The sequence below is a fragment of the Odocoileus virginianus genome, chromosome 23 (genome assembly GCF_023699985.2).
Source record: "Odocoileus virginianus isolate 20LAN1187 ecotype Illinois chromosome 23, Ovbor_1.2, whole genome shotgun sequence".
Classification (NCBI taxonomy): Eukaryota; Metazoa; Chordata; class Mammalia; order Artiodactyla; family Cervidae; genus Odocoileus; species Odocoileus virginianus.
Genome location: NC_069696.1, coordinates 18358067 through 18643524, shown reverse-complemented (window position 1 = coordinate 18643524; position 285458 = coordinate 18358067). Strand labels below are relative to the sequence as shown.

At 43.4% G+C, this 285458-nt stretch overlaps 6 protein-coding genes, 5 long non-coding RNA genes, 2 other non-coding genes and 1 pseudogene across 18 annotated transcripts; 4 read left to right on the top strand and 10 right to left on the bottom strand.

Moving 5' to 3' along the window:
- Nucleotides 1-4157: 4157 nt before the first annotated feature.
- Nucleotides 4158-5403, bottom strand: LOC110131258 (eukaryotic translation initiation factor 3 subunit E pseudogene; annotated as a pseudogene).
- A 15915-nt stretch (nucleotides 5404-21318) lies between these two features.
- On the bottom strand, nucleotides 21319-40982 carry GPRC5A (G protein-coupled receptor class C group 5 member A). Its single transcript, XM_070453647.1, has 4 exons — nucleotides 40759-40982; nucleotides 26593-27521; nucleotides 22587-22645; nucleotides 21319-22286 (listed from the first exon to the last, which is right to left on the bottom strand). Exons 2-4 carry the CDS (start codon nucleotides 27512-27514, stop codon nucleotides 22194-22196), a joined length of 1074 nt encoding a protein of 357 aa, XP_070309748.1. The 5' UTR covers nucleotides 27515-27521; nucleotides 40759-40982; the 3' UTR covers nucleotides 21319-22193.
- Nucleotides 25101-25173, bottom strand: TRNAC-ACA (transfer RNA cysteine (anticodon ACA)). Its single transcript has one exon. It is a non-coding gene; the product is annotated as a tRNA-Cys (tRNA).
- TRNAD-GUC (transfer RNA aspartic acid (anticodon GUC)) lies at nucleotides 31075-31146 on the top strand. The gene has a single exon. It is a non-coding gene; the product is annotated as a tRNA-Asp (tRNA).
- A 35447-nt stretch (nucleotides 40983-76429) lies between the features above and the next one.
- DDX47 (DEAD-box helicase 47) lies at nucleotides 76430-89693 on the bottom strand. Its single transcript, XM_070453646.1, has 12 exons — nucleotides 89556-89693; nucleotides 88241-88334; nucleotides 85832-86020; nucleotides 85505-85576; nucleotides 85155-85273; nucleotides 83358-83429; nucleotides 83116-83232; nucleotides 82441-82587; nucleotides 81563-81700; nucleotides 79861-79931; nucleotides 79156-79285; nucleotides 76430-77003 (listed from the first exon to the last, which is right to left on the bottom strand). The coding sequence occupies exons 1-12, from the start codon at nucleotides 89646-89648 to the stop codon at nucleotides 76872-76874; spliced, it is 1374 nt and encodes a 457-aa protein (XP_070309747.1). The 5' UTR covers nucleotides 89649-89693; the 3' UTR covers nucleotides 76430-76871.
- Nucleotides 89694-106553: 16860 nt separating this feature from the next.
- APOLD1 (apolipoprotein L domain containing 1) lies at nucleotides 106554-112235 on the bottom strand. Its single transcript, XM_020883787.2, has 2 exons — nucleotides 111912-112235; nucleotides 106554-110315 (listed from the first exon to the last, which is right to left on the bottom strand). The coding sequence occupies exons 1-2, from the start codon at nucleotides 111912-111914 to the stop codon at nucleotides 109572-109574; spliced, it is 747 nt and encodes a 248-aa protein (XP_020739446.1). The 5' UTR covers nucleotides 111915-112235; the 3' UTR covers nucleotides 106554-109571.
- Nucleotides 112236-132644: 20409 nt separating this feature from the next.
- Nucleotides 132645-160280, bottom strand: LOC139030598 (uncharacterized). The gene is made up of 2 exons (XR_011482990.1): nucleotides 160080-160280; nucleotides 132645-132992 (listed from the first exon to the last, which is right to left on the bottom strand). It is a non-coding gene; the product is annotated as an uncharacterized lncRNA (long non-coding RNA).
- Nucleotides 140310-159368, bottom strand: LOC139030599 (uncharacterized). Its single transcript, XR_011482991.1, has 2 exons — nucleotides 159297-159368; nucleotides 140310-141523 (listed from the first exon to the last, which is right to left on the bottom strand). It is a non-coding gene; the product is annotated as an uncharacterized lncRNA (long non-coding RNA).
- Nucleotides 160281-162862: 2582 nt separating the features above from the next.
- CDKN1B (cyclin dependent kinase inhibitor 1B) lies at nucleotides 162863-168092 on the bottom strand. Its single transcript, XM_020883785.2, has 3 exons — nucleotides 167066-168092; nucleotides 166388-166517; nucleotides 162863-164224 (listed from the first exon to the last, which is right to left on the bottom strand). The coding sequence occupies exons 1-2, from the start codon at nucleotides 167538-167540 to the stop codon at nucleotides 166396-166398; spliced, it is 597 nt and encodes a 198-aa protein (XP_020739444.1). The 5' UTR covers nucleotides 167541-168092; the 3' UTR covers nucleotides 162863-164224; nucleotides 166388-166395.
- Nucleotides 168093-168242: 150 nt separating this feature from the next.
- Nucleotides 168243-171328, top strand: LOC139030596 (uncharacterized). The gene is made up of 2 exons (XR_011482988.1): nucleotides 168243-169167; nucleotides 170593-171328. It is a non-coding gene; the product is annotated as an uncharacterized lncRNA (long non-coding RNA).
- On the bottom strand, nucleotides 171271-184504 carry LOC139030597 (uncharacterized). Its single transcript, XR_011482989.1, has 2 exons — nucleotides 180884-184504; nucleotides 171271-171768 (listed from the first exon to the last, which is right to left on the bottom strand). It is a non-coding gene; the product is annotated as an uncharacterized lncRNA (long non-coding RNA).
- A 97-nt stretch (nucleotides 184505-184601) lies between these two features.
- On the top strand, nucleotides 184602-222383 carry GPR19 (G protein-coupled receptor 19). Of its 5 annotated transcripts, none has more exons than XM_020882700.2 (4): nucleotides 184602-184993; nucleotides 185559-185611; nucleotides 199621-199777; nucleotides 220796-222383. In XM_020882700.2, exon 4 carries the CDS (start codon nucleotides 220812-220814, stop codon nucleotides 222063-222065), a length of 1254 nt encoding a protein of 417 aa, XP_020738359.1. In that variant the 5' UTR covers nucleotides 184602-184993; nucleotides 185559-185611; nucleotides 199621-199777; nucleotides 220796-220811; the 3' UTR covers nucleotides 222066-222383. The 5 variants fall into 5 exon arrangements, with proteins under 5 accessions (XP_020738359.1, XP_020738353.1, XP_070309745.1 ...); XM_020882694.2 differs by having other exon boundaries at nucleotides 185559-185902; XM_020882699.2 differs by lacking the exons at nucleotides 184602-184993; nucleotides 185559-185611 and adding exons at nucleotides 198473-198821; nucleotides 199278-199401.
- A 10357-nt stretch (nucleotides 222384-232740) lies between these two features.
- On the bottom strand, nucleotides 232741-261877 carry CREBL2 (cAMP responsive element binding protein like 2). Of its 2 annotated transcripts, none has more exons than XM_020882704.2 (4): nucleotides 261551-261877; nucleotides 239486-239683; nucleotides 238196-238349; nucleotides 232741-235780 (listed from the first exon to the last, which is right to left on the bottom strand). In XM_020882704.2, exons 1-4 carry the CDS (start codon nucleotides 261563-261565, stop codon nucleotides 235776-235778), a joined length of 372 nt encoding a protein of 123 aa, XP_020738363.1. In that variant the 5' UTR covers nucleotides 261566-261877; the 3' UTR covers nucleotides 232741-235775. The 2 variants fall into 2 exon arrangements, with proteins under 2 accessions (XP_020738363.1, XP_020738364.1); XM_020882705.2 differs by having other exon boundaries at nucleotides 238205-238349; nucleotides 261551-261875.
- Nucleotides 238408-259123, top strand: LOC139030595 (uncharacterized). The gene is made up of 2 exons (XR_011482987.1): nucleotides 238408-238674; nucleotides 258488-259123. It is a non-coding gene; the product is annotated as an uncharacterized lncRNA (long non-coding RNA).
- Nucleotides 261878-285458: the final 23581 nt, after the last annotated feature.

Here is a 285458-nt window from a genome sequence, read left to right as displayed (position 1 = left end):
ATAGAGACGGAATACTGGCAGGTGCTGAGGGGACCCTGTTTCCTCCTGTCCCAGTCCCACAACCACTCCTCTCCTAACCCTTTGACACTTCCCTCACTATTTCCTTTTGTGGCATTTTTACTTATCCATCCACCTACTACCAGCTGACTCATTTTCTCCCTGTATGACGTCATTGGGATTCCTGAGAGAGACTCTGATTGGTCCAGCTGATGGCCAGTGTCTCTGATTGGGTGCTCTTTTGCAGTGGTGCACCTGTTAACTTGTAATCACCCTGTGGACTGGCTGCCCTTGGGCCCGGTACTCACCACTGGTCTGTTCAGCTGTGTTTGGCAGTGGTCATGTGGTACAGACTTGACTGCATATGTCTGCTCCCTCAGTGAGACACTGTGGGCAGGGAATTATGCTCCGGGCAGCTAGGGAACAGTAGCATGCACCATGAGTGACCAACTCCAGAAAGATGAATCCAGGAAAATATAATTTTATGAAAACTATAGAATATCTTTATGAAAACATCAATTCTTTTGAGTTTATGCAGCAATTCACATAACACTAAACACCCCAATCATCTTCTGAGTTGGGATCCATGAGGAACCACTTAAAAGAACAGATAAAACTATTTATGATTAGCTTGTGTTCTTAGTTGCTCAGTCATGTCCAACTCTTTGCGGCCCCATGGACTGTAGCCTGCCAGCCTCCTCTGTCCATGGTATTTCCCAGGCAAGCATCCTGGAGTGGGTTGCCATTTCCTCCTCCAGGGGATCTTCCTGGATTGGGGATTGAACCCACATCTCTTGTGTCTCCTGCATTGGCAGGCGGATTCTTTACCACTAGCACCACCTGGGAAGCCCATGATTACCATGTTGCAGTCAATTAATCAATTTACTAAGTAGTATTTGAAGATCTAAACACACTTACTGAGACTTCCCTGGTGGTCCAGTGGTTAGGAATCCACCTTGCAATGCAGGGGATGGGAGAAAGTTTCCATCCTTGGTGGGGGAATTAAGATCCCCACATGCCAAGGAGCAACTAAGCCAGAGAGCTGCAGCGACAGCCTGTGCACTCCAGAGCCCAGGCACCACAACTAGAGAGTCTGTGAGCCACAGTGAAAGGTCCTGCATGACACAACTAATGTCCTGTGTGCCGCAACTAAGACCTGTCACAGCCAAATCAATAAAATGTGAGTGTGTGTGTGTGTGCTAAGTCGTGTCTGACTCTTTTCGACTCCATGGACTATGGTCCACCAGGCTTCTCTGTCCAAGGGATTTCCCATGCAAGAATACTGGAGTGGGTTTTCATTTCTTCCTCCAGAGGATATTCCTGACCCAGAGACCAAACCCACATCTCCTGTGTCTCCTGCATTACAGGGGGATTCTTGATCTGCTGAGCCATCGAGGAAGCTCATAAACAAAATAAATAAACTCACTTACTGAATGTGAAAGCTGTCTATTCTCTTAAATATTTTAGATCATCTTCTGATTTTATTTATTTACCAAAAGAAAGTGAATCAATGAAAGAATTCATTATAAAACAACTTCCTGGTGGAGCATGACTGATGTGCTCAGTAGAGCATGGTGCTAATGAAATACCTTGCCAGGTAAAATTGATATCTTTCATCTTGATGATTTTTTTTCCTGATCCAGAGCATCAGAGATTTGTTTCCCTCCACATTAAATTTCATGATCTCCTGATCAGCTTAAAAATTCTTCTTGTTGTTGTTCAGTCGTCCAGTCATGTCCAACTCTGCAACCCCACGGACTGCATCATGCCAGGCCTCCCTGTCCCTCACCATCTCCCAGAGTTTGCTCAAGTTCATCTTCATTGCACTGGTGATGTCGTTCAGCCGGCTCATCCTCTGATGCCCTCTTCTCTTTCTGCCCTCGATCTTTTCCCAGCATCAGGGACTTTTCCAATGAGTTGTCTGTTCACATCAGATGACCAGAATCCTAGCGCTTCAGCTTCAACATCAGTCCTCCAAGTGAATGTCCAGGGTTGATTTCCCTTAAGATTGACTTGCTTGATCTCCTTGCTCTCCAATGGACTTTCAGGAGTCTTCTCCAGCACCACAGTTCGAAGGCATCAATTCTTTGGCATTCTGCCTTCTTTATGGTCCAGCTCTCACAACTGTACGTGACCACTGGGAAGACCATAGCCCTGACGATATGGACCTTTGCTGGCAGAGTAATATCTCTGCATTTCAATACACTGTCTGGTTTTGTCATTGCTTTCCTGCCAAGAAATAATCATCTTCTGATTTCATGGCTGCAGTCACCATCTGCAATGATTTTGGAGCCCAAGAAGAAAAAATTTGTCACTATTTCCACCTTTTCCCCTTCCATTTGCCATGCCATGCTGGATGCCATGATCTTAGTTTTTTTTTAGTGTTTAGTCTTAAGCCGGCTCTTTAAAAAGGTCTTATGCCTTATTTTAGCCTGTGGTCAGGTCTGGAACAAGATCCCACATGCTGTGGAGCAACTAAGCCTGCGAGCTGCAACTACTGAGCCCACGTACTCTGGAGCCCAAGCACCACAACACTGATGAAGTTTCCTCATTCACTATACCCATTATTCTTTCTCCTTTTAAACAAGTGCTCCCTTTTCTTAGGGTTATATCTACTTCATATTGGCCAGATTCATGCCTTCCTAGCCTTCTTTTCCTCCTTCCACAATCAGTTCCAAATCTACTTTTTCCCAGAAACTCACTGAAGACATGGGGACAACAGGGCTGTCCCACATGAAACCTAACTTAACTTGTGGCAGAATGAAAGTCTCTTTTTCCCTTCAAACTCAGATGGTAAACAAGATACTTCTGTAGCCTCTTCCTCAGAATAAGCCTAATCATCTATTTCAAAAGTGCATAATTCATGAGAAATAAACTAGAAAATCTTTTTCTGCTTCTTTGATACAGAAGCCTCTGTATTATGCATATGAAAGAAGGCTTCTCAATTAACATTGAATGGGAGTGAACATCATTAACTTCTAAGAAGTCATGCTTGACATCTGAATAAAGAAAAACTTTCTCTTGGAGTTGTTTAAAATGTCCTAGTCAGACATGACTTAGTGACTAAACACCAACAAAATGGCTCAGACCAGTTTCAAACTACTGGCCTCCTGTGGGAGATCTTCTTCGCCTATCTATCTTCAAAGATAGATTAGTTATAATTAAATTTGCATTTTAACATATATCAGAACTTACTTATTCAAAGAACTTCCAAGGCATAAACATGCACCTTCACTTAAAACATTATTAGGATGCCTTTCATGGACAGTCTTCAAGAATATCTCTGGAGGCTTCCCTGTGGCTCAGAGGTAAAGAATCCATCTGCCAGTGCAGGAGATACAGGTTTGATCCCTGATCCTGGAAGATCCCACATGCCTCGGAGGAACTAAGCTCATACGACACAACTGTTCAGTCTGTGCTCTGGAGCCCAGGAGCTGCAACTACTAAGTTCAAGTGCTGCAACTACTGAAGCCCTCGCACCCTGGATCCTGTGCTCCACAACAAGAGAAGCGATTGCAATGATAAACTCATGCACCACAACTAGAGAGTAGCCCCTGCTCACCACAACTAGGGAAAGCCCTCCCAGCAACAAAGACTTGGCACAGCCAAAAATAAATAAATAAAAATAAAATTTTAAAAAGTAACCTATAAAAATGACAGAGGATGAGATGGCTGGATGGCATCACCGACTCAATGGACATGAGTTTGGGTAAACTCCGGAAGTTGGTGATGGACAGGGAGGCCTGGCATGCTGTGACTCATGGGGTCGCAAAGAGTCGGACACGACTGAGAGATTGAAAGGAACTGAACCTATTAAAAAAAAGAATGTCTCAAGAAAATCAGAAGGAGTGGGTTGCTAGGATGGTCAAACTGTCCAATCAGAGTGGTGAGTTCCAGGGGTGAATTTTTTTTTTTAATGAAACCCAGCCAATTTTATTCAAATTCTCCATAATTTGAAGCTCCAATACTTTGACCACCTGATAGGAAGAGCCAACTCATTAGAAAAGACCTTGATGCTGGGAAAGATTGAAGGCAGGAGGAGAAGGGGACGACAGAGGATGAGATGGTTGGATGGCATCATCGACTTAATGGACATGAATCTGAACAAACTCCAGGAGACAGTGAAGGACAGGGAAACCTGGCATTTTGCAGTCCCGGGGTCAAAAAGAGTTGGACACAACTGAGCGACTGAACAACAACTGTGGCTGGTAAAGGAGGAGATCAATAATGTCATGACACCCTTTGGGGTGATGGAAGAAAACAAAGACCAAAGAATAAGCCATGTTCATGGCTGAAAAGACTGGAGTGGGGGACTCGCGGAATTATTATCTATGGCCCCTTTGACCCATGTAAGGTCTTCCATGGATGCATCCCAATTCCGCGTTAAGATTTCAGAAGTCAGTGTTTCCTAGCGTGAACTCAAAGCATTTCTTTTTTTAAAACTTTTTATTTTCTATTGGAGTAGAGCAGATTAATAGGCAATGCTGTGATTGTTTCAGATGAATAGGAAAGGCACTCAGCCATACATATATATGTATCCATTCTCTCCCAAACTCCCTCCCGTCCAGGCTGCCACATAGCATTGAGCAGAATTCCCTTGCTATACAGTCAGTCCTTGTTTGTTATCCATGTTAAATATAGCAGAGTGTACACGTCCAATCCAAACTCCTAACTATCCCTTCCCCACGTCCTTCCTCCCTTCCTCCTGCAACCATAAGTTCTAAACTCAAAGCATTTCTATCCACTGCTGGAAACAACACTCTAAAGAAGGAAAGATATTCTGCTGCTCCAGAGTAATTTCTGCATTCATATTGGCATTTTGTGTGCCTGTAAACCTTCCCAAGTGGCTCTGATGGTAAAGAATCTGTCTGCAATGCAGGAGGCCCGGGTTCAATCCCTGGGTCAAGAAGATCCCCTGGAGAAGCACATGGCAACCCACTCTAGTTTTCTTGCCTGGAGAATCCCTTGGACAGAGGAGCCTGGTGGGCTATTGTCCATAGGGTCACAAAGAGTCAGACACAATTGAAGTGACTTAGCACACAAAGTGTATCTAAATATTCTTGCCTAAAACCAGGCTTGTCTGCCAAGTAGTCAAACAACATCTGACCATCCCTGGCTGACTGCATTTGCCCTGTAGATTCTAGATCTTCTAACATTTTCACAGTTGTTTCAGTTCCTACCTGAAGCTGTTTCAGTTGTGCAACAATAGTGGTTCTTTTTTTCTCCCAGTGCATGAGGAATACCCTCAGAATAAAGTATTTTTATACTTCCATAGCAAAGCCTACAACGTTGGTATCACTAAGAAGATCCTGTTTACCTTGTGACAATTCTTTTTCATTATTTAATCTCCTTTACAGAGAAAAGTCCAAGCAATGGAAAGACTAGATGCTGATCCAAAAACTGCATGATGCAAGTAATCATGTCATCCCTGCCATCTTGCCAAGGAAAAGGATACACTGCTAACACTGATCTCATCCATCGCTCAGAGCACTACTAAGCACACTGGAAATACTATTGTCTATCTTTCCAGATTTTTCTAAAGCTAGTGGAACTATTAGAATTTGAACCACATTTAGGATGTGGTTAAATCAAGTCTGGTTTGGAAAAGAATCCTCTGGGCAGATTTTTTTTAGTGTAAAAATTAAGAGTAGGATATTGACTTTTCTATGCTCTTGGAGAAACCCTTTCACATCTAAACGTTTGACATTTGATCTGAGATTTATTCACACTTTTACACTTAAGTTCTTTCATTGGAGATTAGACACAATTTTTCATTTCAACAGGATTTTCACATGATTATAGTCACAAATTCTGGAGGCACAAGTTCTGTGTCATCACAGAATTCAAGACAAAGAAAACTGATAGGATCTGTCAGTAGACAGATCTATAATTGTCCACAAACTGTAGGATAAAGGAGTCTATGCTGTAAACACAGAGAAAGCTATTCATTTAAAAATGTGTAAAATATAGACAAGGAAAAGAGACAAATGGTGGCATTGCATATATATTTCAATTTATAGAACTGACATTTCTGAACTCCAACATGTTCTTTTTATGATATAAATGCACGAAGGGAGCACTTACTATAATTAAAGGGAGAAATTAAAATTTCTTTTTAATGTGAAATTCATCCCTTAATTATTGTTTTTAAGAGTTAAAGATTTGGGGGGAAATGTTAAGGATGTGTATATCTTCTACCAGTGTATACAGAGAGGGGCTGGCTTTTTAAAATATATGCTAAAGAGGGAAAGTGGACTTTACATGTATTTAGGAGACACTTGTATAGACTTCATCTGCAGTTCATTTTTAAATTCCTTAACATCTCATTCAGTGGCGTCATTCCCAGAACAATTTGTTCCTGGAAAAACTGAGTTTTTCAAGTTTTGTTTTGAATATATAGCTGATTCATACTGAAAGAATGTTTTCTGTGGTTCTGTTCTTATTAAGGGTTTATTTTAAAAGCCCATGAAAATCAACAGAAAATAAATGAAAAAAATACCTGTGGCAGGAGAAGATCTTATTAATAGAACATAAAGGTCTTTGGGATGGCTAGTCCGTTGAGCTAACAACAATATGTTTTTAAATAGAATTTACATTTCAGCATTTTACAATCTACAGAAGGTTTTCACATCCACTACCTATCTCGTTTGCTGTATTGGATGGGTTAGGCAATTTATTTGTGTGACTAAGACACTAAGAATCTCATCTAAAACTGAAGTTGGGCCACTACATTCTGTTGTTTTTTACAATATAATCTGAACTATAAAATAAAATAGACACATACACCCAAAGAATCCTTATTTATGAGCAGAAATGTCACTGAACATTTTCCAAAAAAACCCTGTGCTTTGGGTTTTAGCTATAGTTGTTATTGCAATGTCCTGCTGTTGATAATGCATTTTTCTGAATGCCAAAACAACTGGTAGAAAAGGCTATTTAAGAAATAAGAAAGTCAGTCAATTTTATGGAAACTGTCGACTCTTCGAGTCATCAGTGCTATTTGCCAAATGTTTCCATGCTCTCCTGCCCTCCAGGAATATGGTAGGCTTACACTTTTTGTCCCTTTAGAGGTTGGGTGGGACCATGACACTAATTCTGGCCAGTAAGTTGGAGTAGAAATTATGTCACTTCCAAAGCTGATTCCAGGAAGAAGCAATCCATTATTGGTACCAGACTGTCAAGAGTTTTTTTCCTCCACCACAGTGGCAAGCAGAGCTGCAAACAGGGACTGCTCCATCCATCTGGGTTCCATGAGGAACATGCAGTGTGAATGAGGGATAGAACTTTCTTATTGTAAGCTCCCAATTTGTTATCTCAGCTAGCCATGGCCAGCCTGATTGACGCAGCCAATTGTTTGGTACCTTGAAGTAAAACAAAGGAGGTACTCACCTGACTTTACTACTTGTTATTCCAGTATTCTTCAAAGGCATCCTTAGATTAAAGAAGAACCACCCTGAACTTGACCGATACAGGCCAGACTTCTGTGGCAGGTGTGTGGTTTTACAGCTGTCCACATAATTACACTTCACTGGGACAGCTGCCGTCATAAAAACATGCAGAGGATGAGGTGGTAACTTAGAGTCACTCTGTCTCAGAGACCGAGGGCAAGAAAGACTTCCCAGTGGAGGTCAAAGCTTGAGCTCTGTCTTACATGGGAGGGAGGGAGGGAAAGATGTGGGGAATGATACTCAGAGCCGCCACTAACAGGGAGTCTTTGTCCAAGCGAGAAAAATGTGCCCCTTCTGGGTGGGTGATGGGCTTCCTGGTGGCTCAGACGGTAAAGAGTCTGCCTGCAATGCAGGAGACCCAGGTTCGATCCCTGGGTCAGAAAGATCCCCTGGAGAGGACATGGCAACCCACTCCAGTATTCTTACCCGGAAAATCCCATGGACAGAGGAACCTGGCAGGCTACAGTCCATGGGGCTGCACAGTCAGCCACGACTGAGCAACTAACACTGGGTGGATGAATGGGAAAACAGGACCGCAGCCCCCATGGATACAGCCTCATGCCAAGGACACTGTGGGGGAAGGGGGGTTGGACCAATGGGGTCCATAAGTGGAACAAGGTTGAATTCCAACCCCACTCACCATCTCAGCCAGGTATCTCTGAGCAGTACAGAAATCAACAACTATGCAACTGGCTGCAAAGACCCAGATTTGCAGAGGAGAAAACACCCCCAAAGTAATGGTGTTGCTGTTGTTGTTTAGTCGTTAAGTTCAACTCTGTTACAACCCCATGGACTGTAGCCCACCAGGCTCCTCCGTCCATGGGGTTCTCCAGGCAAGAATACTGGAGTGGGTTGCCATTTCCTTCTCCAGGGGATCTCCCCCACACAGGGATCAAACCTGCGGCTCCTACATCACAGGCGGATTCTTTACCACTCAGCCACCGTGTAATAGCATATCTGCAAGGAAGGCCAGGGCACTCTGGAGAGCGGCAAGGCATTCCTTATTGAATCACACAAAGAGGGAAGCAATGGGATTTGAGGCTGGAGACCTGCGCTTCCTGGGCTCACACAGGACTTAGATCCCGAAAGCAGGAACCTGGACGTGGGTGTGGAGGGCTTTGAAAGCAGTGGCCAGCCAGTCAGTAGCGCTGTGCCAAGTCAAGCTGGGAGCTGGGGTGGAGGCACTACATGTGTATCCCTGGCACAGGCTTATCAACAAATCCGCCCATGTTTTGAACCCAATGGAAAAAGTTAAAAACTCTCCAGTCAAAAAAAAAAAAGAAAGAAACCTAGAGTCCTTCGTTGCCCAATCTGTTGACACGCCTTTGTCAACCCTCATAAACCCCTGGGAGGTACATGACAGCCACACCAGCCCAGGGACCGCAGCCTGATGGGAAATAATTGTTGCTGTTGTGAAATAAAGCAGGGTCACGAAACAGACCATGACAGCCTGTTTTTATAAAACATCTATGTGTTGTGGATCGTGGACTTATTGCACTCATTTTGATTTTTTTTTTTTTAATATTGTAATCTATCTTGATGATGGAGGGTCTTGGTGTTCCCTTGAATTTTGTGCTGGAGCTAAGAGCCTTGATCTCCCCACCCTGGCCCCCACCCTGCGAATGAATCAGGTTTGCCTCGTGGGGAAGGGTGGAACAGAGGATAGAGTGGGAACCCTGGCTGCATGTTAGAATCACTTGGGAAGTTCTAAAAGCTGTCCGTGGCCTGATCTCACCACAGACCAATTAAATCAGAATTTCTGGGAGTGGAGCACAGGCATGGGTATGTTATAAAATCTTTCCAGATGATTCTGTTTGGCAGCCAGGCTTGCAAACCACAGCCTTAAACAGATATTTAGGTTTTGAGGTAGGGAATGAGGAAGACAAAGGAGCCAGCATCCTGGCCTGGGTGACTCAGAGGACCACGCTTCCAGTTTGCAAAAGAGGGAACCCCAGGTAGAGGGTCCAGGTGGAGAAACAGAGATGGAGGTGGAGAGGACACTAAATCAGTGGTTTTGAACCAACTGAGTTGGAAGTGGAAGCGCCTGAATGAATATAAGACTGTGAAGTTGCAGTGGAGACAGAAAGGGAGGTTGGAGAATGAGCTTAGAGGTGGAGGTGGGTGATGAAACAGGAGATGTGATCGTTGATGGGAGGGGGCAGGGCAGGAAGGAGGGGCCCAGAATGCCTAGCAGGGGAGAAGCCTGCTCCACCCCTAAGGGGTATCTCTCCTGATGCCTGTGTCTCCTGATGCCCGTGTTTCACCTTTAACACTGGGAGGTCTCCACCAAGATCCACTGGAGTCTTGTTTGCAGAACCACACTATGGCTCCCAGGCAGGAGAACAGACCGAGAGCCTTCCTAGGGATTGAGTTCAAAGGTAGGGAAAGTAAAAGGTAAGGTTTGCCTGGAAGATTGGTGACTTAGGAAATGTGGACAAAGATGGCTAACTCTCTGATGCCTTTCCCCAAACGCGTGGTGCTGGAGAAGATTCTTGAGAGTCCCTTGGACTGCAAGGAGATCAAACCAGTCATTTCTAAAGGAAATCAACCCTGAATATTCACTGGAAGAATGGATGCTGAAGCTGAAGCTTCAATGCTTTGGCCATCTGATATGAAGAGCTTACTCATTGGAAAAGACCCTAATGCTGGGAAAGACTGAAGGCAAAAGGAGAAGAGGGTGACAGAGGATGAGATGGTTAGACAGCATCACTGACTCGATGGACATGAATTTGAGCAAACTCCCAGAGATAGTGAAAGATAGGAAAGCCTTGCATGCTGCAGTCTATGAGGTCATAAAGCATCAGACACACAAGTTAGTGACTGAACAACAACAAACCTGTCCAATCCGGAGAATCAGCTGGGATGCTTATTGCAAATGTAACTTTTCATACCTGGACCCCGATCTACTATATCAGACCCTCCAGGAGAGGGCCCTGTGATCTGCATTTTTAACAAGCTTCCTTCCGCTGTGGCTCAGCTGGTAAAGAATCCACCTGCAATGTGGGAGACCTGGGTTTGATCCCTGGGTTGGGAAGATTCCCCTGGAGAAGGGAAAGGCTACCCACTCCAGTATTTTGGCCTGGAGAATTCCATGGACTGTACAGTCCAGTTCAGTTCAGTTCAGTTCAGTCATTCAGTCGTATCCGACTCTTTGTGACCCCATGAATCGCAGCACGCCAGGCCTCCCTGTCCATCACAAACTCCCAGAGTTTACTCAAACTCATGCCCATCTAGTCGGTGATGCCATCCAACCATCTCATCCTGTGTTGTCCCCTTCTCCTCCTGCCCCCAATCCCTCCCAGCATCAGGGTCTTTTCCAATGAGTCAACTCTTCACATGAGGTGGCCAAAGTATTGGAGTTTCAGCTTCAGCATCAATCTTTCCAATTAACACCCAGGACTGATCTCCCCTGGATGGACTGGTTGGATCTCCTTGCAGTCCAAGGAACTCATGGGGTCTCAAAGAGTCAGACATGACTGAGTGACTTTCACACTTCACATCACTTCTTGTGACTTTAGACAGCGTGAGTTTGGGAGGTGCTGCTCTGTAGACAAGAGAAGCCTTCCTCTGTGCTCTGGTTTGGAGCAAAGACTGTCCAGGTTTTTCCAATTTGGCTCAAAAAGGCAGAAAGTGATTGGTTTGATATAGCATCATCAATGGAAAGATTTTATGAGTCAGTCCTGTTCCTGGGAACATTCACCTTCCCTTTGCATCCTCTTCTCTCCCCTTCTCAAGTGTAATGTTCAGCCCAGCCGGAGCCCATGCCTGCCACGTCCCCACTGACCCTCGCCTGCTGCCACCCAGGCCCAATCCAGGACACCTTCACCAGTTTTCCCAAGAGAAACTGTTGCTGGAAGCAACAGTTGCCTTGAAATGTAGGAAGATAAATCCTTTCAAGCCTCTTTGCTGGCACTCTCATCTATTTCCCGTTTGGTTTATGCAGTCTGAAAAGTCCTTGTTCATCCATTTGGTTCAAGTCAGTTAAGAAAAGTAATGCACTTGAAAAATAAAAGATTGCCATTGATTTTCAGGGGGGGTCAGTCTAAAATGCTTCTCTGATTTTTGCCTTGGGGGCTGCTTTTCGCTTTTCTCATATGTGAAGTTTGTTCTTATGTAGTTCTCCTAGGAAACGGCACTTTCCCAAGCTTGACAAAGAAAAGCCTCAGGGAAATAAAACTTGGATGTGATGAAACGAACTCAGCCCCCAAAGTCAAGAATTTCCTTTCTCTCCTCCAAGCCTCAGGTTTGTGAATAGCTTTTATCACACTGGAGTTAAGTGTTCTTGTACGGAAACAAACAAAAATCTGATGGTGGATCAACTGAAATTCATCATAGTTATTTAAAAATAAATGACACTGGAAGAGACCAGAGCAGACCAGAGGGACTCTGACAGCGGTGCTCGCTAAGTGAGGTGTGTGTTCGCATACTCAGTTGCTAAGTTGTGTCCGACTCTTTGCAACCCCATGGGCTGTAGCCCTCCAGGCTCCTCTGTCCACTGGGATTCTCCAGGCAAGAATACTGGAATGGGTAGCCATTCTCTTCTCCAAGGGATCTTCCCAAGCCAGGAATCGAACCCGAGTCGCTTATGTCTCCTACATTGGCTAGCAGGTTCTTTACCTCTGAGCCACCTGGGAAGCCCCTGAGTGAGGAGCCAGAATCCTAATGAGCCTGTGATAAACAAAAAGAATTATCTTTCTCCCCAAAAGTTTATTGGTTCATGCAACAAATTCTCATATGTGTGCAGGCACTGAGCTAGGCCCTGGGGCTATAAGAGGACACGAGAGAATTCTCTGCCTTCCTAAAACTTTCAGAATAGTGGGACAAAAACAAGTAAAATGAGAAAGAAATGTAATTGCAAGTGATAAGAGCTCTGAAGCAAACAAACTGGTGACTCTGAAGATCAGCTGCAATGGGACACTAGTGTTAATAGACTGGCAGGGTGAGGCCTTCCTAAGGAAGCGATGTTGGAGTTGAGATGCAAATATTGTGAAGGGGAAGAGCTGGGGGAAGACTCCAGGGAGGGGCCTGTAGAGCTGGGCTCCCTCGAGGGTAAGACTAAGAGAGAAACTCATCCCAGAAGTGAATGATTGAAACATTAAGGACAGGGACTTCCCTGGTGGTCCAGTGGTTAGGACTCTGAGCTTCCAATGCAGGGGCCACAGGTTCGATCCCTAGTCAGGGAACTAAGATACCCATTCGTCAAGGCATGGCCACACACATACACACACACACACTCCAAAACAACAACAACAAAAAAAAAAAACATTAAGAACTCTAACTGGAAGGATCAGAAGCAGAGATAGGAGAGAGGTACAAAGTGGGATGATGATAAGGATGGGCTAAGCAACGAGCAGCAGGCAAGTCTGAGAAGACCAGAGGCCAAACCGGCTCTTTCTGCAATGTCCAGCAGTATCCATTTACCCCCATGTGTCTTCAATTATTTATATCAACTTCCAAGTATCCCAATAGGTGAACTGACTGGAAGGCCCTACTTAAGGCTTTAGGGGCTTCCCCAATAGGTTAGTGGTAAAGAATCTGCCTGCAATGCAGGAGACACAGGAGACACAGGTTCAATCCCTGGGTTGGGAAGATCCCCTGGAGGAGGAAACGGCAACCCACTCCAGTATTCTCACCTAGAGAATTCTATGGACAGAGGAACCTGGAGAGTTATAGTCCACGGGGTCGCAAAGAGTCAGCCATGACTGAGCAACTGAACACACACAAAGCTTTAGGTCCAAACCAAACCAGCTTGTGAAAATCTACCTGGGGTTAACCTCAGCTAGGTATCTAGATTCTGTGCTCAAATCTCTTCACCATATTCCAGTTTTTCAGACTGGAAAGCATTTCTGGCTGATGGAACACCTTGGGAAAAGCAGGGGTCTAGGAAGCTGAAAAAATTGAGGTAATGACATTGGGTTGTGACACAGCCCTAAGGATGCATGAGATCATGGGAGCCAAGGTCACAGGGACGGGTCAGTAGGAGACGGCTGGTGGCAGGCATCCTTTGTCAGTTATTCAATCAACAGCCTTCTGATCTGCTACTGATTTGAATGGAAATATTTTGGGAGCAGGGCGGGGGGCGGATCTATTCACTCTACTCACAAGGCACCATCCATTCTAAAGCAAGGCTAGGAAGAAGAGTTCTATAAATTACAGCTGCCTGCCAGGGGTGGATCATGACAGCCAATAATTATACTTACTACACGGTAAAGGCACATCCAAGCCATGAAGACATTCTTATCTTCACCTGAGAGCAAAGGAAGTGCTGGGCGGGGAGGGGGGAGAAAACTGTGTGGAAAACTGATAACCCCTCCATGGTTCTTAGAATCAAATCCTAAGAATGACAGTTTGGCAAGTGAGAGTCCAGAGTCCTGAGGCTCCTTGAGGTTACCTAGTCCAGCCTCACTCCTAACACAGAATTCACCCACATCATTCTCAGCAGAGCATGAGACCTTAAACACCTTAAACACTTTCACCAAGAGATGACCCACCACTTTGCAGGCAGCTCTTCCAGGATCTGTCTCCTTCAGATTTCTCCCCCGGGGGCTCCGCAGTAAAGAACCCACCTGCCAATGCAGGAGACACAAGAGACACAGGTTCAATCCCTGGATCAGGAAGATTCCCCTGGAAGAGGGCATGGCAACCCACTCCAATGTTCTTGCCTAGAGAATCCCATGGATGGAAGAGCCTGGCAGGCTACAGACCATGGAGTTGCAAAAGAGTCAGACGTGACTTAGCGACTAAACAACTTAAGGGATCTGCCTCCTTCAGATTTCTAACCCCGGAGCCATGCGCTATGTTGTTATTATTACAGAGAGTCGAGGCATTCTGGGGCGGGCTTAGACTCCCAGCCCCCCACTTGGCAGCTGTGTCACCTTGGACATTAGTTAACCTCTTAGTGCTTCCATTTCCAGAGATATTAGATAAAGGGAGATCCAACCAGTCCATCCTAAAGGAAATCAGTCCTGAATACTCATTGGAAGGACTGATGCCGAAGCTGAAACTCCAACACTTTGGCCACCTGATGCAAAGAACTGACTCATTGGAAAAGACCCTGAGTTGGGAAAGATTGAAGGCTGGAAGAGAAGGAGATGACAGAGGATGAGATGGTTGGATGGCATCACTGACTCAACGGACATGAGTTTGAGTAAACTCCGGGAGTTGGTGATGGACAGGGAGGCCTGATGTGCTGCAGTCCATGGGGTCGCAAAGAGTTGGACATGACTGAGCGACTGAACTGAACTGAACTAGATAAAGGGGTGGGGGTGCAATGTTCATCATAACTCATATGGTTTTAGTAGTAGTATATGACACAAGTAAGGCACTTAAAGTAGAACCTGGTACCCAGGGAGAGCGCAGTAAATGTTAGCTGTGATGACGGTCATGCATACTGCAAAGTTATCTTCTTTCCAGATGAAATATCTCTGGTTCCATCAACCGTGCTGTAGATTATGTAGTTCTAAAAGCAGCTCCTCCCTTAGAAGCTCCTCCATACAGTGAGACCCACAGGAACTGATGTGATATTCTGATATGGTAGAACCTGCCCCCAGTGCAGTGGGAATAGCACCTGCCTTGACACAGACTTCACAATGGTATCAGTACTGCCTTTGACTGAGTTGGCTTTTTATCTGCTCAGTCACTTCGCTAGTCCTTATCAGTCTTATCAACACCTAAAACTACCAGGTTTTTTTTTTCCACTAAAAACTGTCAAACCAAGCCTTTCCAAGCTATACTTATGTAATTTCTTTTGGAGGCATGAATATATTTACATCTATTAAACTTAATTCTATGTCTGGGATCTCTGTTCCAGTCTATTGAAATATGTTTGTATTCTGGTTTTATTATTTCAGTCTTTCCTAAGGTTGCATCTTGTGCAAAATTTGAGAAATATGTTTTATTTTTATCTAAGTGGTCAATAAAAATGTTATCCAAACAGATCCAAAAACAGAGCCCTGTGGGAAACCACTGGAGACCTCCAGCTAATAAATGAGCTTTTCTTGAATATTTGTCTTATGACTTGACCTAACCCTATGATCATTATCCTTCCCTTTTTCACGAAGATAGCTTGTTCATAAAGATATGCTGAAACAATGTAGGCTTTTTCTATTTCAATTCCTTGTGGGTAAAAGAACTGTTGATCTTGAATTATTCCTTGTTAGAAAGAAAAGTAGTAGCATTATATAATCACATGATACGGTGCTAACCTCTACCACCACATCCCAGAGCTCAGGGCATAGCTACATGGGCTCCTCAGAGCTTTAATTGAGTTGATAAAAATCCAGCAGTTTTGATAGATTGCATTATGCAAGGGAACCTGACTTAAAGCAGCTGAGACTAGACAGTTTGGTGTTAAGCTGTAGTAACGAAATTCCATTAACGTTTCATCTTTTCTGTTGAAGATCCTGGTTGGATCTGGGGCTTGGGACACACAGCTCAGGTCACTACTCACACAACAGTTCCTTGCAACATTTTCCTAAGGACTGCCTCCAAAATATGCCATCTGAAACCACATAGAGCAGTGGTCAATTTGTAATGTACGAAAGTATGGAATCACTATGTTGCACACTTGAAACTAATATAACATTGTAAGGCAATTATACTTTAACTTTTTTAAGCTAGAAAAGGAGGGTTTCCATAGTGGCTTGGTGGTGAAGAATCTGCCTGCCAATGCAACAGACACAGGTTCGATCCCTCGTCCGGGAGGATCCCACACCCAGTGGAGCGACTAAGCCTGTGTGCTACAGCTGCTGAGCCTGTGCTCTAGACCCCGGGAGCCACGACTGCTGAAGCCCAGGCACCCTAGAGCCCAGGCTCCCCAACAGGAGAAACCACTGCAATGAGAAGCCTGCACACTGCAATGAAGATCCAACACAGCCAAATAAATAAATAATTTGAAAAAGAAAAAGAAATCCCATAGGAGTAAGAGATTGCCAAGGGAATATGTAAATCCACAAGAAGGAAAAAGGTGCTGGATATGACTTTTGGGGTTGGGGGGTATTTATTTATTTGACTGCTGAGGGTCTTAGTTGCAGCATACAGGATCTTTGACCTTCATTGCAGCATATGGGATCTAGTTCCCTGACCAGGAATCAAACCTGTACTCCCTGCATTGAGAGAGCTGAGTCTTAGCCACTGGACCACCAGGGAAATCCCCATGCATGAGTTTTTGACTCAGGATGAGATGCAAGGAAGTGGAAGAATTTTCTCAACCATGGGAAGATTAGGAACTCTGCCTTGCCCTGCAGCTAGGAGGCAAAGACTCATGTGGCTAGGAGATTGTGGATGAGTGACCTGGGGTGATCCAGAAAATATCGATCCTCAGCCAGTCCCTCTCCCCACAGCTTCCATGCCCAGGGGAGGGAAGACTGGAGGAGAAAACAGGAGCAGGAAAGGAAAACTTCCCAGGTAAGGAAGATGAGAGGAGAGCTTCAGATATATACTGACTGTGGTCATTATTTATTTGAGTCTTTCCTCAAACACCCTCTTTGGGGAGAAAAAAAAGAAAGGTGTCTAACATGGACCACACACATGTGACATTAGAAAGAAGACAGAACCAGAAATCGGGGCCCAGGTGTACTTAAGTCCTTTAAGTCTGTAAAATGAGGGCTGTGGAGACCAACTAAGGAAGCTCTGCGAGCTTTTCAAACGCTAACATTTTAGGTGTTGGAGTGTCCCACTCTGAAGGGTCAAGGAAGTGGTGGCAAGCAGGAGGTGGCAGAAACCAGGGTCAGATGCCAATCCTCTGCCACACGAACTCCTCTGCATACCTGGAAACCCTGACATCAAGGGGACCAAGCATTATCTGCCCCGATGGACGTGATGCCAGATTGTGACCACAGGAGGACCAGCGAATTTCCAGAAGCAGCAGGCTACACCCTGGAGGCTGAGTTCCCAGATGCAGGGGCTCAGCCGTCAACACCTGAGAAAGTGTCCGAAGCTGCCACCTCCAGTTCTGAAATAACCCCATGTTTCAGGCTGGGGCTGGGACGGTGCAAACCTGCAAACCTAGAAGCAACAGGAGGTAAGTGGCCGAGGAGGGAGAGGTCAGAGGGGCGCGACTCAGTTCTCGCTGACGGTGACAAGTCTAGAAACGAAGGGGCAAAACCCAGAACGCACCGGTGGGGGTTTCACTGCTGCATTTCCGGGGCCAGACTGTACTCCTGGTTTTGGTAAACTTTTCCCGACAAAACCGAGTGTTCTCATATATACGGAATTTAGAAAGATGGTGACGATAACCCTATATGCAAAACAGAAAAAGAGACTCAGATGTATAGAACAGACTTGTGGACTCTGGGAGAGGCGAGGGTGGGATGTTTCAAGAGAACAGCATCGAAACATGTATATTATCTAGGGTGAAACAGATCACCAGCCCAGGTTGGGTGCATGAGACAAGTGCTCGGGCCTGGTGCACTGGGAAGACCCAGAGGGATCGGGTGGAGAGGGAGGTGGGGTGGGGGGGGACCGGGATGGGGAATACATGTAAATCCATGGCTAATCCATTTCAATGTATGACAAAAACCACTGCAATGATGTAAAGTAATTAGCCTCCAACTAATAAAAATAAATGGAAAAAAAAAAAAACCGAGTGTTCTCACCCCATAAATACTCTTAGACACTAGTAACAACAGCCTACGAAACCAATAAGGGCTTCCCTGATAGCTCAGACAGTAAAGAATCTGCCAGAAATGCAGGAGACCCAGGTTCAACCCCTGGGTGGATAAGATCCCCTGGAGGAGCAAATGGCAGAACACTCCAGTATTCTTGCCTGGAGAATTCCATGGACAGACAGAGGAGCCTGGTGGACTACAGTCCATAGGGTCGCAAAGAGTCAGACACGACGGAGACTAATACATGAGACCAATATTTGTAAAGATGCCAGGTTGCCTGCAAACGAGCTGGAAATACCTTGGAGAGTTTCACAAAAATGAGACACAGAGCAGTGGAGGTCGGGCAAAGAAGATGGAGAGCGGATTCTTTAAAGTCGGTGGGAGAGAGGATGCAAACAGCTCACACGGTCAAGCCTTTTAAAATGGAACGCACGTTTGCCTCAAGCCCGCTGAATAGCCGCAGCCCTGCCGGGTGACCTTCGCGGAAGAGCAGCTGTGGACGTTTGCGGAGTCCCTGAGGGCTGATGCCTGGGGCTTCAGCGCCATCCAGTGGAGACAGAGGGTATGGCGGCTGTGGACGGCCTCAGCCTGAAGTGAGAAGGCGGTCTATTTTTCATCTGACAGTGATAGATGAGGGGAAGGTGGCTGAGCTTCATTTCATTATCACCCGCTTAGTTCCAAGGAGATACCGTCTCGGTTCCCAGCCATCAATCAATTGGCATCATTCAAGGACCAGGCGGGGCTCAATCTGCCCATTCTATTTCAGCCCAGGTGGTGATGGAGACCTAGAGGAAGGGCTCTGAAACCCTCTTCTCCAGTCACACACTGATTCTCAGGTGTCCAACCTCCAGTCCCTGGGATGTCCCTATTAATAAAAGAGTTTAATTATGTGCAGAATACAGAGACCTGAAGTCAGATTAGCCTCTGGAAGGGAGGATGGGGGTGGCAACAATTGCTGCCTGAATGGGGAACATTCTTCCACCACCCGCAAGAAAAAGAACTGAGAGACGTGATGGTCTACTTGTCCAAACTATTCCTCGGGAGAGAAAGCAGTCTCCAGTGACAGGCACCATATTCACGTCCTCTTGTGTTTCTGAAGGGATTGACCTAAGGATGACCCCAGAGGGGCTACAAAGCCCTGGCACATATTTTCCTTAAAAAGAAAGCAGATCCAGAGTGTTCGGCGGCGTCGCCCTCACTCAGCTTCCTTTGCTTGGTTGACAGGCCAGAAACACAGAAGAAAAGAAAAACGTGGAGGAGGACTTTCCTGGTGGTCCAGTGGTTAAGACTCCAAGCTCCCACTGCAGGGGCCATGGGTTCCAACCCTGGTCAGGGAAGTCCCACACACCTCGAGGTACAGCCAAAAAGGAAAAAGCTAAATAAGTAAAAATTTTGAAAAGAGGAAAGGAAATACATGTATTTCTTGAGTACCCACACTGTGACAGATAATATACATGAAATTATCTTGTTTTCTCCTCACAACAAACCTCACTGGGTTATGGCCTCTTTGGGAAGACTAGAATAATCTAGAAGGGTCCAAATCATCATTTGTAATTCCCCTTTTCTTTTGTTTTCCTTTGGTGGGGAGGTTGGCTATTGATTTCTAGTTTCATCCCATTATGATCAGAAAAAAATACCTGTTATGATTTCACTTTTCTAAAATTTGTTAATACTAGTTTTGTGGTGTAAGATGTGATCCATCCCAGAGAATAGTCTATGCATACTTAGGAAGAATGTGTATTCTTCTGTTTTGGGGTAGAGTGTTTTATAGATAGATATTACATATATTATTTATGTATACATGTGTATATTACATATATATATATTGATATATATTTGCCCACACTGTGAGGCAAGTGGGAGCAGTAGCCCACCAGGCTCCTCTGTCCATGGAATTCTCCAGGCAAGAATAGTGGAGTTGGCAGCCATTCCCTTCTCCAGGGGATCTTTCCTATCCAGGGATTAAACCCAGGTCTCCTGCATTGCAGGCAGATCTTTATCAACTGAGCCAGCAGGGAAGCCCTACATGTGTGTGTGTGTGTGTGTATATATATAACATATATATATACATATATATATTGAGGCTTCCCAGGTAAAGAATCTGCCTGCCAATGCAGGAGACATAAGAGGCTCTGGTTCTATCCCTGGGTTGGGAAGATCCCCTGGAGAAGGAAATGGCAACCTACTCCAGTATTCTTGCCTGGGAAACCCCATGGACAGAGGAGCCTGGTGGGCTATAGTCCATGGGGTCGCAAAGAGTCAGACACGACTAAGCAACTAACACATGTATATATATTACATATATATATTAATATATATTTGGCCACACTGTGGGGCAAGTGGTTAAGTGTGGAGTCTTAACTACTGGACCGCCAGAGTGAAGTGAAAGTCACTCAGTCGTGTCCGACTCTTTGAGACCCCATGGACTATACAGTGCATGGAATTCTCCAGGTCAGAATACTGGCATGGGTAGCCTTTCCCTTCTCCAGGGCATCTTCCCAATCCAGGGATTGAACCCAGGTCTTCCACATTGCAGGAGGATTCTTTACCAGCTGAGCCACAAGGAAATGCCAGAGAAGTCGCTGTAACTCCCCTTTCCATTACGAAACTAGGCTGATGTTTGTGCAAAGTTATGTGAGACGCAATCAGCTAAATCTCTGTGAAATGTCCATTTCCCTAATTCAGTGCATCATTAATTCCCTCCAACCTCACCACACCTCTCCCCACAATGGGTTTTCTCTGTGATGAGAAGCAGAGAGTCAGGCTCTTGGGCGGTAAATCCTTAACTCAGCAATCAATCTTGTAAATGTCATTCAGTTTTTCTTTCTTCTTCTTTACCCAAAAGCAATTTTATACTGCCCTGCCCAGCAAGGCTGTTTCTGGGATTAAGCAAATGATAATTGTTAGGTAGCCTGTCTTTTCCGAGAGAGATTATGAACTAATTCTATTAAATTAGAGATCTGGACTTAACCCCTCCTACAATTAAACCTCAGATGAAATGTGACACTGGCTTTGAGGTCTCCTCCTGGTCTGACCCTGGCTGCCAAACTCCATTCTGAAGCTGCCACTCCCCTGTTTACTTGAAGCAAAACCTCAGATTCTTGACCCTTCCCAGCTCCCCCCTCACCTTTGCCACTCACCCCTAAAACTGGGCAACACACACTTGTAGACATAAGGAGGAGGAGGGACACGTGGAGGAATTTCAAGCCCACACCCAGTGGGACTGAACCTTGAACTTCAGCTCCCGCATAAAGACAAATGTCAGGTGCCCACCGCTCACGTGGCTGCGGCTACACTTTTATTGCATCTGGAGGGAAGAATGGTGAATAACTTATTTTACAAGAAACAACCCCCTGCCCATGTGTGGACAATACCCACTTCCAGAATGCAGAGGGTGAACACAGGGTACATCTATTTACAGAGGCTGAGGAGCAAGGGGATGGGAGATGATCAGCGCCAGGAACTCAGAGCAAAACAGCACACATTCTCCTGGCAAAGAGAACTGGGGCTTGTACACTCTGGTGCAGTCTGGAGGGACGGCCCCTGGTGAGGCATAGCAGGGAGGTAAGTCTGAGGACCAACGGCACGTCTGGGAGAGCTGGCGCTAGGGACCCTGGTTAGGCGGCATCACAGAGGAGACTTTGAAGCCTGTCCCAGCCGGGCAAGAAGGGAGGTACCGGTAAGTTGGCTTCCAGTGTAGATGTGGGCAGAGTGGGCTGAGAGATGGTCCTTTGCTGGTTTTGCTCAGATGTGAAACCCTGCTCTGAGCCAAGTGATCAGCACAAAGCCAGCCCAGAGTCAGAAGAGTTGGCTTCGGAGGCTGAACAGGTCAGCGTGTGGGTCAGATGACCAGAGCCTCATTCACGTGTAAAACAGCAGGGATGCTAAGAGTTGCCCTGAGTTGCCCGAGACTCCCACTCGAGAGAAGTAGCCTTGGGATGGGGCCAAGGAACAACTGCAGTGCTGCTGAGAACTGTGGTCCCCGCAGCCCCATCAACCCCAGGACAGAGGAAAGGCGGCCGAGGAGGCGGGAGGAGAGGTCTTCCTGTGATGCTCCTGGGAAGACAGCCTCAGCCTTCACCTTGTGGACTCCCTGCTGGTTCTGCTGACGTGCGGCGTTCATCTCACCCATTGGGTCATGTTAACTGACATCTTTCCTTCCTTCGTAGTCACTGTAAGGGCTAACCCGAGTCTGGGCCCGAGGAATGGAGAAATCCTTTGGGGAATCCCGATTCTGAAAAGGAAGCATTTCGTCTTGTTCAACTCACTCCACTTCCCCGGCCATTTCCACAGTGCCTCTTCCTCCAACCCGGGCAGGATTCTAACGTTCCTCCCCTTTCTTCTCAGCCCTCCCTGCTCTGTGCTCAGGTCTCCTGTCCTAACCTCACGAGGCAGATTACAGGAAAAGTAGACCCGTCATCCTCTCTAGGTGACATCTAGGGGCCATCAGAGTGGTAACATCATCTATTCCCGAAGGACAGATGTTCCTGCGGTGCTAACACTGCCGACGAGAAAGGGGAAAGGGCTCCTTTACCTGTAGCTGGAAATGGGTGGAGTACGGTGCGTAGAGCGTGCTCCCTGTCTCTTCAGCACCTGAAACAGATGAAGAGGAGTGTAAAAGTCAGGGTCCCCTCCTCTGCGCCCCAACCTGTGCCCACCCCAGGTGAGTCATGTATAAACCATGATGCATATTCATTTAATTCTATCTCCCTGGGAGATGATCAGGGTTTTTGTTTTGTTTTTTGTTGTTTGTCTGTTTTTAAAGAGCTATCTTACTCTCTTTTTAATTCTTTTAATATTGATTTATTTATTTGGCTGCACCAGGACTTAGTCACAGTACCTGGGATCTTAGTTCCCTGACGAGGGATTGAACCTGGGCCCCCTGCACTGGGGGTGCTGAGTCTTAACCATCAGACCACCAAGGAAGTCCTCAATGGTCAGTTTTGTGCCAAAGGAAACTGTCCTCAAAGCCTAGGACCAGGCACAGAGGCAGCCCAAAATTGGTTGAATAAATGAACAACTAGCCACGTATAATCACTAGGGAAATACCTTCCAAAACACCCTCCAGGGGGACATATGTACACCCATGGCAGATTCATGTTGATGTTTGACCAAACAAAACAAATTCTGTAAAGCAATTATCCTTCAATTAAAAAGTTAATTAATTAAAAAAAAGTAACCCTCCAGAGGCTCTTCGCCCTAGGCCACTTCAAAAGCACTTTTGAAGCTAGTGTTTTCAGACACAGATCTGACCAGAGGTGTACCTAGAGGGTATCTTACTGAGGCTTTACCCACTTCTTTACCTGCCCGACAAGTAGGGGTGGAAATTCCATGATTTTCTTTGTGAAGGGATAGAATCTATGAACAATCATTTTCTATTATTTGGGAGAAATCAGAGGAATCTTTTTTTTCTTGGGCAAGTGGCATAGAGGATCCAACCAAGGATTGAACCTGTGCTGCCTACAGTGAAGCGTAGGGGAGTCTCAACCACTGAACCACCAGGAAAGACCAAAATCAGAGGGATTTCAACTCAGGAACAGCCCAGTAAACACACACGTTCATCACAAAAACTATTTAAGGAATTCCCTTCCAGTCCAGTGGTTAGGGCTCCACACTCTCACTGCTGTGGCCCATGTTCGATCCATGGTTGGGGAACTAAGATCTCCCAAGCTGCCCACGCATGCTTGAGTGCATGCTCAGTCATGCCCAGCTCTTCACAGGGCAGCTAAATACATACATACAATGCAATTTAAAGCAATCCATTTATTTCCCACCAAATTTACCTCTTCAGTTTACTCAACAAATTCCTAAGCACCTTAGGAATGTGAGATATTGTGAGATATTATGTGAGATATTGTGAAAAATAGAAGGACTAATCAGAATGATTCCTGCCCTAAGGCTGACACTGGAGAGTCCGGAATATCTGACAGCTACGCAAATAACTCCAAGATGAGACAGACTCCGATAACAGCATCTCAAAGGTCTAGAGCTAGATGGGTGGAGAAAAGACTGAGCGAGAGTGGGGAATAGGGACGCTGGAAAAGGGAGAGAATAAGGAGGGACATGTCCTCTTTGAATAAAGAGAATAAGGAGGGACAGATACTCTCTGAGCCCAGACAGGCAGACAGGAAAGTGCGGGGGACTTGGTTTGTTTGAACTGAGAGCACAGCTTTGTGGGTGGTGGGGTTCCAGCTGTGAAAAGCCTCACCAGTCGTGTGTGCGGAGTTGTTCAGTTGTGTCCGACTCTTTGTGACCCAGGGACTGTAGCCCGCCAGGCTCCTCTGTCCCTGAGATTTCCCAGACAAGGATACTGGAGTGGGTTGCCATTTCCTTCTCCAGGGGATCTTCCAGACCCAGGGATCGAACCCGCATCTCTTATGTCTCCTGCATTGGCAGGCAGATCCTTTATCACTCACTGAGCCTCCTGGGAAGCCCACCAAGGATTTGGTAAACGCAGTGGATAATGGGGAGCCAGTGAGGCATAGAGGCAGGAAGGGGGGTGGGCAGAAGAGTAATTTAGGGAGAGGGAGCTGACAGTGGTCCATGGAGTGAAGGGAAAGGATTAAAGGATGGAAGGCCAGTTAAGGACCCATAACGTGGATTCAGGCATAAGGTGATAGACTAAAGCATCGGGAATGGACAAGAGGGGATGGGTGGGAAAACATCCCCTCTGCCCTGCCCCCCAGCTCTCCCCCTCCCTTCAGACTTCCCGGGGCACAGGAGAGGGACCAGGGCTACAGAGATAATACCAGCAGGTCGGGTACCACAGGCTCCAAGGGCAGAGAAATTCACTAGCTGGAGCTATGAACCTGGCCTTGGAGGTCCCTCCCTTCTATTCCCAACTCCCTCCCCTTCCCTGATTAGGCCCAGAGACTGATATAAACTCAAGAGACCAATGCACAGAGGCATATGAAAGTGAGAGTTAAGTTGCTCAGTCATGTCCGACTCTTTGCGGACTCCATGGACTGTAGCCTACCAGACTTCTCCATCCATGGGATTTTCCAGGCAAGAATACTGGAGTGGGTTGCCATTTCCTTCTCCAGGAGATCTTCCTGACCCAGGGATTGAACCTGGGTCTCCTGCATTGTAGGCAGACGCTTTACCAGCTGAGCCACCAGGGAAGTCTAGAGACTGATATAAACTCAAGAGACCAATGCATATGAGTAGAGGCATATGAGTAAAGGCAATTTCTGGCTATTAGTGTAGTCTGGCTGCTCACCATTCCAGACAAGAGCAAAATTCACTCCTGCAGGCCAGAGACGGACAAGAAAATGTAGCTCTTCAGGCTACATCGAAATCCTCAGTAACTTTATGGAGATTCCTACTGGTTTATGATAAAAGAGTTTTCTCTCCACTTTGTGCTCTGTGGTCACTGCATGACTGGGCTTTGTGCATTCAAATCTACAAAAGCAGGGGCTTCAAGTGGTGGCTCAGTGGTAAAGAATCTGCCTGCCATTGCAGGAGGTGCGGGTTCCATCTCTGATCTGGGAAGATCCCATATGCCTGGGAGCAACTAAGCCTGTGTGGCCGAGCAACTACTGAGTCAACGCGCATGTGAGCCTGGAAGCCACAACTACTGAGTCCCCCTGTTGCGACTACTGAAGCCCAAGTGCCCTAGAGCCCATCCTCTGCCACAAAAGAAGCCCCTGCAATGAGAAGGCCTTCCCCTCAACTGGAGAGTAACCACCACTGGCCAAAACTAGAGAAAACGCCCTCGTAGCCATGAAGACCCAGCATAGCCAAAAATTAAATAAATGTATATTTTAAAAAATCCACAAAGTCTCCACATTTCTACAAAAGTTGCCCCGTTGTCTTCTATAAAGGACATCATCATCTCACCCACTTGTCTCTGGGAATTTCTCCTTTTCCATTCCTTTGCTCCATCTTGTTTTGATTCAGAGAAACCTACATGGTATTGGATAGAAAGTACTAGATAGGGACTTTCTGGCGGTCCGGTAGTTAAAGACTTCACCTTCCAATGCAGGGAGTGCACAAGTTCAATCCCTGGTTGGTGAGCTAAGATCCGCAAGCCTCATGGGCAAAAAGCCAAAACATAAAGCAGAAGCAATATTGTAATAAATTACATGAAGATTGTAAAAATGGTCTGTGCCTATGTGCTCAGTCGTGCCTGAATCTTTGTGACCCCAGGGACTGTAGCCCGCCAGGCTCCTCTGTCCATGGGATTTCCCAGGCAAGAATACCGGAGTAGGTTGCCATTTCCTTCTCCAGGGGATCTTCCTGACCCAGGGGTTGAACCCGCATTTCCTGTGCTGCAGGCAGATTCTTTACGGCTGAGCCAGCAGGGAAGCCTAAAAATGATCTACATCAAAAATAGAAAAAAGTACTAATGACTCCTGAGGCCAGCTTCTAGTTCTATTTGTCTCTAACTAGCTGGATGACTTTTAAGCAAGACCTGAGTTTTGGAGAACTTACGTTTTATCAGGAGCATGTCCTGCATGTTCCCTACAGTAATAATATCTTACGATTTTATTTTATTCATTTTTTCCACGAAGGATTCTGCACCCAACCAGGTTCTGTACCTTGAATGATCCCCTCTTGAGAGTAAGCTCTGTTCACCACACCATAGCTCTGTTTCAAGAACTGAGGCTGACAGAAAGCATCCTCCACAGGGTAATCCATGGGGTTCTGTTGCCTTGTGAGCAGCTGAAACTCAGGTGCAATGTAAGCCAGCAGGAAAACCCAGCCATTGGCCACCAAGGCTGAACTGAGGATGGTGTCATCCCACTGGGGGTCGAGGGTAGGGACCAAGAGCAGGGTGATCCACGCCACCCAGATGCCAATGGAGAGGATCGTGGTGAGGTAGATATGGGCCCCGTGTCTCTTCCAGGCAGTAAAGGATCCCTGGAAGCTGAAAGAGGCCGTGAGGAAGGTCAGCGCCATGAGGAAGAGGACATAGATGAGAAGCATGACGAAGTCCTCGTTGCGCCGTGGAGGAGAAAGCTCAGAGAAGATGTTGACGTTGGTCCTGTTCATGGTGAGGACCACATACTCGATGGCAATGATGTCCTGCACCAGACTGAAGCCCAGGGCCAGGCCCAGCATCACCAGCATAGACAGCGGCTGCCTCCCTCGGACCAGCTTCGTCAGGTTGAAGGCGTGAACCAGGAGGCAGGAGAAGCAGAGGGCGAAGAGGACGCCGAAGAGGAAGAATCGCGTGGGCCCCGTGCTGCCGTCCAGTGTGATGATGAAGGCGAAGGTGAGGCCGAAGATCCCCAGCACACCCAGGAGGAAGAGGAACTGGGTGGGGAGCAGTTTGCGCTTGTTGGAGTCCTGCACCTTGCAAATGAAGACCAGGAGGGCAATCATGAAGGCCACCGAGGTCACAGCCCCCACGCCAGCCAACGCCTCTAAGACGATGCCCCAGGCTGCCTTCTTATCACAGAGTTTGTAGTACCTGGGGTCCAGGTCTGAGCGGCAACCAGCAGGGGCTGTTGTGGACATTCTGGTCCTGCAAGAAAGCAAAGTTGGGCTAGGGGTGAATCGCTCCCATTAACTCAGGCATAGAGGACCAGAAACAGTTCGAAAATAATTTTGTATCTTTAGTCAGGGTTTTTTGGAGAAGGAAATGGCAGGTGAAGTGAAAGTTGCTCAGTCATGTCCAACTCTTTGCGATCCCATGGACTATACAGTCCATGGAATTCTCCAGGCCAGAATACTGGAGGAGGTAGCCTTTCCTTTTGCCAACCCAGAGATCGAACCCAGGTCTCCTGCAAAGCAGGTGGATTCTTTACCAGCTGAGCTACTAGGGAAGCCCAAGGAAATGGCAACCCACTCCAGTATTCTTGCCTGGAGAATGTCACGGACAGAGCAACCTGGTAGGTTACAGTCCATTGAGTCACAAAGAGTGAGACATGACTGAAGCGACTTAGCACAGGCAGTCAGGGTTTTACCTCTGTATTTACAACGTTAGATCAAACTACTAGCTGTTCTCCACCTCTCACGGCAAATTCTAAAGGCTGATGAAGGGAAAGGACTCTTCATACCTCCCTCCCTGAAATTTAACTATATTAATATTTTCCCTGAAGCCAGGAAACCCAGAACTCTGAATGGAGTATTTGAGTCACATCTCAAGGAATACGTCACAAAGAACTTGCCAGGGTTCCTGCTATTTTTGACTAGTGCTTTCTTAGGAACTGGTGAACATGGAATTATCTAACCATAAAGTTAATACTTTGTGAATTCCTTGGCGGTTCAGTGGTTAGGACTCAGCACTCTCACTGGCGGGGCCTGAATTCGATCCCTGGTCAAAGAACTTAAATCCCACAAGCCTTGTGGAGCACCTAAAAAAATAATAAAGCTAACACTTGAATCATATTAACAGTCTCCAGTTTTTTTCTACCTCAGGCCCAGCCATGGATATTATCTGTAAGCCTCCCAATCTCTCTCAGACAAGAGAATCATAGGTATTATCTGAGTTATGTGAACCATAGATTTCTCTGGAGAGTGTCAGCCTTCCCCTCTTAGCCACTGAGCCCGCATCTTGAGTTCTGCTGTCACATATTATTTTCCCTTCCTAATTAAGGTCTAGAAGGATGGCACTGCTGATCCCAAAAGCAATGGAACCAGTCTTCCCTGTCATTGGGTTGGCCACGCTGCATGGCCACGTGGGATCTTAGTTCTCCAACCAGGGATCGAACCCATGCCCTCAGCAGTGAAAGTGTGGAGTCCTAACCACTGGACCACCAGGAAAGTCCCCATAGCAAGCTCTTAATTAGCTACTCATAGGGAGGGACATCCTGGATGACATGAAAATGGGAGGTGATCCAACAGAAAATATCACCAATAACTCATGCTCCTTTTTGGGCTTCCTTGGTGGTTCAGACGGTAAAAAAACAAAAAAAAAAAAAAACAAAAAAAAACCCGCCTGCAATGCAGGAGACTCAGGTTCAATCCTTGGATCAGGAGAATTCCCCTGGAGAAGGGAATGGCAACTCACTTCAGTATTCTTGCCTGGAGAACCCCATGGACAGAGGAGCCTAATAACTTCTCAACAGACATATAATTTCTTTTCTGAATTATTTGACTGTTTTTAAGTTTCTCTGACACAACAGAAAGCTTTTGTTTTGTTGTATGCTGTTTATGGAGTTGTGGGTTTTTTTTTTTCTTTTTGCTATGTTGCAGGGGTGCTATGTGAGATCTTAGTTCCCTGATGAGGGGTGGGCCCCGTGTCCCCTGCATTAGAAGCACAGAGTCTTAACCACTGAGGCCCAGGGAAGTCCCTTCAAGTTTCACTTTGTAACCCAGCCATTCACTCAACCAGCACCACTACGTGTCCGTCATTCTTCCAGATGATCAACTGGTAAAGGGGAAACAGACATCAGACATGTTTATTGCTATAGTAGAAGAAACAGATCTAACCTGCCACTGCTGCATAGCCTTCCCATGGACTCCCCTGGCCAGGGGTCTGTCACCTGGACTCCAGCCCAGGGATATGACACCCTGGTCATCCCAACCGCATGCAGGGCACAGAGCAAAGGATGGGTGATGTTCCACCTCCGCAAGGCGGTGCAGAACGAGACACAAGAGGACAAAGAAAGGCAGGTGAGCTTCAGATACAGGCAACCCCTGAAATACAAGGCCCCCCAAAGTCTGATATGGGTGGTACAGGACAGAGAGAGGGGCAGGCCCCCCTGTCCATGCTGAGGATGTAGAAGGGGAAGGGCGCGGTCTAGGTCAAGGGCAGTGTCCGCAGGGGAAGGGACCAGGCTCACTCTCTCCTCCCTCCCCACTGCACTCCTCTTGGATTAATCATAAGGGCAAGGGCGGCTTCCAGCTGGAAAGGTATTTCTCTCACCCTCCCTGGCACTGCTCCTTCCCCACCCCTCAGGGCAGCGCTGTTGGCTGACAAGTCATTGTTGTCATAATTATCTGATAATTACAAAGGACTCTGAACCAGTCTACTCTGAACTCTCAATCTTGAGAGACTGATGAGGTTTTCCACTAAAGGAACGTTCTGGTGCTGCCCGGCCCCCAACTTGGACCTCTGAGCCCCTCACTTTTGTGCAGGCGTATGGGGAGGGTTTGTGTGCTGGGGCCTCCTGGCACCCCCAGACCAGGGTCCAACACTGTAAGCACACGAGGAGAAAGAGAACCTGGCATGACTTTCTTAACATAAGAGAAACCATTTTTAGTCTAAACCATTTTGTGATCTATGCCTGGCCATAAGACTTGCCCTTGAATAGGTCTCAGCAATTAATGATTTTTTTTTTTTTTTGGCTATACCTCTCATTAAGATCTTAACTCCCCAACCAAGGATCAAACTCATGCCCCTTGCATTGGAAGCAAGGAGTCTTAACCACTGGACCACCAGGGAAGCCCCCACTAGATCATTTTTAGCCAGATCTCAAACATCATTCTCTACATAGCTGCTTCAGCATATATTTGTCAAGAACAAAACACCTTTTTAACTTCATCCCACTTTAGAAATTAACAACGACACTTTCATATCAAATATCCCAGTTAAGGTTCATGGTTCTCAATTCTCTCGAATTGAGAAAATTTGAAAAACTTTTCAAATGAAAACTTCTTGGTAAATTTTTTTTATCTGAGTGACTAATTTTTTGAAACTATCCTTCCTATTTCACCTCTCAGTCCTCCTCCACCCTTTCCCCAACATCACAGCGATTGCACAATGGGTCTGAAATGTCCCGAGCACTTTACATTTTGTCAGAGGGAAATAAAACTGAACAAACTCACTCACAAGCAGATCTGCACTGAGAAGGCGCTGGGTCACTCAGGGAATGGCCCAGATGAGCCGCCAGGATGGGGGCTGGGGAAAGGGACAGGGTTGGGAGGAGCTGAAGCCCTTTAGAAAGCAGGGTTCGAGGAAGAAAGAGCAGTACCACCATTTGAGAATAGAAACTCAAATAAAAGAGAATAAAAAAGCAACAGCCTCGGAGAAGAACCTGAGGGCTGGAGGAGAAAGAGAAACTGAAATGAGATTAGAGGTCATGCGGTCATCATTCGTAACCAGAGTCAAGGGCAGAGAGACCTATGTGACTTCCCTGGTGGTCCAGTGGTTAGGATTCCGTACTGTCACTGCCGTGGCCCAGGTTCAATCCCTGCTCAGGGAACTGAAATCTTGCAAGCTTCACAGCACAGCACCCCCCTCCCCGCAAAAAAGGAAGGGTGGGCAGAGAGACCTAGAGTCCAACCAAGAAAGCGGGTGCTCCTACAAAGGCCAAACAAGGACAAAAAGAGACAGTGTACTCCTGGACCTGCTCTGAAGAGGAGGGAAGCTCTCATAACTCATTCTCACAATGGGTCAAGCACGGCTGTATACAACTCACTTGTCTAAGTCTTGCAACCGCCTTATGATAGAGCCCATATCATTTTTTCAATATTTATTTTTAATTTATTTATTTGGCTGTGCCAGATCTTAGTCGGGGCACACGGAATCTTTTAGGTGTGGTATGTGGGAACTAGATCCCTGCCCAGGGATTGAACCCGGGCCCCTGCTTTTCAAGCATGAAGTCTTAGCCACTGGCCCACCAGGGAAGTCCCAGGCTTAGGCTCTCAGAGTCACTCTGTCTATGGCCAGGGGACGAGCTATCCCCTGTCCACCCTCAGCCCCTGCCTACCTCTCCAGCCTCATGCCTCACCATGCCTTCCTCATCACCCCCATATGTGTGCTTCTCATTACCCCCCAATAAGCCCCACTATCTCACTTCAAATCTGCCGCCCCATCTGCATAGGGCATTCTCCCTGACATCCCTCACCTTAGAGGTCCCCTCTTCCAGGATGTTTCCCTGGATGCCCTAGTTCAATGAGAGACTGTTGTTGTTGTTTACTCACTAAGTCATGTCTGACTCTTTGCGACCCCACGGACTGTAGCCTGCCAGGCTCTCTCCGTGGAATTCTCCAGGAAAGAATACTGGAGAGGGTTGCCATTTCCTACTCCAGGGGACCTTGCCAACCCAGGGATTGCATCTTCTGCATTAGCAGGCAGATTCTTTACAGCTCAGCCACGGGGGAAGCCCCCTGATGAGAGTTACATCCCCTGAATTCCCAGAGAGCCTTCACATTGCCTGCATTTATCACAAAGTCGTTCAGTCGTGTCTGACTATATGGACCATATGACTCTATGGTCCATGGAATTCTCCAGGCCAGAATACTGCAGTGGGTACCCTTTCCCTTCTCCAGGGGATCTTCCCAACCCAGGGATGAAACCACATTGCAGGTGGATTCTTTACCAGCTGAGCCACAAGGGAAGCCCAAGAATACTGGAGTGGGTAGCCGTTTCCTTCTCCAGCGGATCTTCCCGACCCAGGAATAGAACCGGGGTCTCCAGCATTGCAGGCGGATTCTTTACCAGCTGAGCCACCAGGGAAGGGCAAGCACCTAACCAGGATGGATGAGTGAGTGTGTGGATAGAAGTAGAATCTGGTGGGGAGCAGGGCTACTCTTGAGACAGTGGGGTGGGGCGGGTTTCCTCATAAGCCCCCACTGTGTTCGGCCCCAGTTCTAACTCCCTCTCACCCATCCTTCTCAGGTGGGTCTGAGATAGGAGTCTGGCCGCAGCTGGGCTACTAAGTGATTCCAGGTGCCTCCTGGTAGCTTGGATCCTGAGTAAGCAGATCTAAGCAGAGGTTTTACTGGAATCCAGTCATTCGCTCCCACCCAATTCTCTGATGACTAAACCCTGCACTCTGGAGGGAGATGGTGAGGTTTCAGCCTAGCCCCAGACACGAGCAAGGACCTTGAGTCATAAGGGTGAGACCCCCTTCACTTATTACAGTGGCTGAGCCAACCACGCCCATCCAGTAATCCACCAACGCCCACAGCCAAGACCCCGACAGCCCTTGGTGCTGGCTTAAACCCTTTTTTAGATGAGTCAGTGCATGACAGAAAGGTTAAAAAAACAAATGAAAGATGGAGGAAAGAGAGAGGAAAAAGAAAAAAAACAAAGCGGGAGTTGGGGGGAAAGACGAGAGGGAAGTAGGGAGGGAGTCACTGGGCTCTATTCCGAGGCCGCTGACTCCGACCTTTAGGACAGGGGGTTTCAGCTGCCTCTCTGTGTGGACACCATGTCCTGGAGCCTCCATTCTCTCCTCTATGAAAGGCAGCCAGGTGCTGAACTAGGCCTTCTGAGCCCATGTCCAGCAAGGGCTGAACAGCTTTTTGTAGACAATTCCCAAGTCTCTTTCTCCCATCCCCTCATCCTGCTTCCTGCCCCGTCTCCTGTCATTAAAAGAATGTCTGCCCCAAACTCCTAACCAAACTCCAGACCAGGGCTGAAGGTGAGGTTGAAGGATCTGAGTACCGGCTTAGGACACCAGGGGAACACTCGCCTGCTAGACAGAGCCACAGGGTCACTGGAGCAGGACTGACCCTAAAGTGGCCCTGACCGACACAGGCGTTGATGGGGATGCACGGTCAAATGCCAGCACGTGAAGGGTCTCTCAGGTGCTCCTTTCCAACCTCTGAGACCCCCCTTTTCCCAGAGAAGTGGGGAGGGTGTCTGGAGTTACTTACATCCAGACTTAGTAGCTTGCCCAGCTGGCTGTATGTGACCCTCCCCGGATTATCTGAGCAGGAATCACCCATGGCCCTGAATTTTGCCCAGAGCTGATCTTAACTTATTTATCTCGTTCTGTCATCTAAAGAGAAGAGGACATCAGATGGTGAAGACACCGCCCGCAATGCAGAAGACTCAGATTTGATCCCTGCATTAGAAAGATCCCTTGGAGAAGGAAATGGCAGGACTCCAGTATTCTTGCCTGGAGAATTCCAGGGACAGAGGAGCCTGGCAGGCTACAGTCCACAGGGTCACAAAGAGTCGGACACACCTGAAGCAACTTGGCACAGCACATATATATACACATAGGGGCTTCCCAGGTGTTGCTAGTGGTAAAGAACTCACCTGCCAAAGCAGGAGACTTAAGAGATGCAGGTTCGATCCCTGGGTCAGGATCACCTGGGAGGTCCCTATGTATGGTCCCTGGGTCAGGAAGATTCCCTGGAGGAGGAAAGCGCAACCTATTCCAGTATTCTTGCCTGGAGAATCCCATGGACAGAGGAGACTGGTGGGCTACAGTCTGTGGGGTAACAACTGAAGTAACTTAGCACACATATATATAACTGATTCCCTTTGCTGAGCACCTGAAACTAACACAACATTGTAAATCAACTATACTCCACTAAAAACAGCACACAAAAAAAACTTTTAATAAAAAGAAGAGGATGATAATGACCTCTTAGGATAACTGCCTGGGGGATGATAAAAAACAACTTAAGTGTTTGCTAAGTCAAGCCAAGTCTTCACACTATCCCAGCCAGGCAAATTGGCAATTTTCTAACATTTTAATTTTCTCTCTATTCTGGAATTGCCACATGCCTTCAGTAGTGATAACAATAGTCACAATACAAGTATGAACATTACAAATGACAACTACTGTCACACATGGAGCCCCCTTAAGAGTCAGACTCAGTGCTGAGAGTTTATATGTTTCCATGTGTATTCACTCATTAGCATGGTTTTACATCTATTTTATCATTTAATATTCCTACAACCCATTTTGTAGGTGATAAGACTGATTCTTGGAGAATTTACATATTGAATTTACATATTCAGTGTAACAAAGGAAGATTATCCATTTATGAATAGAATTTTAATCTTTATGAATAGAATTTAATCTTTCATTTCATCTGTAAATCACTGTTATGCTCCCTGAAGCTTTTCTCCCTGACTCCAGCCTCTATTTATTTTCTTATTTTTATTTTTTTAATTGAAGTATAGTTGATTTACAATGTTGTGTTAGTTTCAGGTACAGCAAAGTGATTCAGTTATGCATATTTATATTCTTTTTCATATTCTTTTCCATTATGGTTTATTACAGGATATTAAATACAGTACTTTATGCTACACAATAGGACCATCTTGTTTTTCCACTTTCTATATAATAGTTTGCATCTGCTAACCGCAAACTCCCAATTCATCCCTACCCCAGCCCCCCTTTCCTTTTGGCAACCACAAGTCTGTTTAAGCCTCTCTTTATTTAAACATCTGAGAAGTCGCCAAAGCAAGCAATTCTGCAATTGGCCAATCTTCCTGTCAATCAACATTTAAGAGTCTGCTTTGTGTCAGGTGCTGTGTTAAGTATACAAATCATTCAGATCCTCAGACCCAAAGTATGGCCGCTGCCCCAGAACGACCAACAGAGTCACACTGACACATAAATAAGGCTTACAGAGTGTTTGGGGAATCTTGAGGGCAAACAGAAAAGAGTGACCCACTCTCCCTATCGGGGGTTTTTTTTAAAAGGCTTTAGAGAGGAAACCAGGGAGATGAGGCCTGAGAGATGGGCAAGGAATGGTGGGAGATTCTTAGGAAGGCAGAATCAATGGAGCTTAGAAATACAGGCTTGTGGGAAGAGATGCCCAGTTTAAATCGGTTGAATCTAAGATGAATCGGAGGGACTTCCCTGGAGGTCCAGTGGTTAAGACTCAGCTCCTACTGCAGAAGGCACGGGTACCGTTCCTCGATCCCTGGTCAGGGAGGCATCATTTAATCCTCACAACAGCTCTGTTACTATGCCCCCATTTTTTATTTTATTGGAGTCTACTTGATGTACAGTGTTGCATTAGTTTCAGGTGTATAGCAAAGTGATTCAGTTATGCATATACATATATTCATTTTTAGATTCTTTTCTCATGTGGGTTAACACAGAGTATTGAGGAGAGTTCCCCTGTGCTATCCAGTAGGTCCTTGTTGGTTATCTTCTGACTCATATATAGTAGTGTGGGTGTGTTCACGCCAGATTAGGCCCCCCCTTATACAGTGCAGAAAACAGAGGTACAGAGACATTAAATAACTTGCCCAAGATGAACTGACTTTTAGTAACCAGGCTCCTAGAAGTTCCTGGTGGCCTCGTGGTTAGTATTCTGGGTTTTCACTGCCATGGCCTGGGTTCAATCCCTGGTTAGGGAACTGAGATCCCAGAAACCATACAGTGCAGCCAAAAAAATAAATAAAAGCCAGGCTCCACGACACCGGGCTGTGCTGACCTCCTGGTGCTCAGACATGTGAGTCTGAGGCTCAGGAGATGTTTGGGCTGTGAACACGAGTGAGGGGTCATGGAGGGGTCACAGCAGGCATTGGAAGGCTGCGGATACCAGATCATACAGAGAGCATGCATGGCAGCGAGAGGGCCGAGGACAGAACCCTGGAACACCATCTCAACCAAGCAGGAATCAGCAGAGGTTGTTCAAAAGAGATTGCCAGCGTTAGTACAAGAAATAAGCCCAGATGGTCTCCCAGGAGCCAAAGAGCAGCTTCCCAGAGTGGTTGATGGAGTAAGATGCTCCAAGGACAGCAAAGAAGAGAAGACCTGAAAACAGACTTTTGGATTTAGGAATCTAAAAAAAATGGATGTGTCAGGGGACTTCCCTAGTGATACAGTGGTTAGGACTCCCCCTTCCAATGCTGGGGGTGCAGGTTCAATTCCTGGTCAGGAAGCTAAGATCCCACATGCCTCTCGGCCAAAAAAACTGAAACATAAAACAGCAATATTTTAATGAAGTCAATAAAGACTTCAGAAATGGTCCACATCAAAAACATCTTAAAAAAAGAAAGCATATCAGCTCCTTTTTGTCTATTAAAACAGATTCAGCCTCAGTTTGAGCTTCGAGGCTTTTCTCCAACTAGTCCTCCCACCTACTTTTTCCAACCTTCCTAACTCCCATCCTCACATCTATGAAACACTTCCAAGAGCATTTTCTCTCTGGAAGGGAACTGGGACTCATCTAAGACCTTCTCTGACAAAATGGCTCTTTGCCTCACCACGTGCGTTATTCTCCTTGCCAGAAAGACCCTTCTTCCCCAATCACAATTCATGTACCATGTTTCTTAGAAATTCGACTCCAAACTTACCTCTTCCTTGAGGCTTTTTTAGTTATCAGTCCCAACTCATTCTAAATCTGTTATCTCATTGTAGTTATTAACTATTAACTATTTTTCAGCACTCAAGTCTTTCCATGGATATGTCATATATTACAGCAGTCCCCAATCTTTTTGGCATCAGGGACTGGTTTCTTGGAAGACAATTTTTCCATGGACCAATGTGGGGTTGGGGGGTGGTTTCAGGATGATTCAAGTTCATTACATTTATTATACACTTTATTTCTATTACTATTACATCAGTTCCACCTCAGATGATCAGGCATTAGATGCCAGAGGTTGGGGCCCCCTGGTACAGCATACATTAATATCAGTGCTAACTCGCCTATCAGATAGCAAACTTTTAAGGAAATAGAGCAAATCTTCTATTTGTTGGTATTGTCCTCACTATGTGCTCTACACAGTGGTTGTTGAGCAAGTGATTTGGACTAATACTGAGTGTGAATAAAACTCAAAGCAAGTTATTCATTAGTAAGTGTGAGTAATGGAAAGGAAAGATTTTGGGAGCTGCATATGTGATGCTAATCCTTGTGTTTTAGTCTAGGCTGAGTTCTAAGATGAGGGTGGAGTCCCACAAAAATTTCTCTGTACTAGGTACAGGATTAGCTGTAAATGGAAAGTATCTACTACAAAATGTCCAGGAACCCCTCTTCCAGGTAACCCATCTGGATTCTGATGACATAAAAGTGATGCATCGTCGCAACAGCGTGTGAAAAACATCTGAGTAACATCACTGAGTTGAGTTTCTGAGTAGTAACTAGGAGAAAATAAATCATCATTCCTACATAGGCAGAGTCAAACAAGCTCTGAGTTGGCCAGAAAGTTCATATGGGTTTTTCACAAGATCTTACAAAAAAGCCTGAATGAACCTTTTTGGCCAACCCAAAATAAGAACAGGGTTCATCCCAATTTCTTCACTTTTTGGAGGTATTATCATATTCCTCTATTCTAAATAATGCATGTGAACTTTAGATAAATTACTGAAACATAAAATAAAATACAGGAAATCACTTTTTTTACTTAAGATTTTGAGTGAAACTACTAAATCTCTTATGCCCAGAATTTAAGGATGTGAAAAGCATTGAGAAAATAGGTGGATAAGATGAACTCCTCTTCTGGTATACCGCCTCAAAGACACCTTCTTTCAAGTGTTTTACGTCCACATATAAAGGTGATATATTTATGTTCAGAAACTTATCTCTCCTTACAAACCTATATTTCTAAACCCTGAGAACGGTACTACCATTCAGTGTATCTAAAAATACAATATAGATTATCTAATGTGGGAGAAGATGAAGAGAACAGATTATGTGGCCAAAATTAGATGACAATAGCAAGCAACTATTATTACAATAAATGTAAATGAAACGTTTTTTATTTTGAAAAGACTAAATCAAACCATATTAAACCTATAAAAACCTCACCTAAAACAATAGGATTCAGAAAAGTGGAAAGGAAAGAAAAGGAAAAATAAAAATAAGTGCAAAAAAAGCAGCAACAACAGACAGGTTTATTTAGTAAGTATTATGTATCAGGTACAAAGTTAAATAATAGCTTGTTCAAGGTAAAAAAAAATAAGAATTGAGTTATTATTATCACACAAAGTTTAGTTAAGGCAAAAAGCTATTATGCTGACCTAAAAACTTTTTTTTATAATAATTAAGAATGCTCCGCATTGAAGATATAACCATCATAAACTTGTATGCAGTGAATAATATACCGCCAAAATACATAACGCAATAGCTACCAGGAATACAAAAAGAAATCAAAAGAAATACTATAGTTACAGGAGACTTTAACACTTCTCTATCACTCCTCAGCAAATGAAATAGAAAAAATAAATAGCAATAAGGTAAATTTTTAAAGTGTTCTATGGATACTTTAATAAAAATATGCTCTATCTTTATATTTTATTAGATCTCTATGATTAGTAATATAATTCAGATCCTCTATATCTGTGATCAGCAAATATTTTCTGTAAAGGGCCAAACAGTAAGTAGTTTAGGCTTTGCAGTCTATTTGTTTGTAGCCGAAAGCAGCCATAGATGATATATAGACAAAATGAGCATGGCTGAGTTCCAGTAAAACTTTATTTACAAAAACAGGCCATGGGATGTTTTCGGCCAGGAATCTGGTTTACCAACTTCTTTATATGATTTCTTCTATTGAAGTGGTTATGAAACATTTACGAAACAGCATATTTTAGACCACAAAAAATAATAACAATAAAGTCTAAAATAAGAAATGCACAGACCATATATTTTGACCACAAGGCAATCAAAATAGGAATATAAGCAGAAACAAACACACCAAACTACTCAGAAAATTCGAAGACTCCTCAAGCAAAATCATTCTTCCATTCCTTGTTTTTAAGGGCCCTACTATACCAACACATCATTTCCTGCCCATTTCCTCAGCTCAATCTGTAGATTTTTAAAATACGATGAACCTGAAGACAAACCCCCCAGAATGAGAATAAAATCATAGTCAAAATTCTTCTTCACACCCTGTTATCTTCAATTCTCACTAAGGAGTGGGATACAAAAAGCGTACTCCAAAGAGGATGCTCAAAGAGACATATATAGATAGAGAGGGGCTCTCGGCCCTGGCCCTGGGAGAGAGCTGAGGATCCTTCCAAGACCCCTTAGGAGGAACTCACAGCCCAGCTCAGCCTTTTCACAGCTACAAGCCAGCAGAGCGGGGATGAGAAGTTGGCTCAAGGCTAAGAGCACTTCCCAGAATGTTAGCTCTTTCTGAGTTCCGCTCATTCCTCTGTGCCTTTGAAGTACCTATCTACCGCTCCACACCTCGAGGCACCTGTCTCCCAGATGACCCCCTCTGTTGACCCTCCCAGTACCAGCACATAGACCAGGGGGCAGAGCTCTGACCCCCACCCTCGCCCCTCCCAGGGGCCACAAATAACCCAAGTATTCCCTTCAGGAATGAGTTCACAGCCCTGGTTGATTCAATCAGACCCTTCAACAGGTGTGGCGTGTACAAACATCAGCCTGGAAGCAACTCAGGAATGGAAAGTCCTACAAATTCCTTGGACCTGAGTTGGCTTCCCTTTCCCTGGGGGGAGGTTTAGGGGACCATATCCGACATTGCGGGTCATTGCTGAGTCCCATCTGGCTGGTGCCTGAAAGTGGGCTGTTACTGGATACTCAAATGGACATTCAACCCAGGAGTCCAGAGTAACTCAAGGGACAGCAGAAGGGAGAATGCTGCAGAGTTGATGGCCACGCTCATGTCACAAGAAGAGGTGGCTTCTAGAATCTACTTCCCAAAATTCAGAAGTGCACACTTGTGAAAGGACAAAATAAATGGACACCTCTCAGCATCTGGGTAAACTAGCAGGGGTCACCATCTCCCTCTTCCTGCCCACCCAGCCAGGTCCCTGCCATTCCTCTAAGATCTTCTTCCCTCTTTTCTCTTTCCCTAGACTGAGCCCAGAACTTTTCACCTGCCGGGCCAGGATTCCACCTAGTCAGTTCGTTCAGTGTATCTGAGCAGAAACTATTTATCCTGATTATTTTTTTGCTCTCTGCCTCTTAGCCTGGGAAGTCCAGGCAGGAAAAAAAATCTGAGTTGAGTTAAACTACAGGAATTCCTTTCCTGGGATTTTTTTTTTTTCCCCTTCCCAGCCAGCTGCAGTTCATTACCGGGGTTTCTCTCCTCTTGCATCGCCCCCTTCTAGCACCCCTGCCCCCTCCTACTCGCACCCCCCGACCCCCGAGGATTTCAATCCCCGAACCCAGCGCGCTCTGGCTCCGTGCGCCTCACTTACCCTGAAGCCTCGGCTTTGGCACGTGAACTCGGCGCGGCTTCGCGCGCGGAGGCAGCACTGCAGCCCCTGTAGGTTCTGGGGGAGCCCGTGGGCAGGGATCGCGCCCTCGCGGCGCCGAGCAGTTATAAAGGCGACAGAGGGAGGAGGGAGCGAGGGAGTGAGCAGAGGGACAAGGGGCGGGAGAGGGTCAGGGGGAGAGGACACGCCTATTCCAGTTCCACGGCACTGCGCGCTGTTATGAAAATAAAGTCCCCGGGCCAGGGCATGAGCCAAAAGCCGCCTGACGTCAGCGGCACAGTCACCCTTGCAATGCGGGGTGGTGGTGGGAGGGGAGACCCAGAGCACCTACTCTGCTCCGCGCGCGGCGCATCAGCTGGTTGGGACGTCCCAGGGCATAGGGTAAAGAAAGGGGTCAGAGAGCAGATGCTTCCTATCCGTTTGGCCAGCTGTCAGCTCCAGGAGGGAGCCACCCCCGCCCTCCAGCCGGGCACTCCAGTCCGCCCAGGACACGGGCTGGACAGTTCGCAACCGTCCCATGTGATTCCTGGGTACCCTGGGAAGCCAGGCCCGGGAAAGGGGGAATTGGCCAGCGCCTGGGTGCTCCGCAGTGGCAGTCAAGGCGGGTGGAGGCCAAGAAAAATATCCAGCTCCGCATGGCAACTCCCCCGGTCAGAACTGTCCCCAGACCCACCAGTGCTGCCTGATGGCAGAGAGATGGAGAGGACAGGTCCTTACGTCTTCATTTCCTCGCTACCCCCTCTTAGGGTCTTGACGATGCAGGTGGAGGAGAATGGATGCCAGATAAAATTATGAAATAAAGGAATTTGCCTTTCTGTCTGGTTCCCCCTCCCCCCACTGCCCACTCCTCGGCGCTGAAGCCTGCTTTTATTGACTTGTCAAACAATCCCTGAGCGGCTGCCTCCTGCGTGCCAGCCTCCAGCAAGGCTCACCCCACTGCCATGCAAGGGGGCGCTGGGTGCATTTAAGGTGCTGGTTCGTTAGCACACCTGGTCAGCACACCTGTTACTATGCATGTAAGTGAACGGAACAGGGAAGGTCTAGGGCTCCCCAACTTTTTCCTCACATCTCCTCACACCCCAACTTTGCAGAGTCTTTTTTTTTTTAAGTTTTTATTGAACTTGTTACAACATTGCTTCTGTTTTGCTTTTTTGGGGGGGCCAGAAGGCATGTGGGGTCTGGTATTTTGGAGACAGTGACTCCAGATTTGTAAGTTTTTATTTCTCTCAAGAAATCACAGCCAATGTCTAGCATCTTGGAAGACTTCCCTTGAGGCCTGCAGCTCAAAGGTCTAAGTCCACAGGCTCCTCTCCCGGGCTCCTAGGCCTGCGCACAAACGTGTGTGTGTGTGTGTGTGTGTGTGTGTGTGTGTGTGTGTGTGTGTGTGTGTGATTGTCACGGACCGGAAGTGACAGCACGTTTTAGCATGTGCTTTCTGCTAAACCAGGTCTTCTCTCTGGACCTCAGGTTTCTCATCTGTTAAAGGAGGAAGCTGAAGTGGTTCATCCTTGTCATATATATGTGTCATTCAAGCCACAAATGTCAGCCACAGGTATAATTTAAACCTCCTAGCAGCCAGCCACATTACAAGAAATAAAAAGAGGGGAATTAATTTTAATGATGTATTTTATTTAACTCAAGAGATCCCAGACATTGTCATTTCAACATGTAATCGACATTTCTTTTTAAAAAATTAATGAGCTGCTTTACAGCTTTGTTGCAAACTATGTTCTCGGAAGTGCAGTCTATTATACTTTCAGTCCTGGCCAGATTGAACCAGCCCCAGTTCCTGTACTCAAAAGCCCTGGGCTGGTGGTCTCCAAGGACTCTTCAGGCACCAGCATTTTAGGGGTCTGGATTACCAAGGTTAGGATGAGGTTCATGACACCAAGAAAAAGATATCAAGTTGACAGAGAGGGTAAAAGCAGAGGGGGATCATGACTTTGGGGATTCCCTACCCCCTACATCCCCTGATCCCCAACTCCCACAAGAAATTCTGGGAAAACTTATGAGAAAAGCATGAGTGCATTTTCTTTTTCCTGTTGCTCCCAGCTGACTGGCTGGCTGGCTGGCAGACCCAGGGCTGCATCCAGGGAAGCCTTGTGGACATGCCTGTTTGGAAGTGCTGCCCTTGGCCACCAGTGCCCATCAGTCCCCACATTTCTGTTTACTGCAGATTTCCCACCTAAGCCTCTAAGTGCTCTCCTTTTTTTTTTTTTTTTTTTTAAATAGTACCTTGTGTTTATTTCTCTGGAATCTCCCCTGGTGGCTCAGATGGTTAAGAGCCTGTCTGCAACGCAGGAGACCTGAATTCGATCCCTGGGTTAGAAAGATCCTCTAGAGAAGGAAATGGCAACCCACTTCAGTATTCTTGCCTGGAAAAATCTCATGAACAGAGAAGTCTGGCGGGCGTCAGTCCAAGGGGTCACAAAGAGCTGGACACGACTGAGTGACTAACATGCACAGCATCTTGTTTTTTCATATTTATTTAATTATTTGGCTGCACTGGATCTTAGTTGTGGCAATTGGGATCTTGTCCCCTGACCAGAAATCAAACCCTGGCCCCCTGCATTGGGAGAGCTGAGTCTTAGCCTCTGGACCACCAGGGAAGTCACAGCACTCTCTCTTCTAACCTCCTTTTCTCTTCCCATGTGTACCCAGTCACTCAGTCTTGTCTCTTTGCAACCCCAAGGACTGTAGCCTGCCAGGCTCTTCTGTCCATGGGATTCTCTAGGCAAGAATACTGGAGTGGGTTGCCACGCCCTCCTCCATGGGATCTTCCCGACCCAGGGATCGAACTCCCGTCTCGTCTCCTACATTGGCAGGCAGATTCTCTACCACTGTGCCACCTGGAAAGCTTTTATCAATAGCCAGCCCAGCCCCATCCAGGACTTCAGTGAGGCCCTCAGGGCACCAAATTTAAGGTGGCACTAACTCAGCCCTGAGAGTGGGCGCCTCCTTAAATGCCGAGCCCTGGGCACCTTGCCCTGCCCCAGAATCCTTGCAGGTCCAGCTGTCTGGGAGTTGGGGGAGCCTGAGGAGAGGGCACTAGCTGAGTAATTTTGTGATGCCCCCAAAGAAGACAGGGAGGGACCGAGTATCTGAAATAATTTACTTGCTGATGGTCAGGAGAGCAAGGTTGAGGCCCTTAGAAATCAGTGAGAGAAAAAGCATAAAGGGAGTCTAAATGGAGTTCTGCTCCTCTGAGTTATCCGGCTTCGAGTGAGCCGTGGCATTGTTGAGGGACAAGAAGGGAAGCCCACGTGACTGGAAATGAGAGGAGAGAGACTCACAATAAGGGCACTTGTTCCCAAGGCTGGAGGGGACCTGCATTCAGCCGCAAGGCCAGCAGGGATCACTTTCCATGAGGACGGGCCTGGGTTTGCCCGAGGACGCAGTCCCTGCTCACCCCTCCCTCACCGCCACCCCCTCCACAGCCCACCATCCCCGCCGGGACCCCACCCTTGACTGCAGGACAGAACCGGTCACACAGGCAGCTCTCCCTAGTGTCCTGGTGCTCGGACCTTCTCACCAAGGCCCCCTCGGCATTCAGGGCTGGAGAACCTCAGACCGGGGCTGCCCTCTTCTCTGCCCGCCCTTCCTCACCAGCAAGATGGAAGGTGCCATCTGCCAACCGCCACCCCCTCCCGCCCCTGGCCTCCATTAAATCCCAATTAAGAAGCATGTGAGGAAATCCTTGGAGGTCCAGTGGTTAGGACTCCTCTCTTCCACTGCAGGGGGCATGGGTCTAATCCTGGTCAGGGAACTAACATCTCTCCATGCCGCTGAGCAAGGTCAAAAGAAGAAGGAAGGAGGAGGAGGAGAAGCATCTGAGTTGGGGTTGGGGTGGGGTGCGAGGAACGCAGGGGAATTCTGTGTCCTCAGGTCAGTTACACTCATGCAACAGCACGATCACTGAACCTCAGCACCTGCCAACTTCCTGCTAACCGTGGCCTTTCCATCCAATTGCTAAACCATACAAGGAGCATCTGAGAGCCAACTACACAAGCATCGCAGATAATGTAATAAACGTATGAAAAAGATGCTACTCAGTCTCTACCTCTGGAGGGAATCCCCACGTTTTTGTTTTTTTTTTAGCCATTTAGCCACCGGGCATGATCTTCTGTATAACATGCTGGGAATTCATAAGGAAACTGCCTTGAAAGAGCTCCACCCAGAGGGGAGGTGGATGTAACGGAACAAAAGTATGCATTGTAGACAGTAGTATAGAAACATATATACTAACATATGTAAAATAGATAGCCCAATGGGAATTTGCTGTGTGACTCAGGAAACTCAAACCAAGGCTTTGGGACAACCTAGAGGGGTGCGATGGGGAGGGAGGTGGGTGGGAGGCTCAAGAGGAAGGGGACACACGTAGGTATACCTATGGCTGACCCGTGTTGATGTGTGGCAGAAACCAACACAATATTGTAATTATCCTTCAATTAAAAATAAATAAATTGAGAAAAAAATACAGCTTTGGAACACGAAGTATCCATTGTGTTGCATGCTATACCGAAGAAACACACAGGGCCATGGCTGGGCACAAAAGGCCACAGCGTGCAGAGTAGCCCTCCCAAGAGGTAGGGGAGGGGCAAGGCTTAAAGGATGGGTAAACTTTTCAGGTGGAGAGGGAGGAGGATGAGTGTGGGGGAGGACATTTCAGGCCAAGGGGACAGAATTTGCCAAGGCACAAAGATTGTGACAGTCATGCCCAGCAATGCAGCATGGACACCAAGTGTGGGCAGCAGGCGATGAAGCCAGACAAGCAGACCGTGGCCAGATGGCGAGTGGAGGGCCAGACTCATCCCGGAAGCAGACAGGCACTGCAACAGGCGGCTCACCTGGGGCGGGGGACGGGCAGGCTCTGCTGGGGTCCTCAACGCAGTGACCAGGGTCCTTATAAGAAGAGGACAAGGGGACTTTCCTGGCAGCCCAGGGGTTGAGAATCCATGGTTCCACTGCAAGGGACAGAGGTTTGATCCCTGATCGGGGAACTAAGGGGGCTCCCCAGGTGGTCCTCGTGGTAAAGAATTGGCCTGCCAATGCAGGAGACATAAGAGACATGGGTTCGATCCCTGGGTTGGGAAGATCCCCTGGAGGAGGGCATGGCAACTCACTCCGGTATTCTTGCCTGGAGAATCCCCATGGACAGAGGAGCTTGGCAGGCTGTGGTCCAAGGGGTCGCAAAGAGTCGGACACCACTGAAGAGTCTTAGCCTGCATGCACAGGGACCTAAGATCCCACATGTGCCCTGGGGCTGAAAAAAAAAGAAAAAAAGGACGAGGACATGAAGAGATACACAGGTACAGACAAGGCAGAGACACAGAGGAGGCCACGGGAAGAGAGGCTGGGGTTGCTCTGCCACCAGCCAAGGAGCGTCAAGGATGGACAACAGCCTCCAGAAGGTTCTCCAGTGCTCCAGGAGGCACCAGCCCCGCCCACACCTGGGCTTCAGACTTCCAGCCTCTGGAACAAACTTCCTTTGCTCTGGTCTGTCATACTTTGTTATGCAGCCCTGGGAAACTAGGGCACTCTGGAATAAAGGCGACTGTGTGTCATCCAGCAGGTTTTGTGAAATGTGGAGAGGAGCCCAGCTGGCACGGTGGGAGACCCAGGCCTTTGTCTTGACGCGGCCATGGTTCCGTCCTCCCACCTCCAGGAGGTCAAAGCGGAGAGGTGGCGAGTGCAGAGGGTAAACACGTGTGACTCGGGAGACACGACACTCGAGGGCCTAGGAGCCAGCCTGTTGGGGAACCCGAGCTTGCGGGCAGTGTGCTGGCCAACCTCCAGCCCTGCCTCTTGTGATCAAACCATTAAAAATGCAGGGGCTATAGCTCACACTTGCCCACCTTCTCTGGAACTGGCTTTACTATTGGGCTCATCTTCAGGGTCTTGATTCCAAGGAAAGTTATGAGCTGAAGCTGCCACGTGAGAGAGGTGCCACCAGTGACCCCAAGGCTGGAGTGGAGAACCCTCTTAGTGCCCAAACTGGTTCAGTGGCGAGAAACCTAATACAGCTGCCTGTCTCCTCTTCCAGCTCCCTCGCACCTGCCCAGTGGATCTGCCCTGACCTCCCTCTCTCCTTTCTCTGTCTCTGTCTCCCTCTCTGGCTGTGCTCAACCCAGGGCAGGGAGTCAGTGACGAGAGGGACTCAAATTAGGATGAATTTCCATGACTTGATCCTTGGGGTCAGGAAGATCTGCTCTGAGTTTTATAAACAGCTCCAGGATCTGTTTCCTCATCTGAACAAAGGAAGCTGATTTCACTGAGTTCATGGTGTTGTCAGGAGCATCACATGGAGTTAGTGTGATGCATTGGCAATTCAGTAATGTGCACACACTCGCGTGGATTTCCAACCCTGAAGACAGGAAGGCAGCTTCCTGAGTCTGTGCATGAAAGACGAGCAAAACCGTGAAACGAGCCAAATTGTCCTTCGGTATCTGGCCCTTGTTAGGTCTCTCCCTCATGTCCAGCTACCCAAACACTCTTATATTTCCCATATGCTGCTCAGTCAGTGGCTAATTCCAAGGAAAACACAGACTTAAACTGGAGCGAAACTCCTGTGGAAAGACGCTGGGCTGGCATTGGGCAACACCCCAGGGGCCCCCCGCCAACAGGGACACACACCCATGGTACCTCTAAACCGCCCTGGCCTGAGGCAAGCGCAGAGCAAAATAAGACTGCTGTTGGGCCTACCACTGCCTGCCATCCCCTTCCTTATTTCCCTGGTGCTACCCCAAACCACCCCCGCTTGAAACATCTTTTCAAGAAAGCGACAGGTGTGACTTTGGGAGGGAACAGTGTAAATAGGCACCAACAAAAGAAAAGAAGACAAAGTTAACGGAAAGTGGATGAAGACCAGGCCGACCTCATGTTGGTAAAGATGAAGGCCCCAGATATTTCCAGAGTGACTAGTCAGTTTCCCAGAACCAAGGCTTGTCTTGGGTCCCTTGAGGAAGATTTCTGGATTTAAACTTAAGGAAATTTTATTTTCTCATTATAAAGAAATATGGCTCTCCTCCATATTAATACTGTATGCGTGTGATATTGTTGTTGTTTAGTCGCTAAGTCATGTCCTAACTCTTTGCAACCCCACGAAATGCAGCACACCAGGCTCACCTATCCCTCGCTATCTCCCAGAGTTTGCTCAGATTCATGTCCATTGAGTCAGCGATGCCATCCATCTATCTCATCCTCTGCTGTCTTCTTCTCTTTTTGCCTTCAGTCTTTCCCAGCATCAGGGTCTTTTCCAGTGAGTTGGTTCTTCACAGCAGGTGGCCAAAGTATTGGAGCTTCAGCTCCACATCAGTCCTTCCAATGAATATTCAGCCTTGATTTCCTTTAGGATTGACTGGTTTGATCTCTTTGCAGTCCAAGGGACTCTCAAGAGTCTTCTCCAACACCACAGTTCAAAAGCTTCAATTCTTTGGCACTCAGCCCTCTTTACAGTCCAACTCTCATATCCATACATGACTACTGGAAAAACCAAAACTTTGACTAATGGACCTTTGTTGGCAAAGTAATGTCTCTGCTTTTTAATATGCTGTCTAGGTATATATGCACACTTTGCAATGTTGAACTATTAGTTAATAATTGGGGGTGAGGAAAACAGCACAGTATGCCTGGCCCATGATGCATACAGTATCAGTGATTAGCAGCTCTAGGTGGGAATAAGCTTGACCAATAAGAGGACTGAAGTTCAGAAAGTCCAAGGGGGCTCCCAGTGCAGGGGGTCCAGCATTTGATCCCTGGTCAGGGAACCAGATTCCACACACCACAATTTAGAGTTTGCATGCCACGACTAAAGATCCCACATGCCGCAGGGAAGATTGAAGACCCATGTGCTTCAACTAAGACCCAACACAGTCAAATAAATAAAAATAAATATTAAGATTAAAAAAGAGGTCATGTGAGCACACAGCGAGATGGTGGATCAACCTCAGAATGAAACGACCTTGCCAGCACTTGGACTTCCAGCCTCAAGAAGCATGAGAAAATAAACCTCTGTTTAAGCTTCCCCATCAGTTGTGTTTTGTTAAGGCAACCCAAGCAGACTCAGACGACCAGTTCACTTTCTTTTCCACAATTGTGACACCTGGCATCCAGAGTCTAGTTTCTGCAGCACTTGGGTCTTCTGTCTCATGTTTCTGGGTTTTTTTTTTTTTTTTTCTGTCTCATATTTTTTGTTTCCAGAAACTCTCCAGTGCAGATGTTATTATCTGCAAATTATGGATGAGGAAACTGAAGAGATCAAACCAGTCCATCCTAAGGGAAATCAACCCTGAATATTCATTGGAAGGATTGATGCTGAAGCTGAAGCTCCTATACTTTGGCCACCTGACACAAAGAGCTGACTCATTGGAAAAGACCCTGTGCTGGGAAAAATAGAGGGCAGGAGGAGAAGGGAGTGACAGAGGATGAGAGGGTTGGATGGCATCACTAACTTGACGGACGTGAGTTTGAGAAAGCTCCAGGAAATAGTGAAGGACAGAGAAGCCTGTAGTCTATAGGGTTGCAGAGAGTCAGACATGACTTAGGAACAGAACGACAGGTTTGGAGAAGCAAGTGGCCTGCACATCGGTCAACCTGCAGAATGTGGAGCCATGTGCACACACCCAGGCCCTCCTCACTCCACAGTCAGGCCATTTTCAGGGGATCACCTGCCTCGGCCCCCTCGGCCCACATGTGGCTGACTCTCCAGGGACCTCAGGGCCGGGTCACTGCCATGATTTCCCCGAGAGCTCTGGCAGCCTCACCCTGCTGAGTTCATTTGCAGCTGGCCCTGCCCTGAGGCCTCAAACAGCTTGCTTCTTTTAGCTTTGGCAGGAGCTGTGACTCCTCCCCTCCTCTCTCTTTCCCAGGTGAAAAGAACTGACAAACTGATTTCACTGGGGCCAGCCTGGCATCTCTTAGCAAAAGCCTCCATTCACCGCTTGTGTTCCATGGTTAGGATTTGGTGCCATTGCTGTGTTTCCATACATTCTGAGAGGCATAACTGAGAATTCATCAGGGACCTCATTTCCTAGCTGCAGCGCACCTGTAACTTTAAGGGCTTCTGGAACACAAAGAGAAGGGGATGCTCCTGGCCCTGGGTCTCCTGTCCCCTCCCCTCTCCACGGATCCCACATCCTTCCCCATTTTCCCTATGTGTTCTGAACTCTTTGTTTTGTTTTTTTTCTTCTAATATTTATTTGACTGTGCTGGGATCTTTGATCTTCATTGCAGGGTCTTTAATTGTGGCATGCAAACTCTTAGTTGCAGCACGTGGGATCTAGTTCCCCAACAAGGGATCGAACCCAGGCCCCCTGAATTGGGAGTGTGGAAACTTAGCCACTGGACCACCATGGTAGTCCCTGTTCTCTGTTTTAAGCTGACATCTGTTGAGAACCATGTGATGCCAGGCCCAGCATTAGTTGCTTTATAGGCCTTCTTTCAATCCTTTTTCCCTCCCAGGAAGAAGCTGATAAACACATTCTTGGCAAGGGAAACCAGACAGATATGGTTTAATGGGTCATTTAGCCCTGAGATACTTTAGTGGAAACAGAACTTCCGCCAAAGCTGAGTCTGCCATTGTAAATACAGAAGTATTCGTCAGCCAGTTAAGGAAGGCAATGCTTGGTTTGGTGTTGTTTGATAGATGGGAGGTACCTTCCTTTGAGACATTGGATCATGTTATGAGGTGCAGGGTCACCTGTTCTTCTTTTTCAAGGTTGTTACCTTGGCAAGCATTGTTACAGGGAAGAATCTGTTTCTTTTACTTAAACCTTTATTTCCCATTGCTTTCGTTCATGAAAAGGGTACTGTCTATGCACAATGACCCACCTCAGGAAAACTGCTCTGAGATATTTGCAAGATTAATGGCCTTTTTACTTTAATTCCTCACCTCCTCCTCAATTCTGTTCTATAAAAGAACCTAGCATCCAGACCCCAACAAGATGGTTATTTTGAGACATTAGTCTGCCATCTTCTCTGTCTGCCAGCTTTCCAAATAAAGTCATTACTCCTTGCCTCAACACTTTGTCTATAGACTTACTGACAGAACCAGCTCAGACTCAGTAACAGTATTGATAGGGACAGAGTGAAGGACAAAGTAGGTGACTAAATAGTTAATCCCACTAGGGGATTGTAAGTAGAAAAATATGGGAGACCCTGTAAGTTAATGATTACTCAAAAAAGCAGGTTTGCTTAACCACAAAACCAAGCTGGCATGCTTAGCAACAAAACCAGGCAACAGAAGCATGAGACATGCCCCCAAAACAATAAAACAATGGGTGCAGGAGACCCACATCCTGCCCAGTGAGCTCAGTAAGTTAATGATCCCTAGGATATGCTCTCTGAACACATAAAAAACAATAATTTGAGGACCTAGATTGACCACCCAGGGACAAGAAAACTCCTCTGCCCAACCTGTAGGAGGAGCTGATGATGGAAGCATGGTGTCTACTCAAGAAAGACAAAGAAGTTCTTTTCCCCCTCCCCACTTTTCCTTTGATTATAAAACTGTAACACAGTAAATTCTCAGGGCAGGGCACACCCCTCACCCATCAGCTTAAAAACCTCACAAGCATCCTATTCTAATTCAGTTCAGTTCATTTCAATTCAGTCGCTCAATCATGTCTGACTCTTTGTGACCCTGTGGACTGCAGCATACCAGGCTTCCCTGTCCATCACCAACTCCTGGAGCTTACTCAAACTCATGTCCATTGAGTCAGTGATGCCATCCAACCATCTTATCATCTGTCATCCCTTTCTCCTCCTGCCTTCCCAGCATCAGGGTCTTTTCCAATGAGTCAGTTCTTTGCATCAGGTGGCCAAAGTATCGGAGTTTCAACTTCAGCATCAGTCCTTCCAGTGAATATTCAGGGCTGATTTCCTTTAGGATGGACTGGTTGGGTCTCCTTGCAGTCCAAGGGACTCTCAAGAGTCTTCTCCAGCACCACAATTTGAAAGAATCAATATTTGGCACTCAGCTTTCTTTATAGGCCAAATTTTACATCTGTACATGACTACTGGAAAAACCATAGCTTTGACTAGACAGACCTTTGTTGGCAAAGTAATGTCTCTGCTTTGTAATATGCTGTTTAGGTTGGTCATAGCTTTTTTTTCCAGGGAGCAAGCATCTTTTAATTTCATGGCTGCAGTCACCATCTGCAGTGATTTTGGAGCCCAAGAAAACAAAGTATCTCACTGTTTCCATTGTTTCCCCATCTATTTGTCATAAAGTGATGGGACCAGATGCCATGATCTTAGTTTTCTGAATGTTGACTTTTAAGCCAACTTCTTCAGTCTCCTCTTTCACTTTTATCAGGAGGCTCTTTAGTTCTTCTTCGCTTACTCCCATAAGGGTGGTGGCATCTACATATCTGAAATTATTGATATTTCTCCCAGAAATCTACCCTCCCCCCCCAGAAATCTTGATTCCAGCTTGTGCTTCACCCAGCCTGGCATTTGCATGATGTACCTGCATGTAAGTTAAATAAGCAAGGTGACAATATACAGCCTTGACGTACTCCTTTCCCAATTTGGAACCAGTCTGCTGTTCCATGTACAGTTCTAACTGTTGCTTCTTGACCTGCATACAGATTTCTCAGGAGGCAGGTCAGGTGGTGTGGTATTCCCATCTCTTTAAGAATTTTCCACAGTTTGTTGTCATCCATGCAGTCAAAGGCTTTGGCATAGTCAATAAAGCAGATGTTTTTCTGGAACTCTCTTGCTTTTTCAATGATCCAACAGATGTTGGCAATTTGATCTCTGGTTCCTCTGCCTTTTCTAAATCCAGCTGAACATCTGGAAGTTCATAGTTCATGTGCTGTTGAAGCCTGGCTTGTAGAATTTTGAGCATTACTTTACTAGCGTGTGAGATGAGCGCAATTGTGCAATAGTTTGAGCATTCTTTGACATTGCCTTTCTTTGAGATTGGAATGAGAATTGACCTTTTCCAGTCCTGTGGCCACTGCTGAGTTTTCCAAATTTGCTGGAATATTGAGTGCAGCACTTTCACAGCATCATCTTTTAGGATTTGAAATAGCTCAACTTGAATTCCATCACCTCCATTTGTTTTGTTTGTAGTGATGCTTCCTAAGGTCCACTTGACTTCACATTCCAGGATGTCTGCCTATAGGTGAGTGATCACACCATCATGGTTATCTGGGTCATAACGATCTTTTTTGTATAGTTCTGTGTATTCTTGCCACCTCTTCTTAATATCTTCTGCTTCTGTTAGGTCCATACCATTTCTGTCCTTTATCGTGCCCATCTTTGCATGAAATGTTCCCTTGATATCTCTAATTTTCTTGAAGAGATCTCTAGTCTTTCCCATTCTATTGTTTTCCTCTATTTCTTTGCACTGATCACTGAGGAAGGCTTTCTTATCTCTCCTTGCTGTTCTTTGGAACTCTGCATTCAAATGGGTGTATCTTTCCTTTTCTCCTTTGCTTTTAGCATCTCTTCTTTTCTCAGCTATTTGTAAGACCTCCTCAGACAACCATTTTGCCTCTTTGCATTTCTTTTTCTTGGGGATGGTCTTGATCACTGCCTCTTGTACAATGTCATGAACCTCTGTCCATAGTTCTTCAGGCACTCTGTCTATCAGATCTAGTCCCTTGAATCTATTTCTCACTTCCATGGTATAACCGTAAGGGATTTGATTTAGGTCATACCCAAATGAACTTAGCCTCTTGCTGAATTATTTTCTATGCTGAGACATAAAGGACTGTGGTACCAGAGCTCTTTGGAGTCCCACTAAACAACACCTAATGGTTTCAGTATCATTACTCAGTTGACCGGATAAGGCAATGGCACCCCACTCCAGTACTCTTGCCTGGAAAATCCCATGGATGGAGGAGCCTGGTAGGCTGCAGTCCCGCTAAGAGTCAGACACGACTGAACGACTTCACTTTCACTTTTCACTTTCATGCATTGAAGAAGGGAATGGCAACCCACTCCCGTGTTCTTGCCTGGAGAGTCCCAGGGACAGGGGAGCCTGGTGGGCTGCCGTCTGTGGGGTCGCACAGAGTCGGACAAGACTGAAGCGACAGCAAAAGCAGCAACTCAGTTGATAACACAATGGTACTTACTAAGCACCTTCTGTGTGAAGGGATTATATTACTCTTGCAACACAAAGATCTCTACACAAAGCAGGTTGCTGAACTTGAAACTGCAGAAAGTTCGTGAATGTTTCTTGACATCTTTCAGGGGAGATGTTTCATGCCTTTCTGATATTTTCAAGGACCTTCAACTGGCTCATGATTCAGAATGACTGCTTTACAGATTTGTTATAAACCTCCAGATGTTAAGATACTTTGTAAAAAGAATAAACATATGTAACTAATATGTTCTAATATTAGTAACATATGAACTAATATGTAAACACATAGAAAAATGATGTCCCTGTTCTCTGTTGCCATCTGTCATGGAGGCATGGAACAGAAGTACCCTCTCCCATTTTCATTCTCCCCTCTGCTCAAGGAGCATCAGTCTGTTCTTGAACAAAAGGACTGGTTATCCAAGCTACTCCATCTAAGGCACTTGAGTGAGTTGGAAGGCCCAGAAACCGACTGATCTCTTCTTTAGCCTCATCCCTTTGGTATTGTTGCATGTGTGCATGCTAAGTCACTTCAGTCATGTCCAACTCTGTGCGACCCTATGGACTGTAGCCCACCAGGCTCCTCTGTCCATGGGATTCTCCAGGCAAGAATACTGGAGTGGGTTGCCATGCCCTCCTCCAGGGGATCTTCCTGACCCAGGGATCAAACCCACATCTCTTAAGTCTCCTTTATTGGCAGGCGTGTTCTTTACCACTACTACCAAGTAGTGTTACTCCTCAGAAACCATTGTTCAGTTTTGTCCTTGGTAGACTGCCTTGAGTGAAAGGAGTCATCAAGCTAAGCAATTTTAAGTACATACACACAAATACACACACAGACACACTCGCGTGCATATTTATATTGTAATTTAAGTCAACAGACACCCTGCTTAGCCATTCGGTTCATTCAGGCATGCATTTAATCAACATTTATTATCTTACCTGGAACCAGGCTCTGGAGTTAAGGACAGAAGTCAAGTAGGTCCCGTCCTTAAGGCCTTCACAGTCTAATGAGAGATAGATACCTAAGCGTATAATTTATGAGACAGTGGGTTAAATGCAGAGAAGTAAATAATTGGGAATTCCAAAGAAAGAGGATGATTTCTCCTGGAGGGATGAAGGCAGGAAAGGCTTCACGGAAGTGATTCATGAGCTGAAATATAAAGGAATGAAAACGGGTCATTTGTAGAGACGTGGAGTGAAGTAAGTCAGAAAGAGGAAAACAAACATTGTGTCTTAACACACACATGTGGAATCTGGAAAAAATGGTACAGATGAGCCTATTCACAGAGCAGGAACAGAGAGGCAGACACAGAGAAGGGACATGTGGGCTTGGAGAGGGGGAGGGGAGGGCTGGGCCAAGCTGAGAGAGTAGCATCGAGATAAACACACTGCCTGTGTAAAATAGCCAGTGGGAAGCTGCGGTATAACAGGGAGCTCAGCTCGGGGCTCTGTGATGACCTAGACGGGTGGGATGGGGTGGGGTGGGAGGGAGCTTCAGCAGGGAGGGGACCTAAGTATGCGTATAGCTGATTCATGTTGTACAGCAGAAGCTAACACAACATTGTAAAGCATTTATATTCCAATTTAAAAAATAGACGTGATTTATGAGCTGAACAATAAGCTAAGGCCAGACGTAGCAAAGACACAGTGCGTGCTGCCCCTCCAGAGGGGCACCTCCCCCTGGGAAGCACTCACTCAACACTCGCTAATCTAACACCCACGGGTGCTCAGCAGCAAACGCCCAGTCTTCCACTCTGCAGCACCCATGGGCCCTGCCCCATTCCCCTGAGTGAGAAAAACAATTTGCATTGCAAACATCTTGGCTGGGGTGGAGGGCACTTTACAGCAGGTGTTTGCGAGCCTAAGCATTTTATAATCCAATTCAAGTCTACTTCCATCTCTGGCTAAGTGAAAGCCAGCCTTTGACATGAGCTGTGTCAGGAAGGCCCATCTAACCCCCAAATCTCCTCCCAGAAAGAACCCTGTCACCTGCCTGGAGGTGGACCACCAGCATCAGTCAGAGTCTGACTTTGAAATGCTAGTTTGCTGTGAAACGCCCCCTGCATTGGAATCACAGAGTCTTAACCACAGGACTCCAGGGAAGTCCCCTCCTCTCCTAACAGTTGCTAAATATCATCCCCCGTTTGAAGTCTGCTCTGCCTACACCTGTGAAGTGTCAGCCATATCAGGGCACAGATGTCCCCCAAACCAGAACCCAGGCCTGGCTGCCCAGGGTTCTGGAAAGATAAAACAACACATGGAAGAGAGCTATTTAACTGGGGATCCTTCTGCTCAGCTCCTGAACCCAGGCCAGCCTTCACAACTTTAAGCAGGTGGCTTAACCCTTTCCTCCTCAGCTTCCCAGTCTGTAGGTTGGGGCTAACACCTCCTCCAGACTTCTAGATCTGTCCATCCACAGTGGTTGCCTGGAAACTCTGAGAGGTGCTCTGGGGATGAGGGACAGAAAACCATCAGCCCTCAAGGGGTTTCCAGTAAAGCTGGGAGATGTTTAGAGTAGTGCCCTGTTGGATGAAGAACTTACACAGCATGTGCTTAAGTGCTGGTATAAGGTGCTCGCTCTTCCTCTGGGGTTCTTTAAAGGTTGGGGGGATGGAGGTCTGGGGGAGTGACCCACAGTGGCTAAAAGAGTGAGGAGAGGCTCTCACAGATCTGAGATGTGAGCTGTGGACTTTGTCATTCAAGGCCCCATGTGGAATCGGGAGCAAGCATGAGGTGTTCCTGGACAAGAGGTTAGCATGGGTCCTGTCAGAGGTCAGTCATTTAAAACACAATCTTAGGACTTCCCTGGTGGTCCAGTGGTTAAGAATCCACCTGCCCATGCAGGGGACGTGGGTTCAATCCCTGGTCGGGAAACTGAGATCCCACACGCCGTGGGACAACTAAACCCACATACCTAAACTATTCACTTATGAGCTCTGGAGCCATAACCAAAGATACGATGCAACAAATTTCCTGTGTGCTGCCGCAACTAAGACCCGACACAGCCAAATAAATATCAATAAATTAAAATAAAACATAATCTTAGAACTTCAGGGTCCCCTAATTCAGCAGATGAGACACCACCAGGCTCATTCTTTGCCCAAGGTCCCCTTTGCAGTCACCAGAGTCCCCTGTTGCCAGCTGTTCCCAGAACTTCTAAGAACTGTGGGCTACACGGCCAACACATGTCCCCAAAGAATATTTGAGAAACATGGCTTGAAAGGCCAAGGATGCCCCAGCAGAGCAGCTAAGCAGATCTTCCTAGTGTTTTACACACCAAATAAAACAGAAAAAGCAAATAAACACTCCCAGTCTGACCCACAGGAGAACAGATGTGGCAGTTATGAAAGATGGGGTGTGATTTTTCCAGTACAGCTGGGGAAAATACTCTCAGAGAGAATCATTACTTAGCTTGCTTGGTTTCCCCTGGGGGGGTGGGGGGCAGGGAGGTGGGGGGACGCATCAATTAATGATTAGTAATTGCAGGCATAAGCTGTGGAAATGGGACCCAACCTCCTATCTAAACTATCTCTATCCAGTTACTTATAGCTACTCATCTGTCTCCATCAAATTGTACAATTTTAACTGGGTGCCTAAATAAACAAGTGAAAAAAGTTAACTTCCTGGCAGGAAATTCCTGTGTAATTAGTCAGCAGCTTCAGCCCCTGCCCTAACCAGCCCCATCACCTTTATCAGGGCCACCTCTCTCCATCCCTGAAACCATCACCTTAAGCCAGGCCACTATATCCCCCTCCTAGACTACACGGCTTCCTACTGATCTTTGTCTCTAGTTCTTCTCCTCCCTCAAGTCTCTGCCACTCTGGAGTTCTTCAGCATAGAGACCTTCCTAAATCCCAAATCTGGTCCACTCTCCCCTGTTTAAAATCTGCAACATCTCCTCATTTACTCTAGGATAAAATTCAAGCAAGCTTGCAGAACTTACAAAGCCATGCTCTGGCCCCTGCCTACCATTCCAGACTCCTATCCCCCTTTCCCCATCTAGAGTCTATGGGGTCGCAAAGAGCCAGACAAAACTGAGTGACTGAGCACACACATGGCTAATTATAGAAAAAGAATACAGTCCAACAATAACCCGAGCTTGTCAACCTTCCTGTCAAACTAACACTGTAGAAAATTCCCTCTAGACATGTGACTTTACATCCACATGGTACATTTTGTGACTGAATTAATTTATTCATTCTATTCCATTTACTAGAAAATCCATTTCTTCTTTACTTTGGGAGAGCATGAAGAGAGGGCTTATTCCTTAGACTTTGGTGCATATTAAACTGTAGACTGGGGCTTCCTTGGTGGCTCAGTGGTAAAGAATCCACCTGCCAATGCAGGAGACATGGACTCACTCCCTGATCCAGGAAGATCTCACAGGCCAAGGAGCAACTAAGCTCGTGCATGCTTAGTCGCTCAGTTGTGTCCAACTCTTTGTGATCCCATGGACTGCAGTCTACCAGGCTCCTCTGTCCAGGGGATTCTCCAGGCAAGAATGCAGGAGTGGGTTGCCATGCCCACCTCCAGGGCATCTTCCCAACCCAGGGATCAAACCAGGGTCTCCTGCATTGCAGGCGGATTCTTTACCAGTGAAGCGACCTGGGAAGCCCAACTAAGCTCATGCACCACAACTACTCAGGCTGTGCTCTAGAGCCCAGGAGCCACAGCTATTGAGCCACACACCCTAGAGCCCCTGCTCAGCAACAAAGACCCAGCACAACCATAAATAGATAAATAAATATCACCAACAGGAGACTGGACTAGCCACTCTTTGAGGGCAAGAAGTGAACCTCGTTCAGCCCCATATCTCCATGCTGATAAAGAGCACCTGGTATGAGGTAGCTGCTTATTAAGGATGAGCTGAATGAATGAATAAAGGAAGAAGAGAATCACAACACAAAGTGCAAGAACTAGGCTGAGTGTTTTACCTAGAATACTTCACTTCTCACAACCATCTGTGATACAGGCTATGTAGCTGCTTCTGATTGAAGCCACTCTCTAGCATTCAAACGTTGTTTCTTTCTCTTTTTTTTTGGCCATGTGACCAGGGAACGAACCCAGACCTTCGGCCAGGAAAGTGCAGAGCCCTAACCATTGGACCGCCAGGGCATTCCCTCAACACCTTGCTTCTCATTATTTGTACCATGGAGTCAGGGCTGATCTTTCACAGAAAGGAAACTTGTGGCTTGATTTCACTGCCACACAGAATTTATCTTCCAGTCATTACAGAAATATGTAAATAAACTTTGAAAGGTAAGATAAGCTGGTGAAGGCAATCTAGCTGAGATAACTGTTGAACAACAGGAGCAGAATGAGGGCCAGGAACGCAGATGCCTTCAAGACCATAACCGAATATTTGCAACTCATGGATGAAAGGAATCCTAGTCTGGGAGAACAAACAAGATGTCAGGAGACAAAGAACCTCTGTTGTAAAAGAGAAGGCTCTGCATTTTAGCTCCCTCTCAAAGAGATGTATGTATATCAGCCTAGATCCCCTTAGGAGGCAAAAACCAATGTAAACAGGAAATGTTTAACATAAAGAATTATGGGAACTTCCTGGTGGTTCAGTGGTTATGTCTCTGCACTGCCAACTCAGAGGGGGCAAGTTCATCCCTGGTCAGGGAACTAAGATCCCACATGCTGTGCATCATGGCTGAAAGATTTTTTAAAAAAGAATTATGAAGCTATGACAGTGTAACTATAAGTTGTAAAAAGACCTCTGGAGTATACTTCAAGCCTGAAGGAGAATACCCAAGGAAAGACAAAGGTGGAGGGGAGCTCCCCGCCAAAGGCTGGGCTTCTGATCTTGTTGGAGAAGCTGTGATTGCAGCCCACTGGGTGGTGAAGTTCACCAGGCTGATCAGAACAGAGTCCACAACTGCTAGGCAGGCAGGGAACAACTCCCCAGGGCACCGGTCCGCTGAGGCTGGTGGACAGGTGGGCAGAGGGGGTTTGGGCACCGCTGTAGGCTGGAGTGGGCAGAACCACATAGGGAGGGCTGCAGGAAGGCAGTCACTGGGCCGGAAGTTCTCCAAGAGACCGAATGTTCTGGGCACACTGCTGGGGCCCAGCACCTCTGTGCTCACAGACCCGCACCACTGATCATCCATGCAACAGGACACAGGAAACAGGGAATTCCCTGGAGAACCAGTGGTTAGGACTCTCTACTTTCACTACAAAGAGCCCAGGTCAGGGAACTAAGATCCTGCACGCTGCAACTCAGTCTGAATGTGAAACTAAAACGGTCCCACGTGGCAAAGAAGATCCTTCGTGCCACAACTAAGACTGGACACAGCCAAATAAAATAGACAAATAAATATTTTTAAGTAAAAAATAAAATTTTAATTAAAATAAAAAGAAGAGCAGATGCCAGAGTGCACTTAGAAACTGACTGCTCAGGACCCAGAAACAGAAATCATCATCATCGTTAATATTTATCGTGTCTATTCCTGGGCTTCCCTGCTGGCTCAGACGGTGAAGAATCTGCCAGCAATTCGGGAGACCCGAGTTTGATCCCTGGATAGGGAAATAGCAACCAACCCCAGTATTCTTGCCTGGAGAATCCCATGGACAGAGGAGCCTGGCAGGCTACAGTCTATGGGGTCATCATTATCATTAATATTCATTGGTGTCTATTTCTAGTTAGTTGTTGTTGCTGTTTAGTCGCTAAGTCGCGTCCGATTCTTTGCGACCCCATGGACTGTAGTCTGCCAGGCTCCTCTGTCCATGGGATTTCCCAGGCAAGAACACTAGAGTGGGTTACCATTTTCTTTTCCAGGGGATCTTCCCCACCCAGGCATCAAACCCACATCTCCTGCATTGGCAGGTGAATTCTTAACCACTGTACCACCAGGGAAGCCCAGCCATCCCCATTTTATAAGAAAGAAAGGCCCAGCAGCTCAGACAGCTTAAACACCCGGTGTGACATAACGTAGCACAGCCGTGTCTCTGAAGCATAGAGCGCTCGTGGTTTCTGTCACCACCTTAGGTCCGCACAGGACTCCGTTCACCTCTCACAGGCAGCAGTGTGTGGCCCAGGGCAGTCGAGGTGGTGTTTTGCTCCATCTTGCTAGAAGTTTAAGGTAACTCACCTGAATTCTCCATTTGCTGTTTCCTAATTTGAAAAACAAGAGGTGAAAAGAAGAGACTGTCATCAGAAATCATCAGTTCCACAGTGCAGAAGTGAGCCAAAGCTGCTCTCCATATTTACCTCTCAACCACCGGGCTGGGCTCAGACAGGCTCTGGTGCCATCTATTTCCGGAGTTTCCCAGCCTCCATAATCCCACTGCATCCCCTGCAGCTAGTGACTTGGTTTAGTGCTCTGCTTTGGCATCTGATAAAAGTTAAATTAGAAAACTCTAATGTGGCATCATTGTATTTATTTTGGCTTCTAACTTACAAAGGAGAGCCTCACTTTATTTTTCCAAAGTCAGGTGATGAAAAGGAAAATGAGCCAGGCAGCTGGAGATGGAGATGAATGAGTAGTGTTAGCACCCACTTAGGCAGCTCTTCCAAAGGAAAGTGGGAGGGTCACGCACCATTTAACATGGCGACAATCCCAGGTTCAGGTTCAAGACCAGCCAAGCCTATCCTGACTCACAAGGTATGGCCAAAGAAGATGCTGCCTACAGGACAAACTGAGTTGAAAATAACAATATGAATTCACAATTTTTTCCTCTTTAAAAAATAGACAAGGAAAGGTAAGATGATAGGAACAGAAGCAAACGACCATAAGGAAATCTATGGGGGTTGTAAGTGTTCTAAAACTGAATTATGGTATGGCTACACAAATTACCAGACTAGAAAGGAGAAGGATGAGGTAGGGCAGGAGGCGGAGGGAGGGGAAGGGGTGTCTGGAACAGAGCCAAATCAGCCTAAGCTCCTAAATCTACTAATCAAGAAAAGTTAAATGTCCCAAACCATGAGGAAATGGATCATATAACTAACCCACTTCTAACTAGGGCTTCCCTGGTGGCTGGTGGTAAAGAATCTGCCTGCAATGCAAGAGACCCAGGTTCAATTCCTAGGTTGGGAATATCCCCTGAAGAAGGAAATGGCAACCCAGTCCAGTATTCATGCCTGGAGAATTCCACAGAGAGAGGAACCCGGTGGGCTACAGTCTATGGGATCACAAAGAGTCGGACATGACTGAGTGACTAACTTTCACTTTCATATAACTAACAATAAGCCATTTGGGAGACATTTGCCTCTATAGTTTTTCATCTTTCTTTGATATAGCCAATTATCACTGCATCCACTGTATTATAGTAACTCACATACTTATCTTTTTACTCTCACTAGGCTGTAATCCTCTTAAGTGGATTAACTGGGAGTAACTGGGTTTTATTATTATTTATTTGGCTGTGCTGGATCCTAATTGCAAAGGATCATTAATCTTTGTTGCAGTGTGCAGGATCTTTAGTTGCAGCATTTGAACTCTGAGTAGCAGCATGTGGGATTTATAATAATTCCCTGACCAGGGATTTAAACTGAACCCCCTGCATTGGGAGGGCAGAGTCTAAGCTACTGGACCACTAGGGAAATCTCAGGATTAATTATCTATGTACTCCACAGTGCCTAGGTAACTGAGGATATTCATTCAGTAAGTTATATTAATATTTACATGTCACTTGTTTTTATTTGCTTATAGGTAAATGTATTCACATTGTTCAAAACTCAAAAGTTACTTAAGGGGATATATAATGAATATCCTCATCACCCCCAGATCTACTGGCAACAAATTTCCTCAGTGTTTGACTACGAAAGTCTTTATTTCTTCATTTTTAAAAATAATTTTATGTATTTATTTATTTTTGACTGTGCTGGGATCCTCTCTAGGTGCTAGCTGTAATACAAAAGCATCTCATTGAAGTGGCTTCTCTTGTCGTGGAGCATGGGCTTTAGGTTGCACCGCCTTCTGTAGTTGCATTACGTGGGCTCAATAGTTGCAATTTCCTCGCTCTAGAGCAGAGGCTCAATAGTTGTGGTGCACAACTATTTCGTTGCTCTGCGGCATGTAGGATCTTTTCAGACCAGGGATCAAACCTGTGTCCCCTGCATTGGCAGGCAGATTCTTAACCACTGGACCACAGGGAAGCCCCTGCAATCAAACTTTTAAAAGGCGAAGATAAAGTTGAAAGCATCAAGAGAGACATGAATCATCACATACAGTAAGATTATCAATATTATTGATCCTCAATAAAATAAGATGATCAGTATAGTTCTCATGAGAAACTCTGGAGGCCAGAACACAGTGGACTGATAGACATATTCAAAATGCGAAAATAGCAACAATAAACCTGTCAACTATGAATCCTATATGTGGCAACTCTCTTTCAAAAGTGAGGGAGAAACTAAGACATTCCCAGATAAATAATAGCTAAGGGACTTTGTGACCAGTAGACCTTCCCTGCAAGAAATGTTTGAGAGATTTCTGTAAGGTGAAATGGAAGGACACTAGATAGTAGCTAGAAGCCACATGGAGAAATAAGGACATCAATGAAAGTAAATACATGGAAAATTATAAAAGCTAGTACTATTATAACAATGTTTTGCAATTGTACTTTTTATTTTCTGCATGAGTTGAGACTAATACATTTTTTTAAAAAATGTGTAAAAGCTATTATTGCTAAAACTTTGGTCTGTAACTTCAAGTCTTGCTTTCTACATAATTTAAGAAACAAATGCATTTTAAAGAATTATTAGCTCATGTTTTGGGGCACACAACATATAAAGGTGTAATTTTGTGACATCAACAACAGAAAAGACTGGGGACAGAACTGTAAAGAAACAGAATTTTTTGTTATTGAAATTAAGCTGGTATAAATTCAAATTAGAGTGTTATAGCTTCAGAATTTTAAATGTAATCCCTATGGTAACCAAAAAGACAATAGCTAAAAGGAAACGAGAAGGGAAAGTAAACACTTCACTACAAAAATTCAACTAAGCACAAAAGAAGATAGCAATTGGGAAATAAGGGACCAAAAAAAAAAAAAGACAAAACCCTAAAGCATACTGAAAACCAATAGCAAAATAACAGAAGCCCCTCCTTATGAGTAATTACTTTAAATGTGAATGGGTTAAACTCTCCAAGGACAGAGATTAGCAGAATGGATAAAAGCACATTATCCAACCATATGCTGTCTACAGAGACACACTTGAGCTCCAAAGACACAGAGATCGAAAGCAAAAGGATAGAAAAGACATTCCATCCAAAGAGTAACCAAAAGAGAGCTGAGATGCTATACTAATATCAGACAAAATAGATTTTAAATCAGTTTACAAAGAAAAGCATTATATATTATACAATGTTCAATACAGCGAGATGATGTAACAACTATAAACATTCACACACCAAATGACAGACCATCAAAATATGTGAAGCAAAAGCTGGCAAAATTTAAGAGAGAAATAGTTCTAAAAAATATTGGCAACTTCAATATCCCACTCATAATAACGAATAGAACAACCAGATAAAAGTAAGGAAATAGAAGGCTTAAAATAAACCAATCAACTCTAACAGACATAGTATACGGAGCACCCTACTCAACATCACACACATTATTTCCAAGTGCAGGCAAGACATTGTGCAAGCCCGTCCACAAATTCAGTCTCAGTATGATATCTGACCGTAACCAGGTAAAGTTAGAAACTGGTAACAAGAGGAAAGCTAGAAATTGACAAAATTGTGGAGAAACCAAATGACACATTTTTAAACAACCAATGGATCAAGGAAGGAATCACAAGGAAAATTAGAAAGTAGTTGCAGGCGAGTGAAAATGAAAACACAACTTACCAAAACTTTTGGAAAGCGGCAAAAGCGGTACTTTGGGGGGAAATTGTAGTTATAAACATATTTAAAAAAACAAAAACAAAAAGGAAGCAAAGAGGCAGAAAGAAAGGAAAACTATAAAAGGATCAAAGTACGGTACATAAGAAAATAGTTAGGGAGTTCCTGGGTGGTCCAATGGTTAAGAATCTGCCTTCCAGTGCAAGGGACTGGGGCTCGATCCCTGGTCAGGGATCTAAGATCCCACAAACTGAGGAGCAACCAAGCCCATGTGCCACAACTCCTGAAGCCCAAGTAGAGAGCCTGTGTGCCGCAACAAAGGATCCTTCATGCTGCAACTAAGACCCAGATGCAGCCAGATAAATAAATGTTTTTTTTAAAGAAACAAAAACCCAGAAAACAATAGGTTTTGGTGAGGATATAGAAACTGGAATGCTTGTGCACTGTTTGTGTAAATATAAAATGGTATAGCTGCTGTGGAAAATAGTTTAATGCTTCTTCAAAACATTAAAAATTATCTATGATCCAGCAATTTCACTTCTGGGTATATATACCTGAAAGAATTGCAAGCAGGGTCTCAAAGAGATATTTGTATACCCATGTTCATAGCAGCCTTACTCACAATAACTAAACCATGGAAGCAATCCAAGTGTGCACTTAACAAATGAGTGGATAAGCTAAAGGTGGTCTATACATACAATGAAATATTATCTTGTCTTTAAAAGGAAGGAAATTCTGCAGTATGCTATAACATGGATCAACCTTGAAGACATTCAGTTCTGTTCAGTTCAGTCACTTAGTTGTGTCCAACTCTTTGCGAACCCATGAATTGCAGCACGCCAGGCCTCCCTGTCCATCACCAGCTCCCGGAGTTTACTCAAACTCATGCCCATCGAGTCGGTGATGCCATCCAGCCATCTCATCCTCTGTCGTCCCCTTCTCCTCCTGCCCCCAATCCCTCCCAGCATCAGGGTCTTTTCCAATTATGCTATGTGAAATAAGCCAGTCACCAAAAGACAAATACTGTAGATTCTACTTACATGAGGTACTTAGTCAAAATCACAAGGATAAATAGTATAATGGTGGTTGCCATGGGATTGAGGGGAGGGAAGAATGGGGAGTTGTTTAATGGGCAGTTTCAATTTTGCAAGATGAAAGCTGTGGAGACAGATGTGGTAGCGGCTGCACAATGTGAATGTGTATAATATCACCTAACTGTATACTTGAAAATAATTAACATGATAACTGCTAAGATAACATATATAATAATATATATATTTTACCACATTAAAGGAGAAGTGGAAGGGGGAAAAACCTGCACAAGAATGTTTACAGCAACTTTATTCATAATTCCCAAAACTTGGAAGCAAACAAGATGCCCTTCAGTAGGTGAGTGGATTAACTATGATATATCCCGGCAATGGAATATTATTCAGTCCTAAGAAACGAACTATCAGGCCATGAAAGCTAATCTGAATTGCTAGAGAGGTGGACCACAAAGAAGGCTGAGCGCCAAATAACTGATGGTTTCAAATTGTGGTGCTGGAGAAGACTCTTACGAGTCACTTATACAGAAAGGAGATCAAACCAGTCAATCCTAAAGGAAATCAATCTTGAATATTCACTGGAAGGACTGATGCTGAAGCGGAAGCTCCAATACTTTGGCCACCTGATGCGAAGAGCTGACTCTTTGGAAAAGACCCTAATGCTGGAAAAGATGGAAGGCAGGGGAAGGGGATGACAGAGGATGAGATGGTTGGATGGCATCACTGACTCAATAGACATGAATTTTAGCAAGCTCCGGGAGATGGTGAAGGATAGGAAAGCCTGGCGTGTGGCAGTCCATGCAGTCGCAAAGAGTCAGACACAACTTAGTGACTAAATAGCAACAAATATATATATACTGCATGATTCCAACCACATGACATCCTGAAAAGGGCAAAACTATGGAGACAGTAAAAATAGTAGTGGTTGCCAGGCTTTTAGGACACAGGGAGGGACAAACAGGTGGAGCAAGAATTTATAGGGCAGTGAAAATAAAATAGTACAGTGGTAGACAGATACAAGTCATTATACATTTGTCCAAACCCATAGAACGTATAATACCAAGAGTGACTCCTAAGGTAAACTATGGACTTCAAGAAATTATGATGAGTCAATGTGGGCTCATTGATTGTAAAGTATGTCCCACTCCAGTGGGGGATGTTGATAATGGAGGAGGCTATACACATATGGGGACAGCAACATATCTCTATACCTTCCTCTCTATTTTGCTGTGAACTTAAAACTGCTCTTAAAAATAATTTTTTTGTATTATCATACAAAATAATACAAAATTGCTTTTAATAATAATTTTATTTGGCTGTACTGGATCTTCGTTGTGTGATCTTCAATCTTTGATTTCGTTATATGAAATCTAGTTCCCAGCGATTGAACCCCAGCCCCCTGCACTGGGAACTCAGATAACCAGGAAAGTCCCCAAAATAAATTTTTTAAATCATAAGGATATATCAGAGTTTTGTTTGAAAATTAATTTCAGAATGAAACACAATTTTTCTAAAAGGGCTGTTATCAGAATAAGTTTCAAAGTTTCCCAATACGCACCCCTATTTGACATAAGTTTAAATACTTTCATCCTTGTATACAAGTTGTCATTAAAATAATGTTTTATGGGCATTATAAAAATATACAAAAATAGAAATCCAAAAAGGATAAACTTTTAAAAATAAATAGAAGTGAAAATTCTAGTATCTGCTGCCCACCACTCCTCGAGGTCAGAGGGAAAAGAAATGAGCCCTGGCTACAGGCCACTGGCCAGTGGGTGACTCAGGGAGTCTGCAGAGTCGGGGAGAAGGGGCAGGAAATGACGGCCCTGCTGCTCAGCACCATAAACTCCACAGCCGACCAGACTATCAGTCTCAGGAGACACACACTCTCCTTCCTCTCCCCTCCCTCTGGAAGCCTACCCAGGTGACCAGCACAGAGGTGGCTGTGCTCTCTTTCCCACATAAACTACTGGCCTGAACTTTGTCCTGGCTGGGCTTTTGGCCTCCTTCCAGACCGCCCTTGGTGACCACACATCAGTTGGAGTTCACCCAGGCAAACATGCTAAAGAGGTGAGCTGTGAAATAAGACTTATCTGTACTCCTCCCAAGATAGCACCTGGAACCTGGCTGGGGACAACACTGACATTTGTTAGGAAAATTACGCTGACCAGGGCCACCTAAAATACATGTTTGTCCCCCAACGTCTTCTACCATGCTTCTGAAAAAAGGAGACTTCAGTAGAAAGCTGTTATCCTGAAAACCAAGAGTTTTTTTTCCCCTTGGGTATTAGAACTTTTTTGAAAATAGTGTCTCTTTTTAAATTGCTAGAACCTTGTGAGTACACTATAAAACAAACATAAACTTACACAGTATAAAACATATACAAACCTACAAAGGTATACATACTGCCTTTAATTATCCTCAAAGGAAAAAATGAACAATCTGGTTGGTTACCAATGTCCTCTCCACCCTAAAGTTCTGATTTGGGGTGAGGTATCACATGTGAGTTGGACTGTTAAGAAAGCTGAGCACCAAAGACTTGATGCTTTTGAACTGTGGTTTTGGAGAAGACTCTTGAGTCCCTTGAACTGCAAGGAGATCCAACCAGTCCATCCTAAAGGAGATCAGTCCTGGGTTGGAAGTCCTTCATTGGAAGGACTGATGCTGAAGCTGAAACTCCAATACTTTGGCCACCTCATGTGAAGAGTTGACTCATTGGAAAAGACCCTGATGCTGGGAGGGATTGGGGGCAGGAAGAGAAGGGGACGACAGAGGATGAGATGGCTGGATGGCATCACTGACTCGATGGACATGAGTTTGAGTAAACTCCGGGAGTTGGTGATGGACAGGGAGGCCTGGCGTGCTGCGATTCATGGGGTCGCAAAGAGTCGAACACGACTGAGCGACTGAACTGAACTGACTAACTGATCACATGTATATTAGAGCTTCCCTGGTGGCTCAGATGGTAAAGAATTTGCCTGCAATGAGGAAAACCTGGGTTTGATCCCTGGGTCAGGAAGATAGGAATGGCAACCCACTCCAGTATTCTTGCCTGGAGAATCCCATTGACAGAGGAGCCTGGCAGGTTACTGTTCATGGGATTGCAAAGAGTCAGACAGTACTGAGCAACTAACACTTTCACATGAATACTATGGCAGAGTCCAAACGTCAAACTTATTCATTTTCTAGAGACTTGCTAAAAATATAAAACTACAGAGGAGAGGAGAATCTTTTCCACTCCCCACCTCACCCTCACCCCTTTGAATTCCACTCAAATCAATGAAATAGACACAGAAGTCACAGATTAGCTAGAATGTGATCAAATCTCTACTTCATTTTGTCTCATTTTGTCAGTATAAGCTCACCACACTAATTTCCTGAACATCCTAGGATGAATTTAAGAGGTTATGGGAACTTCACTGATGGTCAAGTGGTTACGATTTTGTGGGGATGCAGGTATGAAGCCTGTTTGGGGAGCTAAGAACCAAAAAACCAAAACATAAAACGGAAGGAATACTGTAACAAATTCCATAAAGACTTTCAAATAGTCCACATTTTTTTTAAAAGTCTTTTAAAAAAAAATCACTGAAAATGTAGAATAAGGAGTGAATAAGGAGTGACCATGCTGTGGTTTTAAAATGCCATGAAGAAACTTTTCTGTTTCTTCAAGAAATGACTCATTACATCCAGTTACTGAAATAGCAGATGCCTAGCACACAGCTGGCTCTCCAAATCCTTATGTAAAGAACCACAAACAAGCCATTACAAACACACAAATAGAAGTCTGTCGAGTAAGAAACCTTCTCATGGTCTCCATGCTCTTGACCCACCCAGAAAACACAATAAGGATGTTGGTTTGAAGTTGGCACTGGAGGGAACAGCTTGAGTTGCAGAGTTTCAAAGAGGTTGGGTATTGGGCAGGAGTCACCTGTGGACTTCTCCCCTGAAAGGAATGTGTGGGAAGAGCCAGCACAGAAATCAGTTACAGTGGAGTTAGCTCACCTCACCTACATGCTGCTACCACTCTTTTGGAACCAAAAAGACAATTCCCCATCACTTGGAACTGAAAGACATGTCTTCAGGACAGAATGGATGAGCAAGTGATTCACTAGCTAGCCAGCAACAGGCTTATTGGACAAAGGAGTGAGGGCTTAACAAAACTCGGGGCGGGGCTGGGGGGGCGGTTAATCACTAAGTTGTGTCCAACTTTTGCAACCCAGTGGACTGTAGCCTGCCAGGCTCCTCTGTCCAACGGATTCTCCAGCAAGAATACTGGAGTGGGTTGCCATATCCTTCTCCAGGAGATCTTCCCAACCCAGGGGATCTTCCCTACTCAGGAATCAAACCCAGGTCTCCTGCATTGTAGGCAGATGACTTACCAGCTGAGCTATGAGGAACTAGATGGATATGCAGTGAAAGGGGGCTTCCCAGGTGGCACAGTGGTAAAGGACCCACCTGCCAATGCAGGAGATGCAAGAGACGCAGGTTCGATACCTGGATGCGGAAGATCCCCTGGAGGAGGAAATGGCAACCCACTCCAGTATTCTTGCCTGGAAAATTCCAGGGACAGAGGAGCCTGGCAGGCTACAGTCCATGGGGTCACAAAGACTTGGACACAGCTGAGTGACACAAAATAGAAGAGGGATTCATGGCTTAGCAAATTTACATTCAGAAACACAAGCATGTAGTGGGGTAAGTGATGATATGGGGGGTGGTGTGTGGAGAGATGAACAGTACTCTGAGGTTACAGACCAGGGGTAAGGGTTGCAGGGGGCATAAAGGGAGGGCAAGGGACTTTATCAAAATCCCAGGAGGGAAGGGCAAGCTTTTGAAAAGAACAAAGCTGCTTGTGGGCTGAAAAGGAGGGAATGCCAGCTGGGACTGTAAGCAAGAGATAACAGAGGAATGCAACTTTTTCTTCTTACAATATCTGAATTTCAGTTTATTTTTATCTCCCAGTCCCCATCTTCTGGGTCAACCTAGTAGATCCTCATGAAGGCTGACACCTTCAAATACCTGAAGGTGGTTCTCATAGCCACCCTGACCCCCAGCCCTTCATGACTGTGTGCCAAATATTAGACAAAGAGCCCTTTAAATAGGCCACAGTGAAAACTTCCCTTTCTGGGGTATTTTTCTCCCTTCTGCCATCTACTGGTGGAAATGAAAATATCATAGCCTCCCACCTGGAAGTTCAGATCTGCAAATGGGTTTGAAAGCCCTATCGTGTCATATACTTCTTTGTTAGGTGGAATACATTTTTTTCAAAGGAAAAAAATATAAACGATGATTCGATCTTCAATCAGTAAGCACTTGCTGAATGAATATGAAATTATACATGTACACACGATACACAAAATGTATTTAGGATAAAGAGTAGAGACTTGGCATCAAATTTGGTCCCTTATGAGTTGTATGACAAGTTGTATGGGCATGCTATTAATGCTTATCCACTCTTCATCTGTAATAATACCAACAATAATGACAATCACAATGGCTAACGCTCACTAATCATTGTAAGGAAGAGCCACAGTATAGTTCATTTAAACCTCACGAGGTAGCTTTATTACTATCCGTGTTTCTTCAGATAAGGAAATTGAAACAAGAAAAGGTTGAATATTTTGCCCAAGGTCTCACAACTGGATAGTCTGGCTCCTTAGCTTATAATGGGGACAATAATACCCACCTTTCAGGATTGCTCAAGGAACTAGAGACAAGTGTGAAGTTGCTGATACAGTCTGTTACAGAAAATGACAGATATTGAAACGTCACAGTGTGCCGGGCTCTGCCGGATGTTAAGAATCACATCCATGAGAAGGCTGTGGTCCCTGCCTACTGGGCGAGCACAATCATAATACAACATTAAGACTGAGTTCAGCCCAGACAGCACCCAACTTTTCAGTACTGTCTTCCTGCTACCTGCCTCAGTGACTGCGAGAGAGCAGACGCTGGAAAGGAGGGAGGGGACAGAGTTAAAAAACAAATAAAACCTGGTTCAAGACTCTGTGAGGCAGGACTTCCCTGGTGGTCCACTGGCTAAGACTCCGCCTTCCAATGCAGGGGGACGTTGGTTCAGTCCCTGGCGAGGAAACTAAGATCCCACATGCCGCAGGACAACTAAGCATACAGACTGCCAACCAGAGAGCCCGCATGCTGCAACTAGAGAAGGCTGGGCACCCCAACGAAGACCCAGCACAGCCAAAATAAACTTAAAAAAATTTAATTTTTTTTTTAATTTTTAAAAAAGATTCTGTGAGGCAGATGGAAGAGATGCTCATTTCTACGTTAACGAGCGAGAGAAATCGAGGGTCAGCAACTCCACAAGGTCACAGAGCTACGAACAGTCTCTTGACTGAGATTGTGCTGTGCTCCACGTCCTTCCAGTTTCTTCCAGGCCCTAGATGGCACCCATGGGTTAGTGAAGGATGACATTTTGGGAAGGTACTGGGTGGACCATGAACAGAAAAACTTCAAGAATCTGAACAGATATCAGGCCCACCTCCTAGAGATTCTAGTCTCTATATGAGCCCATTTTATCCCCATCTCTCTTCCACTTGACGCAAATCAGCTCTTCACTCTAGGTGAAACTGTTCAGTATGATTTCTCAGAGTTCAAGTTTCTGCAGTTATTTTTAGCTGGCGTTTTTAGTGCATACCTGGGACAGGTGAGGCATGAAAAGGAATGTGGGTGTGGGTAGCCCTTGAGTCTCTAGTGCCAGGGTCTGGATCTCTTGTCATTCCAGCTAAAGAGGGGTGACTCACACCCTGATTTATTATCAGCCCTGAGGCTAGATTTCACCTTAAGAACTATGTGGATTAAAACGTGTCTACTCTCTGATTCTGCATTCAAATCTTTGGAGCATACTTGCTTGATGTTATTTTGCTACCTGCTTTTCATAACATGGACGCCTTCGTTTTCTGTAACCAACACCACAGCCTGTGGTTCTTTCTGGTCTAATTCCTCAGGGCTTTGAAGGACCTGGGGTAGATAGACAAGGATTTGGATCTTGGGCTAGATCTGCAGGTAGGAACTTACCTGGAAAATCCTCTGGCTATAAACCAACTCTATGTTCCTATAGAGTCAGACAAGTTCTAGGATACCCTTTTTCTTTTTTTTGGCTGCATTGGGTCTTTGTTGCAGCATGTGGGCCCGGTTACCCCATGGCAGGTAGTAAGGTGGTATCTTATTTCCTTGATCAGAGCTCGAACCTGTGTCCCCTGCATTGGAAGGTGGATTTTCAATCACTGGACCACCAGGGAAGTCCTTCATCATATTTTTAAAGGACTGAGAAAATAATCATCATCTAGTTGAGTCTAGATCCCTCCCAACAACTTCTAGAATCCTCTCAGACTGCCCTTAAATTCCAGAGAGCCTGGAATTCTGGGCCTGCCTTAAGCCTAAACCACCTGCTCAGCTGAAAACCCAGCACTGGGATCCTATGTTGTTGTTCAGCTTCTAAGTCGTGTCTGACTCTTTGTGGCCCCATGGACTGCTGCACACCAGGCTTCCCTGTACTTCACTACCTCCTGGAGTTTGCTCAAACTCATGTCCATTGAATCAGTGATGCCATCCAGCCATCTCATCCTCTGTCGTCCCCTTCTCCTCCTGCCCTTAATCTTTCCCAGCATGGGGATCTTTTCCAATGAGTCAGCTCTTCACATCAGGTGGCCAAAGTATTGGAGCTCCCGTCTCAGCATCAGTGCTTCCAATCAATATTCAGGGTTGATCTCCTTGCTGTCCAAGGGACTTTCAAGAGTCTTCTCGAGCACAATTTGAAAGCATCAATTTTTCAGCGTTCAGCCTTCTTTATGGTCCAACTCTCACATCCATACATGACTGCTGGGAAAAGCATAGCTTTGTTTGGGATCCTAAGACCCCTCCCTTCATAAGGTAAAGATACTTTCCTCATCTCACTTTGGCTCAGCATAGAGGAAGGAAGTAAAACCAGGCTGGTTAGTATCATGAAATCATGATACAACGAATACTGTATAAAGTGGCTCTATGATTCAGATGAGAAATAAGGGAGAATTTTCTCTGGGGCAGCATCACTGACTACTGCAAGATAATCCCTTAAGTCATATAAGTTAGGTGTGGGAATTGATTGCAACTGGGACGCGGGGCAAGATTGTTGATTATTTTAAAGCCCTCAGTGTCCTAAATCAGGAAAGCAAAACTAAGAAATTATACCAAGATGGGACTAGAAGAAAGGCTAGACACCTTCCCCACTTCTAAAACTAGACACTTTGGGACCTTGACTGCAAAGACAATTTACATTTAAGAGGATGCCGTTGTAGATTTCTGTACTTCCAGCCATCTTACCATTTCTGAAAACTTGTGTGCACACATACTCAGTAGTGTCTGACTCGGCAACTCCATGGCCTGTAGCCCACCAGGCTCCTCTGTCCATGAGTTTTCCCAGGCAAGAATACTGGAATGGGTAGCCATTCCCTCCTCCAGGGGATCTTCCTGACCCTGGGATTGAGCCCACATCTCCTGCATTGTCAGGTGGATTTTTACTACTGAGCCACTGGGGAAGCTACTTCTTGTCTTTTCTCCACTTTCTTTGTAATTAATTCTATCTACCAGTTGTATTCCACAATACAATCTTAAACCCCCCCAAAATGTAGCAGTCCAGAAAGACAGTCTGTACTGGGTTGAAGTGTCTCCCCAAAATCCATGTCTACATGGAATGCCAGAATGTGACCTTATTTGAAACCAGGGTCTTTGTAAATATACTGAGACAAGACGAGGTCATACTGGAGTAGGGTGTGACCTAAATCCCCAATGCTGGCAAAGATTGAGGGCAAGAGAAGTGGGTGACAGAGGATGAGATGGTTGGATGGCATCAACGACTCAATGGACAGTTTGAGCAAGCTCCAGGAGATAGTGAGGGACAGGGAAGCCTAGTGTGCTGCAGTTCATGGGGTCACAAAGAGTCAGATACAACTCAGCAACTAAAAACTAAATTCAACTACTGCATCTTCAGAAGAAGGCCATATAAAAGCAAAGACACACAAAAGGGAACGTTATGTGAAGACGTGGGCAGAGACTGGAGCTATGTTTTCACGAGCCAAGGACCACCAACCACCACCAGAAGCTAGAAGAGGCAAGGACAGACCCTTCTCAAGAGGTTTCAGATGCAACATGGCCCTGGTGAGATCTTGATCCTGGACTTCTAGATTACAGAATTCTGATCCAACAAACTGTTGTTTTTTTAACCCCCCCTCTGTGATACTTTGTTACACGTACATTGTACTCTGACCCCATGGACTGTGGCCCAGCAGGCTCCTCTGTCCATGGAATTCTCCAGGCAAGAACACTGGAGTAGGTTGCCATTTCCTTCTCCAGGGAATCTTCCCAACCCAGGGATCGAACCTGGGTCTCCTGCATTGCAGGCAGAGTCTTTATTGTCTGAGCCACCAGGGAAACTCACTGTTACAGGAGCCCCGAGACTTCACAAGCTTGCCTTGGAGGACAGGGAGCATGAAGAAAAGCTTGATTAGTGATACAAACCCACAGCTTCGTCCTCAATTACATCTGGATCACGTTCATTTCTGTGCCTGCTGCCTTCACAAGGATATCAACTTCTTGTTTGAGACTCTAGTTTATGGTCTGGACCCACCAATATGCCTGAAGACACAGCATCCACCTTTCTTCCCTTAGTGGCCCATCTTCCCAACCTAGCAAAGCATACTCTATAAAGTACTCCAAAAAAAGCAGCTAAGCTTTAGAAGGTTTCTACCCTTTTTAGTCTCTGCAGAAATATGCATGTACCTGAGGGGTCCAGAGACCCTAGGTTTGGGATCCTATTTAAAAAGTTCAGATTTCTTCAGAATAATTCGTCTCTTCTTACACAACACTCACAAAGTGAAGTCGCTCAGTCGCGTCTGACTCTTTATGACCCCATGGACTATAGCCTGTCAGGTTCCTCCATCCATGGGATTTTCCAGGCAAGAATACTGGAGTGGGTTGCCATTTCCTTCTCCAGGGGATCTTACTGACCCAGGGATCAAACCTGGGTCTCCAGCACTGCAGGCAGACTCTTTACCATCTGAGCTACCAGGGAAGCCCACCACCCACAATCTGACTCAAATTCAGCCTGCTTCTAAAGTCTTCCACTGAATTGAAACAGCAATCATCCACTGGCTCATATCTACTGGCTCAGAGGGAGACAGAGCTACCATTATCTAAGCTGCTCTGGAGAGCCCCAACAGGAAATACACTAATGGAGAATTAGCCCCCGGTGGGGGGCAACCCACCCACCATATTTACAAAGATCTTCCTGCAGTAAACAGTCCACACTTGATTCCCACAGAGAATTTTACTGACATCTACTTTTCACTTCTTACTAAACACTTCAAGAAACACAACATGCACTTTCCATTAAGATGTACATGGAAGGCTTCCCTGGTGGCACAGTGGCTTAGGGATCTGCCTGCCGATGCAGGGGGTACAGGTTTGATCCCTGGTCTGGAAGATTCCACGCGCCTTGGAGCAACTAAGCCCATGTGCCACAACTACTGAGCCCGTGAGGTGAAACTGCGGACGCTGGGCACCTGGAGCCAGTGCTCCGCGGCGGGCGAAGCCCCGGCAGTGAGAAAGCGGTGCCCTGCAATGAGGAGCAGTCCGTGCTAGCAGTCCCGCAGCTAGAGAAAGGCCACGCACAGCAACGTCGTCTTCTACGAAGTCTTCAACACAAAAAGGTCTTCAAGGAGTCTGAGTTTTTTTTATAGTAATATTTGAATTTACTATTTCCCACTCAGAGTCATGAAACACACGCTGAGACTGCGTAAGTACCACTGTTTTTTAGGTATAAACATCCCTTTCCTTTACAATGACAGGTTGAGAGCTGCATTAGCCCAGTCCTGGACTTGCAGCTGAAAAAAAGCACAGGTCGGTGTGAAGGGTGTGAGGGGACAGGAGAGCATATGCTCCTCATGTCAGGAACGAGTAACCACAGTGGAAGGCCAGTCCGAGTCTCGACATCAGCACCGTGACATCCCACAGCAGCAACGCTCGAACGCACGAAGGGGGCCCAGCACTGTATGAGCCGGGCCGTCTGGACACAATGTCGGCGGACTCTGGCCGGAGGAAGAGGTCCCATTCGCTCCTTCAATCCTCTCCACAGAACCGAAGGCAGAAATCAAGTCCTTACAAAAGGGATTAACGGCCCTTCCGTTTCTTCATTTTCCCTCCAGCCACCTTGTTCCTGACGCCGATGGCGCCTTCCGTGTCATCGTTGTCCCCAGCGTCCTCCCGCGAGCGCTTCTTCTTCTCCCCATGCTCCCTGAGCTCCTGCAACAGACAGAAAGGACGGGGCTGATCGTGAACCGCTGTCACTGAGGGGAACACGTCCCGGTCTCCACTCCATCAAGTCAAACACTACTTCCCTGGCGGCCCAGTGGCTAAGACTCCCTGCTTCCCACGCAGGGGGCTCGGCTGGATCCCTGGTCAGGGAACTATTAACAGACCCCACATGATGCAACTAAGAAACCTGGCGTAGCTGGCAAGCTAGATAAATAAATAAAATCTTGATAAATTAGAGAATTCATTTATTAAAAACAAACAAACCAACCAACCCTAAGTAATTCCCAACACCTCACATTAGCAAAGAAATAAAACCAAATCCCAATATGCAAAACCATTAATCTAGTCACCAAAGACAGAAAAATGAAAACAGGAAGCTACTATTTTCATACGGCAGACTAGCAAAGATTTAAGAGTAGTAATACTTAGAACTGGTCAGGCAGGGGGCAGGCACAGACACTGTCCCACATACAATGCCACATACATCGTGTAAGCTGCTATAGATTTCCTGGGGAGCAACTGGGCATTCTGTATGAATCTGAACTGTGCATTCTCTGCTCAACAATTGATTCTACTTCTAGGAATTTATTCTAAGGAAACAAGTGTGCAAAGCTATACACAGTAGGATGCTCAACACAGTCATTAACTAAAATATATAAAACTGGGAAAAGCATGAATACATATCAATGGAAAGCATGTTATATATTTGTAACAGATCATAAAGAAGGGATGCCATGAGAATTTTAAGATGGTAGCATCTAGGTAACAGTCTCTAAAACCTACAAGTGGTGCCATTTTTAAAAAACTGAATTCATCCTCTTCAGACTACTAATTGCCTAGAACACATAATCTGACTTCCCTTGCCAATTCAAAAGGCAGTTAAGGAACTTTCAGTGACTCTAAGAAATCAGTGCTGCCACCATGTTTAGGCAAGTTTGGTAACTGAATTAAATGAGTGCTAATATGCAGCTTAGATGAAGTTTTTTGAATAGAGTTTAAAATGTGAAAGAAAAAACGTGATCACATGAATCTCAATTAGTTGAAACAGAAAAAACAAAACATATTCAGATAAAGTCATATACAAATTGGATAAAGTCTCATTATGGTGAAAGAAAGAACAACAGCCAAATGTAATCAATGGTTTTCTGTGGGGGGTAGCTTATGTGTTTCACTATTTTAATCGTTTCTGTATTTTCTAAAAAATGTTTTCCAATGCATATCAAATTTTTTTATAAACAAAAAACACCAAAACTTCCATGTGGGCCAAAAAACAACCCCATAGCCCAGCTACTCAGAAAGCACCCCATGAACTAAGTCTCTTCGCCCCTCAGAGCAGCACTCCTGGGATAAGAGGCAAGCCTACCTGTCTCCACTGCTCCACCTACAGATGCTCTCAGGAACTACACTGTCCACCTCCGCTTATCTGGTGCTCAGAAACCCTGTCTCCAAGGTAACTACTCTTCCTCATCTACAGGTGAGGGACTGACTGAGTGGTCAGATACCTTGTCGTGACTCACAGCTCACAGCTACATCTTCTCATCTCAAGTTCAAAGGTTTTCCTGTCTCAAGTGAAAAGTGAACGGTAGCTGGGAATGAATGTGGTCACTGTGATCAGACAGTCCAAACCCTGATTTGACCATTTAGTTACAGGGTTGAAAGCAAACTGCCTGCATCTCTATGCTTTAGTATACTCATCTCACACTTAGAATAAAATAATAACATTTATTGCAGATTAACATGATAAAGTGTCTTGCACACAGGTAAGATAAGTTGCATAGAAGCTGGTGAGAAAAGGCATTGCACAGGTTTCCCTGGTGGCTCCATGGTAAAGAATCTGCCTGCCAGTGCAGGAGACGTGGTTTCGATCCTGGTCCGGGAAGATCCCACATGATCAGAGCAACTAAGCCCCTGCGCCACAACTACTAAGCCTGTGCTCTAGAGTCGGTGCATCACAACTGCTGAGGCTCGTGCACCGTACAGCCGATGCTCAGCACCAAGAGAAGTGAGCACCAAGTGAGCACCAAGCACAGTGAGAAGCCCTGGCGTCGCAACTAGAGAGCAGCCTCGGCTCGCTGCAACTAGAGAAAGCCCGTGCAATGACGAAAACCCAGCAGAGCCCAAAATAAACAGAGCTGCATACCATTCGGGCAAATCTCTGGGCCTCAGTTACACGCTCTGTCAGCATCATGACTTCGTCGTCCTGGGTTGGAAAGACAGGCAGTTTCTTCCCAATCAAGTGCTCTATACGTTGGAAGAGCTCCACATCATACCTGAGGAAGGAAAGCTGATACGGCTCTGGCTGGCTGACAACGTACACGTCCGTCTGTCCATCCCAAAACGATGACACAGCAGGAGCCACAGTTTTCAGTAATATCAAACCTATTGCTCCTTTTCAGAATGTTGATTAAATGCAATCTGCTGTGCACAGCCAGCAGAAAACCACCCACCACCTCCCTGACTCCCAAAAAAGCCTAGGACACGTGGCTGTTTGCTCCTTTAAAAACAAAATCAGAAGATCAGGTTTTGTAATATGGTGAGCTGAGGGAATGGTCACTGTTCTCTGGCTCCAGACGTTAAAAGAAATAACAGGGTTTTGGTGTATGTGCTTTTATACACCAAGTACTCTGCTACACACATGCAGTAGAGTTTATGCTCTTTACATATATGTCTTCAGTCTTCATTAAAACCCTGCAAGGTTGGTATTACTATTGCCATTTTACAAATGAAGAAGGTGGGATGAGGAAGGCTTAGTGCCTGTTAAAGGTGAAGTCAGGTTCCAAGTGAGTTGGCCCCAGGGTTCTGCTCCTTTCTCTACATTGCTCTGCCCTGAAGTCGGGTCACTTACTGTGTGACAAAGGTAATAGCCTTTCCAGAGCGCCCAGCTCGAGCCGTCCGACCCACTCGATGGATGTAATCCTGAAACACAATGGCCAAGTAACTCTGAGTCAGCTGGAATATGAATTAAAAACTGTGTATGTAAAGTCTTCCTGCCAGCCTTTGAAAGAAAACAGATCTGTCCTAGAACGTGGAGAAACACACTGGGAGTCCATTGAGATACATCTGCTTCACTTTTTAAATTCTCCGCACAGCACAAAACTGGACACCCCCCCCCCCCCCCCCCCCGCCTTTTTCCTTTCTTTTATAGAAAGAGGAATCCACAAAGCACATCTCCACGGACAGAGTCACAGAGAGAGGAAGACGGCCTGGGTCACAGCTCTGCTTCTCCCCATCCCAACCAACAACACAACTGTCTGCAAGTCCCAGAACCTCTCTGAACCATGGTTTCTGTCTATAAGACAGGGGCACAAACACATTGCCAAACTCAAAGTTACTGTGAAAATCCTACGCGAGAGCAACTTGTCTACAGCAGTTTAATACAGAGTCGAGACACACTAGTTGTTCTCATCTGGGGGCAGTTTTGTCCTCTCCAGGGAGCATCGATGAACTGTCTAGAAACATACCTTGTGGTCACAAAGTCACCTGTAGGTAGGGGCCAGGAATGCTAAGCATCCTACAGTGCAGAGGACAGCCACACAACAGAGAACTCCCGGCCTGAGAGGTTAATGGTGCCCAGGCTGAGAAACCCTGGGATCGCTGAGGACCACAAGCTGCCACTTCTTATCAGTTAGCCCAGCAGAGGTCAGCATGTGGTACACCTGCTCCTCTGATGGTGAGCATCTTGCCCCACTCCAGGGTTCCTTCCTTCACGTTCATTAACATCACATCCACATGTGCATGATGAGGAGAATGAACAGATCAAGAGTTTCCTCATTTCTGATATTTAACTAATCAAGGACACACACACACACACACCCCAATATTGTAACTAAAGGAAGACAAAAAATATTCATTAAGAAATACACTTTGGGGGCTTCTCTGATGGCTCAGATGATAAAGAAATACACTTTGGATACAATGGAATATTACTCAGCCATATAAATGAATGACACCTTCCTGTTTGTGACAAAATTGGCTAGACCTTGAAGGTATTTGACTCAGTAAAATAAGTTAGACAGGGACAAATACAGAGATCTCACTTATATGTGAAATCTAACAATAACAAAAAACTGAGCTCACAGATTCAAAAAACAGGTTTGGTGGTTGCCAGAGGCAGGGATGGGTGTATGTGAAATGGGTAAAGGAGGTCAAAAGGTACAAATGTCAGTTATAAAATAATAAGTCATGGGGATGTAATGTACAACATGCGGATAAGAATTAGAAACATGGTACTGCACATTTGAAAGTTGCTAAGGGAAAATATCTTAGAAGTTCTCATCAGAAAAAAAAATAGTGCAACTATGAATGGTGACAGATGCTAACTAGACTTACTGTGACCATTTTGCAATATATAGAAATACTGAATCATCACATTTTATACCTGAAACTAATATAATGCTACATGTCAATTACACCTCAATTCAAAAAAAAGAAAAGAAAGGGGGGAGAAAGAGAATTAGAGAGGAAGAAAGGAAAGGAGAAGGGAAGGAGAAAGAAAAAGAAAAGAAAGATATTTGGGGCAAGAAAGTCAGGTCAGCAACAATACTCACCTTGGAATGCGTAGGAATGTCAAAGTTAACAACTACATCCACATGGGGTATGTCCAAACCACGGCTTGCAACATCAGTTGCTAGAAGAATGGAACGAGCCTTCGCCTTGAATTTATTAAGGGATCCCAGGCGCTTGCTCTGAAACAATGAAAAGAAACGGAAAGAATTTGCATCTTGAAAATCTAAGGAATCTTGGAAATCCAAGACACACAAACTAGACACATTAAATAGATACAAGAACCAAGAAAATAATGTTTAAAATGATGTTTCCCCTTCAGTCTAACTGGGCTTCACAGGTCAAAAGGAAACATGGATGCAATTAAAAAAAAAAAGGTCTCAGACTAAAACTAGAAAACGCTAACATAAAACACTGTTAAACATGACAGAAAGGTAACTGGGAAATAATTCACCACAAGGGCTGAACAAATTGGGCCTCCCAGGTGGTGCTAGTGGTAAGGAAACTGCCTGCCAATGCAGGAGATGTAAGAGACCTCCTCCAGGACCCCCTGGAGGAGAGCATGGCAACCCACTCCAGTATTCTTGCCTGGAGAATCCCATGAACAGAGGAGCCTGGTGGGCTACAGTCCACACATCCACACACACACACACACAGTCTGACACAACTGAACCGACTTAGCATGCATACATGCTGAATAAATCAACTCTACAGCTTCCATACCAGACAACTACCTGTGGAATATTCTAACTGGAGCCTCCTGCTATCCTGAAAGGAGGAAGCAGCATTGACAGCAACACTTTAAAGCCTGTAATACCAGGACAACTACGGAAAGATGCATTAGTGTCACATGCTGCTACTGCAGAAACCTTCTGCTGTGAGGTTTATCTTTCTCATGCCACCACTAATGAAGGATAGTTACCTGACTCATCTGTCCGTGGAGGGGAATGGCGGTGAATCCAAGATTTCGGAGTAGCAGAGCTGTCCTCTGAGTGTTGTTACAGGTGCTGCAGAATATCATAAAGGAGTTCCCAGCCAATTCATTCAGAATATAAACCAGGTAGGTATCCTAAGTCACAAAGCCAAAACAACATATGTAACTGAACCTGGAAGCAAGTCAGAGTCCTGGGCATATAAACTACGTAAAAGACTAAGTCTCTAGCTGCTTCCCACTTTCCCAGACCCTCAGCTGGCAGCCCTGCACCCCTTAATCGGCTTTATCATTGTCATCTGTGAGAACCATGTGTAACACCCATAGCCTGACAGCAGGCACAAGGAGATCTGGGCTCAGCAAGCATGCAAAGCCCTGACATCAGAGGACAAGACTAGGGTCCGCTGCCCACAAAAAAGCCACATAATAAGCAGACCAAAGAAAAACTACCTCAAGGATGGGGTTAGGAAGGGATTATATCATGACTTCATTACTCTGGTTTAATACATTGTGAATTCCCGGAATGCTCAGCATTTTCAGTGATAAATGTAAACACGGCATGAACTCTAAAACACACAGCACTTAGCTAATCAAGAGCTGACACTTTCAGACGCGGTGGTGAAGGAGGAGAGGGAGAGGCAGGAATGATCAGAGTAAACACTCTACCTTGAACTTGGAAGGAATAAAAAGATAATACTGCTGCAACTTCTCAACTGTCTGATACTTGGAGGAGACGGCACATTTCACAGGGTTCTTCAGCGCCGCTCGCTGAAGTTTTTGCACCTGGAGAAAGGACACCCAGACTAGTACGTTGATTCCTAAGTGCTCTGTTTTTATTCTTGTTACTGGGACTGTTTCTACTTATCAATTCTTATAAAGAAGAAAAGAGAACTCCTAGAAAAGTTCACCTTCTTGGTCATCGTAGCAGAGAAGAGAAACGTTTTCCGATCTCGGGGAATCACTTTGAGGATCTTGTCAACCTGAGGCAGAAAGAGCAAAGGATGCCAAAGTGACATTTACACCGGACACCTGCAAATGTATTTTGTGAAGGAGATAAGGGATCACAAACTAAATACATCACAGTGGGGATCTGAGAACTCAAACCTTCTATTCAATTCGGCTAAAACTCACTGAATATAGACTATCAGGAAGCATACCCAATGCTATCAAAAAATAATGCTAATCAGAGAAAAGAACGCTTTAAATCAGTACAGTACAGCTAACCTAAGAGAAAAGGAAAGAATAAGCATAAATCAACTAAATAAGTTATGAAGAACTTCCTGTCAAAGAAAAGATAAAAGAGGTCGAAATCAAATGAAATGGAAAAGAAAATCTGGTTTTGATATTTCTTATCTCTAAAATCAGACTATATATATTATATATATGCTTTTTGCCCAACTATTTGTTTTTTAATTGAAGTATAGTTCATTTACACCATTTCAAGTGTACAGCAAAGTGATTCACATATATATACTCTTTTTCAGATTCTTTTCCAGTATGTGTATGTGTGCGTGTATGTGAGTTGTGTGTCTGACTCTTTGCGACCCCATAGACTGTAGCCTGCCAGGCTCCTCTGTCCATGAAATTCTCCAGGGAAAAATACTGGAGTAGGTTGCCATTCCCTTCTGCAGGGGATCTTCCCAACCCAGGGATCAAACTTACGTTTCCTGCATTGCAGGCAGATTCTTTATCGTCTGAACCACCAGGGAAGCCCCCTTTTCCAGCACAGGTTATTACAAAATACTGAATACAGTTCCATGCGCTATACAGTAGGTCCTGTTATAATAGTCTGTATATGTTAATCCTAAATTCCTAATCTATCTCCCCCTCAAAAGTCAGCATCCTAAGAGGATGCTGAAACTATTTATAATAGCCAAGAAATGAAAGCAAGCTAAATGTCCATCAACAGATGAGGGATAAAGTGGTGGTACATTATACAATGTAATAGTACTCAGCCATTAAAAATGAAACAATGCCATCTGCAACAACATGGATAGACCTAGAGATTATACTAAGTGAAGTCAGACAAATACCCTATGATATCACTTACATGTGGAATCTAAAAAACAGTACAAATTAATTTATTTATGAAACAGATTCACAGACATAGAAAACAAACTTAAGGTTACCAAGAGGAAGCGGTGGAGATAAATTAATAGTTTGGGATTGGCAGATGCAAACTACTTTGTATAAAGTAAATAGACAACAAGGTCCTATTATAAAGGACAGGGAACTATTTTCAATATCTTGTAAGAAACTATAATGGAATAGAATGGGGAAAAGAACATCCACACACACACACACACATATACACACATAGATATATGTCTAACTGAATCACTTTGCTATATACCAGAAACACTACAAATCAATAATGCTTCAATTTCAAAATTAATTAAATGTAAAAGCAACAAGGATATACAAGAATATATTGTACCAGCACAGGGACACAGAGTCATTATTCTGTAATAATCTTAAATGGAGTATATGGAGCATAATCTATAGAAATACTGAAGCAATATGTTGCACTCCTAAAAGCAATATAATATTCTAAATCAACCATCTTTCAATAAAAAAGAAAAACAGCAGATATGTTAAATTAACTGACAATGGTAAGTGCTCCAAAAAGCAAGTGAGCTATGAATCAGACTTTGAAATGGGGCACCTGAGAAGTTCTAAGAGGAGGAAAGATGTTGAGAGCTCACCTCTGTCTCAAAATCCATATTCAAGATTCGGTCTGCTTCATCCATGACCAAGTACTTGAGGGCTCTTAAGTTGAAACCTTTTGTATTTTCTAAGTGGTCAATCAGTCGGCCAGGAGTTGCTAACAAGAAAGGTTGAGGACATGTTTAAGAAAAAGGACAGAAAGGGAGTGACCGCCCCCTCCTAACCAGAATTCCAGAAATTAAAAAAAAAAAAACAACAACAACAATAAACAGGGTTACAGACAATCATTCTTTGAACACTTTCTGCACAAATAAATTACACATAGCCATCAGAAGATTTTTCTGAAATTCATCCTCACCACTGCCTTTTACCAATGTCAGTTACTCACCTATCACTATATGTGGTTTTTTGGCCAGGGCCAGAGATTGGGACATTGAATCAATTCCACCTACAATCACAGCTACAGAAATAAAAAAGAATATTAGAAAGAGATCCTTAATTTTGTTTCCATAATGCACTGAACATCTTTTAAAGTCAATGCCAAATTTCTACTTTCATTTCTCTTCCCTTACAATGACAACTTTCCCTGAAGCTAAAATACCCAATCAGCTCTTTAGGTCGATGAACTTCTATTAACAACACTTCCTTTCGTTCTTTCACATTCCTTTGCAACCTGTGAAGAAACTGTGAAGATTCCTTTCCTCCCAACACTTACCACACTGCACCCCAATAGAAGACCCCAGGGCTTCAAACTGCTCTGAGATCTGAAAGGCCAGCTCCCGAGTGGGGGTGAGAACTAAGGCAAACAGACGCTGGGGTGTCTCCAACAATGCGTTGAGAATGGGCAAAGCGAAGGCGCCGGTTTTCCCAGAGCCGGTTTCTGCCAGCCCGATGATATCACGACCTAGAAGACACAGAATATACATAATAGCAAAGAAATGCTCCCTGCACCATTTCCATATTGGTGGAAATATGACCAAATGCTGGGCACAACACAGACCATGAATAAATATTTGATGAATTGAGGGGAGGAAGAAGTTGATCAGACAGAAGACATGGTCTCTGTCCTGAATAAGATAAAAATTCAGAGGTAAAATACACAATACATACTAATATGATAGGTCCCTGTAGGACAGGGTGAAAAAAGGAAGAAGTAACTTACTGCTTGGAGGAGTTAGGAAAGGCTAACAGAGGTGACAAGCAAATTAAATCTGGAGGTCAGCAAAGAAAGGACAGTCTCGTGTGAGGAAAGAGGCTTTAAAGAACACAGAATGAGTCAGGAGAGGGAGAAGTACAACATGGCCAGAACACAGAAGTCAAGGGGGAAAAAGGAGAAGAATGAGGAAACCCACAGCCATGCTAAGGAGTTCTGATGTCTTCCTTTAAGACAGAGGAACTGAAGGATTTTAGACAGGGAGTATTATGACCTTTAATTATCAACACCCTTTAAGATTTCCCTGGTGACTCAGATGGTAAAGTAGCTGCCTGCAATGAGGGAAACCTGGGTTCTATCCCTGGGTTGGGAAGATCCCCCAGAGAAGGAAATGGCAACCCACTCCAGTACTCTCGCCTCGAAAAATCCCTTGGACAGAGAAGCCTGGTGGGCTACAGTCCAGGGGTCACAAAGAGCTGGACACGACTGAGCAACTAACACATAACATGACAGGACTCTTTACTAAGACAAACCCAGGCCTGATGGCATAAGGAGAAGCCAAGGAACTTAACAGTAACTGCTGTTTATACTGCTCCTCCTTAGGGAAGAATGCCAGAAGTAATTCCTTAAGAATGGTCTGTTATTGCCAATCAAGCCATAAATGAGAAGATTTGGCAATTAATTCCCAAGCCAAAACCACTGTCCCTAGGTTAACCCACTCCAGTATCCTTGCCTGGAAAATCTCATGGACAGAGGAGCCTGGTGGGCTGCAGTCCATGGGGTCGCAAAGAGTCGGGCACAACTGAGCGACTAACACTTGAAGTTCACTGTAGCCCCCAAGGCAGGAATCTTTGGCCAGGGCCAGAGACTGGGACACTGAATCAATGTCCCAGCACCCAGGGGAAAGGTTTCCTTCAAGTAATGACCACCACACCTGATTGCTGAGGATTCCTCACCTAGAAATTATCCCTGACACAACTTGAACGTGACTCTCTTCCTTACACTCTAAAGTGACCTCAAGGGCCAAAATGGGGAAAGCACAGGAAAATGAGACCTCAGAGAGGATACGAGGGGAGCTATGATGGTAGCCTGAACGGAGGCCAGGTGAACTGAGAGACAGAAAGTAACAAGTCAAAAATGAACAGTCACTATAAATCAACTATATTTCAATAAAATGAAAATAACGAAAGAAAATCTGATTGGCACAGAGGTTTCTACCTCGGGAAACTCAAAGGCCATAAACTGAGATACAGGCTACAGAGAAATTAGTTCTGGTGAAAAAAATAAAGACTCTGGTTTGGATACAGGGAACTTGAGATTCCTGCAGTAAGCTTGGAAAGAAGTATCTAAAAACCAGTTGGACAAACTTGTTTTGAGTTCATCCAAAAAAATATGAGCTAGAAATACAGATGTGGGAGGCAAGAACATCAGAGCAGTGGTGCTACCCCAGGGGCAGACACATCAGAGTAAACCATGAAGTTTTATATCTATATATGCCTAGGTTCCACACCTGGAAATTCCAATTCAGGAGGTCTGGGCTGGAGCCCAGAAATCACTAGAGTTTTAAAAGATCCACAGGTGATTCTAATGAGCACTGGCTGAAACTCACTGATGCAGACAGCGTTAAAGCTTCAGGACTGGATGAGAAATCTTAGTAGAGGTTTACAGTGAGGGTAAAAAAGGATGAAGATAGAATTAACACTGCAAGGCAAAGGAAAAGAACCAGAAGAAACTGAGAAAGAAACACTGGAAAGACAAAGACAACAAACCCCACTGCAGAAGGTTAGCTCATTAACACCACAGAATTACTTTTTAAAAAGCCAAAAAGCCACAAACTTTTTATCTTTACTGACCATACTTTATTTCACTTGAAGTAGGCAAAGCAATAGCTCTCAAATGTGGTAAGTATTTAACTGAGTATGTGCAACTTTACACTGAGCCTGAAACAGGCCACATACTTATCCAACCTACCTTGTAAGGCCAAAGGAATAGCTTCAATCTGGATCTTCGTGGGCTTTGTCCATCCCAACTGGTCACAGGCTTCACACAACACATCTGTCACACCCTTAGAATTCAGAAAAACACAGTTTAACAAACAACAACACACACTCGCCTCCCACACAACTCAAGGGCTGTCAGGGCAGCCTTGCTGTGACACGTGCATCTCCTACATTTGACTCAAAAGGTATTTATTGCAGATGGTGACTGCAGCCATGAAATTAAAAGACGCTTACTCCTTGGAAGAAAAGTTGTGACTAATCTAGACAGCATATTAAAAAGCAGAGACATTACTTTGCCCACAAAGGTCCGTCTAGTCAAGGCTATGGTTTTTCCAGTAGTCATCTATGGATGTGAGAGTTGGACTATAAAGAAAGCTGAGAGCCAAAGAATTGATGCTTTTGAACTGTGGTGCTGGAGAAGACTCTTGAGAGTCCCTTGGACTAGCAAGGAGATCCAACCAGTCCATCCTAAAGGAAATCAGTCCTGAATACTCATTGGAAGAACTGATACTGAAACTGAAACTCCAATACTTTGGCCACCTGATGCAAAGAACTGACTCATTGGAAAAGACTGATGCTGGGGAAGATTGAAGGTGGGAGGAGAAGCGGAAGACAGAGGATGAGATGGTTGAATGGCATCACCGACTCAATGAACATGAGTTTGAGTACACACCGGGAGTTGGTGATGGACAGGGAAGCCTGGCATGCTGCAGTCCATGGGGTCGCAAAAAGTCGGACAGGACCGAGCAACTGAACTGAACTGACTCAGTCTCCTTAACTTTGAGTACTGGGACAGTAGCTCAAGGCTGTCATCACTTTCCACTCACCAGGGACCAAGCCAAGTTCTTTAGATGGGTTACTTCATTTAATATTCACACTTCCATGAGATATTTATCATAATCCTCAATTTACAGAGGTGGAAGGTCAGGCACCGAGATAACTTGCATCTCGTCAATGACTGGGTCAGAATTCAAACCTGGCTCATCGGAATCCTAAACCCAAATCGGACAGGTCGGACTGGACAATATTTGCACAAACACAGCGCTGCCACAACAAGTGGAGCTGAAATGGGCAAATGAGGCTCCCGGGCCCGGCCTCCCTCCCACCACCCAAAATCTGAGTTGAGGGCGGGCCCTCTTCCCAACCTGAGCCTCTGCTACCCGGGGGGAAACCTGAGCTAGGCCCCGGCTGCTTCCGCACACCACAGGCCTAGATGGAAGGCAACCGGACTCTGCCCGCTCCTGGCGCCGGAAGAACAAAGGGAAGCTGGCATCATCCACTCTTACCAGGTCTTTAAACGTTTTCGTTTCTTCCTCCTCCACCGCCGTCTGGGGCGCCTCCATGCTTTCCGGAGAATCGTGCTCCACGGACGCCGCCATGTCGTCCGCGAACTCCGGAAGTAGGTCAGCGGACCGCAGGATTCTGGGAAACGTAGTTTTAGCTCTCTCCGGCGGCGGCGGCGTGTTGTGGGCGCCCCGCTGTGGGTTTGCCGGGGATTTGCACCAGCAGGCCAGGCAGGCGGGGCTCGGCTGACAAGTACATTTTTTTTTTTTTTTTTTAAAGGATGGATATAAACGTTAGGACTTGTGAAACTGAGCCAAAAGCAGAAGGACTTGATGCCCAGGGTCTGCAGTCAGCCCTCCTTTTGTTTTTCGATCTCTAGGTCGTGTCTGACTTTCCGCGACCACGTGGACTGCATCCTGCCTGGTTACTCTGTCTATGGGATTTTCCAGACAAGAATACTGGAGTGGGTTGCGATTGCCTTCCCCAGGGCCTCTTCTGGACCCAGGGGTTGAACCCAGGTCACCCGCATTGCAGGCGGATGGGCTTCCCTGATAGCTCAATTGGTAAAGAATCCGACTGCAATCCAGGAGACCCCGATTGGATTCCTGGGTGGGGAAGATCTTCTGGAGAAGGGATAGGCTACCCACTCGATTATTCTTGGGCATCCCTTGTGGCTCAGCTGGTAAAGAATCCGCCGGCAACGCGAGAGACCTGGGCTCGATCCCTGGGTTAGGAAGATTCCCTGGAGAAGAATAAGGCTACCCACTCCAGTATTCTGGCCTGGAGAATTCAGTCCATGGGATCACAAAGAATTGGACAGGCTTTCCTTGATTCTGTGCTAAATAAATCCTATATCTGGTGTTTACCCTTACAACACTCTTCCCCTTATAGTTCTTTTTACATATCAGAAAGAAGGCCGCAGAGCCACCGAATTGCCAGACTCAATTACTGGGTTACTGATGCCAGCTTATGACTATCATTGAAACAATGCAAGAGGAAGAAATCAAGATCCTATTCCCTTTGTTCCCCATCACCAACTCCTGACCGGGAGCGCTCCTCTTATAGAAGCGCTAGACTCCTCATGAAGGAGGGCACAGTTTTTTAGACATGAACCTACTGTGTTCCCATCTCCGCTTGCTGAGACTTAAAGCCACCTCTCTATTTCTTCCTAATTCTGTCTTTGTATTTCTTATTCAGTTTCACTGGGCAGAGAAGGCCTAGATTTTGGCCAGCAACACTCCTCCTGTTGTGAAAAAACAAAATTCACCTGAGTATGAGATAGGCTGTGACCTGGAACCCTTTCCTGCAGTGCTGACACCTTCACTTGTTGAAGAAGATACTTTCAGAAACATCAGTTTCCATGATCACAAGCAGCTTTTCCCAGCACAGAATTCCTCTGCCATACAGATTTTTCTGTAAAAACAAAGAGAGAAGGATTTGCTTTGCTTCTCTGAGGCTTATGCTCTGATTTCACATAGGAGAGTGGAATGGAATTAAAAGTTCTGGGAGAAGGTGGAAGACTGGATTAGAAAGTTTGAGACAGCAGAGCAAAGATGCCTGGAAAGGGGACCCAGATGGAAATGATTGAGAGGACTGTATATAATACAGGGTCTAAAGTTATCCAAGTTCTGTTAAAATATGTTACAGGAACCAAAAACCAAAAAACATCACACAAGATTTCTGGGGCTCTGTCATTCAGTTGCTAAGTTGAGTCAGACTCTTTTCAACCTCATCAACTGCAACACACTAGGCTTCCCTGTCCTTCAATATCTTCCAGAGTTTGCTCAAGTTCATGTTCATTGACGGAGAAGACAATGGCATCCCACTCCAGTACTCTTGCCTGGAAAATCCCAGGGACGGAGGAGCCTGGTGGGCTGCAGTCCATGGGGTCGCTAAGAATCGGACATGACTGAGCGACTTATTTCACTTTTCACTTTCATGCATTGGAGAAGGAAATGACAACCCACTCCAGTGTTCTTGCCTGGAGAATCCCAGGGATGGGAGAGTCTGGTGGGCTGCTGTCTATGGGGTTGCACAGAGTCGTACACGACTGAAGCAACTTGGCAGCAGCATGTTCATTGAGTCAGTGATGCTGTCTAACCATCTCATCATCTTCCGCCTCCTTCTACTCTTGCTTTCAATCTTTCCCAGCATCAAGGTCTTTTCTGGAGCTCCTCTAAAGGGAAATGGATTCAAACCAACAAGCTGCTATTATCATAGCAAATTCTGCCCACTTTACCCAAGGGAAACACTCTTCAATGTGTTCTTTTTGTTTTTTGGGTTTTTTTTTAACTTTTTATTTTGTATTGGAATATAGCTGATTAACAATGTTGTGATAGTTTCAAGTGGACAGCTAAGGGATTCAGCCATACATATGCATATATACTTCTGTGTGTTCTTGGATAATTCAGACATAGGCTCTTTTTCAAACTTCCTCTGGTGCCAGCACCCACCTTGATGACAGAGTTCATGTCAGATCAACAGGGTGAGCATAGGCGGGTCCAATCAAGAGGACTGTGGGCTTTTGACTCTTCCTACCAAGTCTGGAGTAGTTTGGATATTCACATTCTGATCATGGAAATAATAGAGGTCCGTTCTAGTAACTGAACCATGTCATATCCTGTACTTTCAGAACAATGAGAAACATTAAAGAGGAAATCCAAATAAACACTCAAAATAAGGGGCAAATAGCCCTGAAACAATACACTGGCTCCAGGAGGAGAGGTCAAAGTGACTGACCCTACCTCCCTTCCCCCAAGAGGTTTTTTCTTTTCTTTCAATTTTTTTTGTTGAAGTACAGATGGCTTACAATCTTGGGTTAGTTTCAGGTATACAACAAAGTGATTCAGTTTTATATGCATATATATACATATTATTTTTTAGATTCTTTCCCATTGTAGGTTATTACAAGATATTGACTCTAGTTCCCTATGGCATACAGTAGATCCTTGTTGTTTATCCCATTTTATATATAGCAGCGTGTATATGGTTTTTTTTTTAACTGGAGGAAAACTGCTTTACAGTGTATGTTGGTTTCTGCCATACAACAACTTGAATCAGTCATCATTTTACACACACACACACACACACACACACACACATATATATATCTCCCCCTCTCTCTTGAACCTCTTATCTCCTTCCCACCTGCTTCACACCCCTCTAGGTCATCACAGAGCACCAGGATGAGATCCCTGTGTTACGCAGAAGCTTCCCTCTAGCTATCTGTTTTACACATGATAGTATATGTATATGTCAGTGCTACTTACTCAATTCATCCCACCCTCTCCTTCCCCTCTATCTGTTAATCCCACAGTCCTAATTTATCCCTCTCCCTCCAAAAGGTTTTCCAGGCCTTAATGCACCCCTTCCTCTAGACACACAAAAATATATATTAAAAACTATAGTTTATGGCTGTGTTAACATAGACATGTTAATATTATATATTAAAATATTTTCTTTGACTTAAAAGTTATCTTTTTCATCTGACATTTTAAAAGAAATGAAACCCTTATGTGGGCCTCTAAAAGCATAGTGGGCTCCCAGGCACCGTGGCTTCTGCACCCGGTGGATAAGGGAAGGGCGTGAGGACCACAGGGAAGCCTTCAACAGGCCAGTGACCTGGACTCCTGCAGGGTGAGAGCTTGTGAGGATAGAGGTGGCTCCTGGACCAAAGTAACACAAGCTTTTGATTCAGGGAAGAATCTGTTCTTAATCAGTTTCTGCTCAAGCTCTTTCCAGGAGCTACATACCCTGTAGTTTATTTTGGAGAAAGCTCCCTCTAACACAGTGCTCTATACTCATTAGAAAGCTAGCAATGCAAATTTAATCTATCAAAAAGTTATCTTTAACTTATTAATTCTTTTTTTTTTTAAATTTTTTGGCTGCCCCAGGCATCTTGAAGGATTTTAGTTCCCAGGCTGGGGATCAAACCCATGCCCCATGGAGTGGAAGTGTAGAGTTCTAACCACTGGGCCATCAGGGAAGTCCCCATAACTTATGAATTCTATAATTCTGCTATGGATATGTATGTCCAAGGGAAGAAAAGATACTAATGATGTGATAATGAGGACAGAGAGAGATTTCAGTCTCCATGGAATCAATAAACAGATGACATATAAAATACTTTGTTATCTAACCAATTCGTGTCTAGAGAAAAAAAAAGATAACTAGCCCTGGTTATTTATTTCTTTCCTTCTTCTTTTTGCCTATAGTTTGAAAAGTTTTTTAAAACATAGAAAATCTGTATGTTTCTTTCTTTATGTTTAACAAACATTCTCAAACCCTATGGCAGACCATGGACCACACACTAGGAACTGGAAGTAAGCATGAAATTTATACGCAGTGAGGGGGGACAGCCTATGTTTTAAACAATAAAAGAAAGTAAATAAATCTTCACAATCAAGCAGGGAAAAACAGAAACAAAAGAAGGAATCAAAAGTGAGATGCATGGTTAAAAGGAGAAAAGCAAGATGCTACGGCAATATATGATGGGATGAACTGGCCTTCCTCTGCAGAGCAGGGACATTTTCCCCCTAGAAGGGACTTTTAAACTGAAATTTGGAAGATGAGCACCATTGACTGGTTGTGTAGGGTGCAGAGAGTAGTTTACAGGCAGAAAGAATCTTCCAGGCTAAGCTTTGCAGTAGAGAAAAATCAAATGAAGCTTATAGAGATTATAATATGATGATTTATGATGATGCTGGAGGTCTACATGGGGACCTGAATATTTAGGGCCTTATTTCCATGGTGGCTCAGACGGTAAAGAATCTGCCTGGAGTGCAGGAGACCTGGGTTCGATCCCTGTGTTGGGAAGATCCCCTGGAGAAGAGCATGGCTACCCACTCCAGTCTTCTTATTACTGAGTCCAAGCTCTATCTGCTCACCACACAACGGGCCAATGAATCCGAGAGACCAGAGTTTGAGACAACAAAGAGACTTTAATCAGGGAACCAGCTGACTGAGAAGATGGCAGGCTAGTGCCTCAAAATTACCAAAATTACCATCTTGTTAGGGTCTGGATGCCAGGTTCTTTTATAGATCAGAGATGGGGCGAGATGAGGAAGCAAAATAAAAGGCCATTAATCTTGCAAACATCTCCTAGAATGACAAGCCTCAGGCAAGGGATGTGCTGATTTCTTCCTTGACATCTACTGGTGGATAGTGTTCTGAACAAGGGCACTTTAGGTTACTAGAGAGGCAGGATTCTCTGAGGCAGGCTGTTCTGTATGATTATAATAACAAAAGCAATGAAAAATAAATCAAAGAAGCAGTTCTAATATGCAGTCAGGATTGGCTTCTTCTCTGCAACATTCTTGCCTGGAGAATCCCATGGACAGAGGAGACGGGTAGGCTACAGTCCATTGGCTTGCAAAGAGTCAGGAACAACTGAGCAACTACCTTTTCTGCTTTCATATTCCAACGAATATTAAGAAAGCATCTGGCTTTCTCCTCCACACTTGTTTCTCTCTGCATTTCTTCATCTCACCTCTTCCTTTCCTCCAGCCTCCACATCAACAAGTGCTGTAGACTCAGCTGCCTAAATTTATCTTGAGTCCCTCTTCTCCTGCCTTTCCATCACTACCACCACTGTCAAAAATGAACTTTCTCATTGTCTGATTTCTTAGTAGATTTAAACTTTAGGAGAGCAGTGACTACATTGGTGGTCACTGCCATTCCCAGCGCCTTGCACAGAACAGGCATTCAGTAAATTGTTGGTCAATGAATAAATGAGAATGGTTTGTAGATTAGTCTCCTGTGAGCATGCTTGGCATGAGTAATCCCCTGAGTTTATTTATTTGCTAATTAGATGAATCACAGGGAATTTCTGAATCACAAAAAAAAAACAAAAAAAAAAAAACGGAGAAACTGACCTTGGAGTGTGGTCATTTAATAAGGCAGGGTGCAGCCAGTCCTATGGTAGGCACCACCCCATCCTCAGTGGCCAGGGCAGCTCAACGTGGCAGTAAAGCCAACTTCTCTACCTAACTTGTCATTTGGCCCCTGGAACATTAGTCAGAAACCGTCGGCCCACTACCATCCTTAAGTCTTTAAGATAAAAGATTTTCATGTCCAGCACCTGAAAAAACCTGATGTCTGAGGTTTTTGAGAATTACAATGATGATGTCATAGATATACTGAGATGTAAGCAAAATATGGGGAAAAGAGCATTTAACCTGAAGTCAACAACAAGCAGGAAATTCAAAAGTTATAAGCTTTACAAACCACAAAGGCTAGAGTTTCAAGGTCACTTCTTACTATGGAGTGGGTGATAAAGGAAAGGCAACTTTGACTCATTTCCTGATTTCCTGGTTGTTTGGTATTCCTTTCATACAAGTTTTCTTTTAAATGCATACACAACTTTTTAGAAAACAAATTGCTAGAAATGGAGGTGTTTAAGAGATTCCTTTGGAAAAGGAAATGGCAACCCACTCCAGTGTTCTTGCCTGGAGAATCCCAGGGACAGAGGAGCCTGGTGGGCTGCCGTCTATGGGGTCGCACAGAGTCAGACACGACTGAAGTGACTTCGCAGCAGCAGCAGCAGCAAGAGATTCCTTGGGAGATCTCTGGTGGTGGTCCAGTGGTTAAGAAGCGCCTACCGATGCAGGAGACACAGGTTCAATCCTTGGTTGGGGAAGATCCCACGTGCCGCAGGGCAACGAACCAGTACCACAACTACTTAACCTGTGCTCTAGCGCCCTCAAGTCGCAAATACAGAGCCCACATGCGGCAAGGAAGAGCCATGAACTGCAATGAAGACCCAGTGCAGCCAAAAGTAAATAAGTAAAAAGTCAATCCAGACACCATTGCCACAATGAAATAATAAGTATAGTACACGGCAGCTTCCAACCACACTTTCAAATGGAAGCCTTTGAATGTAAGTAAAAGGGTTTGATGTCTAAATGTTCAAAATAAATAGATAAAATAAAACATTAACTGCTATCCTGGACAATTTCTCATGCTTGGTGATAGCCCGACATCTTTTGAACAGTTTTCCTGTGCTGAGCAAAGCCCTTCTCCTTAAGTGGAAACCAGAAATTCTCTCTCCCACCCACCCTTGCACCTAAGTGTCTCTACCAAGCAGACACACCTCTCCAGAGCAATACAAAGAAGTGGATCCTGGCATTGGCATAGGTGTCCAGCTTGAGGGGGCAGCCGTGGCAAAGGGTCTGGTGTCCAGAGTGTGTGAGGGACATGCACTCCAAGGCGTCCTCGCTTAGTGAAAGCAGCAGCGGAGTTCCTGCTGGCGTGCTGGTCTCCAGGTTTGGGCGTTGTTCCTGGCTGCATGGCCCCCAAACTCAACCTTCACTTTCTTGGAGATTCTTCCTCATTATGCTTTAATAAATTAGCAAGCAATCAGTTCAGTTCAGTTCAGTCACTCAATCGTGTCCAACTCTTTGCAACCCCATGAACCGCAACATGCCAGGCCTCCCTGTCCATCACCAACTCCCAGAGTCCACCCAAACCTATGTCCATTGAGTTGGTGATGCCATCCAACCATCTCATCCTCTGTCGTCCCATTCTCCTCCTGCCCTCAATCTTTCCCAGCATCAGGGTCTTTTCCAATGAGTCAGCTCTTCACATCAGGTGGCCAAAGTATTGGAGTTTCAGCTTCAGCATCAGTCCTTCCAATGAACACCCAGGACTGATCTCCTTTAGGATGGACTGGTTGGATCTCCTTGCAGTCCAAGGACTCTCAAGAGTCTTCTCTAACACCACAGTTCAAAAGCATCAATTTTTTGGTGCTCAGCTTTCTTTATAGTCCAACTCTCACATCCATATATGACCACTGGAAAAACCATAGCCTTGACTAGGCGGACCTTTGTTGGCAAAGTAATGTCTCTGCTTTCTAATATGCTGTCTAGGTCGGTCATAACTTTCCTTCCAAGGAGTAAGTGTCTTTTAATTTCATAGCTGCATTCACCATCTCTAGTGATTTTGGAGCCCTAAAAAATAAAGTCAGCCACTGTTTCCACATCTATTTCCCATGAAGTGATGGGACTGGATGCCATAAAGGCTAAGCACAAATCAATAAATTTCCTTTCCGCTTAACTAGTTGAAAGAGCTTCTACTCTTTGAATGTAAGAAACCTGACTAGCCTAGTTGAAAGAGCTTCTACTCTTTGAATGTAAGAAACCTGACTAGCCAATCTGCTGAGGGAAAGGAACTGTGCTTCCCTAATTGTACATCATTAAAACACCTGCCCTATACCGCCCCTCTGTAAGTGGCCTTTCCTGTTGCCTGGCAAGTCCAGGGCGTTTCCTCAGCCCACTCTCTCCCTCTCTCTCCTGGACGTCCTCTCAAATATCCACTGCTCCTCTTCCACTGTCACTTCCATGATTTCACTTCCTATTTCATGGGAAAATGAAGGAAGCTTCAAGTTTTCCAGTACAAGTAACCACGCCCATCTGATAACATGCCCTACCTTTCCTCTCATTGAGAGGATGTATTTTTGGGGGGGTTTTAGTTGGTTTGTTGGTTGGTTGGGGCTTTTTTTGTAATCCAAGGGCCCTAAAAGTGGGAGAAAGGCAGAAGGTCAGAGTGGCACAGTAGGGAAAGATTCAATTTATCACTTCAGGCATTGGAGAGGGTGGAAGGGGGTCACAAACCAAAGAATGCAGCAGCCTCTAGAAGGTAGAAAAGGCAAGAAAACAAATCCTCTCTGAGATCCTCCGGATAGAACAGCCCAGTGAGACCCACATTGGACTTCTGCCTGTAAGAAAATTAGTTTGTGTGTTCTTTTTTTTTTTTTTTTAGTTCTACCAGTTTATTGCTAGCAACCATCTCCCTCCACCCTTGTGCACACACGCTCAGTCATGTAACCCCATGGACTGCAGCCCGCCAGGCTCCTCTGTCCATGAACTTTTCTAGGCAAGGATACTGGAGTGGGTTGCCAGTTCCTTCTCCTAGTTTGTGTTATTTTAAGCTGCTAAGCTTGCAACAACTTGTTACAGCAACAATCGCAAACAAATACATACCATCTCACAAACCAGACATTTATTTTCTTTATGTCTGTGCTCCCTATCATCACTAGAATACAAAGTCAAGACATTTGACTGTTTTTGTTCACTACTCTATGCTCAGTTGGAGAAGGAAATGGCAACCTACTCCAATATTCTTGCCTGGAAAATTCCATGGACAGAGGAACCTGGTGGGCTACAGTCCATGGGGTTGCAAAGAGTTGGATACAACTTCTCAACTGAGCACACATGCATGCTAGGCTCAGTGCCTAGAAATAAACTTAGCAAATAGTTGGCAAATATCTCCCCAATAACTATTCTGTTGAATGGAGGAATATCCATGTGTCTGTAGTGTGTATGCACGGGGATGAGGAAGGACAGATGAAGCAGCCACTGGGATATGGAAAGGCCATAGGCTTGTGTGTAAAGGATATCATAAACTAAATTGAGCTTCTGGAGCAGGTTATCACCCTGGGCCAAGATTGCTCATCCCTGGTGCGGACAGAAGAACAGCTTTCCAAGTATAAGGCAGTTGTGTAGTGACAAGGTTCAATCTGACGGTGCAAAGGAAAAACCTCTCTTAGCAGCTCTTGCACACAAATGTCCCCCAGTCCTGTTCTGAGAGGTAAATGTGGATCAGCAACTTAACAAAGCTTACAGAACTGATGATACAGGAGAGGAGGGACAGGGTACCCCAGATCACTCTAAAGTCTTCTCCTTTTTGGATAACACGCCTTTAAAAGGAGGCCTCCCAAGGGAGGAAGGCTATCGAGGGTCAGGAAGTTCATTGTCAGCACCATAGATTTATGATTCAGCTGCAGAATAGTGCTGACCTAAGCTGGGCATGCATTCTTTTTTTTTTTTTTATGCCAACTACACAAGTTTAAGAGCCTATGAAAGTAAGACGTCAATTTCAACTATCTTTCCTTGCTGCTTCTGTTTCTCACCATCGAAGGTCCTGCAAACTGGTTGGTTGGTGTGTGGTGATCTCATTCTTCCCTCCTGGTCACTCAAAGCCATAAAACCTGTAGTTTCATGGAGGACATTCCCCTAGTCACTGCCCCATCCTGCTTATCACTGCTGCTCACCCTCTGCTTTCTACCTTCCTCCCACTCCCAAGCCTCCCCCCAACCCCCGTCACTGCCACCCTCAGACTTCTAGATCTGGCCCTTTTTGTAAAGTCCATAAACTACTTCATTATTTTTTCCATTAAAACCACAGGATTAAGTTCATCTTAGCCCTTCACAACATCACCTTTCATAACCCACTGTTAAAATGAAACAAACATCACAGGAACTCATCTCTGGGGTGTGTATTCAGAGTCTTCTACGAACTGAGTAGTCAACAATATCAGAACTACAGAAAAGTTAGAAAGAGTCAAAGTCCTATTATTTGACTATCTGCATGTTTTTCTTTTTTCTTTATTGTCTGTAAAAAGAAGGCGAATCTTTTCATGAAATATAAATAAATCTGAAACAAATGAAAGATAAAGTCATTTTCTTATACTATTTCACATTTTTACAATTCCCCCTAAAACATTCAATATACTCTAAAATTCTTCTTAGGGGAAGAAAGTCTTAAATATAAATTGTCGTTTAAAGGTTAGGAGGGCTTCTCTGGTGGCTCAGTGGTAAAGAATCTGCCTTCCAATGCAGGTGACATGGGTTTGATCCCTGATTCCAGAAGATTCCACATGCCTTGGAGCAACAAAGTCAGTGTTCCACCACTATTGAGCCTGTGCTCTAGAGAACGGGAGCCACAACTACCGAGCCCGTTTGCTGCAACTACTGAAGCCCATGCACCCAAGAGCCCATGTTCCACTACAAGAGAAGCTCTCACAAGGAGAAGCTGACACATTGCCAAGAAGAGTAGCCTCGGCTCACTGCAACTAGAGAAAGCACACACAGCAACAGTGACCCAGCACTGGTAAAAATAAAATTTAAAAAGTTAGTAAAATTTTCTATACGGCCGCATCAATCTTAAGAAACCTGCTTCAGATTTTCCAAAGCTTCAAGCCCAGTCCTGCTCTAGTACTTTCCTTTTTGGCCATGCCACATAGCTTGCAGGATCTTGGCTCCCTGACCAGGGGTCAAACCTGGGCCATGACAGTGGAAGCACAGAGTCCTAATCACTGGACCATCAGGGAATTCCCTCCAGTGATAACTAGATGATGGTAGGATGTGAATTGCCTGAGGAACTCAAACATCAAAGAAAGGTCCTTTGAGTAACAGAAAAACCAACAGCAATGCCTTTCTTGAAAGGTCTTGCAAATTAATAATAAATGGTTGTTGGGGAAAAAAAAAGTGAAAATCCCATAGTGTTCTCCATGCAAAATCTCAGGGAACTGTGTTAAAAACAAATCATTCGAAGACAAAGCATTATTATTTTGAGTAATTTTATTACTATTAGAACCTTATTCCTACACACACTTGTCTACTCACCCACAAGTGTCTAGCACTTTTAGTCCATAGCCACCATACAGAACTTCAGTATACACCCTTATCAGGAAGAAAACTGACAAGCAGGTTCAGTGATAGTTTCTATGGAATGAAAACAAGAAGTTTCCTTTTCAGAGGTTTTTATGCAAGATCTGGAAATGTCTTTTGAACCAGTAATTCCTTTATTCATGTCTGTGTGGTCTCTGCCCATACCTTCTGTCTCAGCATATTAGTAGTTAGCAAAATGCTCTTATTAATCACATCCTTTTATTTCAGGTGTTGTATTCACAAGAATCTTGTCATGTTTTGGACAATTGGGGCAGGATTACAAAATACCTATGCACAAATTTTTACAATCAGAGCTGAAGTTTCATCATTTTCAAATTGCGCCCATGTTGCTTTTGGCAAATACTGCTGCTGCTGCTAAGTCGCTTCAGTCATGTCCGACTCTGTGTGACCCCATAGACAGCACCCCACCAGGCTCCACCGTCCTGGGATTCTCCAGGCAAGAACACTGGAGTAGGTTGCCATTTCCTTCTCCTAGCAAATACTAGCCATTTGAAAAACTATGTTCTAATTTCTTTTTAAATATATTTTATTATTTATTTGGGGTTTTCCTGGTGGCTAAGAAAATAAAGAATCTGCCTGCAATGCCAGAGACATAGGTTCGATCCCTGGGTAGGGAAGATCCCCAAGAGAAGAGAATGGCAACCCACTCTAGTATTCTTGCCTGGAGAATCCCATGGTTGTTTATTTATTTATTATTTGCCAAACCATGAGCCTTGTGGAATCTTAGTTTCCTGACCAGAAATTGAACCCAGGCCCTCTGCAGTGAGAGCTCGGAGTCTTAACCACTGGACCACTGGGGAATTCCCCTAATTTCTTATTGATTAAGCTACTGGCATCATCAGGGTATCAGTCAGTTCAGTCGCTCAGTTGTGTCCAACTCTTTGCGACCCCATCGACTGCAGCACGCCAGGCCTCCCTGTCCATCACCAACTCCCAGAGCTTACTCAAACTCATGTCCATCAAGTTGCTGATGCCATCCAACCATCTCATCCTCTGTCCTCCCCTTCTCCTCCAGCCTTCAATCTTTCCCAGCATCAGGCTCTTTTCAAATGAGTCAGTTCTTAGCATCAGGTGGCCGAAGTATTGGAGTTTCAGTATCAGCATCAGTCCTCCCAATGAATATTCAGGACTGATTTCCTTTCGAATCGACTGGTTGGATCTCCTTGAAGTCCAAAGGACTCTCAAGAGTCTTCTCCAACACCACAATTCAAAAGCAAGAATTCTTCAGCGCTCAGCTTCCTTTATAGTCCAACTCTCACAGCCATACATGACTACTCGAAAAACCAGAGTATACCCCACCCAAATTGTCAGGGCCATAAAATCTAGAATCCTATCTGTATTGCTCACAAATGACAGTGGGAGATACAAGGTGAATACTCAATAAATGTTTTCTAAATTAATGAACCTGTCAGACTTGTAATAATGTTGTCACTCTTGTGAGTTTTTATATTAGGAATAAACTTACTGTCAGAAGAACTAAGAGTATAACCCTGGAGTCAGGCTGCCGGGATTCAAATCCTGGGGCAGCCTTTGCTAGCTGTACAACCTCCCAGTATTTATTTTCTTTATCTAATAATATGGGGTAATTATAGTGCCTACCTCAAAAGATTTTTGTAAATGTGATAATCCACATCAAATTGTACTTAGGATACTACTTAGTAAATCTTCCACAAATTTTAACTATGATTATTATTTTCAAAAACCCACATTTATTTTATAACTTTGTTATCTAAATGTCATTTACTTGAGCATTTAGCAAAGTGTTGTTCTTTAATGAAATTTTGACAATGCAGGTTTTTTGTTTTTATTTTATTGGCGTATAGTTGATTTACAATGTGGTATTAGTTTCGAGTGTACAGCAAAGTGATTCAGTTATACAGGTACATATGTTCATTCTTTTCTAGATTCTTTTCTCATATAGGTTATCCCAGAATACTGAGTAGAGTTTCCTGTGCTCTACGGTAGGTCCCTGTTGGTTATCCATCTTATATACTGCAATGTATGTTCATCCCAAGCTCCTGATTTCTCCCTTCCCCACCACCACTGCCCCCGCCCCCACCACCTGTCCCCTTTGGTAAAAGTAAGTTTGTTTTCAGTATCTGTGAGTTTGTTTCTGTTTTGTAAATAAGTTCAGGGCAGTTTTATAATAAGGTCCTGTGTGCATGCATGCTCAGTCGCTTCAGCTGTGTCTGACTCTGCGACCCCATGGACTGTAGCCCACCAGGCTCCTCTGTCCATGGGATTCTCCAGGCAAGAACACTGGAGTGGGTTGCCATGCCCTCCTCCAGGGGATCTTCCCCACCCAGGGATCGAACTCCCATCTCTTATGTCTCCTACATTGGCAGATGGGTTCTTTACCACTAGCGCCACCTGGGAAGCCAAGTAACAAGGTCAGTTTTACTGAATGTCCCCATGTCAACCAGGGAAACTGGGAACAGAAATCTGGGGCCTAAAAGAAAGGTTTTAGATATCACTACCCATCTCCAATTCCATTTACACTGAAGTTTCTCCCAGTTACAGCTGTTTTGTTTAATTTAGCAACTGGATCCACACAAATGCTGGCACAAGTCCTGTTATGGGTGCCCTATGCACTTGGGAGGCAGAAACCTCCTCCATGACTCACTGCTAAAGTTCTGGGGAAAATCAGGTTTCAGAACTGCCTGCCCTCCCACCCCGTGGGGTTACGTTGGAAACATTAATATAAACAGGAATAAACATCCCTCTCTGCCGGTGAGCTTCATATGGACGAGCTTTACCTGTGCAGGCAGGACCACGTCGCAGGGCCTGCTCTCCACCACCCAGTGCTAATGCCAGTCAGAGTCTGAGGATGCTGAAGGTCCCTGATATTCATTCCTGGGCCCTGAGGGCTTCATCAGCACATTTCCCCCTCTCCTACTAACTTGTTGTTTGCTAACGGATTATTTCCAGATTTTAGGACTCACTCTTTGTCCTAGTCCAGACCACAGAAGGGTTTACTTTCCCACTTAGGAGTTTGCCAGGAGCAAAAAGTAACAACATCCCAACCCCCTGTCAACTCAACAAAGATTTATTGAAGTTAACTAAAAGAATACTTGTTATGACAGGAATACCATATGCTTCAGCAAAGATAGAATCCAAGCTTATGGCTGGCCTTTGCAAACAGCCAGGATCCAACCTGCCAACACAGCCTATTTTTTTTTCTGGTTGCACAGTCATTAACAGTGCAACATCCGGACCCAGGGATGTTTCCAAGGTGGGGCTTCAGGTTGGCACTCAGATAATGAGATTAGCTCCAGCAGTAGTTCTCAACAGACTGCAGCAACCACTATAGGCTCTTTGTTTGGACTGTTGGCCTCTCTAACCACTGTCCATCCTCCTTTTCGTTAATTATAAACAGAAACCTAGGTATTTGGAGAACAGTTAGTTCTTAGCTAAAAGTACCACATTTCCCATCCTGCTTTGCACAATTAAGATTAGTGACTTGCCAGGTGAAGACCACTGGAGACTTCTGGGAAAGTTTTGCCATCCTAATGTAGAGGCTGTCTCTTGTCCTTCCCCTCTACCCCTCTCTAGTGTTTGGGTTTTCTGAAGCCTGTTGTGGTTGTGAGAGCTGGACTGTAAAGAAAGCAGAGTGCCAAAGAATTAATGCCTTTTAACTGTGGTGCTAGTTCAGTTCAGTTCAGTCGCTCAGTCGTGTCTGACTTTTGCAACCCCATGAATTGCAGCATGTCAGGCCTCCCTGTCCATCACCAACTCCCGGAGTCCACCCAAACCCATGTCCATTGAGTCGGTGATGCCATCCAACCATCTCATCTTCTGTCATCCCCTTCTCCTCCTGCCCTCAATCTTTCCCAGCATCAGGGTCTTTACAAATGAGTCAGCTCTTCGCATCAGGTGGCTAGAGTATTGGAGTTTCAGCTTCAACATCAGTCCTTCCAATGAACACCCAGGACTGATCTCCTTTAGGATGGACTGGTTGGGTCTCCTTGCAGTCCAAGGGACTCTCAAGAGTCTTCTCCAACACCATAGTTCAAAGCATTAATTCTTCGGCGCTCAGCTTTTTTATAGTCCAACTCTCACATCCACACATGATCACTGGAAAAACCATAGCCTTGACTAGACGGACCTTTGTTGGCAAAGTAATGTCTCTGCTTTTTAATATGCTATCTAGGTTGGTCACAACTTTTCTTCCAAGGAGTAAGCGTCTTTTAATTTCATGGCTGCAATCACCATCTGCAGTGATTTTGGAGCCCAGAAAAATAAAATCAGCCACTGTTTCCCCATCTATTTGCCATGAAGTGATGGGACCAGTTGCCATGATCTGTTTTCTGAATGTTGAGCTTTAAGCCAACTTTTTCACTCTCCTCTTTCACTTTCATCAAGAGGCTCTTTAGTTCTTTAGCGGTGCTAGAGAAAACACCTAAGAGTCCCTTGGACAGCAAGGAGATCAAACCAGTCAATCTTAACAGAAATCAACCCTGAATATTCACTGGAAGGACTGATGCTGAAGCTCCAGTATTTTGGTCATCTGATGTGAACAGATGACTCATTGGTAAAGTCCCTGATGCTGGGAAAGATTGAGGGCAGAAGGGGAAAGAGGGTGTCAGAGGATGAGATGTCTGGATGGCATCACCAATGCAATGGACATGAACTTGGGCAAACTTCGGGAGGTGGGTAGGGACAGGGAAGCCTGGCATACTGCAGTCCCTGGGGTCGCAAAGAGTTGGATACGACTGGGAGACTGAACAACAAGCATTCTTTTCAATTACTTCTCAGGTTGTAGTTGTGTTCAAAGGTTTGAAACTGCTGGGAGTCTTATTTTTAGATAACAGAATTCCTGTACATGAATTGGTTAATCTTTAAAAACTGATTTATACAGTTTGATGCTGAATATTCTAAGTAAAAATGATTAAACCTCTACCTTTTCTCAAAGTTACTAATTTATACACAGGCAAACATGAGATTAGGTAACTAATTAGAGGAAGATCGAGAAGTTTGAGTAAATCAACTCTACTTCAATAAAATTAAAAGATTAAGAATCACAAAAAAATTTTTTTAAAAGAAAGGGAAATGGGCAATTTATTTCAATAAAGGGAGAGGACTGATTTTGCTACAGTGGGGAAAAAAAATTAGAAGGTTACAAACTGCTGAATTAAATATATCCCATTTCTCTCTGCACAATACCTTTATCTCAGTGTCTCCATTCCTTCTACTTTCATTTCATACCAAGGCATCGACTGAGAAACATATATAGTCAACAAACTGCTTGACATATCTGATCTAGGGTGGCTTCTACATCACTCTTCTCTCTCTTTTTCCTCCCAGTAAATACTCTGGACACTGACATTTGCCACTTTGGAAATGACAGGTACCTGAGGACAAACGCATCAAAGTGATTAGGACCAGAATGTCTGTTAAGGATTATTTTTTTTAATAGAGTAGAATGTAGTTTTATTGAATGCTTGAGATGCAGAACCAAAAGAAACTCCTTTCTTGTGAAAGAAAACAATCCAAACAATTGTAAACCCCGGAAACCAACAGAAGCACTTAAACCTTCAATATGAACATGTTTATTTTTCCAACTCGGATATTGTTCTGAAGTACACTTGTAATCTAAATACCCCTTTCTCTCCTTCCCTTTACAACATACCATTTCAGTCTGTTTGTTTACAGAACAATGGCCTTAAGGAAAAAGCCTTATTCACATTCCCATAAAAGAAATAAATAAAATACTTGTCTCTAGGATCCATTTAACTAAACCTGACTTAAATCCTGGTAGAGGCTTCCATCTCTATAACAGACACAAAAGAGGATGAATGATCTTTCATTATCAAAACAAACTCATTAATATAGCTAAACAGTTCTTTAAATTATTCAAATACATTTACTATGCTCCTATAATGTGCAAAGTACTGTTCCAAAGTAGACACCCTTCCTTAGATGTGCAGTGGGCCACTAAATAATAATTTCAGGAGCTTAAGACATTGGTACAGTCAAAATACCCTAATGATATGAAATGGTCTCTGTTGCTGCTGCTTCCAAAAGTGCCCGGTTTATTTCTAAGGAACAGCTCAGGCATTTAGAAGCATAATTCAAACTTAAGCTTTAATACAAGACGGGGTTAGGCAGTGATTGTACCTTCATAACATAATATAACCGTATGAAGTACATTCTGGTGATCTAAAATGCTAGCATCTGTGCAAGGTAACCTAAGAAATTAGACACCATTTCTTTTAAAAAGGTACCAACTTCAAAATAAATCAGGATACAAATCAATTGCCATTTTAGGAAAAATAAAAATATAGAAACACCAACTCCTCTTCCCAGCTCTGAAATTACACTTCCTCCGACACACTGCCATCATTGGTAAGTATGGGGGTCAACTGGGTAAATTTAAATCACATTGGATAATTACATAATTTGACCTAGCTTGGGTATGTGTGTGATCCCAAAGACTTTTCAACATATTTTTCATCAATACAGTGGTAGCAATAGAAACTGAAGAAATTGGAAGTATTTTCTTAGAGACAGCTTACAGATTTCTTACAGATTCCAAAGTGAAAATATAATACATCACCATCATAACACAAGCTTCTTTGTCACTCCTAAGACCCAACTTCGCAGGACATCAGGCTTCCTAGTGTTTCCTTCATCTGCCTCTACTTGGGTTTTCTTTCCCCTGAACTAAATAGGGAGGGCCTTTCAAGTCAAATGTTATCTGCTGGCAAGGTACCTTCAGGATAGATATGCTCACATCATTTCTATATTGACAAGTCAAGCCTCCATTTATGAGGCTTAAATTCAGCTCCTGGTCTCTTTATTCAGAACTTCTCTCATTTACTTATAAAAAGAGCAACAACCCCCCCAAAAAAAAAATCCAAGAGAAAAAAAGAACTACCCTCATTTACTTAAAAGGATCATTCAAAACACTAGGGAAAAAATTTCCCTCTGAAGAAGACTTATTCAAGGAACGCAATACTGTTTACAGCTCATGGCCCACCTTAGAAAGGCAAACTCAACTTAGTCTCCTGAAAAGAATCTCAGTAGTCTCCCATTTGGAAACTTGCTATTCCTATTATTTTCTAATGTGGTTAAATAAAATTAAATGTTAATAATAAACAGTAATTAAATAATAAACTTAAAATAAATAATAATTAAAAAAAAAAAACATGGTCTGGAGGTTTTTACAAAAGGTAATAAAGGTCAATTTCCATTAAATTCACATTCCTTTCTGTACCAATTTCTACAATGAGCAGGCAACACTGCCCTCTAACGGGCTGATTTTGTTATATCCCTTAGTTCACCTGGTGGGAACCTGCACCAGGAAGCATTGACACAACGGCCCTCATGCACATTTTCTTTTACTTCTGGGACACAGTCTGTCCTTGACCGTCTGTGAATGACACTAAAGACGGAGCAGCCCCTAGAGAGACTATAGATTTAGAGAACGCTCAACAGGGGATTACAAACTAACACCCATTGCAATGGTGTTCAAATTTTAGCAGGCATCAAATTACCCCCAAGGGCTTGTTTAAACACAGCTTGCTGAGCCCCACCTGTGTTGCTGACTCCTTAAGTCTAGAGCTGAGTCCAAGAATTGGCCTTTCTAACAAGTTCCCAGGTGATGCTACAAGCCCAGAGACCACTCTTTACCACCCAGACACTGCTTGTCTTTATCTTACTCAATACTTCCCAATAGAGTGAGCTTTTAGCATCCATTTTACAGACTAGGAAGCCAAGTCTCACACAGAATAAACCCAGGACTAACTCAAAAGCCACTGATTCCTTCTCTAAAGCATGAAGTCAGTAAATGAAACTGTTAACCATTTTCTCTTCCTTCATTTTCTTCCGCAAGGGGGCGGGACTTAGGTGAAGGTTTAGTGGATTTCCCCTCTCAGAGCACCTGGAGGTCTGGCTATGAAGTCACCTAGGAAGGTCCACTCCACCCCCAGGTTGGATCTGTGAGCAGGGTACGCTGAGAGAGGAGGGGGCGCATATCAGCGGGAGGTGCGTCCCTTGGGTCCTGAACCCTCCTACACAGTTCAGAGAGTCTGATGAGCACTAGATTCTGGAGTTCTTCATACTCAGAAACTCTGCCAGAGAGGTTCTAAAGCTAGTGTCTCTTCTCACGGGTGTTTTTCAGGACCTCAAAGCCTAGTGGGGCTCGGAGAGGACCCAGAGAGTGGGGATGTCTGCACCGCTCTCCAGCCTCGTCTCAAATCACCCGCCGAGGCAGAGACAGGCACGTTGCAACAACTTTAAATCAGGAGTGCCCAAGGGCGTGAAGACTGAACGGTTATGATAAAAGGTAAAATAGTTTTCAGGTCATACATCCCACCAGGATCAGGCAGGTAAAAGTCCCTAGCACTCAGCCCCTGGCAGGATGTCAGTGATGGGTAAAGAAGAGTTGGGAGAACACACCCCCACCCCTCACCCCATCATCGAATAGTTTTTCTCATCTTTTGCATTCAGCTCCTAGCCCAACTTGGTGTTTTCCTGAGGGAGATACAAATATGGAGCATCCCATGGGGATGGTTTTCAGGATTCTGTCATTAGATGGGAAAAGATGTTCTCAGAAAAACTGCCCCCTGGGCCGGTCAGCCGAGATCTTGAGGTCGTGGCCGCGGCTGCTCTTCGTGTAGAGCTGGACTCTGAACTCCAGCTGCTCGCTGAGCTCGTCCAGCGCCCGAGTGCAGGACTCCAGGCTCTCGGCCAGTTTCTGAATCTTGGCCTTTAGCACGGCCTGGCTAACCCTGGTGGCCCCCTCGGCCCGCCTGGGCACGAGGAAGCCGCGGGAACCAAAGAAGACGATGAAGTATACCGAGTTGTAGAGCGCGATGGACGCGTTCCTCCCGCACTGCAGCAGCTGGCGGTCTCCGCCGCCCTGCCCGCGGCGGAAGAAGTCGAGGCAGCTCAGCATCTCGCGCATCTGGTCCTGGCAGATGGCCGCGATCTCCTGCACGCGCCGCAGCTCCCGGGAGTTGCAGAAGATCAGGGCGAGGTCGGACGTGATGGTGACGGCCCCGCCGGCGGTGGCCACCCCAAGCCCCACGGCCGACGCCAGCAGCGAGACCCCCAGGGTGACGGGGCTGAGCGAGAGTCCCACGATGGCGGCCACAGCGCCCGCCGCGCTCAGCGAGCTGCCGGCCACGTTGGCCGCCAGGGAGCGCCGACGTAGGCGCTCTAGGCGCCGTGCCACCTCGCGCAGACGCAGTAGCTGGCCGTGCAGCCGTCCTCGGCGGTCCAGCAGCAGCCCCTGGAAGCGTCGCAGAGCATCCGCGCCCTGCAGCTCCCGGGCCGCCGGCCTCTCCATGTCCTGCGGGGACGAGACGCGCGGTTAGCCCGAAGTCGAGCGCAACAGCTACGGCCACCCAAAGGGAAACGGGTCATTTTCCAGTGAGTCATGTGTCAGGTTCTCAAAGACCCGTTCTGTCATCTGGGACAAGTCCTTCACTTCCCAGGACTTAAATACGAGCAAGCCAATAGGAATAATGCTCTCGTCCACTTTTCTCCCAGGGAATGCCAAGGATTGATTTTTCTTTTTTTAATCTGTTAAATAAGGGAGTGGTGCTATTAATATTTGGAGAAAAAAATGGCAATCCACTCCAGTATTCTTGCCTAGAGAATCCTGTGGACAGAGGAACTTGGTGGGCTGATGTCTATGGGGTCACACAGAGTCGGACACGACTGAAGTGACTTAGCAGAAGCAGCAGCAGCTATTAATATTAGAAGTCTACTGCAATACTGAAGGGCTTCCCAGGTGGCTAAGTGGTAAAGAATCAGTCTGCCAATGCAGGAGATGCAAGTTCGATCCCTGGGTGGGGATGATCTCCTAGAGAAGGAAATGGCTACCCACTCCAGTATTCTTGCCTGGAGAAGTCCATGGATGGAGAAGCCTGGCAGGCTACAATCCATGGGGTCAGAAAGAGCCTCCCAGGACTGAACAGGCACGGAATACTGAGCCCTCTTCTCTGCAAGATGACATGTGGCAAGCAATAGGTTGTACCCCTTTACAAAGCCCTTTCCTTACAAGAAGACTAAGATCTTAGGAGTTTTGCAATAGTTTTCCCCCTCTCTGATGAGTGAAAAAGACAAATCACCAAAAACTCAAAAAGCATCTATCAAATGTACGACAATAATTTTTCTAAGTTAGATGCTCACCTGAAGCAACTCTTCTGCTTGTTATTTTTCCCAGCTCTTATCTTAGAATCAAGCCTAAGATTACTTAGGCTTGTGCTATTTCTTCTAACTAGAGTTCATCAGGTCTTCAGAAATCTTACTCTGATACATGCTTAATTAAAACTAAATTACACTAGCACCAGTTTGTTCCTTTATGATGAAAGCTCCCTTTAAAAATGAGTAACAATTGAACAGAATTTTAAAAGGGACCACAATTTTTATTGAACAGCTCACTGAGGGCTACCAGTACTGAGCTGAACGGAAGCCAATTGAAGATGACTAACAGAGAAAACTACATCCTGAGTAAAAGTACATCCTTTCTAGTTGCCAAAGATTTCTCCCTTCATAGCCATTGTACTTTTCATTATTAGGAACTTCTCAAAAGTGACAAAGCTATAGAAATCCAACAATTCACTACTGTCAGATATCAGGGCAGAAATCATTATTCTCAAGTGGAAGGTGAGGAAATTGAAACACAGATAAGTTCTATCTGCCGCTGATACTTCACAGAGCCCAGTGTAGAAGTCCACTGGTCTCTAGACTCCTAGATCTTAATTTTATTAGCATGCCTCCACAATTGTACCCACCACTGACAAACTGCCAGATAAAGACACCTCTGAGCAAAAAGGAGGCAAAGTTTCTCAAAATGTATTATGGACCAAGGCTACAACCCCAGTAGTACCAGTCCAGTGGCTATTCTTTCAGATAGCATTCCTCTGGTCTCCCCACTTACCATTCACTTCTGGCTATCTCCAGGAAAGAAGAATCTGAGGCTGTTTCTGGATGAGCAAGCTTTATAGTTCCAGAGAGCCAATGACAGCCCTGGGAAAGCCTTGTCTTATTCTGAGAATTTGCCATTTCCTGTCCTGGCCCCTGCTGCCTTCATCCAGAAGGATATGACATGGTGGAAAATGACCAGCCAGCCTCGCAGCACATCCCGTATTTAGGAAATGAACATTGTGTGTTCGCTTTCGCCCAAACGCAGGAAAAGAACCACAGGCTCTTCCCCAACTTGAAACAAGTGCTGTCATTGTCCCGGGGGCATACTCTGCCTTCCCTTTCCTGAAAATAGCTAATGACGTTATCTGAGCGGACATCAAACGCACCCCAGGCTGACCAATTATAGTGTTTCTTGGGAGGCCATCAGTACACAACCACTTTTTAAAAAGAAAAAGGGAAGAGACTCTGTCTGATAGAGCCACTCACAGTCCACTCCCGTATTTTTTTTTTAAAAAAAAGCATCGTGAATCTGAGCATTTGAAACACGTGATTCAGTAGGCGCGCAGCCTTCAGAATGCAGAGCCACGCCCACAGGAAGTGCTGCGTGCAGTTTTGAGCATCTCCAGCTGCGGAGAAGCTCTTAGAGGTCTCAGAAAGGGCACACCTCGGGCCAAATGCGTCAGAAAAATCAGTGGGGTCAGGCTGCACGAGGAGCTAATTATACACTTTCAACAGCAGCGGAGATTCTGTTTCCTGGGTTTTCATGGGAAGCAACCACTGTAGCCCAGGCGATGGTTATATGAGTGCATTCTACCCCCACGGAGTGAAGCACCGGCTGAAGGGCAATATTCTGGATCATTCAGGAGAGGATGCTTTCTGGGACATTCAGATAGGTGTTGGCTGCTCAGCCAGGAAGACTCCTACCACAGGTTCCCAGATACGAATTATTGTCGCAACTCTCTGGTTCATCTGGAAAGCCTTAGCAACCATATCTTTCTTGAACACAAGTCCCCCACCTTTATAAGTAGACATTGTATTGAGGAACACAACCCAGGTTTTTGCCTGGGCCTTTTGAACTTGCTTTTTCTGAATTTGACCCATGTCCAAAAATTCTGGTTACAGCTCCTCAAAGGATAAACATAACCCTCAGTCAGACACCTTCAGTGCCTGCCTCTGCTTTTGAGGTAAGAGGTGGGAAAATGTCTTCCACTGAACCCATAGGCATAGTCATTCCAAATGGGATGTAAGGCAGGGTGAATTCACCTTTACAGGTGAATGCCTGTAAAGCAGGCAGGCGGGCAGGCGGTGGGGGGGTGGGAGGCGGTGGTATAGTAGGCAGGGAGTGAGACAATGTACCCTGATTCTTCAATTCTCATTTGCTCCTCCAACTTCCCTGGACATTTTCTTGTGTTTGGGGTTTTGTTGTTGTTTAGTCACTGCGTGGTAGCTGTGGTATGCCAGGCTCCTCTGTCCATGGGATTCTCAGGCAGGAATACTGGAGTGGGTTGCCACTTCCTTTCCCAGGGGATCTTCCTGACCCAGGGATCGAACCCTCATCTCCTGCATTGGCAGGCAGATTCTTTACCACTGAGCCACCAGAGAAGCCCGTGTTTGGGGTTTAGATGAACACAAATAAATCTTGATTTCATGAATGGGTGAATGTTCTGGGATACAGAGAGGATCATCATCTTCAGAGCATCGATAATCATAGTACAGAAGTAGGATGAAGTGGAGGAGGTCCAGAAGAATGGGCAGTACTGACCTCAGCCAGTATCCAAGAATTTGTTTTTCTCTGTGTTATAAATCCATTTTCTTTTTTTTTTTTTAAGGAACAAAAAGAATTCATTCATTTGACAGTTTGGGCTTGTAGTTTTACCGCCTATAAAAATCTGGTACTTCACATCATTTCTAAAAATGGACACATGAACATAATACTTTTGACTCAGTATTTATTTACTTTCATATATTTATGCACAATAAGAAATTTGAGGAATAATTGAAGGTATTTGGTCAAAAGTATTATTGAGGCAGTTCCTTCAACATCTTGGGGACTGCACCCTCAAACTTCTTTTCTTTTTTTTTTTTTCCATTTTTTTTATTAGTTGGAGGCTAATTACTTTACAACATTGCAGTGGTTTTTGTCATACATTGAAATGAATTAGCCATGGATTTACATGTATTCCCCATCCCGGTCCCCCCTCCCACTTCCCTCTCCACCCGATCCCTCTGGGTCTTCCCAGTGCACCAGGCCCGAGCACTTGTCTCATGCACCCAACCTGGGCTGGTGATCTGTTTCACCCTAGATAATATACATGTTTCAATGCTGTTCTCTTGAAACATCCCACCCTCGCCTTCTCCCACAGAGTCCACAAGTCTGTTCTATACATCTGAGTCTCTTTTTCTGTTTTGCATATAGGGTTATCGTTACCATCTTTCTAAATTCCATATATATGTGTTAGTATACTGTAATGGTCTTTATCTTTCTGGCTTACTTCGCTCTGTATAATGGACTCCAGTTTCATCCATCTCATTAGAACTGATTCAAATGAATTCTTTTTAATGGCTGAGTGATATTCCATGGTGTATATGTACCACAGCTTCCTCATCCATTCGTCTGCTGATGGGCATCTAGATTGCTTCCATGTCCTGGCTATTATAAACAGTGCTGCGATGAACATTGGGGTGCACGTGTCTCTTTCAGATCTGGTTTCCTCGGTGTGTATGCCCACAAACTTCTTTTCTAAACTGTTTTCTGGGCACTTGTAACCCATCACCCTGGACACGTTACATTGAAAATGGTGACTGACCTTCAGATTAAACATGCAACCAGGGCTGTGAACAACTGCTGGAGAAGCTGTGAATTCTCTGACCACTGGTTACAAGGCAGCAGAAACAGTATGGCTAGTAGGTAGCAGTTTGTGAGTCAGGTGTTTATACAGTTAAGTTATTAACAACTCATTAGTCTGGGGCCCCTAGCTAAAATTATCACATTTTAAAAATAAAGTGATAACTATGTTCTGGGCCTCCCAGAGTTCTAGAAAGGTCTGGGCCACCTCCATTTTTTTAAGGGTCTCAGTGAATTTTTTTTTAAAGAAGAAATTTTATAAACAAGAAGGTCCTCCTGTATAGCACAGAAAATTATCTTCAGTGTTTCTATGAGAAACCAAAATGAAACAATATTTTTTAAAAGAATGTATATATAGGGCTGTCCCAAAAAGTTCATTCGGGTTTTTTCATAATATCCTATGGAAAAACTCATACGAACTTTTTGGCCAACCCAGTATAACTGAATCACTTGCTGTACAACAGAAATTTTTTAAATTGATTTTTATTGGAGTCTAATTGATTTATAATGTTGTTTATGCTGTGTAGGAAAGTAAATCAGTTATGCATATACATGTATCCACTCTTTTTTAGATTTTTTCCATACAGGGCATTACAGAGTATTTGAGTAGTTTCCTGTGCTATAGAGTAGGTCCTTATTAGTTACCTATTTTATATAGAGTAGTGTGTATATGTTAGTCCCAGTCTCCCAATTTATCCCCCCTTCTTTCCCCTCTTGGTAACCATAAGTGTGTTTTCTACATCTGTGACTCTATTTCTGTTTTTGTAAATAAGTTCATTTGTACCCTTTTCTTAGATTCCACACACAAACAGTATCTATGATATTTCTCTATCTTACTTCACTCAGTATGACAGTCCATCCGTGTGGCTGCAGCAGAAATGAACATAACACTGTAAATCAGCTATACTTCAATCAAATGAAACAAATGAAAAGAAGACATTTTAAAATGAGATATAAAAATGTGTGGTTTCTTTCTTTTAATTGCCATATGACAGATCTTACAATGTCACTATTTCTCTATTCACAAGATAATCCCTGATTTGTAACATAGTGCGCTACACTGGCAGTGTGACACAAGTTTGGGGAGCTGGCACTTGGTGCTCTGGGACAACCTAGAGGGGTGGGATGGGGTGGGCGGGTCAAGAGAGAGGGGACATGTGTATACCTATGGTTGATCCATGTTGAAGTATGGCAGAAGCGAACACAATATTGTAAGCAATTATCCTCCAATTAAAAATAAAAATTTTTTAATTTAATATTTATTTATTTGGCTGTGCTGAGTCTCAGTTGCAACACAAGGGATCTTCAATCTTCACTGCAGCATGCGGGACCTAGTTGCCTGACCAGGGATCTAATCCGGGCCCCTTGCATTGGAAACATGGAGTCTTACCCTTGGACCACCAGAGATGTCCCCAGTGATGATGTTTTTCTTTTAGCCTTTCTTGGTGTATCTCAGTGACTGTGCATAGAACCCTTTTTGAAGACAGTGTCAAAAGTATAAAATTGAGACAATTTGTGAATGTGAGATTTAGGCCAAAGGTTTTTCAGACTTTCCTTTGTGCTAGGTCCTAATGTGTATAGTCATCGAAATAAACACAAGTAAGTTAAAATAATACCACCACTGCCTGAGGATCTTTGCCCATTTTTTTGGTAAATTTCATGAGCATGTAAGTGCTATAGCACATAATTAGACTCAAATTACTTGCTGAATTTAAAGTATTTTGTTCTCTTAAAGAAGTGTTGCTATTTTCATAATAATTTGATGAGAATTTAGCACTAAATTACAACCTGATAGGAAATTTAGAGCCCTTATTTTGCAAACTTTCCACATATCCATGTTGGGAACTTCCCTAGTGGTCAAGTGGTTAAGAATTTGCCTTGCAAGGCAGGGGACACAGGTTCAACCCCTGGTCGAGGAACTAAGATTCCATGTGCTTCAGAGCAACTAAGCCATGCCACAATTAGAGAATCTGTGTGAGCAATGAAAGATACTGAAAGATCCTGTTTAACATAATGAAGATCCTAGGTGCAGCAATTAAGACCTACACAGCCAAAAAATTTTTTTAATTTTTTTTTTAATTAATAAAAAAGATACCTATGTTGCATGAGATCTAAACTATTAATGCCAGAAATTTATGGAATTGCACAGGAAAGAAAGTATTGAACTCCAGCCATTTTCAATTTCTGCAGATTAGCCTCTGATCTTTCATGTACACACACATCCTTAACCATTCGTGTTTAAACACTGGCCTGTGTTCTTTTCTCCACTTAACGTTCCTGCAGATACACACTTCTCCATGTTGACATAGTCCTCACCTCTGTCATTTTTAATAGCTCTATTATAATCCCATTGTTTGCTTAGTCATTTCCCTATTAGACACTTGGATCACCTCCAGGTTTTTTCACTATTTTAACTAGAGTTACCGGGAACATCTGTGTAAATTTTTCCCCTTGGGATCATTTCTTTGGGGAGTATTCACAAACAGGAAAATGCCAAGTAAAAGAGAATGAACATTTTCATGGTTTTTGTTGCATGTTGTTGTATTGCTTCCCAAAACACCGATTTATTGATATAATGCGATAAGCTTTGTAAGAATCCTGGCTGCAGGCTATGGGACTACTCAAAGACTACTTAATTTGTTCGGTTTATTTCAGCTCCACAAACATGTATCAAATACCTGTGTGTGTCAGACACCATGCTAAATTCTGAGAATAAAAAGCTGAGTAAGGTACCATGCCTGCCATCCAGAATGAAGACAATCCACTGGAGAGAAAAATACAGAACAGGTCATTTCAATTCTATGTGGAAAGTGCCAAAGGTGTGTGCACCAAAGAAGCACAGAGTCCTATGAAGCACTAGGTATGACTTTCTAGAAGCACTGCTATTGAGCTGAGACTTGAGAGTGGAACAGAAGTGGTTATTTGGACAAAAATTAGGAGGGAGAGGGGAGCAAGCTAAGGAAACAGAATGGACAAAGGTGTGGTACCACATTTAGGGTGCTTTAGGCAGTTTTCTATGGCTGAGCATAAAGTGGGATGCTGTGGGTATCCAGGGATGAGGCTGAAGGGATGCACAGGAGACAAGTTACCTGAAATTTACTTATTTTGGGGGGATCAAACCATTTTATTGAGGGGCTTCAGGGGAGGGTTGAAAGGCTGGGAAGACAATGAGATCTGACATCTGTCTCCTGGCCAGGATCTCCCCAGCTTCACAGCTGCTGAAGGTGGAATTTGTTACAGTGCATGGTGGGAGCTGGGGCTTTCTTGGTGACTCAGACAGTAAAGAATCTGCCTGCAATGCAAGAGACCCTGCATTCGATCCTTGGGTTGGGAAGATCCCCTGGAGAAGGAAATGGCAACCTACTCCAGTATTCTTGCCTGGAGAATTCCATGGACAGAGGAGCCTGACAAGCAATGCAGTTCATGGGGTTGCAGAGAGTTGAATACAACTGAGAGCTACTAACCCTTTCACTTTCAAGATGAGAGTTAAGCTAATTTTTGTCCAGATTAATCCCTTTTAAAACAGTACTATGCTTTTCTATAGATGAGTTATTGCTCTTTGTCTTTTTCTTTTCTTGATCTGTTACTGTTGTTTACATCTACTTCTAGGAACTATCCTATTTTACTCATCAATTTACCTTTTTAAATTCAAGATAATATAATTTTGAAAATCATTGCTTCAAAAAAAAAAAGAAAATCATTGCTTCATAGTAGCATTTTTATTTTTAGAGGGAGAATCTATCATAATCACGTTTTCCTGGAAAATTTTACTTGCTTGTTCTTCTGGACAAACCTGACAATGGGAGCTCTTCAACTGCTGTAGCCTTGCTAATATGATCAACTGAAGCCAATTTAAGTTTGTTCCACTTCCTCCTTCACAAGTGTGCACACTTGCACAGAACACCTGGGATCATGTGGGTGAAACATACATTACATCATTCATATAGAAGCATTGGCCTCACAGGCTCTATTATAGTATAACTTCTTTACCACATGCCTTTTCCTCTGGTGCCACAAAGACGGGAGCTGAATCTACATCCCTTTGGTAACCATAAAGTTTCTCTTATCTCCCGGGACACCAGCAAACTATTACCTTGTTCTCTTCCTTTCCCAGGCTTAGTCATTTTCTCCCAAGTTCTCAGGCATACATAACAATCATTGCAACCTGGATCCTAACACCTGCTTGTGCTGACATAAGAAATCTTCAGGGCTTCCTTAATCTCAGATATTTGAATAGTTTCATTTTTAGCATGTGTCTTACAGGTGAGAGAATGTTAGATATTGGTCTCCTTTTTTAACTTTGCTTAAAGCCTATTTTTAATAAGAATTCAGTCATTTCACATCAGACATTACAGTGAAGCAAGGGCTATGTTCCTGTACTCTGAAAGTTGATTGTTTTTGTTCTAGTTATTTGCTTTAAAAAAAAAAAATGGTTACTATAGAGGGTTTTCAACTTTATTTGCTTTTGAATTAGATGAAGAAATAACTTTTTGTAGTCTACTTTTCCCGCTAAAAATTTAGCACTTTAAAAATTATTTCTTGGACTTCCCTGGTGGTCCGGTGGCTAAGACTCTGTGCTCCCAATGCAGGAGACCCAGGTTTGATCCCTGGTCAGGGAACCAGATCCCATATGCTGCAACAAAAGATCCCGTGTGCTCCAAATAAGACTTAATGCAGCCAAATAAATAAATAAAATATTATTATAATATTAAAAAAGCATTTCTGCCTTTACTTTCTTTTTTAAGTTAAAATTTTTATTTTGAGAAAAATATACATTCACGTGTAAGGAAGAACACAGAGAAATTCACTGTATCCTTCACAGTTTCCCTTAATGGTAAAACCTTGCAAAACTATAATAGAATATCACCAGAATCGATGTCAGTACAATCCACCCCTTTTTTTCTTTTTTTGAAATTTGAACAAAATCTGTATTTTAGTCAATAGTACTGTATCACATGTTAATTTCCTGGATTTGTTTTTACAACATAGTATTTCTTTATATTCTCAGAATTAGAAGTTTCAAGCCTCATTCAGGTTTTTCTATGCTAAATAAAAGTTAAACCACCTTTGAAAAGTAGGGAAAACAGATTCTATAAGGTAGACCTCTGTGTATACAGGGATAACATGTGGCTTGAATCCTGAGTCTGCATTTAGGGAAATCACTAAACCTCTCTGAGACTTTAGAAAGTTTTCTTGATTAAATTAGAAAATGAACATTGAGTCCTTTTGAGACCTAGGAATTTGGGTACAAACATGAGTTATTGGTACCTTTTTCCAAACCAGTGACTATTTGTGATTTCTGATGATTTTTCAATAGTTCAACCGTTTATACTTTATTATTCTGATAGTATATTATTTATCAGCTGATTTTTTAAATCAGCATATTACCATAGATTTTCTGTGACTTTCTCAGAAATATTTGTATTTTTCAGCTATGGGGCCATCCAAAAGTGATTTTTAACTTATCAACTTATAATGTTCTTGCCCTTTTTGCAACTGTCTTAGGTAGCTTGAGTATTCTTGTCTGGGAAATCCTATGGACAGAGGAGCCTGGTGGGTCCATGGGGAACCCAGTCCATGGGGTCACACAGAGTCTGACACGTCTGACGCGACTTAGCACACACACTCACAGATCAGAGAAAGTTTGTTTGCTGAGAAAAAAAAAGAGAGAGAAGACCTGAAAGGCAAACAGAAAGTCTAAATTTTTATTTCTTGCCATCATTCTGTTCCATGCTGCTGCTACTAAGTCGCTTCAGTCATGTTCGACTCTGTGTGACCCCATAGACGGCAGCCCACCAGGCTCCCCCGTCCCTGGGATTCTCCAGGCAAGAACACTGGAGTGGGTTGCCATTTCCTTCTCCAATGCATGAAAGTGAAAAGTGAAAGTGAAGTCACTCAGTCATGTCTGACTCTTAGCGACTCCATGAACTGCGCCCATCAGGCTCCTCTGTCCATGGGATTTTCCAGGCAAGAATACTGGAGTGGGGGGGGGGGGGGGCAGAATCATCCTATATCCTTATGTTTTAACTTCCCTTTTATTATTCAAATGATCTTAATTTGGTTTCTGATCTTTGCAACAGAGAACTCAACTAACCAACACTACAGCATATAAATTTGACTCTTTAACATTAAAAAATAATAATAACAGATTTTTGGAGGTCTTTATGCAGTACCAGGCAGTAAAGATTCTGCCTGCAATGCAGGAGACCTGGGTTCCATCCCTAGGTTGGGAAGATTCCCTGGAGAAGAAAATGGCAACTCACTCCAGTATTCTTGCCTGGAGAATCCCATGGACAGAGGAGCCTTGCAGGCTATACAGTCCATGGGGTTGAAAAAAGTTGGACAGGACTGAGGGACTAACACTTTCACTTTCACTTTAAGTAAATTAACTGTTTAATTGCCATTTAGGGCTTCCTCTACCTTTGCCTTCATCTTAGGCATAACAGCACTTTCTTTTCATGGAACATGTACTTTATTTTCCTAATCACAAAAGAAATACTTCTTGTAATAAATTCACATAGTATAAGAACATAGAAAGTTAGGTTTTCCCTCTCCATTTGTTTTCACTCTCCAGAAGTAGCATCAAGGTTTACAAGTTTCCTATGCATTCTTCATAATGTTCACAATTATATAAATGTGCAGTTATGATTTTCTTTTACAAAATAACAAAGTGTTTCCGGATTGCTGGGCAACATTTTTTCCACTGAAAAAATATGACACAAATATCGTGCTAGTCACTCCCTATCTCCATATATTAGTGTTTGCCCTTTCTCTCTGCCTGCTCTGTGCCCCAGCAGGTTGCCCCACTCACGCTCCATCAAAGCTGACTGTGTCCAGCCAAAGAGAGGTACCAGCAAGAGATAGCAGCCTAATGGGAAAGAAGTAAGTCAGAGTGTTCCTTCCCTGCTTCTCCTTGCTTCAGCTGTCTTTTACAGTACAGGCAGCCCCTCCACACCCACAGGTTCCTCATCCCTGTGAGTACAGAGAACCAGCTGTAAGCGACAAGAGCATCTGCAGATTTTGGTAACCTTAGGGGGTCCTGAAACTAATCCCCCATGGATATATAGAGGGACAACTGTCACAGATTCCCTCATGGGCTGTAGTTTCACTGAGTGGCCCTGCCTCTATCTTCCAAATTTCACCACACTCCTTTTATTATTTTTTATTTTAGTTTTTAATCAATGTATAGTTGATTTAGGGCTTCCCTGCTGGCTCAGACAGTGAAGAGTCTGCCTCCAGTGCAGGAAACCCGAGTTCAATCCCTGGGTCAGGAAGAACCCCTGGAGGAGGGCACGGCAACCCACTCCAGTGTTCTTGCCTGGAGAATCCCATGGACAGAGGAGCCTGGCGGGCTACGCCGCGTGGGGTCGCAAAGCATTGGACAGGACTGAGCAACTAACACTTTCACTTTCATAGTTGTAAAATGTTGCGCCTATCTCTGTTGTATAGCAAAGTAACTCAGTCATACATATTAGGCATTCTTTTTTTTTTTTTTTTCTGGCTGTAACCTGTGGCATGGGGGGGGGGGGGGTGGTCTTAGTTCCCCAACCAGGGATGGAACCCACGCCCCCTGCATTGGCAGCTCAGAGTCTTAACCACTGGATCACCAGAGAAGTCCTCGTTTTTTATACTCTCCATTATGGTTTATCACAGGATTTTGACTATAGTTCCCTGTGCTATACAGTGGGACCTTGTTGCTTTATCCATTCTATAAGTAATAGTTTGTGCGTGCTCAGTCGCGTCCAGCTCTTTGCGACCCTATCTCTGTACAGAGATAGGCACAACGTTGTTAACAACTATGAAAGTGTTAGTTGCTCAGTCATGTCCAATGCTTTGCAACCCTGTGTAGTGTAGCCGCCAGGCTCCTCTGTCCATGGGATTCTCTAGGCAGGAATACTGGAGTGGGTTGCCATCTCCTCCTCCAGGGGATTCTTCCTGACCCAGGGATCCAACCCACCTCTCCTGAGTCTCCTGAACAGCAGGCGGATTCTTTACTGCTTAGCCACCTAAGAAACCCACGTGTAATCGTTTACATCTGCGAATCCCAAACTCCTAGCCCGTTCCTCCCCCAACCCCCTCCCCTCCCACTTGGCAATCCTCAGTCCTCCGTCAGTTGCTTAGTCGCATCCGACTCTCAGAGACCCCATGGACTGTAGCCCACCAGGCTCCTCTGTCCGTGGGATTTTTTGGGCAAGAATACTGGAGTGGGTTACCATTTCTTCCTCCAGGAGATCTTCCTGACCCAGGGATCGAAACCTCATCTCCAGAGTGCCCTGCATTGACAGGCAGATCTTTACCACTGAGCCACCTGGGAAGCCCAGTATATAATAGTTTACATCTGCCAATCCCAAACTCCTAGTCCTTCGCGCCCCCCCCCCCCCCACCACTCCCTCCCCTTGGCAACCACAGGTCTGTTCTCTCTTGTCTGTTTCTGGGAGAATTTTCTCTCCCTTGTGCCTTAAGCCCTAGAATGTAGTAACTTTCCACTGTTGCTAATCTGCAGGTTCCTCCTCCTCCCTTCTTTGTTTGTCTAACACTGCCCAACCTTTGTAAGCAAACTCTTCCTTCAAAGCTCTTCACTGAACAGGGTGAGTCCTGCTTCCTGCTGGACCCTCTCTTATACAAATGTTTTGCTAAGGTGATACATGTAGCCAGTCACTCATCCTATGGACAAGTCATGATTTATTTAACCCTTCCTTTATTGATGGACATTTATCATATTTTCTTTTTTTAAATATTTATTTTTGGCTGTGCTGGGTCTCCGTAGCTGCGCACGGGCTTTCTCGAGTTGCAGTGAGCAGGGGCTACTCTTCACTGTGATACACGGGCTTCGTGTTTCAGTGGCTTCTCTTGTTGCCGGGCATGGGCTCCAGGCACATGGGCTCCAGTAGTTCAGCACACAGGCTCATTAATTGTGGCATTCGGGCGTGGTTGCCCTGCAGCATGTGGATTTTTCCTGGACTAGGGATTAGACCTGTGTCCCCCACATTGGCAGGTGGATTCTTACCCACTGTGCCACCAGGGAAGTCCCTGTCTTATTTCCAATTGCACTGTTTATTACAAACAATGGTGCAGTGACCATCCTTGTGTGGGGGTATGTGTATAGGTGTGTGGGTATTTGTATATGTGGGTGGGTATGTGTATATTTGTGTATACCCTTGGTGAGTATGTTTGTAAGAAAGATTCCTAAAATTGGAATTACTGCAACAAAAGACATACTAACTTTAAACTTGATAAATATTTTCTCTCCCTCCTGGGCAGAGAGTCAACAATTTCCTCTCCCTAGAGCATACTTATATTTAATGAGCAACAAACAAGCAATAGCTATGATGAATGAAAAAGTAAGGCTCTGGTAAAACATGCATGTTTAGACCATTAGTCCAAAAGAAAGCGTGGATATTTTTAAACCTAAAAATAAAGTAAGTCTTTGTAAAGGAGTTTCTGAATCCTGCAGCTATTCAGACAATGTAATCCTTCAATCAGCTTTATTTCAAGGAAAGAGAACAATTTCTGACTGTTTGAACTAATCTGACCAGAAAAAGTTCCAGTAGTCCCTAAGTGTATTAGATTAAGCACATGATTAAGAATAAAATCCAAAGAGCATTCTGATGGTAAGTTTCAGAGTACATTCACATAATGTGCTACTTCCATTTGGAGCCCAGATAACAAGGTGTTTGCTGCTACATTCTAGGTTTAAGTTTACAAGATTTAATATCTCAAAAGCAGACATAGATTCAAGAGGTCAAGACAGTCATTGAGCATTGTATGTAATAAGTTAAAAATAATCTAAATTTCCACCAGCCTGGAAAAGGTTAAATGTCCGTGCATCCATACTGTAGAATTTTATGCTGCAGTTTTAAGATACACTTCCTCGGGAGTGGGGTTTGGGAGAGAATGAATACATGTATATTTATATGTATGGCTGAGTCTCCCGTTCACCTGAAACTATCACAACATCATTAATCAGCTATACCCCAATACAAAATAAAAAGTTCAAAAATACAAAAATAAAATGCACTTCCTTGATTATGAGCAAACTGAACACCTTTCGTGTATTTAAGGTGACTTTTGTTTTGGTTTCCAACCCGCCTTATATACTCCTGTATGGATTATCTGCTCATTATTTCCTTTGTGTATGGGCTTCTGGTGGCTCAGACGGTAAAGAATCCACCAGCAATACAAGGCAGCTGGGTTTGATCCCTGGGTCAGGAAGATCCCCTGAGAAGGGAATTGCTATCCACTCCGGGATTCCTGCCTGGAGAATTCCATGGACAGAGGCCCTGGCAGGCTATATTCCACGGGGCGGCAAAGAGTCAGACATGACTGAGCGGCTCAGCACACACACACATAATCCCTTAAGTACAGCAATTTCCTAAATTAAAAACGAGCCACAATTTAAAATTAATGTTGAAAGGAGATTTTTTAAAAGAGGTCTCTAGTTCAGTAGATGGTTTGACTGAAAGCTGACTCAGCCTGAAAGAGAAGCCACTCTGTCAGGATAAACAGTGATGGGGGAATAAAAGGAAGCCAACATTTGGTGGACGGGTCTTTCTCATTGCTGCTGAAGGGTGTGGTAGGCCAGGGGGAAATCCTTTAGTGAGAAGGATTCTGGAAGGTCCATACAAGCTTTCTGGAGAAGCAAAAGGAAGAAGTCCCCTTGAATCCATTGACAACAAAGGTCCATGAATTAATGAATGAGGGATGTGATGGTTAGTTTTATGGGAGTGGCTAGGTTCTGGTGCCCAGTTGTTTGGTCAAACCAGTCTAGATGTTGATATGAAACTCTGTTTTAGATGTGATTTATATTTAAATTGATAGACTTTAAGTAAAGCAGATTACTCTCCACAATGTGAGTTATAGAATTGTGATTCTTACAACAGTGTTTTTGTAAACAAAGTTGATCTAAATTTCAAAAAATTTTTAAAAAGGTTGTTGGTTTACTGCCCACTCCCAGAACTGTGCCTTACAGGTAATAGGAGCTCAATAAACATCTGTTGAATGAATCTGTTAACATAGTGAATTAGTCACATTCTCATTAAGACTCTTCTTGCATCTATTCAGTCATGATGCATTATTCATTCAGAATACATCTAAATTAAATCTACTCCTTGAGTGATTGATTTTTCTGAGTTCCATACATGATTGGGTCTGTTTCTTCTCTTATGCTGTCCTTGTCCTCGCTGGTATCAGAGTTAAGTCGGGCTGATGAAATGAATCACATAGCTTTCCATTTCATTCTGTGCTCTGGAAAGGCTTAGAGAGCATGGAAATTATCTGTTCCTAGACTATTTTGGAGAACTCAATGTAAAATATTGAGGTTGTGTGCCTTTTTGGTGGATATTTCTTAGACAACTATTCTATTTCTTCTGTGGTAATTGGCCTGGTCAGGTTTTCTACTTCTTGCGGATTGGTTTCTAAAATTTAGATAGTCTTCAATAATTGTTCATTTTATTAAATGTATACAGAACACAGACATGACTTAGCATGCACGCACATTCACAGCCTCCTCTGCTATAACACCTACTAGATATGGTGGTGTTACCGTGGTGCACCTACATTGACACGTTGTGTAGTCACTGAGTCCTGTCCAACTGTTTTGTGATACAATGGATTGTAGCCTGCCAGGCTCCTCTGTCCATGGAATTTTCCAGGCAAGAATACTGGAATGGGTTGCCATTTCCTACTCTAGGAGATCTTCCCGACCCAGGCATTGATCCTGATTCAAGGGTCTCTTACATCTCCAACACTGGTTTTTGTTGTCGTTCAGTTTAATCATAATCTAATCAGATTATTCTGTAGTAGTCTTTTATTAAGAGAATCCAAGTTAACTACTTATTTTCCTATTGAAGAACATTTCTAATATGTTTCTGATTTTTTTACTCTTACTATGCTACTCTGAATCCGCCTGCAATGGGGGAGACCTGGGTTTGATCCCTGGGTTGGGAAGATCCCCTGGAGGAGGGCATGGCAACTCACTCCAGTATTCTTGCCTGGAGAATCCCATGGACAGGGGAGCCTGGTGGGCTACAATCTATGGAGTCACAAAGAGTTGGACACGACTGAGTGACTAAGCATAGCACAGCACATGCTGCTGTGAACATTCTTGTCCAAGTCTTGTTGACTTACTATGTTAAAAGTCTCTCTACATGCCTCTGAGTGGAATCCTAGGCCCTAGATTATGTGCATTAAGAACTCTTCTCTTTTTTTAATTGATTTTTTTAAGAACCCTTCTAGACATTACCGAACTGCTCTCTAAAGTTAGACGTATCAGGACTTCCCTGGTGGTCCAGTGCCTAAGATGCCATGCTCCCAATGCAGGCGGCCAGGGTTTAATCCCTGGTTAGGAAACTAGATCCCACATGATGTAACTAAAGAGGCTACATGTCGCAACTAAGACCTGGCACAGCCAAATATTTTTTAAAAAGTAGACATAATACCAATTTATATTCTTCCCACGGGGTGCATAATAGGTCCAACTATAATTCTATACTCTCACCAGTGATTGGTTTCTTCACATTTATTTTTGCGAAACTGGCTGAAAAATTGAATCACTTGTTTTTATTTTCCTTTTTATGGTTCCTAATAAGGTTCATCATCCTATGATTTGTCATTTGGTTTTTCTTTTCTGTGAATTTTTTTTATTTTTTGCCTTTTTTTCCCCAGTAGGTTATTTGTATTTTATTGATTTGTGGGAATTTTTTATAAAATCTGGATACTAATCCTTATGTAACAAATGTCTCCTTCCACATTTTAACTTGTTACAATCAATTTTTATGATGTCTTTTAATGAACAGACTTTTTTATTTTAATGTAGTTGAAATGATCAACTTCTTCCTTTGTAGTTTGGGTTTTGGGCTTTCTCTCACCTTAAAAGGCATAACCATAAAAATTTTGTTTTTTTCTTCTAAAAATTGCTTTTCAGTTTGGGTTCTTATCTGGAATTCATTTTGAGTATATGATCTAAGCTAGAAGTCTAATTATGTATAATGAGCTGTCCCAGCATCGCTGATGAGTTCATCTTTTCCCTATAGATCCTGCGTATCAGTTTTATCTAAGTCATTGTTTCCTAGATAGATTCTGTCTAACCAAGACATCACCTCACTCTGATCCAGCTACTGGGGAATGTAGCTTAGCATGAAAGTCAGATGAACTTACTAATACTGAACCACAGAATTATATAAACTCAACCAGCCAGGTCCAGCCGCACCACGGTGACAGGTTTTATCATATGGATGGCATCCTATCCTACAAGAAATAGAACTGTGCTTTCTTGAGCTGACTGGCTCCCAAAGAGAAAGGAGAATGAAGCCAATAATGCCCTATTTATTATTCCAGAATTTACCAATCAGATTAAGTCACCCTCTCCAAAAACACAGGAGACGTACTAAACTTCTTCCCACCTAAGATGTATTCATGTCCTAGCATCACCGTAACAAATTACCCCAAACACAGTTGCTGGAAATACAGATTTATTCTCTTAAAGCTCTGGAGCTCAGAAGTCCAAAATCCATTTCACAGAGCTAGAGTCAAGGTGTTGGTTGGGCTGGCTCCTTGTGGAGGTCCTCAGGGGAGAATCTGTTTTCTTGCCTTTTTCAGCTTCTATGACCACCTCTTTTTCTTGACTCATGGCTTCTTCCTCCATCTCCAAAGCTCATTACTCCCACCTGTGCTTCTGTCAACACATCACCTTCTTCTCTGACTCTGAGCCCTCCTGTGCCCCCTTGGGACGACCAGGTAATCCAGAATAACCTCCCTACCTCAGGATCCTTAATTTGAGCACATCTAAAATGTCCTTTATTGCTGTATAAGGTAACATATTCACAGGGTGTGGGGGTCAGGATGTGGACATGTTTTGTTGTTGTCTAGTCGCTAAGTTGTGTCTGACTCTTACGATCGATCCCATGGGTCACAGTCCACCAGGCTCCTCGGCCCTTGGGATTTCCCAGGCAAGAAGACTGGAGTGGGGAGCCATGTTCTACTGCAGTGGACATGTTTGGGAACCATTATTCAGTCTGTGACAGAAGTTTAATTTCCCTCTTATGCCAACTAACTTTGTTTGCTTCCAGGGACACTGGCAGGAAAGAGATTTTGCTCATGAGAAGTTCCAAAAGAGTTCCCTATTAATTAAATTAATGGTTTAGTGCCATTCAGTATCCAAGACTAAGTTTTCATTCATTTTCCTATTACTTTTTTATTATGCCTAACCATGCAATCCATATAGCATATCAGAGGATTACCAATGAGATTAAATAACAAAATTATACTAGTCTAATAATAACATGCAAAAGGAAACTTGGAAATAATCATCAGGGAAATGCAATCAAAACCACAATGAAATATCACCTCATACCTGTTAGAACAGCTTTTACCAAAAAGACAAGAAGTAACAAGCATTGATGAGGATATAGAAGAATTCAAACCCTTATGCACTGCTGGTACGAATGTAAACTGGTACAGCCACTATGGGAAACAGTATGGAAGTTCCTCAAAAAATTAAAAATAAAGCTACCATATGATCCAGTAATTTCATCCGGGTATTTATCTGAAGGAAACAAAACACTAACCTGAAAATATATATGCACTTCATGTTTACTGCAATATTATTGACAATAGCCAAGACATGGGAGCAACCTAAGGGTTCACCAATGGATGAATGAATTTTTAAAATGGGAGATAAACAGACTATTATGCTAAGTGAAATAAGTCAGACAAATACCATATGATCTCACTCACATGTAGAATTGTTTTTAATGAATTTATAGACAGTAGAGACTGGTGGTTGCCAAGGTAGGGGTTGGTTGAAATGGGTGAAGACAGTCAAAGATACAATCTTCCAAAGATAAGTCTTAAGGGTGTGTATATGACACAGTGACTATGGTTAATCATTGTTGTTGCTGTTTAGCTGATAGGTCGTGTCCAGTTGTTTTGCAATCCCATGGACTGTAGCCTGCCAGGATCCTCTGTCTGTGAGATTTCCCAGGCAAGAATACTGGAGTGGGATGCCTTCTCCAGGGGATCTTCTCGACCCAGGGATTGAACCCGTGTCTCCTGCATTGTCAGTCGGATTCTTTACCACTGAGTTGCTAGGGAAACCCATAGTTAACACTGTATTGCATATTTGAAAGTTGCTAAGAGAATAGATCTTAAATGTCTTCATCATAAGAAAAAAAAATTTTGCAACTACATGTGGCAATGGATGTTAGCTAGATTTATTGTGGTGTTCATTTCACAATATATACAAGTATCACATCATTAGGTTGTACACCTGAAACTAATATGTTAATTATACCTCAATAAAATAATAACATCAAAGTTTTTCCTATAACCAAGTTTTTCACAGTCTTTCTCCTCAGAGTCATGATTTTAATAAACTAATAAGACCTAAAAACAAAAGAAAAAGAAACTTCGATACAATAACATAATGCCAATAATGTTGAGGGGAAAAAATTAACATCCAAAAAATGAAATCAAATCATGAGATACTAAAGTTCAAAGAAAGTAAAGCTCAATATAAAATTATCTTGTTTTTATGAGTTAAAATTCAAAGAAATTAAAGTCCAAAATTCATCCCCCCATCTTGCTCTTCTGCTCTCAGCTGGAGAGGACTTCAATGCCTGAGTGGGGTCAGAGACCATCTAGCAATTTAACAATTCATTGACCAGAGACGCATTAATACCTGGATGTTTCAATATTCACTTACATAACAAATACCAGCCACAGGTATTCGTTTCTGCAAAAAGCCCCCAGTCAATAATGTGTTAAGCTGCATCTCTTTGGAATGGGGATAGTTCTTACAGGGCCTCCCAATTAGAAAATAATAACAATACCAGCCGAATCTGTGATGTACCTTTCTTCCCTAAAGATAGATTTAGTAGAACATCAGAAGGACCCAGGTGGCGCTAGTGGTAGAGGATCTGCCTGCCAACTGCCAATCCAGGAGATGTGAGAGACACAGTTTTGATCCCTGGGTAGGGAAGCTTTCCTGGAGGAAGGCATGGCAACCCACTCCAGTATTCTTGCCAGGAGAATCCCATGGACAGTGGAGCCTGGCGGGCTGCTGTCTAAAGGGTCACAGAGAGTGGGACACGACTGAAGCAACTCGGTGTGCACGTACAAAAGGACTATAGTACTAGCTCCACACCCACCCTATTCAGAAAACAAGCCAATTCCCTGCAGGTATCTCAAACAAAAGACATACCCAGAACCAGTACTCTGGATTGTCAAAGCCTGTTGGAGAGATTACAGCTTCACTGAGCTGCTGGTTGATTGATACCAAGAGTCCAAATGCTGTGGTCTGTGCATTCAAATCTGTGCAGGAGAAATCTCCTAACTATGGGTTCATTTCTGCCGTAGGCACCTTGTATGTACGTATGTGGAAGCTCCACCTATGTACACTGTCTCCTCTCTCCGGCCAGATATTCGAGGGGATGTTGACTTCTTGCAAAGTTTAGAAACGTGCAGGAGCAACACCTCAGTCATCAGATGTTACTGAAGCAGCTATTCTTTCCCACTCAGGTATTTAAAACCTTTTCATTTTCACAGCCTTTTTCAACTTGAGGTGCCTGCACCACAGCACTGAGGGGAAGGTGAATCCTATCTACTAACAGAGCTCCCACAATAACCAGTGAACAGTTCTCTTCTGCATTGCAATGGCTCTTTCCATAGATTCTCTTCATGGAATTCCTTGAGGGCTTCCCAGAACTCGCAGGTAAAGAATCCCCCTACAATGCAGGGGACACAGGAGACACAGATTCGATCCCTGGGTTGGGAAGATCCCCTGGAGGAGGGTATGGCTACCCACTCCAGTATTCTTGCCTGGAGAATCCCATGGACAGAGGAGTCTGGCAGACTACAGTCCATGGGGTCACAAAGACTCAGACACCATGGAGTGACTACATAGGTAAACCATTACCTGGGGAAGATTTCTCTATCGTATCTAAATAACTAGTTTCTAGTAGCCCTGAGGACAAAAATGGAGTAATTCTTGGGCCACAGGAATTCAAACTAGGTCCATCCACCACACCCTCTTTTGCCCTTGAAGATGGTTCAAAACAACATAAAAGCAGAATTTAAAGTAGAGCTGTTTGTTTCTCTTACCTACCTAGGCCTACCACTAGCACATTGAAAACTAATCTCTCACTAATGCTCTGTAGTCCAGAGAGAACCCAGCTGCCCTGCAGTTTAAAAAATGGCAAATATTTTCCCACTCCTTTAATATCTAAAAGGACAGTGTATGAAGGGACTGTTTCTTTCTCCTTATAATTGAATCCTTGCCCCAGCTGTAACTGCTTATGAAGGCCTCTTCAGCTCGCTGGCCCCTGATAAGTTCCGCTCCTGGTTCCTGTGACCCTGCCAAGGCCACTTACAACCTCTGAGTGGCTTTTCCAAGGTCTTTTCCCCAGCCACAGCTCTTAAAAGCCAACTGCACCATCATTTAAAAAAAAAAAAAAAAAACTACCTGCTCCAATATATGCCTACACAAACTGCCAAGATCAAAATGTCCTTGGAGAACAGACTAGTGGTTGCCAAGAGTGAGGGGGTTGGGGGAAGGATGGAGTAGAAGGTTAGGGTTAGCAGATGTAAGCTTTTATATATATATAAATATATATATATAAAAATATATATATATATAGAAAATATATATATATATAAAATCTATATATATATAATCGAATGGAAAAATAACAAGGTCCTACTGTATAAAACAGGGAACTATATTCAATATCCTGTGATAAACCGTAATGGAAAAAAATATAAATAAAGAATGTATAAGGACTTCCCTGGCAATCCAGTAGTTAAGACTTTGCCTTCCAATGAAGGAAGTTTGGACTCTGTCCCTCGTAGAGGAGTGAAGATCCCACATGCCTCACAGAAAAAAAAAAGGAAAACATAAAACAGAAGCAATATTGTAACAAATTCAATATAAAGACTTTAAAAATATGGTCCATATAAAAAATCTTATGTACAAATAGATATGTATACATATTTGTTATTGTTCAGTTGCTAAGTCAGGTCCGACTCTTTGGGGCCCCATAGGACTGCAGGACTCCAAGCTTCCCTGTCCTTCACTGTCTCCTGGAGTTTGCTCAAACTCATGTCCATCGAGTCAGTGATGCCATCCAACCATTTCATCCTCCGTCACCTCCTTCTCCTCCCACCTTCAATCTCTCCCAGCATCAAGGTCTTTTCCAATGAGTCGGCTCTTCATATCAGGTGACCAAGGTGTGTGAGCATAACGGAATCATTTTGCTGTACAGAGGTAATAAAATACAACACTGTAAATCCATGTTCAATGAAAACAAACAAACAATCACAGTGTCCTCCACACACTCAAGAACGAGACCCCAGGACCAACACTAATCTTTAGCCACTCCAGAAGCCTTGATCACTCCATGTGTTTTCATTTGCGTCTCCCTAACTGTTCTTATTTCTTACGTATCAATTTTCTAGCCAGTGCCTCAAACGTGGGAACACTGAAGGGGCATCCAGTAGAAAGCACCCTTCTTCCTTTTCTGAGTTCAAAGCAAATTAAAAAATGAGATAACAGAATGGAAGAAGAAAACCAAATGACCACTTAATTCCTGATAAAGTTGGGTTGCAGGATTCGGTTTACTATGAGAGAAGAGCTTCCTGTCGCCAGGTCCTAGAGTAAGATCCAGCAACTCTGATTAAAGTACACTTGTCTTGATGGGGATGGGAGGGTCAGCTGCTCCCAGAGCAGACCTCATGCTGGCTGGTGCCAAAGAGGGAAGGGGACAGGAAGGAAGCTGAGAAAGCTCACTTTACTCCCCACAAATCTGCCAATTAAACCATGCCCTCCTTCAGTTCAGGGCAGAGTTAAGAAAGGGCCCCCCAAAAAGCCAGGTGTCACACTAATGCAGCTCCCTTCACCTGCAAGGCTGTGTTTAAATTTTCTTTTAAATAGTAAAATATAAGCATGTATGACTTGGGTGGAAAAAAAAAAAGATGGTAGAAACTGCTACCTGGTGGGCTGGGGATACTACAGTCATAATCTGGAAGTCTAAAGTTTAGATTTCTCTGACAGCATAAGGAAATGACTTCCTACTCTTTCAAATAGTTTTCTGTGCCTTTACGAAAACACTTGCACTTAAAAACACAATTCACCATTTGTGGCAACATTTAAATACAGGTTTTGCAACCCGATGTTCACTGCAGCACCATTCACAACAGCCAGGACATGGGAGAAACCTAAACGTCCATCAGCAGAGGAATGGACAAAGAAGATGTGATACATGTATACAGTGGAATATTACTCAGCCACAAAAAGGAATGAAATTGGGTCATTTGTAGAGACGTGGGTGGACCTAGAGACTGTCATACAAAGTGAAGAAAGAAAGAAAAACACATGTCCTGTGCCAGTGCATATATGTGGAGTCTAGAAAAATAGTGTTCAGTTCAGTTCAGTCCCTCAGTCAAGTCCAACTCTTTGCCACGCCATGGACCACAGCACTCCAGGCTTCTCTGTTCATCACCAACTCCTGGAGCCTACTCAAATTCATGTCCATTGAGTCGGTGATGCCATCCAACCATCTCATCCTCTGTCGTCCCCTTCTGCCACCTTCCATCTCTCCCAGCACCAGGGTCTTTTCAAATGAGTCAGTTCTTTGTATAAGGTGGCCAAAGGATTGGGGTTTCAGCTTCAGCATCAGTCCTTCCAATGAATATTCAGGACTGACTTCCTTTAGGATGGACTGGTTGGATCTCCTTGCAGTCCAAGGGACTCTCAAGAGTCTTCTGCAACACCACAGTTCAAAAGCATCAATTTTTCGGTGCTCAGTTTTCTTTATAGTTCAACTCGTACATCCAAACACGAAAAATGGTATAGATGATCTTATTTGCAAAGTAGAAATAGAGACAAAGACGTTGAGGACAAACATATGGACACTAAGGGATGAAGGGGATGGGGGGATGAATTGGGAGATTGGGAATGACATATAAACGCTGCTATGTATAAAACTGATAACTAAATAGAACCTATTTATAGCACAAGGCGCTCTACTTGGGGCTCTGTGGTGACCTAAAGGGGAAGGAAATTCAAAAAAGAGGGGCTATATGTACACCTCTAGCTGATTCATTTTGCCATACAGCAGAAAAAAGAAAAAACATTGTAAAGCAATTACAGTCCAAAACAAATTAATTTTAAGTACGATTTAAATACAAGTTTTTCTCAGTTATAGACAGAAATGTTTTTAGCCTTCTCAGCTTCCCCCCATTGCCCCTCCTGTCCTTTCTTTTTGCACCCACCATGAAGCAATGAGGGCGCACTGCAAAGCCTGCTTTGACAAAAGCAACTAGAGTCACTCCCCACTTCCAGATTTGAATGCAGTGGCCACACCACGTGGCGTGAAGTTAATTTCCCAAACGGCCACAGAGGGGCCAGATTCTGCCACCTGGGAGATCAGAGGACTTAGGTCTTCCTAGGGTGAACTTTGGCCAAGCGAAAGGGAAGTGGGAGGAAGCGGGCTAACAGACGCCCTCTTCTTGCTCCTTTTCTTGGATTCCCCCGAGGAGCAGCTTCTTCCTGCAACCTTTCTGAAGAATTCCTGAGTCCTGAGCAAACACCCAGAATGCAAGACCTGCTATTCAAAGACTGCTTTGCATCCTCCCAGCCCTTGCCCCTCACTCTGACCACCTGAAACCACTCGGGCTGTTTAGGGTCATCTTGCTCTTGCCTTTGCCTGGAGGGCCAGCCTCAGGGCTTTCTGCAACCAGTCTGCCACAGATCCAGTGCTTACTGAGTGTTTCTTAGGAAAGCTGTTGTTGCTCAGTCATTAAGCCATGCCCAGTTCTTTGCAATCCCATGGAGGCCCGCCAGCCTCCTCTGTCCATGGGATTTCCCAGGCAAGAATACTGGAGTGGATGGCCATTTCCTTCTCCAAGGAATCTTCCCAACTCAGGGACTGAACTCACATCTCCTGCACTGCAGGGGGAATTCTTTACCTCTGAGCCACCTGGGAAACCCTAAAGAGATGACATTACGTATTACAGAGAAAACCTTCCTTTGAAATAGTCCTTGAGTTTCTTTCCTCAAAAGCTCCACAGCTTAGAGTCACCCATCTCTACTTCCTCTTCTGTTCAAGATACTAATACTATTTTCTTCCTCATTCTCTGGTGGGTAAAACAATTCAGTCTCTTCTCAGCATTTTAATTCTCCTCACTGCCAATCACCCTGCTTATTTCAACAAAGGCCCTCTAGTGAGCGGAGTGCACAAAGCATTCATTCTTCCTTGTAGACAAGAAGGCAGGTATTGCCAGGACACCCTTTTAATACATTTTCCCCATGTCACGTAGGCATAAAGCAAAATTCCAAGCCAGCAAGGAGTGGAGGGAAGATAAAGCTATGTCAGGGTGAAGCCAGCATGGGTCTAGGTAGGGACCAGTTTGTAGTGGTGTCTGGTGAAGGGAAAACTTCACATCAGGAGCATCACTCTGGATGCAGGGCAGACGTGACCTAAAACTGGATTCAAGTGAGGCCACACCACCTGTGCATAGGAGGTGGGAAAGGATTTTCAGTAATATTACTGGCAATGGGCACAGTTTAATATTCAGTAAATCTTATACTCAATAAACATCACGGTGATGTTTATTGACATAACGACTAGTGACCTAGTCGTTGAGAATTTGCCTGCCAATGTAGGGGACACAGGTCCGATTCCTGGTCTGGGAGGATTCCACATGCCGAGGGGCCACTAAGTCCATGAGCCACAACTACTGAGCCCAGTCCTGCGACTACTGAAGCCCATGCACCCTAGAGCCCATGCTCTGCAACAAGAGAAGCCACCACAATGAGAAGCACACCCATGTCAACTAGAGAGAAGCCCCAACTTGTCGCTATTAGAAAATGCCTGCTCCCAGTGATGAAGACCCAGCGCAGCCACAAATAAACAAACTAAAAAAATAAACATCCCGTTAAGTTTGCAGCCGTAGAACTGATCCCAGTGGCAATGATCCTGAAAGTGGACAAATAGATACCCTGCCCACAGTTGAAGGTTGAGGGACCAGGAAGCCAAGTAGTTCCCTACTCAATATTTTCTCATTATGCTTAAGAGTAATACATTTTCTATTGCCCCTGTAACAAATTACCACAAACTTGGTGGCTGGAAACAACACAAACTTAAGTCTCTTGCAGTGCTGTGGGCTTGGAGTCTGACACCCATCTCACTGGGCTGACATCAAGGTGTTGAGGGGGGAAATTCTAGTTTTTAAAAATAAAATAAATTATTATTTCACTTGGCTGCACCGGGTCTTAGTTGCAGTATACAGGATCTTTAGTTGCAGCATGTGAACTCTTAGTTGAGGCATGTGGGATCTAATTCTGAGAGCAGGGACAGAACCTGGGCCCCCTGTAATGGGAGCGTTGGAGTCTTAGCCACTGGACCACCAGGAAAGTCCTGAGAATTCCTTTTCCTTGCTTTTTCCAGCTTCCAGAGACTGGTGCATTCCTTGGCTCATGACCCTTTCTTCATCCTCACAGCCAACAAGAGCAAATTGAATCCTCTCATCACTTCATTCTGACCTTGTCTGCCTTCTTCTTCCACTTTTTGGGACCCTTGTGATTACACTGGGTCCACCTGGATCATCCAAAATAATCTTCCTACTTGAAGGTCAGCAAATTAGCAAACTTAATTCCATCTGCAACCTGAACTCCCCTTTGCCATGTGACAAAACATAAGCACAGAATCTGGGGGTTAGGATGCGTGCATCTCTGGGGAGCCGTCATTCTACCTACCACGTGGTGGGAAGAACAGAGCAAGGATGCGAAAGAGGGAGGGACCACTCTTTCACTGTCATGTCAACCTCTGACCACAGCTGAAAAGCTTCTCTGTTTTTCCTTTAAGGATTCATTTGAGCCCACCTGGGTAATCCAAGCTCTTCTCCCCATCTCAAGATCCTTAACACTAATCATGAAACATGAAGACCCTTTTATCACTTAAGGTAACATATTTATAGGTTCTAAGGATTAGAATATAGACATATTTTCGTGCATGCTAAGTCACTTCAATCGTGTCCAACTCATTGAGACCCTATGGACTGTAGTCTGACAGGCTCCTCTATTCATGGGATTCTCGTCATGAATACTGGAGTTGTTGCCATGCCCTCCTCCAGAGGGTATTCTCAACCCAGGGATTGGACCCAAGTCGCTTACATATCCTGTAGGCAGGTTCTTTACCACTAGCATCACCTCGGAAACCCATAGAACAACCATTATTCTCCATGCTACATCTTATCTGTGATGGAATTTTCTAGGCTTGTCAATGATTTGGAAATTTCCAACTTGTGCTCCAAAATGTCAAAAGCCCTTGGACAGAATTCAATGGGTAGATACAACTATTTCAATATAGTAAAAAAAAAAAAAAAAAAAAATAGAAGCTAAAATCTTTTAATATTAGCTCCCTAGGACTATATTGTCACCCTGCTTATTTAACTTATATGCAGAGTACATCATAAGAAATGCTGGGCTGGAAAAAGCACAAGCTGGAATCAAGATTGCCAGGAGAAATATCAATAACCTCAGATATGCAGATGACACCACCCTCATGGCAGAAAGTGAGGAAGAACTAAAGAGCCTCTTGATGAAAGTGAAAGAGGAGAGTGAAAAAGTTGGCTTAAAACTCAACATTCAGAAAACTAAGATCATGGCATCCAGACCTGTCACTTCATGGCAAATAGATGGGGAAACAGTGGAAACAGTGACAGACTTTATTTTGGGGGGCTCCAAAATCACTGCAGATGGTGACTGCAGCCATGAAATTAAAAGATGCTTACTCCTTGGAAGGAAAGTTATGACCAACCTAGATAGCATATTAAAAAGCAGAGACATTACTTTGCCAACAAAGGTCCGTCTAGTCAAGGCTATGGTTTTTTCCAGTGGTCATGTGTGGATGTGAGAGTTGGACTATAAAGAAAGCTGAGCACCGAAGAATTGATGCTTTTGAACTATGGTGTTGGAGAAGACTCTTGAGAGTCCCTTGGACTGCAAGGAGATCCAACCCATCCATCCTAAAGGAGATCAGTCCTGGGTGTTCATTGGAAGGACTGATGTTGAAGCTGAAACTCCAATACTCTGGCCACCTGAACAAATAGCTGACTCATTTGAAAAGACCCTGATGTTGGGAAAGATTGAGGGCAGGAGGAGAAGCAGACGACAGAGGACGAGATAGTTGGATGGTATCACCGACTCAATGTACATGGGTTTGGGTGGACTCCGGGAGTTGGTGATGGACATGGAGGCCTGGAGTGCTGCGGTTCATGGGATTTCAAAGAGTCGGACACGACTGAGCGACTGAACTCAACTGGAGACTGCAAAATGTGTGCACCTTTTCTCTTGACTCAGAAGTGAAGGAGCAGTAGGCCTCCATCAATACCAAGGTACAACTGAGTTGCATCAGCTCAAAGAATCTCCTAGTGTTGCCTGTGTGTAGCCAGCACATCTTGTCACACCAAGCCCCCAGCAACAACTGATCCATCTCTTTACTTCTGCTTTCTGAGAAATCTACCTAAATGGAAGCATCTGATCTGCAGGTCATATTTGGGTCTGGCTCCGTTCACTTAGCAAAATGCATTTGAAATTCACCCATGTTGTCGTATCTATCAATAGTTTTTCCATTTTTATTGCTGAGCAGTATTTCATTGTATGCATGTGCCACAGTTTATCCATTCAATTGTTGATGGACATTTGGGTTTCCAGTTTGGGTGATTATGAATGAAGCTGCAATAAACAATCATATACAGTCTTTCTGTGTGAACTTAAGTGTTCATTTTGCTTGGGTGAACACCTAGGATTACTGGGTTATATGGTAAGTGTATGTGCACCTTTATAAGAAACTGCCAAATTCTTTCCCAAAGTGGCTGTACTATTTTGCACCCCAACAGGAATTTATCAGAGTTCCAGTTGTTCAACACCCTTGCCAGCACGTAGCATTGTCAGTTTTTTGTTTTGTTTCAGTTTGATTTCGGTGGGGTTTATAGCCATTCTAATAGCCGTGTGGTATTATTTCACTGTGGTTTTAATTTATAATTTCATAACTAGTAATGATGTTGAGTATATTTTCATACATTTATTCACCATTCATGAAGTACCTGTTCAAAATCTTTTGCCCAGTTTTAACTGGGTTGTTTTCCTATTGGAAGTGTTTAAAAGTGCTCATATATTATACATGTAAGTCTTCTGTCAGGTATGTGATTTGAAAATATTTCTATTAGCCTGTGGCTTCTTTTCATTCTCTTAACAGCGTCTTTCACACAATAAAAGTTGCTAATTTTTATGACGTTCAACTGTGAATTTTTTCCTTCATGGATTATTCCTTCAGTGTCATATTTAAGAATTCTTTCCCTCGTCCAAAGTCACAATGATTTTTCTCCTACGTTTTCTTTAGAAGCTTTATAGTTTCAAACTTTACATTTAGATCTGTGATCCATTTTGAGGTGATTTTTGCACAAGATAAAAGGTATTGGTTGAGGTTCTTTTTCCTTCCTCCTTCTCTACTTTTTCTTCCTCCTTCCCCATTTCCTTCCCCCTCCTCATCTTTTTTTTTTTTTCCCATATGCTAGTTATTTGTTCCAGTACCATTTATTGCAAAGACCATCCTTCCTACATTAAACTGGATTTGCTTTTTGGTCAAAAATAGGTTGACAATACATGGGTGGATCTATTTCTGGACTGTGTATTCTGTCCCATTGGTCTTTGTGTCTATCCTTTCAATTAACATCACTCTCCCAATTACTTTAGCTTTGGTGAACAAGTAAATCTATTTTTTTTAATCAAAAAATCTCCATCGCTCGAAACATGTCATCTTGAGCAAGTTACACAACTTCTCAGAACTACAGTTTTCTTAACTATAAAAATAGGATCTTCGTAGGAGCTCTGTGAAACTGACAAGGCATGGTGGGCAAAGTGGTGGACGTTGCTCATTTCGCTTGTCCAGCTCTCCTCCTTTCTTCCAGGGTCAGCACCTCCCTCTTTTATGGAACAGCTCTTCCTACGCACTTTAGAATACATACCCCAAGCACAGTAACACCAGCCTATACATCGTGTTTCCCAATCATCTTCCTCCAAGCCTTATAGTGCCTTTGTAGATTCTGTTCAGCCCTATGGACTATCCTTCTACGATATTGTTTATTGGGTTTTGACCAGGCAAATTCCTACCGATCCTCCAATACTTAAAATCACATTTCCTCAGCCAAACTTTTGCAGAGTTATCTTTTCCCGTCGTATACTCTCACAGCAGGTTGTTCAAATCTATTTTATTGTTCATAACTCACTATACTGTGATTTCACACACATACACACACAAAAACACACATTTTGAGTTCCTGATGGGCTTAAATAATGTGTTGGCTTTTTCTTCTTTACCTAATGCCTAGCATACAGTAGGTGCTCAATACATTTTTTAAAAAAATTTATGTATTTATTTATGGCTGTGCTGGGTCTTTGTTGCTGCGTGTGGGCTTTCTCTAGTTGTGGTAAATGGGGGCTACTCTCTAGCTGTGGTCTGCAGGCTTCTCATTGCAGTGATTTCTCTTGTTGCAGAGCACAGACTTTAGGGTGCATGGGCTCCAGTAGCTGCAATGCATGGGCTCAGTAGTTGTGGCTCGCGGACTCTAGAGCACTGGTTATGCAGTTGTGGCCCAAAGTCTAGCTGTCCCATGGCATGTGCAATCCTCCCAGACTAGGGATGGAACCTGTGTCTCCTGCATTGGCAGGCAGGTTCTCTACCGCTGAGTCACCAGGGGAGCCCTCAATATGTTTTTACTGGAACCTAAAGAAAAGGAAAAAAAGAAAACTGACATAAACAAAACTCCTTCCCAGATAGATATTTGCCTGAACTTTGTGCAAATGGGCCTCCTTGCACCATGTATGAGCACCATGGACATGTGTTATTTTAGCTCTCTTAACGACTCGGTCATAAGACCACAGAATAGAATATGCCAAGCACTAATGCAGCTATATCATCCAGCGTGGCCTGGTTCTCATGGTGATTCAGATGGTAAAGAATCTGCCTGCAATGCAGGAGACCCGGGTTTGACCCCTGGGTTGGGAAGATCCACTGGAAAAGGGAATGGCAACCCACTCCAGTATACTTGCCTGGAGAATCCCATGGAGAGAGAAGCCTGGTGGGCTATAGCCTTGGGGTGGAAAAGAGTTGGACACGACTGAGGGACTAACACCTGCACTTTCATTGTGCTTAGGAATGAGGCTCTGGCCCTAGGAAGCAGGTCTAACACACCAGCCATGAAGAAAACATGCTTCGAATTCTGAGCATGGGCCACGTTGTATCAGATTATTAAGCAGTGTTACAACATGCCCCCCTCATTTTCAAATTGTTCTCCCTGTTCCTCAAGTAAAGAATAATGTGTAGCCTCCAATCAGAACAGAACCACCAAGGAAAACAAATACAATGCTCCAGTTGCTAAAACTAATGGAGGAACGTCTATGAATATACTATGCAAATTGAGAGAGAGCAAGGACTGACGGGAATAGATGCGGAGGCATAAGAGTGAGCAGGTAGGGGAGGGATATATTTTGAAAAGTTGCCACCCACTCTGGGGGATCCCATGGACTATACAGTCCATGGAATTCTCCAGGCCAGAATACTGGAGTGGGTAGCCGTTCCCTTCTCCAGGGCACCTTCCCAACCCAAGGACCGAACCCAAGTCTCCCGAATTGCAGGCGTTTTCCTTACCAGCTGAGCCACCAGGGGTTCGGTTGCCGAGAAGTCAACTGTGCAACCAGATGGCTGGAACTTTCAGTGGCACCCCCCAGACCTATGGGGGAGGGAGAGGCTCCCCTCTAACCCCAGGCTGAATCAATCACCAACAGCTAATCATGTAATCAATCATGCCCTTGTAATGAGGTCTCCATAAAACCCCCAAAAGATGGGATTCGGAGAGCATCCGGGTTAGTGAACACATGGAGATTTGGGGAGAGGAGCACGCTGGCAGAGGGTGTGGAAGCTCCACCCCCTTCCCCCGACCTTGTCCCATCTCTTCTATGAGGCTGATCCTGAGTTACATCCTTTAATAAGAAACAGGCAACCTGGGAAGTGAAATGTTTCCCTGAGTTCTGCAAATGAATGGAACCCAAGATGGGGTAGGAGGAGAAGGGGATGACAGAGGATGAGATTGTTGGATGGCATCACCAACTCAATGGACAGGAGTCTGGGTAAACTCCAGAAACTGGTGAGGGACAGGGAGGCCTGGTGTGCTGCAGTCCATGGGGTTGCAAAGAGTCGGAAACAAGTGAGCAACTGAACAGAACTAAAGATGGGGTAAGATAGACGCCCTCTCCTCACTCTTTTTCCTGGACTCGCCTGAGGAGTAGCTTCTTCCTGCAACCTTTCTGAAGAATTCCTGAGTCCTGAGCAAACCACCCCGAGTGAAAGATTCGCTCTTCAAAGACTACTTTGCATCCTCCCATCCCTTGCCCCTCACTCTGACCACCTGAAACCACTCGGGCTATTTAGGGTCATCTTGCTCTTGCCTTTGCCTGGAGGACCAGCCTCAGGGCTTCCTGCAACCAGTCTGCCACAGATCCAGGGCTTACTGAGTGTTTCATAGGGAAGTAAAGAGAAGAATGTTGTTGCTGTTGTTTATTCACTAAGTCATGTCCAGTTCTTTGCTATCCCATGGACTTCATTCCGCCAGCCTCCTCTGTCCATGGGATTTCCCAGGCAAGAATACTGGAGTGGGTTGCCATTTCCTTCTCTAGGGAATCTTCCCAACTCAGGAATGGAAACTGTGTCTCCTGCATTGGCAGGCAGATTCTTTACCACTGAGTCACCAGAGAAGCCCTTAATAATATTAATCATTATATTATTACATGATGTTATAATATAATGTTATTAAATTATTATATACAATGCATAATAATATGTTGTACACTACATATTTAAATCAGAGTGAAAGTGTTAGTCACTCAGTTGTGTCCAACTCTTTATGACCCCATGGACTGTAGTTTGCCAGGCTACTCTGTTCAAGGGATTTCCCAGACAAGAATACTGGAGTGGGTTGCCATTTCCTCCTCTGGGGAATTTTCCTGACCCAGGGATCAAACCTACATCTCCTGCATTGGCAGGCAGATTCTTTACCAATGAGCTACCTGGGAAGCTCAGAGGCAGGCCCACAGTAAAAGTCCTTCCTGTCTCAAGTCAATCAATTAAGCAGCCAACCAAACTCCTTGTTTGGGCCTTCTCTGGTTCTCCTGCCTTCATCCCTTAAGAAGGGGCTTCCAAATCTTAAAATGTCCAGCGGTGGCGTAGCCTGCCCCCCAAAGTGTCTACTAATCATAGCTAAGCAACATGCCTGGTTTTTCTTCTTCCCAAAGCCACTTTCTAAAGTGATACCATTCTTTCCATCTTGCCAGAGGAAAGACAGGTACAGAGAAACAGCGGTATTCCCGTAGACATTCCAAGCTTTGTTTCTGTGTCCAGTGAAACAATTATCAAGGATTCAGGAATATCATTTTTCTGTAGGCAGCAAGATATTGCTGGCCAGAAATATTTAATCACAAGACGGTCTTCCAATCTGGCAGAAAGTGAAAGAGAATAATTGGGGATCGCGTGTCACCCTGAGCCAGTTGGCCTTGTTCATATTGAGATTATTTACAAGAACAACAAAAAAGCCTCTAAAGACAGCCTGAGAGTCAGCAAGACCTAAATTTGAGCTTTTTTCCACGGTTTAATGTGACCTCGAGCCATAGCTCCCAGAATCCGCTTTCTCATCGATAAAGCTACTTCTCAGAATTTCATCAGGATTAAAAGAAATCATGTAGATAAGTGCCTTAACACACACTGTTTCATAAATGTTGGCCACTGTTATTATTTACTTAACTGTAGAGAGAAAACATCTGCTTATCAGACTACTGGGGGCTTTTTCCTGCAAGCAGGCTGTAGCACAAGGCAACCCAGGCACTTCAGGGAGGTGTAAATCAAAACCTAACATTTGGACTCGTTTTTAATATTTCTTCCCGCTGTAAACTGGGAATAATCCTATGTGACTATTAAAATTGAGCTGGTAGAAAAAAGTATGGAAGTTCGCAACAGATGGTCCAGGCTATAGCCTAATATCTATTCAGGTTACTTGCATTTTAGATGTATTTTTTCCAAAAGAGGGGAAAGAGTGGTAAGACATAACTCATGAGCAAGAATTTTCAGGTAATACTGGGTACACCAGCCCTGCCACATGCAGGGGTAGAAAGGCTGAAGGCCACTGCCTTAGGGGACCTTGGCATTTGCAGTTGCGTTATGACTTCTAATTCCCTGTTCAGTTCAGATTTAGAAGGAACTTTGGAAATGCCAACCCATTTTTAAGGAAACAGAGATTGTGATGTTGTTAGCACATCTGGTTCAGAGGAAAGCTGTGTTATTATATAGCTACATTATCATGTTTAAAACCCATGTAAACAATAGTTAAACGTCCTCTAATCTAAGAGGTGTGAAATTACCTACCCAACCTCAAGGCGAAAAGTTTACATGATGAGGCAGCTGCTACTGTGTGATTACATGAAGCTCAGAGTAAGTTAACAAGATATAAATTTCCCCCTTTAGAAATTTTTAGTACATAAAATTATCTTTTCTCAGCAAAGTACTCCAAGATGTATTTTTAAAATATTGTTTACAGTTGCTATCCAGTAGTGGATACATTTGGAATCTTGGTTAGACAATCACATGTAACAAAAGTTCCCTTCCTTGAAAATGTCTGCAGGAGTTCTGAAAAGGTGGTTTAACTTCACTTTACTTGTAACACTGATACTGTTTTCCCATTCCAGTTTTCACTTGTTTCTTTTTAAAACATCAATAGTACCCATCTTCTCAATCTCTCAAGCTTTCAGGCTACTGGACAAGAGCAGAATGCCAATGACTCAGTAACTACCTATTTAAATAACTATATAACTGGAGTTGAGCAGAGGAGTCCTGGGAAAAAAAGCAAAATCAATGATCCTGTGTAAGATCAATGTGTATTCTCCTCATTCAGAGGCTCTCCCCACAATCTGTCAAGCCAACTTTATCTCTTTGTATGCCCCGGAACCCCCGCCTCCCCAAATCCATCTCTCTCATAGCTACCAATCAGAATCGATTTCTTCCTCAAAAATCCTCAAGGACTTCTATATCAGTTAAGTTTTGCATTTGGCAGCTAGTAACAGAGCCCAGAAATAAGAGTGGCTTAAACAAGATAAAAGTTTCTTTTCTTTTAAAGGAATTCTGGAGATAAGCGAAGCAGAGCTGGTATGGCATCGCCTAGAGTTCCTGTATCTTTCTGCTCCACAATGCACCTTCTATCCTCAGGAACAAAGGATGCCTCCTCAAGTTGCATCCATCTTATCCACCGTCTAGGCAGCCAGAAGGCGACAGATAGGCACATGTCAAACTTCTTTTCAAACACCTTCGGGGCCTAACACAGTCCAGCATACTTTATGAGCCCTCTTTAAACAACTGCCTGATCCACAAATGAATTAATTTGGCTGCAGTAGGAAGTAGGGCGATTTATCAGTTACAAAACTTCAGTAGATTGTAACAGTATACCCAGGGCACCATATTAGAAACCATAAGGTATAATTGTAACTCTTTAAAACTCTTTAAAAGCTCTCTTATAATTGGTTTACCACAGTACCTAAAATCCCCAGGTAGAGAATTATTCTGGGTTTTTCTTTATTTTTGTAAGTGAAGTATAGTTCATTTACAGTGTTACGTTAGTTTCAAGTCAACAGCAAAGTGATTCAGATATATATGTTTTTGTTGTTATTTAGTCACCAACTGGTGTCTCTTTTTCAACCCAAGGACTGTAGCCCACCAGGCTCCTCTGTGTGTGTGTGTCAAAGCGAAAGTGTTGGTTGTTCAGTCGTGTCAGACTCTTTGGGACCCCATGGACTGTAGCCTGCCAGTCTCCTGGGTCCATGGGATTCCCCAGCCAGGAATACTGAAGTAGGCTGCCATTTCTTTCTGCAGGGGATCATCCCGACCTACAGATCAAAGCCAGGTCTCCTGCACTGTAGGCAGAATTTTTACTATTTTTTTACACCAGGGAAGCTCAATATATGTAGAGGGAGAGAGAGAGAGAGATTTATACTGTTAAGAGACTATAATTCCAGTAAAAGCTACTGTATTATGCTGAGAGAGCTGGGAGAGTTCAAGGAAGTATAAGTCAACTTCTAACATGGGCTTCCCAGGGGGCGCTAGTGGTAAAGAAGCTGCCTGCCAACATAGGCGACATAAGAGATGGGGGTTTGATCCTTGGGTCGGGAAGATCGCCTGGAGGAGGGCATGGCAACCCACTCCAGTACTCATGCCTGGAGAATCCCATGGGCAGAGGAGCCTAGCAGGCTACGGTCCATAGCGTTGTAAAGAGTCAGACACGACTGAATCGACTCAGCACACACGCAAAACTTTTAACATACGGAAACTGACAGCATCCACACACACACACAAAGCACTCAACACTATGCAGCAGCCTAGAAATGCTAAGATCAGGAGACATTTCAGAGAAGGATAAAAGCCTACAAACATCCTTTTGTAAACTTGTGGCTCAAGTGATTTGTTACTGCCCTAAAAAGGCCAGAGCCGGTCAGAGAAGTCGCCTGGTGACCGTGCTGAAGGGTCCAGGTTCCCTGAGTGCAGCAGGGGGCCTGAGAAAACCACGTGACAGGCAACCCCAGAGAGGAGCAGAAAAGTACAAGGAAAAACCGTCTTTTGCACATTGCAGACCAAGGATAGTACAAGTGTTATACAGGAGGGGCTGAATCCAGGAGCTCTGGGTTTCAGCCCTGCCTCAGCCACCAGCTGACTGGGTAAACTTGGGCCACTGACAACCTCTCTGGACCCCGGTTTTCTCAGAGGAGAAGTATGGGCTAGACGAGCTGAGCATTAATGAGCATTAAAATGATCATTACTTGATACTAACATTAGCATATTATATGATAATAATATAACTTGATACTGACGCTCGTGTTTCAGTCAGTCCGGAAGAGGTTATTTAAAGTACGAGAATGGGGACTTTCCTGGTGATCCAGTGGCTGAGACTGTGCACCCAAGGCGGGAGGCCTGGGAAAAAAGATTCTGCATGCTGCAACTAAAGATCCCACAGGCTGCAATGAAGATCGAAGATCCTGCGTGCCACAGCTAAGACCCGGTGCAGCCAAATAAATATATATATTTTTTTTTTTTAAAGAAAGTATGAGAATAAAGGAGTGAGAGTAGGTTAGACCTGGGAAAACAGGAGATAGGGGCCACTGTGCAGAAGAAATGTGGCACCCCAGAGGCACCTCTTCTGCTCTGCTCCAAAGAGCTGGAGATGTTGTTCTAGAGGTGAGCTTAGAACGTACTCCAGTGAGCACAGGAAGGCCTTTTCTCATGTGCAAGGCTTGTAGCATTGTAGCATTATAAAATAATGTAGAATAATGATGTAATAATGTAGAATAATAGCATTGTAGAATAATGCTTGTAGCCTTATTTCAGAGTAAAAATATAATCCTAAAATGGCAAACACACACACGGCGATTATTTTTATGTGGGCCTTGTTCTAAGTCCTTTGCATATATTTTTTTCATAGAAAGGTGTTAAAATCATCAATAGAGAGGAAAAGCAAGAAGCAGAATTAAGGTACATTACCAGCCTGGCTCAGGGCCTGGCACTCAGCAGGTACAAATCATGGTTTTCACTGTTGACAAACTAAAGGTCTTATGGAGACAATCCCCCTTCTCCTCCCACGCAACTCAGCTCAACATTCTGCAGCATCCTTAGTTTCCATTCATATACAACTCCCGATCCCACGGTTGCACGTTTCCATCGAAAGATGCTAATGGGATTCACAGCTCTTCTCAGGTATATAACCCCAACCCTGGGCCCCAGGCCTCCAGAGCCAGGGGAGGATGAGCTAGAGATAAGAGTTTTGTTCCCTCCTTCTCACTTTCCATCAGCAGTTCTCTCCTTTGAGTGAAGGTATGTTTTATTTTACTGGCAGAGAGGAGGAAGAGAGGTGAAAGGCAGAAGAGAGGAAGGAAACAGAGAAGACAAGATGTGGGAGGTATTTCAGGTCTGGGTTTGGGCTGCAGCTGACACTTAGGGCTATTATTTTTGAGAAATATGAGAGCCTAACACCAAAGACTGAAGCAGAAACGACTGTGACTGGGGCTGTTACTTCTATTAGTTACAAAAGAACCCAAGTTGGGAGCGGAGATAATGAATAAACTGTGAGGAATCCATTTGCTAACACCTGTGAAAGTTTAATGGCCACAGACCAATGCTAGGTTATTATACCAGTTTAACCAGCAGAGGTCTCTGTTTTACTGATCTTCAGTTGAAGGGGGGTGGGGGGAACAATCCCAGGAGTTGTCCATTTTTATCATCGCTCTTTTGAAGTCTCTTTTCAAAAACAAATATGTAAATAGGGAATCACTAGGCCAAAGTACTTGTGAATACTGGATCTGGTTGCTCAGTCCAGATGAGCAATAAGATAAATAAATAAAATGCTGGAATATGGAATCATTGAAGAAATGATTCTATATTCATCCCTAGCTGTTCGCTAGCTTAGAAGCTTCACACCAACTGTACCAGCAGAGGGTAAAACACGGACTGGCCCATAAAACAACACATACAACTCATCATGACAATGAAGAGAATGCAAGCTGAACCCCTAGAACGTGGAGTGGAAGGGGGTCAGTTAGTTGATCAGCCAACACCAGGCCAGAGTACTTGCTTGGGTCCTCCTTCAAAACCAGAAATAAATCAGTTGTGACCAGCACGTGCTCTGACAGTACGAGGACTTCACATCTCTTTTACTTATTGAGATCAAAGCTTTAAAACGTGTTTACATTGTGTGTGTTGAGCAGCGGGCTTCCTCAGTGGCTCAGTAATAAAGAATCTGCCTGCAGACCAGGAGACCTGGGTTCGATCCCTGGGTCTGGAAGATCCCCTGGAAGAGGGTGTGGCAACCTACTCCAGTTTTCCTGCCTGGAGAATTCCATGGACAGAGGAGTCTGGTGGGCAGGGTCGCAGAGTCAGACAGGACTGAAGTGACTTAGCGGGCATGCAGGCATGCTGAATACCCTCTCAAATAAATACAAGGGTGAGAGCCAGCACTTTTTTTCCCCACACCTATTGGAATGATCCCAGCAGGAGACTAAGGGTTTTGACTAGAACGAGACAAAAGGAGGAAGTGAGAGAGTTTTACTGAAGCTTAATTGAAGTCTCTCTCTTCTGTTATCCAATGGTTCTCCATCACTCTTGATGTAAAGTCCAAAATTAAAAGGCCATCACCATGTAGACTTGCCCATCACTCCAGTCCAAGCCCTTAGCCCTGCTGTCCCATTGGCTACATACCTGCCACAAACACCTTCTTTCACATCATCAAAGGCCTTCCTGGATTTGGGGCCTTGGGCAGGGCTCTGCCTGGACCACTCTTCTTTCAACTGGCCCCCACCACTAGGTGAGACTCTGTTCCAAACAGCATTCCTAGAGGGCAGCCACTACGACACAGGGGGCTGCAGAAGCACCACACAGAGGGATGGGTTTTTAAAGGCTTGTTTCTTTTTGGCGATTACAAGGCGGCCTGGGCAAAGTGTATGGACTTCTGCTTCCAGCCTGATCCCTCAACTGGACACCTCTGTGTGAAGCTCAGACTCTCAGAGCACAGAGCGGAAGCTCGGAGGTCCCTTCATAGCACTTATCGTTCAGAACACTCACAGGTAACTGTGCTTGTGATTCCTTGTCCTAGCTTCCTCTGGCTTTATGAGGGCGAGCCTATCTGTCATGTTGAAGACACAAAGCTTGGCCCTTAGAAGAGGCTCCATGATCTTCAGGCAGCAGTGAAGCAGTGTTTGGAACCACCAAGCGACCATTACATTATACCTTCACATGCCTTTTCCTGGTAAAATAATAAGTGTTCAGTGTTCAGGGGGCTTTCCTGGTGGTCCGGTGGTTAAGAATCTGACTTCCAATGCAGGGGAAGCAGGTTCGATCTCGGGTAGGGGAACTAAGATCGTGCATGCAGCACCACAACGAAGACCAGACGCAGCCAAATAAATTAACTAATTAAAAAAAAACTCTCCTCTTTTGCTATATTTAAAATGGATAACCAATAAGGGCCTACTGGAGAGCACATGGAACTCTGCTCAATGTTATGTGGCAGCCTGGATGGGACGGGAGTTTGGAGGAGAATGGATAGATGTATATGTGTGGCTGAGTCCCTTCACTCTTCTCCTAAAACTATCACAACATTGTTTGTTAATCAGCTATACCCCAATACAAGATAAAAAGGTTAAATACATAAATAAATAAATGTTCAGTGTTCAGCCTACACTCTTGAACTATCATTTTCCTTCGACTCCGGTGAATATGTGGTTTGTGGCCAAAAAAAGGAATCTAGCTTCCTGGAAAATAACCTGATCCACAGGGATGGAAAGCGTGATCTGGACTAGGAAACAGGAATCTCTGAATTGTAAGCCAGAAGGAACCTATAAATCATCATGTTTAACTTCTCCACTTTACAGGAAATCATGGATTCAAATGTCCTCATCTGTCCAATGAAGACTGAACTCGGTGATCTCCCATCCCGGGTATTGTGAGATTTCTAAGTTCTGCCCCAGGTCAGTCCCATGGAGAATGACAGCTCAAGACTGGTCTACTCACTTGAAATTTAAAACGATCTCCCCAGCACTAGGTGCTAAGTAACTAAACTGCAGCAGGGAGTTCATCTGTTGAATTTCAGACAGAATCCATAACTGTGCCAAAGTTCAAGGAATGTGAGGTTTGGGGTAATATTACCAACGGGATCCCATGTGGCAAAAAGATGGAATAGGCTCAATTTTCCATGGCTTGTTAAGTTACCCCTGAGTTAATAGGAATGATATTTATACCTTGCTGATGTGCCCTGGAAGCAAAACCATATACCCAAACTCACACATTTCTCATAACTCATTCATGGATTTAACAATATCTGAAATTAAATAGAAAAATGGAGAGGACATGAATTCTAGAAATGCTTTGTTCCCTGCTAATGTCTGAAAAGAGACTGTGTGAGACAAAGAGAAACTTTTTCTTTAACAAACTTACTCCACGTTCAAGAATTATAAGGCTAGTTATTTTTCAAATTTGAAATCTCTTCATGTTTTTTCTCTTGTTAAAATCCATTCTAAAAAATACAACCAATAGTGAAATGTCTACAGAGAAATCGCTTCATAATCTCATTCTCAAAAACTGAAGAGGTAATCTTTCAGACTGGATCTATGCATGTGTGCACGTTAGTGTGCTGCTGGCTCATTTGTGTCCGACTCTTTGCAACCCCACAGACTGTAGCCTGCCAGGCTCCTCTGTCCATGGGGATTCTCCAGGCAAGAATACTTGAGTGGGTTGATCCCCTTCTCCAGGGGATCTTCCCAACCCAAGGATCAAACCCCGGTCTCCTGCATTATAGGCAGATTCTTTACTGTCTGAGCTACCAGGAATTTAAAAAATATTTTTACAAAACTGGAATCATACTATAAATATTGTTCTGTGCCAGGTTTAATATTATAAACTTTTCCTATTCATACATACAAAGCTACCTGGGGTGCTTTAGTAGCTGTAATCTGTGTCTTTTTTATATATTCTATAGTTGGTTCAATCAAATAATCAATCTTGTAATTCTATATCAAAGGGAAGGTTGTTTGGTTGTTTACTTTTTTTGTTTCCTTTTAAAGTTTAATATATAACTTAACAACAATCATTCTGGTAAATATATATTTAGTCACACTCGGCATGTGTGCTAAGTCGGTTCAGTCATGTCCCACTCTTTGTGACCCCAGGGACTGTAGCCCACCAGGCTTCTCTGTCCATGGGATTCTCCAGGCAAGAACACTGGAATGGGTTGCCATGCCCTCCTCCATGGGAATCTTCCTGACCCAGGGATTGAACCCAAGTCTCATGTCACCTACATTGGCAGGCAGGTTCCTTACCACTGCACCACCTGGGAAGCCCATCTTTAGTCACACATATGATTATTTTTATAAAGTAAATGTGTAGAACTGCTGAATCAAAGACTAAACCTACAGTAGATAACATAAAATGCAATATGTATGTGTGTATATGTGTGTGTAGGAGGGATTTAACCCGTTATTCACATGATTAGCTAAAACCTAATATTTATTCCATAATATTCTCTACTGATGGTGCTAGTGGTAGAGAACCCACCTGCCAATACAGGAGACATAAGAGATGTGGGTTCCATCCCTGGGTTGGGAAGGTCCCCTGAAGAAGGGCTTGGCAACCCACTCCAGTATTCTTGCCTGGAGAATCCATGGACAGAGGAGCCTGGCAGGCTACGGTCCATAGGGTTGCACATAGTTGGACACGACTGAAGTGACTTAGCACAGCACAGCACATTCTCTTCTGATTTGACATTTCATATTTATCATTTAATAAATTCTGCTTGAACCTTTTTACAACAATAGAGAAAGTAAAGGGAAAGCCAAAATAAAGCAATGATTTTGAAGAAACTCAGATTATCTAATGATATACAGCCATTAAAAGCAGGAATGAGGAATTCCCTGGTGGTTTAATGATTAGGACTGTGCTCTCACTGCCCAGGGCTGCATGTTCAGTCCCTGATTGGGGAACTAAGATCCTGCAAGCTATATAGTGGTGTGGCCAAAAAAAAAAAAAAAAGCAGGAATGAATGAAATGTGTTGACAAAGGTCGTTGCACTTGTTTTAAGAGGCTGATTCTGGCGACTTCTATGGGCAAAGTAAGGTGATGCCAAAAGCCAAAAATTAGATGGTGTGGATGAGAGGAATTTCTCACTCAACTTGAAAGGTACTCATGGCTTCCACAAATGCAAATTCCTTGCTACCTGATCTTCAGTGAAGCTGGGGGGGGAAATCACTCAGCTTTGGACAAAAGGGAGGGAAGCAAATGTCAAAATTTCAAGAAAGAATAATGGCCAACTTTGCATCTGAGAGATGCTAACCATAACTCTATTTACCCAAACTTACCTATTCTGCATATGACATATCCTATAACAGTCTCAAATTACAACTGAGCGTGTCTTTTAAGAGTCTTTTGTATTTCCTTTTCTGAAAATTATGGTTACATACTTTGCTTACTTTTCTACTTTGTTTGCTTCTTCTCGTTGATTTGTAGAAATTATTTATCAGGGAAACGAAGTCTTTGATATATAGGTTGCCAACATTTTCTCCAGTTTGCCATCATCTTTTGTATGGGTGTGAGTGTTACTGACTTAGTACCACAAACAAATCTATACCAGGTCCTTTCCAAGATAATTAATGATGACCCTAAACCTCCTTGGAGGCTTAGACAGAAAAGAATCTGCCTGCAGTAAGGGAGACCCAGGTTCAACCCCTGGGTCAGGAAGATCCCCTGGAGAAGGAAATGGCTATCCACTCCAGTATTCTTGCATGGAGAATTCCACGGACAGAGAAGCCTGCCAGGCTACAGTCCCTGGGGTGGCAAAGAGTTGGACATGACTTAAGTGACTAACACACTTTTCAAACTAAACAAATGCCTTTTTGTTTTGTTTTGGCCTGGCCTGGGTGCATGGTTTGAAGGATCTCACTTATCCCATCAGGGACTGAACACAGACTATAGCAGTGAAAGCTAATTCTAACCACTAGGCTACCAGGGAACTCCCACGTTAAACTCTACCATTTCAACCAGTTTTTGCAATATATTCATTTTGTTCATTAAGTTACCACCCTCCTCTAAAATCATTTGTTTTTCTTAAGGGTAACAATAGCAGTCACTAAAAATGAGAAAATAAATTGACAAGGTTAGTATGTGCTAGTTGTGGTTACTTGAGAATCCAAAATAAGAACTGGGTGTCTTGGGGAATTCCCTGGTGGTCCACCGGTAGGACTCCAAGCTTCCACTGCAGGGGGCATGCATTCAGTCCCTGGTCAGGGAACTAAGATCCTGCATGCCACAAGGCATGGACAAAAAAAAAAAAAAAAAAAAAAACCCTGGCTGTTCTTATTAATTATATATATTAACACAATGATTATTATTTATTATATACCAGGTACTGTGCTAATTACTGCACACACATTATGCCACCAAACAGTATTAATAATCCTTTGAGAGAACTATAAGCATCCTCATTATATAGCTAAAGAAATAGAAACTATAAAAGGTGAAATTCTTAGTCACTCAGTCATGATCAACTCCTTGTGACCCCATGGACTGTAGCCTGCCAGGCTCCTCTGTCCAAGGAATTCTCCAGGCAAGAATACTGAAGTGGGTTGCCATTCCTTTCTCCAGGGGATCTTCCTAACTGCGGGATTAAACCCAGGTCTCCTGCATTGCAGGCAGATTCTTTACCACCTGACCCACCAGGGAAGGTGAAGTTACTTTTCAAAATGGTCTTGCAGGGAGTAAGCTGGGTAACTCTACCCTGAACAGTCTCATTTCAGAGCCTCAAAAAAGATGGGATCCAGAGTCTTGTGAGATTCTTTTAGGTGGGACATGGATGAACTTAAAAATTCTCCCAGGGCCTTCCCTGGTGGCTCAGTGGTAAAGAATCTGCCTGACAATGCAGGAGACACGGGTTCCACCCCTGGTCTGGTAAGATCCCGCACGCCTGGGAACAACTAAACCCATGCCCAACTGCTGAGCCTGTGCTCTAGAGGCCGGGAACCGTAACTACTGAAACCCAAACGGTCTACAGCCTGCGCTCCGAAACAGAGAAGCCGCCACAATGAGAAGCCTCTGGAATGAGAAGCCTGTGCACAACGAGAGAGCAGTCCCCTATCCCCCCAAGTAGAGAAAATCCCACGCAGCTACAAAGACCCAGCACAGCCAAATAAAATAATTTTTTTTTTAAAAATTAAAAAAGCAATTAACTATTAAAAAAATAAAATTCTTCCAGGATGGTGGTCTCTCCTTATCCAGATTTTCAATGTTCTCAGTTTCAGTTAATCTCAGTTAACTGGGGTTCAGATATATTCAATGAAAAACTCTGGAAGTAATTCACAGATTTAAATTGCAGGGCCTTCTGAGTAGCATGATGAAATCTCTCAAGGGTCTGGCCCCATCCCACCCAGGACAAAAATCATCCCACTGTCTAACATAGCCTCTCCTTCGTTTAGGAAAAAAGCAGTGTATACAGGGTTCAGTACTATCCTCAGACTCATACATCCACTAGGATAAGGGGGGACCACTGGAGTTGCATATTTATTTACTATTATAGTTAATTATTGGAGAAGGAAATGGCAACCCACTCCAGTATGCTTGCCTGGAAAAGCCCATGGAAAGAGGAGGCTGGCAGGCCACAATCCATGGGGCTGCAAAGAGTCAGACAGGACTGAGCACACACACAGTTAATCACAATGTAACATAAGATTTCCCATCTTAACCACTTTCAAGCATACAGTTCAGTGTCACTAAGTCCATTCACCTTGTTGTGCAGCCACCAACACCATGTTACTGTCTTTTGACTTTCTATGGTGAGCTTTCCACGCAGAACACTTTTATGTCACTGGGTTTATGAGTAAGAAGGCAAAGCCAGAATAATGTAATGATTTGGGGGAAACTCAGGTTATGGATTTTATATGTTGTCTCATACTTAGAAAGACCTTCCTCATTCCGAGATTATATTTTAAAAATTCTCTGAGATCTCTTCTGGTATGGCTATGGCTTCATTTTTTAAAAAAAATTTTTCACTTTTTAATCCTTCAGGAATTTATCTGGTATGATGTGGGAGATAAAGACCCCACTTTATTTGTATTTTAACGCAATAGGAATTATATTTGCAACTAGACGAAATTCATTTTAAATCCATTGGGTGAGGGAGAAAAGGCAAGGAAAAGAAGCCAGGAAAATTCTGAAAAAAAAAAGAAGTATAAAGGTACTGGTTGGGGTGCGGAGGATTAGTGCTATGAGTAATTGTAACTATTCTAAATTTACGGTAATTAAAGTAAAATAGTTCTCAGTGTTTAAACTGATTGAACAATGGAATGAAATAGAATGAGAAGAACTTAGAATTTAGTGCAAAGGTATAAATTTATTGCCATCTTTATCATGCTGAGTATTCCTACCCCAAAATATGGCACCTCTTTTCATTTATTCAAATCTTCTGATAGAGACACAATCTTAGAATGAGAACACTTTCATTTCCCCACCACCCTCCTCTCTGCTGATAAGGGCTAGTGAAAAGTTTCTCATGGAGACTTCATTTGGGGTCTAAATTTTTTTTTTTTTTTAACATATTGAATTTCCCAGGTTCTCTACATAACGTGGAAAGCTGTGATCAAGTCTGATTTCATCAGACAGTGCACGCTCAGTAGTGTCTGACTCTTCAGGCCCCAGTGGACTATAGCCCCCCAGGCTCCTCTGTCCATGGGATTTTCCAGGCCAGAAAGCTGGAATGGGTTGCCATTTCTTCCTCCAGGGGACCTTCCCTTCCAGGGATCAAACCTGAGGCTCCTGAATCTCCTGCACTGGCAGGCGGATTCTTTTAGCACTGAGCCACAAAATTGTACCATATTTCCATAGTCTGGGCTCAAAACCAATACTATGTATTAAAGATTAAACAGTAGGTGTCGGGTGCTGGCAGATTTCTTTAAGGGTCCCTGGAGCCACTCTGGGCCTTGATTTAACTTGGGAAGTGAGAATGACAGCTAGCTGTTACCACCTACTCCTCAGCATTATCAGCCACCGATCTCAAAGATGGGGCTTCAAGTCACCAGGAATGTTGGTCTAGAACAGCAATGTCCAAATGAAAACATAATGAGTCACATCTATAAACTAAAACTGTCGAGTATCCATACACAAAAAAGGTAAAAAGAAAGAGAGAAAATTAAATTTAATATTTTAACCCAGTAACCAAAAATATGATCTCAACATGTAATAAATATAAAAACTATTAATGAGATATTTAACATTTTTTTCATACTAATTCTTAGAAGCCCTAAGTGTATTTCACATTTATAGCACACCTCAACTTGGACTAGTCACATTCACGTGCTCAATAGCCACATGTGGCTTTTGGCTACCACAATGGATAACATAACACTAGAAGACAGTAATGAGAGACTTCCCTGGTGGTCCAGAGGTTAAGATTTTCCCTTTTAACTCAGGGGGTGCAGGTTCGATCTCTGATTGGGGAGCTAAGACCCACATGCCTTTTGGCCATAAAACAAAAGCAATATTGTGACAAATCCAAAAAAAAAAAAAAAACTTTAAAAATGGTCCATATTCAAAAAAAAAAAAAGAAGAAGAAAAAAGAAAATGGTAATGAACAAGAAAAACTGCTTAATTTAGTAGAAATCCAGAAATTCTAAGACTGGAAATCCACTGTCTCAAAGGTCTGGAACAGACTTAACAAAATCACTAGTCCTAAAAAAAAAAAAAAAAAAAAAAATCACTAGTCCTAATATTCACTTGCTATTTGGAATCTTTCCCGCTATTTCCCTGTCTATTAAGGGGCCATGGAGACTAGGGCTTGACTAGGACTTCCAGGAACGAGATCACTGCTTCCTGAGGCTAACCTGTCTATTGGGGTGGGGGCGGGGGGAGATATTTTAACATCAAAAATTCCTTGCTAAGGGCACAAGGAGATTGGTTGATGGTGGTCTGAAGAGCTTAGGTGCTTTGGGCTAACCTTAAAGGGTTAGTGAGGTTAGGAAGTATTGGAGAAGTTTAGTAGTAAAAAAAAAAAAAAGAAAAAATGGACTGTAGGTTGGACAGAATAGGAACTGTTACACTGAAGGCTGGGGCTGGATATCTGGTTAAAATCACCAGGTACACTGCCACAAAAATAAGAGGGAAAACAACTGTATGTATGCTAACTTCACTAATCTGAAAATACAGTAATTTGGAGAATAATCCGAATTACCATAAACTTTCAAAATTTTCACAGTAAAACATAACTGGGATATAAACGAATGAAGGATATCATTTGTATTAGGCCTGTAATACAAATAACAGTATCCTACATAGTAAAGAAAGAATTCATTTCAGACTCAAAAATCAAAACCCCTTTCAGTCTCAATCTCTACCTCGATTTTAACATTTTCCTTATTCAAAAACACCCGAGAAATCAGAGACAGGAAGCAATTTACCCCCACAAATTCAGTAAAAATGACACTGCCTGAACCTTGAGGGATTCCGACTGAATGACCTTTGAAATAATACATTTTTGCTATAGATGTATTTCTTCGGTTTCTTACCACTGCCTACCCCCACCCCCGCACCCAGCCTCCTAGGAAATGATGCGGTCTACTTTTCCGGGCCACCTTCACTTCCCGGCCCCCCGCCCTTCCCGATGCTTTCCCAAGGCAGGGGAAAGGTGCGTCTTCTCTAGGGATCCTGCCAGCGCCTCCCAGTCCTACTGGCCAGCAGCCGGGGAAACGACGCGCCCTGGACATCCATTAACGTTTTTATATTACACTGTGCCCCAGCCCGAGCATCTCCAGATTGTTTACTGCGGCCCCACGCCCCCCGACCCGCGCGCACACTGTCAACCGCTCTTAGGAGGAAAATTTGGGACTAGAAACTCGGCCCATCAACACACCTCCCTCCCGGCTACACAAAACCGGCTACAACACCCCACCTCCGGCCGCCGAAGTAGCTTTCATCACACGATCTGGGGCGCAGTAGTTTTTTTTTCCCTCGAGAAAACGAGCGTCCCAAGGAAAAAAAAAATTCAAACTGCCCTCGCGGGCCAATGGGAAAGAAGCGAGAGGAGGGCGGAGCCAGCGGGGCGGGGCGGGCGCCGGGGCTGGTACCGCAGGGGATGCGTAAAAACACGGCGGGTGCACGGTTTGGGGTGTTTTTTTTTTTCCTCCAAAACTAGCTAAAAGCCCGAGACTCCGCCCGAAGCTGCAGCCTCTCGGATCCACCTTAAATCTTCAGTGGACTCGGCGCCGGGGTCAGTGGGCGCAGCCAATGCCAATCAAGTTTACAACCACCAGCACAGGAGGGGGGAAAAAAAAGAGAAAAAAAATAATCTGCGAGTTCTCGGGTCCGCACACACACTCGCGGGGAGGCACGCACACATGTCCAAAAGCACACAAAAGGCAGGAGGGGGTGGGGGCCGGGTGCCAAAGAGGGACGGGGGTCGTGTCCGCAGATCTCTCGCTCGACGCGAAGCGCCCGTGGCCCCGTGCGCTCAGGGAAGGCGCGCGGGAAGCGCGGCCCGGCCCGAGCGCCATGATGGTGGCCGCGGTTCGGAGCCCATTTTTTTCTGGCGGGGGAGCTGCAATGATGCAATCCCCCGGCCCCGTGGTCCCCCGGCTGCGCGCCCTTCTCCCGGCCTTTTCTTCGCCTTCCTTTTGAGGCGCGTCGATGTTTCGCGCCCAGCCCGCCTCTACCCCTTTTTGTACTTTTCACTTACTGATTCCTGCCTCCCTGTTGTGTGTGTTCCCACGCGGGACAAGCCCAGCACGCGGAGAGGCCCCCCCAGTCCACGGGGCCTCGAATTGACGTGTGAAGGCTACACTTTCGGTTCTGCGGGGTCCCGGCTGGCGCTGACCCCACCCTGCCCCACCCCCACGCCAGCCGAGATACAGGCGGTGCCACCGCCCCCAGGCCGACACCCGGGGGAAGGGAGGGTCAAGCGTGACCGTGGACCCTCGTGCCCTCCCCCACTGCGCAGGATTTTTACTTTAAGTTTGGCCGGGAGGCAGGGGAGCGAGCATAGGGTGTGGCTCAGGTGAAAAACTTGGCAAACTTAAAAAACTCATAGTCTGGAAAACATCAGATCCTAGATGAGCTTTTAAAACACTTTTTTTTTTTCCCAGTCAGAAAAAGCTTCGGAAGAACAAGTGTCTACGCTAACAAGGGTGAAGATGAAATGGCGAAGGCAACGTTCCTCGGCATCCGGGAAAGGTCCCGGCGCGCGGCCGGTGGGCGCACCGTGGCCTCAAAGGCCGCGCGCCCCGCTCCCCTCCTGTAGATTTCCACGGTCCCCTTCGTCTCCAATCAAGCCCCTGAGCTCACAGTTTCCTAGTTCTTCCCTGCCCTGCCCTGATCCCCCTTCTCTGGGCAGCAGGGATGAGACCGGGGGACTTGGCAGAGCGGGTGTAAGCGAGGAAGCGACCCCCGCGAGCGGCAGCGGCGTTCGGTCCGTCTAGCGCGCGGCTGCGGCCCTGCTGGGCCGCCGGCGAGCCGAGAAGCCTTTCGAAATGCGCGGGGCTGCGGATCATTGGAGCCTGGGGTGGGGGTGGGAGCGGACTGCTGCCCTGGAGGGTCCACGAATTCGGAAAGGTTCTCCCCTCCGCTCACATCTCCCCAGCGCCCTGGAGTTCAGGGGATACTGATGGGCAGGGTCTGATTGTGGAGAGCAATGGGGGTTTTCGCTTCTTTCTGAGCCCAGAAGGAGATGAGAGAGGCAAGTTTCGGAGAAACCGCCCAGCCCAGCTGCGCGGGCCGAGGCGCAGCCGCCCTTCACGGCCTCTGGGTGCCCGGGGCGCGGGAACTGCGCTCAGCGATCCGGGAGGTGCGGGAGCCGCCGGTAGCAGACGAAGAGCTAGACTTGATAGTTTTTTCTTGCCGAGGCTCCGGCTAGCCCGACCCCGCAACTGCCGCGGCGGGCGATCGTAGGGCTGCGGCTCAGGGCAGAGAGACCACGGCGCGGTGGCCCGAGTAGCCGGGTGGGGGGTGCCTGGCGCTGGCGGCCGCATCCCCTCGGAGTGACGCCCGCGGCAGACCAGGCAGTCCGGGGTCGGGGAGAGGACGGTCAGAATCTCGGGGACACGATTAGAGACTTGACGCAGAACGGGCGAAGGACCGACACGATGACTTTAGGGGCTGCGTTCCTGTGAACGTGCCTGGCGCGACGAGCATCCACTTCTTTCTGGCCCTGTACTCCTAAAACGCAATCTCTAAAAATTCGCATTAACGATGCCTCTTGGGAAAAGAAACGGGGGTGGGGGGTAGAAGCAGCTTTTAGAAGAGGATTTTTGCCCCCCCCCCCCCATTTGTTAGAAACACGTTTTAAAGTACTCTTTTTGGCTCAGAGACTTTATTTCATTATTTCCTGACTCTCCACTCCTTCCTCCCCATTTTGAATTGTGTTTCTTGCTTTCTCAGTCTCTTCCTGAAAAACACCCTGCCTTCGTGTTTTGAATAGAATCACAAAAACACCTTTAGTCTTTAATTAAAATAATACCCCAACTTGGAAGATGTGGCCCAGCCACCAAAGGACCTACTTTTCCCTTCCCGGCAGTCGAAGACAGACAATCCTGGTGGGGTTTTTTTTTTTTTTTTTTTGGATAAGCAATTTCGGGTCAAAATAAGCTGAAATTATCCTGTTTAGAGCCCCCTTTGAGGTGCAATAAATTAAATGCAACTATTCAAGAGAAACAATTTAATCCAAATCCAGATTTTTGCGATTTAACAATTTGCAGATTCCTAGAAAAAATAATTTACTTTTACACCTTAGCCACATCTTCTAAGAGAATTTTAAATTAGAGGGATCATCTTAGTAAATCTGACTTTAAGATGCTGTTTAACTTTATTTAAATAAAAAATAACTTTGCTATGTGGATATGGGACCCCCAAACCCTCAGATTTGGTATTCAGATTAACCAGTTTAAGGTTGTGTAGAGTGTAACCAGGAAATCTAGAAATTGAGGAATTGGTGTATGATGGCCAGTTAAATTTTAAGGATACCTGTTCTATCTAAATTAGTGTGGAATGCACGCCCCTTTCTAAAGGACCTATATATCTGAATATTTTGGAAGAGAGGTGTAGCTTAGAGGGTCTGAACAATTGCTCTAGTTCCTTACAACATTGTGTGTGTGTAAATACAGAATTTAGAGAAGTCACCATGTTAGTTTCATTTTCAATCCTGCAAGTGTGTGATCAGTCTACACTTATATAAGGATTTTTGGTTCTGACACATTCATATTCTAGAAGATATAAATATTACCATCTTATTAATATGAAAATGTGGCTTTCCCACTTTCCACTTCTAAAGTTTTGTCCACCCATACAGAGAACTAAGTGGAAATGCATTACTACTACATTCGGTCCTACATAAACATCATCTGAGTGGTAGGCCTGAATTATCTAGGTATTTGCCACTTCATATTACATTTGTGGAAATGACTAGAATGCTAAGTCGAATACCTCAAGCTTAGTAAGGTACATTTATATACAGTTCAACTCAACAAATAGCTCTGGAAGTTTTCTTTATTGATTACTTGATGTGTAACAATAATTGGCGTCTTTTTCACACATTACAAAAAATTATACTTGGCTCAGTATGCAACCTTTTAAGCATAGCCATATTATTTAACAGAAGAACAGAAGAAGGGGAAAAACCTACTCTACTCGATATAGCATTTACAAATGCACAAAACATGCCACTTTGGCTTGTATATTGTCTAGATTAAAAAAAAAAATCTCTTTTTAACATAAATAAGTTAGTATAATTTTCAGTGTCTTTACAGAGTTATGTACACAGGTACACTTCAAATGGTTTTGTTTCATACACATACACAGGCAATGTAAAAATACTGTTTAAAGATGTAGCATCCATTTTGCCTACCCACGGGTGCTTTTCGCTATATTCACTTTCTTTTAAAAATACCACTATCCTTTGGACAAATTAAGAAACAGAATGAGAAGCTGTAAATTAAAAATTATTTCATTATTTTTTGTCAAGTTACTTACAGATCTTTAAAAATATCCAAGGATTTAGAATTATTTTGACTGTGTCTACACACCCTGAAGTGAAAAGAAAATTAAGAAATGTTCTCAAAAATCTGATAAAAAATTAACTGGTTAATTCTGAGCATTCAGGACACTCCCCACATACATGCCAGAGTTTTGCTCAGAGGTACCTGGAGTGATTACCAGACTGCTGAATACTGGTAAATTCCTATTGTAAGGGAGACTAGTGGGGAGCACTGAGGAGTCTTTTGTTGTTGTTTTTAAAAAAAAAAAAAAGCCATTTGCTACTACATAACGGAATCATCAGAGCTCCCAAATGAGAAAAAACTTCATGTAAAAATAAATAGCAATTATCTGCAGCCAGTGTTCAAATTTGGATGATTTTTAAAATGAAATATCAGTTTTCATTGAAAGGGACATTACATCTTTAAAGAAAATAATTCAAACCCTTCCCCTAAACTGCTTCTCTTCATGCAAGTCAAATATTTTTGTACTTGCTCTAAATCGAAGCAAGCTCTTAAACCGCCCCCCCCATGCCAATTCCTCAGTCCCCCCCACTCCCCGGCCCTCCCTTCCCCAAAGTTTATGTGCTACATAAAAAGTAAAAACTATATACACAGGTAGTACAATGAAGCAAATAAGGAAAAACCTAATTGCACAATGCTACATCCAATGCTTTTAGAGGCAGATGATTTAAGAGTGCCTAAAACTTTAGTGTTATTAAGTCTGTTGCTGTTCAGTGCTTGTAAAGGTTGTCCATTTCTTGGAGTCAGAGATATGTATTTCAAATTTTTAATTTATATCTTCCTTGCTTCATCAAGCAGTGATGTATCAGATAAACAAGGAAACATACTCTTAGTTCTGCAAAAGAAACAAGGAGAAAGAATTAGAAGAAAAAGCACTAGAATAACATTGCCAATATGTTACCGGAATTATTTTGTTACTGTTTGAGTTGGGAAATACCTAAGCAATGGGAAAGAACGAGCATACTAAAAGCTGGTGACTAGAGTCATCTCCAACCAACATTTATCTCACTGGCATTTCACTCTCCCCTGTGCTATAGGCTTTTGTCTAAAACAGTAGTATTCAACAGTGGGTAAAATTTTGCTGCCTGCCCTTCACCACCGCCCCCGCCCCGGGGGGGACATTTGGCAATGTATGGAGACATTTTGCTTGTCACACTGGGTATGACTAGAGGAGTTTCTATTGGCATGTGCTTCAAGAGATCAGGGATGCTGCCAGAACATTCTACAATGCCTGGGACAGCCCCCCTCAACAAAGAATTATTCGGCCCCAAATGTCAGCAGTGCAGAGGTTGAGAAACCCTGGTCTAGAGAATTGGGGTCAAAGATACTGAAAAAGAACAGACATGGGAAAATTCAGAAACCATTAACACTTAAGAGTAGCAGAATTTTCTCAGTTTGAAAAATAACTGGCAATGATACTTATAAAGGCTCTCCAAAGAAAATTCTATTTACCTTTTTTTTTTCTCAAACTCTTCTAGTCTTAATCATATGTAGAAATAGACACATGAATGCTTATGAATAGGTCCTTACTACGATTTCCTGTATTCTCTGAACTGGCAATATTTACTAACAAGTGCTTCTCGGTTTGCAAGAATGGAGCCAGATCAAAACTCAGCAGGTCTGATTTGCTCATCTGACGACCTATGCCACAAGTCACAAAGCAAGAGCCGCAGGTGTTAAGGTTACTTCAGAAATCATTTTCATCCAGTTTACCTACTTCATATATATAAGCTGTGATGTAGAGGCTTCATAGCACTGTTTCATATAAGCTCTGAAAAATATCAGGTCTATGTAGCCAAGTCCTATGTATGACACTGATTTAAAAACACAAAACTTGAACCTCACCTTCATCCTTTTAAAAATTTTTATAGGTGAGGATTTAAAGTTAGTGTAAACATTTCTTAGGATCTCTTTATATGCTAGGCTAGTGAGAGTGTTTGGGGGAAGAAAGAAGGACATAGTTATTGTAAGAAGTTTACAAACTATGAATATGTGTAGTTTGATCCTTAAGACCAATCCATGTAAAGTTGGGGGTTGATTATTCAAATTAGCTTTTCATGTTGATCATATTTTAGTAGACGGCAAAAATCTCCACTTCTAATGTTGGGGGTACACCTACCCCTGCCAGCCCTGATAACTACTCTCCATTTCCTCTACAAGTACCCAGCTTCTCCTGTTATAGCATGATTAGCATACACATGCTGACGTGTTCCTGGATTGCTTACTCTGGCAGAGTCACTCTAACTTCTGCTTTGCAACTTTAGTGTTATCAGAAATTCCGCAGGAACCTTAGTATTTTTGAGCCTTCCATTTCAGTTTTATTTTTTTAAACACACAGGTTCCTTCTCCATCCCCCAAACTCATCAGAAGCCAGAGAGAGTGAGAGCATATGAAAATAATAAAGACAAAAGAAAGTCACATATTTCTCTTGTCACATTTCTAACTATTATCTGGATATGAACCACTTTTTCAGTGAGGAAAAGTGCCTCACTTTTCCCTCAAAGTTTGAATTAAATCATTTATTTGCCATTTTTGCCTATGGAGAGCTCAAAATCTGCTAACTGAGTCAACGTGGTCCTCTGGGAAATGAATTCTCATGAAGTGGGATGGAGGCAGACCTCCGCTCTTGGTCAGATGGAAAAAGAACCTATTGTTCTAGACATGTTTTGATGGCACCTTCGGGGAACTGACCTTCCTACTCACAGAGCCTTGGTTACAAGTACTTGCTTGGGACACTTGCTCTGATCAGTTGGTGCTTCAAAGGAAAATAATCTCAGGAGGTGAAAACTGGGAAAAACTACAATACCCCACCCCCACCCCCACTGGTTCCCAGTCTTCCCCATTCCTACTTTTTTGTCCTCCCAAAACATAAAACAAAAGCCCACAAGTTTTCATCTGCCAGCCACCACTGAGATCGGGTTATCTTGGGGCTTGAAAGCACATGAGTTCCTGCAACCCGATTGGGGTGTCACTTATCTGCTCCAAGTCATCAACCCACCGAGTAGTTTACGTCTGACGCCTTCTGAGGCCGGGCTTCTTGGGCGTCTGCTCCACTGAACCGGCGTTGGGGGAACCGTCTGAAACATTTTCTTCTGTTCTGTTGGCTCTTTTGTTTTGAGGAGAGGAATCTAAGGGCAAGAGGGAATTTTAAAAAGAACACACACACACAATCATTATTAGAAAAAAACAATGGCCGACAGAAGTGAGCCCAAGAGTCAAGGGACAAAAAACCCACCACCTCCACCCACAATCCTGGGTCGTCATTCCCCGTGGCCTTTAAGGGCACAAAATGAGGTTGTTTTCACATAACAGAAAGTATTTTCTACGCTCCAAAGCTCTCTCTCCAAAGCGAAGGAGGAGGCAGTTGATAAACATCCCAACGTTGTCACATACCTACCGCTGTCTAGCTGGGAGGAGCCGCGATGTTTTCAGTTAGAGAAATGATCAGATAACACAATCTCAAGCTTCTGACTTAAAAGTCATAAACAGACAAGCACGCAACTAAATAAATAGCATGTACAACATCACAGTAGGAAAATGCGCTCCCCCCCGCCTCCGCCCCAAAAGCTAAGTCAGAACGCGCTGAAAAGAAAGCTGCGGTTAAAGACCCTCAAGCAGGGGAAGGAGCGCGGCAGACAGACAGAGAGACATTTTACACATCGGAAAGGGTCATTACCGTCTGCGGCAGGTCGCTTCCTTATCCCAGGGCACTGCTCCGCTAACCCGGTCTGGCTGTCCGGGGCATCAGTCTTCTGATCGACCAAATGCGTGTCCTCTGGGTTTGCCTGAGACCCAAGTAAAGGCACCGCCGGGCGGGCCCCGCTGGCATCCTGGCCTTCCTGCGCCGGCACCTTGCAGGCGCCTTTGGGTGGCCGCGGGGGTCTGTAGTAGAACTCGGGCAGGCTGCCCTTTTCCACCTCCTGCCACTCGTACTTGCCCTCCAGGGGCTTGTGATTCTGAAAATCAAAATTCCACTTGCGCTGGCTGGCCTCTTCCATGTCTCTGCAGTGCTTCTCCAAGTCCCGGGTTAACTCTTCGTGATTGACCGGGCCAAAGAGGTTTCTGCAAGCCGAGGGCTTGGGGTACTCCGCCTGTCTGGCGTCCATCCGCTCCAGGCTCGGGCTCCCGTTAGACACTCGCACGTTTGACATCTTCCTCCCGGGGGGTGGGGTGGGGGTGGGGGGTCTCGGCGACTGAGGCTGTCGCGCGCGCGCTCTCTCTCTCGCCAAACAAAACCGAACAAAACAAAACGCCCCGACCCAGCCCGAGCCCCTCTTTATAAGCCCTGCGCCGGCCCCTGGAGCCAAGAGAAACAAACGCGAGCCGAGTCAGCGCCCGAGCTTCTAGGCGCGCGCGGGGCTGGGGGAGGGGGCGAGGGGCAGCCCCCCGGGGCCAGGCAGCCCAGATCCCGGCCGATCAAGCGGGAGGGCGGGGAGCGGAGGGGAGGGGAGCCGAGCGCCGCCGGGACAGGAGGGGGCAGAGCCGCTCCGAGTCCCGGCCGCTGTGAGCCCGCGGGTCCCGCCGCCCGAGCGCCCTCTCCAAACCTTGCGGGCGTCGCGGAGTCGCGGAGCGGCGAGAGAGTGAGACCAGTGGAAAGCAGGGAGGAAGAAAAAAAAACACCCCCGAAAAGACGAGCCCCCTTTTTGGAGTTGCCCAATATGGCGGTGGAAGGGAGGCTGACGAAGGAGAAGATGATTGACACCGCGAGTCTATTTAAACAGAGGAGGAGATCATTGGTCGCGGCGCCGGGAGCCGCCCCGCCGAGGCTGGCGAACGAGGCCTTAAGGTGGCCCTACCGCGCCTCCCCGCCTCCCGGGCGCGCCGCCGCGGCCGCCGCCGCCGAGCGCGTGGCCGGGACCCGGGGCTGGTCGCGTGACTGCGGGAGGCGCACGGCTTGCCAGCAGACCTGCTCCGGCTGGCCTCGGAGAAATTACAAATAAGACAAACAAGCTCGCCGAACGGCCGGGGAGGGGCCTGGGCAGCGGCGCCGGCCGGCGGGTGTTCTGATCCCGGGCGCTGCGCGGGCTCGCGCGCCACTGCTCTGGAGTCCCGACCTCCCCGGCTCCTCGCCCTGGAAAGCGGGGGAGAACTCCAAGATGCTCGGCCGCCGGTGGTGGTGCCCCTGGCTGGCGATCTTGTTTTCCCCGCACTCGCCGAGCGGGGGATGGAGGACGCAGGGTGGGAGCTCGGCCCCCTAGCTGGGCTTTTCCCCGGGGGGCCCCAGTCGCTCACATGACGGGGGAGGCGGGGAGCCTCTCGGCCTGGGTGCCTTAAGCTGGGGGTGAGCAGTGGTTAGTCCACCCTTAACCTAGAAGTCTTTGCTATTTCTAGGGGAGGCTAGGAGCTTAAGGGAGAAGCCTAGGAGGACGTCTTTCTATAAATTACCCTGGAATAGATGCAGTCTTTATCATGTATTCTGAACCCAAGGTCTCCTTCAATAAAAAATGAGAAAGGATTGCAAGATCAAAAAGTCAACTGGTCGCCCAAGTCCCTAATAAACTTTGTAGCTGTCTCAGACACATTTAGTTTAAAAAAAAAAAAAAAAAAAAGCGAGGTTACACCCCCGGCCCAGGTTCTTGCCTCCCAAGTACAGTTCACTGACGCGGGCTGCGTGTGGGAACTCGTCTCCTCTTTGTATTTTTCAATTCTTTGCCGGGTTGTAGCAGTTTCCTCTACCTGAGTCCAGCCGCCAAACACAACAGCTTCTTCCTTCCTCCACCCTTCTCTCCCACCAGACTCAACTTCTCGGAACCCACCCAGAACACCATTCAGATGCAAGTGAGTGACGCTTTTAAAGGGCGGCGGGTCTTCCAGGAGTGAAAGAAATCGGAAAGTCCGGGTTGCGAAGTGATTTCTAAAGCAACCACAACCGTGTCCTCACGTCTGAGATTGTTCGGGTGGTCAGAAAGTTGGCTCGGATTTTTCCAGTAGATCCTACAGAACGGGCTTTTCGGTCAACCCAGTATCTCGGCATTTCTCTGCTCCCCTTTGCAACTTGAAATTTACCTAGCAGTGTGCTCCTGAGCAAGGTGATGTAAGTTAAAACAGGATGGACAGGCTGTTATATCTGAAACAAAGGGTCTTTAACTGCCCTCCCTATCCTCCTTTTGTTCTGGATCAAAGTTACACATTTTACTGGAAAGGGATCTCCGGTTCTAACAGTGCCCAGCAGCAATTGTGCACAACAGTTTTCTTAGGCATCTATGCTACAGATGAGTGTGACATTTAACTTGTTTTCTTAACCCACATAGTATTTGCCCACTTTGTGTGCCTGCCTTGCTTCAGACACTCCAGAATGTAGGAGTTAGGAGGAACCTTGGAAACCCTGTGGTTCCACCTTGTCTTTTAACCACTGAGGAAAACGGACTCAAGAGAGATTTCTCTGGGTATCACCCAGAGTGATTCTCTTGTCTGCAGTCTGCAGGTCCTCATCTCCTATGAATGATTCAAAATGGCTCCTTCTCATGCTCTGGGCTGCTTGCAGCTGTTTCCTTGATGTGGCCTGTGGTCCCTGATATTTAAACACGACTGTCACTGGCCTTTGGTATGACCTTGCATTTAATATGACTAAAATGCAGATTCCAAAAGGGCAGGGTGAGACCCAGAGAGCAGTGAGAGAGGCAGTGCTTTCAAAGGCCGGACTTCCTACGTGATGGAGAGAAAATATTTCACCTGGCATCTAAGTAAAAAGGTCTCATCTTCTTTTTTTCTTTATTTTACGTCGAATGCCCCCACTTGGTTTACTGACTTGGAGAAGATGGAGAAGAGGGACAGAAAAATTAGGGCAGGTCTCAATACCATAATTTATACCCTACTCCTGAAATTATAGATTGTTGTTGAAATCTTTACACAGTTGTTGGACTACACCAAAATTCTTATTCTATATGAGCAAAATTCTTTATATGAGCATAAATTCAGATACCACATTATGTAAATTGAGACATTCTAGAGTATTACACCTTGCCACAGATGTTTGATTTTATTCGTGGAATTAATAGCTTCCAGAAAAGTAAAAAATGGATACTTTCATCCCCTACGCACCCTTAATATTTATTTAACTAATATGTAGGACCACCATTTTGTCGCTTTGTTAATCTTGAAAACCAAACGAGTCACAGTGACGCCACCTTAAGACGTCTGGCTGCCAGCAGAAAGGCTGTGCTTACTCCGACCTTGCTATGATCTAAAGTGTTTTGTTTACAGTCGAGGCACCGGAGAACTGCGGGGCAAATAGTGAGAGGGCAGGCGTCTGCTGTAGTAGCGACGAAGCGTGAAAAAAATACGACGGAGTCCCCGAAGGAAGAGAACCGGGAGCTGTGAGCGCCATCCTCCTGTGGAAAGTAGGCGGCGGCTTTAAAAGACTGAGCCCGGGAGAAGAATTTCCAATAAACAGCCTAAAGGCGGAGCCTGGGGAGAAGACAGAAAGTTACACTCGCGCTGCTCTGAAAAAGGGGGCTCGGCTGCCCCCAAAACCCGGAATCTCGTCCTGGGTGATGTTTTTGTTGTCAGTTTCACCCTTGGTAGTTTTCTCCTTAGAGCTGAGAAGTGGCTCAGAAGCCACCCAAGATTTGTATGTCCTTTAACAGCTTGGGAGAGAGACGAAGACCACAATTACTTAAAAGAAAACACCTGTGTGCTAGCCGAGTGTCCGGGCGGGGCGGCTGAGCAAGCTCGCGGACTCCCAGGTGCGGTTCCTCGCAGGGGGAAGTCAAGCAACCCCCAAAACTTCTGCGAAGGCGCACGCTTTTTGGCCCCATTGCCCCTCCCACCTCAAGCACACGATTTTAATCCTTCCTCGAGGATGTTTACGGTGAGGCGAGGCTCGTTCAATTTCGCTATGCTCCTAAACCGACATAGTTTCAGAGTTTGGAAATTTCACAATCTGTTTCTGACGTTTTTTATTCAATTTAATAAATATTTATTGAGCATCTTCTATTAATTTGCTTACTCTTTCTACAAATATTTTTTGAGTGCCTTGATATCCAAGACTCTGGGAATACAGAGGTAAACAAGCAGATTTACACTAGGATGACCGCTTGCACTCTAGTAGGGGGAAAGGAGACAGAAAAATACACAATAATACATGAGTGAAATATACATACCGCGGAAGGAAGTGATACATGCTATGGAGAGTAACAAGCAGAGGAGGGGGAAAGAGAGTGTTGTGAGGTCCCAGTGTGACTAGTGTCGTCCAAGAAGGCTTCATTGAGAAAGTGCCCTTGGAGAGATGCTCTGAGGACTCGAGAGAGAGCAGCCATGTAGTGTCCCCATAAAGGGAACAGCAGAGGACTTTCCTGGTGGTCCAGTGGTTAAGACTTCTTCCAATGCAAGGGGTGGGGGTTCCATCTCTGGTGGGAGAGCTAAGATCCTATGTGCCTCCTGACAAAAAAAAAAAAAAAAAAAACCAACACTAAAACATAGAAGCAATATTGTAACAAATTCAAAAGACTTAAAAAAAAGTTTTTTTTAATGGAGGATGGAGAGGAACAGCAAACACAAAAGTTCTGAAATGTGATTTTGTCTTCAAGGAACAAAGAGGAGAGAGGACCAAGTAACAGCAGCAACATCTGCTCAAATAAAGCAAGGTAGGTCTATGCAGGGTTTTAATCCATGACTGACTGACAGGGGAGGCCACTGAAGCAGGAGGAGGTTCTAAGCACTGGAATGATGTCCTCTTACCATGCGAAAGGTATTCTCCAAGGTTGTATTCTCAGCAGTGTGGAGAATGAAAGGATGAGCAAGTCACAATTCTTGCCTTTTAGGGCGTATTCATCTTAGAGGGCTCTCCTGGTGGCTCAGACAGTAAAGAATCTGCCTGCAATGCAGGGGACCGGGGTTCGATTTCTGGGTCAGGAAGATCCCCTGGAGAAGGGAATGGCTACCCACTCCAGTATTCTTCCTTGAAGAATCCCCAGGACAGAGAAGCCTGGAGGGCTACATCCATGGGGCTGCAAAGAGTCAGACACGACTGAGCGACTGACACTTTCTTAGATGAGGAGAACACCCTCTGCACAGAACTCCACAGACAGAAAGCAAAATATGGAAGAACTCTGTTCAAAGATGGAGTACAAAGGAGAGAGAAAGAGGAAGCTGTAAAGGAGGTGATATGAGTCAGATCTTGAAGAATGAGCAAGTGCCCTTGGAAAGATGCTTTGAGGACTCCAGAGAGAGCATGAAAATTAAAAAGCTGTATTGGCAGGGGTGGTAATTGGGGGTTGGGATCAGACAGTGGCAGGCATGGGGGTGACATGCTAGTGAAAAAGTCTGCTTTATTCAGTAAGCAAAGGAGCTTTTGGTGAAGAGAATAACATGATCATTGTTCAAACATGTCTCCTGACCAAGAGCAAGTCTGTACCCTGAGAAACAGAATCTAGGGACAGAGCCAAATGAAAGTTGGGTGGACGGTCCCATAATGGTCTTAATCGAAAGGGAACTGAGTTTTGCACAGAGCACGGATGTGAGGCAAAAGGGTAGAAGCATGAGCCAGGAGACCAGAAAAAGAGGGCTTGGAACAGAGAACAGGAGGCTGCCTGGTTTGAGCTACTGAGTTACAAAGGCATAGCTGCAGATACTTTGTATGCAGTGATCACGCCTTGACCAGGAGAGGAGGTAACAGTTAAGGGACCCAAGCTGCATAGATATGGAGTCTAGAAATGGAGACACAGATGTAGAGAACAAACTAACAAGGGGGTGGGGGGTGGGATGAACTGGGAGATTGGAATTGACCATATATACACTATTGATACCATGTATAAAATAGATAACTAATGAGAACCTACTTATAGCTCAGGGAACCCTACTGAGTGCTCTGTGGTGACCTAAATGGGAAGGAAATCCAAAAAAGAGAGGATATATGTATACGTGTAGCTGATTCAGTTTACTGTACAGTTGAAGACAACATTGTAAAGCAACTATACACCAATAAAATTTTTTAAGTTATTTATTTGGCTGTGCAGGGTCTCAGTTGTAACACTAGGGAATCTTTGATCTTTAGTTGCAACCCTCAGGATCTAGTTCTCTGACCAGAGACTGAACCTGGACCCTCTGCATTGGGAGCATGGAGTCTTAGCCCAAGGACCACCAAGGAAGTACCTCCAACAAAAATTAATTTAAAAAATACGGGACTATGCGCTCCCAATGCAGGGGGTCCAGGTTCAATCCCTGGTCAGGGAACTAGATCCCAAATGCCACAACTAACAGTTTGTATACCACAACTGAAAGATCTCTTGTGCCACAACTAATTGATTTGGTGCAGCCAAATCAATACATATTTTTTTAATGAATTTAAAATATTAAAGGACCCCAAGCTGTCATGGACAGTCGGATGTTTGGGTTCAGAAATGGCATCTGACAGCAGCATATAGGGTGGTTGTGATGAGCATGGAGGCACTGACATAAGGAGGTGACTTTGAAGGCTGACTGCAGTTGCTCAAGCAAGAGATGGGTGTGTGCCAAGTCGCTTTAGTCGTGTACGATTCTTGGTGACCCTATGGGCTGTAGCCCACGAGGCTCCTCTGTCCCTGGGATTCTCCAGGCAAGAATATTGAAGTGGGCTGCCATGCCCTCCTCCAGGGGATCTTCCTAACCCAGGGACTGAACCCACGTCTCTTGCATCTCTGGGTTCTTTACCACTAGCGCCACCTCGGCAGCCCTAAGCAAGAGATACTAGGGCCTTAAGCTGTGGCACAGAGGAAGGAATGCAAAACAAGGAATGAATGTGGGTTTGCTTAGGTAGTCAGAACAGATACGAGGGCTGGTGAAAGACGGAGAAATGGGGGATGACTTTACGGGTAATTGAGAGAATGGTGCCGTTAAATAAGAGAAGTAGCACACAGGGAGGATGCCGCAGAGACGGCTTGCTGTCCACCAAATTCCATTCTCCCCTTCTTCCTCAGTATCAGAATTGTAACCAGGCATACAGCTGCCCAGCTACATTAAATTTCCCACCCTCCTTTGTAGTTGGATGTGGTCTGATGATAGGTGTTTCCAGCAGAAAGTAGGAAAAAGTGATGTGTGTCTTCCAGCCTAGTGTATAAAACCTATCACATGACCCCTCCCCTTCTGCCCCTCTCTCACCGCTCCCATGGACTGTTAAGGTGAATATTACTGCAACCTTGGAAGACTCACGTTAAAGATGATAGAGTTGCCATCAATGACTTGACCCAAGAGGAGAAAATGAATTTCTACTTTGTCAAACCCTGTTAGTTTGGGTCGATTTGTTATAACATTTTATAGTCAATCTTAACTAATACCGGAGGGCAGAAAGAGAAGGCGGGTGACAGGATAATGGTTGGATAGCATCACTGACTCAATGGACATGAGTTTGCGCAAACTCCAGAAGACAGTGAAGGACAGGGAAACCTGGTGTACTGCAGTCCATGGGTCGCAAAGAGTCGGACATGAGTTATCGATTGAACAACAACAACAACTAATACAAATGGGAAAGTCTGGGAGATAAAGAATATGGAAGATTGAGAATTTGATTTGTTACAGTCAGTATATATATTGAAATGAACTATATCCTTGAGGGAAAAAAGAATAAGAGGTTATGTTCTTTAAGAGGGTAACAAAGGGACTTCCCTGGTGGTCCAGTGGTTAAGAATCTGCCTGCCAATGCAGGGGACATGGGTTCAATCCCTGGTCCAGGAAGATCCCACAGGCCTCGGAGCAACTAAGACCATGTGCCACAACTACTGATCCTATGTGCTGCAGCTACTGAAGCCCGCACACCTAGAGCCCACATTCTGCAACTAGAGAGTATTCCCCATTCGCCGCAACTAGAGAAAACCATCATGCAGCCATGGGGTTTCAACTCAGCCAAATAATAATAGTTAATTTTTAAAAACAGGCATGATAATCCCCATCCCACACAAAAATGGGTAACAGAGATAATACTGGAGACATGAATCTGACATGTAATGTAAAGATATGGTGTGGTTGGCAGGACTCTCTGAGACCTGTCTATATTTACAAATATGCTGAAAGTAATCATATGACCAGGTCTGATCCAGCGTAAAGTTTTCAAAAGTATGGGAAAGCATATGCGGAATGTTCTCCATATTTTTCATCACAGTTGAGCTGTGCAACACTCTTTTCTTCACTGCCCCACGCAACCTTCTCAGAGAGTTTGCTCCCTTAGCCTTTTCTGCTAAGGGATTATATGACATTGCTCCCATTTGCTTCCTGAAGATGACCAGAGAGGGGAGAGTCAGTAGCTATATGATTTGAACTTGGCTGACCAAATCCTCTCTCCTGGGAACTTCAAAACCAGGTCTCAAAAACTTCAGTTAGTAAACTATAAGTTAGAGATGCATAAGGTAGTACAGATTCGGAATTGAAAGAGCAGTTTTAAGAAAGCTATCTTTGGCCTATATGTGATGGAGATGGAGATGAAGATTGCCTGTAGTGTCAGAAGAAAGAAATGGACAAAGAGAGTTGGAGAAGAGAGACCATAGGTTTTCACATTTATTTATTTATTTGGCTGTTCTGGGTCTTCATTGCGGCATGAGGGATCTTTAGTTGTGGCATGTGGGATCTAGCTCCCTGACCAAGGGTTGAACCCCAGGGCCCCTTGCATTTAGCAGTGCAGAGTCTTAGCCACTGGATCACCAGGGAAGTCCTGAGACCCGGGTTTTAGACAGACAAATAACACTCAGCACCCTAAACTCCCCAGTTTCTGGATCCTGCAACTCGGGAGGTCCAACTACCTGGATTTCAGTTCCGTGGGAGAGCATGTGTTTGTAAAACAATTCCATTTTGCTCCAAGCTAGTTTGTTACTGGTTTCTATTAGTAGAACCCAACACATCCCTGATTAATACTTTACATATTTGAAAGCAGCTTCTTTGATTTCATCACATTTGACCCTCATAAGACCACCATGGCAAGACAAATGCCATTATCCTCTCTTGCAGATGAGGCCCCAAGATTAAGAAGACTGAGTGTTCCAAAGACACAAAAAGGTGCAGGCAAGTCGCTAGGACCAGTGTACCTGCCCTCTGGAAGCTGAGTCCAGAGTCCACTGTGATGACCCTTGTAGATGATGCAATGACTTAGTCAGTTTGTAAATTTTATCACTGAAGTTTCATTGGCTTAGTTTACCTACTATTCATCAATAGAAGCTTCTGGAGAAAAAGAGTCGAATTTCTGAAAAGAAAAATAGCATCTTTGAAGGAAACTGGACTCAAAATAGGTGTAAAACTGAGCTTAGGTCAGGCTTTAGAGAAAAAAATTCATGAGGCATTTTTAATTAGAGAAAAAAATTTTCATTTTGAAGTAAAATGTAGTAAGAAAATGCAGTATTGCTCGTTTCATAAGAAGGGGAAATAGCAGACTCTGGTTTCATGACCTTAATTTCTATGATTGAAACATAAATGGCCAACTTCTGTGAGTAGAATATGGAATTTGGAACAAAAAACATATTCACTACCAGCTCAGCATTTTCAACTGCATTCATTGAGAAGATATGAAGGAGAAAACCTCCCTCAATGACCATCTCAGTCTTCAGTTTACACAAACTTACAGCTAAAAAAATACTGGAAAGTGCTCATTTTCTGTTCCTGACCACTCTCTGAATAACTGTTCACATGAATATTTGTTCATTCCTTCATTCATTAAATTTTTAATGAGCTCTTACCAGATGCCAGACCCTCTGGGGACATAGCAGAAAACAAAGACAGCCAAAGTCCTGCTTAGTGGAATGGAGTTAATACTCAAGTATGGAAGGCAGACCATACTCAAATAAGTAAGCCCAGAGTGTCATGCCATTAAAGGTGCTCAACTAGTGTCATTGAGGGTGCAGAGAGTAATGAAGACAGGTGCTATATTAGGAAGGACTCTTTGATTAAATGACATTTGAACAGAGACCTCAATGAATTGAGGGCATGGACTACATAATTTTCTGTGTTCCAGGCAGAGGAAATAGCAAATCCAAGAGCCCCGAGGAATGTGCCTGGGATGCTAAAGAACAATAAAGGGACTTGCAAGTTAAGAGTATGTAGGGGCTGGGAGGTAGGAGATGAGATCAGAAAGAAACTAGAGGCCTGGATCATGTATACTTTATAAGATATGATAAAGACTTTCAATATTATTTCAATTGAGGTAAGCCATCTTTGAGTGGGGAGTTTTGTTTTGACTTTGGCTAATTTTGATCATTTTGCTGTGTGGGAAGTTCTCCAAAGAAGCCTGAGAGAAGTAGGGAGACCATTGCAGTAATCCAAAAAGAGGTCATGCTGATTCAGACCAGGGTGGTAGCAATGTATGTGGAAGAAAGGGTAGAGTTATGATATACGGCTTTTTAAATTTTTATCTTATTTTTAGTTGGAGGATAATTATTTTACAATATTGTAAAATATTGTTTCTGCCATTTACCAACATGACTCTGCCATAGGTATACATATATCCCCGCCCCACCCCCGGCCTTGAGCCACCTACCCTCCTCCCTTCCCATCTCACCCCTCTAGTTTGTGACAGAGCACTGGCTTTGGGTTTCCTTCGTCATACAGCAAATTCCTACTGGCTATCTATTTAACATATGGTGATGTGTATGTTTCCATGCTACTCTCTCAAATCACCACCCGCCCTTCCACCATTGTGTCCAAAAGTCTGTCTCCTTTGCTGCCCTGCAAATAGGATGGTCAGTACTATCTTTCTAGATTATATATATATGTGTTAATATATGATATTTGTGTTTCTCTTTCTGACTTACTTCACTCTGTATAATATGTTCTAGGTTCATCTACCTCTTTGGAACTGATTCAAATGTGTTCCTTTTTATAGCTGAGTAATATTCCATTGTGTGTATGTATCACAACTTCTTTATCCATTCATCTGTCAGTGGACAGATATGTTTTTAAAGATATAGCCAGCAAACTTTGCCAAATGATTGAAAATGGAGAGTGTATGGGAAAGAAGAGTCCATAATGACCCCAAGGCTTTTTGGCCTAAGCAACTGAAGAGGGTTCGGCCATATACTGAAATGGGGATTACTGAGGGAGGAACAAATTTTGCTTTGAGTGTGCTAAGTGTGAGATAGACATGGACATCCAAGTGGAGACATTGAGTAAGCAGTTGTATATATGAGTCTGGAAGTCAGGTGAGAGAGGTTTGTGTTGGAGACACAAATTTGGACATTTTCAGCATTTAGATGATATTAAAGCCTTGGGACTAGATAAGATCATGAAGGGAGTGAGTTTAGATAGAGAAGAAGCCTGAGCATTACAACTTTTAGAAATCAAAACTATGGAAGTCTCTTAACAGAGGAGAATATAAAGGAGCTACTGATGGAGTGGAGGAGAGCCAAGAGAGAGGTGACTCAGAAGCCAAGTAAAACAAAGTGTTTCAAGGACGAGAGAGGTCAAATGGTTCAAATGTTGCTGCAAAGTCAAGTAAGATGAGGACTGAAAACTGACCATTGGATTTGGTCATGAAGGTCATTGGTGATCATGATAAGAATAGTTCTGGCCAAGTGGAGGATATGAAAGTCTGGCAGGAGTGAACTAAAAGGTAAGTCATGTAATGTCCCTGCATACTATATACCCACATGAACAAAATAGGCACACATATACCTCATCTAAATAGAGGGTGGCTAGGTTCTAATATCAGGAGGCCAGTGTGGAAGCAGGCCTGGGGTGGGGCCTGGGTACTGGCAGATGGGGAGCTAAGCATGTGAAGAAGATGCCACCCACTGACCACCTTTGCTTGTTTCATTGTATGGTTTCACATTCTATAATTCCTTCAGTGTGTTTTCTTAACTTTCCAGAGAATTGTCATGTTGATAAATTACCTTAAACCTCTTGGAAAGGAGTCGCTTTTGGAGGCTGTACTAAGAGAATTAGCACTGAATGAGCTGTGCTTGTGAATCTCACATTTCACTCGGCTAATGTTCTGCTTAGAAAATCATCGCTTTATTGTAAATTCTTAGCATAATAAAAGGACATTGAGTTGTGTTTCTATTCTTGACAATAAGCCTTTTCTGACATTGTCATAATGGTATTTTTCTCCGAACCTCATTAATCTGCTTAAAGTCTTCCTGTATCAGTGAACCAATTACATCTCTAGTAGCTAATGCAATTTGCAATTTTTTGCCTTTTTCCTTAACTTGGGATTTGATTTTCTGACCTAAATGTTTCAGAGTGGTTTTCCATCTGGCTTCCTTCACCAAAGAAACAGAAACATCCAGAATAGTTAGGCCCTCTGTCGCCACATGAGGACAGAAGAGGGTAAGTAATAAGAATTCCCCCGCAGAGCATTCATGAAGCAGGAATGTAATTGACTTGCTGAGCTGTTTAAACAGCACGGGAGGGCAGCACAAGGCCAGAACTCTCGGCCCCAATCTGGCAAATATTCCAGACCATAACCAAACTTACAGCCTACATTTCTAAATGCACACAGAAGAGTTTTAAACCCCACCAAATTTAACTGAACTGTAAATCTGTATAAACTCTACCTATTGAACGTTTTCAGATCATTTTCATACATTACTCACATAATAATTTGAATTTAATGTTAATGTAGTTTATCATAGCAGAGGGTGTTTTAATACTTGTCTGCACGGTTAAAGTAAGTATTATAACCTTTAACAAGTGAGTAAGTAGAAATGAAGGAAAGAGGTGGAGACTTCCCTGGTGGTCCAGTGGCTAAAACTCTGCACTCGCATTGCTGGGGGCCCGGAGTTTAATCCCTAGTCTGGGAACTGGATCCCACATACCACAACTGAGAGTTTGCATGTTGCAACTGAAGATCTGGTGTGTAGCAACAAAGATCAGAGATCCCACATGCAGCATTTAAGACCTGGCCCAGCCAAATAAGTAAATAAATACATATTTTTAAAAAGATAAAAGGTAATTTGTCTCTGGTCACATGCAATTGGTGCAAAAATAATCCAAGCCTGATCCTATTCCACTACTCTTCAGAAAGACACCCCCCATCCCTCTAAACACATATAGACATATACACTGCCTCCATGACACATTCACCTTGACTTCAGAAATAAATATATGGCTTTCTTTTTCCTCAGGATTGCTTTGGTAATTCTGGGTCTTTTATGGTTTCATGTAAATTTTAAAATTATTTGTTCTAGTTCTGTGAAAAATGTCATGGATAACTTGATAGGGAATCATACTTAAATCTGCAGAATGCTTTGGATAGTATGGCCATTCTTAACAATATTAATTCTTTCAATCCAAGAGCATGAGACACTGGAGCAGTTAATTTTAATGAAACTGCTTTCAATTGGAATCAAATGTCCTCAATGAACTATATGTCCAAGGAGAAAGCACATGTCCCAGGGTTAAAGGTTCTAAAGCAGCACTGTCTGGCAAAAATATGAGAAACGTGCAATTTTAAATTTTCAAGTAGCTATATTTTCAAAAAGTAAAGTAAAAAGAAACAGGTGAAATATTTCAACATATAATCAATATAAAAACTATTAATGAGATATTCAACATTATTTTTTCATACTAAGTCTTTGAAATTTGGAGTGTATCTTACACTTACATCACATCTCAATTTGGATTGGTACATTTAAAGGCTCAAGAGTGGAACTTCCCTGGTGGTCTAGTAGTTAAGACTTCACTTTCCAATACAGCAGGTGCAGGTTTGATCCCTGGTTGGAGAGGTAAGATCCCACATGCCTTGAAGCCAAAAAACCAGAACATAAACAACAGAAGCAATATTATAACAAATTCAATAAAGGCTTAAAAAATGGTCCACATTAAAAAAAAATCTTAAAAAATACTCAAGAGCCTCACATAGACAAAAAAGACAATATAGCTCTAAAAGATTACTGTGATGTTGAGAACACCAGAGGAGATTTAATTGTGCTGGTATTTTTCATTAGCCTAGTAACTTTTATGGTCCTCAGGTAACAAAACTGCATAGGTTTTGAGTGGTCTGTTCCTAAGCTTGTATTTTCTCTAAGTTCTGTTATTTCTAGTGCGCTGTTTTTAAAAAATACTTGTCTTTTTCTGTATATACATATTTTCCTACCCTTCCTCCCAGCTAGAGATAGTCCTATGACAGTTCTGAGCAAGGAGATGTGAGGGGAAGTCTGTTATCATATGGGAAAGATTTTCCACCCTGATAAGAAAGGAGGACACAAAGAGAAAGCATTTTTCTCTTTTTTTCCTCCTTCTATCCCTTCCTTTCTCTTTGAACATTTCACCTGAGAACATGATGTTTGGTGCTATGGCTCCATCCTGAGACTGACAGAAGACTGCTAATTTGAGGATGGCAGAACAGAAAGGAGATGTACATGCAATCAAGAAGCCAGCTGGGCAAAGATGAGGATGGTAGAGAGCCTAGGGTGGAGTTCTCTAGCTGTTGCCAGAGTATTGTAGCACAGAAGATGTCCTTAATGGGCACTGCCCATTCACAACCAAAGTTCACCCTTTTTTCTCACATATGCCCCCACCCCCTTGCTAATGATTCCCTTCCATCTGACTGCAATATTCTTTCTTCAGGTGTGACAAGTGTGCTAGAATTACTCCCAACACTTGAAAGAGTGCAGGGCTAGAAGCAGCACAGTTCTCCTGCAGTCCCTTGTTCATCAATAAAGATTCATGCACAAACACTGCAATTTGGCTGTAACATGTTTAATACTTTTAAAATCTTAAAAATTATCTGTCATGAAAAAAGTTCTATCACTCAGTTAATAAGTAAGATTGAAAGTGAAAGTCACTCAGTTGTGTCCGACTCTTTGTGGCCCCATGGACTATACAGTTCATGGAATTCTCCAGGCCAGAATACTGGAGTGGGTAGCTGTTCCCTTCTCCAGGGGATCTTCCCAATCCAGGAATCGAACCCCGGTCTCTCGCATTGCAGGTGGATTCCTTACCAGCTGAGTCACGAGGGAAGCAGTAAGTAAGATTATAGTGTATTGATTCAACAAATTTGGGGTAATTGGGAATGCATAGAAGATTCCTTGTTCAGCAGTTCCTTATGTTTGGGTCACAATAATTCAAGAACCCATGTTTACATAAATATGCGACTACAAAAGGCAGCAGTTTTTTCACTGCTTTACAATCTCAGGGTAATTACAGAAGAGCATGCTCAGAATGCTGCTAAATAAATAATATGGATAGCAATTTTTTTTTTCATAGATAACGTTTTTAGCTACTGATTGTGGAAATTCTGGAAGTCTATTTCCTGAGTTGCATGACAGACTGAATGGGAAACCAATTCACTGGTGAGTTTCTTTTACTCATTAAAAGATTTTTTTTCAGTGAACAAAGATAAAAGTTTTATTTGACCAGTTACTGGTCTTACACTAACGTTTTCATCACATGTAAATGAACCAGTAGTCTCAAAGGATTGGTAGCTCTGTATCAACTCTTCATCCAATTTCCATTAGCACCATCTCATCATGTGCAATAAAAGCATTCAGTTTCTTTTACAGTTGTTGACTGCCTTGACAAAGTAAGCCGTGTTTATGAGCCAGTCTTAATCACCTTAATAAGTGAACAAAGAATCAATTCAGCTTATCTACATTTCTTTTCCTTCACCAAAAAAAAAGTCAATTCAATCCTGCTTAGAAAACTGGCTATCACCTTACCTCAACCAAATGAGTGCAACCCTAGATAATGGAGCAGGACTTTAAGTTCCTTCTCACTTTGGTACCAACTGTTGCCTTAAAAGTAAGTATCCAAATCGCTACATTTACTACACTTTACTATCATATCAAACATAATTTTAAAAAATTAAAAATCTAGAGGTTAATTTTTTAACGTTAAGGCACTCTGAGAACCATGCTGGAAGTGCCCAGAGCCTTCAAAATTTGGCCTCATTTGCACACATGTACATACTTTTCCCTTACTTAATTTCATGCGACCTAAAAATCTCATCTTCCTTTTGCAGAAAGTTTCTTCTATTACAAATTAAAGTCTTCAAATTCATTATTTGAAACCTAACAAATAGCCCAATAAAACGTCCAAATTGTAAACATCAAACTCAAAGATACAGATGCTATTATCCAACTCAAAGATACAGATCTAGGTTTAGCTGAATCTACCAGCAACTGAAGGCCGTTTAGAGCACATTAAAATGCATCATTAGAAACTCTTCCATTAAAAATACCTTAAAAAAAATTAACTTGCCTTGTTTTCAAACGGATCTAGTCATGTCTATAATATAACCAAAGTTTCACCAGATCTTCTCATCTTGTAAATATCATAGCCTTCTAAGCCATTTGAAACTGATTTTGAAGGGAACTTAAAGCCATTTTAAAAAAAATTGCTTGTTGGTTGGTGCTTTTTCCGGCTATTGCTTCTCGAGTCACCACTGTTTTTAGTTTCAAAATTTGCATGGCCGCCTTCTTGACTCTGCTGCAAGAGACATTCTTAACCATGGAGGTATTGCTCGAAATTTAAGTAAGATGGGCTTGAGCGTTAGGGTTATTTGCATCTTTTCCATTACAGAGTCCATATTTTTAACAAATACCTAAATTCCACCTCCGCTTTGGGGCTTAGAGTTGCTGCTTACCACTTCTTAGTTATGGTTAAGAGTGGCGCTATCACCTTCATTACCTTCAGTAGGACAGATCTGACAAGACAACGGTTTCTGAGTGTTCAAGAGCTTTCATTACCGCTCGTATTTTCCCTGGTTTCAGGCTTACACTTAACCTGTCCTGGTATCAACCTCCCATCCGTGTCCCCGGCTGACAACTACAGCCCAGGGCATGTCCTTACACGCCGGGCTCTTGAGGCGGGACCCAGCGGCCGTCCGAGGTAGTAAACAAAGCCTAGCGCAGGCGCAGTGGCGACAGGCGGATAAGCTGGTTTGCTAGGAGCCAATGGGATTTTTTGAACAGTAAAAAGTGGAAAAACAAGAAGAATCTCTACACCGCTCTAAGTTGATAGAGTGGTTGGCTTCTTCTGTTTTTACATACTTCTGACTTTTGTTTCTGAGGAACTTGTGGGACCTTCGAGACCTCGCAAGAAGCCCTTCCTAGAAGGGAAAACAGCCGCTGGTGTGTTGCCTACTTCTAGCCTCGTTTGTTCTCGCCGTGGAGTCCTGATATTTTTAATTTGATTACAGCATTAAATCACCGCACCTGGTGGAGGGGAGGTGGGGGAAAAGCCTCACAACACCATAAAAAAAAACTCTACTCGCCCGTCTGGCTCAAACATCGCGAGATCTGCCTGAGCGAACAGCACCACCCCCCTCCCCCAACTCTGTGCGGTTGCGCATGCGCCTGGCTTTTTTTTTTTTTTTTTTTTTAAGCGCGAAAACATTTCGAAACTTTTTGGTGGATAGCAGTCAAGCTAGTTTGACCCTCGAGAAAGGTCGGAGGATAATTCACGTTGACGCGATGGATTCAAGCACACAACACTACATTCTTCGAGATTTTGCAGTCATTACTGCACACGCTTGTATGGTCGTCCCTCCTTTCCGTTACTGTGTGTCTGCCGTGAATTCTCTGAGGAGAATTCAGCGAATCGAGTAGTAAAGGAGTGGACGTAGGAGAGCCGTTCAGGCTTTAAAAACAGCAAAGTGATGGGCTTTATGTGTTTGGAAAGATAACCCTGGGAGCGACAGAAGGAATAAATCTTTAAGGACCGTGAAAAAAAATTTTTTTTTTCTGGAGACCAAGAGGGATTGTGAAGTAAGGTAATGCAGAGAGAAGAAGATGGGAAAATAGAAGCGGTGAAGGAAGGCAGTAACTACACAGCCCAGTGGAGAGGGGAAAGTAGGAAAACAGGGCTCTTGGTAGTAGAATAGTGTTCCCCAACACTGCTTTTTTTTTTTTTTTTTTCCACCAGGGACCAGTTTTGTGGAAGACAGTTACTCCGTGGTGGGTGGGAGACAGGGAATGGTTTCAGGATGAGTCAGACTCATTACATTTATTGTGAACTTTATTTCTATCATGATGGTATCAGCTCCACCTGAGATCATCAGGCATTAGAGCCTGAAGGTTGGGAACTCCTGCAGTAGAGAACGTTTCCCATCAGATAGTGTGAAGATGTTCGTGTTTGTAAACAGAAAGACAGAAATGCCCCCCACATTTAGTTCCTCTTGAGTAGGGTGGAAATCGGGGAGTCCCTAAGTGAGTGGGACGAGGAGGATTCTAAAAGCCAGAGTCCTGAGCAAGGACTGAGGTTGGGATGGGGAAGTAGAGGAGTCAGGAATTCTGGAAGCATCTTGGGAGGACTAACCTGACCTCTTTCTCTCTCAGGATACATGGGACACCTGCACGAGCATTCAGTTTCTTCCTGCAGTGTCTGAGAGGTACTACCCACACCTGAAGTGTCCTCGTCCTGTGGGTCCCTTCAGCCACACCTCAGGCAGGATGCAGTGTGGATTTCATGGAGTGGAATGGTGGAACTGAGCTATCAAGACACCAGCTTGTTACAAAAGTACATACTTTCTGCTTTTAGCCTCCCAGAGTCACTTGGTATGAGAGTCCATCTTGATATTAGCAGCAATCTCTAGTCAACTTTTGATTTTTTATGTACTGTCTGGAGTACAAGGCAAAGGAACAATGCAATTTTAGTCGACCAGCAAAGGAATTGCTTGTAGGTAAGCAATATAGCTTCATCTGTAAGAAAAACTCAATATAGAAAGCCACAGGATTTAAGTTAGCAGTGAGGGAGAAGGATCCAGGTATCAGTCAATAGAATCGAAATGCTTCATTAAGAAAGGTCCAGTCCTGGTAGTCCCCTATCAAGAAGTTCTCCCTAGAGCAGTTCACTTCATTTTGGCAGCCTACAGTATAGCCTAGGAAATGGCAACCCACTCCAGTATTCTTGCCTGGAGAATTCCATGGACAAAGATGCCTAGCAGGCTACTGTCCATGGGGTGACAAAGAGTTAGACATGACTGTGAAATTAACACTAGTATAACCTAGTAACTGGGCCACATGTGTGTCATTCATGAAACTGTTCCAGAAAAAAAAAAAAATCCATGCGTGCAGTAGAGTAGGGTTTCTGCACTGATGCCTTCGTATTTTGGTTTTAGGGAGTGGGATCATCCAACTGTAAGAGGAGTGATCTCTCAGTATGGTGTCACAGAAAGGTATAGAATTGAGAATCAGACCTGGAGTTTGATGCTAAGGTATGACAGTCTTGCTGTGTGACCTCTCTGAGCCTCGGTTTTCCTGTGTGTCAGATAAGAACAGTAGTGTCTTCTTCATAGGATGACTATAAAGATGAAACAAAATACTGTTGACAACTGCATGAGTTACTAGCATAACTTATAGTGTATGTTTAATAAGAGTTTCTGCCTTGAGCTTCCCACCATTTTTACCTGCCATCTCCTCACCAAAATGTGCATACTCAATGTAACATCTGTATTCAGAGAACCTTAGGCTAGATTCTTTACCTTGCCTGCACATTAGCATCATCTGGGGAGCTTTAGAAAGTCCTAGTGCTCAGGCTTTATCTGTGACAATTCAATCAGAATCTCAGGAAGTGGAACCCAGATATCAGTATTTTTTTAAAGCTCCTCATTTTACTGCCAAGGTTGAGAATCACTGCTCTGACTACACAAGTGGTGCTGTCGGTACTTTCAAATGAGAATAGTGAGAATCAAGTGTGTTTTTGTAGCCTTACAGTGAGTAGACAATCACTTGTACTGGGAGGGATGGCAAGGTGTGGGTCAGGAATTTGAATTTCTAAGAGAAAGGGTACTTTCTTGTAGGTTTCTAGGGATATAAGTAATTCAGAAGTTGAAACCACCATACTACTTCTGTTATTGATGCCAGGATATTGTGGTTATTGGCAGGCTCGGCAGTGGAGAGTTCATGGAATTAAAAAAAAATACACACTAAGATGTCAGTCATTTCCTCTGTCAATTGCTTCCTCGCTTTCCTTGTCCTTCCTCTTTATAAAATTTGCCAGTTCTGTTAGAGAGTGTTGAGGGAGAAGTACAAGAACTCTGCTCCATCCCAGTGCCTCCAGCTGATTTGATCCACTTTATATCTGACTTTGTTGTTGTTGTTTAGTCACTCAGTCATGTCTGACTCTTTGCAACCCAATGAGTTAAAGCAAGCCAGGCTTCCCTGTACTTCACTGTCTCCTGGAGTTTGCTTAAACTCATATCCATTGAGTCAGTGATGCCATCCAACCATCTCATCCTCCATCGCCTTCTTCTTCCCTTTGTCTTTCCTAGCATCAGGGTCTTTTTCCAATGAGTCGCCTCTTTGCATCAGGTGGCCAAAGTATTGGAGCTTCAGCATCAGTCCTTCCAATGGATATTCAGGGTTGATTTCCTTTAGGATTGACTAGTTTGATCTCCTTGGTGTCCTTGAGCTGAGTCAAACTTACTGCCTCCTAAGAATTTGGATCAGAATATTGAGAGACTGGGTTATATGTTTTCTCCCCAGCTTTATGGAAGAGTGACTGACAAATAAAAGTTGTATATCTTTAAGTTATACAATGTGATGTGATATATGTACATTGTGATGTACCTTGTGGTGACCACAGTCAAGCTAAATAATACCCCATCTCACATAGTTGCCATTTTTGTATTTGTGGTGAGAACACTTGAAATCTCTCTCAGTAAATTTCAAGTATATACTGTTACTAACTATAGTCAACATGCTGTATGTATATAAGATCTCGAAAACTTGTTTACCTTATAATTGAAACTTTGTACCCTTGACTAGTATCTCTCCCTGTAGTGAAATCCGGAAGCCCTGGTAACCACTATTCTACTCACTGTTACTATGAATTTAACTTTTTTAGATTCCACATATGAATGAGATCATGCAGTATCTGTCTTCCTGTGTCTGGCTTATTTCACTTAATGTAAGATTCATCCATGTTGTCACAAATGGCAGGATTTTCTTTTTTAAGGTTGAATAATACTCCAGTGTGTGTGGGTGTGTGTGTGGGGGGGGTATTTGTGTATCACATTTTCTTTACTCATTCATCTGTCAACAGACACATTGTTTCCACATATCTTGGCTATTGTGAATGATATGTCCATGAACATGGGAATGCAGACATCTCTTCTAGACAGTGATTTTATTTCCTTTAGGTATATACCCAGAAGTGGACTTTCCAGGTGTCTAAAATCAAGATTGCCAGGAGAAATATCAGTAACCTCACATATGCAGATGACACCACCCTTATGGCAGAAATTGAAGAGGAACTAAAAAGCCTCTTGATGAAAGTGAAAGAAGAAGTGAAAAAGTTGGCTTAAAGCTCAACATTCAGAAAACTAAGATCATGGCATCTGGTCCCATCATTTCATGGCAAATAGATGGGGAAACAGTGTCAGGCTTTATTTTTCTGGGCTCCAAAATCACTGCAGATGGTGATTGCAGCCATGAAATTAAAAGATGCTGACTCCTTGGAAGGAAAGTTATGACCAACCTAGATAGCATATTTAAAAGCAGAGACAATACTTTGCTAACAAAGGTCTGTCTAGTCAAGGCTATGGTTTTTCCAGTGGTCATGTATGGATGTGAGAGTTGGACTGTGAAGAAAGCTGAGTGCCGAAGAATTGATGCTTTTGAACTGTGGTGGTGGAGAAGACTCTTGAGAGTCCCTTAGTGCAAGGAGATCCAATTAGTCCCATCCTAAAGGAGATCAGTCCTGGGTGTTCATTGGAAGGACTGATGCTGAAGCTGAAACTCCAATACTTTGGCCACCTCATGGGAAGAGTTGACTCATTGGAAAAGACCCTGATGCTGGGAGGGATTGGGGGCAGGAGGAGAAGGGGACGACAGAGGATGAGATGGCTGGATGGCATCTCCGACACGATGGACATGAGTTTGAGTAAACTCCAGGAGTTGGTGATGGGACAGGGAGGCCTGGCATGCTGTGATTCATGGGGTCACAAAGAGTTGGACATGACTGAGCGACTGAACTGAACTGAGTGGTAAAGAATCTGCCTGCCAACACAGGAGACATGGGTTTGATCCTGGGGTTGGGAAGATCCTCTGGAGGAGGGCATGGCAGCCCACTCCAGTATTCTTGCCTGGAAAATTCCATGGACAAATGAGCCTGGGGGGTTCTAGTTCATGGGGCTGCAAAGAGTCAGACATGACTGAGCAACTAGACAACAACAGTATGCCCAGAAATAGGCTTGCTGCATCATATTGTAATTCAGTTTTAATTGAGACTGATTCCTTTAGATAGAAGCATTGAATTTGTAAGGTCATGTAACTTGCAGAGAGCTGAGGCCACCATTTGTGCATTAGTAATTGGAACAAGCTGATTGCAAAAGAGAAGCAGGTGAATGCTGTTAATTAAGAGAGAGAAAATGGGAGAGAATAGGTCTTGTAGCCTCAAGAGAGAAAGAGATGGAGTCAGTGGCTATCTCAGCTCTGACAGCTTTGTGTCCCTTACTTTAGTCCCATCTTTGGTGTCACTACCACTTCCTGTTCTTGAGTTCCCTGCAGTTCTTCTTCAGAGTCTTTATAATAAATCCACCTCCACCCCAGTGGTTTTCTTATTTCCCCTTAGATAGCTCTCTAATGTGGCTAGTTGTGTTCTCCCTTTCCTCCTGCTCTTGGATTAATAAAACCATAATTTTCCACAACAGGAACACACATAAATACAGCAGGGACACTTATTTAACTCACTACTGCTCATATATGCCAAGAAAAAGTAGTTCTCTTCATTGTTTTCTAGAGTTTTCATGTGGTTATGTTCTATATTATTGCATAACCAAATTCCCCCAAACTTAGGAATTTAATAATAAGCATTATCTTATCATTTTTGTGGGTGAGGAATTTGGGAGCAGCTTAACCAGGTAGTTCTGGCCTGGGATCTCACAGAGTTGCAGTCAGGATATTGTCTGTGACTTCCTTAGTGGTGCAGTGGATAAGAATCCACCTGCCAATGCAGGGGACATGAGTTCAATCCCTGGTCCAGGAAGATTCCACAACGTAGAGTGCATGCGTGCTTAGTCACTTCAGTCATGTCTGACTCTCTGTGACCTCATGGACCATGGCCAGCCAGGCTCCTCTGTCCATGGGATTTTCCAGGCAAGGATACTGGAGTGGGTTGCCCTTTCCTTCTCCAGTGAGAAAGTATGAAGTGAGTGAAGTGAAGTCACTCAGTCGTGTCTGACTCTTTGTGACCCCATGGACTGCAGCCTACCAGGCTCCTCCATCCGTGGAATTCTCCAGGCAAGAATACTGGAGTGGGTTGCCATTTCCTTCTCCACCGCAACGTAGACAGAGTAAGCCTATATGCCGTTAACTACTGAAGTTCGCACACCCTAGAGCCTGTGCTCTGCATAAGAGAAGCCATTGCAATGAGAAGCCTTTGCACTACAGCTGGAAATTAGCCCTCCCTTGCGGCAACTAGGGAAAGCCCATGTGCAGCAGTGAAGACCCAGCAGAACAGCAACAACAAAAGATGTCGTCTGGACTGCAGTTGCTTGACTAGGGCTGGAGGATCTGATATGGGGTGGCTCCCTGTCCTGTTGCTCGTTGGCACTGGTTGGTGAGAGGCCTCAGTTTTCCATGCGTGGACCTCTTTACAGTACAGCATTAGTGTCCTTATGACATGGTGGCTGGCTTCCCCAAGAATGAGTCATCCAAGAGGGAGCGAGCCAGGCAGAAACTGTCCTTGCGATGATCTAGCCACAGAAATTACAGAGAATCACTTCTACCACATCATTTTAACTGGAAACAGGTTGTAAGGATGGCCCATGTTCAAGAGAAATATTATTAGATGTCACCATTTGAAGGGAGGCATATCAAAGAATTTGTGGACATATTTTAAAGTCATCCCAACTGTTCGATTACAGAAAAACCAACTAAGTGTCCAGTTCAGTGTCAAATATAGTTCATTCAATTTCATTATTTAAGTGGTTCCTTTAAGTAGCATAAGTCTCCTCTGGATAAAAATGTGTCCTGTTTCATAATGTTTCCCAAGGAGGTCCTGACATCTTCTCTGATGATAACATCCATGTGTATGAAGGGTGGGGAAGGGTAATAGATGCATCCTTGTGGACTCGTGAGTAGGGGGGGTATTCCCTGGCTTCGTTCTGGACCTAGTGTATGCACTGGCAGGGTCTTTGCATGATGCCCCTTGCTGGCCTGATCACTGGGGAACCTGCTGGCCTGTGATGCTGAAGCCTGGATCTCATGAATTCATGGCCCATTTTTGGCTTCAGGCAAATCTCCCAGGGAGGAACAGCCTCTCCCCTTTAGGGACTCTGCTTCTCCTTGGCTCTTGCTATTGAGTCACCTCACCTGACCACAGCAGGTCCCGTGGCTGTTAGTTTAGCATCTATGCTTCAAAGGAACAGGAAACTCTTGGGATGGTCACCTGCTCTGTATGCCTGTGTACGCTGTAGAAAATTTGCCATTGGCCCAAATGGCCATGCAAAGTTCAGAATGAGGTGTGAGGGGCCTTGGCAGCTGTCTCCAGAGGGGAGCAAAAGCAGAGATCTCTTGCCCTGAGTGCTCCTCTCAACCTGGAGGTAACTTACTGTGGTAGGCAGAGTTAGGACACCTCTAGATATTCACCCTAATACTCAGACCCTGTGAATATGTTACCTTCCAGGGTAAAAGGGACTTTGTAGATGTGACTAAGTTAAGGCCTTGAGAGGGGAGATTATCCTGGATTATCTCGTGGATCCAATCTAGTGACTTTCCAGTCTGAGGTCAGAGTCACAGTGAGTGACCCTGGAATGGGTAAAGTTACTCACCATTACTCTGACTGTGAAGTAATGGTTAAAGAGATACAAGATGGTTGGTTTTGAAGATGGAGTAAGGGAGTTATGAGCCGAAGGATGTAGGCAGCATGGAAACAGATTCTCTTTTCTGTAGCCTCCAGAAGAGAACACGGCCCTGCTGTCACCATAATCTGAGCCCTAAGACCCATGTTGAATTTCTGACCTACAATACCATAAGACAGTAGATTTGTGTTGTTTGAAGCCATTGTTTCCAATAATTTGAAAGAGTCACCAAGAGAAAATGAATATGCTCATGTCCTTCTTAGGTCTAGAAGGAATCAGGTCCAGTGACTGGCTGCTTTATTCTCCTTTATCTCTTCCTCTCTGAACCTGAGATCTAGAGGGAGAGACTCTTACTCTCTGTGTGGCATGTCCTTGTCCACCACAGAGCAGAATTTATTACTTTCCATTTTCATTCAGACAACAGAGTTGAAAGTACAGTACACACCCACACACTCTTCACCTAGATTCGCCAGTTGTTACTTTCCTTTTCTGATTATGTATGTACGTATTTTTTCTTGTTTAACCACATGTGGGTAACTTGGAATTCATCTTGACCTTTCATCCTTAATTCTTCAACATCTCCTCTAAGTATAAGAAAATCCACCCATTAACTACAATTCCTTTCTCACACCTAATAGAAATAATGATTTCATGACACCATCTAATACAAATCACAAGACAAATTTTCCCAATTGTCCCCAAAATATTTTAGAGCTATTTTATACTAACTCTCCCTCCTTATTCAGCATCTCGTCAAATTACGTGCTTTGCAGTTGGTTTTCTTTAGTCTCTTTAATCTGTCACAGTTCACCCTTCTTATTTTAAAACAATGACCTTTTGATAAGTCCAGACTAGTTCTCTTGCAGAATATTCTATGTTCTCAATTTGGTTGATTTTTTCTTTTTCTTTCTTTCTTTTTTTTTTTTCTTAGTTTAGTCTCGCAGTCGTGTCCGACTCTTTGCGATCCTATGGATTGTAGACTACCAGGCTCCTCTGTCCATGGGATTTTCCAGGCAAGAGTACTGGAGCGGGTTGCCATTTCCTTCTCCAGAGGATCTTCCAGACCCAGGGATCGAACCCAGGTCTCCCACATTGTAGGCAGACACTTTACCATCTGAGCCACCAGGGAAGTCCCTGATTTTTTTTCTTATAATGTCTTTGCTTTGTTTCTCCAACCACTGCTTTCCCCACCCCTCTCCCCTCCCCGAGAGGCACACTGTATAGAGGTTTGATTATATTCAGATAAATGTTTTTTGGAAAGAATACTTCATGAGTAATGTTGAGTAGGTTGCATTGCTTTCTGTTAGACACTAATTTCAGGTTGTCCCATGGTTGTATGTGTGCTCAGTCATGTCTGACTCTTTGCTACCCTATGGACTGTGGCCCACCATTGTTAGTGATGCTAAATTTGGTCACTTGGTTAAGATGATGATCCCCTCTCCCAGTATCACCATTGAAAGTTTGTAAATAATCTACAAACAACCTGTTCCCAACAACTTTTCATCTCATAGTTTGAATATCTGTTGTGGTCCTTGCTTGAATCATTTCTTACACTGGGGCCTGCAAAAATGGTGTTCTAACTATTATATTCTGCATTTATTAGCTGGCATTCTTTTGTAAATAGAGTTTTCTTTAAGAGAATTGTTTTAATGAATCTCTCAGTGGACAATTGGATAGTGGTTTGTGTTCAGCTTTGTTTATTATTTTTTCTTTTTTTCTTTTTAAATTTAAATTATTTATTTAGTTTACTTTACAACATTGTATTGGTTTTGCCATACATTGACTTGAGTCTGCATAGGTGTACTTGTGTGCCCCATCATGAACCCCCCCTCCCAACTCCCTCCCCATCCCATCCCTCTGGGTCATCCCAGTGCACCAGCCCCGAGTATCCTGTATCATGCATCGAACCTGGACTGGCGATTCATTTCACATGTGATAATTTACATGTTTCAATGACATTCTCCCATATCATCCCACCCTCGCCCTCTCCCACAGAGTCCAAAAGACTGTTCAATACATCTGTGTCTCTCTTGCTGTCTCGCATACAGGGTTATCGTTACCATCCTTCTAACTTCTGTATATATGCATTAGTATACTGTATTGGTGTTTTTCTTTCTGGCTTACTTCACTCTGTATAATAGGCTCCAATTTCATCCACCTCATTAGTACTGATTCAAAGGTATTCTTTTTAATGGCTGAGTAATATTCCATTGTGTATATGTACCACAGCTTTCTTATCCATTCATCTGCTGATGGGCATCTAGGTTGCCTCCATGTCCTGGCTATTATAAACAGTGCTGCAATGAACATTGGGGTACACGTGTCTCTTTCAGATCTGGTTTCCTCAGTATGCGCAGCAGTGGGATTGCTGGGTCATATGGCAGTTCTATTTCCAATTTTTTAAGGAATCTCCACACTGTTCTCCATAGTGGCTGTACTAGTTTGCATTCCCACCAACAGTGTAAGAGGTTCCCTTTTCTCCACACCCTCTCCAGCATTTATTGCTTGTAGACTTTTGGATAGCAGCCATTCTGACTGGCGTGTAATGGTACCTCGTTGTGGTTTTGATTTGCATTTCTCTGATAATGAGTGATGTTGAGCATATTTTCATATGTTTGTTAGCCATCTGTATGTCTTCTTTGGAGAAATGTCTGTTTTGTTCTTTGGCCCACTTTTTTATTGGGTCTTTTATTTTTCTGGAATTGAGCTACAGGAGTTGCTTGTATATTTTTAAGATTAATCCTTTGTCTGTTTCTTCATTTGCTATTATTTTCTCCCATTCTGAAGGTTGCCCTTTCACTTTGCTTATAGTTTCCTTTGTTGTGCAGAAGCTTCTAATTTTTTTTTTTTTTAAATTTTTATTAGTTGGAGGCTAATTACTTTACATCATTACAGTAGTTTTTGTTATACATTGATATGAATTAGCCATGGATCTACATGTATTCCCCATCCCAGTCCCCCCTCCCACCTCCCTCTCCACCCAATCCCTCTGGGTCTTCCCAGTGCACCAGGCCCGAGCACTTGTCTCATGTACCCAACCTGAGCTGGTTATCCGTTTCACCCTAGATAATATACATGTTTCAATGCTGTTCTCCTGAAACATCCCACCCTCTCCTTCTCCCAGAGTCCACAAGTCTGTTCCATACATCTGAGTCTCTTTTTCTGTTTTGCATATAGGGTTATCGTTACCATCTTTCTAAAGTCCATATATATGTGTTAGTATACTGTAATGGTCTTTATCTTTCTGGCTTACTTCGCTCTGTATAATGGGCTCCAGTTTCATCCATCTCATTAGAACTGATTCAAATGAATTCTTTTTAATGGCTGAGTAGTATTCCATGGTGTATATGTACCACAGCTTCCTCATCCATTCGTCTGCTGATGGGCATCTGGGTTGAGAAGCTTCTAATTTTAATGAGGTACCATTTGTTTATCCTTGTTTTTATTTCCAGTATTCTGGGAGGTAGGTCATAGAGGATCCTGCTGTGGTTTATGTCGGAGAGTGTTTTGCCTGTTTTCCTCTAGGAGTTTTGTAGTTTCTGGTCTTACATTTAGATCTTTAATCCATTTTGAGTTTATTTTATGGTGTTAGAAAGTGTTCTAGTTTCATTCTTTTACAAGTGGTTGACCAGTTTTCTCAGCCCCACTTGTTAAAGAGATTGTCTTTTCTCCATTGTATGTTCTTGCCTCCTTTGTCAAAGATAAGGTGTCCATGGGTGCATGGATTTAACCTGGGCTTTCTATTTTGTTCCATTGATCTATATTTCTGTCTTTGTGCCAGTACCATACTGTCTTGATGACTGTGGCTTTGTAATAGAGACTTAAGCCTGGCAGTTTGATTCCTCCAGTTCCATTCTTTCTCAAGACTGCTTTGGCTATTCAAGGTTTTTTGTATTTCCATAAAAATTGTGAAATTATTTGTTCTAGTTCTCTGAAAAATACCATTGGTATCAGCTTTGTTTAAAGCAGTTGGAAAACTCTCTTTTTTTAAAAAAGGATGTGTTAACTCAGTTATCAAGTTCACTAATATCTCAATAGCATCCTCAATGTTTCCAGTTGTTTCTTTGCTTGGCTCCCAGGAACTTTTTAAAATCCAGGCAATTGACCATGGTAGGATTTGAGGTAGAGGTGGGTGAGAGGTTCACCAGTCTGTGGTAAAAGGGAAGAAAAATTTCTAGATGGGAATCAAGAACCAGCATGATATTTCGACTGTACCAGTTCACAGGAAGATCAGTTTGTGGAAGTTAAGGATCTAAAAATTAATTCCCATAGAACTGGCTACAGACTTTGGGACCCTTTGGAAAATTTTTGCCTGCCCCAGTCTGAAGGCCTGCTCTATGGTACCAGACAATCTGAGCAAAGTCTTCCATATTTGTTTGATGACAGACAAAGGAATTTTGAGAATGGCTTTCAAAACAGTAGCTTGGATTTCAAGCCTATTGTCTTGCTGTACACTCCTGTTTTAAATTTTGGAAGCTGAATATTTATTCCTTCTTTTTTTCCCATCACTTTGGTAACTCTGAAGAGTGCCACATTCCCTGTCCCCAAGGCCAATTGATTCCCCAGGCAGGCAAAGGAGAAAAAAAAAATCACATAAATTATTTTCAAAATATGACCCCAGTTACACAAATATTATGGGATTTTATGGGTTGGATGGAAGATGACTGTCTACTTTCTTCAAAAATGCTGGGAATAAGTTTGGTGATTATAAATATAATATTTTAATATAATTTGTATATTACATAGCATTTTATAGCTATTATTAATATTTCAGATTATGATTCCTTATGAAATTGTTTTTATTATTTTATCATTAAGCTATGATGTCCATGTGCAGTCATTCTAAAAAGAATGAATAATTTGATCTTTTTTTGCTCTCAAATGATTTAAAGCAGTCTTTCTGATTTCTTCTGTAAAAGGCCTATAGTACTGAATCACATCAGTCACATTAAATTGATGTTACTTTAAATGAATCCATTATTTATGATATAGAATTGTATAGTATAGTGTACCTGCTCTGGAGTCAGACTAAATAGTCCCAAGTCCTAGCTCCTATACTAACTAGTGGTGTGGTTGTGGGCATATTACTTCTCCTCCCTAAGTTTCCTTGTCAGGAATGGTAATAACAGTACCTGTCTTATGGTTGGATGTGCTCAGTCGTGTCCAACTCTTTGCTACCCCATGGATTGTAGCCCGCCAGGCTCCTCTGTCCATGGGGATTCTCCAGGCAAGAATACTGGAGTGGGTTGCCATACCCTCTTCCAGGGGATCTTCTTGACCCAGGGATCCAACCCAGGTCTCCTGCACTACAGGCGGAATCTTTACTGTCTGAGCCACCATAATTTGCTGAGAAACATAATACATCACCCCACTCCCAATATTTTTTTTTACCAGTGTGATGAATGTTTTATTAAAAATACAATAATTTCTTTTACCAAATCCGACTAAACCTCCAAGGAGTCTATTAAATAAATGAGAAAAATACAGTTAAGTTTTTCCCTGGTTGGATAGGAGGATAAAATGAAATCATGGCTCATGATAAATAATTAGCTGGTTCTTTTGTTGTTGCTGTTATTATTATTCTTATCATTCACTAAGAGAAGAGAGATGATATTAAGTCACCATCTGACTGACTCTTTTAAGGATTTCTTCAAACACATGTCCAGCTTTCCTAATAAATTAATTCTCTGAAAGGGGCCAGTGTTAGAATTAACAGAGTTGAATTTCTCTGACCCTTACATAGAAAAACTAGAATTAACGTGGTTCTTATCCTAGAATAAAAGAAGTAAACATGTCTTAAGCTATGGACATTAGGCCAGGAAAGAGCTTCAGTTTCATGAAATTATACTGGGGCTCCTCTATGCTACCTCTTTTCTTAACAGAATTTGCCTTACTGCACATTGAAAGTCAGTATTTCTACCTGAACCCTCCCCAAAGAAATACAATATTCAGAATTGCTATGCTTAGAATTCTGAGTTAGAAACAAACAGGTTATATGTATACCTAAAGAGACAAATGTATAGACTAACTTGGGATAGTCCAAATTTTATGCAAGAGATTGACCTTTTTATTCAAATTAATTTTTATTTAAAATAATCCAGCAAGTCACATTAAACAATATTTATCTTTTCTCCTGTAAACTCATAAAGCATGCACAATTGTTCCTAGTTCAGGGGTAGGTCTAGTGTATCTCCCACTTAAGACTGTTAGATCTAGATGAATGGCCTCATAAAAGTCAGAAGCTGCAACCTGAGAAGTATGTTTCCTGTGTTCTTCCACCCCTCCACCCCCCCACCCCAACCCCGCTTTCTGATGGCGCGCCACAGTCGTCCTGTGAAGCTGGCATTTTCATTCTGTTGCACCTAAACAGATTTTTAAGGAAAGAAGCAGTGAAGGATGGAAGGGGTTACCATCACAGTGTCCATACTAATTCCTAGAATCCTTTCAGGATTTAGGGTCAGTAACAATTCAGTAAAGAAGGGGCCCATTAGGTAAATTTGGCTCTGAAAATGCTAATTGAAAGTCCTCCTCTGCAATTCAGTTCTGTTCCCTCTTCCTTTCTTTAGTCAGCAGGGTCCCATGGTGACTGGTTCTGAACGCAGTCATCCCCTTCAGCAGTTGCCTAGCACCATGGCAACCAGGACGTCACTGAAGTAGGAAAGACCCTGCACAAAACAGCTCCTACCAGACTCGCTCTCTGCCTCTTAACTCAGCCCTGCCTGAGGCCTAGGGAATGGGGCTAAGGACATCTGAACATACACACTCAAGAAACCTACATATTTCTGTGGTTGTGCCTGTGAGCATAGATATATGGGCATACGATAAACTGTGTAATGAGAATTTCCTCTCCACCCCCAAAACATGGAGCATGTTTAAAGGGTGTGGATGGGTGGTGGGATGGGGGTGGGAAGGTAGACATTTGATGATATGTAAAAATTATGTTTGTGTTTATAAAAGTAAGTTGACAGTAGGGGAAGTTGGAGTCCTACTTATATATGGCCAGGTGTATATTTAGACACAAAACCTCAGGGAAATATTTTTAAAATAGTTGTATTTACCCGAGAGTGAAATAGACGAATGAGCACTGCTGAGGGGGTGTAATGCTGTCCGTGGTGCTGAACACTTGGTTTTTGTCAGATGTGCCAAGGGGGCTCTGGAGGGAGCTTAGGGAACACCTTTCCAACTCAGGGCATGGATGACAAGAGAGAAAGGGAGGGCCTGGGGAGAAAGCATCCTTTCCTTCCCTTCCAAGCAATTCTGCACGTCCAGGATAAAATGTTCGGATGAGAAATAAAAAAGAAAGTGGAGAAGACTAGAGGTTTGGATGGTTGAATCTTCGCCTTTTCATATGGAGATTTTCGGTCAGAGCCAATCAGGTCGGAGATTTCTGCCTCTGTGCTCCTGAAAGGAAAAGTGAGGGGAAAGGGAGAGAGAAGCTGGCCACATTCTCCTCCTGAGCCACATGATCCATTTCCCATGTGACACATTCCAGAGCCCAGGAAAGGAGAAGGGAGGGGCGCCGGGAGAGTGGGGCTGGGGGCGGGAAGACGGTTTAACAGTCACCCCTGCACAGCGTCATCTTGTCTTCCCACCAGGAAGCAGGCTGCGAGCCAAGGGGAAGGCAGAGGACAGATATGCCTGTGTTCCCAAGCTTCTGTGGCGGTTTATGGCATCCTCCAAACTCCTCTGCAAGGGCTGATCCTGACCGAGAAGACCCAAGGAGACGGTCTCTGAAATCAAGTCCAGATGAAGGTATGTGCTAGAGACCCCGCGGTTTCATGGCTGAAATTTGGCTCAGAGGATATGATACCTTCTGTTTTCCAGGCCATTTGGAGATTTTGTCTTGGCTTACATGCTGGTTAGGGGCTTTTGATTATCACAGGTCCAGAAAAGATGCCTAGGTAGTTCTATAAAATGCATAATTCACCACAGTAACTGCCTGTTGAAGAAAAACGAGATGGACATTGTATACAGTGATAATGAATAAAACAAAACACTCATTGCTGAAACAGATTTTTTTTTTCCTTTGAATCCTGGAAAGAGGGAAAACATAATTTTACTGACACCAGCCAGATTTCATATGTCACTACAATCAAATCCTGTTTCATCCTTTTTCAGCTGCTTATTCTGTGTCCATGTTCCCAAAGGTTATTGGCTGTGGCTGAGGGAGTCTGAGTGGGCTAGCATGCTGTTTCTTTGTGCTGTGTGATCATCTTCCTTCTGATGTCCCTAATACCAGGAGTGCTTGTGATTGTTTTCAGCTCTGTTAGGGAGGGTAGGCTGTCCACCAAATCTCATATCTTTCAGAATAGCTACCAAGAAGGCTCCCAGGAAGTTCTCAAAGGAATCTTCCAGAGTTACAGGCTAAAAGAATCTGCCATGCACTCAAATCTTGATCCCTTTGGTTATTTCTACCCAGCACAAAGAGAGGAACTATCAAATTTACATTTTATTTTGTCTTTATTTAACAAATACTTATAAAGTTCTTGCTATCTTGGCATCATTCTAAGCACACTCAGTTATTTAATCTGTATAATAACCTTCTGTGGGAGTTATTATTAGTACCCACATTTTGGAGATGAAGAAACTAAGGCACAGAGAAGTTAAGGAACTTTCCCAAGGTCACACAGCAATCAAATAGGAGAAACAGGGTTTGGACTGAAAAAACTTGACATCAAAGTCCATGCTCTTAACCACTGAACTGTGTTGCTTCCCTGCTTCCGTTATTTCAGATGATGTCAACAGTTGATCTGGTTACAAATTTTGTTCAGCTGACACTACTAGAACATTGAATCGTTTTCCCTGGCTAAAACAGATCCCCAGTGAAGTCTATATTTAATTTTGAATTATCCCACTAGTCACATTCTGTACCCCCAAATAACTCAGTAAGTAATTGCCTGTTCTTCTCTTCCCCTTGTGCTGTATAGATATCTGGTAGTAAAATACTGTGTTGCTATGGTGACCAAATGATGTCTAAAGGAAAAAAAGAAATCTTAAATTACTTCACAGTTGATTTTTTTTTTTAATCAACCCAGAAACATTCTTCCATCCTCAGGACCTAGTAACAGGACCAGCCTAACCATATTATCTTTAACAGTACTTACCTGGCTTTCAAAATAAAATAAATAGATTAAAAACTTCTAAAACTATAAACACAAACTATGCTTTATCAAACTGACTAGATTTATTGCTTTAAAATAACATTATCATACTTTAAAACAGGGAATAGACCTCTCTTTTACAAATTATCTCAGGTTTTATGGGAAAAAGAGGGATTTTTTAACTTCTGAAAATATCTGAAATATAAGATTTACTTCATCTTGGTCTGTGTTGTTTCCCTTCTGGCCCTTGACAAGAAAAGATGACATCTCATTCTTATATGCTGTGGGAAAACTTAGAGAAGTTACTGGGTGGGTCAAAGATAACAGAGAGAAAGAAAAGGGGGTAAGAAATAAAAATTTGTGAAATTCCTCATGGTATAAGGTGTTTCCCTTGAGGCTTTCATTGAAAAACACTTTGAGAGGAGGGTGTCTCCCTGACACCTTGAACTTTATTGAACTTTAGTTCTTAGTTAAGCCTTTGATCCTTGCTGAAATCTACATTTCCCTGGAACAAATACACTTAACACTATTGTAGTCATCTGAAGTCAGCTTCTGGACAGAAGGGACCCACTTCTTCCATCTCTGGATTTCTAACACTTAGCACTGGCCTGTTTATGATATCATCTCAATCTGCACTTGTGAATGAGAATGGGAAGACTGAAGACTCTGACAGCATTCTGGGGGCCCATATCTATTTTGTTTTGCATGCTTTTATGGGGAACGATATTGAGGAGGTTAAAGTGTAGTAGGAGAGAACTTGGCAACAGTCAAAGTTATGTCTGAAATTTACATATGCTAGTCAGACCAACCCTGGAGCAGACTAGAGTTCAAGAAAGATCCATAAATTTTTTTCCTGGGGATTACCAATCCCCTTGACATTTTAATTTAACATTTAGAATGAAGTTCTCCTGATATTTGTATCTACATCTACATGGAGGCACCCTGAACATTCTCATTTTCCTCTGATGTTTTTTGGCCTAGCATCATCTCCCAATGTTGAGATAGTTCACCTTGGGCCGAGAGAGAATGTCTTGAGAAGATCAGTTCCTGCCCCAGGCTGTCCTGTCCTAACCAACCATCCCTCACACTCCCTGGGACATTGCACCAAGATCCTATCCCACTGGCCTACAGGACTCCTCCCTGGAGAACCATGGGATCTTCAGAGTCAGAATTGATTGAGCCAGACTGCCGCTTCCATACCGTGGTGATTAGGACCTGAGTACAAGAGATTGTCTTGGGGCATCTTTAAAGTTTGCTTGGGATTTGAATTTTAAGTTATCAGGTTAATAACTAGGCTTAAAATAGTCACCCCTCCTGATAGCATACACAAATATAACCCGTTCTATTCTTTTCCCCGGCTTCCCTGGTGGCTCAGTGGCAAAGAATCCGCCTCCCAATGCAGAAGCCGCAAGTTCAATCCCTGGGTTGGGGAGATCCCCTGGAGAAGGAAATGCAACCCATGCCAGTATTCTTGCCTGGGAAATCCCATGGACAGAGGAGCCTGGCAGGCTACAGTCCATGGGGTTGCAAAAGAGTCAGACATGACTTAAGACTAAACAGCAATTCTTTTTCCATCTGATTAAGGGTCATTAAGAACATTAAGAGTAGGGTTTGTGGATAAGGTGTGGTTCAGACAGTAAAGTATCTGCCTACAATGCAGGAGACCCGGGTTCAATCCCTGGGTCGGGAAGATCCTCTGGAGAAGGAAATGGCAACCCACTCCAGTATTCTTGCCTGGAAAATCCCATGGACAGAGTAGCCTAGTGGGCTACAGTCCACGGGGCCACAAAGAGTCAGACACGACTGAGCGACTTCACTTTCTTTTTTTCTTTCACTATGTGTCCTTTAATCCTGTCTACGCATCCTCCCAGCCTTCAGTGTGGCCTGGAGTGAATGAGTTGTGGAAAAGAAACAGCCCTGCTGGAAATACTGTACAGCTGGACCGGTGCTGCTTGCCAACTGCACGCTTGCTGGCCTCCTCAGATGAGCAGGGCTATGCACACAAGAGGCTTGCATCTAGAAGCCTCTTTGGGTTTCCACTCATCCCTCTCAAATCTAAAAGGGGACAGTCCTCTCAACCAGCTGAACAGGAGCAGACAGAGAGAAAGTGGAGAGGCTCCCCTGCAGGAGAGACCTTGCTAAGAACACTTCCAGCTTGGAGGCTGGGGATGAAAGAAGAAATACGAAGAGGAACAGTGAGGGTGCATGGAGCTTGTGAAAGTGATACCTGGGTTCTGCCTTTCACTCACAGTCACTTCTGGCTGCTAGTCTGCCCTGCCCACCAGATTATCAGATCCTTTCCTAGGATGTGTATATGGGGAGGTAGAAGGAATAGAGACAAGGATCAGAGTGTGGGTGCAGTTTCTCCTCTGAGTCCAGACAAACAGTGGGTTGAGATGAGAGGACAATTTAAAAACCAAAAAGGCAGTCACCATCATGAATTTATTTCCCTGTTTGTAGCCTTATTTTTCCTGGACCAAACTTGGAAAGTGCTAATTTCTTGGAGCCTGTCATTCAGCATATTTCCAAGGCACTGAATGACTGTCATGTTTAATCTTGATGGATGCTCTCTGATGTGCATTAATAGACCCAATTTCTGATCAGGAAACTGGAGCTCAGGGTAACTAATCTGCCCAAAGCCACCCATAGCAAATAAAGCCAGCATCTGAATCCAGGTCTTTCTGGTTCCACTATGTCCCAAAGGAAAATTCTTTCCTCTATATTCTTTTAAAAATATTTTTGGATGTTAGAGTAATAACAAATAGAATTCTAGAAAATTTGGAAAATATAAAGACAAATAAAAGAATAATGAAAATAAAAATCAGTTGTGGTTCTGGCCACCTAGAAGCAACTTGTTTTAAAATTTTGGTGTTTTTCTTCTCAGTCTTTTTCAATATAGTGATAACAAAAGTAAACTTTTGTTAAGCTCTGGCTTTGTTCCAGACATTGTTCTTAGCTCCTTTTTGTGTCATTTTTTTCTCACAACAAATCAATAAGGTGGAGACTGTTATTATTCTAATTTTACTGGTAAAGACAATAAGCACATAGATGTTAAATAACTTATACAAGTAACAGGTGATTTGAAACCCAGGCAGGTTGGCTTGAGAGCAAGGGTTTTCAGCCTCAGCACTGTTGGCATCTTGGTTTAGACAGTTCTGTGTTGGGAATGGAGCACTTGTCCTCTTTATTGTAGTATGTTTAGCAGCATCCCTGGCCTCTACCTATGAGATATCAACACTTTCCTCCCTGAGTTGTGAAAATCAAGAGTGTCCCAGTATTGCCAAATGTCTCCTGGGAGGCAAAATGACCTCTGGACCACTAGTCTAAGAGCCTGTGCTTTGAACAATGCATGGTGGTTGAGATAACATAGCCTCTTCATATTTTAAGTGTGTTTAGAGTATTTTCTTCTACATGTCAAGAAAGAAATACACCTTTGAATTCAAATACAGGCTATGAAACCTGCCTGGGATGTCAGCAGCTTTAAAGAGCATAGGTAGGAAATTAGTTGCTTCCAGAAAAATGCTCATTAGTGGACTTTTGTCACAGGTTTATCTTATCCCACCATTGCCCAGTGTGGAGAATGTGTTTCTCTCTTATTACCTTTTCCCTGGTTCTATGCACCTTTAGCCTTCAGGAATTGGGATTTCACACGTACACTTAGGACAGTGCTTTTCAACCAAAGTGTCAAAATATGTCCCAAACAAAGGGTGTCTGTTGCAAATAATTTCTAGCTAAATAAAATACCAAAGTTTGCTAGTTATTCATTTTTTAAAAAACTTATGATAATAAATTTAAGGATGTCTAAAATTCTTTTCTACATGACTTCGTGACTTCTTGGGTTGAAGATTGTAGTCTGAGTGCCAAGTGTTGCACATAATTCTGGATGTGTCTGTAGGAGTATCTCACATGTATGGACTCAATGTCACACCTACCTCTGAAGAGGAAGTTGAAAATTGCTGGTGTTGGTGATTTCGGTCAGTCATTGCTTATATGCAGAGAGGATTAAAATAAGCACTGAGAAGTGATAGCAGTAACATTTTAGCTGATAAAATGTCTAAAAATATATGGCACTAAGATATGTTATTAACCATGTGAAACATGTGCAAATACCATATTTTTAATCACATCTGACCACATATGTAGTTGCATAATTTGTCCATGAAAAATACATGTGCTGCACATTCAAATCTAGTTTCTCCATGAGCTTGAAGGTAGCTTTCTTGGAAAACCATGATTGAGGACAGTGATGCAGATCAAAATTTACCCAGAGTGTTGATGTGAACTTGATGTGAGACAGCATGTAAATGCTTCGGAAAAAGAGAAGCTTTTGGTAACTCGCTATTCAGTGCTTATACTCAGTTCTTAATGAATCCTTCACCTTCTTTTCAAAAGGCTGTAGATCACATCTAATGTTCAGCTCTTTGTTTTAAGTGTAATGAATCTGGTCTTTGCCTCCCCACATCTCTCCTATTTCAGTCTCATGACTAAAGATGTTGATAATGAAATCAGAGAATGGAAATGAACATTTCCCTCCCAAACTTGAATTCAATGAGCACACAGCAGCTGTTCAAAAAATGTTTGTTGTAATAAACTGAGTTTACTGAGGTGCAGACTCTGTGGCCAAATTATTTTCTTCAAAACTTGAAAGATCTCATTCTAGGAAGAGAGGTGTGAAAAATTGGTAGAGGACAGTCAGGGTTTCTAGCAAGTATTTCTCCTCCCCAAGAAGTCTGGTGTTACCTGGGACGGGAAGCAAATACACGTGGCAGGTTTTCCTAAACCAGACCACTTCTTGTGAGGAATCTTCATTAGGAGATTGTTGGCACATCCAGGGTAACTACTGAGGGGGGCTTGGCTGGCCCCTCAGTACAATTCATCTCTCCTTTGGAGACGAGACTAGTGACCTTGGGCTGGACCCCAGCATCCCTTAGCAGCTTCCCTCTCCTCCCATCAAAGTGCACTTTGAGGAGGAGCTCTCCACCAGCTGAGAGTGGTGGCTTATAAGCTAAATGAGTGTGTGTTGCTCATTATGATGTCTGCCCATCAGTGTTAGTTCCTACAGTGAACATGACCTTTAAAAAAAAAAGAAATCATCTGGACCAACTCATTTTTGTTGCAGACATGGAAACAGATTCAGGGAGATTAATTTACTTGAGGTCCTTACACTGATACAAAAATAAGACCTGGGTCTCTTGATTTGCTGGTTCAGTGCTTATAATCAGAATTATAACTTGGGTTTCTCAGCCTACAGTCTGACATTAAAGGTGAAGTAGAAAGTACTACATTCTTTAAGCTTTTGGGGGTTTCTGATATCCTAGATCCTGGTAGAGAAGTGGGAGGTGATAGAATGGCTGGTATGAGTTTCAGTGTTCATACTCGGTTTTATAACAAATCTATATTGAATGTTTCTGTTGCTGCTGTCACAAACGAACACAAACTTGGCCAACACAATCGCAGCTATTGATTAAGTCACAGTTCTGCAGATCAGAAGTCTGGGTGGGCTTGGCTGGTTTCTCCACTTAGAGTCTCACAAAGCTTCAAGGTGTTGACAGGACAGCACTCTTCGTAGAGGCTCCAGGGCTGATTCCCCTTCCAAGCTCCTATCTGTGGTTGGTAGAATCCTGTGCCTCGTCCTTGTAGGACTAAGGGCATGTTTCCTTGATGACTGTCAGTTGGGGGCCACCCGTAGCTCCCCAAGGCCTCCCCCTGGTTCTTGCATGTGGGTCCCTCCACCTCAGAGCCAGAACAGCGTATCAGTTCCTTCTCACTCTTGGAATCTGTCTCTGGTAGCTCTCTGCCATCAGCCGAGAAAGTTCTGTCTCTGAAAGGGCTCATTAGTTTGGGCCCCCCTGGCTAATTCAAGATCATCTTCCCATTTTTAGTTGCATAACCATAAATGTGTATGTAGAGTTCCTTTTGCTATTTAGTGTAACATATTCACAGGGATGGAGGTATGGACGTCTTGGGCGGGGGTGTGGCATTCTGCCTATTATTCATGTCGTCTGAGTGTGTGCTAAGTTGCATCAGTTGTTTCCAACTCTGTGTGACCCTGTGGACTGTACATGTTATTTCCTTTAAATAATGGCAAGGCTCCATCCTACCAGGACAATGGAAAAGTTGGTGACAAACATTCCTAGGATTCTCAGCCTCTTGCTAGGACTCGGGGCTCTTAGACACTACAAAAAGAAAAGGTGGCCCCTCTAGTGTTGGATCCCCTCTGATTATAGCAGAGATGTAATTATGGCCTGAACTGCTGTGTGTGCTTGAAGGCTGGTGAAGCTGCTGCATCAGTATACCCCCCACCCCACCCCTGACCTGGAGCAGTGGCCTCTTTTCCAGCTGGGGAACTCCATTCCTTGGACCCACCTCTCTACCTGCAAACCTCCATCACCACCTGTCCCTTACCTGTAGCACAGTGAGGAAGTGAGGCAAGGGTCCCAGGCCTGCCTTTTCTTTTTAATTGCCTTATTTACATGCCATAAATTTCACTTGTTTTAAGGGTACAATTCAGTGATTTTTGTTAACATTTACAGAGTTGTACAACCATCACATAATCCAATTTCACAACCTTTTCATCATCCTCAAAAGATCCCTTGTGCTCATCCAGGACTCCCCTTTGCAGGACTCCAGGGGGCACAGCCACACTCTTGGTTCAGAGGTCCTAGTATCTCCCTCCTCCCCTGTACAGAAATACAGAAATTCCACGCCCCCCCACCCCCCGCCACCAACCAGCATCCAGAAAACAAAAGCCAAGGAAGCAGTCTTGTCTCAGGCCTGGTGAAGCAACTCTCCTCTAAGACAAGACAGTGCTTAGGCCTGGGTTCATTCTCAGCAGAGGCCAGGAAAAAAATCCCAGCAAGGAGCACAGTGCGCACACATCAGTATCTCAATGACTTACCCTGTCACTATACCAGGCAGGGGGGTCTTCAGGTTGCACTTAGCAACGGGCAGCCACTGACCTCGTGGAGCAGTGACCTTCAGAGGGGTGTCAGACCTCTCTCCTCCATGATTCCTTACCTCTCTTTGGTCGCAGAGCACCTGATGGGCACATAATGGGGAGTGGGGAGGGAGAATGGGGAGCCCCTTTGTGGCACCAGAGTGAAAGGAAGTGCCTGGAAGTACTCTGCCCCTCCAGGCCCCGCTTACTCCTTTCTGTCTTCCCTGCCCCCATGTGATGGGGCAAAGAATTCTGAGTCACCTTAACAACAACAGCCTGTCACAAGAGCAGTCCTAAGGCCAGGCCCCAAGGAACCTGAAACATTGTTCCGGATCTGGAAGGAAGCTGGGGATCCAGTGGTGACCGGATTTCCTTGGCCTGTGTTCTGTCTGCAGCAGGAGTCCTGGCGAGTCTACTGTAGAGGACCCTGGCCTCTGTCCCTACTTCTCCTGCCTCCATAGCTTCCCCCAGTCTTGAAGCCCAAGAAAGGGGCCTCCTGCCAAGCTCTTACAATAGCTCTTTTCTTTCATACAACTTATAACAACTCACTGTCTTTTTGGGGGGTTGTGCTGGATTTTCATTGCTGTCTTTCTCTAGGCTTGGAGGGTGGGGCTGCTCTCTGGTTGGGGCGCGTGGGCTTCTCATTGCAGTGGTCTCTCTGGTTGGGGCGCGGGCTTCTCATTGCAGTGGTTTCTCTGGTTGGAGAGCACGCACTTCTCATTGCAGTGGTTTCTCTGGTTGGGGAGCGCGGGCTTAGGGAGCACGGGCGCAATAGATGTAGCGCGTGGGCTCAGCAGTTACGGTGCACGAGCTTAGCTGCCTCGCGGCACATGGTATCTTCCCACGCATGCGTGCTAAATTGTTTCAGTTGTGTCCGACTCTTTGCAATCCTGTGGACTATAATCTGCCAGGCTCCCCTGTCCATGGGATTCTTCAGGCAAGAATACTGGAGTGGGTTGCAGTGCCCTCCTCCAGGGGATCTCCCCGACCCAGGGATCGAACCTGAGTCTCTTATGTCTCCTGCACTGGCAGATGGATTCTTAACCACTGGACCACCAGGGAAGCCCACAACTTACTGTCTTTATTTGTGCTTATTTCTTACTCTTCTCTCCACCCCTCCACAACTAATTAGACTATGACCTTCATGAGGGTAGGGACACAGTTTTGCTTGCCATTGTATATCCAGTTCTTAGAACAGTACGTTCTGGCACATTGTATGATCTTACAATATGTTTATGGAATGATGAATGAATTAATAAAAATGGGCAAAGAATCTGAAGAGACATTTCTCCAAACTTATATGTCCAGGTGCCACCTGGATAGCTCTGCTTGAATATCCAATAGGAATTTAATTCAGCCAAAATAGAATTGCTGATTTCCAGTTCCTCAGACTTTTTCTTTCTGCATCTCAGATCCTCAAATTTAGGAATCATCTCCATCCCCTACCCCGTCACACATCAGCAAATCTTGGTGGCTCTTTATCCAATATGTTTTCAATATCCATCTACTTTTTCCACTTACACTGCTACCGCCCTGGTCATCATGTACCTGGGTAATTGTAAGAGCCTCTTAACTGTTCTCTCCTCGTCTTCTCTCAGCCACCCACATAGCAACTAAAGTTGTATTTTTAAAACACAAATCAGGTAATACTCATATTCATCCATTGCTTAAAGCCTGCAATGGATTTCACTGCAATAAGAATAACACCTGTGCCCTACAGTGCTATATGTGACCTGATCCCTGCCTACATTTCTGATTATATCAGGTACCATTTTCTCTCTTCACATAGCTTCACATAGCTCAGTTGGTAAATCATCTGCCTGCAACCTAGGAGACCTGGGTTTGATTCCTGGGTCGGGAAGATCCCCTGGAAAAGGAAATGGCAACCCACTCCAGTATTCTTGTCTGGAGAATCCCAAGGACAGAGGAGCCTGACAGGCTACAGTCCATGGGATTGCAAGAGTTGGACAGAACTTAGCAACTAAACCACCACCACCACCATTTTCTTCCACATTCATATACTCCAGCCACATAACAAGCTTGTTCTTGCCTCAGGACCTTTGGACTCATTGTTCCTTCTGCCTAGAATGCATTCTGATTTCCACATGGCTGACTTCCTGTAAATGGGGTTTTAGCTCTAGTATCATTTCAGAGAATCCTTCTCTGATTACTATCTGAAATAAGACCCTGCATTTAGAGGCAAATAATAGAAAACTAGAATCGCTTGGACTGCAAGGAGATCCAACCAGTCCATCCTAAAGGAGATCAGTCCTGGGTGTTCATTGGAAGGACTGATGTTGAAGCTAAAAGTCCAGTATTTTGGCCACCTGATGTGAAGAGCTGACTCATTTGCGAAGACCCTGATGCTGGGAAAGATTAAAGGCAGGAGAAGAAGGGGACAAGAGGATGAGATGGTTAGGTGGCATCACCAACTCAATGGACAGGAGTTTGGGTAAACTCTGGGAGTTGGTGATGGACAGGGAGGCCTGGCATGCTGTGGTTCATGGGGTCGCAAAGAGTCAGATACGACTGAGCGACTGAACTGAACTGAACAGAAAACTCAAAAGGGCTTAAGAAGTCAAGGACTACTTAATAAGTAGTCTGGAGGCAGGTGTTCTGGCAGCTCCATAGTGTCAGAGCACTGGGTGGTGTCTTTGAGAATCTTAGGACTTCCCTTGACCTCATAAGATACCACCAATTGCACTGATATCATTATGTGGCAGTTTACAAAGGCAGAAAGTGAGGGATAGCCAGGCTCATAAGAAATAACACTCCCGACATGCCCTTTTCCTTTTATTAAGAAAGATTTTTTCACGAGCCTCCCAGTACCCTACAAGGAGGCTTACTCTTGTCTCAGTGGCCAGAGAAGATGATATTGATATGACCACCACTAGCTGCAGGGGTTGGTGGGAGATGATTATTTTTCCTTGTCAGCCTCTGGAGACAGGAAGGCAGGAGAGGTGTTGGGAATGACCACTGGGTAACCAGCCAACCACTCACTTGCCATCCCTTTCCTGCCCAATCTGGACCTTCATTCTGCTTTATTTTTCTCCATGGCACTAAGCATTTATTAATTGTGTACTTTTTCTCATTTAGCTATGTAATACTGTTTCTCCCACTAGAGGAGAGCTCTAGTTTACTTCTATATCTCCAGCAATTAGCCCAATCCTGGCTCCTCATAGATGATAAAAATTATTGGATAAATGTGTGATTGAGGGCTGCTGTGTACATACTGTCATGACAAAGTGGTCATTTCATAGGGTGAAGTTTATTGCCGTTGGTTTCTTTCGCATTTTACCTGACCACAGACTTTGTGAGAACAGTAGAGAGACAGGAAGTGTTATTCAAGCTTCCACATAGATCCCTACTAAGTGGCAGTTGGGGTGGGAAATACTGGATCGTGTCCTTTATACATTCCCCCAAAGAGGAGCCGGTATGACCTAACATTTCCTCCTGCAGCTAGGTCTACAGGGAGTTTGGGGAGGATTGCCACTTGTGATCAACATAAACTTCCATGTGGGTGAAGCCTGGGCACCTTTCTGTTGGACTTCTTTGGGTCAAGTATCTCTCCAGTGCCACCCATACCCACACAAAACTGTCAAGTCGGTGAAGTTTATCTTCTTCAGCTTCAATCTTTCACCCTCCACCCATCCCTTCCCACAATATAACAGCCCATCTTCATTCTCTCTAGATCCTGACTGTTCCTTATGGTGTTTGCTTTTGGCATCTCTTCTGTTTTCATTTTCACTAAGATCATAGCTCTCCAAGATAGAAGGGGTCTCAGATATCACCACTGTTCTACTGATAATGTGTTTTAAAATTTACTCTTTAAGAAGCATTTACATTTTAAATGGAACTTTGGTGCTCACTTCAGCAGCATGTATACTAAAATGGGACTTTGACCCTAAAAGAATGATGCTCTAATGGTGAGAGAAGCAGAGGGGATGGAAACCCTCCTGATTCCTGGAAGTCACACCAAGGATGCTGACTCTGTTTATTTCTAATATTTTCAGATTTATGTGAAAAACAAAAAAAGGTAAAGGTGATAAAAGAAGAATGGTGGTGGTAGTGGTTTAGTTGCTAAGCCGTATCCGACTCTTGCAACCCCATGAACTATAGCCCACCAGGCTCCTCTGTCCATGGGATTTTCCAGGCAAGAATAGTGGAGTGGGTTGCCATTTCCTTCTCCAAAAGAAGAATATAGTTCCTTAAATCTAGATATCTAGAATTTCTCACCAGCAATGTCATTATTTTGGGATATTTTGTGATGCTGTGTGTGTGCTTAGTTGCTCAGTCGTGTCCGACTCTTTGCAACCCCGTGGACTGTAGCCCACCAGATTCCTCTGTCCCTGGGTTTCTCCAGGCAAGAATACTGGAGTGAGTTGCCATGCCCTCCTCCATGGGATCTTGCCAACCCAGGAATCAAACCCAGGTCTCCCACATTTGTGATATTAGAAGAGGCTTTTTTTGAAAACCCTTCTCTGTTAAAAAAAAATCATTTTCTCCTTGAAAGCAGAACCAGTATTCAAACAAAGAGAAAATGTGCCACATCTGATCTCAGGAAACTGCTTGATCTCAGTTGGGAGACAGATTGAAAGGCACAGACCTGGAAATATTATGGAGAAATACTTATATATATATTATATAACCAGAGAAAGAGAGAAGGGCACTAGGGAAAATTTCAAGCTTATAAATCACAATGCCAGGAGTCTCAGATGGTGAAGAAGAAACTTAATTTTCACTGGAATTATGAGGTTCTTTTGCAATTATTCAGAATTGCCTAAAGGAAATAATTTAAGCAGGATAGAGTCTCTTTGCTTTTGAGAAAGACACAGTCAATCCAGTTATATTATCAATACATATTTTGGTTCAGGGTATAGGAAAAAGTTTCATCTGGCAAGAAGAAAGTGAAGTCGCTCAGTCGTGTCCAACTTTTTGTGACCCTGTGGATTGTAGCCTACCAGGCTCTTTCTGTCCATGGGATTCTCCAGGCAAGAATACTGGAGTGGGTTGCCATTTCCTTCTGCAGCGGATCTTCCCGATCCAGGGACTGAACCCAGGTCTCCCACATTGCAGGCAGACGCTTTACCCTCTGAGCCACCAGGGAAGCCTTCATCTGGCAAATATGTCACATACACACACAAAAATCCCCAACTTGAAGAAACTTGGGAGAAAGGTTATGTTTATTTGGACCTCAGTGACTTCCCCCTTAAAAGCGGTGTTGTCAATGATGAGGTATTTAGGCCCTTGACAAAACCCATTCATCCTTAACAATGCTAAATTATGTGACCAATGTTAGTAATATGACTCTAAGTTGTGATGTATGCTGTGGTTAATAAAATTTGCTTGTCATATGGCTTAGAAGACTTTTATGGGCTAACAGTAGTGCTAATATTTTCACCACTTGCTACGTGTCAGACACCAAGCTAGGTGTGTTTTAGAACTATAGTAGGATAGCACTTACTGAGGGTCTTGTACCAGACAGATTGACTTGTGATAACTCATTTAACTCCTGAGCATATATTATCTCATGTAATCCTCATAATAATCAAATGAAGTAGGGACTAATTATTCTCATTTTCTGGACTTCCCAGGTGGCACAGTGGTAAAGAATCCACTGGCCAATGCAGGAAATGCAAGAGATGCAGGTTCAATCCCTGGGTTGGGAAGATCCCCTGGAGTAGGAAATGGCAACCCACTCCAGTATTATTGCCTGGAAAATTCCATTGACAGAGAAAACTGGTGGGCTACAGCCCATGGGATCACAAAAACACAACTGAACAGATTCTCACTTTACAAATGAGAACACTGGAATCAAGAGGGTTAGATAACTTGTTTTGGGTCACACAACTAGATAGTGAGTGACAGAGATAGTACTCCTACTTCAGTCTGCTTCAAAGCCTGTGCACATAACCACTTTGCAATAATCCTATATTGTGAGCTGAAAAATAAGTGTTTCTCAGCCGAAGATTATGTTCTAGGTGTGTAGGTTTGTCAGATTTAGGTAATAAAAATATAGGACGGGACATAGTTATGTTAAAAAGTTATCTGTTATTAATCTGAAATTCATGCTTAACTGGGCTTCCTGTGTTTCATCTGGCAACCCTGTCTGTGTGGCACATTATGAGAACATATCTTCTCTTTCTGGTTTTCCTGTTCCCCCACCACAGTCATGCTGGTGGCTACCTGGGCCTTATGTGGTTCTATGAAGTGCTTAGCTCAGTGTCCACACCAGAGCCATAGCTCAGAGCCAGGAAGCAAGATAGGAGCTAAGGAAGGTTCCAAAGAACCTGTGTGACCTCCTTAGCCATTTGTAAATTCAGGGATGTGTGTAAGTTCAGGACTTTTGGATAGGTTGGTCTGTGAACTGCCCTACTGGAACTGGTGGGCTGGTAACTACTGGCTATTTGTGGTGTTTGTCAGTCTCATGGTGCGACTGTTCCTACCTTCGCTGTTTCATGATGCCAACATGATGTCATTGAACTTGGAATTGGGAAGGAATGTGCTCTGAGGAGCCCCATGCAAGCTAGTCCCAGCCCACCTCTGTTCCAATCTTATTTCACATGTAGGCAAATCAAGCCTACAAAACAGTGAAATTTTAAGGAAAATATCTACCACCATCATATTTCTTAAATTACAACAATTAAAATTTAAAAGAGAATTTCCTACTTGGGGTGATACTGAATTGTTCAGACTTTTTCTACACTTCGATTCAAACTGAGTTCTGCTTTCATTCTACCTTTGAAAAGCAGCAGTCAATCATCTGATAATGAATTTTCAACACTTTCACATTCTTTATTATGAAGAAAGGCTGTGTTTCCAGACCAGCATGACTACTGCACTTTTGTTGCTAAGCCTCCCTGCAGTATATAGTGGGAGTGATTTTTTCCCCCCCAAATGTTCACTGTGTCACATATTTCTGAGCTAGCATATTGAACAGATGTATCTGTGGGTTGCAAGAGTCTGTGGGGGAATTTTATATTCGTGTTTGATTGAGAAGTCTGTGTAGAGCCAGTTTGACCCTCCAAATTTAGATCCAGCCCATTGTGGCTCCCCTGGGACGTGAAGTGCCAGTGGTGGTTAAAAGCATGGGCTTTGGACCAAGGCAATCTTGGGTGACCACTTTCCAGTTGTATGACCTTGGGGAAGAACTTCAGTTTTTTCATTTGAAAAATAGGACTAATAACATTAACTCTTTCTCTGGAAGGGCTCTGCATATGAAGTACCTGACAGATAATAAGCACACACACAAAAAAAGTACTAACTCTTGGTGGTATTGATGCTACTATAACTCCTGTCTTCACTGCAGTTAATCTCACTGCTCATTAGCCATAGGCTGTGTGTCTGCCTAGGTGCAGCAGACACTTCTCATTCTACAAAAAATGTTTCCATTCATTTTTTCCCAACCAAATCATATAAAAATTTAACATAAAATTCTAATTTGCCATAGTCTTCCTGTATTATGGGAATATCCCTGGATCTGTATAATTTCAGGAGGGAAAAATAAATCAGTTGTTAGGGTTTTCTGAATCTGGAAGAAACCTACCCAGCATTGATACACTAATCTGGGAATAGCCTCTGGCAAACTGTGAAGTTTATCATCTGTGCCCCTCTGATTCTTTTTTGTAGTCCTCTGATTAGTATCTAACCATTCATATACCCATCAAAATACAGTTTTCCAAAGGTTAGTCATGGTTCTTATTCATCATGATTCTCATTCAAGCATAGAAATGAACATAATGTAAAAAATTCATTAACTTATTACTGAAGGAACCGATGAGGTAATAAGGTTGCTTCCAAGAGCATTTGAATAAATGGATATTTCTGGGGATTTGGCAGGGAGGGGGGTGCTATTTGTTTGTTTCTTTAAATAATGTGAGCATAAGATTGCTAGGAGGCACAAAACTGGTTATTGTCCTACAGGGCAATAAATCTATAACCTTTGGGGTTATTTTTTCTACTAAACAAATTTGCATGTTTACATGTAATGTCTGGGTGCTAGTCATATTGTAAATAGCAAAATCAAGAACAAATACATTCTTCCAGAGAATTAAATAATCCTTGGGGAAGCCCATGTAACAGTGTCCTAGCATGATATTAAAAAATTATGCTATGCTTTCTGTGCCTTATTTTCAAATAATGGATAATTTTTCTTAACATATCTACCCATTTATTTATTCAGTAAACCTTTATTAATATCTATGTGCTACAGGGATATAGAAGTAAAGACACAATCCCTGTCCTTACGGAATTCATAACCCAACGGGGGGAGATAGCACTCAAAATAAAAATTACAATATGAAGTGACAGACATATCATTTTATATATATACACAAGGTCCCATCATTACAGAGGTCGTTCACTCCCTAGCTCTATACCATGTCAGCTCATCCACCATTATCCCCACCTGTATATTAAAACACATCTCTTAGAGCCCAACAGATGAATAATTCCTGTCTTAGATAATACACAGATAAAGATATATATTAATAGGGGCCCTCAATTTCAACTGAATCGGGTGTGTCATGTGGTAGTCTCAGGGCTGGTTGGGAAGAGACAGGATGAGCTGGAAAGAGGTGAAGAAGGCTTTCCTTGCTGCTAAAACTACTGAATATGGATGACCCAGACACAACTACTAATTATGTAGCCCCTGTATTTCAGAAATACTCCCTTAAAGATATATTTATTTCCAAATTAATGGAGCAGGGGTTAGCTTTCTTAACATTTACTTTAGGGTTCTAGAATTTGGTTATAATATGGCAGACCATGTTTTCTGCGAATGGGTACAGGAGGCTGTCTGAGGTTGCCTAAACTGCCTCTGCTCGCCCTTAAACGAGAGCTGACCTGGGTGACTTGTTTCACCTGCCCTGCTCTCTTCAGGAGCCATGTTGCCCTGTCACCATGGCCACCAGCGTTCCAGCTCGGGGAGAACACACAGGGATTCTGTATCTCTGCTTGTAAGTCTCCTAGCAGAGCCACCTAGAGTAGGAGGCCTGTATTTCAGCTCTCTGTCTTTATGGAGTCAATTCATTCAATAGCTAATAAGCGATTATTAATGTAAAGAACTTCAGTGGAAGCTGTGGAGCATGAACAAAGAATAACGCCCTTTTCTCAGGACCCCATAGTAAATGGGAGAAGACAGAAATGTGGAAGCAATTCTAAAGCAGTGATTGTTAATCAGGCTGCACATTGGGATCACCTGGGGAACTCTTGAAACCTCGTGATGCCCAGGTTGCACCCCAGAGCAGTTAAATCCAAATCCCTAGGGAAGGACACTGGCATCAGCATTTTGTAAAGCTCCCTGGGAACATCCAGCTTGGCTCTAAAGCAAAACAAACCAGGAAAAGGAGTAACAAAATGCCCTATGAAAGAGGGATCCACAGCCATTCTGCTGCATATGTTAACATTCTCATCCACCAGGTGACTACATTTCAGCTCATGAATGTGGAAAATGTAACCTCTCATTGTAACCACAGGAAAAATGTAGGTCAGTTTGATTGTAGGGCATTTAGAGACTGTATGGTCTGGGCAGTATGGTCTGCAGAAAACTACACTTCTAAGAGTCTCTTGGACTACAAAGAGATCCAACCAGTCCATCCTAAAGGAGATCAGTCCTGGGTGTTCATTGGAAGGACTGATGTTGAAGCTGAAACTCCAGTACTTTGGCCACCTGATGCGAAGAGCTGACTCATGGGAAAAGACCCTGATGCTGGGAAAGATTGAGGGCAGGAGGAGAAGGGGACGACAGAGGATGAGATGTTGGATGGCATCACTGACTCAATGGGCATGAGTTTGGGGAAGCTCCGTGAGTTAGTGATGGACAGGGAGGCCCGGCGTGCTGCAGTTCATGGGGTCACAAAGAGTCAGACACAACTGACCAACTGAACTGAACTGAACTGAAGGGGAAAAGGCCCCCAAAGGTCAACCCGAGAAGGATGACCCCCAAGTTATTCCACATGCTCTCTCTCCCTCGGAATGTTTGGGACTTTTTTGTTGTTGTTGTTCTTTTTTAAACCCTTGTCTTCCTGAAGAAGGGACCTTTATCCTCTAGGTCCCTGGCTCACACCTTGGTCTCCTTTGTGAAGTCTTCCCTTTTCTTCCCTTTTCCAAGCAAAGTTGGGTCCCTGTTTTTCTCTGGCACTTAACTTCTTATCTGTCAATTATAATTATTATAAAATTTAGTTATAATATGGCAGACAGCTTGTTTATACATTTACCCTTTTACTGGCCTTACTTTTCATTGGTTTTCCTAGCACCTAGCATAGTTTCTTGGTGTACTGAATGAGTAAACAGAGATGCAGCACTTTTAGATCCAGTCAAAAAAGTCATGCCATCAATCAGGTGAGACCTAGACTCAACAACTCCTCAGGCTATCTTGTCCCATTTCTTTTTTTTATTTGGCCACACCCCACAGCATGTGGGATGTTAGTTCCCTGATGAGGGATCAAACATGCCTCCCCTGCAGTGGAAGTGTGGAGTCTTAACCACTGGATCACAAGGGAAGTCCCCTTGTCCCGTTTCCAGGAGGGTATGTGTGTGTGGGGTGGGGAGGGTCGGACACACTCGTTATAAAGCTGCAGGAGGAAGGGACAGAAGAAGGCCCCCATAGCACATCAGTGATGGTGGTGGTGGTGATTTTGAGTTTCATTTGCAGAGTTTTGCTGTGAGAGGAAGAAAGAAGCAGAAGGAAGTTCAGAGGCTTCAAAGTGTGTGTGGAGCTACGGAAAATGCCCTTCCCACCAGCTCCTGTTTTATTTAGGCCATAGGCATTCCCCCACAAATTTAGAACAGCTCTCTCTCTCTGGGAATGTTGCTTGTCTCTTGTATTTTTAAGCTTTCAGTTCAGTTTAATCGCTCAGTCGTGTCCGACTCTTTGCAACCCCATAGACTGCAGCACTCCAGGCTTCCCTGTCCATCACCAGCTCCTGGAGTTTACTCAAACTCATGCCGATCGAGTCAGTGATGCCATCCAACCATCTCATCCTCTGTCATCCCCTTCTCCTGCCTTCAATCTTTCCCAGCATCAGGGTCTTTTCCAAAGAGTCAGTTCTTCGTATCAGGTGGCCAAAGTATTGGAGTTTCAGCTTCAGCATCAGTCCTTTTAAACTTTAAATCTTTAAAAAAAAATTTTAGGTTTTTTTATTTTTTCAATGTTGTAGGTTTTACACACATAAAGGTGGAAAGATGATTTTGATTTTGTAAGGATGACACACATGCATTACAGATTTTCAAGGACAGCACTAATTTTAGAGCTTGTGTCCTGTTTTCAGACTGTGTCCTAATTTTTTATATGCAAAGTATGGTTGCTAGTCTTACAACTTACTATCAACCAGCCAGGCATGCTTAAAGGTCTTTTAGTTATTAAAATGGCTAATTACCTTATGTTTCGCTTTAAGAAATTTAGTAGGGCTGCTTCATGGACAAAAAAGCCTTGAAGGGAACATGAACCTGGCCATTTGTACATCACCCTGAGCGCCAGACTTTTGTCGAATGGGGTTTCTTGGTGAGGACACCAATATATATTAACATCCTCTCCCTAGCACAAATCACTGCAAATATCCTTCAAGGAAAAATGGGTCATTAGGAACTGTCCTTTGACCCCACAGAAACATTTCTTTCTGAAGTATAGTGACAGCTGCCCCCAAGAAGAGCAAGAGGCAGAGCCTGTTGCTGGGGCGCCCTCCCCTGTGTCCCGGCCCTGGTTATTATGGATTTCAGTTGCTGTGCTTTCTCTTTCTGCCTACTAGATTCAGACCAAATTAAAACTTAAAAATCTGACTGCAGCCAAAGTCACCTCAATTTTAATTGAATGGCTCACAATGATACAGTGTTTTTCCCTGTTAAAAAGTGTAACTTTATTCCCCTAACTGAATAGTAGTAAGAAAAAGTTAAAGTCTGGGTAAAGTTAGAGTTGATTGCTTATAATCATCTGGATGCCATAAGGTTTCTATCAACCTGGTTTTACATTCATTAGGAGACATCTTGTACATTCCCAGTCAGTGTCGTTTTATGAAACAGTAACAACAGTAGCATCAAATATGTCATCGATAGGTAGCACATCATCTTTTGGGGAAAAATGGGCTGTGTTTTTGTGTCATTAAATGAGGAGCTACTTCTGGCTCACGTGAAAGTGTTACGTTTGCTCCATGTGCTTCCACGATGCTTCTGTAATGGGAATTCTGCAGTAAGTGAGGACAAGGTCCTTCCCAGTAGCCAGCCAGTCTGCATTCAGATTCCTGTTAGCTATTTCCATAGCTGAGTCTGTGTTTCCATCTGCCCAAGTTTTCCTCCCTTGCAGCCTCACTTCTTCAGTGTTAGGACATTCAGGAACTTCTCATATGCTTCCCAGAATTCCAGCAGTTCTTCATTTGGGGGTAAACCCTAAAAGTGAGCCAGATCTGAGATCCCTACCCCTCTGCGATCCCCAGCACATGAAGGGAACAGGGTCAGTGAGGACTGGGGCTTGCTGTGTGTTCCACCACATTTGACGAAGTTCAGGAGAGAGGGGAGGCCAGGAAGACCCTGAGCTGCGCTCAGCTGAAACAGCCCTAAAATGAAAGAGAAACAGGGGCCAGAGCTTTTTCTGGGTAGTAGTCATGTTTTCCTACCAACACACAAGTCCTCCTTGACAAATGACAATTGACGTAAGCATCCTAAATCATTGTTAGCCTTAGGAATCAATCCTTGTAACACCGTTTTAACAGGAGGCCTCATTCTTCTTTTCTTATCCAGAACTAAGAGGGGAAAAATGAATATGGTTTTTGCTCACAGAATGGATAACAGCAAGTCACCTTTGGTTGTTCCTACACTGCTGGTGCCTCTTCACAACCACAGCTGCGCAGAGACGGCCGCCCCTCTGCCGAGCCAAGACCTGACAGAGCTCTCCCCAGAGCACAGCTGGAGGAGCAACAGAACAGATCCACAGTATGGACCGAACCCTGGGGAAGTGGCCACAGCCAGCATCTTCTTCGGGGCCCTGTGGTTGTTTTCTATCTTTGGCAATTCCCTCGTGTGTCTCGTCATCCACCGCAGCAGGAGGACTCAGTCCACCACCAATTACTTTGTGGTCTCCCTGGCATGCGCTGACCTTCTGGTCAGCGTGGCCAGCATGCCTTTTGTCCTGCTGCAGTTCTCCACTGGCCGCTGGACCCTGGGCAGCGCCATGTGCAGGGCCGTGCGCTACTTTCAGTATCTCACCCCGGGTGTCCAGATCTACGTGCTCCTGTCCATCTGCATAGACCGGTTCTACACCATCGTCTACCCGCTGAGCTTCAAGGTGTCCAGAGAGAAAGCCAAGAAGATGATCGCTGCATCCTGGATCTTTGAGGCGACCTTTGTGACCCCTGTGTTGTTCTTCTACGGCTCCAGCTGGGACAACCACTGCAACTATTTCCTTCCCTCCTCTTGGGAAGGAACCGCCTATACTGTCATCCATTTCTTGGTGAGCTTTGTGATCCCGTGCATCCTCATAATCTTATTTTACCAGAAGGTCATAAAATACATTTGGAGAATCGGCACTGATGGCCGGACAGTGAGGCGGACCATGAACATTGTCCCAAGGACAAAAGTGAAAACAATCAAGATGTTCCTCATTTTAAATTTGCTATTTTTGCTCTCCTGGCTGCCCTTTCATGTCGCTCAGCTGTGGCACCCCCATGAACGAGACTATAAGAAAAGTTCCCTTGTGTTTACTGCTATCACGTGGATATCCTTTAGTTCCTCAGCCTCTAAACCTACTCTGTATTCCATTTATAATGCCAATTTTAGGAGAGGCATGAAAGAGACTTTCTGCATGTCCTCGATGAAGTGTTACCGAAGCAATGCCTATACTATCACAACCAGTTCAAGGATGGCCAAAAAAAACTATGTTGGCATCTCAGAAATCCCTCCATCGGCCAAAACTATAACCAAAGACTCAATCTATGATTCGTTTGACAGGGAAGCCAAGGAAAAAAAGCTTGCTTGGCCCATTAATTCAAATCCGCCAAATACTTTTGTCTGATTTCTCAGAATTCTTTCAATTATTATTATGCACCAGAGGTTAAAAGTTTAACTATAAATACAAGCTATTTATGTATTTTTTCAATTTTCTGACGGAAATGTTTTATTATGTAGAATGCACTATTGATTTTAGTTTTTGTCTTTTTTAATTTAGCTGCTTTTTTTGTTTTACAGGTAGCTTTTCACCTTGAGCTTATTTATGATCAACAGTCCCTTTACTATTTTAGTTATGTGCATTAAAAAAAAAAAAGAATGCTTTCTGACTTTTTATTTACTATTAGGTCCAAAAAGCATAAACAGTCTTTGATTGATGATTCAACCTGATTTTATTCTGTTTCCTTTTTCTCCTCCCTACTGAATTTTTATTAACTATAGGCTTCTGTTCCAAATCAAATCTCCTGTGTGACACATTTCAGAGATTTGTATTTCTTCTACTGAGCAACATTTAGGAAGTGTTAATATTTTATATGTTTTTACATTACCTTCTGTCCAGATCTGTTATGGAGAGCACTCCATATGTTAGAATATACTAGAACTTGCCCGGGTAGCCTTCTGTGATTGAATATTAATGAAGATGCTTAGGGAAAGAAAGCTTATTGGTTGGCCTAATTTCTGTCTCTTTCTGTCTCTCATTCTCATTCTCTCTTGAAACCAGCTGATGATGCCTTGCAGCGTTTGAAGTTGCCCTGCCATTTTCCTCACATCCAGGCCCATCTAGGCTGTGTCTAGGATGCTTACCTCCCTTCTGAGTCAAATTCAAGCAATGCGCAGGGAACCTGGCTGGGCAAGCCCAGAAAATGCCAATGGGAGTCATGCAGATGCCTTTTCTCTGCGCTCTGCCACTCAGGCAGACACCTTCCGCTGCCTGGCGCTGACCCCAGACTCTGGGACAGCAAGGGCAAGGAGCAGGTGGTTCTTTCTCCTGAGCATGTAGACATGAGGCCGTTTCTCCAGCCAGTGCTTCCTGCCCCTCATCTCTCTCTCAGGACCCATGATCATACCCTCGCCAAGCTCACACTCCTCTTTGGCCAAGGTAACTCAAGATTTTCTTCTGGTTGCCGGGTCTCCATTATTTCAAATCCAGGACGAGCACATTTAAAAAATGCTTTGTTTAAACAATAACAGGTTTACAGACAAGATTGGTGTGCATTTTCACACCCTAGTGAAAAGAATTGCAAATAATAATATCAGTAGTTCAGCAACATTACCTGCATTGTCTCATGCTATCCTCTTAAAAAAGCCTGTGATGTCCTTATGACCATCTCTGTTTTATAGGTGAGGAAACCGGACCTCAGCGTTATGGGACTTGCTTAAGTCAGAGTGTGGCTGAACTGGTTTTCACACTCAATCCCCTAGCTGCAGGTCTGTGGCCCTTTCCTTGACATGGTAGGTGTCTCTCGAGGGAGCACTTGGGCAGTCAAGCCCGTCCAGACCTCTGTGGGCCTAACAGCTGCTGCCTGGGTGAGAATCTGAGGTCTAGGAGAGCATGATGTTCTTAACAGGAGAGCCGAGAAATGTGGTGAGCTGGCCCCCACCTTTTCCTTGGCTGTGGCTGGGTTCCTGGGCTCATGGTGCTGAACATCTGAGACTGGAAACAAACTGGTATTTCCTGTCTCACAGACACAGGGAAACAAGACATAACTGGGCTTGGTTTTGGGGGACAAAGAATGAGAACAATAAAATATTCTATCCACAAAACATTATAGAGCTGATGTGTTCAACTGGAGGTGCTGCCTTCAATCAACCAGGTCAAAAGATAAAAAGAATACCTTGTATTTTTTCTTCCTTTTCTTTCTCCTCCACATATGATATTCAAAAATGACAAAGTGAGTCAGAGCTTGATGTCACTTGGCCCTTGACTTTTTCGATTCATAGTTGTTAAAAAATAGAAGAGACCCTGCAGTACTTTTATTTATTTTTAAAAGCTAAATTCTAAAAAAATAAAATTTGATTTAGTTTAATTTTATTTATGTATATATTTTTGGTCTCAGTTAAACTGAAAACGACTAGATGATTACTAAACTCTGTTCTGTCTTTAATGTTCTGTGAGTTACCCCAGTGGGTGGAAATTCAGTGAAAGGATCTAATGCAAAGTCTTACTGAGATTAGTTTTTTAGAAAAAAATTCCCCCAAATAATAACAAATAGAGTTAATCAAATCACAAACGCAAGAGCTCTAAAGTCTCAAGACCTATGATAATTCAGCTATATTTTCTCAGCATGTTGTTAATTCACTGTACTTTTTTAGTTTAGTTTAATATTTAGGATTCCTGTTGTCTCACTTGATCCTGAATTTGGAGGAAACTGGATGTAATGTACAGATTAATAAAGATTTTCATAAATCCCAGCAACACAAGAGCTTCCCAGGTGGCACCAGTGGTAAAGAACTCACCTGCCAGTGCAGACTTAAGAGATGAGGTTTGATCCCTGGGTTGGGAAGTTTCCCCTGGAGGAGGGCATAGCATCCCACTCCAGTATTCTTGCCTGGAGAATCCCCATGGACAGAGGAACCTGGAGGGCTACAGTCCATAGAGTCGCACAGAGTGGGACACAAATGAAGCAACTTAGCTTGCATGCACTCAGCAATACAAGAACAACATTCACCATAACTCATTTACCTGCCAAGCACCAGAGTTTAAGTCGCAGGGAGGCAGGCTATTGTGGGGAATAAGAAAACGACTTCAGTCTCCTTACCAGGCACATGATGAGGTGCATCATGAATATGGACTCATATGGCCTCGAAACAGGAATTCAAAAAAGCTAATGATGGGGAGCAAGGTTCCGAGGAGAGCAATTCCCTGGAGCCAATTCCAGGTGCCCATAAACTGTCAGAGGAAGGGGCAGGGCTGCAGCCTCCGAAGTAGGATTCAGGTTTCTCCTTCTAATCTTCAGTGAAAGCAGCAGACCCACCAGCCTGCTGCTCCAAGTCCATCAGCTTTCCCGTGGACTTTCCCTCACAGGTTTCCCCAAGGTGCCTGGAGCCAGGGCTGGAGCTCTGAGCCACTGCTCTCAGCAAGGACAATTTTACCCACTGGGCCTCCACCAAGCACGTGGGGAGCAGAGTCAGTTGCCAGATAAGGCCAGCACTTCTGCCTCTCCTGTGGGCACAGTGCCTCCTTTCACCCCCCAGCCTTACTGCCACCTGCCAAACGTGCTTTGAAGCAACAGAAGCAAGATCTGTTAGAGCTTCTGGAGCAGAGTCAGCTTCCAGGTTATGCTCCTCTACAAAAACCACACATGAAAAAAGCAAAGAATTAGACTTGTAGAGTAGAAGGAATGGGACGTTGGGAGACCTAACCCAAATCCCCATTGTTTAGAAGAGAAGATTTAAGTCCAAAAGAGGTCAAATTAGTGGGAAACTACAATGCCTTCTGCCAACCAGTCCAACATTCTTTACATTCACCATCCTGCTGGCTGTGGCATGATGTGTTCATTGGAGAAAAAAAAGTCTTCACTGTGTTGGGAAGAGTATGAAGAGAATAAACAATTGCCCACTGTTCAGTGAACCTGCTGATTCTCTGGAACAGAGATGACCTTTGTGTGCTAAGTTGCTTTAGTCGTGTCTGACTCTGCGACCCTATGGACTGTAGCCTGCTATGCTCCTCTGTCTGTGGGGTACTCCAGGCAAGAATACTGGAGTGGGTTGCCATGCACTCCTCCTGGGGATCTCCCCAACCCAGGGATCAAACCCTCATCTCTTAACGTTTCCTGCATTGGCAGGTGGGTTCTTTGCCACTTGGTCCAACCTTAGAGAGCTGTGATTCAGTTCAGTTCAGTTGCTCAGTTGTGTCCGACTCTTTGCGACCCCATGGACTGCAGCACACTAGGCTTCCCTATCCATCACCAGCTCCCGGAGCCTACTCAAACTAATGTCCATCGCTTAGAGCCGTGGAAAACTTGGTCCCACCGTTTTGCAGATTGACCACTTGGTGGCACTGTGGCCAGTGGTCAGATCCCAGCAGCTCTTCACAGGACCCATCACTGGCGATTTCGGGGAAGTCCTCATCTCCTAGCAACAAGACAGTAAAAATTGCTGAGCACCCAGAAGCAGCTGCAGATTAACTAATCAGTCAGTGTGTTCAAAACACAAAGCATCTAAACACTGCAGGAAATTCCAAACTAATTAATACCCTTTATAGGCGTGAAGTCTTGTCAAAATATTATTTTAAACTCATTTTACAAATGGCAGCATTTTCGAAAACCTTTGTCTCGCAGCTGTACCACCCACACTCATCAGGGGCCTCTCTCTTTTTTCCTTTTATCATTTGAGAATTCACAGATTCCATAGCAGTGTAACCTAGACTTTCCCTAAAAGTAAATGTTCTTGTGTTCCTGGTAAGTAGGCAGTTAAAATTTATTTTAGGTTAAATTTATTTTCAGCCTGTCTCACTTCCCTTAGATCCTCTAATTTTTTGAACCCCTACAATCTGGGCCATTTGGAACTTTTTGCTCAGCTGGACATTTCTGTTCAAAAGCTGTCTTCTCAGAAGACGCCTCCTTATTATTTTATTTTAATAGAAGTATAGTTGATTTACAATGTTGTGTTAGTTTCAGTTGTACAGTAAACTGGATATGTATATATTCTTTTTAAGATTCTTTTCCATTATAAGTTATTGTAAGATACTGCATATTATCTTACATATATATCGGCCACACAGTAGGTCCTTACTGTTTGTTTTCTATATAGTACTGTGTCTCTGTTAATTCCAAACTCCTAATTTATTCCTCCTCCTCCTTCCCCCTTTGGTAACCATGAATTTCTTTTCTATGTCTGTGAATCTATTTCTGAGTCTTTCTCTTTAACGTAAAAATTTTTATTGGTAATTCCATTTCACTTATTGGATTAAAGTCATATTTTTACATTTTATTTTACTTATTGTTTTATTAATTTTTATTGTAGTTGCTCTACAATGTTGTTTTCATTTTATATTGGAATATAGTTAATTTACAGTGTTGTGTTAGTTCCTGATGTACAGCAAAGGGATTCACTTATACATATTCATGTATTTATTCTTTTTCAGATTCTTTTCCCATATAGGTTATTACAGAATACTGAGTTCCCTGTTCTATACAATAGGACCTTGTTGTTTATCTATCTTACATATAGTAGTTTGTGTCTGCTAGTCCCAAACTCATTTATCCCGCCCCATCCCACCATTCCTCTTTGGTAACCGTAAGTTTGTTTTCTGAGTCTGTTTTTGTTTGTCAATACATTCATTTGTATCTTTTTTTAGATTCTACATATAACTGTTATCATAATTGTCTTTTTCTGTCTGACTTACTAGAAGAAGCTTCTTTAAAAGTAGTGCTTTAAAAACTAATCAACCCTAATGAGTCATGGAATTAGGACTCACCTATAATTTGAAGAATGTATGATTTTAGTTCTGCAGGAAAATGACCCCCAGAAATGCTGGGCTGTGGTGACGAGTGCGTGTGTAATGTATCTGGCTTCAGGATTGTGATTGCCAGTCTGGAAGCTTGAGAACATCATCTGGTTTCAGCGGCAGGCAGTCCACTGGAGCAGTTCCAGCTGTTTGCCCACAACAGCTAGACATGAGATGAAGGGGGTCTTGAATGAATCCTCTCTGTTCTGTTTCCCTGTGATATCTTCCAAAGAATGGTCTCTTTGAGGAGACTATGTTCTACTAGCAGGACCCTGAGTGTGCTAGACACAACTTGGCTAGGATAACTGGGCAGCAAAAAGGTAGATGTGAAGAGTTTTAAGGTGGAGAGGTTGGAGGGGCAGTGTCTTAAGAGGAATGGATTTATGCTCTGTTCATCAGTTCAGATTCATTTAAACTTCTAGGCTATCTGATTCTCCAGGCAGATACACTGTACTTGAATGACCCTTTAAAGATTAGTAGAAATTGGGCACAGGACTCCAGTGACACCTCCAGACAGCAACGTTTTCCTTAATCACAAGTATGATGGTTGTTTTCAAGGGCTCTAGATTCAGCTTCTGTGTTGAAGCTCAGGTTCTGCTTACCACCTATTAAGCAGCAAATTATTCTCAAACCCCAGCATCTCTATTTTTAAAATGGGGGGAAATAAATGTCTACCTGTATTATCTCCAGGAAAAACAGAACCAGTAGGACATAGATGACAGATAGATGGATAGATGACAATATTTTAAGAAACTGGCTCTTGTGCTTAAGGGGGTTGGCAACCTGGAAGTTTGTATGGTGGGCCAGCAGGCTGGAAACTCAGGTAGCTGCTATAGTTTTGAGTTTGAAATCTGTAGGGCAGGCTATTAGGCAGAATTGATGCTACAGCCTTGAGGCAGAATTTCTTCTTAGGGAAACCATTTTTTGCTCTTAAGGCCTTTAACCAATTAGATAACCATATTATCAAAGATAATCTTCCTTAAGTCAACTGATTGCAGATCAAAGGGCAACTACAAAATACCTTCACTACAACACCTAGATTACTGTTTAATTAAGTAACTGAGTGCTCCAGCCTAATAGAATTGTTGTAGTAATAAAATGAGCCCAAATCCATGTCAATCATTCATTCAGTGCATTACCAAACACATGGGAAGCCCTCAAAAAAGGTTTTCTATTGTTATTTCAATTTAGTCATTGCTAACCCAATGGATTTGTTTCCATTTTCAAGTTATTTAGCACCTATTGCCACGTGCTAACTCTTGTAGAAACAGGTTTTTAATACGATTCTTAGATTGTGGCATTATTTTCCTTCTTTAGCCTTTTTTTCTTTTTCAGCCTTGCTACGATTTTGCACACTGAAGGTGGAAAAGAATTGGGAGAAGGAACTTGAATGGAAAGGAGGGAGGTGGCAGAGCAACTATTCACTCACGCCAAGGGGATCCCCCCCCCCCCCCCCCCCCCCACAAAACTATTTCTTTAGAAGGTACTTGTGTGTGGTCAGTCGTGTCTGACTTTTTGCAACCCTGTGGACTGTAGCCTGCCAGATTCCTAAATCCATGGGATTTTTCAGGCAAGAATACTGGATTGGATTGCCATTTTCTCCTCCTTCTGGACCCAGGGATGGAACCTGAGTATCCTGAGTCTCTTGCATTGCAGGCAGATTCTTTACCACTGAGCCACCAAGGAAGCTCTATTTCTTAATAGAAAGTGAAAGAAGAAAGTGAAGTTGCTCAGTCGTGTCCAACTCTTTGTGACCCCATGGGCTGCAGCCTACCAGGCTCCTCCATCCATGGGATTCTCCAGGCAAGAATATTGGAGTGGCTTGCCATTTCCTTCTCCAGGGGATCTTCCGGACCCAGGGATCGGACCCAGGGATCGAACCCAGGGATCGTACCCGGGTCTCCCGCATTGGAGGCAGACACTAACCTCTGAGCCACCAGGGAAGACCATTTCTTAATAAGTCATAGTCTAAATTCAGGATATGAGAATACTTGAGAATGTAGACTTTAATCATCATTCTTGAGTTGGGATTTCCACATATACAACAGAAAGAACTGATGGAGGGAAATTAGTTTCAACTGTTGTTCATTCTAGTAGAATATGAAAAATCCATTAAACAGGACTTAAGTTGCTCTTGGCCATAGTTAATTGTAGGCAACTCTGTAGCCAAAAACATGTAACCATTGTATATTTTCAGTGGAACTGTAAGTGAATTACACGGTAATTAGAAAAACAAATTTAAATGAAATCAAGTGAAATTTAAGGCATTGTTTTTTGTGTTTTTTTTAAGCTATTTGGTAACTGGAGTTAAAGGGCTAAAAAACACAATGAAAAGCCAGAGGTTCAAACTTATCAACACTAATATTGTAAGGAACTTTTAAGTTTATTTTGAAAAAAAATTTAAACCAGCAAAATGATTTATGGCTTTTTTTTTAAAAGAAAAGATATGTGACTGTGTATACTATTTGAAGGACAAAGGGGAAAAATACTAAAAGAATATCAGTTTTGTGGTTTAAAGAACCCTCAACTAAAAAAGACCACATATTAAAACTTAGTGTAATTTCACAGACTAGGTAGAGATCTCTAGTATCATCTGTTTCTGTTCTATCTGAGCTGTCACACCTTCTGGAAGGTGAAAGTGAGACTTTGCCCTCTGGCAGCCAAGATTGCCCACAGGCTGGATGGACCAGCATTCATCACCTGACCTCAGGGAACTGCTGACGATCTTAGTGTGATTGTCCCAATGTGGCTTCACCCATCCCAGAATAAACTCCACAGACTAAAGTTGACTCTCCTCTCCCTAGTCATCCTCATAGGAGATGGAAGTATATTAACCAGAAACTAATATATTCATTTACAAGAGGGTATAGTTCTTTCCAATGACCAGAATTCAGGGCACATTTTACTAATTTTGGAATTATTGGGAAGCTGGAAGTATAATTGTAAGTTGCTTGGTGAATAAGGGATCTGAAAAAAGAGGAGTGTGGTCATTGTTTTTGTTTACTGTTATTTTGGAAGATATTTGAAACTAGTCTATTTTTATAAACTGAGTATGAAATTTACATTTCATACGGGAAAAAATGAAAAAATTATATTAGTTATTATTGCATATGTTTGTGGCTCAGTTGTTAGTTGTGTCCAACTCTTTGCAGTCCCATGGACTGTAACCTGTCAGGCTCCTTTGTCCATGGAATTTTTCAGGCAAGAATACTGGGGTGGGTTGCCATTTCCTACTCCAGTGGATTTTCCTGACCCAGGGATCGAACCTGCATCTCTTAGGTCTCTTTCATTGGCAGGTGGGTTCTTTACCACTAGCACAACCTAGGAAGCCCCTATTAGTGCATATTATCCCTAAATTTGGCAGATTAAAATAATACACACTGTTTTATCTCATAACTTCTGTGGGTCAGGAGTCTGGACATAGTTTTGATTCCCAAGGCTGTCGTTTGATTCACAAGGTTGCAATCAGTGTTGGCCAGGGCTAGGATCTCATCTGAAGGTTCAATGGATGTAGAATCTTGCTTCTAAGCTCATGTGATTGATCTTGGAATTCAGTTCATTAAGGGCCTGAGATTTGAGGGACATCATTATTTACTTTTCATCATAAACCCTATAGCTTTTGGGAAATAAGCAAGCATGGTCTTTATTCCATTGAAGTGACAAAATCCAGAATTCACTGTGGGCTTTTGGCCTGTTGATTCTACGCACAAGAAGTGGACACAATCTGAACTATTATCCAAGGCTACCTAGTGGAGGCGCAGGTGTCATCATTTCTAGTCTGCTGACTTGACTGGGTTTAGGGCTGCAAAGCGCTTGTCAGACATTATTTTCCTCTCAGTAAAGGGGCACTGAGGCACAGCAGCAGGATTGAACTGGGTTCTACTGGATCTCAGGAAATTTTCTCTGCTCAAATATTTACCCTCCTGCAGAGTCAAAATAGTGCAAAGCCAGAGCTTATTGTCAAACTGTAGCCCAACCCTCAGCCCAGGAACAATGTCACAATTGGTAAATTAGTTCTATCACTTTGACCCTAAGGCTTGCTTTAAGTAAGAATTCAGCTAATTTGCCTCCTAATCATTTCCAGAATTCAGCTGGGTATCTCTCTGCAACCCAGAAGTTTCCGAGTCACAACCATCATCTGTCTGTCTTATAAGCTGAATTTGATATGGACACCAAGCTGCCTACAGACTTACAGAGTCCTTTTAGCTTCATGTATCCTCCAGTCATGTAGTTTGGGGCCTCAAATGTGCCTGCTCTGATCAGGGCCATTCCAGTCTACACCAGGCCTTTTTCAGTGGTGTGCTGAAAACCCACTCTCTGGCAGGGAAGGGAAATCCGATTTCTGTGGTGTTGATATTTCCATCATTACTGATGAAAAGCTGCCCATCTGATGTCACTCAGCATGCAGCTGGGTTAGATGCACACTATTGGCTTTCCTCTAGGGCCAGCAATACACCAGCTGCAGCACACAGTTGTTTTGCACGTTTTATAAAAGGTACCCTCCAGGTGGAAAAATTAAGAAAGGCTCCTCTCTGGGCAGACTTGCACCACCTGTATGCCCTGGTGAGCAATGGCAGGTACCCTTTCCTGCACACGTGGCTTATTTAAGGGAAGGTGATTTTAGACCCATCACTTCTTCAACTGGGTGCCCTTGTGCAGTCCACATTCAGTAGCAGTCCTGGCTTCGATTCATGATACTCTGTAATTTAGTAAAGTGGATGGAATAAGGGAAAAATGAACCAGGTTACCTAGCAGCTTGAAAACCTGCTTTATGCAGATGATTACTGCCAGGTGGAACATTAATTGTTCTTTAGTTAATCAGTTCAGTTCAGTCGCTCTATTGGGTCCAACTCTTTGCAACCCCATGGACTGCAGCATGCCATGAAGGCTATTATTGCTAAAAAGAACCTCCAGCTATACCATTCCAGGGATAGACATAATGATGTAACCAAAAAGGCTTCAGAAACATAATACCTACAACAGTACATATTTAGATTCTAGTCCATTAAATATGTTTACCTTTAACAAATGACATTTTAACAACAGTCAAACCCAGGCGCACTTAATTTAATGTAGTTCTTTATACTAAAGAAGCAGTTTCTCATAACTCTATTTAGCCTATCAATTACTCTGGAAAGTCATCCTTCCCCTTTTTTACAGATGAGGAAACAGTCTGAGAGATTAAATGATTCAAGGTGACTCAGAAAATGGATTCAAGACCAGTTCTGCCTAAATCTCTTTTTACTATGCTTATACAGACATACGCCAGTACTATGAAACAGACAACCTGAGATAGCTGTGAAGATATTTTATTTTTCATAAAAATATAATTGTACAATGCTCTTCAGAAAAAGGATTCCTTCAATGCCCCCAAATACCATGTGGTTTAGAAGTCAATTTCCTCTCTTTCAAAACTAAAAATGTAATTGATAATATGCAACTGATTTTCTGATATATCACATTTATGTTTTTCATTTTTATTAGCCTTTAACTAAAGGTGAGTCCAGTTTAAACCTATACTTTTTATAATGAGCCAAATCAAGCCTATTACAATTCAAAGATGATAAAATAAAATGCTAAATGGTGATGTTGATAAATACTGTCAATTAGCTGGTAAAGAGTGATACGAATTTGCTGCAGCAAGATAAGATTCTGATTCAGATATATTAGAAAGATTTTAGATAAAATAGAAAAAAAATTTTAAGAACGTCAAATATATCCTAAAATTTGACCTAGTCAAACTTATTCCATGTTATATACTCAGTTGCCCTAGTACACGGCAGGTCTGTGCTAAATTAATGACAGAATATGACTGACCTAAATACATAAATATATTTCCCTCCTTACCTTCCTCTGGGAAAAAGGAAAAGTACTATGTCTACTCAGAGGGGCCTGAGCTCACTGACTCCCCCCTCTTTTGTTCTCTTTCCATCTGTCTGTTGTCCTTACAGGTAAGTAATAGATGCCAGGATTTCAGCATGCTGCCCCCTAATTGGAATGGGGCAAGAAATTCTCCAGCTGTCTGCATCAGTGACGTTTATTAACGTGCTTCAGGGGGCCCAAGCGTGCAGCCCGCACAGTACCCAAAGCAATGGGAGCATTCTTATTTAAGACCAACGAACTTTCTCTTGGTTTGATCTACTCCAAGATACCAAATAGGTTTCAGAATAAATTCAAATAAATTGTAATTGACTTTCACCCAAAATTACACATCCTCTACCTGAGGACGAAGTCAGTGCTCTTTCTTGTAGAGGGCAGCAGGGGAACAGCTTACAGGAGCCAGTAATGTAAAATCACAGCCAGAGAAGAAACACCTGGAGCACAATGGAGACACTCCATAGAAGGGCCACACTCATTCGGAATGTTTGCTTTGAAAACAACTCTTCTGGGGAATTCAAAAGGCCCTGAACAAAGCAACAGAGTTAAGTCTTCGGTTGTTTTGCAAAATAAAAATATACATTTGAGTAGACCAGATGGCAAAAACATAACCCATTACAATCTGAACACTGTTATTTAAAACACTTAAATTCTGAAGGACTGAATATTAACAATCTATCTGTATTTATGATCCAAAAAAGACATTAAATACTCTTAAACCCCTAGTCCTCCAGAACAGAAAGACCCAATAGACTGGGCTAGTGGTTTATCAGTTGTCACAAAGGACTGGACTTGTGATATGAGTCTGTGACCTACGCACAAGAGTTTTAGGAACTCAGGGAGGCACTTAATTCAAACTCATGGCCTCAAGAGAAGGGACGGAAGTACCTTGTCACCTGAAACTATGTGGTCCGTCTCATGTTCCACCTCACAGACAAGCTAGACTAGAATGCCTCCTCCTAAACTATTTTGTGACAAAATACATTTTATTTGGAAACCAAATGTTTGCCTTATCAGAGCAAAGAACAATTACAATTTAGCAGCAACAGAGACCACAACCTCCTTATTTAACTATGCGAAAGAAAAGAGAGAGTCTTAAAGTGTCTCAGTGGGGACGTCAAAAGATTCCCAGGTCTGAGTGTATCATATGAGTGTGATTCCTCAACCATCACTCCATTTGGTAGCCAGGAAGAAAGCAAAGGCAGCCGTGACGGGAATCCGAGAAACCGCCTCTGCCCTCGCCCCGCCCACCAGGCCCCCTGGCGGCGGTGCTGGGTACGACTCCGTCTCCCGCGCTTCACGCCGGAGCGGAGGCGGGGCCAGGGCTGAACCGGATGCACACCCGCAGCGTATTTCTCTCTGGCTCAGAATACATTCATAAGGAAACTCAAGTCAGGGAAGAAACTTAAGTGTTCTGGTTATGGCTAAAGCCATTTGACCCACCAGCAATGTGTCCCTCGTTTGGTTCCGGATCTCCTGAGGCAGAAACTCCCATCTCAGCAGCTAATTTCATCCCGTTGTCTTTAGAAAAATTCTCCAAATTAGTTGACAACACAACAAAATGTGTGTGAACATTCACTCCTGCCCTCCCCCATATACATATAGAAACACATACAATAGAAACACATGCATACATACATACTCTGGGTTGTCAAGATGATATATGCTGCTGAAATGCCTAACAGATTACTTCTTGTTTAAAAATAAAAAGTTTGATTATTCTCCAAGTATGGATCAGGCCCTAATAAACTTGTATAAATACAGCTTGAAAAGACAGCAATTAAAGTTTTAAATAGAGGTTATCTTAAGGGCTTTCTTGATGGATTTTGTTAATGTGTATATTATTTAAAACAGGCATATCATTATGGATTACAAAAATAGGTATGTATTTGTTACTATATATTCACAGCTTGTGCTGGAATGGCTCACAGGAGAAGTCATGGTTCATGCATAAAATAAACATGACTCAAGTAAATATAAAGAAATCAGATTAGGTCCATAAAGGCTGAGGACTTAGTAGTCAGTCATCAGCCCATTTGGTTTCTCTTTGTAGGGCGATCAAAAACATGAAAGGAAATGACACCCAAACACACATACACATACAATTACATGAAGTACATGGAAAGAATATAAATTAACCAGTAAAGCAATGTGGAGTTGAGGTGCAAAAATACAATCTTAACTCACTCTTTCTTTTCTTGTGCTTTCAAGCATCGCAACGTGGCAATACCAACCAGAACGAGTCTGAATGTCCGTAAATTTTCTAAGTGTTGAAAATCAAAGCAAAATTCTTTGAGATCTATGATCACACATTTTGGTAGAAACTGCAGATTTACAGAGATGACGGAGCAGTAGGTAGTAAATGGAGCCAAGAAGTACAATCTTGCCTATCCATCCTCCACAGGGTCAGAATATTGGCTTCAGTCACTGACTCATCATTTTATATGATCTTCACCCTGAAAAATAAAGTTACTAATGTAAGAATGTTTTTAAAGATAAAGAGGTTTGGTTACTCTGTTTTAAAACGAATTTTTTAAAATTTAGTATCTACAGGAAGACTATTTTTAAGTATAAACTGAAAGAAAACTGAACTGGCTTTTTTTCCCACTAATTCAATTTAGATTAAGGAAAATATTACTTCATATAATAAAAGTGATCAAAAAGCCAATCCTTCAATTTCATAAAAAATTCTAAAAATAATTTTATTTATTTTTGTCTATGCTGGGTCTTTGTTACTGGGCAGGCTTTTCGCTAGTGTTGAGCAGGAGCTATTCTTTGTTGCAGTGCGCAAGAGTCTCATTATGGTGGCTTCTCTCGGGCAGCGTGGGCTCTCGGGAGGTCGGGCTTTAGCAACTGCAGCTCCTGGGCTCTAGCGCACAGGCTCAACAGTTACGGCCCAGAGGCTAAGTTACTCCACAGTATGTGGGAACTTCTCAGATCAGGGATTGAACTCGTGCCTCAGATTCTTTACCAGTGAGCCACCAGAGAGGCTCGCATAACAGTTTTTTTAAAGGATAAAAAATTTATAACATTTCCTTATAAAAAACAATCACAATGATGAAGAAATCAACACATGACACCTTCATTCTAAAATATAGCCTCATCAACAAATGGTGCTGAGACAACTGTATCTTCACATGCAAAAGAATTAAGCTGGACTTCTATCTTATACCACATAGAAATATTAACTCAATAGATCAATGATATATAACACCTAAAAGCATAAAGCTCTTAGAAGAAAACATTGGGGCAAATTTTCATGACCTTGGATTTGGCAATGAATTGTTAAGACAGGGTACCCAAAGCATGAACAACAAAGTTAAAAAGAGATAAAATGGACTTCCTCAAAATTAAAGTCTTTTGTGCACCAAAGGACACTATCAAGAAAGTGAAAAGACAACCTATAGTATAGAAGAAATATCTGTAATCATATATCTGATAAAGGTCTAGAATCCAGAATATATAAAGAACTCTTACAACTCAACAACAAAATGAAAAACAACTCGATTAAAACACGCGCAAGGGACATAAACAGACACTTTTTTCAAAGACATACAAATGGCCAGCAAGCACATGAAAAGTTGCTCATCATCATTAAGGAAAAATTGAAATGAAAACCACAATCAGATGCCACTTCACTAGGAAGGCTACATTTTTAAAAATGGAAAATAAAAAGTGTTGGCAAGATGTAGAGAAATGGGAAACTTCATATACTGTGGTTGTAATGTAAAACATTTCAACTGCTGTGGGAAATAATTTGTAGTTCTTCTAAAAAATATAGGATTACCATATGACCTGGCAATTCCACTTCTGGTATATACCCAAAACAATTGAAAACAGGCACTGAAATGTATACTTATACACGCATGTTTATAGTTAACACTGTTTGCAACAGCCAAATGAGATACTGATACATGCTACAAAGTGGATGAACCCTGAAAACATGCTAGGTCAAAGAAGCCAGACACAAAAAAGTCACACACTGTATCAGTCTATTTATACAGAATATCCAAGAACAGGTAAATCCGCAGAGACAGAATGCAGATTCATAGTTACCAGGAGCTGGAGGGAGGGTGATAGCGATTAACCACTAATGAGTTCGGAGTTTTCTTTTGGGGTGATACAATGTTTTCTAAATAGAGGTGGTTGCTGTACAATACAACACTGTGAAAATCCCAAATGCCTCTCAATTGTTACTTCTGAATGATTAATTTTATGTTGTGTCAATTTCTCCTTAACTAAAAAAAACCCTTATGGTGATGGGCTACTGAAATAGAGCCTGAGCTAGGTGAGGACAGGTTCTCCCACTATAGCTGTGTGACCCTGGGCACTTTACCAAGCTCCTGTACTATTTATCTATAAAATAAAAAGTACAATTATACTTAACACAGTGATTGGAGGAAATAATTAAGATAAATATAAGTGAAACCACTTTGTAAATCAAAATCAAAATCAAAATCAAAGGTATTGTTATTATTAACAATAACTAGGGATTCCCTGGTGGTCCAGTGGTTTGAACTTGGCACTTTCACTGCTGTGGGCCTGGGTTCAATCTCTGGTTGGGGAACTATGATCTCAAAAGCTGTGCAGTGAGGCCAATAATAATAATAATGACAACTACTAGAATGGTACACTCTCATTTATCTACCAACTCTACTTTTTAAAACTGCCATGAATTTATCAGCTGCTCTTTATAGACCCCATGTATATAACACATTCCAATATTTAGAATATAATGCCATTTCACTTGGTTACCAGTGTATTACAAATGACATAGCCATTTTATTTTATTTGAAAACACACAGCAAGGGAAGAGGTCAACAGAAAGCCTGCTCTGAGTCACTCCTCTGAAGATAAACGTTCCCGCGTACCGTACTCACAGGAGTTGCTGTTAGCCTCTGTCTTCCCAGCTTTCATGTGCCTGCTTGAGTTCTGCTGAGATTTGCTCTGCTCTTCTCCAGTGAGTAGGGCCTTTATTTCAGAAGGGATTTTACCTTGGTCCATTGCCATGCACCACTGCTTGTACTGAAATATGTAAAATATAATTGAGTAAAATTCTACTAGTCAGGTAGAAAATCCTAGACAGAACAACTCCCATAACTAGAGGTCAAACTGGCTACTGGGAACCCCACCCTCTACTGTATTCCTATTCATGACCTAGGACATGGATGAAGCCTGCTATCTTCAGAAAGGAGGGTGAAAAACTACCACTGAATCTCCTTGTGATGTGCCGGAGTACTGCTCAGATGTAAAAGGCCTCTCTGGCTAAAATAATACCTCCCTGTGGAGTGCCATGCATCAAAATTCATCTCTTTGTGCTGACTGTCACATTATTATTTCCACTTCCAAAGTAAGTAATTTTGTAATTTCCTTTCTCTAGTTCATAAATATTCACTAAACATCTACTTTCTACCAAAGTGTATACTATAGACTTTGGGGCTATAAAAGATTAATCAATCCAAAGATTATGTCCTCCAGTGGCTTACACTACAGGAGGTAAAAAGTAATTTGTAAGTCAAATACAGCGTATTAAAAAAAAAGTCTCCTAAATAGTGTGCATCTGGACTCTCTGCATGCCCCAACTTGACCTTCTAAAGAGCTGGGGCAGCCTGTCCCCATGTTAACGATCATGTTAGTATTATCTCTCTCTTTTCCAACCTATCACCTCCTCCCCTGAGATTACAGTACTATCAAGGTTTCTATTCTCTTTTATATGTCTACAATCACTACTTGAAATCTGAATGAATGAATAAAAGCAGGCCTAATTGTATCATACAATGCACATTGTTACATATTGTTATACTGCTTTTTCCACTTAGCAATATATTGTGTCTTTCCATATCAGTACATACATACATGCACTGTGATTTTCATGGGCTGCAAAGTAGTCCAATATATGAATGTAGTATTTAACCAATCCCTGACTGTTGAGCATTTGGGTTATTTTCCTTTTTGTCTCCTATCATAAATAATCCCTTAATGGAATAGTCAATTTCCACTCCCGCCAGGAACATATGAAAAATGAGTATTTCCCTATGTTCCTGCTAATAGATAAATATCCTCTCTCACGCTCGTCAACTGGATGGCTGAAAACTCGCATCTTCAGATTCTAATACAGCTTAGGTTGAGTGTTTCATACGTTTACTGACAGCCTTTCTTACCATTTCCAGTTCCTCTCTCAGGGCACAAATGGCTCTCTCCCGGCTGGACACCAATTCTTCCAAATACTGATACCGCAGTTTTTTTCTGGCCCGGCATTCTCTTGCACTCTGCCGGCTCCTCTCGAGTTTTGCCTTCAAGTCAATTTTGGCTGGCTTTCGACCACGTTTGCCGGGCTTCTTCACTTTACCTCCAACCACCTTAAGCAAGAAAAAGAAGTAGTCATTTTTTTCCTTAATTCTGAGTCTAGGAAAGAGACTGCGGCTGCATATTAGCAAGGAAAACATTTACAAATAAATAAATAGAGCCCATGGAACTAAGAAAGCACAGTCCCATCAAATGCCTTATGATTCTTTGCTTCATATTTTTTTCTGATACTTGTCACACCAAGAATGTGGAAGAAACAGTTTAAGTGTTCATTATTTCTTCTAACCTTTTTTTCATAATAAACTTTACACATCTTTATAGTAAGCTTTGGGCTTCCCTGGCGGCACAGACAGTAGAGAATCCTCCAGCAATGTGGGAGATGTAGGTTTGATCTCTGGGTTGGGAAGATCCCCTGGAGGAGGGCATGGCAATCCCCTTCAGTATTCTTGCCTGGAGAATTCCCATGGACAGAGGAGCCTGGCAGGCTACAGTCCATGGGGCTGTACGGAGTCGGACACGACTGAGCGACTAAGCACAGACTCACAGTAAACTTCCTGAACCACAAGCAGCTGGATAACAGAAAACTGCCATTAAATGTTTTGTTCACAAATGATTTTTATTAAGAAAGTCATAAGTAAACAAAAATCAGTATTGAAAATTGTAAGTTCAGTATGATCTCAATCTTAACAAAACAACACATAGAAGAAAGGATCTTAACCAAAGGTCAGTAAGGACTTCTCTGATAAGTGTGAGCAGAAAAAGCTTCTTTCTCATCTGTATTTTTAATTATTTTCAGTATTTATAATTAGAAAAATATAAAATTTATATTTAAAATTGTGTGTATATATAAATAAGTATGCATCCTAAGCAATTTGGCTCTCAATTCCCTCTTCAAATTTGTTGAGCCCAAAGGAACACACAGGAAGACCCTGGCATTTTCAGGATAATTCTCTCCTGCCATTAGACGTCTGTAATTATAACCCTGGATGTCTCAGGAGACTCTGCCTGCTCCCACTGGTGTCACAGACATCCTCTCAATACCCCTGCTATTCAGTTACCTGCACAGGCATGGTTTTTTGGTGACTGGCAAAGTAATCTAATCTTCTTCATTGTTTAGTTTTGGAGTTTCCCCAAGTTCTTACACAAGATGTAACTATGAGATAAAGGTAATGAATTTTAAAGTACATGAACCTGAACTTATACATCAAATGAATTTCCTTTAAAGGAGTCACTTTCAATGAATAAGCTTTCTCAGAAGCTGCTTTTGGAGCCAGTTTCTTACAGGCCACAACACAATATACCATATTACTTTCAATTGATACATTAGTCTTTAAATTCCCAAGCAATCTGATTGTCCACTTTGTTTATCCAATGAGGTTCCAAATGATGTCTAATTCTTTCTGAAGATTACCCTCAGAGAATAAAAATGTCACAACTTCAGTATACTGAAAGGAATATTACTGAGGCTTTAAAGGCAATTTTAAAAGAGAAGATGAAAAACTCAAACACTGGCAAATCACTGGACTAAAGGTAGAAGTCTTAACCAGGTAACAAAACTTAAAGGATCAATCTTCATTTGGATATAAAAACTCTGATATGTCTGTATGCTTGAAATCACTGTTAATACCATACACCAACAATGCCCAGTACCCTGTAAAGATAGATCATTACTTGGTATCACAGTTAGGTCAGGAAAACCAAACTTCATATGTGAATCAACTACATTTACCAAATCCAGTGTCATAATATGACAGCTAAGTATTGTATCTAGCATTTTATAGAGTGGCTCTGAAATGAGACTAAATACTCCGAGGCTCTTGGAAAAAAAATCCCTCTACCACCATCTTAAAAGCTAACTGCTTCAGTATTACTCCCAAATTAGTTTGAACTTTTCAAAAACTGGTCTTTTAAAGCTTTCCTATTCTTTATCATCACATTTTTTTAAAAATTTCAGTATAATAATATACAAGCCTGGGAACTTTTCTTCAGAGTCAAGTATACAATTAGCAATCGCAGGGTAACCAGTTGATCCAAGTATTACTATGGGCTAAATTTTAAATTAGGCTTATCAACTGTACAATTTTAATAAAGTACTTCGAAATATCCCTTCATTAAAACAAACTATATTTGCTATTGATAGTTTTTAAAAAGCAATATATTTACAGCCTAAACCCATGTCCTTAGTGAAATAAATGGTAATCACATCTTTTCTTTATATAGTAAAATGAGTCATCAATCACACACCATTACAAACCAGTACCTTCATATACTACTTTTTAAAAAAATTTTTTTTATATTGCTGTTTTTAATTAATTAATTAATTCAGGAATGGAATTCAGGAATGGCACCTTTGAGAAGTCAGAAGGACATAGTGTACTGCACAAAATTCACTGATTTTTTTTTTACACAAACTTAGTGTAGTCATAAAAATCAAACAAAAGGTATAACCCTTTGTTTAGTTTTCACGGAAGTAAAATATTTAAATTGCAACTATTTCCTTTTTTTAATTAGAAAGGCACAGTAAATAAACCCAGGGTTCCTGCACTTTATGTCATCTGTAAAATTACATTTAAGACCATATAACCACCACTTCTCTAGCTTAATTTTTCCTCAGTAATAAACTGAAATTCTGGCTTTTGGTGCCAGCTAAAATCTGATTAGTGTACCAGTTTTCAAGAGAGTCAAGCACATCACAGGATTATAGTAAATCTTAAGTAAAATGATGTATGAAAGGACTTTGTTTAAAAAAGGAAGGGATTATTATCATACAAATGCAGGTTAGTATAACAGTTGCCTTAAAAACTGAACTTTACATATTTCATAAGCCGTAAGTTAATTAGAAATGAGGAACCAGGAACTAAAACTGAAATCAACCCCACAAATTCCTTAAATATGTCTGAAACAAAAGTTAGTCTTATCAATGTTTCTTAAAATTTTCATAAACTCAAAGGCAACCACATACTCTCTCGTTCTCTGAGGAAGCACATTAATGTGGCTAAATAAAAGTACTAATTTTTGTGCACAACACCAACTCCAAAGAAAATTATTAAAATAACTCCCCAATTTAACTTTTTTTTCTGTTCTAATGTTACTTCTACTAACATAGAGCCACATAAAAGTTCAAACAGCTGTTTTTAAAACAGTGTACTTCTTTATCCACCATCCATTTTGCCTCCTCTTCCTCCCCAAGACACATTTGTGAGCTCAGGACAGAAGGTCCGAGGGGAAACCCTCACAAGTCCTGTGTCCCTAACACCCAGCGTTAAGAAAAGCAACCTGCTGGCCAATGACATTTCCTGCCCTGCACAGCAAACTTACTTCACAAAGGAGCATATTAGGGATGTTAGATTTTAGTTTCGTGTTGCATGTGCTCAGTCACATCTGACTCTTTGCAACCTCACAGACTGTAGCCCGCCAGGCTCCTCTGTCCATGGAATTTTCCAGGCAAGAATACTGGAGTGGGTTGCCATTCCCTTCTCCAGGGGATCTTCCTGGCTCAGAGACTGAACCCACATCTCTTGTGTTGCCTGCACTGGCAGGCGGATTCTTTACCACTGCGCATTCTTTACCACCTAGGGTTTCACAATGAGTTCACAATAAATGTTTAATAAATATGACAGATAAAACACAAAAGACAGACTTCCCTGGCAGTCCAGTGGTTAAGACTTCACACTTACAATGCAGGGCGTGTGGGTCTGATCCCCGGTGAGGGAACTAACATCCTACATGCCACGCAGCCAAAAAATATATTAAAAAATAAATAAAAATTTTAAAAAACCACAGAAGACATTCCTAAGTAACCAATGAGTCATAGAAGAGATCACAAGGGAAATCAGAAAAATACTTTGAGATGAATGAAAAGGAAAATACAACATACCAAAACTTATAAGATACAGCTAAAGCAGTGCTCAGAAGTAGCTACAAACACCTAAATTAAGAAAGATTTTAAAGTCAACAACCTAACTTTTTACCATAAGAAACGAGAAAAAAGAAGAGCAAATTAAACTCAAAACAAGTTGATGGAAAGAAATAATAAATATCAGAGTAGAGATAAATAAAACAGAGAATGAAAAAACAATAGAAAAAAACAATCAATAAAACCAAAACTTGGTGCTTCAAAAAGAACAAAATTGACAAACCTTTAGCCAGACTGATAAGAGAGAACGTTCAAAACCCTAAACTCAAGACTGAAAGAAAAGACATCACTATTACCTTTACCAAAGTAAAAATGATTACAAGAGAAGACTATGAAAAATTGTATGCCAAAAAATCAGATAACCTAGTAGAAATGGACAAATTTCTAGAAAGATACAAAGTAGCAAGAGTGACTCAAAAGGAATAAAAAATCTAAAAAGACTTATGACAAATAAAGAGACTGAAAGAGTAATCAAAAAACTTCCCATAATGACAAGTCCAGGTCCACGTGACTTCACTGGTAAATTACCAAGCATTTAAAGAATTAACACTAATTCTTTACAAACCCTTCCAAAAAAAGAAGAGGAAAGAACATACCAAGTTCATCCAATGAGCCAAAATTAGCCTGATACAAAAAACCAAGATATTATAAGAAAACTATAGGCCAACATGTCTTAAGAATATAGATGGAAAAATCTTCAATAAAATACTAGCAAACCAAATCTAACAGCATATAAAGAGGATTATACACCGTAACTGGGTGATTTATCCCAGGAATAAGGTTGGTTTAACAACTGAAAATCAATTAGTGTAATACACCATATCAATAGGAGAAAAGACAAAAATTACATGTTCATCTCAATAGACTCAGTAAAAGCACTTGACAAATCCAACATCCTTATATGATTAAAAAAAATAAACCTTCAAAAAACTAGGAATAGAAGGAAACTTCAACCTGGTAAAGGGCATCTATGAAACAAACACCCACAGCCAACATCATGTAAAGGTGAAAGACTGAATTCTTTCTCCAAAGATCAGAAACAAAACAAGGATTCTGTCCTCTCCAGTCACGTCTATTCAACATCGTGTTGGAGGTTCTAGCCATAGCAATCAAGAAAAAGAGAGAAGGCATTCAGGTTATAAAGGAAAATAAAATTATTTCTATTTGAGGGTGACATGATCTTACATACAGAAAATTCTAAGGAATCTGCAAAAAAAACTATTAGAACTCATGAGTTGAACAAGGTTGCAAGATACAAGATCAACGTAAAAATATCAGTTGTGTTTCTACACACAATAAACAAGCTGAAAATGAAATTATGGAAACATTCCATTTAGAATAGCATCAAAAATAATAAAATATTTAGGAATAAATTTAATATAAGAACTGCAAGACTTGTATACTGAAAACCACAAAAACCTCTCTAAGAAATTAAATGATATAATAAAGACATTCCATGTTAATGGGTTGGTAGACTTAATACTGTTAAGATGAGTACTCCCCATACTCAGCTACAGATTCAAAACAATTTCTATTAAAATTCCAGCTGACTTTTTGCATAAACTGACAAGATACTCCTAAAATTCATATGGAAATACAATGGGCCCAAAATAGCCAAAGCAATCTTTTAAAAGAACAAAGGCAGAGGACTCCCACTTTCTGATTTTGAAACTTATTAGAAGCAATAGGAATCAAGACAGTGTGGTACTGGCACAAGGACAGACATACAGATCAATGGAAAAGAACTGTAAATCACATGTAAGAGACATATCCAGAATATAACACTCACAGTCAACAATAAAAAGATAAATAATCCAATTAGAATGTGGGCAAAATATGTGAACAGACATTTCTCCAAAGATATATGCCAATAAACATATGAAAAAATGCTTAATGTCATTAGGGAAATGTGAATCAAAATCATGAGACACCTCTTTAAACCCACTATGATGGCTATGTAATCAAAAGGATAGCCAAGAACAAGTACTGGTACAGATGTGGAGAAATGGAACCTTCATACATGGTTGATGGGAATGTAAAATGGTGGCCACTTTGGAAAACAGTTTGCAAGTTCTTCCAAAATATTAAACATAAAATTACCATATGACTCAGCAATTCTATGTCTTGTTTTATATCTCCAAAAGAAATGAAAACATATGTCCACATAAGAAATTGTACACAGATGTTCAGGGCACCATCAGTCATGATGGGTAAAAAATGGAAAGCACCCAAATGTGCAAAGGTTGATGAATGGGTAGCAAAATGTGGTGGATCCAAACAGTGGAATGTTGTTCAGCCATACAAGGGAATGAAGAAGTGCTGATACATGGTAAAACATGACTGAACCTTGAAAACATGCCAAGAGAAAGAAGTGGAAATACAAAAGGCTGTATGATTCCATTTACACAGACTGTCTAGAACAGGCAATGTATAGCAACAGGAAGTAGATCTGTGGTTGCTTAAGGCTGAGAAGGGGAGGGAGAGAATAGGGAGTGACTGCTAAAGGGCTTTTTGTTTGTTTTTTAAATTAATGGATTGTTTTTAAGATCTGTTTTCAGTTTTTAAGAAAATTCAGCAGAAAGTACAGAGAGTTCCCATATATCCTCTCTCTCTCTCTCTGCCCACACAGTTTCCTCTATTAACATCCTGCATTAGCATGGTACATTTGTTACAACTGATGAGCCTCATGTTGGTATTAATAAGTAAAGTCCATAGTTTACTTAAGAGTTCACTCTCTGTGTTGTATAATTCTATGGGTTCTGACAAATGCATCATGTCGTGTATCTGCCACCGCAGTATCATACAGAATATTTCCACTGCCCCAAAATCTCCTGCACTCAACCTATTCCTCCCTCCTTCCCTTGAAACCTTGGCAAGCACTGACCTTTATTACTATCTCTATAGTTTTGCCTTTTCCAGAATGTCACGCAGTGGAGTCATATAGTATGTAGTATGTAACCTTATTCAAACTGGCTACTTTCACTTAACAATATGTATTTAAGCTCCTTCACACCTTTTTGGAGCTTACTAATGTGTTTCTTTTTAATCACTAAATAATATGAGTAACTCCATTATATGGATATACCTCAGTTTATTTATAAGGGATTCTTTGGGGGTGATGAAAACATTCTAGAATTTTCAACAGACAGTGGTGATCACTGCAAACTCTGAATACACTAAAAAAAAAATCACAGAATTGTATATTTGTAAAGGATGAATTTTATAGTACGGGCTATTTTTTAAAATGACATGAACCTTAGAGAACAGAAAACAGCAGCAAAGGAAGAATGAAGGTGCCAAAGAGACACAAGCAGATGAAGAGGAAAAAAAACGTGACAGGGGTGGAGGGTTTGAGCACAAACCTCCTAATTTATCAGTTTATTTTTTTTTTAATTTTTATTAGTTGGAGGCTAATTACTTTACATCATTACAGTAGTTTTTGTTATACATTGATATGAATTAGCCTAATTTATGAGTTTAAAAAGGCTGAAAAATAAGATAAAACTGCTGCATTTAAGCAAGAAGGAGGGAGGGCCTGACGCCACCGGCTCCCCAGTCAGTAGGTTTAATTTCCGTAGAAAGAGGAGGCATGATTTAGGTGCAAGTCTTTCAGGGGCTTCTTCAAAGGAGGAAGACTCCAGTGTCCAGAGGAGGTCTTACTCCAAAGATTTTTGTGTCATTTACTTTCAGTGTTTTTAGAACAAACAACAAAAACAAATTCAGAGCCAACTCAGGGTGTTCAGGGAGACAGCACTCATTCTCTCCGCCGACAAGCCCTAACCCTAACCCTAATAATGTGGCAGCTCACATTATTTCACACCACTGGAGGGGAACACTGTTATCCTCACCTTTTTCAGGTAAGGAGGGGAAAATTCATTTCTTTATTCAACAACCATTTATTGAGCACTCACTTTGCCCCAAACACTGTCAAACTCTAGAAATGTTAATACAAGAAGATAGAGTCCTTACCTTTAATGTATTTTGACTCGTGAAAAGCAGAAGACATGTAATAACATTATTAAGGGCAGGATATCAGAATACACAAAGGTGCTGCTGGTAAGGGGATGCGCATGCATGCGTGCATGTGCGAGCATGTGCGTGCACACACCAACACGCACAGTGATCTCTTTATTTCATGGATGACCTAAATTTTTAAATTTATTTTTTATTGAAGGATAATTGCTTTACAGAACTTTGTTGTTTTCTGTCAAACCTCAACCTGATCAGCCCTAGGTATACATATATCCCCTCTCCTTTGAACCTCCCTCCCATCTCTCTCCATCCCACCCCTCTAGGTTGATACAGAGCCCCTGTTTGAGTTTGTTAGCCATACAGCAAATTCCTGTTGGCTGTCTATTTTTCATATGGTAATGTAAGTTTCCATGTTACTCTTTCCATACAGCTCACCCTTTCCTCCCCTCTCCCCATGTCCACAAGTCTGTTCTCTATGTCTGTCTGTCCACTGCTGCCCTGTAAGTAAATTCTTCAGTACCACTTTTCTAGATTCCATATATACGCGTTCAGTTCAGTTGCCCAGTCCTGTCCGACTCTTTGTGACCCCATGAATCGCAGCATGCCAGGCCTCCCTGTCCATCACCAATTCCTGGAGTCTACCCAAACTCATGTCCATCGAGTCGGTGATGCCATCCAGCCATCTCATCCTCTGTCTTCCCCTTCTCCTCCTGCCCCCAATCCTTCCCAGCATTAGGGTCTTTTCCAATGAGTCAGCTCTCCGCATCAGGTGGCCAAAGTACTGGAGTTCCAGCTTCAACATCAGTCCTTCTAATGAACACCCAGGACTGATCTCCTTCAGGATGGACTGGCTGGATCTCCGTGTAGTCCAAGGGACTCTCAAGAGTCTTCTCCAACACCACAGTTCAAAAGCATCAATTCTTTGGCACTCAGCTTTCTTCACTGTCCAACTCTCACATCCATACACGACTACTGGAAAAACCACAGCCTTGACTAGACAGACCTTTGTTGACAAAGTAATGTCTCTGCTTTTAAATATGCTATCCAAGTTGATCATAACTTTCCTTCCAAGGAGTCAGCGTCTTTTAATTTCATGGCTGCAATCACCATCTGCAGTGATTTTGGAGCCCCCAAAAATAAAGTCTGACACTGTTTCCTCATCTATTTGCCATGAAGTGATGGGACCAGATGCCATGATCTTAGTTTTCTGAATGTTGAGCTTTAATCCAACTTTTTCACTATATGCGTTAGAGTATGATATTTAACTTTCTCTTTCTGACTGACTTCACTCTGTATAATAGGTTCTAGGTTCATTCACTTCATTAGAACTGACTCAAAGGTGGTGTTCCCTTTTATGGCTGAGTAATATTCCATTGTGTATATGTACCACAACTTCTTTATCCATTCATCTGTTGATGGACATCTAGGTTGCTTCCATGTTCTAGCTATCATAAACAGTGTTTCAGTGAACAATGGGATACATGTGTCATTTTCAATTTTGGTTTCCTCAGGACATATGCCTAGAAGTGGGATTGCTGGGTCATATGGTGGTTTTATTCTGAGTTTTTTAAGGACTCTCCATACTGTCTTTCATAGCAGTTGGATCAATTTACATTCTCACCAACAGTGCAAGAGCATTCCCTTTTCTCCATACCCTCTCCAGCATTTACTGTTAGTAGACTTTTTGATGATGGCCATTCTGACTGGTGTGAGGTGATATTTCATTGTAGTTTTGATTTGCATTTTCCTAATAATGAGTGATGTTGAGCATCTTTCCATGTGTTTTTTAGCCATCTGTATGTCTTCTTTGGAGAAATGTCTGTTTAGGTCTTTTCCCCCCTTTTTGATTGGGTTGTTTGTTTTTCTGGTATTGAGTTATATGAGCTGCCTATGTATTTTAGAAATTAATCCTTTGTCAGTTGTTTCATTTGCTATGATTTTCTCCCATTTTGAGGGTTGTCTTTTCACCTTGCTTATAGTTTCCTTTGCTGTGCAAAAGCTTTTAAGTTTATTAATCAGGTCCTACTTGTTTACTTTTGTTTTTATTACTGTTACTCTAGGAGGTGGGTCACAGAGGATCTTGCTTTGATTTATGTCATCGAGTGTTCTGCCTATGTTTTCTCCTAAGAGTTTTATAGTTTCTGCTCTTACATTTAGGTCTTTAATCCATTTTGAGTTTATCTTTGTGTATGGTGTTAGGAAGTGTTCTAATTACATTCTTTTACATGTAGCTGTCCAGTTTTCCCAGCACTACTTATTGAAGAGATTGTCTTTGCCCCATTGTATATTCTTGCCTCCTTTGTCAAATATAAGGTACCCATAGGTACATGGCTTTATTTCTGGGCTTTCTATCTTGTTCCATAGCATGGATGACCTAATTTTAGTCCAAAGATTTTCAACATCAGAGCAGAGCCTAGAACCCAAGTTCCCTGATTAGCATCACAGCAGCTTGTCACAAGATGACTATCATCAAGCATGACTATTTCCCTTCTAGATTCCCAGGCAGGATTCATTAACCTGTACACATACTTCCCTGACAAGACTCTCAAACTGACAGAAGCTTTATGTGCACTGCTATATTAATGCTAAATAGTCACTCATTTAATGACTGGATTCATTTAATCCAACTCACTAGTCACTTGATGGGGGGCAGTGGTGAGGAGGTTAACTAACAAATGTTTTCACTTTATGCTTCTTTGATATTTCCCTCAACTCTCCATGCCCACTCACTGAAGTCACGCCAGTTTACTCCTTTACAAAATCCCTGATTTAGTTCTTCTTTTCTATTCTTCCTACATCACTACCCTACTTACAGACTACTACCACAGGTTCCTGGCAGGTCTCTCTTCCATGTCTCCATGTCTATCCTTAACTTCCTTGGTTAATCTATCTTACAAAGAACTTCCAAATTAACTTTTCGTTTCTGCTTATTAAAATAACTTTAGTGTGTTTTTCTTTATTGTGAAAAAGTAATACCTAATCATTATAGAATGAATAAACTTTAAGTCCCCTAGATCTTCATGACCCAGATAATCACGATGGTGTGATCACTCACCTAGAGCCAGACATACTGGAATGTGAAGTCAACTGGGTCTTGGGAAGTATCACTACGAACAAAGTTAGTGGAGGTGATAGAATTCCCAGTTGAGCTATTTCAAATCCTAAAAGATGATGCTGTGAAAGTACTGCACTCAATATTTCAGCAAATTTGGAAAACACAGCAGTGGCCACAGGACTGGAAAAGGTCAGTTTTCATTCCAATCCCAAAGAAAGGGAATGCTAAAGAATGCTCAAACTACCACACAACTGCACTCATCTCACACACAAGTAAAGTAATGCTCAAAATTCTCCAAGCCAGGCTTCAGCAATATGTGAACCGTGACCTTCCAGATGTTCAAGCTGGATTTAGAAAAGGCAGAGGAACCAGAGATCAAATTGCCAACATCCGCTGGATCATCGAAAAAGCAAGAGAGTTCCAGAAAAACATCTATTTCTGCTTTATTGACTATGCCAAAGCCTTTGACTGTATAAAGTGAAGTCACTCAGTCGTGTCCGACTCTTTGCAACCCCATGGACTGTAACCCACCAGGCTCCTCCGTCCATGGGGTTCTCCAGGCAAGAATACTGGAGTGGGTTGCCACTTCCTTCTCCAGGGGATCTTCCAGACCCAAGGATCGAACCCAGGTCTCCTGCATTGCGGGCAGACACTTTAACCTCTGAGCTACCAGGGAAGCCCACTGCGTGGATCACAATAAACTGTGGAAAAATCTTGAAAGAGAGGGAATACCAGACCACCTGACCTGCCTCTTGAGAAACCTGTATGCAGGTCAGGAAGTAACAGTAAGAACTGGACACAGAACAAAAGACTGGTTCCAAATAGGAAAAGGAGTATGTCAAGGCTGTATATTTTCACCCTGCTTGTTTAACTTATATGCAGAGTACATCATGAGAAATGCTGGGCTGGAAGAAGCACAAGCTGGAATCAAGATTGCCGGGAAAAATATCAATAACCTCAGATAGCAGATGACACCACCCTTATGGTAGAAAGTGAAGAAGAACTAAAGAGCCTCTTGATGAAAGTGAAAGAGGAGAGCGAAAAAGTTGGCTTAAAGCTCAACATTCAGAAAACTAAGATCATGGCATCTAGTCACATCACTTCACAGCAAATAGATGGGGAAATAGTGGCAACAGTGGCTGATTTTATTTTGGGGGGCTCCAAAATCACCGCAGATGGTGACTGCAGCCATGAAATTAAAAGATGCTTACTCCTTGGAAGGAAAGTTATGACCAACCTAGACAGCATATTATAAAGCAGAGACATGACTTTGTCAACAAAGGCCCATCTAGTCAAGGCTATGGTTTTTCCAGTAGTCACATATGACTATAAAGAAAGCTGAGTGCCGAAAAATTGATGCTTTTGAACTGTGGTGTTGGAGAAGACTCTTGAGAGTCCCTTGGTGCAAGGAGATCCAATTAGTCCCACCTAAAGGAGATCAGTCCTGGGTGTTCATTGGAAGGACTGATGTTGAAGCTGAAACTCCAATACTTGGCCACCTGCGAAAAACTGACTCATCTGAAAAGACCCTGATGTTGGAAAAGATTGAAGGCAGGAGGAGAAGGAGAGGACAGAGGATGAGATGGTTAGATGGCATCGCTGACTCAATGGCCATGAGTTTGAGTAAACTCCAGGAGTTGGTGATGGACAGGGAGGCCTGGCGTGCTGTGGTTCACGGGGTCGTAAAGAGTCAGACACGACTGAATGGAGCTGAACTGAACTGAGGCTGTGTCTCTTTGCAGCTCAAGAAAAGACCTCTGGCTCAGCTCTGCTTACTAGGTCACCAAATCCAGTTTCCTGTGGCTGCTGTAACCATTACCACAAACTTGGTGGCTGAAAACAATAGCCATGTATTCTCTCTGTTCTTGGCAGGACTGCACTCCCTCTAGAGGCCCTAAGGGAGAAGTCATCCTTTGCCGCTTGCAGGTGTCGTGCTGGCCGTGAGCATTCCTTCATCTGCAGCCACATCAGTCCAATCACTGCCTCTGTGGTCACATTGCCTCCACATCTGTCTCTCAAATCTCCCTCGGCCTCACTCTTAGGAGGACATTTATCACTGGATTTACAGCTCACTCAAGAGAATCCAAGGTAAACGCATCCCCTCAAATCCTTAACTAAATCACATCTGGGGCCATGTAATATTCCCTCTTTATCCATATAAGGTGATATTCACAGGTCCCAGGGGTTAGCACATGGATATACCTTTCTAGAGGCCACCCTTCAGCATGCTACATCCAGGGTCCCACTCACCAAGCTATTTTTCTCTTTCATTTACCCCAGCAAGTCATGCCAGTGTCCTTAGGGACCTCACCCTGTCCCCTGCATTCCTACTTGTCCTCACCAATTCTCTAAATGTTCCCTCTTCACACCGCCCACCCCCACCTCATCATCCAAACCAGCAAATACTAAGCTTTCTTTGGTTACAGTCAGCCCTGGCCCCCTTTCTGCAAAGCTCTTGCTGACAATCACCTCTGTCCACACGTTACTTTTCTTCTCCATATTTCTGGAACATACAGTCAATATCACACTGAGTTGTATGTTATGGTGGCCTCACGGATTTAAGTTCTGTCACCTTCAAGTGATGTGAGCACCTTGGGCACAGAAGCTGTGTTCTCTATTTCTTCTCCAGTCCCCACTGCATCTGGCCCAGAGCCAGGCATTTATTCAAAGACTGATGACTGAATGAATAAATGCAAAGAAAAATTAACAATATTTTGCAATTTAAAGTGGTATTACTATGACCACCACTACCACCAGCTTATAAAAGTTGTAAAATTTTAAAAAAAAAAAAAGAGAAAAAAGAAAACCAAACCTCTCTCATAAGGGATATAAAATCTGAAAAACCAATCAATAACTTACTATTTTACCACCCCTCTTGCACTTACTTCCATCCTAATGCTCTAATTCTTAAGGCAACTCATAAAAGTTTCAAGTTGTTAAGTGTATGAGAACTACTGTATTTACATGAAGTGGTAGCATCAGCTCCAGCTAAGAAGGAAAATAGCATGAAAGCCTGTTTCACTTTTCTTTTGAAAACATAAAGTGAAACCTTATCTGCCATCGATTAAAGAAAAATAAGACAGGTATGACTGTGACCAACCACTGAGCTTTACCACTTTAAAGAAAAAAAACAAGCAGCTACACTTTCATTTGGGGTTAAGGCTCCTTTGACTTCCTTCACAGCTGTTGTTCAGGCTTTTTCTCTTTTATTTACCAGCTCTTCAGAAAGAGAGAAAGTCTAATCCCATCTTCCTGCTGCTAACCTCTCTGCCAGGTTTTCTAGTCAACAGAGGAGAAACAAGATAAAGCAGGCATTTCTTTTTTTAAAAAAAACAGGCATTTCTGACTGAGCGTTCACCCCTGACTCTCCTTGCCTAACCCTTAATCCTCCCCTCCCCTTGCTGTTAACTGTTTGAAGCTAAATGTAATACCATTATACATATATTTTAGCAATCCTCAAAACTGTTACGGACTGACTCAGTAACAGTGGTCTGTAGGCATATCTCATTTCATTGTGCTTCACTTTACTGCATTTGTTTTGTTTTTTTACAAATTGAAGGTTTATGGTAACTCTGCACTGTCAGATGATGGTTAGCATTTTTCAGCAATGATGTACTTTTTTTTATTTTAAGAGATCATGCTATTGTATATTTAACAGACTACCGTCTAGTGTAGACGTAACTTTTATACGCACTGGGAAACCGAACAATTCGTGAGGCTTGCTTTATTGTGATATTCGCTTTACTGCAGTCGCCTGCACACCGTAGTCAACCGTCTTTGCTTCCTTCCCACCCACTCTTCCTCAACCACTACATTTTGGCCTCGGCGCCATCACTCTGTCAAAGCTTCTCTTGCTAGGTTCACAAACAACCTCCTGCTTTTGAAATTCAGTGGATTCTTTTTCCCTACTTCCTTTAGATGGAATAATAATCTTTTTTTTTTTGGTGGATCTCCTATATCACTAACCTCTTCTTTTCAGTTTATTTTGTTGAATCCTATTCCTCCACCTCTTCTGATCATTTTAGAGTCTGCCAGGGTTCTGTCTCTTTAGCTCTCTCTCCTGTCCACCTTCTTCATCCTTCAAGGATTTTATGCATGCTGCATACATCTACATTCTAACAGTCTCTAGCATCGTCTTCAGCTCAGGTCTTTCTTGTGAGCAGTGTAACCAAGCTGGTGAGGAGTCACATAGAACAAGCATTTATTTTGAACCCATTATGTACTGTTTTTTTTTTTTCTAATACATGTAACATTTAATTCTTACACTAACTCAGTAAGGTTAACACATCTATTTTATAGGTAAAGAAATACAGTTCTGATCATCTGTTCAACATAAATCATAGCAATATTTTCATTGATCAGTTTCCCAAGGCAAAAGTCTCCCAAAATAAAAGCAAAAATAAACGAATGGCACTAATCAAACTTTAGAGCTTTTGCACAGCAAAGGAAGCAAAAAAAAAAAAAAAACAGCCTTCAGAATGGGAGAAAATACTTGCTAACAATACAAATGACAAGGGGTTACTATCCAAAATATATGAACAGTTCATATAACTCAATATCAAAAGGTAAACAATAAATGGGCTGAAGACCTAAAGGACACACAGATAGCCAACAGGGACATGAAAAGATGCTCAACATTGCTCACTGTTAAGAGAAATGCAAATCAAAACCACAATGAGGTGCTTACCTCACACCTGTCAGAATGGCTATCATCAAAAAATCTACAAGTAATAAATACTGGAGAGGGTCTAGGAAAAAAGGGAACCGTTGGTGGGTAGGTAAATTGGTACAGTTACTATGGAAAATAGTATGGTGGTTTCTTAAAAAAACAAAAGTAAAGCTATCATATGATCTGGCAACCCCACTCCTGGGTATATATTCAGAAAATAGGAAAACTCTGACTCAAAAAGATACATGCATCCCAATGATCATAGCAACAACACTATGAAAGTCCATAACCAAGACATGGAAATAACTCAGGTGCCCATCGACAGACTATTGGTTTAAGAAGATATAGTGTGTGTGTGTGTGTGTGTGTGTGCGTGTGTGTGTGTGTGTGTGTGATGGAATATATGTGTATGTTTTATATATATATAGTATATATATATATACATAATGGAATATTACTGTTATAAAAAAGAAAGAAATATTGCCATTTGCAGCAACATGGATGGACCTAGAGAATATTATACTTAGTGAAGTAAGTCAGAGAAAGACAAGTATTATATATTACTTAATGTAGAATCTAAAAAATAGTATACATCAATTAGCCTATATACAAAAAGAACCCCACCAGACTCACTGACAGAAAACAAACATGATTACCAAAGGGAGAAGGGAGGTGGGTAGGGATAAATTAGGACTACGAGATTAATAGATACACACTGTGTTTAGTTGCTTAGTTATGTCCAACTCTTTGTGACCCCATGGACTGTAGCCCACCAGGCTCCTCTGTCCATGGGGATTCTCCAGGCAAGAATACTAGAGTGGGTTGCCATGCCCTCCTCTGGGGGATCTTCCCAACCCAGGGATCAAACCCAGGTCTCCGACATTGCGGGCCATCTGATTCTTTACCATCTGAGCCACCAGGGACGCCCAGGAGTACTGGAGTCGGTAGCCTATCCCTTCTCCAGCGGATTCATCTGGATCTAGGAATGGAAACAGGGTCTCCTGCATTGCAGGTGGATTAAAATAAATAAGCAACAAGGATTTACTATATAGCACAGGGAACCATATGCAATATCTTGTAATAACCTAGAATGGAAAATACTCTGAAAATATATATAACTGAATCACTTTGATGTATACCTGAAACTAATACACTATTGTAAATCAACTATACTTTGATTTAAAAAATAATAATCTGTCCAAAATCATAATAGCTTGAAAGTGGTGGAAATCAGATTTCCCAAATTTCTTAGCTTAACTTGCCAAGCAAATCCTGATCAGGCTCCTGGTTATCTTTCCATCCTTGTCTCTGCCCACATCTCTACATTCCCCCCCCCACACCCACTCACCCTCCAACACATCTCTACTTGTGCCTTATGCTCAGCTCAGGGATCAGCAAACTTCAGCCCACCTGGTCAACTAAAGTCAGCCAGCTGCCTGTTTTGGAAAATAAAGTTTTATCAGAACACAGCCACACCCATTCATTATGTTCTGCTTATGGCTGCTTTCATGCTTCAATGGCAGAGTTGAGTAATTACAACAGAGATCACATGGCCCACAGATATTTACTGCTGCTGCTGCTAAGTCGCTTCAGTCGTGTCCGACTCTGTGCGACCCCAGAGATGGCAGCCCACCAGGCTCCCCCGTCCCAGGGATTCTCCAGGCAAGAACACTGCAGTGGGCTGCCATTTCCTTCTCTAACACGTGAAAGTGAAGTCGCTCAGTCGTGTCGGACTGGTAGCGACCCCATGGACTGCAGCCTACCAGGCCCTTCCTTCCCCAGGATTTTCCAGGCAAGAGGACTGGAGTGGGTTGCCATTGCCTTCTCTGACAGATATTTACTATCTGGCCCTATACAGAAAATCTCCCAACTCCTGCTCCAGCTTGCACCAAAATACTTATTTTTCAGTGCAATATGCTTTAGTATAGGATATTCCCTCTTTCCCATTTTCTGGGGCACTTCTATTCCTCCTAACAGATTCATGCCTCCTGTGTGAACCCATGTCTGACACACCCAGATAGGCATCCATTCTTGGTGCCCCCAAGACACTTTGATGTCACTGCCCTCATTTCTCACCTCACCACGCGGTAGTTATTTTTCTATATGTTTATCTAGTCCACTGAAACATCAGTTCCTGAGAATAATTATAAACTCTTACTCATCTCTGTATCTCTACTGTCCAGCACAATGTCTCGTACATATTAGGTGTCCAGCAAATGTTTGATGAGGAATGGAGAAATGAATAAATGAACAAACTTTTGTGAAAATCCTAAAGCACAAAATATTCTGAATAGGTTATTTAAACTTCAATTTCAACTGATATCTGTAGAGGTACCCCAATGTACACGGGACCTAGACAGGAAAAGGGGACACATTTAAAATGTTAACAAACTGTCGAGTTTGGCAAAGGAGCTGGTTCTTCTGGCTTGGTCTTGTTGAAGGCGTGGATGGAGCAGGAGGACAGAAAAGGCAGAAACTGTCTGAGCTCTGTCACTGCCCAAGGAGGGCAGTTCCAGCTGTAGCAAAGGCTGGCTAAGGGGCCAAGGAGAGGTACTTCAGAGGACACAGGACAGCTCTGGTTTGGTTTATTCACTCAGCCGTGTCTGACTCTTGTGACCCCATGGACTGCAGCCTACCAGTCTCCTCTGTCCATGCGATTTTCCAGGCAAGAGTACTGGAGCAGGCTTCCATTTCCTTCTCCAGGGGACCTTGCTGACCCAGGGATCGAAACTGGGCTTCCTGCATTGCAGGCAGATTCCTAACCAACTGAGTTCTGGGAACGTCAAAGAGATTTTTTGGCCAAGTAAAAATTTTTGTGAGAACCAGCACTACTCAGAACAACTGAATGGAACAAAGACCTAAGGGGTGAGGAAGGTATAAGGCATTTTACGATAACTGTGTGGCGCTCAGGTGGAAAGGAAGTATGCGGGACAACAGCAGCTCGTATCAGTATGCTGACGCCAGGGAGGGGCTCTCTCACCAGTCCCTCAAGTGGAAATTGATGCCCTAAACATCATATAGGGGATTATATTATACATTATATATTATAGCTAGGCTATGCAGAAATGTCATCATTTACCAGCTTTGTCTGTGGCAGGAACACAGCTGATCTAGGGTATTTCGAGTCACTCATACATTCATTTGATAAACATGAAAGTCAGATATAAAATTGGAAATAAGAACCCTCTTGATCAAAGCCCCTGAAAATGACTCCTTTCAATTTTCTTTATGATTGAATACCGCAGGTTAGAGAGAAGAGGCTTTCATTAAAAGCACTTTTCTCCAGTGGTGGACACATAGGTGGGCTCAAGAGACTACCATTCTCACACAATCTGACAGGTAAGAGCCATCTCACGTCCCGTTCCACTGTCCCTGTCCCCTTTGGGGGCATCGCTAAGAAAGGAGGGTAGTATGGGGGAAACATAGCTGCAAATATCACGCAAAAGCACATACCTAATAATGACTACAGTGAGCGTCTCAGGTGCCTGCTGCACTGTGCAAAAGACCAAGGACATCGCTGCCAGGTAATGTAACAATGATAACATTTCTGGGTGCCTAGTATGTGTTTACTCTGTACTTGATGCTTCATAAGCACAATCTCTGATCCTCAACAAAACCTGGGAAAAAGGCACTGACCATGTAACAGATAAAACAGAAGCCCAAAAAGGTTAACTCAGCCAAGTTTTTTTTTCCTTCCCAACTAGGTTAAGTAGAGATCTGCTCAATCAGAATTTGAGACCTGCTACTTAGCGCTTCCCCAAGCCCCCAGTCTTAGATGCCCACTATGTCTCTTGCTTTCTTTTCCCTGTTTGCTGTAGTCTGTATACTCTGGCTCAACAGAGCACATTGATGAATATTAATAAATCCCAGCTACACCTCGAGCAGTCTCCTTAATGCTTCTCTGCTCCAATTCCGCTCAGTCTTTGTGAACCAGCATTCTACGATGTAATGTACCAGGCACATTGCTAGACACTTGAGAGGCAAAGCTGCACCCGCCATTCCAATCTGTCCAACTCTGACTCCCCAAGAACAGACAGCAGAACATGGAGCGCTCTTGCAAACTCACTCATCACCACTGATGAAAACAACTCAGAATACAGAATCTTTATAAAGAGAATCATCACAGCATCATTCTATTTCCTGACCTGCTCATTCAAACACTGCTTCTCTCTAACTGCTGCTCCTGCCCCCTCTGTCCTCGTCCTGTTGCCCTGGCCTTGTCCCCGATTTGTCATCTTCTATGCTCTCACCGGCACAACCACACTTCCAAGCCCCAACCCTCGGCCTCCCTCCTGCAGCTTCCTTCAGCACCTAAGACTCCATCACCTATACATAATGGGAGGGAAAATGTGTTGTGTGTGTGAGCCTGTATGGATACACTGGGAGAACAATGCAACTCTGCTGGACTGTAACAATTAGACCACAGGGAGAGGCAGGATTGGGAGCCTTTTAAAAAGGCCATTTCATACCGCCTGACTCCTCAGAGAGCAGTCCAGTCTTGCACTACATGGCATTTAAATATTACTCATCCATAGCTTCGACATGTATTCAAAGTGAAAGTAGTGCATTCACAGAAGCACCATCCATCCAGACATCTGAAATGAACTTCCTTTTCCAAAATCATTAAAGAATAAAGAAACTGCTGGTTTCTAAATACTGTCTCGAAAACAATGAATTAGTAAAGAATGAGAACTGAATTCATTTTGCTTACCTATGAACCATCTAAGAAGTTACTTGTGAATAGTTATGAATAGTCTACTTGCGAAATTTAACCTCACTCTTTAGGCAAAACCATAACACCATATGCTCCACTACAGCTTGCTTGTTTTAGAAATAAGTTCTATGTGATTTTGTAGGCAGGTAAAATAACTCAAAATTCTATGTTTTTTCTTGAATTTATTTGAGATTACTGAAGACTTTGAGAAAGTTATTAAATATTTCAAAGGTTTGAAAAAGAAACAACCAAAAATTCTGTAGAATATACCATGAGAGTCTGCAACCAAGGAGACTAAAGACTATGTTAATTTGGCGTCCTTTCCCAGCCAGCCCTATCTAGGAAAGACAATGGATACAGTATCCAGATTTAATTTCAAAGTTAACACTGAACGATCAAGCTAGCAAAGACTGTTATGGAAAATTACCTTCTGATTTTTCTAGAAAAGTTTTAGAACTCCCTCTTTCTGACTTGGAAATCCCACTTCCTATTAGGAGGGCTTTACCCCTTTCCAAGTAAAGGTTCCTAGAGGTGAGTCCTACTTCCAGGGCAATGCCCTGGGCTGTCCCTGCTGTGACTTTTCTCAGAGCTTCCCACCGGAATAGGAAGAGGAGATAACGGAGAATAACACAAGCAGTACAGAGAAGATGGAAATTTTTTTCAGCCTCTCTGAGGATGTGTGAAACAAAAACTTAATAGCAGCAAAGTGTTACTGGTTAGGTGGAGGGGGAAAAGGTAACCAAACGAAGGAAAAAGCTCTCAAAAGCAGCATGCCAGAGATGGTGGAAAGTAAAGCAGAGGGAAGGAGTTATCTGCTTTGAAAACTGGCAAATTCTAGAGTCTGATGTCTTTAAAAAAAAAAACAACCAACTTTCTAAACATTCTAAAACATCAATAAACTGATGATCAACTAACTGAGCATCACTATCTTTACATGAATTAACCAATAATGAATACTGTCTGTGATCTTAACGTCGCAGGGATAAGTGACCAGGATAAGGGAAGGGGGCGTGGGGATAGATTAACAAGAAGGAATTCACTTCTTTTCTTGAAGAAGGCTTTCTGAGGTTAGATTCCAGGCTTTGGACGAATAGCAACAGGAGATTAGCAGAGTGTTCCAACCAACCACAGGAAAATAGCTCAGAGGGGGAGTGAACAGATTATATGAATGGGGCATTGAGTACGGGAGCCTGAGAAAAGGGGACGGTGTAGGGGAACAGGGCCGGTTCAGGCTGCCCTAGTTTAGGTCTCCGATGTGGAAAAAGGCTGGTTGGGGGCAACGGGAGGCACAAAGAAAAAGCACAGTAGTTTCTTCACTTATCTCGGGAGCACTAGGGTCTGCACCACCTGGAAAAGCTGACCAACAAGCTTGCCCTGAGTGATCTTTCCGGAGTGGGCCCTTGTAGGAAGAGCGCAGCCCGTTCCCTCAATTCTCGTCTGGGTACCTGGGGTCACAGCTGGAGGCGCAGGGGTGTCTGAGGCAGGTGTCTACTGGGTGCTGGGTGGACTACGGGGCTGAGGCTCAGCGGCGGGACGGGCACTTAGCGACAAGCAGGCGGCGGCGGCGGCTGCGCGTGCAAACCCCAGGACTTACCTTACTGTCATCCATCTCGGCAGACAGGCCGGCCCTCCCCCGGCTCCGCCGGCCTGGTCCGGCCCGGCCCCGCCCCGGGGGAAGAAGGGGATATGGTTCTGACCGCCTCCTCTCGCCTAACAGTTCGGTTCCCTGATGCCACAGTCACGGGGACGAGGGACCAGTTCAGGAACGGCAGAGCGGACCCTGGAGGCGGCCCACAACGCCTCCCTTCGCCGCTGCCGCCGCCTCCTCCTCCCCCTCCATGACAGGATCTGGCTGTGTTTACAGACGCCCTGGAGAGCAGCCCGGACCGGAGGGTGGGCTGGAGCCCGTCGCATGGATTGGCCCGCTCGGATGCCGTAGCACCTCAGCATTCTGGGGGTTGCAGTTTCCCTCGCCGCGGTCTCTGCGCGGTGGACCGGAAAGGAAACTACAATGTCCACAGAGCCTCAGCCAGGCGGCGTCCGTTTTCCTGCCGGGGAGCGCCGAGGGGGAGGGGCTGAAGCTAGGTTTCTCACAGTGCGGGCTCAGAAATGTTTGGGTCCCTGGTTTCCAGCGGCCTGAGGACCGGGAGGGGACCGTTGGGGCCTGCTAGAGGCAACCCTGAAGGACGGTCCCTGGGAGCAGGCCCTCCTCACGGACCCCGAGAAAACCATGAAGATTGCTTATTTTAAAAATTCAAAAACAACACCCCACCCTACCCACCCCAAAACAACAAAGAATGTGAAATAGTAAATGCTCTGGAAACCATTTGACAGTTCCTCCCAGTGTTAGATCATATGGTCAAAAATTCTACCGGAAATTACACCGTTTGTCCCCACGAAAACTTGCGCAGTAATGTTCTGTCCTAGAAGCGTTATTCATAATAGTCAACGAATGGGAACAACCCAAATGTTCAATGGTGGATGAACGGATAGGCCCATCCTGTATTTATATAAAAAGGAATATTATTCATGATAAATGAGGTTCTGATACCTGCTGCAATGTGGATGAGCCTTGAAAATACACTTAAGAATTAAAGAAGCAGGACACAAAGGGTCACATATGGTGGATTCCATTTAAATGAACTGTTCAGAATGGGTACCTTTAAAGAAACAAAAAGTTGGTGAGTGGTTGGCAGGGGCTGGGATTGGGGAATATGGTGGAGGTGGGGGGTGGGGGCCAGGAGTGGGGCGTTTATTGATGGGTATTGGGTTTCTTTTGAGGTGGTGAAACTGTTCTAAAATTGATTGTGATAGCTGCACAACTCTGACTATACTAAAAACTATTGAATTGTATACTCTAAGTGAATATCATGGTATGAGAATTTCATCTCAATAATAAATAAGGAAGAATGTTTCGACGTTGTCCACTTTTAGTAAAGTCAGTGGGCTTGTTTTGAATTGTGTTAGGCCATTGAGAACTTGACAAAGATGGTGTCTTCATTCATGTTGTTCTGGAAAGTCCTTTGACTCTATTCAGACTGGTACTAAATGCTTTGCCAAGTCCTTCCTATATTCAAATTGAGATAGAATTATCAAATTTAGCAATAAATATACAGGACATTCACAGCTGAATTTCAGGGAAATACATGTTTAGTATAAGTCTGACCATGCAATATTTGAGACACACTTTTACTTTGAAAAGTAAAAGGGACTCAGTCATACATGTACATGTGTCCATTCTCCTCCAAACTCCCCTCCCATCCAGGCTGCCACATTAAGCAGAATTCCCTGTGTTCTGCAGTAGGTCTTCATTGTTATCCGCTTTAAATAAAACAGTGTTTACATGTCCATCCCCAACTCCCTAACTATCCCCCCCGCCCCCACCCACCGTAACCATAAGTTCTTTCTCTGAGTCTGTGAGAAAGTGTCTTCTATTTTATCTGACAGCTTCAAATTGAGGAAGAATAAAAATAGAAAAGCAGAATCAAAAAAAAAAAAAAGAAAAGAAAAGCAGAATCATCTCCATCAAATCTATGTAACGCTTCAGAGGAACTAAAGCAGGTCAGTTCCTCAAAAGTAAATGCCACCTAACAGGTCATGATGAGGGGTTGCCTGGCGTGCTGCAGTTCGTGGGGTCTGTCCAGCCAGGGGTCGTCTGTCACCTGCAGACCATATTCCAGGTAGTCTCAGAGACTCCAGCCACATCGTCTGTGACAATTAGGGGAGCGCAAGTCTGTGCCCCTACAGGTTCTCCTCCTCTTCCCTCACCTACTGCCCCTTCACCCTACACCCTACTACACCCTACTGAGTCCCTTTGCGCCTCCTTCTCGCCCCCTCTTCAGTGCCCGGTAAGGCCTCAGTCCTCATCCCCAGCTGCCCCCTTGCCCTGCTAAGCCCCCTTTTTGGAGCGGAGCTGCCATTCTTCCAGGTTAGTGCTTTGTCACTCTCCCTGCATCCCTGCTGACAATCACCAGCCCCTCAGGAAGGAGGACTAAAGACCTTTTGATTCAGGTAGTGGAAATTTGAAGACTCCCAGGGAAGGAGTGTGTACACCAGATTCAGGAGAGTGATTTTCTCTAGGGAGGGAGAGAGGAACTAGATGGAGAAGGTCTTAGGGTGGTTATTTGCATATTTAACTTTTTTTTTGGCTGTGCCAGGTCTTAGTTGCAGTATGTGTGATATATTTCCCCAACCAGGGATCGAACCTGGGCCCCCTGCATTGGGAGCATGGAGTATTAGCCATTGGACCACCAGGAAAGTCCCCAGATACAACTTTTAAAAAGATGGAGCAAATATATGAAATCTCTTAGTGGAGGCATGGTGTATTGTTTCCTTCATATTTCTCTATGTTTGAAATATTACACAGTTAGAACAGGACTTTAAATTAAAAAAAAAACTATAAATACACTTTGGAAAGTGTGGCAATATGTTAAATTATTTACTAAAAATTTAATTTATAAAAACAAATCTCAGGAGACTTCCCTGGCAGTCCAGTGGTTAAGACTGCACCTTCCAATGCAGGGGATGTAGTTTGATCCCTGGTTGGGAAGCTAGGATCCCACATGCCTTGAGGCCCCAAATACCAAAACTTAAAACAGAAGCAATATTGAAACAAATTCAGTAACAGTCCACATCGGGAACTTGCTGTGTGACTCAGGGAACTCATGGAGAAGGAAATGGCAGCCCACTCCAGTGTTCTTGGCTGGAGAATCCTGTGGCCAGAGTCTGTAGCCTGGTGGACACGGGGTCGCAAAGAGTCGGACACGACTGAGGCGACTTAGCACGCAGGGAACTCAAACTGGGGCTCTGTAACAACCTAGAAGTGTGAGATAGGGTTGGAGGTGGGAGGGAGGCTCGAGAGAGGGGACGTGTATACCCATGGCTGATCCATATTAATGTATGGCAGAAACCAACACAGTATTGTAATTATCCTTCAGTTTAAAATAATTTTTTAAAAAGAATAAAGATGAAATAAAGGTCCACATCAAAATAATCTTTAAAGTAAAAATTCTGAATTGTATCATAAGATAAGACCTGGTAAAGAGAATAATACTTTGGCCACCTAATGTGAACAGCCAACTCATTGGAAGAGACCCTGATGCTGGGAAAGACTGAGGGCAGAAGAGGGCGACAGAGGATGAGATGGTTGGATGGCTTCTCTGATTCAATGGACACGAATGTGGGCAAACTCGGAGATGGTGATGGACAGGGAGGCCTGGCGTGCTGCAGTCCATGGGGTCGCAAAGAGTTGGACATGACTAAGCAACTGAACAACAAAAGGAATAAAATCTTATGAAGGAGTGCTGTGTTAAATAGGTTAATCATTTGCGGAGAAATACCCAGAGTTGGTAACAAAGAGGTGAGGAAGGACGAAAGAAAGTATTTGCTTCTGTCCATTTTAATCCTCAAGGAGTCTATAATCCAGGAAGGAGAAAGCCACACACACAGAGGAGACTAGGAACAATCACTGAACGGTACAGACCAAGTTTAATATCTCTGTGTTAAGTTGTTCAGAGTGGGTAAGGAGAGCCAAACATCAGGCTGATTCAGAGAAAAGGAAAAGTGAACCGAACACTTATTTTTTTAAGGAGTGGGAGGAAGCTTAGATGAAGACTCTAATCTCAGGATCCTGGGCATATTTTGTATCCATGCCTTACAATCTTTTCGTCCTATATTGCCTTCTCAAAGGGAACCTGTTTAGCATGCAATTCCTCTAAAACATGCATCTGATTTTCTCCTCCCTGACCTCCCCAGCCCTCCCTCCCCAGCACACACACACTGTGTGTGCTATAACACTCTTCATGTACTCTCAGAAAAGTGAAAGTCACTCAGTCGTGTCCGACTCTTTGTGACCCCATGGACTATACAGTCCATGGAATTCTCCAGGCCAGAATACTGGAGTGGGTGACCGTTTCCTTCTCCAGGGGATCTTCCCAACCCAGGGATCCAACCTCGGTCTCCCACATTGCAGGCAGATTCTTTACCGCCTGAGCCATCGGGGAAGCCCATCAGACAATCCACACAGAGGCACTGCTGGCCTGTGATATGCCCTCTCTGCTGCTGCTGGGGAGTTCCTTGTGAATTCCTAAGCACAGTGACACATACCCACTCCCACTCGATCTGCGTGCCTTCCATGCCCTCATCTCTCTCTCTTTGTCCTGTTCCCCTTAGTGCTTGGCTAAAAGAGCACAGGTGTCCAAACAGAGCCAAGATGATCTTGTTACTCCCTGGGCCATGTGGGCCTGCTTGGCACATAGCCCCTGGGGAACGTCAGAGAGAAAGGAAGCTCATTAAAATAGCTTGTTGGCCTCCAACTGGCTTTCCATTAAGCTTGACACATGAGTCTAAGAATTTAAAAATTCTCCGGCCCTTTCCTAACGTTCAATGGAAATAAAAACTGGTTGATTCAATTCTGGCATGCAAATTGGTGCTAGACCCATTTCCAATCTAGAAATAGCAATAATGAACAACAAAACCTGCCAAGAAAGAAGCAAAGGTGGCTGTGAAATCTACCATGGTAACCTCTGACCCACCTTAACACACACCATACATTTGGGGAAGTAGGTATCCTGGAGTCACCCCAGAAGTGACCCATCATTACTTCTCTGTCCTTGGCCTGTCTTTTCAAAGAGTTGTTTGTCTGTGGCTGAGTGATCAAGATTTTCAAAACGCAGCAGAGTTACATGGTGAATTTGTGGATAGTCCCAAATATGACTCAAGAGACCCAGAAAGAAAAGGAGGAAAACTATTCAAAGGAAAAAAAAAAAAACAAACCACTGATTGAAGAGAGGCAGGGGGTGGCATGAGATTAAGTGAGGAGGGTAAAGGAACAAAAATTAACCTTATTTAGAAACCACAAACAAGGGTAACAGTACGATATTCTGCATTCAGGAATGCCATGGCTACGTTGATATGTAAATCTGGCACTAGAACAACAGTGTTATTGCCACTGATATGGTAATCTTCAGAGGTACAGAGAAAAAGTGGGTGGGTCATGTGAAATTCATGAAATGCTTGAGGTGAACTCACTGTTGAAGTATTAGTCCTCTGTTTTGTTTGGTGTGTGGTTTTCTTTTTCCCCAACGTATTTTATAGATAAGTATTTCTCTGTGCTTTTTGTTTCTGAAAAGTTTGACTTTATTGTCATGAAGCTATAAAATATTCCATCTCAAAAGTTTGGTTTTGTTCTAAAGGCATTTTGTGAAATGCCCCCCTCCCCTTTTGCCCACACGGACAAATATGCCTATATTTGCATACAGCACAGTACCTACTTACTCTCTGCACTGGCTAGAAAGTCCAGAAGTAAGAGCCTAAGGGAACATTTTCAGAATGAGTACATAATTCAGCTTCTAGCTTGTTAGCAGGAGCAAAAGAAATAAGGCGAAGGACTAAAAAGTCTGTTGATGAGGAAGGAAAAAAAGCTCTGATCAGCATAAAAATAAGGAAGAGAAAATGAAGCTCAAGGAACCAAAACCTTCCCTGCTCAAATTTTCCCTTACCTCTTCCCCTTCACCAACGTATTGAAACTGTCACCTCCAACTCAACAACTTTTCTCAATATCGTCCCCACTACCGTTTCCATTGAAAAGAACTAAGTCTTATAAAACTCTCATGCAGGAAATAATAAAGTGTGCCCATGTTTGCAGAAAAAAATGGAAAATATACTTATTTGACCAATAAGTGGCTCTTTAAGACTAAGCTACCCCCTCTAAGAGATGACTTGCTAAGCATCACTATTAGTCATTGACACTTTAGTATGAATGTGCTGCTGCTTTTTGGCGGGGGGTGGGTGGGGGACCCTCATACTTGCAACCTAAAGATTAGGTTTAGGTTTGGGAGAAAAGAGGAATATGTATACAGTTTTGAAGCATAGGCGTTCTAAGAAGGGGAGAGATCTGAGTAGATCTGATTGCTGTGCTATGGCTTTGAGCTTTTAAAGAGCAGCCAAGTAGACCCTGGATGCCTGTGGAGGTTAGGACAGAGACAGATGGAGAGCCAACAAATGACCAAGTACCTTCTTTCACCAATTTCCTGAGGGTTTACCCAACAGACACACATAAGACAAGCACATTTTACTCTACTGACTCAAACCTGAAGGTGCTTAAACTTACCATGGCACTTGTGATAGAGTAAGTAAAAAACAAAACAGAAAAAAAACTCAGCCTGCATTTTTGCTTAGAAACTTTTTTTTTTTTTAAGCAGCTTCCATCAAAGTTCACTTTTGAGGTTGTTTTCAGTGTAAGTTTTAGGAAACCCCAGGTTGTTTGCTGAATGGAAATCTGACAGGGCTCCTCTTCCAGGTCTTGCATTTTTAAGGGACAAAAGATTGGAGTCCTGGCCAATCCAGGAGGAAGCTTGGTTTTGGTACCTGTGACTTCAGGAGGGCAGCAGGGGACCCGTTTCTTATTTTACGAAGTGACTTAACTCCTCCAAATTTTGCTTCCATTTTCTCCGTTTCTAAGAGAGGAAAAAAAGCAATCAAATTTACCCCTGGGGCCCTATTAGACTTACTTTTTAAAAAAATAAAATTTCAAAATAATTTATTTCTTTTTTCTTTTCTTTTTTTTAAAATTTATTTCTTTTTGGCTGTGCTGGATCTTCATTGCTGCGTGCGGGCTTTCTCTAGCGAGCAGGGGTTATTCTGTAGTAGGCGAGCTTCTCATCTCGCTGGCTTCTCCTGTTGCAGAGCATAGGCTCTATAGCGCGGGCTCAGTAGTTGTGGCACCCGAGTTTAGTTGCCCCGCAGCATGTGGGATCTTCCGCAACAAGTGATCAAACCAGTGTCCCTTGTATTGCACACTGGACCACGAGGGAAGCCTCCAGACTTACTTATGGCCCTCCAGATGTTTTTAAAAGCCACAAACTATGAGGATTTAAGTATTAATATTTCCTATCTCTCGGTGTTATCTGCTGCTGGACGTAAATACCTTGGACTCTTTGTCATTACTTCCAATATTACAGATGTTGTAATTTTTCTATTTGGTATCACATATCTTCCTTTGGGCTTCCCAGGTTGCACTAGTGGTAAAGAACCTGCCTGCCAATGCAGGAGACACACGAGATGCGGGTTTGATCCCTGGGGCAGGAAGATCCCCTGGAGGAGGGCATGGCAACCCACTCCAGTATTCTTACCTGGAGAATCCCATGGACAGAGGAGTCTGGTGGGCTACAGTCCATGGGGTCGCAAAGAGTCAGACAGGACTGAAGCAACTTAGCATCATGCATCTTCATTTATTTTTGACTCGTTTACATATTTAAGAATTTTTTACAGCGTATTTTCAATTCCTTTAAAGCCTTCCTTATCTACACAAGAAGTCTTCCATTCCAGGATAGATCTTTAAACCTTTTCAGTTATGCAGAGGGTTGTTTTCAAAAACATTTTAGCCTGAATACGGTTAATGTCAATCTTCTTTGGTCAATACAGTGTTCCTTGAATGGGACAGCACCTAATTTTATGAGAATATTAGGGGACTTCCCTGGTGGTCCAGTGGCTAAGACTCCAAGCTCCCAATGCAGGGGGCACAGGTTCCAATCCCTGATCAGGGAACTAGATCGCACATGCTGCAAATAAAGAGTTCACATGTCACAACTAAGACCCAGTGCAGCCAAATAATTAAATAAAAATAAATAAATATAACCAAGAAAATAAAAATAAAATATTTTAAATATACATATAAAATAGTAGTAGTAGTAATACCACTTGGTTTCCAAAACTATTTTCATGAAATTTGTCTCATAGGAATTAAAAGGATTGCCACATGGAAGCTGACTGTCATGCTAATGGTGTTCCTGTCACCCAACGGCAGTCCTTTGGTAGAAGAGAATGACTGTCTTAAAAATTAACATCATTCTATTGAGTAGCCATTTCTGTCTCTGTCATCCATAAATAGGTCTGAGTCATTAAAGACTTTTTTTCTGCTTGCTGTGTGAAATAATTTTTAAAAAAAATATGTACTGTAAGTATATCTCAAACTTCAAAGGATATCCTTTGATACTTATTTTGTTAAAAAAAAAAAAAAAAAAAAAAAGCCATGCTGATTCTGCCCTCACTGTTTCTGGGCTTGAGTCACACCATTGGTTGCATGACTGGCTAATTTTGTCACAGGACTCATTTTAAAGTGTGGTATAGGAACTTCGCTGGTGGTCCAGTGGTTAAGACTCCTTGCTCCCAATGCAAGGGACACAGGTTCGATTCCTGCTCAGGGAACCAAGGTCCAGCATGCCACACGGTGCAGCCAAAATAAAACAAAAAACCACAAACACAAAATGAAGATAGAGTGCAATGTAGGCATGTAAGAGTCTTAAAAGCGTTTGGTACTATCCCTCTCCTGACACTCCTGCTGTTCTCACAGTTACGAGTCAAGGCATGAACAGCAACCCCACTCCTTCCGCTTGTTACCAGTAGTCCATACATGTCATTTCAGATTTTACAGATTTACTTTATATTTCAGCTCTCTCCTCTAGATGTTTCTCTACAGGGGAAGAGAAAGTAATTTTTGTCTTAAGTGACGCTGCCTTCCTCAGACCAGCCTGCCACGCTGTACCAAGGTCAGCTCAAGATGGCCTTGCCCATGCAGATGCACACGCCGTCAGGGGTTGTGCACAAAATGTCCATCCTTTGCCGCGGTGTCTGGCACCTCTGGCCTCAGCTTGGACTCTCTGACCCTCTCCTCTGTGCCTCACCCTTTCCCCTTTCTCACACGGCTCTTGCCTGGCGTTCTGTTGTTGCTGTTTCATGTTTTCTGACAGCGAGTCCTGAGAAGGAGTTATCCTTTCCCTACACCTGTAGGGTTTTCTCCGGTTTGTTCTGTCTTGGAAAACTCTAGGCCTTCTGCTGTATTGCCCTCCAATTGCCTCTTTCCCGCTCAGCTCGGAAGGTGTCTGTTGATCAGCTCTGCTCTGGCTGCTGCAGGTAAGACTCAAATACAGGTGGCTCCGTTCCTGCCGGGTCACAGCTTCCAGACAGGGTCACACCTCCTTCATAGTAACCCCTAGCCTCCCAGCCCTCCCGAGTGTCCAGCACGGAGGCCTGGAGGTAAGGTGGGAGTGGTCCTGGCTGCACTGGCTGAGTTTTCTGCCCTACACTTGCGTTTCCTCCCCACCTCCCATCCCTTCTCTCGTTCACACTTCTTTTCTCCCTAGTTTCTACCCCTGCATCAAGATCCACTTCTCTCCTGGCCACCGAAGCAGTGCTTGACACCCAGTCCAGCTCTGCCCTCCTTCAGGTTGGGGAAGAGCTAACTGGGCATCTCTCCAGGTGCCGGCAGGCAATCAAAGTACTAAGGTACCTGCATTGCCAAGCTTTGAAGAGGCAGTTTGTTGGGGGCAGGGTTAGGGGGTGGGGAGGGGGGATGAGGCTGGTGATGGAATTTCTCAAGGGAGCTGCCTGCCCAGATTTCCCTCTTGAATGTTTCCAGCTAACAGGTGGTCCATACACTGGAAGTAAATTCCTGGGTATTTTTACCCAACACCCCATAAACAAAATGGCAATGCTGTTGGCTATGTCATACAACCGGGCATATTGAATCATGTCCCGATTCATCAATTTGCCAAACAAAGCAGGTTGCTATCTGAGCTTGTTTGGAGAGAGGCTAGTTACGGGAAGGAAGAAAAACTCAGGCATCTGCCTGCAGGTACACTGTCAAGATTTAAATGATACATGTGCTCAGTGGTATCCAACTCTTTGTGACCTCATGAACTACAGCCCACCAGGCTCCTCTGTCCATGGGATTTTCAAGGCATGAATACTGGAGTGGGTTACCATTTCCTTCTCCAGGGAAATGATACATACAGGATGACTTGGTGCTTTCTAAGTGACCCTTTCCCTACATAAGACCGCACTGGCAGCATGGTTGATACTCTAGTCATTGTTACAAGAACCTCACTATAATGCCTTGGGGAGGCCTGCGGCACTGGAACTGAGGTAGCAAGGAGACGAAACCGAAGAGAGATGCAGAATGTATCCAAAGGATAGCTGATTTATTTTTTTAAGGCATTTTATTTTATTTTTTAAAGTCTTGATTGAATTTGTTAAAATAGTGCTTCTGTTTTATATTTCAGTGTTTCTTTTGGCATATGGAATCTTAGCTCCCTGACCAGGGATTGCACCCATATCCCCTGCCTTGGAAGGTTGAAGTCTTAACCACTGGATTATCCCTGTTTTATAAATCCATCCATTCATTTAAAAACACATTGAGCAGCTCCTTCTCATCAGGACTTGTGCTGTATGCTAGACACACCAAGATTCACGAGGCTTACACGCTGATGGGGGATTCTCTACGTATGTGTAGGATAGTGTGTTAAGTGTGATAATAAAGGTACACATAAAATACAGAGGGGATCTAGGGGGTGTCTTTCCTGAAGAGCTCATTTCTGAGCCAGGTCTCAAAGGATGAGTATAAAGCAAGAAAAAGATACATTTTCAAAGGCATCGTGGTGTGAAGTTACAATGGGGAAACCACACATAATTTGGTTTGAGTGTAATTCAGGCTTCTCAGGAGCTGGGAAGAGCCGTGTCAAGAGCTCAGGCCAAACGTGTACAGGAGCTAGATGATGAAGCACATTGAAAGTCTAGCTTGGGAGTAGGGACTTAATTTGAAGGTGCGTGGGAGCCGCTGGGCTTCCCAGGTGGCGCTAGTGGTAAAGAAGCTGCCTGCCAATACAGGAGACATGAGACTCTGGTTCAGTCTCTGGGTGGGGAAGACCCTCTGGAGGAGAGCATGGCAACTCACTTCAGTATTCTTGCCTGGAGAATTCCACGGACAGAGGAGCCTGGCAGGCTACAGCCCATGGGGTCACAAAGACTAAATTAATTTAGTACGGGAGCCACTGAGAGTTTAAGCAGGAGAGTGACAAGTCTGGGGAAACTGACTCTTTCACATGCAGTTGGCAGCTCATCTTATCTGTTATTTTACGATATTTTTAAAAAATAATTTAATTTTGGCTGTGCTGGGTCTTTGTTGCTGTGCAGACTTCCCTCTAGTTGTAGTGAGTGGGGACTATTCTCGTAGTAGTACACGGGCTTTTCATTCCGGTGGCTTCTCTTGTTGCGGAGCATGGGCTCTTGGCACATGGGCTTCAGTAGTTGCAGCTCCCAGGCTCTAGAGCACTGGCTCAGTATGTGGTGCATGGGCTTAGTTGCTCCGTAACCTGTGGGATCTTACCAGACCAGGAATCGAAACCATGTCTCCTGCATTGGCAGGCGGATTCTTTACCACTGAGCCACCAGAGGAGCCCCTGTCCTTTTTTTTTTTTAATATTTACTTATCTGGCTGCATCAGGTTTTAAGTGCTGCACATAAGATCTCTGATCTTTGTTGTGGCATGAGGGATATTTAGTTGTGTCTTCCAAACTCTTAGTTGTGGCATGTGGGATCTAGTTCCCTTCCCAGTTAGATCAAATTTGGGTCCCCTGCACTGAAATTCAGAGTCTTAGCCACTGGACCACCAGGAAAGTTCCTATTTTATAATATTTTATTACATTATGTCATACTTGTAATATATGTATATGTATATCACCAGGAAGAAATGGTTGGGCAGATAGACAGAGCACTAGACAGAGAAAGTGAATTTAGAATCTTCCATTTATTCAATAGAGTTGAAAATATATTATTTAAGAGAGGTGAAAAACTAAAACTCCATGTTGTCCACAGAAACTTTCCTTAAACAGATAGAATTTCTCTTTTTCATTTGTAAAAGTAAAAAAAAAAAAAAAAGTAGCTTTTTATTTCAAAATTAGTATATGCCCATGGTTAAAACATCCATCCCAACAGTGAAGAAGATTGTAAGGTAAAAAGTAAAATTTCCAGACACACTTTCTACAGTTAACCACTGTCTAGCCTTCCAGAAATGTTGAACACACTACAAAGAGTAGAAGTATCTCCCCCTCATTTTTACGTAGATGGTATTAAATCACACTGCTGTGCACGTTTACGTTTTTTAATTAACAATATGTACTGGACATGACTCCATTATCATTGTATGTGGAACTCTCTGCTTCCTTCAGTCTTGATTTTCTTTCCTTTCTTTCAGAATCTACTTTTTGTTTTACTCTTTATTTTTACTAGCTAAGCAATACAAAAATACACAACTTTGATTATACATCTTTCTGTTCTTGTGTGACTGTTATCTGTAGGACAGATTCCTAGAAGAAGAACCTCTAGCTTAACTATATAAACCCTTGAATTTTGGCAGGTTACTGCCCAGGTTTCCTGGGAAAGAGTTACAAAGTATTTATTTCCACCAGAAATTTCCATTTTGTGTATGTTTCTTCACCAGACCACATGGTTTGTTATCATACTTTTAGAGTTTTGCCAACTCAATATATTAAAAATGGGTATCTTGTTGATACCTTAATTCATACTTACTGAATTAGCAATGAAATTGGATATTCTTTGTGTACCTGGTGGGGCTTTCATATTTTGTTTTCTGAACTACCAGTTCATATTCTTTTATAGGTGGTTGGTCTTTTTCTTCAGATTGCTAAAAACTCCATATATATATTCAAGAAAGTATTGCTGATATCATATATGCTAATCATTTTCTTGCCCAGATTGTTTTCTTTGACTTTGTTGGTTGTATTTTTAATTCCATTTTCCAGTAATCCTACTTGTTAATTGTTTCTTCATGACTTCTGGATTTTATGTCATAGTTAGGAAAAGCTTTCTCCATGACAAGATTATACAAAAATTCATTGTTTTATTCTAGTACTTTTTACAATTTCATTTTTATATTTACGAGACAGGCTCTTTTTAGCCAACTAAGCCACAGAGCCAGCTCATTTTTATATTTAAACCTTTTCTCCACCTTGGATTTATTTTTGATATGCAGAGAAAAATGGAGCTCTGCTTTTATTATTTTACCACTTATCCAAGTGGAGATTGTTGAATGTTTTCCCTACTCATTTGGAATGCTCCCTTTATCATAAAGTTCTTTCCTTTGCACTTGGATTCATATCTGGACAGTCTACCTTTTTCCATTGACCTGCCTATTTCAGCACTGTACTATTCATTGGTGTGGTTTACAATGCATCTAAAAAAAAATCTAGTGGCTTTAAGGCAGTAGAAGCATTCTATATGATATTATTATTGTGTCTGTATGTCATTATACATTTGCCCAAACTCGTATGATGTGCGCCAGCAAGAGTGAACCCTCAGGTAAAGTATGGATGTTGAGTGATTATGGTGTGTCAAGGTAGGTTCATTCCTGGTTAAAAAAAGAGAGAGAGAGAGAGAAAAGAACCATTACAGTGAGCAATGTGGATAATGGGGGAGGCTATGCTTGAGTGGGGTGGTAATAAATGGGAAGTCTATATCTCCCTTCAAGTTATACAGCCAAAGTTGCTCTAGAAAACCAAAGTCTTCTAAAAAATAAAATCAAAGAATTTAAAAACTAACAGCACTAACTTCCTTTCATTACTCTATTCTCATCCTTTTAAAAAAATTTTCGGTTGAAGTACAGTTTTACAATAGTGTTAATTTCTTCTGAACAGTTATACTACATATACTTTTTCATGTTCTTTTCCATTTTGATTTGTCACAAGACTTTGAATACAGTTCCCTGTGTTATATAGTAGGGCCTTGTTGTTTTTCATCCTGTGTGTAATAGTTTGCCTCTGCTAATCCCAAACTCCCAATCCTTCCCTCCCCTCCTCCCCTCCTTCTTGGTGACCACAGGTCTATTCTCTGTATCTGTGAATCTGTTTTTGTTTCTTAGATATGTTGATTTGTATCGTGTTTTAGACTTCACATTTAAGTGATACCACGTGGTATTTGTCTTTCTTTTTTTGACATGCTTCACTTAGTATGATAAATGCTAGGGCCATCCATATTGCTGCAAATGGCATTATTTCATTCTCTTTGATGTGTGAGTAATATTTCATTGTATATATACCACATCTTCTTTATCCATTCATCTGTCAATGGACATTTAGGTTGTTTTCAGGTCTTGGCTATTGTAAACAGTGCTGTGATGAACATAGGGGTACATGTATCTTTTCGAATTATAGTTCTGTCTGGGTGTATGCCTAGGAATGGGATTGCTGGATCATATGGCAGCTCTATTTTTAATTTTTTGAGGAAACTCCACCATGTTCTCCACAGTGGCTGTACCAATTTACATTCCCACCAACAGTGTAGGAGGGTTCCCTTTTCTCTACACCCTCTCCAGCACTTGTTATTTGTAGGCTTTCTTAATGATGGTCATTCTGACTCATGTGAAGTGGTACCTAACTGTAGTTTTGATGTGCATTTCTCTAATAATTAGCAAAGGTGAGTATCTTTCACATGCTTTTTGACCATCTGTATATCTTCTTTGGAGAAATGTCTGCTTAAGTCTTCTGCCCATTTTTCGAATGGGCTGTTTGTTTTTTTGTTATTGAGTTGTATGAGCTGCTTGTATATTTTGTAAATTAAGCCCTTGTTGGTTGCATCGTTTATTAATACAAATATTTTCTCCCATCCCATAGGTTGTCTTTTTGTTTTTTTTTATGGTTTCCTTTGCTGTGCAAACACTTGTTCATTTGATTAGGTCCTGTTTGTTTATTTTTGTTTTTATTTCTATTGCCTTGGGAGACTGACCTAAGAAAACATTGGTATGATTTATGTTAGAGAATGTTTTGTGTCTGTTCTCATTCTTATATTTCCAGATGATCTATTCTCAAGTGCCAATAAAAGATGTAATTGTATGCTCTGTTTGTGTACAGTAACAATGCTTGGTAAGATAATTTAATGAGTCAATAACCACTATGATTTTTTATTGTTGTTTTCATTTCCAGTATTGCAGTGTGAACAACATTGATTCATATCTGTTTTTCTGATGTGTTTGTATGTATTATTATTTCTTCTTGTGCTTCCCCAAATAAACTTTTGGCTCGAGACTATCTGACAATGTCCCAGTGTTTACTCAGTCACTATACTGAACTTTTTTAAATGCACAAAAAACAAGCGCGGCCTACTGAAAGCCGAAAACCCAAGGCGTGTGCTAGAATGTAGGTAAAGAAAGCTCATGTCCATCCTGCCTGTCCGCCCACAACCCCAGGTAAATGCGGGGTCCCAGAGTCAGGATTTTTCTATCTTTTCCTCCAAGCCAGGTATCTCCCATCTATGTAATATTTAAAGATGTACCATTTCATTCTTAGAAAAAGAGAGTTACCAAGATCAGTAAGGAAACCTTTGGAATCTTAGTGGCTGTAGCCGTGGCAGCTGAATTCTAACCCTTGTGTGGTTTACCGGAGCCCATCCTCTCTTTCCTCATGCCTTTCCCTTCTTGAAGTCCTTCGGCACTCAGAAGTTCTCTTAAAACCTCTGTGAATCACAGGTGGAGGGTTTATAAATGAAAAGCCAGAAAATTCAGAAATTACAGGCAGAGGCAAATGACACAATGGCTTGTTGGCAAGCTTTGTCCTTCCCCATCGTCATTTTCACCACCACCTCCTCTCCCTGATTCCCTGACAGGATTTGAAATTTCAGTGCTAGACATACCCTCTATAGGGACCTGCCAAGAGAATTTCTCAGTTAGGGTCCCAACTTATAACGTTCCATCTTGAAGTTGCAAGTGAGTGCTAGAAAACCTGGGGAAACAGGAACTGACAGACTCCCTCATAAAACATAATAAGGGGTTTTGACTGGTTTACGTGATCATAGAACAATCCAGTGGTGCAATGGTAAAGAATCCACCTGCAATGCAGGAGACGCAAGAGACACAGGTTCAAACCCTGGATGGAGAAGATCCCCTGGAGAAGGAAATGGCAACCCACTCCAGTATTCTGGCCTGAAAAATTCCATGAACAGAGACGCTTGCCACAGTTTGCTACAGTCTGCTACTGAAGCCTGCTACAGTCTGTGGGGTTGCAAAGAGTCTGACACTACTGAGCAATTGAGCATGCACGCCCGCAAGAGAACAGTTCAGAGCCCATTACCCTATGAAGACTTAGACTCTTCCTTTGATGACCTTCTACCTGGAGACTTCAGACAGATCTCCTGTAATGGGGTAGAGATTGAACTAATGACCTTCGAGTTGGGCTGCGTACAAGTCATGGAAAGCTTCCCCGAGGAAGCTGAGCCAAATCTAAAATGAGATGTAGTGAGGCACAACAGCAAGAGGAGAAGAGAAAACGGCATTCCAGGTGGAGGGAAAAGTATAAGCAAAGACATGGTGATGTGATGATACTGCATAGCAGGAGCTACAGATAATTTAGTACCATGTTTTTGCAGTATCAAATGCCAGGTAAGACATGGCAGGGGTGATGTTGGGAAAGAAGTAGGGAGTAGCCAAGTCCTAGAAGTCCTGGTGTACCATGATCAGAAGCTTGGATTTTAGCTTACAAATGTTTAAAGGGCTTTTAAACAAATGAATGACCTATAGTAACTGGGATAACTCCCTATATGAATATACTGATGACCTTAGCAAAAAAGTATACAAGACAATTTTGTTCTTGGCCTAATTAGTGAATGCTGGTGAGATTCTTGTCATTTACATGCTATGAGATCATCATATTTATTCTTTCTTAAAATTTTTATTTATTTGTGTATGGATGTGCTGGGTCTTTGTTGCTGCACAAGGGGTTTCTCTAGCTGTGGTGCGTGGGCTTCTCATTGCGGTGGCTTCTCGTTGCAGAGCCCGGACTCTAAAGCGTGTGAGCTCAGTGGTTGTGACACATAGGCTTAATTGCCCCGAGGTATGTGGAATCTTTCCAGACCAGGGATTGAATCCTTGTCCCCTGTATTGCCAGGCAGATTCTTTACCACTGGACCACCAAGGAAGTCCCATACCTATTCTTAGATTGACAAAGTGTAGTCTCCAGCTAAGCTTCTTAACCTGGATTATGACATAATTGGACTTACTTATTGGAAAGATCTTCCTGCTAGCATTGCAAGAGGTCATTTTAGGGATGTCGAGACTGAAAGGAGAGAAGTAAGTTAAAGTACTGTTGGAATTGTCTAGGTGAGCCGGGTCTAGGCTTGAACTAGGATTGTAGTTAGGGACAACTATTGAAAACAGAATCAACAGATTTGCTGAAAGAGTTGGTTTACTATAATGTGACAGGGCTTCGCTAGTGGGTCAGACAGTAAAAGCGCCTGCCTGCAATGCAAGAAGACTCGGGTTCGATCCCTGGGTCTGGAAGATCCCTGGAGGAGGGATTGGCAACCCACTCCAGTATCTTGCCTGGAGAATCCCATGGAAATAGAGCCCGGTGGGCCACAGTCCATGGGGTTGCAAGAGCCAGACATGACTTACCAACTAACACACACACTATGTAGCAGCAATGAAAAATGTAATTCTCACAGTCACAGCTGACTGATTACCTCAGCTTTTCTGCTCTGAAATCCATGCCTGCTTCTTTCTTACTGAGGTCATGTTTCCCAAAGGCTGCTTCATGACTGAATGTGGTGGGGCCAGGAGGTGGGTGCAGGGGGTGGCAATGCTGAGAAAGACCCATTCCTGGGAAATGTGGAACTTCTCTCATGGGCAATGTCAGTTCCAGGATGTTTCATCAGCTTTGCTGGCCTTTCTTAGAGCTGCACTGCAGTCTAAGATTCTTCCACTCCACCAACTTTCTCCCCTCCCCTCCTCTTCCTTCCTCCTCTTTCCATGACTCATAAGGGTCAGACCTGCATCATGGTCTGGTGGCTCTCCCAGAGAATCTGAACTAAGTGGGGAAGCTTCTGGGCTCTGGACCCACAATAACCTGGGTATGAACCTGGCCCCACCATCCCTAGATACATGCGTTCAAGCAAGTAATTAAGCCCTTGAAAGTGTCAGTCTTCTCATCTGTAAAATAATGAAACTTATTGTGAGGATTAAATCAGTCGGGTTTATAAATTACTTACCACAGTATCTGGCACATGATAAGTACCTGGTAAGTGCTAGCCATTCTTATTATTAGATATGGGAGGTGAAAGAGAGAAGGAAATCAGGGGCAATTCTTAGGTTTTGTTTCCAACACATACCCCAGTGGCTCCGTGGTAAAAGAATCTGCCTGCAATACAAGAGTTGCAGAGACTTGGGTTTGATCCCTGGGCGGGGAAGATCCCCTAGAGGAGGGCATGGCAACCCATTCCAGTATTCTTGCCTGGAGAATCCCATGGACAGCGGGGCCTGGCAGGTTACAGGTCACAAAGAGTTGGACACAACTGAGCGAATAAGCATGCATGCATTTCAAATGAAATGCTTTTTGTACAACAATTTAGTTGTTAACTATGAGACAGCAAGCCCACTGCAAAATGGGACTTCACACGTGATCCTCCCCATTCCCAAACATGCTTACAGAGCTTAAGGCAGAACCAAAGTCCAAATCATAGACTGGAATATGGAGGTAAAACTAACAAAACAGAATGGAAAGAGAACATGTAAATGCCTGAACAAGATTTTAGGAAATCTGGGCTATAGACCTGGGACAAGGAAAATCTCACTGAACAGTGGTTTATATGAAAAATATCATGGATTTTAGGTGAACTGCCAGCTCCCTAGAGCCAAGAGTGCAGTTTTTGGCTTGTAGAGAAATGGGTGTGACCTCAGGCTGCATAGTAGAAGTACAATACCCAATAGAGGGAAACCTCAGCTTCCTCATCTGCAAATTTAGGGCCTGGATGAGATGATTTGAGAGTCCCATACAACTCTATGATTTATGAGTCTGTGACTTAATGTCCTAAACTTGAATTCCTGCATTTTCGGTTAAGTGACTATAGACAAGATATATAGGCTTGATGAAAACAAATAATTCATTTCTCTGCTTAACTCTACAGCCCCAGTGCTCTCCAGTGGGAAAGAAAATCTTTTTGTGTGCTGATGCACCCCACAGAGCCCTCCTGAAGCACTCGTGGCAGTGGAACAAAATTGCAAACGTCTGTTTCACATCAGGTCAAGCTTTGCACAAAACTCTTTCTCTTGAGGTGACAAGCTTGAGCAACCAGTTTTTCCTGAAGTTTGCCTGATAAATATGCTTATGATGAGCTGTGCTGTCATTCTATCTTGCCATAGCCTTGGAGGGCCCCTCCCAAGCTGACTGGCTACTTATTGACATGGGTAATCAAGGATTTCAGACTCAAGAGATCAAGGTCAACACGAAACCATGACAGAAAGGACTAGAGAGCCCTAGGACGCAGGCCCCCTTACTCGGCTCAGCCTTGGGGCTGAGGGAGGGCGGGGGTCCCAGCCCAACGGGCAGCCTGAGATGGTTTTGTGGACAACCAGTGAGCTTGTTCCCTCTGTCACTTGCTGCCATTCTCTTCTGAGTCCCCTCACCTTACATTTTCCAGCATTTTAAATATCTTTGGAGACGAAGACAGCACAAGAGAGCAATCATGGGAAAAGTAAAGCTTTAATAAAAATAGAATTCCAAATATTTCAGCAGGACTCTCTTTGTCTAACTGCAAGAGATTCAGAGAGTGGATCAGACAACCTGCATCCTTCTTGTTCTGCAGTTACCCAGGTGTACACCCTCAGGCGAGCCTCTCGACACCCCTGGGCCCCTGTCTCCTCACTTGTAAAATGAGGAGGAGGCCCACCTGGCTACTTCGGAGAGTGGAGGAGTCCTTTAAGGCAGCCCTGGTTCACAAAGGACCCCTGACTGAGGCCCAGGACATATATGGGGTGGGGAAGGAACTGTATATAGGCTTGGGGGTGAACCTTGTGAAGCCTGGTAGAAGGACCCTAGAACTTTAGTGTTTGAAGGACAATAACCAAGAATCAAAATCCCCAGACTGCCAGCTTCCTGTGTCAGGTAAGTCCCTCCCAGGTATGGGCTGAGTTGCTCCAAGTCTTGCTTTCTTCATTCTGTCAGGCGGAAGAGGTCACTGAGAGTGGGGCTGTGGCCAAAAAGATCATGTTTTGGAAACAGAAGTAGCAGAAAGGCCAGAAGAGGAATAGCTCCCGGAAAATAGTAACAACTGACTATCCTGTTCTCTTTCCAGATGGGAGGGGACCAAGGGGCCGGGTAGCTACAGCATCTCTGCCTGCCTGGGTACCTTCCTCCCATCAGCAGCACAGCCACCAACTCGGGCAAGGAAACAAAACCTTGGACAAAAAGGGGTAAGTCCAGGAAATGCCAAATTAGTTGGAATTTTTGCAGATCCTTGTGGGATCCTTAGACATTTATATTCTCAGAGGAGAGACCTTCCTTTTTTATTCTGGTATAATAGGCAAAACCTCACACTTATCTTTGTAACCATCTTTGAATGTGTAATTCAGTGGGGAGACGTATTTGATGACTTCAGTTCTGTGCTGATATACAATAAATTGTGTACTGTCTGCTGTCAAAGGTCCTTATTGGTCTGCGGAGTCAGACAGTAGTAGGGTCCCATTGGTGAAGGTGGGTTTGTCTCCTGCAATAGGGAAACAACCTCAATATACCACATACACAATGGAAAATTATCCAGAGGTCGTTTTTCATTGATACAGGTAAGATCTCACTTGCTGTTATGTCCCTTTAATTTGTATCTCTGTCTTGGCCCTAAGAACTTGTCCAGACCCGCGGCTTTGCCCTTGGGCCTGTTTTCTTTTCTTCTGCTACATTTTTGTTCTCAGCAGACTCCTGACTTATTCTGACTATGAAAAACCTTTTCTCCCTGGGATCTGACTTGTCTGCTCTTTCATGGGTCCTGCATAGCTTTGGCATCAGGTGCAATGCTCAGCCTCAGCTCTCTACCTGAGCTCCAGTCCCACATCCCTGACTGCCTACTGGTCATTTCCTGTGGAATGTACCATTCATCGTCCTGCCAAACAGATTGTGACAGATTGTCCAAAGCAGCCTTCATTTTTTGCCACAAACCAGCTGTTCCTGTAACCTCTCAGCCCTTGTCAATAATAGGCTAAGTCATTCAAGCAAGAAGCAAAGTCCTCTTTGATCTAATCTTCTTTCATTGCCCTCAGTCATTCAGTCCCTAAGAACAATCAGATTTTCTTCCAAATATTGACCATCATTTCTATTCTTCTCTTCCTCCCCTGCCCCATGCCCATTTCTAGGTCATCACCACCTCTAATATCATCTACCTCTCATGTCCACTCTTTCCTATTTTAATTCCCTGTGCTAGGCCAATGCCAGACCTATCTTTATTCAGTTATAGCTGTTAGCCTTGAAACTCTTCCCTATTATTTTCCTATAGGCTTGCCCTTATCAGGCTGTTTGTGTGTGTTTGTGTGTGTGTGTGTGTGTGTGTGTGTGTGTGCATGCGCGCTCAGTTGTGTCTGATTCTTGTGACCCTATGGCATGTAGCCTGTCAGGCTCCTCTGTCCATGGAATTCTCCAGGCAAGAAGCTATTTCCTTATCCAGGGGATCTTCCCAACCCAGGGATAGAATTGGAGGGTAGATTCTTTACCACTGAGCCAGCTGGGAAGACTCTGTGTGCATTCTAAGTCGCTTCAGTTGCATCTGACTCTTTGCAACCCTATGGACTGTAGCCCACCAGGCTCCTCTGTCCATTGATTCTCCAGGCAAGAGTACTGGAGTGGGGTGCCATGCCCTCCTCCAGGGGATCTTCCCAATCCAGGGATTGAACTCACATCTCTTGCAGCTCCTGCATTACAGACAGATTCGTTACCTCTGACCCACTGGTGAAGCCCTGGGAAGCCCCTTTCAGGTTGTTAAAATTTCCTTTAATTTGACCCCATTCTAGATAATTGCTTTGCCAGGCAGTTATTATATATTGTAATGGAAAGTTTAATGGACCTGGGATTAGTGGATCTGCTTTTAAATCCCAGCTCTGTACTCAGCAGAACCACTTGGAGGAACTCACTAACTCCGGGAGCCTTGGGTCCCCATCTGCAGAGTGGGGATAACTGTGCCCGCACCCTACGGAATTTTACAAGGATTTAATGAGATGATGTGTGTCGAAGCAGATCTGCATTGTGCTCAGAAACCACATTTGAGCTGACTGCCTTGATTCAAATCCAGACTTTATCACACAGCAACTATGTGACCTGGAGCAAGTTCCTTCACCTGTCTGCACTTCATCTTTTTCATCTGTAAAATGAAGATACAACCAGTGCAATACTTCATAAAACTATAGTGACAATTCAGTGAGATAATGAATGTAAAGTGCTTAACATAGCGCCTGACACAACATAAGCTCTGATGGGTATAAGCTGTTATTATGTGCCAGAGTCCTAGCACAGAGCTTGACACCTGATAGCACTTAGTAAACGTTTGCTAGCTTTGTTGATGAATTCATCTTAGCCTGTGATCTCATTTCCCACTGATTCTTGCTGTGGACATTCTTGTGCACCTTGTCCTCCAGACATGCTGACTACCTTGGCTTCTCATGAATATGTCTCCCACTTTTCTTGCCTTTGGTTATGGTACATCTCTTTTCTAGATTTTCATAATTTCTCTTCTCTGCCTATCCAAAGTCTTCCTATTCTCTAAAGTCCATCCTAAATCCCGCCTCCATGAAACTTGCCCTCATCTCTTCTGTACAAATTGATTTCTCACTTTTCCAAACCAGTGACCCTCAATTTAGCATCTGGTACACTCTTAGATGGGCTCCCAAGATGACTTAGTGGTGAAGAACCCACCTGCCAATGCAGGGTTTGATCCCTGGGTGGGGAAGGTCCCCTGGAGAAGTAAATGACAACATGCTCCCGTATTCTTGCCTGGAGAATCCATGGGCAGAGGAGCCTGGTGGTCTACAGTCCATGCAGTGGCAAAAGAGTCAGACATGCTTTAGCGACTACACAACAACAACAACAACACTCTTAGGTGCTGTTTCTTGTGTGTTTGCTTTATGACTTAAACTAGTTTGGAAGATATTCCTCAGTCTAGCATTGTTTCAGAATACAGAGTAAGTGTAATGAATATTTGAACTACTAGATGACCTTATCAACTCAGACTATCTCTTCGGATAATATGCTTTTTCAGATTGTATTGAGAGTGGAATTTGGAGAATGGGACACGGTACTTAGTTGTCTGAGGGTAAGAAAGGATCTGGAATTCTGAAAAAGCTTCTCTTATCGACAGAGTGGCACATGAGGGTGGACAGACGAATGGGGGTAAGGGTAAGAGGCTCCTAGTAGGTGAGACAGGGGCCTCTGGCCTCTGGGCCAAAGTGTTGGGGAAATTCTTGAGCCCAGGTGAGGCAGACCATAGCTGACACAGACAAGAAAGTGTCCCCATTCAAATCTGGTTCTTGCTGTGACAGGTTTTGCCTTGAACCAGTTTCTCAAGCCTCTTACATCTTTGCACAACATTTGCCCTATTGAGAAACTGGTTTTGCATGAAACCTCCCATGGCTCGGAGCAAGTCTCCATGACGGTGTTTGCATACCGTGAGGGTTTTACCCCTCCCCTATGTGCCAATGAGGGTGAAGTGGCCTTCAGATGACGTGATATGTAGTCTATCACTGCGTACTCCAAAACCAAGAATCTTTGAACTATGTGAAAGGTTCACACCAGGATTTCACAATGACAGAGGAGGCCAGGAAAGACGTCTAGAAGGCAAGGTTAAGAACAGTGTCTTTGCCCAAGTTCTCATGAAGCCGTCTCTGAGTATTACAGCCACGTTGGTCTCCC

Excerpts from the sequence above, each read along its gene's own strand:
- GPRC5A (XM_070453647.1), bottom strand. The coding sequence starts at position 27,514 with ATGTCCACAACAGCCCCTGCTGGTTGCCGCTCAGACCTGGACCCCAGG. Across the intron at positions 22,646-26,592 it reads TCAAGAGGGGATCATTCAAG|GTGCTGAAGAGACAGGGAGC; the intron begins GTACAGAACCTG and ends CATCTGTTTCAG. Across the intron at positions 22,287-22,586 it reads CCACCCATTTCCAGCTACAG|AATCGGGATTCCCCAAAGGA; the intron begins GTAAAGGAGCCC and ends CTTCCTTTTCAG.
- DDX47 (XM_070453646.1), bottom strand. The coding sequence starts at position 89,648 with ATGGCGGCGTCCGTGGAGCACGATTCTCCGGAAAGCATGGAGGCGCCC. Across the intron at positions 85,577-85,831 it reads TTCTATTGGGGTGCAGTGTG|CTGTGATTGTAGGTGGAATT; the intron begins GTAAGTGTTGGG and ends TTATTTCTGTAG. Across the intron at positions 79,286-79,860 it reads GCTATTACCTTTGTCACACA|GTATGATGTGGAGCTCTTCC; the intron begins GTAAGTGACCCG and ends TTCCTTCCTCAG.
- CDKN1B (XM_020883785.2), bottom strand. The coding sequence starts at position 167,540 with ATGTCAAACGTGCGAGTGTCTAACGGGAGCCCGAGCCTGGAGCGGATG. Across the intron at positions 166,518-167,065 it reads GAAGCGACCTGCCGCAGACG|ATTCCTCTCCTCAAAACAAA; the intron begins GTAATGACCCTT and ends TCTTGCCCTTAG.
- GPR19 (XM_020882700.2), top strand. The coding sequence starts at position 220,812 with ATGAATATGGTTTTTGCTCACAGAATGGATAACAGCAAGTCACCTTTG.
- CREBL2 (XM_020882704.2), bottom strand. Across the intron at positions 238,350-239,485 it reads TGAGAGAGGAACTGGAAATG|TACAAGCAGTGGTGCATGGC; the intron begins GTAAGAAAGGCT and ends TACATATTTCAG.